A 210504-nucleotide genomic window follows, 5' to 3' on the forward strand; every position below is an offset into this window, starting at 1 on the left:
GATCCATTAGCGCTATACCTGGAGAGGATAGTCATCGCCACTCAATTTTTTTGGCATGTGTTATGTCACCCTCTATCTCCTGCTCCAAACCTTGACATTTCCCGGCGTCCCCTGCAGATCTTTCTATATAGTTGTGCCTCTGCTTTTCACCAGCAAATCATACCACTTTGACACAGAGATTGTACTACAGTCATTGCTGTTGCAAGCACAACTGTCTGTAAAACCATTTTGGATACTTACAATTGATGGAAAGCATCCTACCATGTGACTGCAGGCACCCAATTCCAAACTTATCCATTTCAGTCTCAATGCGACACATGGTTTGTAACACACACAGCCTAAACGCAGACACTGTACATGTGTCATGTATATAAATCAAGTATTGTGGAAGAGTTGAATTGGGGTTTTTACAGCTATGATTTGTATGGAAGTTTTAAAATGGTGTTGCTGTTGTACATTTCCCAGATGCTACACAAATTAATACCAACATCACCAACAACAACACAGCTTGGTCCTGCTGTCAAGTATGAGTTCCTCCGCTATGGTAGCATTCCATCTCATCTAATTCACGGCATACACATGAAAGAACTGGCAAAAAGATACATGTGACCTGTAGAGTGCCACATGACAATGAAGCATTCCTTTTTACATGATATATCTGTACAGGATTTGACACTGAGATACACATGAACTGTGCTGCATGAACCAGGAGTGAATTTCTCCCTTTTACTTGGTGTCTGATTTAGAGGTATAAGAGTCAACATTAAGTCACTCACAAATGGTACACCACCAGATAGAAGTAAACCATTGTATTTTATCCAGTGTGTACATGTAGAACCTTTGACACTTGTACTGTACCAGATGGGAATGAACTGTTTCTTTTTTTTATCAACTTAAGAGGTTATTATGATTGTTCTTTGGTTACAACATGTTAATAGGCATTACATTTACATTATGTATAGTGTGAAAATTATAATACTCATGGTAAATTGTGGTAGTGAGTAAGTTTTATTGAGTGACTTAAGTGGTGTATGACTCTGAGGACTTTCCACGGAACGCTAATAATGTGCGTACTATTGTGCTTGCCCGTTGTATTTGCACTTGTCAACTGCTGGATTTATGTTGTGCCATCAGGGAAATGTTCTTTTTATCTAGTACATGCAGTACATGCAGAGTTGAGATACATGTGAACAGTACATAACCAGACAGGAGGATATAGTCTAAACTGGGACCAAGTATGTAATTGTTATAGAAGCTGACACTGAAATACGCACAGACGGGAAAGAATTATTCATACTTACTTGGTGTGTACAGCACCAGAATGAAACTTGGCCTGTGCAGTGGAATTGGCTTTGAGGTTACAAATATTGAGAACACTGATAAAAGAACGTAACCCAATGTTCCATTGTGTTCAACAATATGTTCAAACACAAAGTCCAAAAGGTCAAGCCAACATTCCTCGCTACAGTCTGCTGTTGGTGCCACATATTTAATGTTGTGGTGCTTTTTTCTTTTCGCAACTGAACATTGGTGATCTAACTGCACCGCCACTGCACTGAATACAACATATAAGGCTGCAGATGCAATGGGGATGTGTGGATTGTCCAGTTTATTGCACGGAGCAAAGTTCCGAGAATTCTTAAGTGATGGATTTAGCCCATCCTAGCCCAGGCCAATTGTAGTGCCACTACTTCTGCTCTGGCTGAGATCAGACCCCAGATCAAACCTCGGCGCTCCCTATCTGTATGTATTAGTACCACATCAGGCAATGCATTTATCAACTGAGCCATGGGGAGTCATTTTAACCTGACCCGCCGCTTGTGAAATAGGTGGGTTTGTGTCAGCCATCCATTTACACCCGCCTGACTTTACTCTCCATTGACTTCACGGGAGAGTAAAATCTAGCAGAATGTGAAACGGGTGGAGGACCCGAGTTGGGCTAATTTCACTGTTCTCCATTTATTTCACTTGTATCAAGTCATCGTGCAAACAAATGAACTGTTGATGTGTTTTGACATTTTAATGGTTGGCTCATTGGATCAGGAGGCACAGTGGCAGATATTGTATTCACTATTTCGTGAAAGTGTAGCCAGTTTATACGTTAAGGAATCGTCGGTAGAGAAGGAACTACTCGTTGTCAGGTAACTATTTTGGCACATGACACTCCCTTCATATGTAGCTGATATATTGAAGCACAATGCAATAAAAGAAAGTTTGTCATATTGAATAATTCTTGAATGTTACAAAAGCTTGCTCCACACAAAGATTGGTTAGAATGTGGAATGCTGTGCCACAATTCCATTTACTTGAAAAAGAGGAATTTTAAAAGATTTGGGGTGCAAGCAGGAAAGTGGGATTAGACTAGGCGGCAAATGTGGAGAAAACTCCTGCACAGACCTGGTGGGCGAATGGCCTGCATCTGTGCTGCAACTTTCAATGATTCCATGGCTAACTAGTAACAGTCTGTCATGCTCTATTATTGCATCTTATGCTTTAACACTGCTGGTTAGATAAGAGGCATAATCATATATGAATTGGGCCATTGGGGACAACTGTGGGATTGGGGGATGGGGGAAGCAAGAGGGGTGGGCGAAATGTGTCCTAAATCATGTTAAATAAAAATGCTCCCTTCATTCCACTCTCCCTCCCCACAGTGCTTGTGCTTATGGGTTAAAGGCAGTCTGAGGAAAGATGTTTGTAGTAGAATTTTATCTTGATTGGAGTCAGTGGCTTCTGGGAAGCATTCTGCAATCAGGATGTGCTGGAATGGGTGAAACAGTGTAATGTGGTATAAGGGACAAGATGAAGGTTTAAAGTGTAAAGGATCTGGTAGGAAGGAAATTGGGACAAGGATTAAAAACAAGAAAAATCAAATGAAAAATGATTAGGAGAGAACAAAACTATAGAATGATTATTAAATTGCAACAATAACAGATTTTCAAACACATACTTGGTAAATAAAATAAAAGAAAGCACTTAAAAAAATAATAGCGAGGAACTCAAATTAAAGAATAAGGAATCAGTGGGGCCGTTTTTACATCTGTGTGGATTCAGAAAAGGGAGGATATGCTTAAGGAATTTTTGGAGTTTTTTTGAATACATTACTGCAATAACTGACAAGGGAAATCATTTCGGCCCGAATTTGGTCAACCTACCACCGGCTGCTTCCCCCTGTTTTTTCGGCGCTCTCCCCTCCGAGCGAGTTTGGTGAGGCCCTCACGCCGGCGGTTTGAAAAGATCGCTGGGGAGCATCTGCTGACGTGCAACGCAGAAAAAAGTCCTCCTGCCTGAGAGTCATCCGAACGATCCTGCGCTCCAGCAGAAGAAAAGACCGGCGTGTGGGAGCAGGTCTTGCCTGAACGGTAGGTATGAAGACCTGCAAGAAAAGGTTAGTGAGATGGTTTGCTTTATTTCTTTTGCAGCAATTTTGTTTGATAGGGTCCTCTTATGGTTTTGTCATGTTTTGCTTTTTATTTGTTGAAGATTTTTTTTTCCCGCTTCCCACCCCACCCCCGCTACCTGGGCCCAACTCTACCCTGGGCGATGCTTTGCCGAGGATTGCATTTGCCGCCCAGAATCCGGCCTACTGCCCGCTGCCGCCCAGAATCGGCGTGTAATGCCCATTTTTTCTGCCGGCTGTTTTTTTTCCCTCCATTTTTTTTCACCAAACTTCGGCCCAAAGTACCGTCAGGATCTTAGTGGTCTTTTCAGCGGTAAATGGGTGGAACTTAGGTTTGACCAAACTCGGGCCCATGTAATTTACTTAGATTTTCAAAAATACGGACAAGAACATACATCAACAACACTTGTATTTATATAGCACCTTTTAATGTAGTAAAATGTCCCAAGGTACTTCACAGGAGCATTATCAAACACAATTTGCCACATAAGGAGATATTAGGACAGGTGACTTGGTCACAGTGGTAGGTTTTAAGGAGTATCTTAAAGGAGGAGAAAGAGGCAGAGAGGTTTCGGGAGACAGCACGGAGGTGATGACTTGGTGAAAGTTAGGATACAGGCAGCAGAATTTTCGATTAGCTCAAGTTTGCGAAGGGTACAAGGTGGGAGGCCTGCCAGGAGAGCATTGTAATAGTCGCAACCAGTACATGTAGCTAAAATTAATGAATAGAGGAAAATATACCACAGAGGTGTTTTTGAGGGGAAAAGGGATATGGTAAGAAGTGAAGAGGGTGGGCTATCAGCTAACAAAAAGGAGCAAGCTTGTTAGTGCAAATAGCCTTTTCCTGTCTCTAGATTTACCTAACTTCTTATGTCATGTTAAAGGAAATTCTATGCAAATATCTGCCTCAAGTCGAATCAGCAGTTTTTAGCACAGTTACTAGCGGGAATTCAGAAACACCACTGATAGCATTCAGGATTAGGATTATAAAACTGCTCCAGTGAATACACATCTGTAAAATGGTGAATTCACACAGGCACGTTTACAGTACACATCTTTAGCTATCCTTAACATGGATTCTAAAGCTGCACTTTCTACTGAACTTTACAGCACGGCATCATTGTTTTTATACAGACTATTTTTTGCAAAAAATCCCAAATGATTTTTTTTGCCAGGTTTATGGAATTGGTCATGTACCAGGTTTGAGCTGGGTAGGTGGCAGTTCAGGAGGGAGGAGTTGGGAGAGGGAAGGAGTGGGTCAATCTGATAATATCGAATCAATGATTGGGAATTTTGTTTTTGTTCTTGTGTTAATAAAGTCAAGGAGGTTTTATCAGACTAAGTTCTATGTAAATTTGCACAACCTGCTTGCCATAAATGCGAATGCTGTGGGACATGATGGTAAATCCTTGCCAAGTTTTTGGTACATCACGTCTCACATCTTATTTTCACACATTAAACCGTTAAATGGTTCTATAGTAAGTGCTGTATACATGTGCTTTGTAATTCCTAGTGTTAGATTTTGGTCTCAACCGTGTGTGTGTAAATGTTAACGCAAAATGTTATTTTTTCATGCAAAACTATTGAATATTTTGTACTAGTTGTATTATATACTGCAATAAAGTAACTATTTAATATTTTACCTGAACTTTGGAGTTTGACTTTAAACCTGTACGTTACTCTTTTACCTCCAGTTATCTCCACTAACTCAGTCCTTCCCGCCCACGTGGGTCTTGTGGCCAAAATTCTGGGGCAGGCAAACTCCTGTTATCCACCTGAAGACATACAATAGCAGTGTGGTGAAGATTTAGGGGTCGAAATTTGGTTTTTTAACGCCACCCGTTGCCACCGGAGAGGGGCGGCTAGGTCCTTACCATTGACGCCGGCCGGGTTCCTGGGCTGACAGGAAATTTAGTTGGGCGGTGGGGGTGGCAGCAAGATGTACCACTGCATGCTCGGCCGCCACCCACGTGGTGATGTCATTGAGTGTGCAATGTCTCCTTGTGCCGTGGGTACGGTGTCCTTACCGGCAGGCATGCATACAGCCTGGGAAAGGTGGTGGGACATTGGGGATCCCGTGGCGGTCGGGTCCAGAGATCAAGGTAAGTGGTTGTTTGTTTTCTTTTGCTTTAAGGTATTAATGGGATCAGTGGGGAAGTGTGGGTGAGGGAAAGTGTCGGAATCTTTTTTTTCTTAATTTTTTTTTAACTCAGCCTACCGTGGGGAAATTCGGTAGGCCTCCTGAGATGTCACTCCATTGGCTCCCAATGATGAGTGTGCAATGGCACTTTTAGCGCTGCTCTCTCATCTTTGTGTGGCAAAACTGAATTTTGCAGTTTGAGGCGGTACTTACTGGATGATAGCTTGGATGATGTGGAATCTGTATGGGTAGAGCTGCGGAACACCAAAGGGCAGAAAACGCTAGTGGGAGTTGTGCACAGACCATCAAACAATAGTAGTGAGGTTGGGGATGGCATCAAACAGGAAATTAGGGATGCGTGCAATAAAGGTACAGCAGTTATCATGGGTGACTTTAATCTACATATAGATTAGGCTAACCAAACTGGTAGCAATACGGTGGAGGAGGATTTCCTGGAGTGTATAAGGGATGGTTTTCTAGACCAATATGTCGAGGAAACAAATAGAGAGCTGGCCATCCTAGACTGGGTGTTGTGTAATGAGAGAGGATTAATTAGCAATCTTGTGTGAGGCTCCTTGGGGAAGAGTGACCATAATATGGTAGAATTCTTCATTAAGATAGAGAGTGACACAGTTAATTCAGAGACTAGGGTCCTGGTATGAGACGTGAATTGGCTAGAATAGACCCGCGAATGATACTTAAAGGGTTGATGGTGGATAGGCAATGGCAGACATTTAAAGATCACATGGATGAATTTCAACAATTGTATAACCCTGTCTGGCATAAAAATAAAATTGGGAAGGTGGCTCAACCGTAGCAAACAAGGGAAATTAGGGATAGTGTTAAATCCAAGGAAGAGGTATATAAATTGGCCAGAAAAAGCAACAAACCTGAGGACTGGGAGAAATTTAGAATACAGCAGAGGAGGACAATCGGTTTAATTAGGAGGGGGGAAATTGAGTATGAGAGTAAGCTTGCAGGGAACATAAAAACTGACTGCAAAAGCTTCTATAGATATGTGAAGAGAAAAGATTAGTGAAGACAAATAGAGGTCCCTTGCAGTCAGAATCAGGTGAATTTATAATGGGGAACAAAGAAATGGCAGACAAATTGAACAAATACTTTGGTTCTGTCTTCACTAAGGAAGACACAAATAACCTTCTGGAAATACTAGGGGACCGAGGGTCTAACGAGAAAGAGGAACTGAAGGGAGTCCTTATTAGTCAGGAAATTGTGTTTGGGAAATTGATGAGATTGAAGGCCGATAAATCCTTAGGGCCTGATAGTCTGCATCCCAGAGTACTGAAGAAAGTGGCCCTAGAAATAGTGGACACATTGGAGGTCATTTTCCAACATTCTATAGACTCTGGATCAGTTCCTATGGATTGGAGGGTAGCTAATGTAACCCCACTTTTTAAAAAAGGAGGGAGATAGAAAACAGGGAATTATAGACTGGTTAGCCTGACATCGGTAGTGGGGAAAATGTTGGAATCAATTATTAAAGATGTAATAGCAGCGCATTTGGAAAGCAGTGACAAGATCGGTCCAAGTCAGCATGGATTTATGAAAACATGCTTGACAAATCTTCCAGAATTTTTTGAGGATGTAACTAGTAGAGTGGACAAGGGAGAACCAGTGGATATGGTGTATTTGGACTTTCAAAAGGCTTTTGACAAGGTCCCACACAAGAGATTAGTGTGCAAAATTAAAGCACATGGTATTGGGGTAATGTACTGACGTGGATAGAGAACTGGTTGGCAGATAGGAAGCAAAGAGTAGGAATAAACAGGTCCTTTTCAGAATGGCAGGCAGTGATTAGTGGGGAACTGCAAGGTTCAGTGCTGGGACCCCAGCTATTTACAATACACACTAATGATTTAGACGAAGGAATTGAATGTAATATCTGTAATGTCCCTGCACCTTACTACAAACTCACACGAGGCATAGATATATCAGACACGGTCACTCTGTGACCTTCACCTTTATTGCCAGGACCAAGGAGTCTGACCCTGGGTGGGACCTCCTCGTTTATACAGGTACAGTGTACATGAGTTACAGTTACATGACTATGTCATTGCAAGATGGTTAAGTACATTACATCACCTCCCCCTCTTAAGTCTTTTTGTTTCTGAGGTTAAGTCTGTCAGGTGGTCGACGCTTTCTCATGGAGCGCCGCAGTTGTGGCTCTGGTGACTGAGCCTTGGCACGCGTCTCTCTCACTTGAGGTGATTCCGGGCTGGCCGCAGGGACTGTCTTTGTTGTTCGTCCGCTGGCAGTGGTGTGGATGCCATCTCATGCTCTTCTTCAGATTCTTCCGTGTCAATGCTGAACCTTTTCTTTACTTGGTCCAAGTGTTTTGCGGCATATCTGCCCATTGTTTAGTCGGACCACCATGACTCTATTTCCTTCTTTGCCAATTACGGTGCCCTCAAGCCATTTGGGTCCCAAAGCATGGTTAAGAACAAATACCGGGTCATCTATTTGGGACTGTCGCTTGCCCTCAACAATGTCTGCCAGGGCTGGGTGAAAGAGGGACAGCCGCGTCTTGAGCGTGCGTTTCATGAGGAGTTCCGCTGGCGGGACTCCCGTGAGCGAGTGCAGGCGGGACCTGTAGGCCAGCAGGAGGCACGATAGGCGGTACTGAAGGGAGGGTCCTTAGATGCGTAGTATGCCCCGTTTTATGACTTGGACCGCCCGTTCCGCCTGGCCATTGGAAGCCGGCTCGAACGGCGCTGTCTGGACGTGCTTGATACCATTGCCCGACATAAACTCCTGCAATTCATGGCTGGTGAAACACGGGCCATTGTCGCTGACCAGGATGTCCAGCTAGCAATAGGTCGCGAAAACCGTACGCACAGACTCTCCACGGTGATGGATGTCGTGCACGAGTTCAATATGATGCACTCGATCCACTTCGAGTATGCATCGACAACGATCAGGAACATTTTCCCCATGAACGGGCCCGCATAGTCTATGTGAATACGTGACCAGGGTCTGGTGGGCCAGGGCCATGGGCTGAGTGGAGCCTCCCTGGGGGCATCGCCCAGCTGGGCACACGTCGTGCACCTGCGAACCCAGTGTTCCAGGTCTGAGTCAATCCCCGGCCACCATACATGTGACCGGGCAATGGCCTTCATTAACACGATGCCAGGGTGCTCGCTGTGGAGTTCCCTGATGAACGCTTTCTGGGGCAGGACTACCCGGCTGCCCCATAGCAGGCAGTTGGCTTGGATGGAGAGCTCATCCATCCATCTCTGAAACGGTCTGACTTCCTCGGGGCACGCCCTGTGTGCGGGTGCCCAATCCCCAGTCAGGGTCACATTGCTTTATCATGGATAGGAGGGGGTCCCTGTTGGTCCAGAGTTTAATCTGGTGGGCTGTGATGGGGGAGCCCGCAGTGTCGAAAGCCTCAACGGCCATGACCATCTCGCCGCTCTGCTCCAACGCCCCCTCGGTGGTGGCCAGTGGGAGCTTGCTGAGCGCGTCAGCACAATTTTCGGTGCCTGGCTGGTGCGGTATGGTGTAGTCATACGCAGCCAGCATGAGGGCCCAGCGCTGTATGCGAACTGACGCATTGGCGTTGACAGCCTTGCTGTCGGACAACAAGGATGTTAGCGGCTTGTGGTCCGTCTCTAGCTCGAACTGTCTACCAAAAAGGTACTGGTGCATCTTTTTTACACCGTAGACACATACGAGTGCTTCCTTCTCGACCATGCCGTATCCACGCTCTGCCTGGGAGAGTGACCTGGAGGCGTAAGCCACCGGTTGGAGTCGACCGTCATCGTTACCCTGCTGCAACACACATCCAACCCTGCAGGATGACACATCGCATGTTAAGACCAGTTTTTTTACAAGGGTCATACAAAGTCAACAGTTTGTTGGAACACAGCAGGTTCCTCGCCTTATTGAAAGCCCTTTCTTGACAGTCCCCCCAGACCCATTCACAACCTTTACGCAGGAGCATGTGTAACAGCTCCAACAATGTGCTTAAGTTCGGCAGAAAGTTCCCAAAATAGTTCAAAAGTCCCAGGAATGATCGCAACTCCAACGTGTTGCCGGGCCTGGGCGCCCGGCAGATCGCCTCCATTTTTGATTCAGTGGGCCGGATCCCGTCTGTGGTAACCCTCCTGCGCAAAAACTCGACCTCTGGGGTCAAAAACACACACTTGGCCTTTTTCAGCCGCAAGCCTACCCGATCCAATCGGTGTAGCACCTCCTCCAGGTTGTGGAGGTGTTCTTCGGTGTCTCGACCCGTTATGAGAATGTCGTCTTGGAATACGATCGTTCCAGGAATGGATTTGAGCAAGCTTTCCATCTTTCTCTGAAAGATGGCTGCTGCTGAACGAATGCCAACCGGACACCTGTTGTAGACAAATAATCCCTTGTGCGTCGTGATGGTGGTCAGAAGCTTGGATTCTTCATCCAGTTCCTGAGTCATGTAGGCCGAAGTGAGGTCCAATTTCATGAACAGTTTGCCACCTGCCAGCGTGGCAAAAAGGTCCTCCGCTCTCGGAAGCGAGTATTGGTCTTGCAGCGATACTCGGTTGATGGTGGCTTTGTAGTCACCACAAATCCTAACCGAGCCATCTGCTTTGAGGACTGGAACGATGGGACTTGCCCAGTCGCTGAATTTAATGGCCGATATTATGCCCTCTCTGAGCAGCCTGTCCAGTTCACATTCAATTTTTTCACGCATCACATACGGCAGCTCTCTGGCTTTGTGGTGCACTGGTCTGGCGTCCGGAGTGATACGTATCACTACTTTAGTGTCCTTGAACGTTCCGACACCAGGTTGAAACAGTGACCCGAATTTTTTCAGGACCTGTGAGCATGAATTTCACTCCACGGCTGAAATGGCGTGCACATCCCCCCCATTTCCAATTCATCTCAGCTAGCCATCCTCCCCAAAAGCGTGGAGCCATTTCCCGGAACGATCCAGAGTGGCAGCCGGTAACACATCCATTATGTGTTATCACCAAGTTTGCACTATCGAGCACTGGGATGATCTCTTTGGTGTACGTCCGTAGCTGCGTCTCAATGCTTTCCAGTTTGGGCCTGCTAGCTCTGTGTGGCCACAGTCTCTCAAATTGTTGGGCACTCATGAGTGACTGGCTAGCTCCCGTATCCAGCTCCATGTGCACCGGGATGCCATTCAGTAAGACTTTCATCATCATGGGTGGCATTTTAGTGTATGAACTGTGGACGTCAGCCACATGAATCCGCTGAACTTCAGCATCTATGGCTTTACCCCAGGCCTCATCCTGCATTGCAGACCCCTCGTCTGGTTCCTCTGTCTCGCAGATTAGCCTCGCTACTGCCTTTTTGCACATCCTGGCCTTACAAATCCTACAGGTATATTGCTGGAACCTGCAGCTTCTCGCAGTGTGTCTACCCCCGCACCTCCAGCATGAGCTGAGATTGAGATTGCTGTTAACAAAAGGACTATTACCAGGCATTCCTCTCTGCCCATTTGGCTGTTTCTAAGCACTCTGATGGTGGGTCTAAATGGTCCCATCGTGGGACGCATTGTTCCTTGAGATGGCATGAATTGCCGATCCCCTTTCCATTGTCCTCGTTGCAGGCCCACCCTAGAGCCTGTGTTGCCTGGGCGGTTTCGAAATGCCCTTGCCTGCCTGCGGGGTCCCGAGCCGCGTTCACCATGTTAACTCCCTGGTCCGTCGCCACGTTTGGACCAGGACTGCGCATGTAAATTAGCTTGGTGGTCTCTTCCCCTGCCATAAAGGTCTGAACTATCAACGCCCCCGCCTTCTAAAGTCAAGTCCTTAGTCTTTATGAGCTTCCTGAAAATGCCGGCATGATTAATGCCCTCGATGAAAAAGGCCCTGAACATCTCCCCCCTGCAGGCACCGAAGAACTTAGAGACTGGCCAAGCGCCACAGTTCCACCATGAAGTCCGAGACGTTTTGTCCCTCCCGACGCCAGTGAGAGTAGAACCCGTGCCGGGCCATGTGTACGCTACTCACCGGCTTGAGATGCTCACTGATCAGCTGGCTGAGCTCTTCAAAGTACTTGTCCACCGGCTTTTGGGGTGCGAGCAGGTCTTTCATCAGCACATACGTCTGTGGTCCGCAGCTGGTCAGTAGATGCGCCCTCCGCTTGTCAGCCACTGTCTCTTCCAGCCAGTCCCTTGTGACAAATATCTGCTGGAGTCTTTCCATGAAGTCGTCCCAGTCCTTACCCACACAGTAACGTTCCTCTGTGCCACCGGTGGCCATCCTCGTGGTTCGGTGATTCCCGTTTCTCGTCGCCAAATGTAATGTCCCTGCACCTTACTACAAACTCACACGAGGCATAGATATATCAGACACTGTCACTCTGTGATCTTCACCTTTATTGCCATGACCAAGGAGTCTGACCCTGGGTGGGACCTCCCCTTTTATACCTGGAAATCCAGGTGAGGAGTGTCTCCCGCAAGTTCACCCCTGTGGTCAGGATGTGCATTTCTAGGGTACAGGTACAGTGTACATGAGTTACAGTTACATGACTATGTAATTGCAAGATGGTTAAATACATGACAATATCTCCAAGTTTGCAGATGACACTAAGCTGAGTGGCAGTGTGAGCTGTGAGGAGGATGCTAAGAGGCTGCAGGGTGACTTGGACAGGTTAGCTGAGTGGGCAAATGCAGTATAATGTAGATAAATGTGAGGTTATCCACTTCAATGGCAAAAACAGGAAGGCAGAATATTATCTGAATGGTGACAGATTAGGAAAAGGGGAGGTGCAATGAGACCTGGGTGACATGGTACATCAGTCATTGAAAGTTGGCAAACAGGTGCAGCAGGCGGTGAAGAAGGCAAATGACATGTTGGCCTTCATAGCGAGAGGATTTGAGTATAGGTGCAGGGAGGTCTTACTGCAGTTGCACAAGGCATTGGTGAGGCCACACCTTGAGTATTGTGTACAGTTTTGGTCTCCTAATCTGAGGAAGGACATTCTTGCTATTGAGGGAGTGCAGCGAAGGTTCATCAGACAGATTCCCGGGATGGCAAGACTGACAGATGAAGAAAGATTGGATTGACTAGGCTTATAACCACTGAAATTTAAAAGAATGAGAGGGAATCTCATAGAAACATATAAAATTCTGACGGGATTGGACAGGTTAGATGCAGGAAGAATGTTCCCGATGTTGGGGAAGTCCAGAACCAGGGGTCACAGTCTAAGGATAAGGAGTAAGCCATTTAGGACCGAGATGAGGAGAAACCTCTTCACACAGAATTGTGAACTTGTGGAATTCTCTACCACAGAAAGTTATTAAGGCCAGTTCATTAGATATATTCAAAAGGGAGTTCGATGTGGCCCTTACGGCTAAAGGGATCAAGGGGTATGGAGAGAAAGCAGGAATGGGGTACTAAAGTTGCATGACAGCCATGATCATATTGAATGGTGGTGCAGGCTCAAAGGACTGAATGACCTACTCCTGCACCTATTTTCTATGTTTCTATGTTTACTGCCTGGCATTAAAATCAGCACTCAGTAGGTGACACTGCCTCAAAAGCGGCGGGACCGAATTTCGAACCTGTAGATTTTTCCTAGCCCCTTTTAGAAGAAATCCCTCGCCTCTCATTCCCTGCTGAATTCCAAAACAAATGCACTCCACGGAGACACATCTGTTCTTCAATTAAGGACTGGGTTCATATGTGAATTTTAAAATGACAGTAATGAGGACAACAGCAACAACAGCTTGCATTTATATAGCACCTTTAAGGCAGTAAGACTTCCCAAGATGCTAGACTTCATCCAAGCCCACAGAGCCTATTAGATGCCAGGGCCAATGTCTGACCCATGTTCTTGGTCAAATAACATAAATAGAATTTTAAAAATTGAGGAAATGGTTAGTGTGAAGGGTCAGCACACAGTCCTTTTACTTTTGAGATCTGAACTCAAAGTCCGTACCGTGTCCGCTGTGTCTCAGTTGGTAGCACTCTCACCTCTGAATCAGAAGGTTGTGAGCACAAAAATCTAGGCTGACACTCCAGTGCAGTACTGAGGGAGTGCTGCACTGCAGGAAATGCCATCTTTCAGATGAGACGTTAAACTGAGGCCCCAAATTGCTTTCTCAGATGCACATAAAAGATTTGTACATGTTCCTATAACCTCCAAACGAATTACAAAATATTGAAAGATTTAATCATTCAGTGGTCACTGGAAATCAATCCCTGAACTTCATTACATCAAACCACGCACCTACCCATTGAGCCAGCAGAGAAAATGAAACCATCGCTTCCCTTTTCAGCACTAATCCACAGTGATGTCATGGATACAATAAATCTGTTACTTCCTTTGACTCGTAAAATCCATTTGAGGATTTAGTCTCTCTCCTTATTAGACCCATCTCATGGACAGGGTTTCCACGACATCCTACAACTAGGTTGAGGGACACAGAAATAGCTTCAGATAAGTAGATTTACATATAAGAGAACAAAACCAAACCTGACTATAAATAGATTCTGAGGAAGGGTTCAAGACCCGATATGTTGACTTGATTTGGCTGCCTGATCTGCTGAGTGCATCCTAGTGTTTTCTGTTTTTCTTGTTTCTAACTGCAACAGCAGCCACCATACATGTAACAGGACTACATGTACCATTACTGACAGCCAGCCCTGGGTATAACATCACTGTTACATGACTGGCTATGTGAGGAGTATAATTGAGATTTGGGGGCAATCTTCTGAATGTGGGCAGTGGTGAGGAACCCCACAGGGGTAGTTTTCTGCCCACTGAGTTTGGAGTACCCACGATTTTCTGATGTGGACTGGTGACAGAGAAGATTTCACACCACCACTTCATACTCAAAACTCAACCTATGGTTTCCATTTTAAGTTGACTGGGAATATTACCAGCTATGATGAAAGGGCAGACGTGATTCCCGTCTTTCATTTTCAGATGTCAATCCAAGCATTTTCTATTTTTTTGTTTGCATTTGCAGGATTCACATTTTTCCATTTACCTCTATTATTCGGAGTTTACCGGACTCACCTTTATATAAATGTGGAGTGGTCTTCACTGGACTGTAAAATTAGAAGCTTTCGCAAACTGAATATTGTAAGGTATTAAAAGAAATCAGGGTGGTGTTTTAACTGGTGTAAATCCATTCTCATAGCACTCAATGGGGCGACTTGTGTTTTGCTGCAGTCTCATTGACACCTAAATACGGGAAGGAAATGGAACTAAAATGGGGTGGGGATTTGAGACGTCAAGACAGATTTTAACCTTGAGTGGTTTAGGGCGGGCTGGATGCACGCGCTGCCAGAAATCTTTGGCCCATGGTAGTTGGATCTCCGGGGCCTCGTGCATGGCGCCAGTCATCTGCCCGCCCAAAATGTCCAGACAACAGCAGCTTGCCAGCAGGCAGGAGAGGAAGTTCAGAGAGGAGATTGACCGCCAGCAGTTAGTTACCGACATGCAGGCAAGTAGTGGGGTGTTCAGCATGGTCTTGTGGGTCGGAAAGAGGGGCAGCCGGGGCAGGAAATTGTCCCGGATTTTCATTGTGGGGCCCAGGAGGAGCAGAAATGCCAGAAAGGAAATGAAGGGCACCTTCTGTCTCCAGAGCAGATGCTGACTGGGAGATCTATGGCGGTTTCTGCGTTCAGATCTTGTTAAAATGCCATTGGGGATCCGATTGATGTTAAAGGGTGCCAATTAGCATTTATGCATGGGCACCCACCCAAGTCCGAAGGCATTAAAATGGTCAGGAACGGAGTGGGAAATGGAGTTGCTCCATTTTACCTGCTTGCCCGCTCTATTCTGCTTGGGGACAAAGGCAATTTCCTGCACACTTTGCTCATGATTCCTCTGAGGACTGAGTGAGTGCGTGTGTGACAGAGTTAAGAAGAAAGAGACAAGGAAGGGAAGCCGCTCAAATGCCTTGCTGCATGTGGCCTCCAGCCACATCATCTCCAATGCTGCGTACACTCTGCCAATGATGCTGGTGGCTGCCTCTCTCATTGGTGTCGGGGTTTTCAGTGTAGCAGGATCTGCTCTTGTTCTTGAAGCTTGGTTGTGCCAGCTTCTCCTATAAGAAGAGCGGCAGTGGGTTAGTGTGTGCCCTGTTGAAGGGTTTTGACGATATCTGAGGCAGTTTAGCATTGCCAGCATGTTGAGAGAAAGAAGCAGCAGGTGTAGCCAAGAGGGTGCAGCAGTCAATATAGCGGTAGCAGCAGGTCTTGAGGATGCCGGGGTCATTTTAGCGAATTGGCACTCCGTTTTACATCTTGGCTGGTTTTATTTTCCATCGTAGGTTGGCAATTCGTTATCAACTGTTTTTCGCCCAGTGATTACAAGTTAAAATTACCCCCGAGAACAGAAGGAAGTGCAGTGAAGTGTCCTGTTGTGATTGGAAGAGAGGCATGGTAAGCAGGGGAGGGAAGCATTGCTGGTGCTGGAGCTAAAGCGAGGTGATGTAGGGTTGTATGCAGAGTAAGAGAAATGTGAAGGCGAGTCTTAACCTTGGCAGATCTGGTCAGGTTGTTAAATTTCTGCCTGCGCTCCACAGGTGCTTGGAACAATGCTGCTGCCACTGACCTGCTTAGCCACCTTTCTCCATTGCTGCTTGTTAATTTGATGGTGCTTCCGTCACCCATCGGAGGGGAAGAGGGCTTCTTTCTTCCTGTCACTTGCTCTATGAGCACTTCTGTCAGTAGTGGCTCATTGGGTCGCACTCTTACCTCTATAACAGAAGGTTGTGGGTTCAAGGCCCAAGCCAGAGACTTGAGCACATAATCTAGGCTGACACTCCAGTGCAGTACTGAGGGAGTGCTGCACTGTCAAAGGTACAGTCCTTCGGATGAGATGTTAAACCAAGGCATTATCTATCCTCTCAAATGAATGCAAAGACTCATGGTACTATTCAAAGAGCAGGGGCGTTCTCCCCGTTGTCCTGGCCAATATTTATCCCTCAACCAACATCACTTAATAAAACAGATAATCTGGTCATTGTCACGTTGCTGTTTGTGGGAGTTTGCTGTGAGCAAATTGGCTGGCATGTTTCCTGCATTACCACAATTAAAAAGTACTTCACTGGCCTTAAAGAGCTTTGGAATCCCCTTAGGTTGTGAAAGGCGTTGGAGAAATACACGTTTTTCTTTCTCCACAAAGAATTAGAAGCCTGGACAACATGCTGCCTGCTGCTTCACTCACTCTTCAGTGACCACTTCGAAAGGCCTCCCCTATGTAGGGCTGCAAAGCAGAGGCATCATCAGATTTCCTTCTCAATCAACCAACTGTCTATAACGAACATGGTTAGTGCTGGCTGCTCACTGGAAGCGAGGCCCAACAATAACAGTTGATCTGGTCAGGAGGAGCAGACAACCCACACACCACCCGCCCAACGGATGATGGAAATGGCAATTACCAACAATGGTTCCTGCAATATTTTGCACCGAGCAATGCGGAGCATTGCTTGAGTACAATATTGTGTTGTGCAATGTGAAGTGTGCTGATGCCACATAGTGGCAGAAATTGAGTACTGATTTTCATTATTCAGAACACACATCTTTGGGCTCGAGGTATATAAAATAGTGCTTAATAAACTGGATCCCTGTGCACTTTTGTATCCTTTCCCATCTCCGTTCAGTTCTCATCCCTCCCCTGACCCCATGCATCAATGCACAGTTCTGTGGCCAACTTTCTGTCACCATCACTCTATGGGTAAAGGCTGTGGTGGTGTTCTGAAATGTAATGGTCTAGAAATTGGATCGCACTGTGCCACTTTACAGGTGTTAAAAGGGCACCCAAGGTTCCAATATAGTCATTCCACGCCGGAAGTGTGCCGCTGCTGGAGGGGTGATGGCCCGCCGCTGGAGAGGTGATGGGCTGCCGCTGGAGAGGTGATGGCCCGCCGCTGGAGGGGTGATGGCCTGGTCGGAGGCTCATCTGCTCGCCGGGCGTCGCGTGCATCAAGGACCCCAGTTGACGTCACTGATGGGTGGTGTGATGGGAAGCCTGAGGTAGGCCTGATCTTGTGGGATTCGCAGGGTTGGGTTTAGAGTAAGGGTTTAAGTGTTTAAGACCCCCTATTAGGGCTAGGGGAGGTTTAGAAAGTGGGAGGTGGGAGGCTGAGGTTGGAAAGTTGCCCGATGGTAGAAGATGATAGTTGTTCAGCAGGGGAGCTCCCGAGGGAACTGCCACCCCGGCAGCCATCTTGTATTACCTGACAAAAGTGTGCCGTCCACCGTGTTGGTAAAAGCTACGACATGCAGGCCGTGATCCTTACCAACAGATCCATTACAGACCGAATCCATGTCTGGACCGGGGTCAAACAAGGCTGTGTTATCACCCCAACCCTCTTCTCAATCTTCCTTGCTGCCATGCTCAATCTCACAGTTAACAAACTCCCCACTGGAATGGAACTAAACCACAGAACCAGTGGGAAGCTGTTCAACCTTCGTCGTCTCCAGGCCAGGTCCAAGACCACCACAACCTCTGTCATCAAGCTTCAGTACGCGGACAACGCCTGCGTTTGCGCACATTCAGAGGCTGAACTCCAGGACATAGTCGACAAATTTACTGAGGCGTACAAAAGCATGGACCTTACGCTAAACATCCGTAAGACAAAGGTCCTCCACCAGCCTGTCCTCGCCGCACAGCACTGCCCCCCAGTCATCAAGATCCATGGAATGGCCCTGGACAACGTCGACCATTTCCCATACGTCGAGAGCCTCTTATCAACAAGAGCAGACATTGATGACGAAATTCAACACTGCCTCCAGTCCGCCAGTGCAGCCTTCAGTCGCCTGAGGAAAGGAGTGTTTGAAGACCAGGCCCTCAAAACTGCCACTAAGCTCATGGTCTACAGGGTGTAGTAATACCCATCCTCCTGTATGGATCAGTGACATGGACCATGTACAGTAGACACCAAGTTGCTGGAGAAATACCACCAATGATGCCTCCGCAAGATCCTACAAATCCCCTGGAGGAACAGACGCACCAACATTAGCGTCCTCGACCAGGCCAACATCCCCAGCATTGAAGCACTGACCACACTTGATCAGCTCCGCTGGGCAGGCCACATCATTCGCATGCCGGACAGGAGACTCCCAAAGCAAGCGCTCTACTCGGAACTCCTTCATGGCAAATGAGCCAAAGGGGGGGCAGAGGAAACATGACAGGGACACCCTGAAAGCCTCCCTGAAAAAGTGCAACATCCCCACTGACACTTGGGAGTCCCTGGCCAAAGACCACCCTAAGTGGAGGAAGTGCGTCTGGGAGGGCGGCGAGCACCTCGAGTCTCATCGCCGAGAGCATGCAGAAATCAAGTGCAGGCAGTGGAAAGAGTGTGCGGCAAACCTGTCCCACCCACCCTTTCCCTCAACAACTATTTGTCCCACCTGTGACAGGGACTGTGGTTCTCTTATTGGACTGTTCAATAATAAGGACTCATTTTTAAGAGTGGAAGCAAGTCTTCCTCGATTCCGAGGGACTGCCTATGATGAGTGAAAAGCCGTGGTGACCTATATAGATGCAAATATGGGGCTACAAATTTGGGGGCTTAATGCCACCTGTTACCAAGAAAAAATGGCGAAAGAGCAGCATCGGCCACTCTTTCCCCAGCTGGTGCCAGATCCCGCAGCATCCTCCATTTTCAACGTCCAGGTAGCGCTGCCAGTAAGTAGTAGTTCGACCCTAGCGCTAGTTCAGTGAGTGGGAGGGCGGAAACATCGAAAATAGGTGCAGGAGTAGGTCATTCGGCCCTTCGAGCCTGCACCATCATTCAATAAGATCATGGCTGATCAAGAGGTACATGCCAGGAGGAGGATAATGTATGAGGATATCAGTATCTTGTATCCTTTCGGCCCTGCCGCTGGCCAAAAGCTCAGCCATGCCCCTGCCAAGATTTGCCTGCACCGTCTCCTCCAAGGGGGTGAGGGGAAGCTAGGAATGGGTGTTGTGCCTCGTGATTGGTGCAGATTGTTGGTAGGTGAGTGATTGAGGAGGGAGTCGTGCATTGAATAGTTTGATGCTAGTTATGCAGTTTGTAGAAGACATCTTTTGAAGATGCATTTACTATCCTTGACCACTGGTCTGAGGTCATGAAGCTACTTTGGGCACTGGAGCCAGGTGATGAAGGTGACAATGCTGGCAGTGACAGCCTCAGTGATGTCGTCCCACATCATTCTTTTTGGAGTGCATCCTGGCCCCTGTGTGTAGAGGACCTCTCTTGCAGTGTTGACCACCTGCACAAAGCTGGAGTGCTGCTTGTGAGATCCTGGATGCCCCTTCCCTGGCTTGCTGAGCCATTTGTGTTAGTGCTGAAGCACTTTTCCCATTTTTTGAGGCTCGGAAGGAAATACAGTTTTAAGTGCTGAAGAATCGCATTTGGGACTTCCTTTTAATGGTAATTTTTTTTATTGAAATGCAGTTAAGGCTGAAAGCTGCATTTTTTTCACTGCATTGTAATTTTTATTAATACTGAATGCATGGCCCCTTTAATTCATAGCCCCTTTAATTGCCCACAATTCCTTGCAAACTCCACAGCCTTGATCCCAGAGGCTGTAAGAAGCTGCAACGCCTCCATTAACGGCACCAGGAGGCCGTTGCACGGTAAGTTAGCGCTGCGCTCCACGTTGCCAGCCCCCAGCATGAATTTTTGCCCAGTAGGGCTGTGGCGCTTCTCAGCAGATGTTAACTCAAGTTGCTGGTGACACCGGCAATTCTCTTGGCATAAACAAATTTTCCCCTCATGGTGCCTAATGCCCGTTTGGGGCCCCCTTTGCAAAATTCCTTTTCAATTGCCTGTGCCATGCATGCGACGCTCAGTATGCCGCCCGCTCCACATTAAGTTTGCGGGCCGCTGCCAACCCCGTTCCCCCTCTTCCTCCTACCCCTATCCTCTTTCCCCCCCCCCCCCCTCCTCCTCCCATCCCTCCCCCTCTCCCCTCCTTCCTCCTTCCCCTCATACCACTGATTTCTTCGTCTAGAATTTTCCTCATGACCTCCTGGTCACCTTGGTCTCTCCCGGGGCCGGTGAGCTGCATCTGGGTCCACGACCTGCACCCACAGCTCGCCGGTAGCAAACAAATGACGCAGGACAGACCAATTTGCTGTGCTCCTGCCACCGGTCTCATTAGGTGTGTGCAGCCTGCGTGATACTGTTGCCACGCCACCTCCACTCCCCCTCTCCTCTCCTCCCTCACCAGTTCGGGAGCAATCCACTTTCTACCCCAATGAAACAAATCAGTAGTAGTCAAGTTGTGCAGTTGAACAGCACTGTGTTTCAAATCATGTGTCCAAAGTTTGCTAGCCTCAGCATTGTACAAACGTGGTGTGGTTTACACTGTGTTGTAATACACATAACCCGGCTAAGGAATAGAAGGGGAAGCAAACCTTTACTGATTTGTTATTTCTGAGGAAGGAGCTTTCAGAATTAGTAAGATATAATTTACTCCTTTTTTTAAATCATTTTATTCATTTATTAAAAAAATGCTTAATAGCAGAGAGGGGAATCGAATTCAGACACTGGATGCAAAAATGGTTTCAATCCCAATCTGTCATTTAACTATTAACGGCCCAGATTTTGCTGTCAGCGGTGAAGGAATGGTGCTCGCCGCTGAACTCCGAAAAAGCTGCCCACAAAGTTTCAGTGAGCTCTAGAACACAGACTTCCAGTTTTCGGACAACAGTTATGATTTGGCGCCATCTACAGGGGATCTGTGGCATCCAGTTACCGAGCAAGCAGCAGGCAGGCTGATCAACCAATCAGATTGAAGAATTCTCACCAAGCACAAAGCAGGACGTAAAAAGCAGAAATTATAAATTACAATTAAATCATTGTTCAGATTGGGACTTACACATGGGATTACGGTAGAAATTTAAATAGGAAAGCACAAACTTAATAAGAAATGTTTTAATCTGCAACAAATATTTATTTACTTCTGAGTGAATGAAACTCCAAACTTTTAAAATTAATTTTTCAGGGCTAGAGAAGTTGTTCAGTAATTATGACATAGTACGCCGTTCAAAACTCAGTTACTCCTGATTGAAGGCTTAAATTTTTCATCCGTCTTTACAACAACAACAACTTGCATTTATATTGCGCCTTTAGTGAAACATTCCAAGGCGCTGCACAGGAGTATTATGAGATAAAAAATTTGACACCAAGAATAGTTGTTAACTAGTTTAAGCTCATGACAAATCAGTGATTCTGTGTTGATTCTTTCTGCGAAGACTGCAACAGTGCACCCTGTGGAGGAGCAGGGTATGACAGCAACTTTCGGATTTCCACGTTTAACTGCGCATGTACGGACGCCAGAAGTTGCTGTCAGTTTCACACAGTAATAACGCCGAGCGCTGATAAGCTCACTATTATTACTACCGCAAATTCCATGCCATTATTACTTTAACATTTAACATGAAAAGTATTTCCCCCCAAAACAGCACACAATCTAATATAGATACGACGTCTGAAATCCGGCACCCTCGGGACCGAGTCCATGCCGGTTTTCAGGTTTTGCCGGATTTTGGACCTCGCTGTTGGCACTCTTTGCCGCCTGCCGATCGTCCGCTCCTCGCCACCTGCCGCTCCTTGCTGCCCACCAATTCTCGTCGCCCATGGCCCCTCAGAGCTGCCTTTTTTTACCAGTTTCCTCGTCCCTCGCCGCCCAATGTCTCCATCTGGCTGCCTCAAAAATGTCTGGTTTCGGACAATTCCGATCTTCGAAATTCCGGATTCTGGACATTGTACCTGTACTGGGAGAAAAGGTTTCCAATACCTGTAATGTGATTCTGCTAGTGCTTTTTCTTTTACTTATTTTTAATCCCGAATAGCAAATTAGGGGTCTTATTAAGTTTAAATCTCCTATTTAACATTTCAGGAGTCTCTCAATAACAAGTTTCACAAACATAACATTAGACAGGCATTTCCTAATGTCAAGTTTTACTGACAGGAGAATGACACTGGCTACAGGCAAGAGCACATTAGTATTGGATCACATTCGGCTATGGCTGCAGAAATGCATGAGACTGAATAGATGTTGAGTATTGATCCCTTCCATGCAATCTGTGTGTGAAGCCTGCCTGGTCTAGGTGGACTAGATCTCACAGTACCATGTCATGTTTGGAGGCCTAGATTTTGGCCAATATTTTGTTACCACTTTTGCAGAAGATTACCAGCCTGCAAGACAAAGAGGTGGTTGATGTGTGTCCCAATGGGATGGGAACCAATGCAGGGAGACAGAGGGAAACAAAATGGAGACAGAAGCAAAAGACAGAAAGGAGATGAGTAAAAGTGGAGGGCAGAGAAACCCAAGGCAAAAAACAAAAAGGGCCAATGTACAGCAAAATTCTAAAGGGTCAAAGTGTAATAAAAAGTCAAGCCTGAAAGCTCGGTGCCTCAATGCGAGGAGTATTCGGAACCCAGGAGAGGGCTCTGAGCTAGTTAGAGTGGGTGAGAGCGCAGTTGAACAGGACCCCAAGAAAGAATGCAAAAGTCAGGAGGCAAAGGAGCAGAGTAGCACTGGGGTAAGTGTAAACCACAAGGTGATGGGAAATGACAATATGTATGAATATAAAGGGGCTGCAGGAAGGGGTCAAAACTAAAAATCATGCTTTTAAAACTAGTATTAAAACACTTTACCTAAACGCACGCAGCATTCGAAATAAAGTAAATGAGTTGATGGCACAAATCATTACAAATGGGTATGATTTGGTGGCCATTACAGAAACGTGGTTGCAGGGTGGCCAAAACTGGGAATTAAACATACAGGGGTATCTGACAATTCGGAAAGATAGACAAGAAGGGAAAGGAGGTGGGGTAGCTCTGTTAATAAAGGATGATATCAGGGCAGTTGTAAGAGATGATATTGACTCTAATGAACAAAATGTTGAATCATTGTGGGTGGAGATTAGAGATAGTAAGGGGAAAAAGTCACTGGTGGGCGTAGTTTATAGGCTCCCAAATAATAACCTCACGGTGCGGCAGACAATAATCAAGGGAATAATAGAGGCATGAGAAAAAGGAACGGCAGTAATCATGGGGATTTTAACCTACATATCGATTGGTCAAATCAAATCGCACGGGGTAGCCTGGAGAAGGAATTCATAGGATGCATACGGGATTGTTTATTAGAACAGTATGTTACAGAACTTACAAGCGAGCAAGCTATCTTAGATCTGATCCTGTGTAATGAGACAAGAATAATAAACGATCTAGTAAAAGATCCTCTCGGAATGAGTGATCACAGTATGGTTGAATTTGTAATACAGATTGAGGGTGAGGAAGTAGTGTCTCAAATGAGCGTACTATTCTTAAACAAAGGGGACTACAGTGGGATGAGGGCAGAGTTAGCTAAAGTAGACTGGGAACACAGACTAAACGGTGGCACAATTGAGGAACAGTGGAGGACTTTTAAGGAGCTCTTTCATAGTGCTCAACAAAAATATATTCCAGTGAAAAAGAAGGGCAGTAAGAGAAGGGATAACCAGCCGTGGATAACCAAGGAAATAAAGGAGAGTATCAAATTAAAAACCAATGCGTATAAGGTGGCCAAGGTTAGTGGGAAACTAGAAGATTGGGAACATTTTAAACGACAGCAAAGAATGACTAAGAAAGCAATAAAGAAAGGAAAGATAGATTACGAAAGTAAACTTGCGCAAAACATAAAAACAGATAGTAAAAGCTTTTACCGATTTATATAAAACGGAAGAGAGTGACTAAAGTAAATGTTGGTCCCTTAGAAGATGAGAAGGGGGATTTAATAATGGGAAATGTGGAAATGGCTGAGACCTTAAACAATTATTTTGCTTCGGTCTTCAGTGGAAGACACAAAAACCATGCCAAAAATTGCTGGTCATGGGAACGTGGGAAGGGAGGATCTTGAGACAATCACTATCACTAGGGAGGTAGTGCTGGACAGGCTAATGGGATTCAAGGTAGACAAGTCCCCTGGTCCTGATGAAATGCATCCCAGGGTATTAAAAGAGATGGCGGAAGTTATAGCAGATATATTCATTATAATCTACCAAAATTCTCTGGACTCTGGGGAGGTACCAGCAGATTGGAAAGCAACTAATGTAACGCCTCTGTTTAAAAAAGGGGGCAGACAAAAGGCAGATAACTATAGGCCGGTTAGTTTAACATCTGTAGTGGGGAAAATGCTTGAAGCTATCATTAAGGAAGAAATAGCGGGACATCTAGATCGGAATAGTGCAATCAAGCAGATGCAACATGGATTCATGAAGGGGAAATCATGCTTAACTAATTTACTGGAATTCTTTGAGGATATAACGAGCATGATGGATGTGGTGTATTTAGATTTCCAAAAGGCATTCAAGAAGGTGCCACACAAAAGGTTACTGCAGAAGATAAAGGTACGTGGAGTCAGAGGAAATGTATTAGCATCGATCGAAAATTGGCTGGCTAACAGAAAGCAGAGAGTCGGGATAAATGGGTCCTTTTCGGGTTGGAAATCGGTGGTTAGTGGTGTGCCACAGGGATCGGTGCTGGGAGCACAACTGTTTACAATATACATAGATGACCTGGAAGAGGGGACAGAATGTAGTGTAACAAAATTTGCAGATGACACAAAGATTAGTGGGAAAGCGGGTTGTGTAGAAGACACAGAGAGGCTGCATAGAGATTTAGATAGGTTAAGCGAATGGGCTAAGGTTTGGCAGATGGAATACAATGTCGGAAAATGTGAGGTCATCCACCTGGGGGGGGGGGGGGGGGGGGGAAACAGTAAAAGGGAATATTATTTGAATGGGGAGAAATTACAACATGCTGCGGTGCAGAGGGACCTGGGGGTTCTTGTGCATGAATCCCAAAAGGTTAGTTTGCAGGTGCAGCAGGTAATCCGAAAGGCGAATGGAATGTTGGCCTTCATTGTGGGAGGGATGGAGTAAAAAAGCAGGGAGGTCCTGCTGCAACTGTACAGGGTATTGGTGAGGCCGCACCTGGAATACTGCATGCAGTTTTGGTCACCTTACTTAAGGAAGGATATACTAGCCTTGGAGGGGGTACTGAGACGATTCACTAGGCTGATTCTGGAAATGAGGGGGTTACCTTATGATGCTAGATTGAGTAGACTGGGTCTTTACTCGTTGGAGTTCAGAAAGATGAGGGGTGATCTTATAGAAACATTTAAAATAATGAAAGGGATAGACAAGATAGAGGCAGAGAGGTTGTTTCCATTGGTCGGGGAGACTAGAACTAGGGGGCACAGCCTCAAAATGCGGGGGAGCCAATTTAAAACAGAGTTGAGAAGGAATTTCTTCTTCCAGAGGGTTGTGAATCTGTGGAATTCTCTGCCCAAGGAAGCAGTTGAGGCTAGCTCATTGAATGTATTCAAATCACAGATGGATAGATTTTTAAGCAATAAGGGAATTAAGGGTTATGGGGAGCGGGCGGGTAAGTGGAGCTGAGTCCACGGCCAGATCAGCCATGAGCTTTTTGAATGGCGGAGCAGGCTCGAGGGGCTAGATGGCCTACTCCTGTTCCTAATTCTTATGTTCTTATATTCTATGTTCTTCTTGCATGCCAGTTAACGATAGCTGCTTTGAATTCAAGTGTTGGTTGCAGACGAGACCCTCAACCAACCTTGAAAATACTTTTAATGATTTTCTGCAGTTTTCACACTCAGGTGAATCTTCATAAAATTCTTATTTTCGTTTTAACAATTCAACAATCATTGTGACTGTGTTTGTTTAGATCTGATTCCTGGACTGTGTTACATGTACTTTTAAATAATTTTACAAGTTAGTTATAATAGTTAAAATGCAATTATTCCAATCAGTTAAAGGAGTGTTCCATTCTGAATTGTTTAATTTATTAAGTTTTTCAGAAATTACTGTACTGGTTCTGCTTAATTCGTAAAGAAATATAAAAGAAAGTTAATTTGATAGGTACACACCTCAGAATTGTTATTCGTCCTAATTTATTCATGTCCCTACACAAACTGGAAGTGACACAATGGCGCAGATTTTGCCAGACCGATGATAGCGGATGCACAGTGTGTGCCGTCGTAAGCCCTCAGAATGGCCCCGCAAATTCCAGGTTTCCGCATGCACTGTCAAGGTTCGCCTTGACAGATCGCCTGCATGTACCCCAAAACACTTTCGCTGGTGCAGAGTTGGGCTATTCACCCAACTACTGCCCAGCAAAAGCCCACAAATCCATTACGCCTGGTAAAAGCAGGCATAGGGCCTGCCTTTACCAGTGTAAGAGTTAAAATAAATGTTAAATTAAAAAAATGTTAAATGATTAAAACATTTAAAATTAGTTTGTCAATTTTGGCCCGGATTAAAATGTTTCAAATTATTTCTAAAAAAAAATGACATTATTTTAAATGCTTAATTAAAGGGACTTTTATTTAATTTTGAACATGGAAATACTTATTTTTATTAGATTTGAGTTAATTATTTATTTGGGTAATTTTTTTGTAAGCTTAAGGGGATTGCGTTTGTAAATGGAATCCCCATAAACTTGAGGAATCCTCTTTCTAATTAGTTGAACTGGCACATGTGATCCCAGGGACGCTTCTGAACTGCCTGCGTCCATGGGATTCGTGGGCTTTTATGCAGGCCTATGCCTGCAGGCCCAAGATCCGAAGAGCTGAAGCCCGAGAGCCAACAAGTAGATCGGATTTCTTTCCGGGTCGGAGACGTACTCTGGAGGTACACCTCCAACTGCAAATTGTGGCCCAATAACTATAATTCAACACTGTCTGTCTGCAGTTAAGTGCAAATTGACACTAATTATACTAGTGCTCGTAATACTACATACTAGTGTTGTACCTGTATTTACAGGATACAGTGAAAAAACTGATGGAATACCAATATTCCCTGTATATTCATACCGGCAAGGTGTTAGTATAGAAATGTTATTAAATCTGACCTTTTATTCATTTTATATCTATTTTTATTCCTCTATTCTGTTCTTGCAAACACCCAACATATGATTTGCTGGCTAAGGGAATGACCAGGCAATTTTCCTTCAGTTCCCTTCCAACTGTGCTATTAACCAGCAACTAGATGGTGTACAAGAATGGCTCTTTAGGAAAATGTCAACTAATCTTCTTTCTCTCACTATGCGAACTGACATTAGAGCGAATAATAATAGTAACTTTTATTTATATAATGCCTTTAACATAGTAAAACATCCCAAGGCACTTCACAACAATTTTACAACATGTTAGATATTGATCATTGAGGGAAAGAGAGAAAAAGCAGGAGAAGGAAGTGTAAAAAGAGGTTAAAGGCTCAGGTCCAAAGTGACAGCCAAAATTTGCATGCAGATAGATACAGGTGGAAAAAAACTTTAAAAAAAATAAATTCAAATTACATTGTAAATAATACACTAAGGAGTATACACTCGTAAAATCAGTATAATACAGATTAATTATAATTAAACAAAGCTAAATAATATATACCATTATTATAAATTAAGTTAAAATTAGAAAAGCACCAATTGAATAACATAAAGAGAGAATAACACTTCATTCCTTCTTCTGTTGGTGTAGCTGAAAAGGAGAAGTTGCTGCATGGGAAATTATCAACGTGAGATCATATCCTTCGCATGACTTGCAGAGTGTGCTGCCACTTCTAAAAGCATTTACTTCTCTTAAACTCTGGTTTCATACCAGTACCATTAGATCAGTGTACATTAGGATCATAACTTTAAACTGCAGCTATCTCCAGGGGCAGACTGGCTCCCTTAAAAAGGCGCAGGGTTCTTCGAGTTACTCATGGAAGTAGTTATGGAACCATTCACAAAATCATTCAGCATCGACCTAGGCACTGGATTCGGACATGACAAAGGCACACCCAGCCCAGTTGACCCTGAAAGTCCTCCTCACTAACTTCTGGGGACTTGTGCCAAAATTGGGAAAGATGTCCCACAGATTAGTCAAGCAATAGCCCGACAGTCATATCTTTCGGCCAACATCCCAGACTCCTCCAGCATTATTCCTGGGTATGTCCAGACCCACCAGAAGTGGCGGCAGTGATATACAGTTGGGAAGGAGTGGCTCTGGGTGTCCTGAACATTGATTCCAAACCCCATGACGTCTCATAACTTCAGGTCAAACATGGACAAGGAAATCTCCTGCTGAATACCACCTACTACCCTCTTTCAGCTGATGAATCAGTTCTACTCCTTGTTGAACAGCACATAGAAGAAGCACTGATGGTAGGAAGGACACAAAATATACTAGGTGGGAGACTTCAAGGTCAATCACCAAGAGTGGCTCAGTAGCACCACTACTGACCGAGCTGTCAGACTGGCCAACACAAGGGAAAAACCTACTTGATCTTATCCTCACCAATCGACCTGTCGCAGATGCATCTGTCCATGACAGTATTGATAGATGTGATCACCGCAGAGTTCATCGTGCTAAATGGGATAGATTCAGAACAGATCGAGCAACTCAAAACTGGGCATCTATGAGGCGCATTGGGCCATCAGCAGCAGCAGAATTGTATCCCACCACTATATGTAACCTCATGGCCTGGCATATCCCTTACTATACCATTACCATCAAGCCAGGGGACCAACCCTGGTTCAATGAGGAGTGTAGAAGGACATGCCAGGAGCAGCACCAAGCGTACCTAAAAATGAGATGCCAACCTGGGAAAGCTGCAACACAGGACTACACATGTTAAACAGCAGTAGCAGCATGCTATAGACAGAGCTAAGTGATCCCACAATCAACAGATCACATCAAAGCTCTTCAATCCTGCCACATCCAGTCATGAATTGTGGTGGACCATTAAACAACTAACGGGAGGAGGAGGCTCCATGAATATCCCCATCCTCAATGATGGCAGAGCTCAGCACGTGAGTGCAAAAGACATGGCTGAAGCGTTTGCAACCATCTTCAGCTAGAATTGTCAAGTGGATGATCCATATCGTCCTCCTCCTGAGGTCCCCACCATCACAGAAGCCAATCTTCAGCCAATTCGATTCACTCCACATGATATCAAGAAACGGCTGAGCGCACTGGAAAAAGCAAAGGCCATGGGCCCCTACAACATCCCGGCTGTCATGCTGAAGACTTGTGCTCCTGAACTAGGCACACCTTTAGCCAAACTGTTCCAGTACAGCTACAACACAGGCATCTATCCGACAATGTGGAAAACTACCCAGGTATGTCCTATCCACAAAAAAAGGACAAATCCAATCCGGTCAATTGCCACCCCATCAGTCTACTCTCAATCATCAGCAAAGTGATGTAAGGTGTCGTCAACAGTGTTATCACTTACCAATAACCTGCTTGCCGATGCCCAGTTTGGATTCCGCCAGTACCACTCGGCTCCAGACCTCATTGCAGCCTTGTCCAACCATGGACAAAAGAACTGAATTCCAGAGGTGAGGCGAGAGTGACTGCCCTTGACATCAAGGCAGCATTTTACCGAGTGTGGCATCAAGGAGCCCTAGTAAAATTGAAGTCAATGGGAATCAGGGGGAAAACACTCCACTGGCTGGAGTCATACCTCGCACAAAGGAAGATGGTTCTGGTAGTTGGAGGTCAATCATCACAGACCCAGGACATCACTGCAGGAGTTCCTCAGGGCAGTGTCCTAGGCCCAACCATCTTAGCTGCTTCATCAATGACCTTCCCTCCCTCATAAGGTCAGAAGTGGGGATGTTCGCTGATGATTGCACAGTGTTCAGTTCAATTCACAACTTCTCAGATAATGAAGCCGTCCATGCCAACATGCAGCAAGACCTGGATGACATTCAGGCTTGGGCTGATGAGCAAGTAACATTCATGCCACACAAGTTCCAGAAAATGACTATCTCCAACAAGCGAGAGTCTAACCATTGCCCCTTGACATTCATGGCATTACCATCACTGAACTCCCCACCATCAACATCTTGGGGGTCACCATAGACCAGAAACCTAACTGGACCAGCCACATAAATACTGTGGCAACAAGAGCAGGTCAGAGGCTGGATATTCTGCGGCGAGTGTCTCACCTCCTGACTCCCTGACGGCTTTCCATCATCTACAAGGCACAAGTCAGGAGTGTGATGGAATACTCTCCATTTGCCTGGATGAGTGCAGATCCAAAAACACTCAAGAAGCTCGACACTATCCACGACAAACCAGCCCGCTTGATTGACACCCCATCCACCATCTTAAACATTCACTTCCTCCACCACTGGCATACCGTGGCTCCAGTGTGTACCATCTACAAGATACACTGCAGCAACTCGTCAAGTTGCTGACACTGATGACGAAATTCAACACCGCCTCCAGTGCGCCAGTGCAGCCTTCGGCCGCCTGAGGAAAAGAGTGTTTGAAGACCAGGCCCTCAAAACTGCCACCAAGCTCATGGTCTACAGGGCTGTAGTAATACACACCCTCCTGTATGGCTCAGAGACATGGAACTTGTACAGTAGACACCTCAAGTCGCTGGAGAAATACCACCAACGATGTCTCGCAAGATCCTACAAATCCCCTGGGAGAACAGACGCACCAACATTCGTGTCCTCGACCAGGCCAACATCCCCAGCATTTAAGCACTGACCACACTTGATCAGCTCCGCTGGGCAGGCCACATTGTTCGCATGCCAGATATGAGACTCCCAAAGCAAGCGTTCTACTCGGAACTCCTTCAAGGCAAACGAGCCAAAGGTGGGCAGAGGAAAGGTTACAAGGGCACCCTCAAAGCCTCCCTGATAAAGTGCAACATCCCCACTGACACCTGGGAGTCCTTGGCAATAGACCGCCCTAAATGGAGGAAGTGCATCCGGGTGGGCGCTGAGCACCTCGAATCTCATCGCCAAGAGCATGCAGAAATCAAGCGCAGGCAGCGGAAAGAGCATGCAGCAAACCTGTCCCACCCACCCTTTCCCTCAACGACTATCTGTCCCACCTGTGACAGGGACTGTGGTTCTCGTATTGGACTAGCCAGCCACCTAAGGAATCATTTTAAAAGTGAAAGCAAGTCTTCCTCAATTCCGAGGAACTGCCTATGATGAGGTTAATGGTTTTCCAATTCACATCTTTTCTAGTTTGGTGAGTTTCAAAGCCATGTTGACATGAACTTGGGGAAGTCATCCATTTTGTTTCTTTTAACACTGCAGCCTTTCCGTATAATCTACACTTTTAACATTTTTGTGTATATATATATACAGAATCAATGTTATCATTACTAAACACTTTTATTCTTACAAAATTCCCTATTCATTTCCAAGTGTTTAAGGATGCAAGCAGCCTTTGGTGTGAAGGAATGCAGGTACTTGTTTTCATGAGGTCTTTGATTCTCTTTACCCTTCCCTGTTGTGACATCCTGTAGTGTGCTTGGTCACAAGGTGGATCCAAGCGTCTTAATCCTCTCCTCATCTACATGATCTATGCCATGACCTGTAAACCTCAAAACTAATTTGGAATGACCTCATCTTCACTCAGGTATGTTTTAACAAAACCTGAACATCTGGTTAATTGCTCGCGTGCTGTTTATTCTGCATCTAACCTGCTGCACTCACTGTCTGTCAGGGATCTGACAATAGAATTCAGCCTTGTAGTGACATTACAATAGTGACTACAATTCAAAAGTATTTCATTGCATGTATGGCACTTTGGGATGAACTGCAGTCAAGAAAGGTGTTATATAAGTCTTTCTTTCTAATGTTCTATGGATGGTAGGGTTAGTGTTGGTATTCTGGTGCAAAATTCCAGACCACACTACCTTGTCAATGACAAATGGAATACAGCCATGTCTGAAACATAAGCACAGAATGCAAAGCAAAGCAACAATTTACACGTATGGTAAACTGAGACACCTTAGAAATGCTTTAATCTATTCAAATTTGTGTACATAAATAGTAATTTGAGATTTGGAATCAAAGATTGGCAGACAAAACTGTAATTGAACAATGGGCTGCCTTTAAAGAGGAGATGGTTCGGGTACAGTTGAGGTACATTCCCACAAGTGGGAAAGGTAGGACAACTAAAGACAGAGCTCCCTGGATGACAAAAGAGATGGAGAGTAAGATGAAGCAGAAAAAGAGGATGTATGACAGATGTCAGGTTGAGAATACAAATGAGACCAGGCTGAATATAGAAAGTTCAGAGGGAAAGTGAAAAATAAAATAGGGCAGAGAGTATGGAATAGATTGGCAACTAACATAAAAGAGAATTCAAAAGTATATAGGCATATAAATAATAAATGGGTAGTAAGAGGAGGGGTGGAGCCGCTTGGGGACTAAAATGGAGACCTATGCATGGAGGCAGAGAGCATGACTGAGGTACTAAATGAGTACTTTGCATCGATCTTCACCAAGGAAGAAGTTCCTGCCAAGGTCATAGTGAAAGAGAAGGTAATGGAGATACTGGATGAGATAAAAATTGATAAGGAGGAGGTACTAGAAAGGATGTCTGAACTTAAAGTTGATAAGTCACCAGGACCGAATGGGATGCATCCTACAATGCTGAGGGAGTTTAAGGAGGAAATCGCGGAGGTGCTCGCCATAATCTTCTAATCCTCCTTAGATACGGGTGGTGATGCCAAGAGGACTGGAGAGTTGCAAATGTTACACCTTTGATCAAAAAAGGGTGTAAGGATAAACCCAGAACTACAAGCCAGTCAGTTTAACCTCGGTAGTGGGGAAGCTTTTGGAAATGATAATCGGGGACAAAGTTAACAGTAACTTGGACAAGTGTGGATTAATTAAGGAAAGCCACCATGGCTTTGTTAAAGGCAAATCATATTTAACTATCTTGATCGAGTTTTTTGATGAGGTAACAGAGTGTTGACAAAGTGGTTGTAGTGGTGTACATGGACTTCCAAAAGGCATTTGATAAAGTGCCACATAATAGGCTTGCCAGCAAAGTTGAAGCCCATGGAATAAAAGGGATAGTGGCAGCATAGATACGAAATTGGCTAAGTGACATGAAATAGAGTAGTGATGACGGTTGTTTTTCGGACTGGAGTGAGGAATGCAGTGGTATTCCCCAGGGGTCGGTACTAGGACCACTGCTTTTCTTGATGTATATTAATGACTTGAACTTGGGAGTACAGGGCACAATTTCAAAATTTGTAGAGACACAAAACTTGGAAGTATAGAGAATAGTGAGGATAGTGATAGACTTCAAGAAGACAAGACAGGCTGGTGAAATGGGCGGATATGTGGCAGATGAAATTTAATGCAGAAAAGAGCGAATGGGCTGGAAATCCCGGCCTCTCCCGGTCCATATGGACCCGGGAAGGCATCTCAAAAGCCAGCTTTCAGCGCACAATGCGCATGCGCTGAAAAGCAGCTTTTCCGATCTGTCAAGCTGGAGCGATGCGGGTGCAAGGACAAGATTGTGGTATTTACCCATATCTTGCCCAGCAAATGTCCTCAAAATTCTTGCACCTGATAAAAGCAGGCGTATAGCCTACTTTTACAGGCGTAAGAGTTTAAAAACATACAAAAATATAATAAAATTAAATTTAAAAAACACATTTTTAAACGCCCTGCCCACTACATTACATTTATTTTTAACCATAATTTAAAAAACTTTTTAAAAACTCAGAAAAATGATTTTATTTATTTTTTATTATGCGCTTAGTGTGTTTGCTATTAATGAGAAAAAAAACAATGAGAACTCATAGATATGGAATTCTCATTGCTATTAATGAGAAAGCTGTAGAATACTGTACCTGATTGGCTGAGCAATCACACGTGACTGCACCTTCTGCGGGGAACCTCTAGGATGGAAGCGCACTTCGCAGCGCGGGAAGAGAAGGCCTCCCCAACGGAATCTCACACTCCTCCCAGACCACCAGGTAAATTCGTAGAAATGTTTCAGATCGGAGGCAATTGCCTGCGGGAAGCCTCCGACCGCAATTTCAGCCCCATTATAAACTAAAGAGTACAATACTAAAGGGGGTGCATGAACATAGACCTGGGGGCATACATGTTCAAATAGTTGAAGGTGGCAGGGCAGATTGAGAAAGCAGTTAAAAAAGCATACGGATACTGGGCTTCATAAATAGAAGCAGAGAGTACAAAAGCAAGGAAGTTATGATGAACCTTTGCAGAAAAGATTTACAAGAATGATTCCAGGGCTGAGGGACTTCATTTACGTAGATAGACTGGAGAAGCTGGGGTTGTTCTCCTTAGAGCAGAGAAGGTTGAGAGGAGATTTGATAGAGGTATTCAAAATCATGAGGGGTCTAGACAGAGTAGATGGAGAGAAACTGTTCCCATTGGCAGAAGGGTTCGCGAACCAGATGACACAGATTTAAGGTGATTGGCAAAAGAAAAGTGTTCTTCCTGTTTGGGAGGTTATGTTTATATTGCTTCCTATTAAATGTTATGTTGGTGACAGAAATATTTCAGCACTCAGAACTTTCAGAACTCTTGAAGGTACAATAGATATTATGGATGACATACTCATGTTAGGAGAAGCATCTAGAGTAATACATCCTGCAGCCAATATTAAACAGTGGTTCTGGAATCAGGACTGTAGCTGAACTAAGATTGAGCTAGAATGTTTGGGACACCGCAGCAGTGAAGATGGAATTAAATTCTATCCAGGTAAAGTTAAAGAACATTGTTACGTTTCATTGAGCTTTAGGGATCATCAACTATTTATGCAGGTTTCTACCAGACTTGTCATCTGTAATATCCCCACTGACTGATTTATGAAAGATGCAAGATGAATTTGGGATCTTGCTCAGGAAAATGCATTTACAAGTTACTTCATTCATTAAACCTTCTCATCCCAATGTCACTGCCCTAGCTGGTGCTTGTTATATTCAACCAATAGTGGTTAAATTACAGAACCAGTATTCCAGGGGCCTGGATTAATGATCCAGAGACATGAGTTCAAATCTCACCACGGCAGCTGTGGAATTTAAAATTCAGTCAATTAAATAAAAATCCTGGAATAAAAAGCTAGTATCAGTAATGGTGACCATGAAACTATCGGATTGTCGTTAAAAACCCATATGGTTCACTAATGTCCTTTCGGGAGGGAAATCTGCCATCCTTACCCGGTCTGGCCTATATGTGACTACAGACCCATAGCAATGTGGTTAACTCTTAACTGTTCTCTGAAATGGCCTATAAAGCCACTCAGTTGTACAAAACTGCTACAAAAAACACCAATAAGAATACAACTGGACGGGCCACCCGGCATCGACCTACGCACCGGCCTCGAACATGACAACAGAACACCCAGACCAAACAACCCTGCAAAGTCCTCTTCATTAACATCTGGGGACTTGTGCCAAAATTGGGAGAGCTGTCCCACAGACTAGTCAAACAACAGCCTGACAGTGTCATACTCACAGAATCATATCTTTCAGCCCATGTCTCAGACTCGTCCATCACCATCCTTGGGTATTGTAGTGTATGTAGGCACCTTTATAATTACTCCACGAAGCAGGGTATGATACTTAAACTGTGCAGACCTGTAGTCCTTTATTTGCAGCTCCTGAGTGAGGACAACAAGCTGTGAGTTCCTTTTTATACTGGGTTACCTGCAGTGTGCAGGTAACCCTTAGGTCTCCAGTCGCAGCACCCTCTGGTGTACAGGTAAGGTGTGTACAGTATAAGCGTACATTCAGTGTGGCATAACAGTGTTACAGACATCACATAGTAAACAGGCATGCATACACAACAATACACCCCCTAAGCATTTTTCATATCCTTATTGTTATGACCAAGGGAGGTGATCAGTTGTGGGCTATGGGAGGTTGTGGTGAGGGTTGTGTGATTGCCAGGTGTGTATACACTGTGATGTGGGTAGTTGTGGGGTGGTGGGCAGGGCCACAAGACTGCGTGGGCTCCTTGTCCACCAACTGGGATGAGGGTCAGGTCATCCCAGGTTTTGCCAGGGAAGCTGGAGGGTATTGGCTTCATGCTCCTGGTGGCCAGGGACTGTAGGGCTGATCTGGTGCAGGTTGCCATTGGTGGTGGTTGGGCTGCCCATTGACCACTGTCCCTGTAGTGGGTCTGCTCCCATTGTGTGTGTGTGTGCCCTGCAAGGGGCATCACATTCGTTCCAAAGGTCCAGGCTACATGGTCAGGTAGCCTGCTGGATCTGGGGGTCTCCCACAGGGGGATTCCATTGGCATCAGCATGGTCCCTATAGGACCCAATGTCCTTTGGCAATGTCCTGCCAGTATACATGACACCTTGGCTCTGACCACACATAGTCGAGCCTGCATCGTACATTCTTGTATTTGCATCACTTTTGGGTGTCCTGGTTTCAACAGACATGGTTAAATTAGGCATTTCACACACTCTATCATTATTGTTAAGCATAATAAACTTGTTCTTAACCTTACTGACACGTGCATTCATCTCATTAGTCACATTAGTTAAACCAGCATCACAATTCATGGTTGCATTGCATACATTTTCATACTTGCACCCTTTAATTGCATCTTTAGCTTTAAAGTCCATGTACTCAAATAGTTGAATTTTTTTGGTTACCGGTCTCCTTTAAAGGAGCCTTCAAATCCGATTGGCCGCTCAGTGTCACATGATGCTCCTCGTGGCATGGCTGCGGCCATTTTGATTACAAGTTTTTCTCCTCGTGGTCCTGGTTTTGAGGCATTTCCTGGTTTTTCTGCAGGTGGGCTGTGGTGGTCTTTTCTTCCACAGGGCCACTTTGCCTGATGTAGACCGGGTTCATCAATTCTTGCCCAGCAGCGTGGGACAATCGCCAGCTACAATCCACAGGGGGAGTTTGTTCAACACACCGCCCTGGGAGACCTGGACGTCTATGCTGCCAATGATTTGGATCTTATCTTTGGTATAGATGAGCAACTTCGCCTGGACAGGAGACAGCTTTGGTCGAGTCGCGGGATTCATTAAAATTTTTTCAAAGGTCATTTGGCTCATTACAGACTGGCTCGTCCCTGTGTCGAATTCCATGGAGACAGGGACCCCGTCAATGTCCATTTCCATCGTCCACGGAGAACTTTCGGTGGAGCAGGTAAAGATTCTATACTCTTCTTCCAGGGTTTGAGCAACTTACTCTTCATCTTTGTCGGAGCCCGGTTGATCAGCCAGCTCATCAGAGACGCGGTGAGTAAAGCGTTTTCTGCACATTCTCTAAAGGTGCCCTTTTTCTTTGCAGCCTTTGCATGTATAGTCTTTGTAGCGGCACTGGTGGGCCCTGTGGTTTCCTCCACAGCGCCAGCACGGGGCCACCCGGTTTGCCCGATGTGGCCGTCTCAGGGTTGCGGGACTCGAGACAGCATTTCTGCCTTTAGAAGTATCCATGTGATGCACTGCGCTCGCCGGTTTAGAGTCCTGGGTCAGTATTCGCCTGGAGTCGCCGGCCGAAACCATGTAGGCCTGGCTCACTTGGATTGCTTTCCGCTAGGTGATCGTGATGTCAGCCGAGAGCAATTTGTGTAGGAGGCCTTCGTGGCCGATTCCGATGACCAATATGTCCCTTAATGCTTCATTAAGGTGGTCGCCAAAATCACACGGAGCAGCTAGTCTTCTTAAGTGTGCAACATACTTAGCAATTTCTTGGCCCTCAGGTCGCCGGTGAGTGTAGAACCGGTGCCTGATTGTGAGGATGCTTTCTTTCGGTTTTAGTTGTTCCTGCATGATTGTTACAAGATGCTCATAGCTCTTGGTAGTTGTCTTCTCCGGGGCTAGTGAGTCCCTGATGAGACAATAGATGGTGGGCCCACAACTGCTAAGCAGGATGGCCCTGCGTTTATTCGGTAGTGTAGCCGGTGTGTCCCCGTCCAGGTCGTTGACTATAAAGAAATGTTCCAATCTTTCCACAAAAGCATCCCAATCTTCCCCCTCTGTAAATTGTTGGAAGTTGCTGAGGTTAGACATGTTGAGCGTGTAGTTCATGACCTCGTAATCCCATCGCCAGTTGTAGAATAGTAGGCAACTTTAGTAATGACTCCACGAGGCAGGATATGGTACTTAAACTGTGTAGACCTGTAGTCCTTTATTTGCAGCTCCTAAGTGAAGACAACAAGCTGTGAGTTCCTTTTTATACTGGGTTACCTGCAGTGTGCAGGTAACCCTTAGGTCTCCAGCCGCAGCACCCTCTGGTGTACAGGTATAAGGGTACATTCAGTGTGGCATAACAGTGTTACAGACATCACACAGTGAACAGGCATGCATACACAACAGGTATGTCCTGTCCCACCAGAAGGAGAGACCCACCCACTGTGTGGCGGCACAGTTTATGCAGTCAAGAAAGAGTAGCCCTGGGAGTTCTCAACATTGACTCCGGACTGCATGAAATCTCATGGGCTCATGTCAAGCATGGGCAAGGAAACCTCCTGCTGATTACCACCCTCTCTCAGCTGATGAATCAGTACTCCTCCATGTTGAACACCACTTGGAAGAAGTAAGGGCACAGAATGTAGTCAGGGTGGGGGCCTGCAATGTCCATCATCAAGAGTAGCTCGGTAGCACCACTACTGACCAAGCTGGCTGAATCCTGAAGGACATAGCTGACAGACTGAGTCTTCGCAGATGGCGAGAGAACCGAAATGAGGGCAAAACCTACATGACCTCATCCTCATCAATCTATTTGTCGCAGTTGCATCTATCCATGACAGTATTGGTAGGAGTGACCACCGCACAGTCCTTGTGGTGACGAAGTGCCGTCTTCACACTGAGGACACCCGCCATCGTGTTGTGTGGCACTACCACCAAGCGACATGGGATAGATTCAGAACAGATCTAGCAGCTCAAAACTGGGCATTCATGAGGCGCTGTGAGCCATCAGCAGCAGCAGAATTGTATTTCACCACAATCTGTAACTTCTTGTCCCGGCATATCCTTCACTCTACCATTATTATCAAGCTAGGGTACCAACCCTGGTTCAATGAGGAGTACGGAAGAGCAGGCCAGGAGCAGCAACAGGCCTACCTAAAAATGAGGTGCCAACCTGGGGAAGCTGCAACACACGACTACATGTCGGCTAAACAGCGGAAGCAGCAAGTTATAGACAGAGCTAATCAGTCCTGCCACATCTAGTAATGAATGGTGGTGGACAATTAAACAACTAACAGAGGAGGAGGTTCCAGGAATATTCCCATCCTCAAAGATGGCAGAGCCCAGCATGCGAGTGCAAAAGACAAGGCTGAAGCGTTTGCAACCATCTTCAGCCAGAAGTGCCGAGTGGGTGATCCATCTCGGCCTCCTCCTGAGGTCCCCATTATCACAGAAGCCAGTCTTCAGCCAATTTGATTCAATCCGCATGACATCAAGAAACAGCTGATCACAATGAATACAGGCAGCAAAGGCTATGCGCCCCCGACAACATCCTGACTGTCACGCTGGAGACTTGTGCTTCAGAACTAGCTGCGCCTCTAGCCAAGCTGTTCCAGTACAACTACAACTCTGGCATCTACCTGAAAATGTGGTATGTCCTGTCCAGAAAAGGTGGAACAAATCCAATCCAGCATATTCGCCCCATCAGTCTACTCTCAATCATCAGCAAAGTGATGGAAGGTGTCGTCGACAGTGCCATCAAGCAGCACCTAGTCACCAATAATCTGCTCACCGATGCACAGCTTGGGTACTGCCAGGACCACTCTGCTCCAGACTTCATTATAGCCTTAGTTCAAACATGGACAAAAGAGCTGAATCCAGAGGTGAGGTGAGAGTAACTGCCCTTGACATCAAGGCAGCATTTGACCGAGTGTGGTATCAGGGAGACCTGGTAAAATTGAAGTCAATGGGAATCAGGGAAAGAACTCTCAACTGGTTGAAGTCATACCTAGCACAAAGGAAGATGGTTATGGTTGTTGGAGGCCAATTGACTCAGCCCCAGGAGATCACTGCAGGAGTTCCTCAGGGCAGTGTCCTAGACCCAACCATCTTCAGCTGCTTCATCAATGACCCTCCCTCATAAGGGCAGAAGTGGGGATGTTTGCTGATAATTGCAGTGTTCAATTCCAGTCACAGCTCCACAGATAATGAAATAAGAGCGTGATGGAATATTCTCCACTTGCCTGGATGAGTGCAGCTCCAACACCAGTCAAGAAATTCGACACCATCCAGGACAAAGCAGCCTGCTTGACTGGCACTCCATCCACCATCTTAAACATTCACTTCCTCCATCACCGGCACACCATGGCTGCAATGTGTACCATGTACAAGATGCACTGCAGCAACTCGTCAAGGCTTCTTTGACAGCACCTCCCAAACCCGTGACCACTGCAGCCTAGAAAGATAAGGGCAGCAGGCGCATGAGAACACTATCACCTGCAAGTTCCTCTCCAAGTCACACATGATCCTGACTTGGAAATATATCGCCATTCCTTCATCGTCACTGGGTCAAAGTCCTGGAACTCCCTCCCGAACAGCACTGTGGGACCTGCACCACATGGACTGCAGCAGGTCAAGAAGGCGGCTCATCACCACCTTCGCAAGGGCAATTAGTAATGGGCAATAAATGCTGGCTTTGCCATTGATGGCCACATCCCAGGAATTATTTTTTAAATGCTGCTACAGAGAGGGATATTAGGGTCTTCTTCAACAGACTCGCAGAAGGATTTAGCAAACTCATGAATAAACAATAAACATTCTCATCTTAGTCACATGATTCATTCATTCTTTTACAGTAGAAATACATTCACCTCACAGTAAGATGTTAAATGGAATTTTTAAAAAGTGATTTGGGCTGCGAGTGATGCAAATGGAGTCGGTGGGATGACGGGGGTGGGAGGAAGGGGAGGAAACTCAAGTATGCACCATGTCTACTTGGGAGGCCAAGTTAACAAACATAGAAACATAGAAACATAGAAAATAGGTGCAGGAGCAGGCCATTCAGCCCTTCTAGCCTGCACCGCCATTCAATGAGTTCATGGCTGAACATGAAACTTCAGTACCCACTTCCTGCTTTCACGCCATACCCCTTGATCCCCCGAGTAGTAAGGACTTCATCTAACTCCCTTTTGAATATATTTAGTGAATTGGCCTCAACTACTTTCTGTGGTAGAGAATTCCACAGGTTCACCACTCTCTGGGTGAAGAAGTTTCTCCTTATCTCGGTCCTAAATGGCTTACCCCTTATCCTTAGACTGTGACTCCTGGTTCTGGACTTCCCCAACATTGGGAACATTCTTCCTGCATCCAACCTGTCCAAACCCGTCAGAATTTTAAACGTTTCTATGAGGTCCCCTCTCACTCTTCTGAACTCCAGTGAATACAAGCCCAGTTGATCCAGTCTTTCTTGATAGGTCAGTCCCGCCATCCCGGGAATCAGTCTGGTGAATCTTCGCTGCACTCCCTCAATAGCAAGAATGTCCTTCCTCAAGTTAGGAGACCAAAACTGTACACAATACTCCAGGTGTGGCCTCACCAAGGCCCTGTACAACTGTAGCAACACCTCCCTGCCCCTGTACTCAAATCCCCTCGCTATGAAGGCCAACATGCCATTTGCTTTCTTAACCGCCTGCTGTACCTGCATGCCAACCTTCAATGACTGATGTACCATGACACCCAGGTCTCGTTGCACCTTCCCTTTTCCTAATCTGTCACCATTCAGATAATAGTCTGTCTCTCTGTTTTTACCACCAAAGTGGATAACCTCACATTTATCCACTATTTCCAAGGCCACCTCCTTAAGTACTCTGGGATGCAGTCCATCAGGCCCTGGGGATTTATCGGCCTTCAATCCCATCAATTTCCCCAACACAATTTCCCGATTAATAAAGATTTCCCTCAGTTCCTCCTCCTTAATAGACCCTCTGACCACTTTTATATCCGGAAGGTTGTTTGTGTCCTCCTTAGTGAATACTGAACCAAAGTACTTGTTCAATTGGTCTGCCATTTCTTTGTTCCCCGTTATGACATCCCCTGATTCTGACTGCAGGGGACCTTCGTTTGTCTTTACTAACCTTTTTCTCTTTACATACCTATAGAAACTTTTGCAATCCGCCTTAATGTTCCCTGCAAGCTTCTTCTCGTACTCCATTTTCCCTGCCCTAATCAAACCCTTTGTCCTCCTCTGCTGAGTTCTAAATTTCTCCCAGTCCCCAGGTTCGCTGCTATTTCTGGCCAATTTGTATGCCATTTCCTTGGCTTTAATACTATCCCTGATTTCCCTAGATAGCCACGGTTGAGCCACCTTCCCTTTTTTATTTTTACGCCAGACAGGAATGTACAATTGTTGTAATTCATCCATGCGGTCTCTAAATGTCTGCCATTGCCCATCCACAGTCAACCCCTTAAGTATCATTAGCCAATCTATCTTAGCCAATTCATGCCTCATACCTTCAAAGTTACCCTTCTTTAAGTTCTGGACCATGGTCTCTGAATTAACTGTTTCATTCTCCATCCTAATGCAGAATTCCACCATATTATGATTTTTTTTTAAATTTAGTAATTGTTGTGCCACTCCCCTGTTAGCTTCATGAAAATGGCATCTCACTGTCTGCCTTACCACTGAAATACATTGAATGGGTGAAGTTGCTGTATTTGAGCGGCAGATAACTCTTAACCCTAAAATTTATCACAGAAAGTTAAGTCTTGTTCATTTCAGTCTAAGTACTCTTTTATCAATGGTATACGTTTTAATTACTGCCAAGAAAGCCACTCTGGCATCGAAAATGTAACCATTACAAGTGCGGAGTCTCATCCCTTCAAGTTTTAATTGTTGGAGATTTTAAAAATGTAAAATTTGAATTTTTTTGAAAGCTTTTCCTGTCTTTTTTATAGATCTATTAATCCAATCTATTTCCCTCTCTTTATGTGTCTCTCTGTACTTGATTTGACATTGAATTCACCTACTTTCATTTATACTTCCTTCTCAGTCCTTGCACTGTTAATTTCACAATCCTTCAATCTGATTGGCTAAGAAGATACCCTGTTCACTCAGTTCCCAAATGCCTGGTTCTCCTTGCTGCGACGTTATCAGCTCACGCTTTCAGCAACTTGCCACGGAAAAATTTAAAAACCTAAATGTGCAAATGCTGTTAAATGCTCCACGACAGCAAACTTTGGTCTAATATAGAAATGACTATTTACCTGTAGTTATGTGTAACTGTGTGAATGGGAGGCTGCAAAGGTTTTCAACCAGCTGCAGGTGATGAATTTGGCTACAGAAGAGAGTTAGAGCACCACCAGTGGTAGGAAGCCTGTAGCTATATTATGACAGGCAGGGAAAGGGAGTGAAATTATTTACATGCTTAAATAAGGTTTTCCCATTGATTTTCGGTGTTAATGTTGACATAAAAAGTATGACTCAAAAACATGACAACAGGAAATAAGGTTTTTAGATAGTGTGCACCAAGCATAAAAGTTTTAATATATAATTTAGAAATAAAATCTGAATGTACTTTTTTGAAAATCCAATTTAAAAAAAACCCAAGAAAAGAAATGGAATTACCAGCACTGTCAAAACAGATTTGAGATGGTGGTCGCCTGCCAAAGTCAGTAGTATTGCTGTAGATCACCACCGTTGTAATGTTTCCATCAATAAAACCTGTACTTCTTTGCTCACTTCACTGTCCCTTACTGCTGCAACACTGTCACAGAAAAGCTGCTGTACTGTTGGCTGGGGAGCAGCGCAGGGGAACATAGAGAGGCAACGATATGAAATAAAAACAAAGTTTGTGGAATATGCATCATGCCATTCCTTCAAGTGATTTCCATCTCCATCCCTCTAAATAGGGCCTCACTATTGCTGAATCAACTCCTGTCTCCTGTCATTGGCATCAGTTGCAGCGTTATAATTCTCCATTAGGAGGGAAGGCTTCCTATCATCTCTATCCTATTGGATAACTCGCACAAGGTTTAGTTTGTAAAATGTTTGCATAGTCATAAATTGCCGATTAAGCAGAGACAGCAGACCTGAGCGAGACCAAAGCTTGGAATGAGAGCAAGATAAAGAGCATGGCAGAGGAGGCCCGACAGCAGAGGCAGCGGATATGAGCGGGACCGGAGCTGGGAGTAACTTAGCACAGGCAGAATTTGAAGGAGTGACATCAGAGTAAAAAACCTGGGGCTAGATTTTACACTTTCGTGCAGATCGCCCAAAAATGAGCGTTATTTTCAGCGTGGGCGGTAAAAATGGGTTTTCAGATCGCCGGCTTGTCGCCCATTCCCAAAGCCCCTAGTCTCCATTTTTGAAATTGGGCTTTACCAACAGCGATCTGAAATGGGCGTTAGCGTTAAATCTCTCTGACCTACTGCCGTAAAGTGTCGCCGTCTTTAGCAACGGCATGGCAACACTTGTTTCCCGCGATTCAGGAGGTCAGGAGTCATCATTACATGCACAGAAGAGAGAGCGAGAGGGACTGAAAGAGTGTGTGAGTGTGGTGTGTGCTTGGTTGGCTGTTGTGGGAGGCACGAGGGAGATTCATTAGCAGCAAAAAGCCTATTAAGCACCAAAAACATAGTTGGCACCGAGTTTTTGTCCAACAAAGAATATATAACATGGAAGGGATCGAGAAGGACCTGGAGCTGGTAGCCAGGAACACTGGTGACAGAGGGCTCCCAGTGGTCCCGGAGCGCGGCACTGCACCCCAAGGTGCCGCACCCCCATTGCCAACGACACGAGAGCCAAGAGCAACATCTTGCTTCTGGCTCGGAGCACGTTCCCACCTCGGGCCGTCCTCTCTCGTATCCGCCTAAGCAACAGTTCGGCCGTCACCCCCACGCCCCCACAATGAAGCAGCGCCTGAGGAGCTCCTCGGCCAGGCGGCTTGGAGTCAGGAGGGGAAGAGAAAGATGTGGGAATGAGAAGCAGGGGGCGGGGGGGGGGGGGGGGTTGTTTTTTTTACAGAAATACCTATGATTTCAGACAAATGGTCTGTTTAAATGTTTTTTATTTAACAAAACCTTGTGCATTGGCTCAGATAGCTGCACCGTTACACACTGGTGATTCCTTAACATCAAAGGGTATAATTACACTTAACTTCAATCAACTAAAATTTTAACTCTCACCAAGGTGATGCCCACCATTGATGTATGACCTGCACACCAATGTGCAGTGTGACAAGTGTGTCAGCCTTGTAAATACCACCAACGTTCTTTCAGGCAAAGCACTCATTTATGAGCTCCTGATGTAAGAGTCTTGCAGCTATGATGCCACCCCGGGCCCGTTATTGCGGTCTGCAGGGGGGCGGGGGCATAGCTTCAGCGTCAGCCTGATTGTCTGGGCCGATGTCAGCTTCAGCCTCCTCGTCCTCTTTTTCCTCTCCTGAGCTGGACTGTCAGACCCTTCTGGCAATTCTTGTCCCCTCCTGATAGCCAAGTTGTGCAGCATTGAGCACACCTCCACGAATTGAGCAACCTGCTCAGAGTGGTATTGGAGCTCGCCTCCTGAGTGGTCCAGGCATCTAAAGCACTGCTTAAGCACTCTAATGGTTTTCTCCACGATATTGCGAGTGGCTCTGTGGCTCTCGTTGTATCGCCTCTCCTTCGGTGTGGGTATCATGCAGGGGGGTCATCAGCCAGGTGGCGAAGCCATATCTTTTGTCACCAAGCATCTAGCACTGAATTTGTGGCTGATTGGTAAACAAGTCTGATTCAGTGCTCTCACGCAGAATGTGAGCATCATGGATGCTGCCCGGAAATTTTACATTCACTGCCATAATAATTTGCTGGTGGTCGACGAGTTACACATTCACGGAGTGGAATCCCTTGCGGTTCCTGAAAACCTCTGCATCTTGAAAAGGTGCCTACATCGCGATGTGCGTACAGTCTATTGCTCCCTGCATCTTGGGAAAGTTAGCAATTCGGTAGAGTCCTAGAACCCTCTCACTCTGCGCTTCCCTGGTCATCGGGAAGCTGATTAACGTCCATCCTTCATGCGTACAGGGCTTCAGTCACCTGTCGAATGCAGCAATGTGTGGCATACTGAAACAAATTGCAAATGTCGCCAGCTGAAGCCTGAAAAGAACCCGATGCGTAGACAGTGCCTCGGTGACTTTGACCTCGATGGACAGTGCAGTACTGATGACGCTGGCAGGCTGCAGATTTTCCCTTATGAGCTGGCATACCTCAGTGATAACCTCTTTGTGGAAGCGCAGTCTCCGAAGGCAGGTGGAGTCGGGCAAGTCGAGGTAAGACCACTGCTCCCTGTACTTGCAGGGGGTGCAACGTCTGGTCCTCCTCATCAGTCTGGCATATCTTACATTGGGCACATAATGCTGCGGAGCATACCTTCGGCCATCTCGAGTCTGCAGCATGTAATTGGTCATCAAGAGAGGGTGAGAAAGGACAGGCACCTTTCCAATAGCTATCTGTTTTCCACTGATTGGTCACAAAGAATGAATGTCCCGATGAAGACACCTATTAAATTCCAATTGTCCACAATATGATAAAGATGTTTGTTCAGATGTTCACATCACCTCCATACACCTCCAGAGTACATCCGAACTCCCCCGAGGTTGAAGCAGAGCAGCCTTTTAAATTATACGATATGTGATTTAGAACATGGCGTCCATACCGCTGTGAGTAGTTCCGGTTAGTTCCACTTTTTCCCTGCGGCTTTTTGGGCGAGCGATAATGTGGGCGAGATGTGTGCGAGGTGGTGAAAGTGACACTGGCCGATCTCCTGGGCTTTAGTTTTGGCAAATGTGATCTTTACAACAAAATAAAGTGGTCAGTCGGTATTATTGAATCTCGGCGTTAATTACGTACGGAAAGTAATGCTGGGCGATAAGTTTCCGAAAAATGCCCGTCAGTTTCCATTTTGTGGCTAAATGGGCGATAACTGGGTTATACCTCATTTCAGCGGTAAAGTGGGCAGGCAGTGACTAGTGGTGTACCGCAAGGTTCAGTGCTGGGACCCGAGCTATTTACAATATACATTAATGATTTGGACGAAGGAATTGAATGTAATATCTCCAAGTTTGCAGATGTCACTAAGCTGGGTGGCAGTGTGAGCTGTGAGGAGGATGCTAAGAGGCTGCAGGGTGACTTGGACAGGTTAGGTGAGTGGGCAAACGCATGGCAGATGCAGTATAATATGGACAAATGTGAAGTTATCCACTTTGGTGGCAAAAACAGGGAGGCAGAATATTATCTGAATGGTGACAGATTAGGCAAAAGGGAGGTGCAACGAGACCTGGGTGTCATGGTACATCAGTCATTGAAAGCTGGCATGCAGGTACAACAGGCGGTGAAGAAGGCAAATGGTATGTTGGCCTTCATAGCGGGAGGATTTGAATATAGGAGCAGGGAGGTCTTGCTGCAGTTGAACAGGGCCTTGGTGAGGCCACACCTTGAATATTGTGCACAGTTTTGGTCTCATAATCTGAGGAAGGACATTCATGTTATTAAGGGAGTGCAGCGAAGGTTCACCAGACTGATTCCCGGGATGGCAGGATTGACATGAAGAAAGACTGGATTGACTAGGCTTATATTCACTGGAATTTAGAAGAATGAGAGGGGATCTCATAGAAACATGTAGAATTCTGACGGGATTGGACAAGTTAGATGCAGGAAGAATCTTCCCGATGTTGGGGAAGTCCAGAACCAGGGGTCACAGTCTAAGGATAAGGGGTAAGCCATTTAGGACCGAGATGAGGAGAAACTTATTCACTCAGAGAATTGTGAACCTGTGGAATTCTCTACCACAGAGAGTTGTTGAGCTCAGTTCGTTAGATATATTCAAAACGGAGTTAGATGTGGCCCTTACGGCTAAAGGGATCAAGGGGTATGGAGAGAAAGCAGGAATGGGGTACTGAAGTTGCATGATCAGCCATGATCATATAGAATGGTGGTGCCGGCTCGAAGGGCCGAATGGCCTACTCCACCTATTTTCTATGTTTCTATGTTAAGCATGCAAAAAAAAGTGTAAAATCTAGCCCCTAAAGTGATGTCGGCACAAGGGACGTAGCTGATTGGTATGTAGGTGGCGATTGTTTTTTTTAAGTTTCAAGTTTATTTCTGCTAAGTAAGTTCATAGACTATTAAATGGAGGCATGGAAGGGCAGCTCATTCCCACGGAATGCACATCATGTGCCATGTGGAAAATCCAGGATACTTCCCATATCCTGCACAACCACATGTGCAGGAAGTGTCATCGGCTGAAGGGGATCTCAAGCTCCGGGTTTTAGAGCTTGAGTTTGAGTTTCTGGAGGTGGTCATCCTGCAGCTCAAGAGTGCGTAGCCAGAGATGGAATGGGTAACCGACAGACAGAAGAGGAGGACCAGGCAGGTAGTGCTGGAGTCCCGAGTGTATCTCGCTATCCAATCAGTATTCTGTTCCGAGTACTGGTGAGGGTGATAGTTCCCTGGGGAGTACAGCCAGAGCCAAGTCCACGATAACACAGGTGGCTCAGCTGTATGGAGGGGCGGGGGAGGAAGAAGAGAGCAATAGTGGTAGCGGATTTGATAGTTAGGGGAGCAGACAGGCATTTCTGCGGCCACAGACATGACTCCAGGATGGTATGTTGCGTCCCTGGTGCCAGGGTTAAGGATTTCTCTGAGCGGCTGCAGAATATTGAGGGGGGGAGGGTCACCAACCAATGGACGTGGTGCATATCGATACCAATGACATGGGTAGAAAGAGGGATGAAGTCCTGCAGGCAGATTTTAAGGAGCTAGGAAAGAGTTTAAAGTACAGGACCTCAAAGGTAGTAATCTCCGGATTACTCCCGGTGTCACGCATGTGTGAGTATAGCAATAGGAGGATAGAGCAGATGAATGCATAGTTGGAGATGCAGGAGGGAGGGGTTCAGATTCCTGGGGGTTTGGGACCAGTTCTGGGGGAGATGGGACTTGTACAGGCCGGATGGGTTACACCTCAACAAGGCCAGAACCAATGGGGAGATTTGCTAGTGCTGTTGGGGAGGGTTTAAACTAATTTGGCAGGGAGATGGGCACCAGGATGTAAATTAGAAAGAGGAAATAAAGCGCTCAAAGGATTGGGAGAGGCAGAGAGCACGAAAGTAAGAAATAGTAAGGTATTAGGTGGGGTCCAACTAACAGAATACAGGACGGTCTAAGATGGGTTTGCAGTATATTTATGTGAATGCAAGAAGCGTAGTAAACAAGGTAAGTGAGCTGAAGGCACAAATAGCCACATGGGAATCTGATGTTGAGGCAATAACTGAGACTTGGCTCAAAAAAGGGCAGGATTGGGTATTAAATATTCCTGGTTATAAGGTGTTCAGGAAAGATAGGGAAGGAAAGATAGGAGGTGGTTTGGCAGTTAAGGAGAATGTTAGTGCTGGAGAGGGAGGATGCCCTGGAGGGGTCAAGGACAGAATCTATATGGCTAGAGTTAAGAAATAATAGAGATGCCATTACATTACTCGGTGTATTCTATAGACCACCAAATAGTGGGAAAGATATGGAGGAGCAAATATGCAGAAAAAATACAGAGAGGTGCAATAATGGGGGACTTCAACTATCCTGAGATAGACTGGGATCGTAATCGGGTTAATGGCAGAGATGGCAAAGAATTTATGAAGTGTGTTCAGACTAACATTCTTGATCAGTATGTTTCCGGCCTGATAAGGGAGCAGGCATTGCTAGATTTGGTTCTAGGGAATGAGGTAGGTCAAGTGGAGCAAGTGTCAGTCGGTGAACATTTAGGGAACAGTGATCATAGTAGATTCACTATGGAAAAGGACAGGTAGCAATCTAGAAGTAAAAATGTTTAACTGGGGGAAGGCCAATTTCAGTGGGATGAGAATGGATCTGGCCCAGGTAAACTGGAGTCAAAGATTGGCAGGCAAAGCTGTAATGGAACAAATGGCTGCTTTAAAGAGAGAATAGTTCAGGTATAGTTGAGGTACATTCCCCCTAGGGGGAACGGCAGGGCAAATAAAGTCAGGGCTCCCTGGATGATGAAGCAGATAGAGAATATGATGAAGCAGAAAAAGAGCGCGTATGGCAGATGTCAGGTTGCTAATACATCTGAGAATCAGGCTATATGTAGAAAGGTCAGAAGAGATTTGAAAAAGAAAATAAGAGGGGCAAAGAGAGGTTATGAGAATAGAACGGCAGCTGACATAAAAGGTAATCCGAAAGTCTTCTATAGGCACATAAATAATAAAAGGTAGTAAGAGGAGGGGTGGGACCGATTAGGGACCAAAAAGGAGACCTATGCATGGAGGCAGAGGGTATGGCTGAGGTACTAAATTAGTACTTTGCGTCAGTCTTCACCAAGGGATAGGATGCTGCCATAGACGGTGAAGGAAGAGGTAGTGGAGACAATTGATAGGATAAAAATTGATAAAGAAGTGGTATTAGAAAAGCTGGCTGTACTGAAAGTAGATAAATTACCAGGAGCAGATGGGATACACCTTCGGGTGCTGAGGGAATTGAGGGTGGAAATTGCGGAGGTACTGACCATAATATTCCAATCCTCCATCGATACAGGGGTGGTGCCAGAGGACTGGAGAATTGCAAATGTTACTCCATTGTTCAAAAAAGGGTGTAAGGATAAACCCAACAACTACTGGCCAGTCAGTTTAATCTCGGTACTGGGGAAGCTTTTAGATACAGTAATCAGGGACAAAATTAATAGTCACTTGGATAGGGATGGATTCATTAAGAAAAGCCAGCACAGATTTACTAAAGGCAAATCGTGTTTAACCAACTTGATCGAGTTTTTTGCTGAGGGCTGATGAGGCAATGCAGTTGACGTCGTGTACATGGACTTCCAAAAGGCGTTCGAGAAAGTGCCACATAATAGGCTTGCCAGCAAAATTGAAGCCCATTGAATAAAATGGATAGTGGCAGCCTGGACACAAAGTTGGCTAAGTGACAGGAAACAGAGGCACCGAAATTCAGCTCCAGAATAAGGCCCGTTACTGCCAGATTGCGGCGGCCATGCAGCGGAGTCGAGCGGCTGCCGATTTCTGGTCGAATGGTCGCGGCAAGCTAAATTGGGCGGGGGGGGGGGCGGGTTCTGACGGGCCCCACTTCCACCCCACCGTTGTCGAGCGGCCATCAGTGCCTGCACCGTCCGGATCCCCCACCTCCCTTGAAATTCAACCTGAAAAATCTTATGCCAGCTGAGCGGTGCTCCCGACAGCTTTGTCTATCGGTGCACCTTTCATTCCCTCTGTTAGCCCTGGCGGTGCAGCGGCCATTAAATGCAAGGGCCCAATTCCGCAGCCGCCATTTTATTTTTTTTGCTGGCCGACTTCCATGTCGGCTTCACTATTGTGCCCTCAGGTTTGGCTGGGCTGCCAACAGGCTGCCTAGCACCCCCTCTTGGGTGCCAGGCCACTGGCCCGACTGAAACCCTCCCTTGGTGGCCCTGTGTCTGATCCTAAATAATCGGCGATTCTCTCCCCTTACAGCCACACTTCCACCCCCATTATGACCGACCTCCTGGCTGCTTCAAAAAAAAAGACAAAGAGCTGAATTTCAGGAAAGAGGCAACCTCATCCGAGACGGTATTAAAAGCACTTTGAAAAAGGTAGGTGCACCAGGTTTCCGGTGGGGCTGAATTTCGTCCCAGAGAGTTCCCAGAGGAAGGTATACAATACAGTGGTGTTCCGCAGGGGTCGGTTCTTGGACCACTACTTTTCTTGATATATATTAATGACTTGGACATGGATGTACAGGGCACAATTTCAAAATTTGCAGATAACACAAAACTTGGAAGTATAGTGAACAGTGAGGAGGAGAGTGATAGACTTCAGGAAGACATAGACAGGCTGGTGAAATGGGCAGACATGTGGCAAATTACATTTAATGCAGAAAAGTGTGAAGTGATGCATTTTGGTAGAAAGAATGAGGAGAGGACAAATAAATTAAATGGTACAATGCTAAAGGGGATGCATAAACAGAGAGACCTGCGGGTATGTGTGCATAAATTGTTGCAGATAACAGGGCAGGTTGAGAAAGTAGTTAAAAGGACTTATGGGCTCCTGGGCTTCTTAAATAGAGGTATACAGTACAAAAGTGTGGAAATTCTGAAGAACTTGTATAAATCACTGGTTCGGCCTCATCTGGAGTATTGTGTCCAATTCTGGGCACTACACTTTAGGAAAGATCTAAAGGCTTAAGAAAAGGTGCAGAAAAGATTTACGAGAATGATCCCAGGAATGAGGGACTTCAGTTACATTGATAGACTAAAGAAGCTGGGGTTGTTCTTGATAGGTCCTTACTATACAGTATAAATGCACACGAGACCCATGCTTGAGAGAAGGTCAGTCAGTGACCTGTCCTTTATTCCTTAGCACTCAAGTGATGAAGGTGGGTGGAGCTTCCCCTTTTGTACCTGAAGGCCCAGGTTAGGAGTGTCTCCCACCTAGTGGTCATTGTTCTCACCGTGTACAACTTAGGACAGATTATACATGGGTTACAATGCTGGTTGAATATATGACATCACCTCCCCCCCAAAGTCTATTGGGATCACAGGTTGAGTCTCTCTGGTGGTTTACGCTCTCTTGTAGAGCGCCTGAGTTGGGGCTCTGGTTGTTGGGCACTGGCCTGAGTGTCTGCTGTTTGCGGTGCCTCAGGCCTATCCAGACTGCCCACAGTGATTGGGCTCTCCTCCCTTTGGTTCCGGTGTTCGGTCACCTGTGGTGGAGTGAACTCCACATCGTGTTCTTCCTCTGCTTCTATGGAGTTGCTGAATCTCCTTTTTGTTTGATCCACGTGTTTGCAGCAGATTTGTCCATTGGTAAGTTTAATTACCAGAATCCTATTTCCCTCTTTGGCAATCACAGTGCCTGAGAGCCATTTGGGCCCTGCAGCGTAGTTGAGGACAAAAACAGGATCATTTACATCAATACATCGCGCCCTCGCATTCCTGTCATGGTAGTCATATTGTGGTTGGCGCCTGCTCTCGACAATTTCTTTCATGGTAGGGTGTATAAGGGATAGTCGGGTTTTGAGCGTCCTTTTCATTAGCAGCTCTGCAGCTGGAACCCCTGTGAGCGAGTGTGGTCGGGATCTATAGGCCAACAGGAGACATGATAAGCGCCTTTGTAGGGAACCCCCTTGGATTCTGAGCATCTCCTGTTTGATTATCTGCACTGCTCGTTCTGCCTGGCCGTTTGAGGCCGGCTTGAACGGTGCCGTTCTGATATGGTTAATTCCATTACCTGCCATGAAGTCCTGGAATTCGGTGCTTGTGAAGCACGGGCCATTGTCGCTCACCAAGACGTCCGGTAGACCGTGGGCAACGAACATTGCCCGCAGACTTTCTACCGTGGCAGAGGATGTGCTTGAATTTAAAATGTCACACTCGATCCATTTGGAGTAGGCGTCTACTACAACCAAAAGCATTTTTCCCATGAAAGGACCTGCGTAGTCCACGTGGATGTGTGACCAAGGCTTGGCGGGCCATGGCCAGGGGCTAAGGGGGGCTTCCCTGGGCGCATTGCCCAGCTGGGCACACGTGTTGCACCTGCGAACACAAAGTTCCAGATCTGCGTCTATCCCTGGCCACCAAACGTGTGACCTGGCAATTGCCTTCATCATGACAATGCCCGGGTGCTCATTGTGGAGTTCTCTGATGAACACCTCTCTGTCCATCTGGGGCATGACTACGCGGTTTCCCCATAGTAGGCAATCGGCCTGAATCGAGAGTTCATTCCTGCACCTGTGAAATGGTTTAAATTCCTCAGGGCATGCCCTGTATGTGGCTGCCCAGTCCCCATTCATGACACTAGAGTCAATAGCGGGTCTCTATTTGTCCAGACTCTAATCTGACGGGCTGTCACGGGTGAGCCTTCGCTTCCGAAAGCTTCAACAGCCATGACCATCTCAGCAGCATGCTTGGTAGCCCCCTCAGTGGTGGCTAGTGGGAGCCTGCTGAGTGCATCGGCGCAGTTTTCAGTGCCCGGTCTGTGCCGAATTGTATAGTCATAGGCGGATAACGTGAGTGCCCACCTCTGTATACGGGCCTATGCGTTTGCATTTATGGCCTTGTTGTCGGCCAAAAGAGACGTTAGGGGTTTGTGATCTGTCTCCAGCTCATTTCCTGCCAAACAGGTACTGGTGCATCTTTACCGCATATACAAATGCGAGCGCCTCCTTTTCTACCATCCCGTAACCCCTTTCTGCCCGGGACAGACTCCTGGAGGCATAAGCTACCGGCTGTAACTGACCCTTGACATTAACATGCTGCAACACACACCCGACACCATAGGACGACGCATCGCACGTTAACACAAGTTGCTTACATGGGTCGTATAGTGTTAAGAGTGTTGGAACATAACAAATTGCGTGCTCTAGTAAAAGCCCTTTCCTGGCTGTCCCCCCAGACCCATTTGCGACCTTTGCGTAGGAGCACGTGCTCAATTTGGGAAGAAAGTTAGCAAAATAGTTCAGGAGCCCCAGGAACGAATGCAGCTCCGTCGTGTTACGGGGTCTGAGTGCTGTCTGGATCGCTTCCGTCTTGGACGCAGTAGGGCTGATCCAGTCCGCTGCTACCCTCATCGCCAGGAATTCTACCTCTGGAGCTAGGAAGACGCACTTCGCCTTTTTCAGTCGCAGCCCTACCCGGTCCAGTCTGCGTAGCACCTCCTCCAGGTTGTGGAGGTGTTCTTCAGTATCGTAACCCGTGATGAGGATGTCGTTCTGAAAACCACCGTCCCTGGAATCGACTTGAGGAGGCTTTCCATATTTCGTTGAAAGATTGCGGCGGCCGAGCGAATCCTGAACGGACATCTGTTGTACTCAAACAACCCCTTGTGTGTCGTGATGGTGGTCAGCTTCTTCGACTCACTCGCCAGCTCCTGGGTCATGTAAGCTGAGGTCAGATCCAATTTTGAGAAAAGTTTGCCACCGGATAGCGTCGCAAAGAGGTCCTCCGTTCTCGGTAGCGGGTACTGGTCTTGGAGTGACACCCGATTGATGGTGGCCTTGTAATCACCACATATTCTGACCGACCCATCTGTCTTGAGCACCGGCATGATCGAGCTCGCCCAGTCACTGAATTCGACTGGCAAGATGATGCCTTCCCTCAGCAGGCGGTCCAATTCGCCTTCTATCTTTTCCCGCATCATGTACGGCACCGCTCTGGCCTTGTGGTGTACTGGCCTGGCGCCCGGATTTATGTGAATCACTACCTTGACCCCCATGAAAGTGTCGATGCCGGGTTGAAATAATGAGTCAAATTTGTCCAGGATCTGTGAGCATGATACTCGCTCCACAGAGGAAATTGCATTGACATCGCCCCATTTCCAGTTCATGACAGCAAGCCAACTCCTCCCCCGTAGTACGTAACCGTACCCTGGGACAATCCAGAGTGGCAACCTGTTCTCCGAAACATTGTGGGTCACAACTATCGTGGCGCTGCCTAGCACCGGAATGATCTGCTTTGTGTAAGTCCGTAGCTGTGCGTCAATTGGTGATAATTTTGGTCTCCTGGCCTTGGACGCCCACAACTTTTCGAACTGTTTGATACCCATCAGGGACTGGCTGGCCCCCATGTCTAGCTCCATTGATACTGGGATGCCATTGAGGAACACTTTCATCATTATCGGTGGCGTCCTGGTGTCTGAACTGTATACGTGCTCCACATGAACTCGCTGAACTTCAGCTTCCAGCGATTTCCTCCAACGTCATTTCTGCAATTTCTGCAGGTATTTTGCTCATCTCTGCAAACTCCGGCTGAGTGTGTGCCTCCACGCCTCCAACATGAGCTGCTGTTGGAAACAAAAGGTCCCTAGCCAGTCGATCGTCCCTGACTGCCCCTGTGACTGTCCTTGAGTGCGGCATTAACAGGTGTTGATGGCCCCATTACTGGCCGCATTGTCCCTTGCAATGGCGTGAATCGCCGTTCAACTTGCCATTGTCTCTGTCGAACTCCCCCTCTGGGTTCGACTACATGTTGGGGCATGCCCGACTGCCCTTGTCTGCCTGGAGAACTGCGTGCTGCTTTAACAATGTTGAATCTCTGTTCCATCCATTCCTTAACACAGTACCTCTCCTCTGTTCTGCTAGTGGCCATGTTCGCGTGGTTTAAATCCCAGTTTCTCGTTGCCGTTGATAGGTCCTTACTATACAGTATAAATGCACACGAGGCCCATGCTTGAGAGAAGGTCAGTCTGTGACCTGTCCTTTATTCCTTAGCACTCAAGTGATGAAGGTGGGTGGAACTTCCCCTTTTGTACCTGAAGGCCCAGGTTAGGAGTGTCTCCCACCTAGTAGTCATTGTTCTCACAGTGTACAACTTAGGTCAGACTATACATGGGTTACAATGCTGGTTGAATACATGACAGTTCTCCTTGGAGTAGAGAAGATTGAGAGGAGATTTGATAGAGGTGTTCAAAATCATGAGGGGGCTAGACAGAGTAGATAGAGAGAAACTGTTCCCATTGGCAGAAGGGTCGAGAACCAGAGGACACAGATTTAAGGTGATTGGCAAAAGAACCTAAGTCCAAGTAAAAAAAAAAAAAACTTTTTTACGCAGCAAGTGGTTGGGTTCTGGAATGCACTGCCTGAAAGGGTAGTGGAGGCAGACTCAATCTTATCTTTCAAAAGGGATTTGGATAAGTATCTGAAGGAAAAAAACATTGCAGAGCTACGGGGAAAGGGCGGGGGAGTGGGCCTAGCTGAGAGTCGACATGGGCTCGACGGGCCGCAAGGCTTTCGTTCGTGCTGTAACCATTCTATGATAAAATCCGGCGTCTACAATTTGTGTAAAATGCAGGAAGGTGTTTCCTCACACAAACAGTCGCAACCAATGTCTTCATTTCCTTCCGTTTGTTTAAAATTTTGCAATGTGTGCCAGGAAATTTCTGAAAAAGTAGCTTTATAGATGCTCCTTAAAAGAATACCTAGAATCATAGAAGGACGCGACTGCTGCTAACAACCAAGTTATTGCGCATGCGCAGTTCCAATGGTCTCTTGGTTGTTCTTAGTCAGCAGTCATTTTGATAGAATGAAAATTGTGTTAATTTTGCCGGTCACTAGAATAATTCACAGCCCTGCTTCTCAAATGTGGCCACTATTCCCAAAGGTTTAGGAAAGGACAGTAACTGTTCATAAAATCCTAATGCATGTAAAATGCAACTGACCACGATTCGATGTAAATATTTGGACGGGATGACTTTGCAGGTTTAACGGCGAAGTTGAGCATACACCCTCTTAGTTGATAGGAAAGATCTTTAAATAAAAGAGAAATATATAAAACTTAAGCTAAAGTTGAGCCTGGAGCTTTCAGCTGAGGAATCTTGGCTATTTTCAATGTGGAACCATCTCTAATTCTAAAAGGCAGTCGGACAGAAAAGGCTGTGAACATTATCCTGCTAGTTGCATGTTTATCGATCAAATTGCTAATGGGAAAATGATGCGTGTTTTTAATTTTATTTGCATTTCTTTATATTATTTGCAACAAGGGATAAAAAACGTTACAGTTGGCATTTACGCAGACTTCCGTCTGTTGTGAATGTTATTTTTTAAAGTTGGGAACTGACAGTTATGAGCAAAATGCTGCTACGCAGCTTCTGGTTCGTTGGCAGGAGTCACTCCGATCATAGAATCATTACAGCAAAGGAGACAATTCGGCTCATCGAGTCTGGGCCACCTCTTTGTCAGAGCACTTCAGCTTGTCCCACTCACCTGCCCTTTCCCCGTAGCCCTGCAAAAAAAAATCTTTAGATATTTAGCCAATTCCCTTTGAATATGCCTCCACCACCCTCTCAGGTAGTGCATTCCAGATCCTAACCACGCTGCATAAAAACGTTTTTCCTCATGTCGCCTTTGGTTCTTTTGCCGATTACCTTGAATCTGTGTCCTCTGGTTCTCGACCCTGCCGCCTGGGAACTGGGTTGAGGAGACACTGGACTGAGGAAGTGCCTGGTATCTATGAGGTGGTGGGGGGGGGGGGGAAATGTTAAGATTTACCTGTACTTGGACTGCACTGGAATCTCTTCATCTGTAGGAGACAGGATAGTTGTGTGACAAGCCTGCAAGAAGAAGGCTCCTAAATCTTGGTACCTTGCCAACTCCAAGCCTTGTTCAAATAGATGCTTTATTTTGTTCATATGTTTGTTGAGTTGTGCCACAGCTGTGTGCCTTCTTCTCTGCTAGAAACAATGTAGATAATATTGTTAGGTATTAGTGGGTACGGTAATTGCTTCTAACTTTCTAAATTGGTTGTTTAGATGGCTGAAAACTGCTAAAGAACTTTACTTATTTGAATGCCATTGTTTAATTACTGTTGTGCAACTAGAGACTGTCATGTATGTAACCACAATGTAACACCACTGTATTAATGTACACACACAACCTAAATGCACACCTTGACCACAAGGGGTGAACTTGTGGGAGACGCTCCTTACCTGATCTCCCAGGTATATAAAGGGAGCTCCCACGCAAGGTCATCACTTGTGGAGTGCTGTGAATAAAGAGTTGAGGTCACAGAGTGACCTTGTCCCCAGAATCTGCCTCGTGTGGTTTCATGCTGCAGAGTAAGGACTTTACAGAGACCAACCCACTCCAGTCTTGAGTTTAATCATTAAAACATTGAATTATTGATTGTCATCAGCATGTCTAATGATAGTATTTTTACTGGTGGCATTTCAGTCTCATCTCTTGTGCACCCATTTCAATTGCTATAAATTATAAAATGATATGGGTCCTGCTCCTCCTGTGTTGTGATATTTAATAGCAACTTTCCCTTTTGAAACCAATCCGAGGCTCCCCCTGCTGATTTTAAATATCCTCTTTCCATATCTATTCAGCTGGAATGAAGTTGGGAGCCAAGAGGGAGAGTTGTAATTTCAATATCACAGCACTGCAGCAGTGGAGTGTATTCGTGTCAACTGCTGCTGCCATCTGTTGCTCCCTTCTGCTCTGCGTCTCCAGTCGTGGGATACTTAAATGGCAACTCTCCCCTAACACAGGGCTGAAGGAATAGAGTGGAGCACCATCTGATAGGAATGTGCACCAGGTTGCAAACAGTCTCCAGAACAAGAAAACAAAACTGTTATTCCTGTATCTGTTGATCAAATTTGTGTGTGGGAGTCTTCCTAATATTCTTGGTGCATCCCTGCAATGCAGACTGAGATCTGCTGATTCAGCACAGACTGTGGTTTGAGCCTGACACCTCCCTGCTCTGTATGGTCCAGTATTGCAAAAAGCTCATTTAACCAAATGGGTCATTTTTCCACTTGTTTACAATACAACTAGGCAGTTCAGGAGTGTCCAAACTGTTGGCCTTCATGGGCTAATTTGATTGTACTGTGGATCCTCAGGAGCCATACATAAAGTTTAAATAAATGCTTCCTTTAGCGTGTGCATAGCTCAAGCTGCAGGTACTAGTATAGCTTGGTATCCTGTTTTAGGGTTTATATATCAATGAGGTACCTGCACTAAGTACAGCGCCTTCTAAATCACTGGCCATGAAGTTCAAACAGGACCAACCAGCGAGCAAGAAACAAAAAGCACAAATGGAACTCAGTTGCCTACGCTTCACAAGCAGGGATTCCAAAGTTTGTGGCCTAGATGGCCAATGGCAAATAACTTGAATATCCCAGAAATAAAATCACATTGAAACACATCAGCTCATTGCTTGCGCATGACATCATTTGATGAAAATGATACAATGCCCTTCTGATTCCTTTCCCTCTCCAAACAACATTTTGCAAAACACTTCTCCATAAAGGCAGTGTCCCATTAAGTTATGGGCAGTCTGCTAAATTTAGATTAAATTGTCTGAAATGCTGTAATTAGATAGAATGAGTCATTAGAAAATACATCCAAGCTGTAGCTAGACAGAATGGGGTCTAAATTCAACATCACTGTGCCCATTTTTCAGGCATGAAGCAAGTGCAACAATTACAAATTTAGCAGTGTGACGGAAACCATCGAACTTCTCAAGCATAGGTTCTATGCCTCGACAGATCTGGAAGCTTCAATATAGCCCAGAATGAATGTCAAGATTTGTTACTGGGTGCTACATGCTGGACAAGTTTGCCTTGGAAAGAGAAGCTGAGAAACAGGAAGAATGGGATCAGGAAGCTGAGCCTGCAGAGGAACAGCAAGGTTGCCAGCTGCCTGAGCTCTCAGGCAGCAGCTCATTGGGAAAGATTCTCCTGAATGTTCATTCCTCTTCTCATTGCATCAACAGTCCATCCATTTACCTAACCCAGTCCTCAAAACTACCATCTCAATGCACTTGTACTGTCCAACTTCATGGGAGTTCACCTTTCATGACTAAGAATATTAAGACCAACAGTAATCTGAGAAAAAATGTCATCACACCAAGATACTTCATCACTCGTCATTTGACAATTGCGGATACTGGGCAAAGAGAACTAAAAAACACCCATGCGCAAAGCCCTAGAGGTCTTGTGTGCTTGCTTACCTATTATAGTGCTCCTATGAGGTGCATCCCCAGTGGCTACAGCAAGGTAGGTGGAAAGCTGCTGAACTTCCTTTGAGGATTCCTGAGGCTCAAGCCATAGGGGGCCCAGCTCACTGGCTGGCACTAATTGAGAGATGGTGAAGGAGCAGGCATGCTGTCATCCTGAGAGAGCAGGCCCCTTTCATGCGGCTACGCCTCAGCATTCCCACTGCTCTGCACAAGAACAGAGTGATGTGACACTCTCAAAAGACCTTATCAACTCTGTCCTTCATGATTTGTAAGCCAGTGAACATTAATAAAAGGTCCCAAAGCACTTCACAGGTGTGGATATCAAACCAAATTTGATACCAAGCCACATAAGAAGATATTAGGAAAGGTGAAAAATGCTTGGTCAAAGAGCTAGGTTTTAAGGAGTGTCTTAAAGGATGAGACAGGTAGAGAGCCAGAGAGGTTTAGGGAGGGAATTCCAGAACTTAGAGCCTTGGCTGCTGAAGACATGGCCACCAATGGTGCAGTGAAGAAAATTAGGAATGCGCAAGAGGCCTGAAATGGAGGAGTGCAGAGATCTCAAAGGATTGTAGGACTGGAGGAGGTTGCAGAAATAGGAAGGGGCAAGACCATGGACGGATTTGAAAACAAGGATGAGAATTTTAAAATCAAGGCGTTGCTCGACCGGGAGCCAATGTAGGTCAATGAGCACGGGGGTTATAGGTGAAAGGGTCTTGGTGATAATTAGGATACGTGGAGCAGAGTTTTGGATGAGCTCAAGTTTATGGACGGTACAAGGTGGAAGGCCGGCCAGGAGGGCATTGAAATAGTCGAGTCCAGAGATAACAAAGGCATGGATGATTCAGCAGCAGATGAGCTGAGGCAGGGGTGGAGACAAGTGATGTTACAGAGGTGGAAGTAGGCAGTTTTGGTGATAGAGAGGATATGGGGTCAGAAGCTCAGCTCCGAGTCAAATAGTATGCCAGTCTGGTTCAGCTTCTGACAGTGGCATGGGAAAAGGATGGAGTTTGTGGCGGTGCCGAAGACAATGACGTTGGTCTTCCCAATATTTAATTGGAAGAAATTTCTGCTCATCACTGGATGTCAGATAAGCAATGTGACATATCAGTGGCAGAATGGTGGTGAGGTAGAGCTGCGTGTTATCAGCGTACATGTGAAACCTGACATGTTTTTGGATGCTGTCGCTGGGAGGCTGACCTGAGCACGTGCTCCTTAATTGACTGCATGGTCGCGATGCCAAGCTCGTAGATCCCACACAAGTTAGAGCTGAACTCCTACATGCTCTCTGTCACTGTGCACAAGCATTTAGAAGTTTGTGCTGTATAGCTATCTGTTCTCTTCTGCAGGGAGTGTCCTCAAGGTCTTCGTCATTTCCTTCTGTAGCAGGGCTAGATTGCGAGGTCAACCTCAGGCAACATACTTCCTGAGCCATTCTATACGGCTGCCCTAGTTCCTATGCATTTGTGCACTTGCTCCTGCACACGGTGAATCACCCAGTCCAGACCACCCTAGCCTCTAAACAATGCAGGGTGCCAATCTCTGAGCTGGCGCTTGCCTGGGTAAGGTTGAGTGATGCTGCATCTTCTGGAGGGCTGTCCTCCTCTTCCACTAGTCCCGCTGTGCCCTCTAGAGTTTTAGGATCTGAAAGGGAAAAGAGGGACCAGGTTTAGCAGTTAGTGGCAAGCGTCAGCAGAAACAAACGAGTGGCTGCTGAAAGCAGTAGCCCTTTTTCATGCGTAGTGCATGAGGGTGAGATTTTGGTGAGAAGGGAATGAGGGTGGGATGGCTCAGCACGACAGTTCCTCCAGTTACAAATACAGTTGGGTTTCAGTGTTCCTGGGAGACCTCAACATTGATTCCAGACCCCATGAAGTATCATGGCTTCAAGTCAAGGAAACATCCTGCTGATTACCACCTTCCTCTCCCCTCACAACTGACGGGTCAAGATTAGTGAACTCGTTAGGTTTTTACAGCAACCTGGAAGTTTTCTGGTACAAATGACCAGATTTATTGGGAAAGTGGAATTTGAACTTACGATCTCTGGATTGTTAATACAGTACCAGAAGCACCAGGCTACTGTATCTTTACAATTGATCTGAAAGAATCTAGTTATATTTTAACTTAATATTAAAAGTGTACCTTTAATGTAGAAATGTACTATAAATGTAGAAATGTGCTATAAAGATATTTATGAATAAATTAGGAACAGGGTAGAATTAGCAAGAAACCAAATTAAAATTTCATAATACCAATTTGAACATCTTTGCAGATTTACAGTTTAGAAGAAAGTTGATTTTACTTGCATAGGTTTATGTAGTACTTCTTAACAGTTAATCTGTAGGTCTGGATACTGTATAAACGCAGTGAGTTACTTTACTTGTATACAATATGCTAATTGATTAATTAGAAACATAGAAATTTACAGCGCAGAAGGAGGCCATTTCAGGCCATCATATCCACGCCGGCCAACAAAGACTTGCACGGCCCTCAGTCAACAGCCCTGAAGGTTACATATAAACCTATGAACAATGACGGAAAGGCAAAGAGCAACCAGTAACCCCACACAACTGCGACACCCCTTATACGGACACATTCTACACTCCACCCCAACCGGAGCCATGTGATCTCCTGGGAGAGGCAAAAAAGATAAAAACCCAAGCCAATTTAGGGAGAAAAAAATCTGGGAAAATTTCTCTCCAACCCATCCAGGTGATCGACACTAGTCCAGGAGATCACTCTGGCCATATTCAATTCCCTGCAGTACTTACCATTATAACTGCGCCGGCCAACCAAAGGTCATCCAGTTTAATCCCAATTACCAGCTCTAGGTCCGTAACCCTGCAGGTTACGGCAGTTCAAGAGCCCATCCAATCATCTCTTAAAAGTGGTGAGGGTTTCTGCATAAACCATTCTTCCAGGCAGCGAGTTCCAGATCTCCACAACACTCTGCATAAAGAAGCCCCCCCCCCCCCCCCCTGCTCAAATCCCCTTTAAACCTTCCACCAACCACCTTAAACTATGCCCCCTCATAATAGACCCCTCCACCAATGGCAATAGACCCTTACTATCCACTATGTCCGGGCCCCTCAATATTTTGTACACCTCAATGAGGTCTCCTCTCAACCTCCTCTGTTCCACTGAGAACAACCCCAGCCTATCCAATCTGTCCTCATAACTAAGATTCTCCATTCAAGGCAGCATCCTAGTAAATCTCCTCTGCACCCTCTCTAGTGCAATCACGTTCTTCCTATAATACGGTGACCAGAACTGCATGCAGTACTCCAGCTGTGGCCTAACCAAAGTATTATACAATTTAAGCTTAACCTCCCTGCTCTTGTATTCTATACCTCGGCCAATAAAGGCAAGCATTCCACATGCCTTCTTAACCACCTTATCCACCTGGCCTGCTACTTTCAGGGATCTGTGGACAAGCACTCCAAGGTCCCTTTGTTCATTTACACTATTAAGTGGCCTACCGCTTAATGTGTATACCCTTTCCTTATTAGCCTTCACAAAGTGCATCACCTCACACTTCTCTGAATTAAATTCCGTTTGCCACTGCTCTGCCCACCGGACCAGTAGATTGATATCCTCCTGCAGCTCATGACTTTCCTCTTCATTATCAACCACACAGTCAATTTTAGTGTCATCTGCAAATTTCTTAATCATACTCCCTATATTCAAATCTAAATCGTTGATATATACCACAAAAAGCAAGGGACCCAGTACTGAGCCTTGTGGAACCCCACTGGAAACATCCTTCTAGTCACAAAAACATCCACCAACTATTACCCTTTGCTTCCTACCTCCAAGCCAATTTTGGATCCAACTTGCCACTTTGCCCTGGATCCCATGGACTTTATCCTTTGTGACCAGTCTACCATGTGGGATCTTATCAAAAGTGGGATCTTATCAAAAGTCCATACAGACTACATCGTACGCACTACCCTCATCGACCCTCTTGGTTACCTCCTCAAAAAATTCAATCAGGTTAGTCAAACACGATCTTCCCTTTACAAATCCATGCTGACTATCCCTAATTAATCCTCACCTTTCCAAATGTAGATTTATCCTGTCTTTCAGGATTTTTTCCAATAATTTTCCCACCACTGAGGTTAGGCTGACAGGCCTGTAATTACTCAGCCTATCCCTTTCTCCCTTCCTAAACAAGGGTACTACATTAGCAGTCCTCCAATCCTCCGGCACCATGCCCAAATCCAAAGAGGACTGGATAATTAAGGTCAAGGCCTCTGCTATTTCCTCATTTACTTCGCTCAACAGCCTGGGATGCACTTCATCTGGGCCTGGGGACTTATCTACTTTCAAAGCTGCTAAACGCCTTAATATTTCCTCTCTCGCTATATTTATTTCATCCAGAATATCACACTCCTCCTCGATAGCAGTATCTGCATTGCCCCTTTGAGAAAACAGATGCAAAGTATTCGTTAAGAACCTGACCAACATTTTCCACCTCCACACAAAGAATACCCTCATGGTCTCTAATAGGCCCTACCCTTTCTTTAGTTACCCTCTTACTCTTAATATATTTATTGAACATCTTAGGGTCTTCCTTAATTTTACTAGCCAAGAGTTAATTAATTCATATAAGGGAGGTACCCTGAGACTTTCAGGCTGAGAATGTGAGAGATGTATTATTTAGTACGCAGCTTGGGCAGCAGGTTTTTCCACATGTGTACCCCCTCCCTCTTCTGCCATGCAAAATTAATTGTTACTTGCACAAGAAGACTAAATGGAGCAAGTCAATATCGGCTGATTTTAACAAGTTTAACCACAAAAAAGGAGCAGGTATTCAAAGTAAAGACCAGCCCAGGTAGTTTGCCAGCTATCAGTACGCAGCAATCAATAAGAACTGAGTTATGTTGGCTAGTATCCAATCTATAAATGGCAGTCATTTAGCTTTTGTCCCTTTTTTATTCATTATGTCTTCTGGAAATATTTGAATGGAGTGCACTCTCTTTCATAAGGCTGGTGCAAACCACTGGTGCAGATTTATTATTTGTTTTCTACTTGAAAAGGATGGCTACTCCAAATATCTAAAGTAAACTCTCCTTGACTTATCAGGACATGAGTAATATTATTTTTGTGTTACAGATAGTAAAGCCATACGATAGCCAGAATTTTAAGAGTACAGGTACTGCTAGCAAAAATAAATCTTTACGCCACTCCCCACTCCAATCCATAGAATGATGCTTTAATAAAGACAATTTCTAAATCTAACTAATGCAATGGATTTTTAATATAATAGATCTGTTGCTAATAATTAGTATAATACATTACAACATTACTACATTACAACAGTGACTACACTCCAAAAGTACTTCATTGGCTGTAAAGCGCTTTGAGACGTCTGGTGGTCGTGAAAGGCACTATATAAATCAAAGTCTTTAATAGAGAATTACAGTGTATTTTACAAATGTCTGCAAATAAACATTTTTTTCCCCACTTGGTAGGTGCTGGCTCCATTTCTTTTGGGGCAAAGCACACATTAGCATCTCAAAGAAGTAACCTCCCAAGACAGTGAGTTCATTCATTCATAGGCAGTCTCGGAATCGAGGAAGACTTGCTTCCACTCTTTAAGTGAGTTATTTGGTGGCTGAACAGTCCAACATGAGAGCCACAGACTCTCACAGGTGGGACAGATATTCATCAGGGGAAGGGGGGGTGGCACTTATTTGTCACACGGTCCTTCCGCTGCCTGCGCCTGACCTCTTCACGCTCACAACGTTGAGATTCGAAGAGCTCAACGCCCTCCTAGATGCACTTTCTCCACCTACGGCGATTTTTGACCAGGGTCTCCCAGGCGTCAGTGGTGATGTCGTATTTCACCAGGGAGGCTTTGAGGGTGTCCTTGTAACGTTTCCGCTGCCCACCTTTGGCTCGTTTACCATGAAGGAGCTCCGCATAGAGCAGTTGCTTAGAGAGTCTCGTGTCTGGCATGCGAACTAAGTGGCCTACCCAGCGAAGCTGATCGAGTGTGGTTAGTGCTTCAATGCTGGGGATGTTAGCCTGGGCGAGGACACTGATGTTGGTGCGTCTGTTCTCCCAGGGGATTTGCAGGATTTTGCGGAACCATCGTTGGTGATATATTTCCAGCGATTTGATGTGTCTTCTGTAAGTCGTCCATGTCTCTGATCCATACAGGAGGGCGGGAATTACTACAGCCCTGTAGACCATGAGCTTGGTGATAGGTTTGAGGGCCTGGTCTTCGAACATTTTTTTCCTCAGGCAGCCAAAGGCTGCACTGGCACACTGGAGGCAATGTTGAATCTCCGCATCAATGTCTGCGTTTGTTGATTGGAAGCTCCCGAGGTATGGGAAGTGGTTCATGTTATCAAGGGCCGCGCCGTGAATCTTGATGACTGGGAGACAGTGTTGTGTGGCGAGGACAGGCTGGCGGAGGACCTTTGTCTTATGGATGTTAAGCGTAAGGCCCATGCTTTCATATGCCTCGGTGAATACATCGACTATATCCTGGAGTTCAGCCTCAGAATGTGCGCAGATACAGACGTCGTCCACGTACTGCAGTTCAACTACAGAGGTTTGGGTGGTCTTGGACCTGGTCTGGAGACGGCGTAGGTTAAACAGCTTCCCACTGGTTCTGTAGTTTAGTTCCACTCAAGCGGGGAGCTTGTTGACAGTGAGGTGGAGCATGGCAGCGAGTATGGGGGTGACCACAGCTGGTGCTGATCCTTTCATTGTCCAACATCCCGACATGCACTCTTCCCACCAGTGATCACTGGATTTGGAGAGTGATGAGGAGCTAATGTCTGGAAGATTTATTTTCTTGCCTCCCACCCCCCTGCCCAGTTGGAGTATTGTGTGCAGTCCTGGGCACCTCATTATAGGAAAGGTATAATCAACCTTTATGAGAATTATGTCAGGAATGACTTCCTGACAGGCTGCACATTTTATAATGCAATGATAACATAACTTATGAAATGTCAGTATTGGCTCAGTGGTAACAATCTTGCCTCCAAGTCAGAAAGCCCTTGGTTCAAGCCTCGCTCCAAGGGGTAGAAATTGCTTCCTGCCCACAAACGGGGCACTCCCACCCCGTTTCGATGGTTTTTACTGCAGCTGTGGTTCAGGTCGACTCTTGCGTGGCATTCGGCTGTTTTTTTTTTGTTTTGATCCTGAAATCGCTCTTAATGGGGCGGTGACAACCCACGAAGAGCAAAGACGCGGCGGTGACAGCAATTGAGAGTTGGAGTTTGGGTGCAGAGCGGAGTCACTGCCATGACATCATCACAGCGCCGCGTCACCACGATTCTCCCCTTCTCTTAAAGGGGAGAGCCTCCACGATTTTCAAACTTTGGTCTACTAGACCACCAGGGAGGGTTTCGGCCGGGCCAGCCCAAGAGGGGGTGCCAGGCTGCCTGTTAGTGGCCCGGCCGAACCCAGGGGCATAATTGTCGGCTGACAAAAAAATACATGGCAGCCACGGCAGTGCGTCCTCCCTTTTAAGGGAAGCTGCACTGTCGCTGCAGAAGGCCACAGCCCCACTGGACCACCTGGAAAAAAATAGTTTCGGCACACAAAGCGGGCCAAAGATTTTCCAAGGGGAATGTCGCCGCGGAGGGTTAGATCAGCGGTGTGTACGGTGATGACAGACTTAAGATAACCTCACATTTATCCACATTATACTTCATCTGCCATGCATTTGCCCACTCACCTAACCTATCCAAGTCACTCTGCAGCGTCATAGCATCCTCCTCGCAGCTCACACTGCCACCCAACTTAGTGTCATCCGCAAATTTGGAGATACTACATTTAATCCTCTCGTCTAAATCATTAATGTACAATGTAAACAGCTGGGGCCCTAGCACAGAACCTTGCGGTACCCCATTAGTCACTGCCTGCTATTCTGAAAAGTACCCATTTACTCCTACTCTTTGCTTCCTGTCTGTCAACCAGTTCTTAATCCACGTCAGCACACTACCCCCAATCCCATGTGCTGTAACTTTGCACATTAATCTTTTGTGTGGGACCTTGTTGAAAGCCTTCTGAAAGTCCAAATACACCACATCAACTGGTTCTCCCTTGTCCACTCTACTGGAAACATCCTCAAACAATTCCAGAAGATTTGTCAAGCATGATTTCCCGTTCACAAATCCATGCTGACTTGGACATATCATGTCACCTCTTTCCAAATGCGCTGCTATGACATCCTTAATAATTGATTCCATCATTTTACCCACTACTGATGTCAGGCTAACCGGCCTATAATTCCCTGTTTTCTCTCTCCCTCCTTTTTTAAAAAGTGGGGTTACATTGGCTACCCTCCACTCCATAGGAACTGATCCAGAGTCTATGGAATGTTGGAAAATGACTCTCAATGTATCCGCTATTTCCAAGGCTACCTCAAGTACTCTGGGATGCAGTCCATCAGGCCCTGGGGATTTATCGGCCTTCAATCCCATCAATTTCCCCAACACAATTTCCCGACTAATAAGGATTTCCCTCAGTTCCTCCTTCTTACTGGACCCTCTGACCCCTTTTATATCGGAATGTTGTTTGTGTCCTCCTTAGTGAATACCGAACCAAAGTACTTGTTCAATTGGTCTGCCATTTCTTTGTTCCCCGTTATGACTTCCCCTGATTCTGACTGCAAGGGGTCCTACGTTTGTCTTTACTAACCTTTTTCTCTTTACATATCCATAGAAGCTTTTGCAGTCCGTCTTAATGTTCCCTGCAAGCTTCCTCCTGTACTCTATTTTCCCTGCCCTAATCAAACCCTTTGTCCTCCTCTGCTGAGTTCTAAATTTCTCCCAGTCCCCGGGTTCACTGCTAATTTTGGCCAATTTTTATGCCACTTCCTTGGCTTTAATACTATCCCTGATTTCCCTTGATAGCCACGGTTGAGCCACCTTCCCTTTTTTATTTTTACGCCAGACAGGGATGTACAATTGCTGAAGTTCATCCATGCGGTCTCTAAATGTCTGCCATTGCCCATCCACTGTCAACCCCTTAAGTATCATTCGCCAATCTATCCTAGCCAATTCACACCTCATACCTTCAAAGTTACTTCTTTAAGTTCTGGACCATGGTCTCCTGAATTAACTGTTTCATTCCATGAAAAGTCAGCAGCCGCTCCACTCCGCAGTGTGGCCGCCGATTTGCGGTGGTAACAGGCCTTAAGGAGAGGGGCACTTTCGGCTCCCAAGACTTGAACATAGGCTGACACTGTTGGAGGTGCTGTATTTCAAATGAGATGTTAAAATGAGGACCTGTGTGCCCCTCGGCTGAACATTAAAAAATCTCCCCTATTAGAAGACGAGCAGGGGAGTTCTCCCGATGCCCCAGCCAACAGTTATCCCTCAATAAACATCACTAAAACAGATTATTTGGATATTCATCTAATTTCTGTTTGTGGGACCTTGCTGCGTACAAATTGGCTACTGTGTTTGCCGACATTACAACAGTGATTAAACTTCAAAAGTATTTAATTGGCTGTGAAATACTTTGGGATGTCCTGAGAATGTGAAAGGAATTATACAAATGCAAGTTTACTTTCTCTCTCAACTTTCTTGTATTTATTTATGAGAGCACTTCTGAGAACTCTCCTTTCCACATTTAAAAATCTAAATTAATCCAGTCTTTCCCCATAACTCAGACCCCTAGGCATTGGCGACCAGCCTTGTGGCTCTTCTCTGTACTGCCTTCAGCACATGACTGTCTCTCTCTTTTTGTGGTGACTAAAACTGGATGCAATACTGTAGGAGCAGTCCCACCAGAGCACTGTACAGATTGAACATTACCTCCTCTGATTTATTTTCTGCTGTTTTGATCTATGTGGTTTCAAATCCTATTGGCTTTGTTGCTTGCTGCTCTGCATTGGTTGGACTTGTTTAGCAAGGATTCTACTAAGACTGCCAGATCTCTTTTAGCTTTGTCCTTAGCTTTTTGAACATCATTCATGCAGTATGTTTGTCATCTATTTTTCCTTTATATGTGTAGCTCTTTGCACTTGTCTTCATTAAATTTCATCTGCATACTTGTATATTTTGTCCCAACTTATTCTGTCATTTCTGAACTGCACTTCCAGTTCCACTGCCTTTCCTCGTTTGGTATCGCCTTCAAATTTGACCACTTTGCATTAAGTTTCTGAATCCAGGTCTTTTATGTAAATTAGAAATGGTAGTGGTCTTAGCACGGAGCCCTGAAACACTCTCTTTAGTATCCTTTCTCCCCTCTCCCGCCCGTAACCCCCCCTCCCCCTAACCACCACTCCGACATAACTCCCCTAAAGAGTACTCATTTTTTTTTCTACCCGTCAGCCAGTTTCTTATCCATTCCCGGGTTTACTCTGAATCAGCTTTGAGTTTGATTAATAGATTTTTGTGTGGAACCTTATCAAAAGTCTTTTGGAAGTCACGGTACATCACGTCATAGGGCTTCTCACAGTCTACTTGGATTGTCGCTTCCTCATGGAAGTCGAGCAGATTTGACAGATAGGATCTTTCCCTTCTGAATCTATGATGACTGCTGTTAACTATATTGCTGTACAGATGGTAATCAATTCCATTATTTTACATGTAACTGAAATAAAACTAATGGGGTTGTAGTTGGCTGTGTCATCCTTTTTGAATATGGGTACCACATTAGGCTGTTTCCAATCTGCTGGTACCTCTCCAGTGTCCAGGATTTAGATGATGGCCTTTCAGCTCTAAGAACTGGATTGAAATCCAGCTCAAACTAATGGAATGTCTCTTCTATGTGTTGGCTATAGTGGTCCTACATGATATGAATTTGGGCAGTTTCAACCTGATTCCTATAGTGCATGGATCTACAGCATAAAACTGTCCTTAATTCGGCATTAATTGGCAATCTTACTCAGACACCAAAGGATGGCTGGTAATCTCAGCATCTGTGGAGAGAAAAGCAAAGTTAACATTTCAGGTCGATGACCTGTTCTGACGAAGGGTCAGCGACCTGAAACATTAACTCTGCATTTCTCCCCACAGATGCTGCCTGACCCGCTGAGATTTCCAGCATTTTCTGTTTTTATTTCAGATTCCAGCATCCATAGTATTTTGCTTTTGTAAAGAATGGCTGATGTTGGAAATGGCAAAAATGCCCCACTGTTGTAATACAGACGCTCTTCAGGTTGGGACTGAAGCATGCTGTTTGTTTAGAATAGAGGGAGCTTCAGTCTTCATCTGGCTGTGCTCTATAACTCATCTGGAAGTGCTTGATGTTAACACTGGGTGCCTGAAATGGGACGAGTTCCATTCCCCAGCGGCAACATCCCTTGCTTTAATAAGTATAAAAACAATCTGAAAATGACTAAGGAGCCAAAATCGCCCGTTTCATTTAAGAGCATGTAACCGCAGCAGTAACGGTGCGGAAATGAGTTTCCGTCCAGTCGGGCAGACATTGCCCTCGTGACTTTTTGGAGGCGGCGACGGTATCCACCCCGCTCCTGTGCAAACGGTGCTAATTAGAGCTGTTAAAGTCATTAGCGCGCGCACCACCTGATCCCTGCCCCAGAAGCGACATTGCCCTTAAACAGTCGATCGCCCACTTGTTGGTGCCCCTGATAGCTTCGTGTGGCGGGAAGTTGCAAGTGTCTGGGCTGGTTCAGCCAGGCCACCAACAGGCAGACCCTCTTGGTGGCAGAGTGGGTGCCAAGTAGGCCTCGTAGCATCCCTCCCCTTTAAGTGAAGGGGAGGAATGTTGCTAAGCGTCAGCGCGACACGGCACTGCTGAGTCACGCTGATGACACCGCCTGCCTTCCGCCTCTCTACCACCTCGATGACTTTTGACAAGAGGGCAATTTCCCGCCCCATCGTTTCTGGTAGTAATTCAACTGATAATTCGAATTATCCGCCCCCAATGGGGCAGAGGACAATTTCAGCCCCTTACTTTAGACATGTTATTGTTTGTAACCACTGTTTAAATATTTTATACGTCTCGCATTGTTTTGTTGATTATTTGCTGTGTTTCTTTTGCTTCTGGGACTTGTAAATCTTGTCAGTAAATGCACAATCTCACAAGTAAATGCACACCATGCATTCTGGCAAAGTGGAGTTTTCTGCTTTTCAGAGTGGGCCGAAGTACATGGTGAGAAGCCTGTCCGACCTCTGGTGTAAAATTATCATGATAAAAGGGTAATTGTTAGTCCAGTGGCACATTAATCCCATTCACTGCAGCCTTAAGGGTGTAAATTTAGGATCATGGGAGATGTTGGTCTGCCTGTGGAAGCTGTGTTTTGCTGTGAACACAGAGAGTTGGGAAAGCGTCCAAACTGTAATACAAGCTTTTCCTCAGAAGTCAACATGCCCACATTTGAGCTTAATTTGCAGAACAGATTGCTTCTGTGAAAACTCCCCTGTATGATGGTGATCTGAACGTATGGATCAAAACCACCTCTCTAGTGCTACAAAGAAAGATTTTCATGTGTATGGTTCAAACTAATTGTACATCTATAATTATACAAGTGTGCCAGTGCATTCTGTGTTCAACAATTGTCACTATTTTAGATGCGCTGTACTGTTTTGTTAAGCATATGTTGCTGCTAATGTGCTTTAGAATCACAGAACTTTGTCTCATAAAACTTCTGTTCCATTGCTTATTTTTAAAATAGAATGGAGCAAAATACAAATGTCTCAGAATTTTGTGTTTTGTTTTTATAGCAGGAGATTGAGGACGTTCTCGACACGTAATAAAAATTATGCAGCATCTACAAATCCCGATTTCCCGTTTTATTTATTGCGTTATTACACTCTGGATTTCTGCTTTAATAAGGAAACTCTATTATGTTTGAAGAGATTTAAAGAAAGCAATGTAAGATCATGAGATTTGCACTGCCTGCACATGTGTAACTGCCTGATGACGGACTTTCTATCCCCGTCCATAGTAAAATATGGACACTCACTGACTAGACTAACATGTTAAGAATGACTTCTAAACCTGGATTGCTGTCTTTAATGCAATTAACTATGCCCATATGATCATCCATGCATCTGCTCAGGATGAATATCTACTGTAACAGGAAAAGCTTTCACTTAATCGTTGTTATTGTGTACATGGCTGTCAATATCTTGATGCAATACCATAGCTCACTTATCTTTGTCCATTCTGAACAACATAGAAGGTTTACTGGCTGCAAGGTTGTGTATTAAACTATATATCGTTATAATCTGGCTGTGCATTTTCATTTAATGCCATTCTTTTGCTGTGATTTAATGATTCTAATATCAATCCCATATTTTAAGCAGGAGAGGAGTCTGTAAGAGATTAGTGCTGTATTATACTGAGGTTTTAACAATGATATTCAGATGTTTAAATACAATAAAGCAAATTGTAATACTGTTCTAAGAAACTGAATGATTTGGATGTTCCATAATGTTATATGGTAATATTGTTAATCGGTCATAGTAAAAAGATAACTGAGGAGTTGTGCGAGGGTGAGGGGCAGTCAGTTTCTGTGTCAAATGTATGCAATGCCATTTCCCAGGAGGAAGAAAAAAATAGAAGGATATGCTGATTGGGTTAGATGAAGAGGGGTGGGAGGAGGCTCATGTGAAGCGTAAACACCAGCATAGAGTAGTTGGGCCGAATGGCCTGTTTCTGTGCTGTACAGTCTATGTAATAGTTACTCTTAAGGGTCATTAGACATTACTGTGTGCTTGCTTTTGATGCATAGTAAGGAATACAGGATGTTCACATGTACCTATGGACACTATATATTCCACGCGCACCTGTTTTCTTCAGAAATGGAATGAGAAGAGGAAAAGAAACAGAGAAAGATGGGTGGAGGTATTGGAATTGAATGTTTTAAGAAGCTTGGAAAAAATTGTTTTATAGGAAGGAATAAGATGGGGCATTATAAATAGAAAGTATTTTGCAGTAAAAATAATGATTTTTTTTAAATGTTCTCTGTCTCTTTTATCTCTCTCCCTGAATCCCATCTTTCTTTCCCTCTCTTTATTTTACTTTCTCTACATGATTTGGCACTGAATTGAGGACACAGTGCCAGGAATCACTCTGTTGAATTAAATATTCTAACTTACACTTCCTGGTTCAGACCGTGTCTCCGTAAAAGTTTGTCAAACTGATTGATTAAGGAGACACACTGTTGCTTGCTCTGTTCACACGGGTCCCAGATCACCTGTAGAGGGCGCTGTGCCAAAATGCATTTCTAATTATCGCAAGTTGCAGTGCAAAAGCTAATAGAAAGTCTCCAGGCAAGAGCAAGTGCAATGAACGGCTGGCGCCATTCATTTGGCGTGGACCGCAAATCTGGGCCTTTATTTCTTTTTACTTTATAGTACAGAATAAGGAGGTGAGCATTTTCAACTGTACTGTTACTAATTTGTAATTCACAAGTAATGAAGAATGTAAAGGCATTTTATGTGCATAAGAAAATAAAGCATCAATGAAGCATTTTATCACAAAATATTTTTTAGGAAAGTGAGAAAGTCTTCAATTCCCTTAACAGTTCCAGATCTTGGATTCCTCTGTTCACTTTCCTCTCCTGTATTGGCCTGGACTTATGATCGCAACCATGCTAATTAGCAGGGCCACTAGGTAGGGTAGGAATAGTCCTATGACTCGAGCATAGAAATTTGTATGTGTTGCACCCATTTTTCAGGCATAAAATGGGCTCAAAGCTTACCAATTTAGAAGTGGGACGACCTGTGTAAAATCTGCGCATCCGTTGGCCCCATTTCTAAATTCATGGGACATTATTTTCAGGCGCCTGGGTGATTGCCTAAACCGGACGGTAGGCCCATTAAATGTGTAAATTAGGGGGCCAACAACCATTGAAGGACACCATCGAGAAATTAGTTGCTGATGAACGGGGCCTGCTCAGGATTCTCCAGCACTCCCCATGCCCCCCAAATAACAAAATCATCCTGTGCAGTCAGGAGTCACTATTCATCCCCCTGCAATAGCCCACTCTAAACCCCTTCCTGGGACTTGCCTGAGGGCCACTATCAGTGAGGCATGCAGCCCAACACTGATGTTTCCGCTGGACTCGACCAGTGGTGGTTCGACCAATGCTGGTAGCTCACGCCGAGTATGTTGATGAGGCTCGAGGACCAATTTCCATTGATACCCCAGAGCCAGACTAATTTCTAGGCCAAGGATCTAGAACAGGGATATCCAAACTGTGGACCAGATGCAGCCCCTGAGCCTCATCAATCTGGCCTTTGAAGCCCAAGTAACTCGATCCTAAGTGTGCTTCTACTTCTTATTACTGGTTTGTCCTGTTTTAATTCTGTAGGCTTGGAGGACTGTCCTTAGTGCTGTTACTTCGTTGTTGGATAAATCCTAAAATCAGACCACCAAGGTGTTAGTATCAGCAACTTGAAATGGAGGTACATTAATGGGAATGTGGATTTAAACTTTCTGCCCCCCATGTCTCCCTGGTACAAATCTATGCTGCCAAAGACGACAAAAATCTTGGATACTCCAGATTTTGAGAATCTCGTAGATTGTTTTATTGCATCTATTTTTGCTTAAATCTTCCCACTCTCCTCCCCTCTTACCCTCGACAAATCAAAGCATTATCTAAATTTAGCATCAACTCATTTACTTAATTTATTCTCTCCAACTGAAATGCTGTGTGACCCTGTAGAAATGTCAAGAAAAGATACCAACTACTTTGGTCTGCTGTGTATTGCTTGATTAACCCTTCACTAAACCCAACTGTTGTAGTCAACTTCCTCTTGTACATAAAAACATAAGAAATAGGAGCAGGAGTAGGCCATATGGCCCCTCGAGCCTGCTCTGCTATTCAATAAGATCATGGCTGATCTGATCATGGACTTGGCTCCACTTCTCTGCCCGCTCCCCATAACCCCTTATTCCCTTATCATTTAAGAAACTGTCTATTTCTGTCTTAAATTTATTTAATGTCTCAGCTTCCACAGCTCTCTGAGGCAGCGAATTCCAGATTCACAACCCTCTGAGAGAAGAAATTTCTCCTCATCTCAGTTCTAAATGGGCGGGCCCTTATTTTAAGATCATGCCCTCTAGTTCTAGTCTCCCCCACCAGTGGAAACATCCTCTCTGCATGCACCTTGTCAAGCCCCCTCATAATCTTATACGTTTCTATAAGATCACCTCTCATTCTTCTGAATTCCAATGAGTAGAGGCCCAACCTACCCAACCTTTCCTCATAAGTCAACCCCCTCATCTCCGGGATCAACCTAGTGAACCTTCTCTGAACTGATTCCACAGCAAGTATATCGTTTCGTAAATATGGAAAACAAAACTGCACGCAGTATTCCATGTGTGGCCTCACCAACACCCTGTACAGCTGTAACAAGACTTCCCTGCTTTTATACTCCATCCCTTTGCAATAAAGGCCAAGATACCATTGGCCTTCCTGATCACTTGCAGTACCTGCATACTATCCTTTTGTATTTCATGCACAAGCACCCCCAGGTCCCGCTGTACTGCAGCACTTTGCAATCTATCTCCATTTAAATAATAACTTGCTCTTTGGTTTTTCTGCCAAAATGCATGACCTCACACTTTCCAACATTATACTCCATCTGCCAAATTCTTGCCCACTCACTTAGCCTGTAGGCCAATGTTTCTTTACTCCTCTACTTTGCTGGTTTGTTGTGTCATTCTCTTAGTTTTGTACTTCCAACAAAGGGCAGAGTGAGTAATGGTGCAGGTGGTGGGGCGGTCTTCGGTTGACAGTACAGCAAGCAGAAAGGCAAATGCATCAATGGGCGAGGCCTTTCGGGGTAAATTCCGGGCATTGAGCAGTGGCGAAAGCGGAGGAGAGCGCTTCAGGCTCCAGATTATGGAACTGCATGTTAGTAATCTCCAAAGCTTTTGACACTGTGGTTTACAACCTTTTTTTTAAAAAAAATGAATGTGTGACAAATTGTTTTGTTTCACTTTCATTTTGCCCTCAAGCCGATAGTTCGGATATATTCGGTGCGGAGTCCAGCAGTCCTTTGGCCTGGCTCCAGGTGTTACATTTATAAATTGTGGTATTTATAATGTCATAGAATCTCAAATTTTTCTCCAAAAAAACTCACCTGCCTCCAGTTTTATTAAATATTGTAGTTTTGATTCTTGTTATTTTACTTGTGATGCAAGCTTTACCTTGCCTAGGTGTGCTTGATGGGTAGTGGGAGCTTTGCTTTGCAGCTAGCCCATATTGTATCTGTCTTGGGAGTTCTTGATGCTTACAATGGATGGAAAAGTGGAAAACTCTTCTATAATCCAGTACTAACATTCTTTTACCTTGATAAAACACTGTCGGCTGGATTTTCGGTTTTTGAGATTTCAGGGCGGTCTGGATACCACCAGAAAAAAGTTAGCACCTTGTCTGCAAAATTCGGCAAAAAATGAGGTTCCATGATCGGGGACGCAAAATCAGGCGTTACACAAGATAGCTTTTGTGCCCGAGCCGAAAATCACGGCATTAAAAAAGTTTAGCAGCCTGCAACATAACATTGTATATTGTATGGTTTTATTATGGTGGGGGGGGGGTTGTGACTTTGTTGCAGTTAAAATTTATGATTCATCATTTGCCATTGGTGTCTTGTGCATCATTCCAAAGTTCACCGTAGATGTGCCTTTATGGGGGCACATAGCGTGTCCAGTATTAGCTCTATCCCTCAGTTTCTTCCATTTAGGAGAGCCGGTCCATTATGAGCTGGCGACTTGCGACTCTTGGTCCGAAAGCTACTCCATGCTGCCTCCCTCATGAATGATGTGGCTATTCAATGGGGGCCTCGTCAAGCTCCTCTTCGTCGTCTTCCTCCTCCTCCTGAGGTAGGTATGTAATCCCCACTGACAATGCCTGGCTCCTCATGATGGCCAAGTTGTGCAACATGCAGCACACCACAATGAATTTGGATATCTGTTGAGGGAATTATTGAAGGCTGCTTCCAGAGCGGTCCAGGCATCGGTCTGCCTGTCAGAGATGGCATATCTCTGTCAGCACTTCCCATCGGAAGTGCAGCCTTCTCACACACTGCTCATCAGAGAACTGGAGGTATGAGCGTTGGTGCCTGTAAGCCCGTGGGGATAATCCCTCCTCCCTATACATCTTCGGTCTCTCCTCATCCGTGGGCCTTCACGGCCAAGAGCCCTTCTTCTAGCTGGACACCGCCTGACAATAGCATGGAGCATGATACGCTGGCAAATTAGTAATGCCCCCATGACATTTTCTCACTCGCCTCGTAAAGACACTGTAATGGCAGATAAAAGTACTGTTTGCAAGTCGGAGCTTCACGCAGCGTGATGTGCGCAACCGTTGCAGTCAATGTGACCTGCGATGTAGGATCCTCATCTTGCCATTATAAACATTGCCAATACTATCTGCTAGACCCTGGGAACGCCTGTTTTTTTTTTTCAGACATTTCCTGGGGCGGGCATTAAATGAGGTCTTACTGCAGTTGTACAGGGCCTTGGTGAGGCCACACCTTGAATATTGTGTGCAGTTTTCGTCTCCTAATCTGAGGAAGGACATTCTTGCTATTGAGGGAGTGCAGCGAAGGTTCACCAGACTGATTCCTGGGATGGCAGGACTGACATATGAAGAAAGACTGGATCGACTAGGCTTATATTCACTGGAATTTAGAAGAATGAGAGGGGATCTCATAGAAACATATAAAATTCTGACGGGATTGGACAGGTTAGATGCAGGAAGAATGTTCCCGATGTTGGGGTAGTCCAGAACCCGGGGTCATAGTCTAAGGATAAGGGGTAAGCCATCTAGGACCGAGATGAGGAGAAACTTCTTCACGCAGAGAATTGTGAACCTGTGGAATTCTCTACCATAGAAAGTTGTTGAGGCCAGTTCGTTAGATATATTCAAAAGGAAGTTAGATGTGGCCCTTACGGCTAAAGGGATCAAGGGGTATGGAGAGAGAGCAGGAATGGGGTACTGAAGTTGCATGATCAGCCATGATTATATTGAATGGTGGTGGAGGCTCGAAGGGCCGAATGGCCGACTCCTGCACCTATTTTCTATGTTTCTACATTAGGGCCGAATTTTGCATCCGGAGCGCTAGCGGAACATTGCATGACGATTGACATCATGATCTCAGTGAAACTAGAGGACGGAGCGGTAAGTTTTAGCACCGCCGCAAACCATGAGCCAAATTTGCCGGCCTGGCGGTAAAAGATGCAAACGAGCCAAAAATCCAGCCCTAAATTTGTGGGCCTGCAAGAAATACCTTCAGCAATGTCACATTTGCAAATCTAGCAGCGTTTACGAATCATCACCATCTGCCACCCATGGGGAATGAAAGTCATTGTATTTAAGCAAAAATGAAATGGCCGCTCGGTCTCTGAACCTACACGATGTGTTTGGGGTTTATTTTTCTGTCCCATGTGTGTAACCGAGACCGTCTCTCCCAACCAGTGGTTAGGATTTGGAATGCACTGTCTGATAGGGTGGTGGATATAGATTCAAAAGTAGCCTTCAAAAGGGAATTGGATAAATACTTGAAGGCAAAAAGAATTGCAGGGATATGGGGAAAGAGTGGGGAGCGGGACTAACTGGATTGCTCTTTGAAAGAGCTGGCACAGTCTCGGTGATTCTATGATTATATGAGTTGGTAAGTTTTAAAGTTTAATAAAGGGCGAGCCGCCATGGTTCACCGCAAGTCTCCTGCTGGCTTCATGCGGTCTACTGGAAGATTTTTATTCGTTGCGCGAACTTTTCCCGAACCAGTTGCGTGGGATAATCTTGGATCATTAATGTCGGAGAGTTGAAACCACTGCTGGGCTGAATTGAGCCGAAGTCCCGTTACCACGGCAGCACTGATTTATGTGCCGGAAAGTTTTGGCAAAGTTGCACGGAAGAGGGAGCAGGGCTGTTGGGAGACCCAGGCCCATCAGGTTGCCGGCTGTTGTTTTTTGGGGGAGAGGAGAGTTTGGGTTCGCGTGTCACTGGTTGGAGACGCCATTGTTCGGACTGGCTGAGAGCTGGAAATGCAAAGACATTTTCCTGACCCACTGGGAACGCCCTGACCACAAAAAGAACAAATTTGTTTGATATGAATGTTGTCAGACGCGTGTGAAGCAGACAATCCCAATCACTCAAGCAGCTGTATGTTTTGGGAGGTTTTTTATGTCTCGAGTTCTCTTTATTTCACTTCTTAAGCATTGAATTAGAATTCAGGCTTTTGTTAATTTCAAATTATATTTAAAATGCAGGTTCATAATGAACATTTGTAGATGAGCAGTAGTTTTTAGGACGGTACTTAAAATTAATGTAACAAGTTTAAAGTGAACAGCAGGTGCAGCTTTAAATAAATTGTCAAGCATCATACCAAGAATAGACAGACTGCAGTGAGAAGCAGGCACACCCATCTAGCTGTAAGTAAATACCTGGGGACCGATTTTCGAGAAGTCTGTGACCGGGTTTTCGCCACGATTTGAACTTTTGCAGCAAAAACCCGGTCGGGATCCTCGAGTACCTGTTTGCAGCAGCGCTTTCAAGTACCGCCGGGGAGAAGTGCGCCGACATGCAACAACGCGTACTTTCGGAACTCTGCCGACCCATATGCCGCATCCAGAAAAGCGACAGGTCAAAACTGTCGGTACAGCCCTGCCAGCAGCTGTTAGTATGAAAACCTGCAAAAAAGTAAGTTCAAGTTTTTATTTTTTAATTATTTTTCAGCGATTTGGTAGCTAAGGGAATGTTTTTGGAATGTTTTTTTACAATTTTGTTTCCCCCTCACAAGGCCTCTCTCGCAACGCTCCCAGCCCTGGACTAAATTTGGCAAAACACTCATTTTTGTGCTATAAATCCTCGTGCAACGCACCCCTTACTGCAGACATAAAACCTGAAAGATCGGACTAAAAACTATAGCGCAGCGAAAACGCTAAGTTTCAAAAATCGCTACCGTTTTCGCTGAAAAAACCGAAAGCCAAAGATCCGACCCCTTCTTAATAGCACTATTAAAGCACTCTTTACATGCAGCACTTTCATATGAGTATTATAATTTAGATGGGGGGAGGGGGGTTCTGTGATTAGTAATCAATTTAAAAAGGGTCCTTCAACTAAAAAGGTTTGAGAACCATTGATCTAATTTGATGGCGGAGCAGGCCCGAGGTACTGAATGGTCTACTCCTATGCCTATGTAACAGTGAAGACTGATTACAAACATAATAGCTAACTTAAAAAGCATCACAAGTTTAACTCAGTTGAGGGTTTGTAAATTCTGTACTATGAAAGCTAACCAAATATTTCCGAGCCCCTTCAACACATTACCATTACTTTTCTTTGTTTTCTTTCCCTAGTGCTGGTTGCTGCTGCTGGTTACATAGAGCCAAAGTTTCAGCTGTCCCGCAGAACGGCGCACCTCCGAGAGGCACGCCTATTTTCTGGAACATAAAACATAGAAACATAAGCCTAGAAAATAGGTGCAGGAGCAGGCCATTCGGCCCTTCAAGCCTGCACCGCCATTCAATAAGATCATGGCTGATCATTCCCTCAGTACCCCTTTCCTGCTTTCTCTCCATACCCCTTGATCACCTTAGCCATAAGAGCCATATCTAACTCCCTCTTGAATATATCCAATGAACTGGCATCAACAACTCTGCGGCAGGGAATTCCATAGGTTAACAACTCTCTGAGTGAAGAAGTTTCTCCTCATCTCATTTCCAAATGGCTTACCCCTTATCCTAAGACTATGTACCCTGGTTCTGGACTTCCCCAACATCGGAACATTCTTCCCGCATCTAACCTGTCCAGTCCCATCAGAGTCTTATACGTTTCTATGAGATCCCCTCTCATCCTTCTAAACTCCAGTGAATAAAGGCTCAGTTGATCCAGTCTCTCCTCATATGACAGTCCAGCCATCCCTGGAATCAGTTTGGTGATCCTTCGCTGCACTCCCTCAATAGCAATAACGTCCTTCCTCAGATTAGGAGACCAAAACTGAATACAATATTCCAGGTGAGGCCTCACTAAGGCCCTGGACAACTGCAGTAAGACCTCCCTGCTCCTATACTCAAATCCCCTAGCTATGAAGGCCAACATACCATTTGTCGTCTTCACCGCCTGCTGTACCTGCATGCCCACTTTCAGTGACTGATGAACCATGACACCCAGGTCTCGTTGCACCTCCCCTTTTCCTAATTTGCCGCCATCCAGATAATATTCTGTCTTCGTGTTTTTGCCCCCAAAATGGATAACTTCACATTTATCCACATTATACTGCATCTACCATGCATTTGCCCACTCACCTAACCCGTCCAAGTCACCCTGAAGCCTCATAGCGTCCTCCTCACACCGCCACCCAGTTTAGTGTCATCCGCAAATTTGGAGATATTACACTCAATTCCTTCATCTAAATCGTAAACCTTCATCTAAAGTGCGCCTATTACTAACCTCAGTATTCTCCGATATTTTTTGGGCCCTTTCCAGTTCGGCGTGGCGCTGCTGGGGGCGGGCCCAAGGCGTTGCGACTAAGAACTGCCGGCAGAGGGGCGGGGCTAGGGCCCAGCGTCAATTTTAGTGCCGGCAGCTAGAGTGTGCGCGCATGTGCAGTAGCTCCTCGCAGCCCGAATCTCTACGACGCTGCATTGAAGGGGCCCGTAGCCCTGGCCGAATGGGCTCCCGGACATTGAAGATGTGCTTAAATAGTTATTGGGACTCGGGCTTCCTAGAAACATCCACACCGATTATCGCTGGGATGATCAGTAACAGGGCAGAAAACTCGCACACAGCCCCATTTAATAAGACTATGTTCTGGCTGTGAGAAAACACTCCAGGTAAGTGGCTGATACGGACTCGTGACTGAAAAGCTCAGATATGGGACCTGCCCGATATTGACGACTCTGAGCTGGACTCGGGATTCACGTCTTTGAACATTCTCTGACAACCAGAGATTTCAGCAAAAAAAGGAGATGACACTTCAAGACCGCATCTGCAGGGAGTGTGCCTAAACTGGGGGAGAAAAGCCCTGCTTTAATTCCGGACTGGTTGGAATTCTAAAAGTGGAATCTTGCAATCTGGAAGCACCAAAGTAATAAACACCTAAATTAATAAGCGTCTAGGTACGAAATACACCAATTCCAGTGCGTGCTCCAGTCGGCAAGGTAGGACTTCTCATTTTTATTACTTGATTTAATGTTTATTTATTGTTATTTAAAAATTATGATGGTTTCTATGCATCTTTATGGTTAAAAGTGAAGTGTTAAGGAAATTGATGGGATTGAAGGCCGATAAATCCCCGGGGCCTGATAGTCTGCATTCCAGAGTGCTCAAGGAAGTGGCCCTAGAAATAGTGGATGCATTGGTGATCATTTTCCAACAGTCTATCGACTCTGGATCAGTTCCCATGGACTGGACGGTAGCTAATGTAACACCACTTTATAAAAAAAGAGGGAGAGAGAAAACGGGTAATTATAGACCGGTTAGCTTGACATCAGTAGTGGGGAAAATGTTGGAATCGATCATGAAGGACGAAATAGCAGCGCATTTGGAAAGCAGTGACAGGATCGGATCAAGTCAGCGTGGATTTATGAAAGGGAAATCATGCTTGACGAATCTTCTGGAATTTTTTGAGGATGTAACTAGCAGAGTGGACAAGGGTGAACCAGTGGATGTGGTGTATTTGGACTTTCAGAAGGCTTTTGACAAGGTCCCGCACAAGAGATTGTTGTGCAAAGTCAAAGCACATGGTATTGGGGTAATATACTGACGTGGATAGAGAACTGGTTGGCAGACAGGAAGCAGAGAGTCGGGATAAATAGGTCTTTTTCAGAATGGCAGGCAGTGACTAGTGGAGTGCCGCAGGGCTCAATGCTGAAACCTCAGCTCTTTACAATATACGTTAACGATTTGGATGAAGGAATAGAGTGTAATATCTCCAAGTTTGCAGATGACACTAAACTGAATGGCGGTGTGAGCTGTGAGGAGGACGTTAAGAGGCTGCAGGGTGACTTGGACAGGTTAGGTGAGTGGGCAAATGCATGGCAGATGCAGTATAATGTGGATAAATGTGAGGTTATCCATTTTGGGGGCAAAAACATGAAGGCAGAATATTATCTGAATGGTGGCAGACTAGAAAAAGGGGAGGTGCAACGAGATCTGGGTGTCATGGTTCATCAGTCACTGAAAGTGGGCACGCAGGTACAGCAGGTGGTGAAGAAGGCAAATGGTATGTTGGCCTTCATAGCTAGGGGATTTGAATATAGGAGCAGGGAGATCTGACTGCAGTTGTACAGGGCCTTAGTGAGGCCTCACCTGGAATATTGTGCTCAGTTTTGGTCTCCTAATCTGAGGAAGGACGTTCTTGCTATTGAGGGAGTGCAGCGAAGGTTCACCAAACTGATTCCCGGGATGGCTGGACTGACATATGAGGAGAGACTGGATCAACTGGGCCTTTATTCACTGGAGTTTAGAAGGATGAAAGGGGATCTCATAGAAACATATAAGATTCTGACGGGACTGGACAGGTTAGATGCGGGAAGAATGTTCCCGATGTTGGTGAAGTCCAGAACCAGGGGATATAGTCTTAGGATAAGGGGTAGGCCATTTAGGACTGAGATGAGGAGAAACTTCTTCACTCAGTTGTTAACCTGTGGAATTTCCTGCCGCAGAGAGTTGTTGATGCCAGTTCACTGGATATATTCAAGAGGTAGTTAGATATGGCTCTTACGGTTAAGGGGATCAAGGGGTATGGAAAGAAAGCAGGAAAGGGGTACTGAAGGAATGATCAGCCATGATCTTATTGAATGGCGGTGCAGGCTCGAAGGGCCGAATGGCCTACTCCTGCACATATATTTCTCTATTTCTATGTTTAATGCTTTGTAAAATCCCCTAACTTCCCTCGAACTTCCCTTCCCCCCACACCATCTCTCGCTGCATGCGCCTAATTTATAACGTGTAGGCAAGATTTTTCTGAGCGTACAAAAATCTACACTTACTCCATTCTAAGTTAGTTTGGAGTAAATTTTCGCTGCCTAAACTTGCAAAACGGGCGTAAGTGGCTGGTAACGCCCCCTTTTGAAAAAAAAACTGTTCGAAAATGAAACTATTCTAACTAACTAGAATTGGAGCAAACTAAATGCCGAGAATTGCAATTTCTAAGCTACTCCATACTAAACTAGTTACTCCAAAAAAATGGGAGCAACTCGAGGCAATACTTGAGCCCAAAGTAACAATTTGTTTTTGAGCAACAGTAGACCATCGGTCCATATATCCTACCAAGAGGGAGGAAGGCCTGAACATCGCGAAGGGAGGAAGGCCCGAAAGTCCAGCTCCCCGCTGGAGTGGAACTAAACTATGGAACCAATGGGAACCTGTTCAACCTTCATCGCCTCCAGTCTAGATCCAAGGTCGTCCCATCCTCTGTCATCGAACTACAGTATCCTACCCATTCAATTTGCATTTCTAAATCTGAATCCTGTTTACGAATAGGATCATCTCTGGTGGGGACAATGTTGGAATCAATCATTAAGGATGAAATAGCAGCGCATTTGGAAAGCAGTGATCGGATTGGTCCAAGTCAGCATGGATTTATGAAGGAGAAATCATGCTTGACAAATTTTTTGAGGATGTAACTTGTAGAGTGGACAGGGGAGAACCAGTGGATGTGGTGTATTTGGATTTTCAAAAGGCTTTTGACAAGGTCCCACACACGAGATCGGTGTACAAAATCAAAGCACATGGTATTGGGGGTAATGTACTGATGTGGATAGAGAACTGGTTGGCAGACAGGAAGCAGAGAGTCGGGATTAAGGGGTCCTTTTCAGAATGGCAGGCAGTGACTAGTGGAGTGCCGCAGGGCTCAGTGCTGGGACCCCAGCTCTTTACAATATATATTAATGATTTCGATGATGGAATTGAGTGTAATATCTCCAAGTTTGCAGAGAACACTAAACTGGGTGGCGGTGTGAGCTGTGAGGAGGACGCTAAGAGGCTGCAGGGTAATTTGGACAGGTTAGGTGAGTGGGCAAATACATGGCAGATGCAGTATAATTTGGATAAATGTGAGGTTATCCACTTTTGGGGACAAAAACACGAAGGCAGAATATTATCTGAATGGCGGCAGATAAGGAAAAGGGGAGGTGCAGCGAGACCTGGGTGTCATGGTTCATCAGTCATTGAAGGTTGGCATGCAGGTACAGCAGGCAGTGAAGAAGGCAAATGGTATGTTGGCCTTCATAGCAAGGGGATTTGAGTATAGGAGCAGGGAAGTCTTACTGCAATTGTACAGGGCATTGGTGAGGCCACACCTGGAGTATTGTGTACAGTTTTGGTCTCCTAACCTGAGGAAGGACATTCTTGCTATTGAGGGAGTGCAGCGAAGGTTCACCAGACTGATTCCCGGGATGGCGGGACTGACCTATCAAGAAAGACTGGATCAACTGGGCTTGTATTCACTGGAGTTCAGAAGAATGAGAGGGGACCTCATAGAAACATATAAAATTCTGACGGGGTTAGACAGGTTAGATGCAGGAAGAATGTTCCCAATGTTGGGGAAGTCCAGAACCAGGGGTCACAGTCTAAGGATAAGGGGTAAGCCATTTAGGACCGAGATGCGGAGGAACTTCTTCACCCAGAGAGTGGTGAACCTGTGGAATTCTCTACCACAGAAAGTTGTTGAGGCCAATTCACTAAATATATTCAAAAAGGAGTTAGATGAGGTCCTTACTGCTAGGGGGATCAAGGGGTATGGCGAGAAAGCAGGAATGGGGTACTGAAGTTGAATGTTCAGCCATGAACTCATTGAATGGCGGTGCAGGCTAGAAGGGCCGAATGGCCTACTCCTGCACCTATTTTCTATGTTTCTATGTTTCTATTGGTCAGGGTAGCCTTGAGGAAGAGTTCATAGAGTGCATAAGGTTCCTTGAGCAGTATGTAACAGAACCAAACAGGGGGCAGGCTATCTTGGAACTGGTCCTGTATAATGAGACAGGAATAATAAACAATCTCCTAGTAAAGGATCCCCTTGGAATGGTTGAATTTCAAATTCAGATGGAAGGTGAGAAAGTTGGATCTCAAACCAGCATACGAAGCTTAAATAAAGGAGACTATGAAGGTATGAGGGCAGAGTTGGCGAAAGTGGACTGGGAAAATTAGATTGAAGTGTTGGACGGTTGATGAACAGTGGTGTACATTTAAAGAGATATTTCACAATTCTCAAGAATATATTCCAGTGAGGAGGAAAGGGTGTAACTAAAGAAATAAAGGACAGTATCCAATTAAAAACAAGGGCATACAAAGCGGCCAAAACTAGTGGGAGGACAGATGATTGGGAAGCTTTTAAAAGCCAGCAAAGAATGACTAAAAATATGATTAAGGGAAGATAGACTATGAAAGTAAACTAGCAAGAAATATAAAAACAGATAGCAAGAGTTTCTATAGGTATACAAAAAGGAAAAGAGTGGCTAAAGTAAATGTTGGTCCCTTAGAGGACGTGACCAGGGAATTAGTAATGGGGAACATGGAGATGGCAGAAACTCTAAACAAATATTTTGTATCAGTCTTTACGGTAGAGGACACTAACAATATCCCAACAGTGGACAGTCAAGGGGCTATAGGGGGGGAGGAACCTAACACAATCACAATCACTAAGGAGGCGGTACTCAGTAAGATAATGGGACTAAAGGCAGATAAATCCCCTGGACCTGATGGCTTGCATCCTAGGGTCTTAAGAGAAGTAGAGGCAGGGTTAGTGGATGCATTGGTTGTAATTGATTCTGGGGAGGTCCCAGCAGATTGGAAAACTGCAAATGTAATGCCCCTATTTAAAAAAGGAGGCAGACAAAAAGCAGGAAACTATAGACCAGTTAGCCTAACATCTGTGGTTGGTAAAATGTTGGAGTCCATTTTTAAAGAAGCAGTAGCAGGACATTTGGAAAAGCATAATTCAGTCAGGCAGAGTCAGCATGGATTTATGAAGGGGAAGCGTTGTTTGATATATTTTCTGGAATTCTTTGAGGATGTAACGAACAGGGTGGATAAAGGGGAACCACTGGATGTGGTGTATTTGGACTTCCAGAAGGCAATTGACAAGGTGCCACATAAAAGGTTACTGCACAAGATAAAAGTTCACGGGATTGGGGGTAATATATTGGCATGGATAGAGGATTGGCTAAATAACAGAAGAGAGTCGGGATAAATGGTTCATTCTCAGGTTGGCAATCAGTAACGAGTTGGGTACCACAGGGATCAGTTCTGGAACCCCAACTATTTACAATCTATATTAACAACTTGGAAGAAAGGAGCGAGTGTAACGTAACCAAGTTTGCTGATGATACAAAGATGGGAGGAAAAGCAATGTGTGAGGAGGACACAAAAAATCTGCAAAAGGACAGAGACAGGCTAAGTGAGTGGGCAAAAATTTGTCAGATGGAGTATAATGTTGGAAAGTGTGAGGTCATGCACTTTGGCAGAAAAAAAATCAAAGAGCAAGTTATTATTTAAATGGAGAAAGATTGCAAAGTGCTGCAGTACAGCAGGACCTGTGGGTACTTGTGCATGAAGCACAAAAGGTTAGTATGCAGGTGCAGCAAGTGATCAGGAAGGCCAATGGAATTTTGGCCTTTATTGAAATGGGGATGGAGTATAAAAGCAGGGCAGTCTTGCTACAGTTACAGGGTATTGGTGAGGCCACACCTGGAATACTGCGTACAGTTTTGGTCTCCATATTTACGAAAAGATATACTTGCTTTGGAGGCAGTTCAGAGAAGGTTCACTAGGTTGATCCCGGTGATGACTTATGAGGAAAGGTTGAGGAGATTGGGCCTCTACTCATTGGAATTCAGAAGAATGAGAGGTGATCTTATCAAAACGTATAAGATTATGAGGATGCTTAACAAGGTGGATGCAGAGAGGATGTTTCCACTGATAGGGGAGACTAGAACTAGGGAGCATAATCTTAGATTAAAGGGCCGCCCATTTAAAACTGAGATGAGGAGACATTTCTTCTCTGAGAGTTGTAAATCTGTGGAATTCGCTGCTGCAGAGAGCTGTGGAAGCCGGGAAATTGAATAAATTTAAGACAGAGATAGACAGTTTCTTAACCGATAAGGGATTAAGGATATATTGGGAGTGGGCAGGGAAGTGGACCTGAATCCATGATCGGATCAGCCATGATCGTATTAAATGGCGGAGCAGGCTCGAGGGGCCGTGTGGCCTACTCCTGCTCCTATTTCTTAAGTTCTTATGTTAGTCAGTATTCTAGCTGTGAAAGCCGATTCCGCTTTCCAGCCCCAACAGGCAGCCACAATCCAAGGGAGCTCAACATGGACGCACAGCCCATGATCCTCCTTCTATTTATTTTAATGGGCAGAAACTTAAAGGCTGTGCACTTGCGATACATTCCCCCTCCTGAACACTGTTTTCTGTTGTGAACTTAGAATCAGCCCTCTGGTCATGCTACGGCCAGAATAGTCACTCTCAATTTATTGTCACCCATTAGTTAGACATTCCAACATTCTGTTTTGCCGACAGTTTTAGCAACCCGATGACCAAAATCCCAAGACTGTAACACATTATCCTTCCCTCTGCCAAATCTTACAAGTTTACACTTCTCCGTATTAAATTGTCTGCCACGTCTCTGCCCATAGCCTAGTTTCTCTCAATCTCTTTTAGATTCATGTATGTTAATAATCATTATTCTCCACTGCTCACAGTGGTGTCAGTTGCAAATTTAGACAGGTTTTGGCAAGATTCTATCCTCCAAGTAATTTAGATAAGCAATAGTACTCCCAATAACTGCACAAACCGTGAAACAGTCTGTCGGCATTTACCCTTCACATGACCAAATGGTCCTAGTCACATTTACCTGTCCTGTTCCCATATCCCTTCAATCCCTTTTCCTTCAATCCAACCCAATCATGAATGTTGACAATTTCTGCCTCAACCACCAACTCTGGAAGTGATTTCCATAGTCTCACAACTCTACGTAAATATATTTCTTCTGCCCTTTATTCTAAATTTCTTGGATTTAATCTTGTATCTATGGCCCCTCGTCTACTGGCAGCAGTCTGCTTCTATCGATCCTGTCCCATTCTTGCTCATTTTTAAACAGTATCATATTGCCCGATAAGCTTGTTCTGTGGTGTTCTAACGAAAAAAGATCCAATATTTTGAGGTCTTGCTTTGCTCATACTAGGCAGTATCTGAGTGAATCTGTGTTTTACCACTTTAGAGCTTCAATATCATTCCTATCATGTGGCCACAAAACTGCATGCAATACTCTAACTGAGGTCTTAATATTTTATCTCAATGTAGTTTATCTAACTTTTCCTTTTAAAAATCCAGTAAAGAATCGGTTTGGCAGCCAAAGACCGAGGGTGATAATAAATGGAAAATGCTCTGTCTGGTGGAGGGGTGTGGTGGGGGGGGCGGTGGAAGTACTGAGTGACATTCCACAGTGATCTTTTCTGTTCACAATATTTGTGATTGATACAGAACAGTGTCTCTTGTACTAAATTTGAAAAAAGCACAAAGCTGTGTGTGCAGGTAATGGCAAGAAAGGAGATTGATTTTTACCTCAGTGACTTGGACTAATTATTCAGATGAGGTAAGATACAGCAGGTGGATTTTAATAGTTGATAAATGTACAGTAAGAAAGAGGCAACAGTAAATGTGTTATAACATAACATAAGAACATAGAAATAAGAGCAGAAAGCCATTCGAACTTGCTCCGCCATTCAGTAAGATAATGGTTGATCTTCGACCTCAACTCCACCTTCTTGCAGTAACCCATATCTCTTGGTTCACTTAATATCTAAAAATCTAGCAATCTCTGAATATAGTCAATGACTGAGCATCCACAGCTCTCTGGCGTAGAGAATTTCAAAAATTCACAACCCTTTGAGTGAAGAACTTTTTCACCATCTCAGTCCTAAATGGCCAACCCTTATTCTGTGACCCTTACTTCTAGATTCCCCAACCAGGGGAAACAACCTCCCAGCATCTACCCTGTCAAGCCCTGTTAGAATGTTATATGTTTCAATCAGATCACCTCTCATTCTTCTAAAGCCTAGCTTCTCAATCTCTGGTTGTCGGACAATCCCCCCATCTCAGGAATCAGTCCAGTGAACTTTGTTGCACTCCGTTGTCGGCAAGTATATCCTTCCTTAGGTAAAGAGACCAAAGGTGTGGTCTCACCAAAGCTCTATATAATTGTGGAAGACTTATTTACTCATACTCCAATCCTTTTGTAATAAAAGCTAACATACCATTTAGAAACATAGAAATTTACAGCGCAGGAGGCAATTTCGACCCATCGTGTCCGCGCCAGCCACAAAGAGCCACGCGGCCCTCGGTCAGCACACCTGAAGGTTATATATAAACCTATCAACAATGGCGGACAGGTAAAGAGCATCGGCCCAACCAGTCCGCCCTGCACAACTGCGATACCCCATGTATAGCAACATTTTACAATCCACCCCACCCAGAGCCATGAGATCTCCTGCGAAAGGCAAAAAAACAGATTAAAAAACCCAGGCCAATTGAGGAAAAAAATCATCTCCGACACAGCCAGGCAATTAAAAATAGTACAGGAGATCACTCTGGCCGTATTGGATTCCATGATGTACTTACCATCATGTCTGCACCAGCCATCAAGAGGTTATCCAGTCTAATCCCACTTACCAGCTCTCGGTCCTTAACCCTGCAGATTACGGCACTTCAAGTGCACATCCAAGCACATTTTAAATGTGGTGAGGGTTTCTGCCTCCACCACCTTTCCAGGCAGCGAGTTCCAGACCCCCACAACCCTCTGCGTGAAGAAGCTTCCCCTCAAATCCCCTTCTAAACCTTTCACCAACCACCTTAAAACTATGCCCTCTCGTAATTGACCCCTCCACCAAGGGAAATAGGCCCTTGATTTCCATTATATGATGATGATGATGATCAAGGCCCCTCAAAATTTTATACACCTCAATAAGGTCTTCCCTCAGCCTCCTCTGTTCCAAGGAGAACAAACCCAGCCTATCCAATCTGTCCTCATAGCTAAGATTCTCCATTCCAGGCAACTTCCTCGTAAATCTCCTCTGCACCTTCTCCAGTGCAATCACGTCCTTCCTATAATACAGCAACCAGAACTGCAGGCACTATTCCAGCTGTGGCCTAACCAGTGTATTATACAATTTAAGCATAACCTCCCTGCTCTTGTATTCTATGCCTCGGCCAATAAAGGCAAGCATTTCGTATGCCTTCTTAACCATCTTATTCACCTGGCCTGCAACTTTCAGGGATCTGTGGACAAGCACTCCAAGGTCCCTTTGTTCATCTATACTTCTAAGTGGCCTACTGTTTAATGTGTATACCCTTTCTGTAAAGTCCTTATAGTATGAAACTACACGAGGCACATCCTGGGGACAAGGTCACACACAGACCTTCACTCTTTATTTACAGCACGAAGACAACCGAACCCTGCGTGGGACCTCCCTTTATATACCTGGGTGCCCAGGTATGGGGCAGTCTCCCACAAGTGCACCTCTTGTGGTCAAGGTGTGCATCAAGGTCAAGTGTGTACAGTAATACAGTGGTGTTACATACATGACATCACCTTCCCCTCCCCCCCCCCCCCCCCCCAAAGTCTTATTGGGATCATAGGTTTAATCTTTCAGGTGGTCTACGCTCCCTCGTGGAGCGCCGCAGTTGGGGCTCTGGTTGTTGGACACTAACGTGAGTGTCTATCACCTGTGGTGATTCCGGCCTGTCTGGGCTGACCGCAGGGACTGTGCATTCTGCTGATTGCTCGTTCACTGGCGGTGGTGTGAGTTCCAACTCGTGGTCTTCTTCAAGTTCCTCCGTATTGGTGCTGAAACTTTTCTTTACTTGGTCCAGATGCTTGCGGCATATCTGTCTATTATTGAGTTTTACCACAATGACCCTATTCCCCTCTTTGTCAATTACAGTACCCTCAAGCCATTTGGGCCCCATGGCGTTATTGAGGACGAATACGGGATCATTTATTTCTATACACCTCCCCCTTGAATTGCGGTCATGGTGCTCGTTTTGGGACTGGTGCTTGCCCTCATGTCGGTCAGGGCTGGGTGAATGAGGGACAAACGAGTTTTGAGTGTCCATTTCATTAGTAGCTCTGCGGGCGGGACCCCAGTGAGCGAGTGCGGTCGGGATCTATAGGCCAGCAGGAGGCGCGATAGGCGGCATTGTAGGGAGGGTCCTTGGATCCTGAGCATACCTTGCTTAATGATCTGGACCGCACGTTCCGCCTGGCCATTGGAGGCCGGCTTGAATGGTGCTGTCCTGACTTAGTTGATGCCATTACCCGACACGAACTCCCGGAATTCGTAGCTTGTGAAACATGGGCCATTATCACTAACCAGGATGTCCGGCAAGCCATGGGTTGCGAAGATCGCACGTAGGCTTTCCACGGTGGTGGATGTCGTGCATGAATTCAAAATGATGTACTCGATCTATTTCAAGTACGTGTCCACCGCGATGAGAAACATAACATAAGAACATAAGAATTAGGAACAGGAGTAGGCCATCTTGCCCCTCGAGCCTGCTCCGCCATTCAAAAAGATCATGGCTGATCTGGCCGTGGACTCAGCTCCACTTACCTGCCCACTCCCCATAACCCTTAATTCCCTTCTTGGTTAAAAATCTATCTATCGGTGATTTGAATACATTCAATGAGCTAGCCTCAACTGCTTCCTTGGGCAGAGAATTCCACAGATTCACAACCCTCTGGGAGAAGAAATTTCTTCTCAGCTCGGTTTTAAATTGGCTCCCCCGTATTTTGAGGCTGTGTCCTCTAGTTCTAGTCTCCCCGACCAGTGGAAACAACCTCTCTGCCTCTATCTTGTCTATCCCTTTCATTATTTTGAATGTTTCTATAAGATCACCCCTTATCCTTCTGAACTCCAACGAGTAAAGACCCAGTCTACTCAATCTATCATCATAAGGTAACCCCCTCTTCTCCGGAATCAGCCTAGTGAATCATCTTTGTACCCCCTCCAAGGCTAGTATATCCTTCCTTAAGTAAGGTAACCAAAACTGCACGCAGTACTCCTCACCAATACCCTGTACAGTTGCAGCAGGACCTCCCTGCTTTTGTACTCCATCCCTCTCGCAATGAAGGCCAACATTCCCATTTGCCTTCCTGATTACCTGCTGCACCTGCAAACTAACTTTTTGGGATTCAGCTCTGCACCGCAGCATGTTGTAATTTCTCCCCATTCAAATAATATTCCCTTTTACTGTTTTTTTCCCAAGGTGGATGACCTCACATTTTTCAACATTGTATTCCATCTGCCAAACCTTAGCCCATTCGCTTAACCTATCTAAATCCCTTTGCAGCCTCTCTGTGTCCTCTACACAACCCGCTTTCCCACTAATCTTTGTGTCATCTGTGGAAGGGTCTGACCTCCTCAGGGCATGCTCCGTGTGCTGGCGCCCAATCCCCAGTCAGAACATCTTTCCCATGAACGAGCCTGCGAAGTCTACATGAATGAGTGACCCTGGCCTGGTGGGCCAGGGCCACGGGCTGAGCTGGGCCTCCCTGGGGGCATTACCCAGCTGGGCACACGTCGTGCACCTGCGAACACAGTGTTCCAGGTCTGAAACAATTCCAGGCCACCAAACGTGTGACCGGGCAATGGCCTTCATCAGCACGATGCCTGGGTGCTCGCTGTGGAGTTCCCTGATGAATGCCTCCCTCCACTTCTGGGACATAACTACCCGGCTGCCCCATAGCAGGCAGTCGGCCTGGATGGAGAGCTCATCCATCCGTCTGTGGAAGGGTCTGACCTCCTCGGGGCATGCTCCGTGTGCGGGCGCCCAATCCTCAGTCAGAACACATTTCTTAATCAGGGATAGGAGGGGATCTCTGTTTGTCCAGATTTTGATCTGGCGGGCTATGATGGGGGAGCCTGCGCTGTCAAAGGCGTCGACAGCCATGACAATCTCAGCGCTTTGCTCCGCTGTCCCCTCAGTGGTGGCTAGCAGAAGCCTGCTGAGCGCGTCTGCGCAATTTTCGGTGCCGGGCCGGTGCCGAATTGTGTAGTCATAAGCAGCCAGCGTGAGGGCCCATCGCTGTATGCGAGCTGATGTATTGGCATTGACAGCCTTACTGTCTGACAACAGGGACGTTAATTGCTTGTGGTCTGTCTCTAATTGAAATTTCCTACCAAAGAGGTACTGATGCATTTTTTTCACACCATAGACACATGCAAGTGCTTCTTTCTCAACCATGCCATATTCCCATTCAGCTTGAGAGAGTGACCTGGAGGCATAAGCCACAGGTTGCAGTTGACCCTCAGCATTGCCCTGCTGCAACACGCACCCAACCCCATAGGACGATGCATCACATGTCAGAACCAATTTTTTTTTACAGGGGTCGTACAAAGTCAACAATTTATTAGAACAAAGTAAGTTCCACGCCCGATCGAAAGCCCGTTCCTGACAGTCCCCTCAAAACCAATCGCACCCCTTTCGCAAGAGCACCTGTAGCGGCTCCAGCAACGTGCTCAAGTTCGGCAGAAAGTTCCTGAAATAGTTCAACAGTCCCAGGAATGAACGCAACTCCGATGTGTTACAGGACCTGGGTGCTCGTCGAATCACCCAGAAACTCAACCTCAGGAGCTAAAAACATACATTTAGACTTCTTGAGTCGCAGGCCTACCCGGTCCAGTCGGCGCAGCACCTCCTCCAGGTTGTGGAGGTGTTCCTCGGTGTCTCGACCCGTGATGAGGATGTCGTCCTGGAATATGATTGTTCCAAGTATGGATTTGAGCAGGCTTTCCATGTTTCTTTGAAAAATCGCGGTCCCTGTCCGAATGCCAAACGGGCACCTGTTATAAACGAACAGTCCCTTGTGCGTGGTGATGGTGGTCAGTAGTTTCGATTCATCGGCCAGTTCCTGAGTCATATAGGCTGAAGTGAGGTCCAACTTGGTGAACAGCTTGCCGCCTGCCAGTGTGGCGAAAAGGTCCTCCGCTCTCGGGAGGGGGTATTGATCTTGCAGGGACAACCCAATTGATGGTGGCCTTGTAGTCGGCACAGATCCTGACAGAACCATCCGCTTTTAGGACGGGAACGATGGGGTTCGCCCAGTCACTGAATTCAACAGGCGAGATGATGCCCTCTCTCAACAGCCGGTCCAACTCACTCTCTATTTTATTCAAGTATCACATTCGGCACCGCTCTGGCTTTGTGGTGCACCGGCCTGGCATTCGGGGTGATGTGTATCGCTACTTTAATGCCTTTGAAAGTCCCGACACCAGGTTGAAATAGTGAATCAAATTGTTGTAGGACTTGTGAGCATGAACTTCGCTCCACAGACGACATTGTGTGGACATCCCCCCATTTCCAGTTCATCTCAGCTAACCAGCTCCTCCCCAACAGCGCGGGACCATTGCCCGGGACAATCCAGAGCGGCAGCTGATTCACTAGTCCATTGTGTGTGACAGCCAACATTGCACTGCCTAACACCGGAATAATCTCTTTAGTGTACGTCCGTAATTGTGCCTCAATGCGTTCTAGTTTGGGTCTACTGGCTTTGATGAGTCATAGTTTCTCAAATTGATAAACGCCCATGAATGACTGGCTGGCCCCCGTGTCCAGCTCCATGCGTACTGGGATGCCGTTTAATAAAACCCTCATCATCATTGGTGGCGTTCTGGTGTATGCACTGTGAATATTCGCCACATGGACCCGCTGAACCTCGGCGTCCATCGATTTGCCCCAAAAGTCATCCTGTCTCAAAGAACCTTCTTCTGGTTCATCCGCCTCATATATTAGTCTGGTTGCAGGCTTCCTGCACATTCGAGCTAAATGGCCACTGAGACTACGGTTTCTGCAGACAAACTGTTGCAACCTGCAAGATCTGGCTGAGTGTTTAGCCCCACACCTCCAGGAGTTGAAGTTTCCATTGTTGGGAATGAAAGGACTATGGCCAGGCATTCCGCTCTGAATGTCCCTTTGACTGCTCTTAAGTACCCTATTAGTGGGTGTTAATGGCCCCATCCCGGGCCGCATTGTCCACTGTGATGGCGTAAATGTCCGTTCAGCCTGCCATTGTCTCTGTGGAAAACCTACTCTGGGGTCTATGGCTGCCTGGGGGGTGACTGACTGCCCCTGCCTGCCTGAAGAGCGCCGAGTCGCATTAATAATATTAACTCCCTGATCCATCGCCGTATTGGGGGCAGAATTGCGCACGTATATCGTTTTCGTCTCTTCCTCCCCTGCCATGAAAGTTTGAGCCATCAATGCCGCCGCTTCCAAGGTCAAATCCTTGGTCTCAATTAATTTACGGAAAATTCCCGCATGACCGATGCCCTCGATAAAGAAGTCCCTTAGCATCTCCCCCCTACAGGTGTCTGTGAACTTACAGAGGCTGGTCAAACGCCGAAGGTCCGCTACAAAGTCCGGTATGCTCTGTCCTTCACGGCGTCTGTGAGTGTAGAATCTGTGTCTGGCCATGTGTACGCTGCTCGCCGGTTTGAGGTGCTCCCCGATTAACTTGTCCGCCGGCTTTTCGGGTGCTAGTAAGTCTTTCATGAGTGCACAAGTCTTTGGTCCGCAGCTGGTCAGGAGGTGAGCCCTGCGCTTGTCAGCCGCTGCATCCCCCAGCCATTCCTTCGTAACAAAACTGTGCTGAAGCCTCTCAACAAAATCGTTCCAATCTTTCCCAACACAGTACTGTTCTTCTGTGCTACCGGTGGCCATTCTCGTGGGTCGTGAATTCCCGTTTCTCGTCGCCACTGTAAAGTCCTTACTCTATAGTATGAAACTACACGAGGCACATCCTGGGGACAAAGTCACACAGACCTTCACTCTTTATTTACAGCACTAAGACAACCGAACCCTGCGTGGGACCTCCCTTTATATACCTGGGTGCCCAGGTATGGGGCAGTCTCCCACAAGTGCACCTCTTGTGGTCAAGATGTACATCAAGGTCAAGTGTGTACAGTAATACAGTAGTGTTACATACATGACACTTTCCCTATTAGCTTCTCTGAATTAAATTCCATTTGCCACTGTTCTGCCCACCGGACCAGTAAATTGATAGCCTCCTGCAGTCCATGACTTTCCTCTTCATTATTGGCCACACAGCCAATTTTAGTGTCATCTGCAAACTTTTTAATCATACTCCCTATCTTCAAATCGAGACCATTGATGTATACCACAAAAAGCAAGGGACCCAGTACTGAGCCCTGTGGAGTCCCACTGTAAACATCCTTCCAGTCACAAAAACATCCATCAACCATTACCCTTTGCTTCCTACCTCTAAGCCAATTTTGGATCCAACTTGCCACTTTGCCCTGGATCCCATGAGCTTTTACCTTCGTGACCAGTCTGCCACGTGGGACCTTATCAAAAGCTTTGCTAAAATCCATATACACTACATCGTACGCACTACCCTCATCGACCCACCTGGTTACCTCCTCAAAAATTTCAATCAGGTTAGTCAAACACGATCTTCCTTTAACAAATCTGTGCTGACTGTCCCTGATTAATCCTTGCCTTTCGAAATGTGGATTTATCCTGTTCTTCAGGATTTTTTCCAATAATTTTCCCACCACTGATGTTAGGCTGACGGGCCTGTAATTACTCGGCCAATCACTTTCTCCTTTCTTAAACAAGGGTACCACATTAGCAGTCCTCCAGCACCATGTCTGAATCCAAAGAGGACTGGAAAATGTTGGTCAAAGCCTCTGCTATTACCTCTCTTGTTTCGCTCAATAGCCTGGGATGCATTTCATCCGGGCCTGGGGACTTATCCACTTTTAAAGCTGCCAACCCCCGCCCCCCCACCCCCCCAACAATACCTCCTCTCTCACTATGTCTGTTTTGTCCAAAAGTTCACACTCCTCGATAGCAGTATCTACATTGCCCCTTTCCTTTGTCAAAACAAACGCAAAGTATTCATTAAGAAGCATACCCATATCTTCTGCCTCCACACACAGATTACCCTCATGGTCTCTAGTAGTCCCTACCCTTTCTTTAGTTATCCTCTTGCTCTTAATATATTTATGGAACATCTTTGGGTTTTCCTTGATTTTACTTGACAAGAATTTTTCATGCTCTCTCTTAGCATTCCTAATATCCATTTTAATTTCACCTCTGAACTTCCTATATTCCTCCAGAGATTCTACAGTCTTTAGCCGTAGGTATATGATCTAAGCTTCCCTTTTTTCTTTATCCTCCCATGTAAGTCCCTAGACATCTAGGGGACTCTAGAATTGTTATTCTCATCCTTTTTCTTTAAGGGCACATGTTTGACCTGAGCCCTCTGCATCTCCTCTTTGAATGTTTCCCACTGTTCTGACACTGATTTACCTTCAAGTAGCTGTTTCCAGTCCACTGTGCCCAAATCACCTCAACTTTGCAAAGTTAGCTTTTCACCAATTTGGGACTTTTATTCCTGGTCTATCTTTTTCTTTATCCATAAAGACCTTGAATCTGACTGAATTATGGTCACTGGCACCCAAGTTCTCTCTCGATACCCCTTCCACCTGCCAAGCTTCATTTCCCAAAACTAAATCCAGAACCGCCGCCTCCCATGTTGGGCTTATTACATACTGACTAAAAAGTTCTCTTGAATGCATTTTAGGAATTCCGCACCCTCTATATCCTCCACGCTATATTTGTCCCAATCAATATTAGGTTAGTTGAAAACCCCTACTATTACTGCCCTATGGTTTTTGGATTTCACAGAAATTTGCCTACATATTTGCTCTTCTATCTCCCTCCCACTATTTGGGGGTCTGTAATACATGCCCAGCAGCGTGATCGCCTTTTTTATTTTTCAGTTCGACCCATTTGGCCTCATTTGATGATCCCGCTAATTACCCCCACCCCCTTTGTCCTGTCTAAAAATCCTGTAATTAGGAATATTGAGTTGCCAAACCTGCCCCTCTTTCAGCCATGTCTCTGTCATGGCTATGTCATACTCCCGAGTGTCTACCTGTGCTCTCAGCTCATCTGCCTTATTCGCTATACTCTTTGCATTGAAGTATATACCATTTAGCGCAGGAAGACACCCTTGATTACTATTTACTCGTTTCCTCTGTCTTACAAATTCACTTTCTACATTCTTGCTTTGCAATTTCAGCTTTACTTCCTTCCCTATTGAATTTGTTCTCGGGTTCCCATCCCCCTGCCAAGCTAGTTTAAACTTTCTCCAACAGCACTAGCAAAACTCCCTGCGAGGATATTGGTCCCAACGCTGTTGAGGTGCAACCCGTCCAGTTTGTACAGGTCCCATCTCCCCCAGAAGCGGTCCCAATGCATCAGGAATTTAAAGCCCTCCCTCCTCCAGCTACGTGTTCATCCTCTCTATTCTTCTATTCTTGTACTTGTGGCATCGGTAATAACCCGAAGATTACTATCTTTAAGGTCCAACCCTTTAATTTTTCTCCTAGCTCCCTAAATTGGACCACGACCTCTAGCTGTTCAACCTCTCCCCCCAGAATGCCCTGCGTCGTCTCTGTGACGTCGTTGACCCTGGCACCAGGGAGGCACCATACCATCCTGGAGTCACGTCTATGGCCGCAGAAACGCCTCTCTATTCCCTTAACTATTGAATCCCCTACCACTATAGCTCTTTTATTCTTTGCCCCTCTCCCCTGTGCAGCTGAGCCACCCGTGGTGACTTGAACTTGGCTCTGGCTGCACTCTCCAGAGGCACCATCGCCCTCACCGGTGCTTAAAAGAGAATATCGGTTGGAAAGCGAGACGGACTGACAAGGTGGGGGACTCCTTAACTACCTGCCGAGCATTCTTCCTCCATTTTGACAATCATGCTTGACAAATCTTCTGGAATTTTTTGAGGATGTTTCCAGTCGAGTGGACAAGGGAGAACCAGTTGATGTGGTATATTTGGACTTTCAGAAGGCTTTCGACAAGGTCCCACACAAGAGATTAATGTGCAAAATTAAAGCACATGGGTTTGGGGGTAGTGTGCTGACATGGATTGAGAACTGGTTGGCAGACAGGAAGCAAAGAGTAGGAGTAAATGGGTACTTTTCAGAATGGCAGGCAGTGACTAGTGGGGTACCGCAAGGTTCTATGCTGGGGCCCCAGCTGTTTATATTGTACATTAATGATTTATACGAGAGGATTAAATGTAGTATCTCCAAATTTGCGGGTGGCACTGTGAGCTGCGAGGAGGATGCTATGAGGCTGCAGAGTGACTTGGATAGGTTAGGTGAGTGGGCAAATGCATGGCAGATGAAGTATAATGTGGATAAATGTGAGGTTATCCACTTTGGTGGTAAAAACAGAGAGACAGACTATTATCTGAATGGTGACAGATTAGGAAAAGGGGAGGTGCAACGAGACCTGGGTGTCATGGTACATCAGTCGTTGAAGGTTGGCATGCAGGTACAGCAGGCGGTTAAGAAAGCAAATGGCATGTTAGCCTTCATAGCGAGGGGATTTGAGTACAGGGCCTTGGTGAGGCCACACCTGGAGTAGTGTGCACAGTTTTGGTCTCCTAACTTGAGGAAGGACATTCTTGCTATTGAGGGAGTGCAGCGAAGGTTCACCAGACTGATTCCCGGGATGGCGGGACTGACATATCAAGAAAGACTGGGTCAACTGGGCTTGTATTCACTGGAGTTCAGAAGAATGAGAGGGCATCTCCTAGAAACGTTTAAAATTCTGACGGGTTTAGACAGGTTAGATGCAGGAAGAATGTTCCCAATGTTGGGGAAGTCCAGAATCAGGGGTCACAGTCTAAGGATAAGGGGTAAGCCATTTAGGACCGAGATGAGGAGAAACTTCTTCACCCAGAGAGTGGTGAACCTGTGGAATTCTCTACCACAGAAAGTTGTTGAGGCCAATTCACTAAATATATTCAAAAAGGAGTTAGATGTAGTCCTTACTACTAGGGGGATCAAGGGGTATGGCGAGAAAGCAGGATTGGGGTACTGAAGTTGCATGTTCAGCCATGAACTCATTGAATGGCGGTGCAGGCTCGAAGGGCCGAATGGCCTACTCCTGCACCTATTTTCTATGTTTCTATGTTTCTATCTGGTGGTCACCCACTGTCCCTCTGCTTGCACGCTTTTAAGCTGCAGGTGACCATCTCTTGAAACGTGCTATCCACGTAGTTCTGAGCCTCGCGGATGCACTGTAGTGACTCCAGCAGCTGCTCAAGCTCCGAAACACGGAGTTCGAGTAGTTGAAGCTGGAGACACCTCCTGCACACATGGTTGTCTAGGCTGCGTGAAGTATCCAGGACTTCCCACATGCTGCAGGACATGCACTCCACAGGACTGAGCTGCCCTGCCATCTCTCCAATTTAAACATCTGATTATAAAAGAGAGAGATATTTGCCAATCAAACAGCCAATCACTTACCTGCCCAGACAAGGGCTGTGAGCGGGCAGAGGTCAGAAACACAGTTTGGAGCCGAATCAGAAAACAGCGGGACGCCAGGGAGCAACACACCGAGGAGCCGGAGGCCCGGAGGTCGGCGAGGAGCCGGAGGCCCGGAGGTCGGCGAGGAGCCGGAGGCCCGGAGGTCGGCGAGGAGCGGGAGGCCCGGAGGTCGGCGAGGAGCGGGAGGCCCGGAGGTCGGCGAGGAGCGGGAGGCCCGGAGGTCGGCGAGGAGCGGGAGGCCCGGAGGTCGGCGAGGAGCAGGTTTCTGCAGGGAGGAACTTCCACCTGCCCTGGACCCAGCAGGAAACACCTTCATCTATCTTCCAACTGCCTTTTCTGTTTCTTTCTCTTTGTTGCTACCCTCTCCCTCCCTGACCTTTTAGGTTACAATAGATCTTTCATAGAATCATATAAATTTGCAGCACGGAAGGAGGCCATTTCGGCCCATCGTGTCCACGCCGGCCAACCAAGAGCTATCCGGCCTAATCCCACTTTCCAGCTCTTGGTCCGTAGCCCTCTTAGGTTATGCCACTTTAAGTACATATTCAAGTATCTTTTAAATGTGGTGAGGGTTTCTGCCTCTACCACTCTTTCAGGCAGTGAGTTCCAGACTCCAACCAGAAATTTCTCCTCATATCTCCTCTAAACCTCCCCCCAATTACTTAAATCTATGCCCCCTGGTTGTTGACCCTCTGCTAAGGGAAACAGGTCCTTCCTATCCACTCTATCCAGGTCCCTCGTAATTTATACACCTCAATCAGGTCTCCACTTCGCTTTCTCTGTTCCAACGAAAACAGATCAAGCATCTCCAATCTTTCCTCATAGTCAAAATTCTCCAGTCCAGGCAACATTCTTGTAAATCTCCTCTGCACCCTTTCCAGTGCAATCACATCTTTCCTGCACATAATATTCCAGCTGCAGCCTAACCAGTGTTTTATACAGTTCAAGCATAATCTCCTTGCTCTTGTATTCCATGTTGTATCTCTGAGCCAATCGCGTGCACTGTTGTAGCTCTGAGCCAATCGCATGCGTTGTTGTATCTTTCTGAGCCAATCGTGTGCACTGTTTTATCTCTGAGCCAATCGCGTGCGCTGTTGTATCTCTGAGCCAATCACTGAGCCCACGCTATTAGTTTCGCCAATCATCTAATCTCGTGTGGTCTGTATTTTCAATTAACCAATCGGAATGGGATTGAAGGCCGATAAATCCCCAGGGCCTGATGGACTGCATCCCAGAGTACTTAAGGAGATGGCCTTGGAAATAGCGGATGCATTGACAGTCATTTTCCAACATTCCATAGACTCTGGATCAGTTCCTATCGAGTGGAGGGTAGCCAATATAACCCCACTTTTTAAAAAAGGAGGGAGAGAGAAAACAGGGAATTATAGACCGGTCAGCCTGACATCAGTAGTGGGTAAAATGATGGAATCAATTATTAAGGATGTCATAGCAGCGCATTTGGAAAGAGGTGACATGATAGGTCCAAGTCAGCATGGATTTGTGAAAGGGAAATCATGCTTGGCAAATCTTCTGGAATTTTTTGAGGATGTTTCCAGTAGAGTGGACAAGGGAGAACCAGTTGATGTGGTATATTTGGACTTTCAGAAGGCTTTCGACAAGGTCCCACACAAGAGATTAATGTGCAAAGTTAAAGCAAATGGGATTGGGGGAAGTGTGCTGACATGGATTGAGAACTGGTTGTCAGACAGGAAGCAAAGAGTAGGAGTAAATGGGTACTTTTCAGAATGGCAGGCAGTGATTAGTGGGGTACCGCAAGGTTCTGTGCTGGGGCCCCAGCTGTTTACATTGTACATTAATGATTTAGACGAGGGGATTAAATGTAGTATCTCCAAATTTGCGGATGACATTAAGTTGGGTGGCACTGTGAGCTGCGAGGAGGATGCTATGAGGCTGCAGAGTGACTTGGATAGGTTAGGTGAGTGGGCAAATGCATGGCAGATGAAGTATAATGGGGATAAATGTGAGGTTATCCACTTTGGTGGTAAAAACAGAGAGACAGACTATTATCTGAATGGTGACAGATTAGGAAAAGGGGAGGTGCAACAAGACCTGTGTGTCATGGTACATCAGTCATTGAAGGTTGGCATGCAGGTACAGCAGGCGGTTAAGAAAGCAAATGGCACGTTGGCCTTCATAGCGAGGGGATTTGAATACAGGGGCAGGGAGGTGTTGCTACAGTTGTACAGGGCCTTGGTGAGGCCACACCTGGAGTATTGTGTACAGTTTTGGTCTCCTAACTTGAGGAAGGACATTCTTGCTATTGAGGGAGTGCAGCGAAGGTTCACCAGACTGATACCCGGGATGGCCGGACTGACATATCAAGAAAGACTGGATCAACTGGGCTTGTATTCACTGGAGTTCAGAAGAATGAGAGGGCATCTCATAGAAACGTTTAAAATTCTGACGGGTTTAGACAGGTTCGATGCAGGAAGAATGTTCCTAATGTTGGGGATGTCCAGAACCAGGGGTCACAGTCTAAGGATAAGGGGTAAGCCATTTAGGACCGAGATGAGGAGAAACTTCTTCACCCAGAGAGTGGTGAACCTGTGGAATTCTCTACCACAGAAAGTAGTTGAGGCCAATTCACTAAATATATTCAAAAAGGAGTTAGATGTAGTCCTTACTACTTGGGGGATCAAGGGGTATGGCGAGAAAGCAGGAATGGGGTACTGAGGTTGCATGTTCAGCCATGAACTCATTGAATGGCGGTGCAGGCTCGAAGGGCCGAATGGCCTACTCCTGCATCTATTTTCTATGTTTCTATGCCTTGATTAATAAATGCAAGTATTCCATATGCTTTCTTAATCACTTATCTACCTGGCCTGCTACCTTCATGGATCTGTGGATCTGTACTCCCTTTGTTCCTCTACGCTTTTCAGTGTATTCCCTTGCCTTGTTAGACCTCCCCAAATGCATTACCTCACACTTATCTGGGTTGAATTCCATTTGCCACCGTTCTGCCCACCTGACCAGTACATTGATATCTTCCTGCAGTCTGCAGCTTTCTTCATTATCAACCACACAGCCTACTTTAGTGTCATCTGCAAACTTCTTAATCATACCCCCAACATTTAAGTCCAAGTCATTGATATATACCACAAAAAGCAACGAACCCAGCACTGAGCCCTGTGGAACCCCACTGGATACAGCCTTCCAGCCACAAAAACTCCCATCAACCATTACCCTTTGCTTCCTGCCTCCGAGCCAATTTTGGATCCAACATACCACTTTGCCCTGGATCCCATGGCCTATTACTTTCGTGACCAGTCTGACCTTATCAAAAGCTTTGCTAAAATCCATAGGCACTACATCAAACGCACTGCCCTCATCGATCCTCCTGGTTTCCTCCTCGAAAAATTAAATCAAGTTAGTCAGACACGACCTTCCCTTAACAAATCCATGTTGACTGTCCTTGATTAATCCATGTCTTTCCAATGAAGATTTATCCTGTCCCTCAGGACTTTTTCCAATAATTTTCCCAGCACCGAGGTTCAGCTGACTGGCCTGTAATTAGTCGGTCTATCCCTTTCTCCCCTTTTAAATGAAGGCACAATATTGAATTGAAAGGTTCCATTATTTCCAGAGCTTGAAACGGTATTTCTTAGTGAAAAAGGACAACTGGAGAGATATGGCTAGGGTCATGAATGCTTCAACACTTTTCACTACTGGGTATGTAGGACTGGGTCAAATTCCACCATCAGGCAACAATCTTTTCCTGCACTCCAGGCCTGGGAACTTTCAAACAGTTTGAATGGTAGCAGCATATGCTTTGTGGCCATATCAAAGCTCACTGGCTGCAATGGATTTGGCATGCGTTTCTTTTATCATCACTGTGGTACCGTGATCAGTTGGTCTTTTTTATGACCAAGATGCCACATCTATCCTATCCTCATGCACTTTCTGATGAGCGTTGTGAATTTATTTTGTCTCTCCCTCCCCAGCTTAGGGACAAAGACCAATTATAATGCTCCCCTCCCCAGTTCCTGCCTGAGATCAGCTACCTCAGGAAAAACCAACCATGGAACCCTGCCACTACTAGAAATTGATTGCCTATTTTACATAATGCAGATGTATGATTTGACTGTGCGCCTACAGTAATACAAAGTGTTATACCTATTGGACCTGGAGTAATACAAAGGGTTATGCCTATTGGATCTGGAGTAATACAAAGTGTTATGCCTATTGGATCTGTAGTAATACAAAGTGTTATACCTATTGGACCTAGAGTAATACAAAGTCACAAAGGCAAGCAAGTCCCAGGTGGGCAGAGGAAACGCTTTGAGGACACCCTCAAAGCATCCTTGAAAAAGTGCAACATCCTGACCAACACCTGGGAATCCCTGGCCCAAGTCGAGGAGAAGCAACCGGGAGTCTCTTCGCCGAGAGCATGCGGAAACCAAGGGCAAACTGCGGAAGGAGCGCATGACAACCCAAGTACCCCACTCACCCGTCCCTTCAACATCCACCTGCGACAGATACTGTAGATCCCACATTGGTCACATGAGTCATCTGAGAACTTCTATTAGTGTGGAAGCAAGTCATCCTTGACTCCGAGGGTCTGCCTAAGAAGAAGAATACAAATGCATACCTATTGGACCTGGAGTAATACAAGTACTACAAGGTACAGAGCGAGCTGGTGCAGGAGGGCAACGGCAGCACAGAGTGACATCAGCAAGGTGATTGGAGCATGGGCAGGTGCCGCAGGAGCAGCGAGATCGGGGCGAAGGAGCTGTGAGAGACTGTGGAGGGATGTGATCGGGGCCCAGGGGAGGCACGGGTTCGGGGCCAGGGGCCCAGGAACAGCACGGGCCAGCCCACACTGATATGTGTGCGGACTGGGTCCGTGCAGCAGAGCAGGTCTCCAATTGTCTTGGGTAATCCTTGCCACTGGACCAGGACCTAGCTCTGTCAAGCCCGTGTGGTGGCTGTTGTGCAACGGCTTAAAAAAATCCACACACATTCATCTTCCAAGCTTGAGGACGTAGTTCGGGTTCTTCTTTCGAAACACCTGTGAACTCATCCTTTTTTTTTGGCGTGGAAGCAAGTCATCCTCGTTTCGAGGGACCACCTATGATGGGAGTAATATAAAGTGCAATGCATATTGGATGTGGAGTAATCCAAAGTGTTATATCTATTAAATACATTTGTGCTATTCACCTCAACCACTCCTTGTGGTAGCGGGTTCCACATTCTCACCACTCTGGGTAAAGAAAATTCTCCTGAATTCCCTACTGGATTTAATAATGACTATATTATATATATATATGGCCCAATAAATATGATGAGATTCTGTTAAGCTGACCAGTATGCTGCTGTTTTGTCTTTTTCTGATGAATGAAACATTGGGCCCAAGTTTCCACATGATTCGCGCCTGATTTTTAGGAGCAACTGGTGGAGAACGGACTATTTTAGAAATTGCAATTCTCCACATTTTTTTTTCTGCAGTTCTAGTCAGGTAGAACAGTTCTAGTTTAGAACAGAATTTTTTCTTCAAAAGGGGGCGTGTCCGGCCACTGACGCCTGATTTGAAAGTTTCCACAGTGAAAATGTACTCCAAACTAAAGTAGAATGGCGCCAGTGAAGATTTTTGTAGAACTGAAAAAACCTGTTCTACACATTAAAAAATCAGGCGCAGGTTACAAATTAGGCGCCCAGAACGAGGTGGGGGGGGAAGGGAACTCATTAAATTCGACAATAAATCCTTATTTATACTTCTACAAATATTATACAAATAAATCCAACCTGAATAAACATTTATAAGCCAAGAAAAGATTAAATAAACCATCTTCCTACCTGTGTGAAAGTGCTTCAGCCAGGGAGAATTCTGCAGCTGTTCGTGCCGCTGAGCGAGAGAGGGGGGGAGAGAGGGAGAGGGAGAGAGAGAGAGAGAGAGAGAGAAGGAGGGAGGGGAGAGGAGGGGAGGGGAGGGGAGGGGAGGGAAAAGAGAGGGGGAGTCGGGAACAGGAGCGGGTGTTGGGTCGGGGGGAACAGGAGCGGGGGTCGGGGGAGGGGGAGCGGGTGTCGGGGGGGAGCGGGTGTCAGGTCGGGGCGGGGGGGAGAGCGGGTGTCGGGTCGGGGCGGGGGGGGGGAGGGGGGAGAGCGGGTCTCGGGTCTCGGGGGGGGGGGGGGGGGGTGAGCGGGTCTCGGGGGGGGGCGGTGAGCGGGTGTCTGGTCTCGGCGGGGGGGGGGGGAGCGAGTGTCGGATCTGGTCGGGCGGGGAGCAGGAGCTGGCCGTGGGAGGAGCCCCATTCACGCAGCCACAGTGAGGCCATTGAGCCAGGGCTAGGGGGGCTGCGTGCTTCGGGCCCCTCCCAAACAGTTCGGTGCCTGGAGCTACTGCACTTGCGTGCCGACTGTAGCGCGCATGTGCAGAGGTCCCGGCACTGTTTTCAGCGCAGGGACCTGGCTCCGCTCCCCCCACAGCTCGTGCCGGCTGCGCCGAGTGCCACAGGACCTGTAAGTCGGCGGAGAATACCGAGGATTTTTTTAGGCGCGAAAAACAGGCGCCCAGCTCGGAGGGGCGCCCGTTTTTTTTCTTGTGGAAACTTGGGCCCATAATGAGGGGGCTTGATAGGGTACTTGTGCATGAAACACAAAAGGATAGTATGCAGGTACAGCAAGTGATCAGGAAGGCCAATGGTATCTTGACCTTTATTGTAAAGGGGATGGAGTATAAAAGCAGGAAAGTCTTATTACAAGGTATTGGTGATGCCATACCTGGAATACTGCAAGCAGTTTTGGTTTCCATATTTACGAAAGGATATACTTGCTTTGGAGGCAGGTCAGAGAAGGTTCACTAGGTTGATTCCAGGGATGAGGGGGGGTTGACTTATGAGGAAAGGTTGAGTAGGTTGGGCCTCGAGTCATTGGAATTCAGAAGAATGAGGGGTGATCTTATTGAGACGTATAAGATTATGAGGGGGCTTGACAGGGTGGATGTAGAGAGGATATTCCACTGATGGGGGAGACTCGAACTAGAGGGCATTATCTTAGAATAATGGTCCGCCCATTTAAAACAGAGATGAGGAGAAATTTCTTCTCTCAGAGGGTTGTGAATCTGTGGAATTCGCTGCTTCAGAGAGCTGTGGAAGCTGGGACATTAAGAAACTGTCTATTTCTGTCTTAAATTTATTCAATCAATAAAGGGTTATGGGGAGCGGGCAGGGAAGTGGAGCTGAGTCCATGATCAGATCAGCCATGATCTTATTGAATGGCAGAGCAGGCTCGAGGGGCGGTATGGCCTACTCCTGTTCCTATTTCTTATGTTCTTATGACTGAGCTCCTGTACCTGTGTTGCCGGGGCCATTAGAGGGAGCAACGTGCGGTGTCCTGGCCTGGAAATCGGCGCAGACCCGGCGTGCAGGACCATTAGCAGGCCGGGGCCATTAGAGGGAACAACGTGCGGCCGCATATCACTGCAGGGAGCAGTGCGTGCTGCTGCAGGAGGGCGACGGCTGTAAAGCGAGTGTCTGAATTTGACATCACCCAAATCCAGCGGGCAGATACAGCTGGAGCGACGAGGTCCAGGCAAAGGAACGGCGAGAGTTCATAGGGGGACGTGATCGGGAGGCATGAGTTCGGGGCCCAGGGACAGCACGGGCCAGCCCACACTGCGATAGGTATGCGCGATAGGTCAGTGCACCAAAGCAGGTCTCCAGTCGTCTTGGTTAATTCTTGCCACTGGAACAAGACCTAGCTCCGTCAAGCCCGTGTGGTGGCTGGTGTGCAACCGCCACCACGTTAAAAAAAATCCACGCACAGGTATCTTCCACTCTTTAACATCTAGTTCGGGACCTGGAATATTAGGTCCTTAATTGAAACACCTGTGAACTCATCCCTTTTTGGCGTGGAAACAAGTCATCCTTGACACAAGAGACCGCCTATGATGATGATGATGATGATGATAATATATTTATTGGGTCTGGAGAATTAAAAGTGTTATACATATTGGACTTTGACAGCTACTAAAGATTATTACCTGACAGGAATGTCTGAGAGAAGAAGACGCACGCGAGCGCACTCTGGTGACGTCCGCACCACATTCAAAAAGGAAGCGGTTGCTCCAACGTCCTCCTGTGGGAAACCTCCGACTACCGCCCGCCTCGTCAGCTGACAGCCAATCGAAACGGCGCGTTGACCGAGATTCAGCCAATAGGCGAACCCTCTCCCCTGTTGTGGGGAGGGCGGGGTGGGGAAAGAAGATTTTTGTCCCCACAATTGCGATTGGTAAATCAGGATTACGTCGATTTGGCGGAGGCCAGTAGCGAGCCAGGCGCTCGGCGCGGAGGCCAATGACGAGGCTGGAGGGGCGGAGCCGAGCGGGCAGCCAATGGGGCGGCAGCGAGAGTCGGACACCGCCAAGATCGGTTGAGGATGAAAACAGTCGCGAGCTGTTGGAAGCGGCTTCATTTTGGCTGTTGCGCCGCGGCGGCCGGGAGGCGAGCGAGGGGGGCTAGCAAGTTCATTCCAACTGCCAGAAATATAAACACACGGGCGAGCCGGACACCCTCAGCTCCCTCCTTACACCAGCGCCGAAAACTGACAAACAAAACTCCCCCTCAGAACAAGAACAATGTAATTCCAGTTCAGTCGGGTCGAGTTTTATTTTTTAATTCACTCCCCTAATGTGTGCGGTGGTGGAGGAGACGCGGTGCTTAGCTTCATTTCCCCTCACCCCCCTTACCCACCACTCCCTCTTTATTTGTTAACCGGTATTATATTTATTTTAAATTTTATTTTTCTTTCTTTACCCCATCTCCCTCCCCCTGGACAAAAAAACATTAAGAGAAAGCGCCGCCCGTGGAACCGACAGATTTATATGTATGAAAAGGTATCATCGCTTTACCTCGCTCTTGAAAAAATAATTGTGATCGGCTTAAGCTAACCTTTTCTAAGTTTCTAGATTTTATCTTTATTTATTTGCGGGTGGGGGAGGTGTCCTTAGTTAAAATGACTGGAGTCTTTTTTTTATTTATTTTAATTTTCTTTCAGACACGAATTAGAGGGGGTGCGGGGAGGTATTGTGTTTTTTAGTATTTAAAAAAAAGAATCCCCTTCGCCTTTTAATCATTCAATGTTGGTGTGAATCCCATCTAGCTGCGGACTTGGATTAGGTTGTTTACAGCAAGAGAGCTCCTGGCTTCAGGCCTAGGCTGCAGATGAGGGAGGTGAGAGGGCCAGGGTTTTGAGCTGCAGAGTCCGGCCGGAGGGTTCCCAACTTGACGAAGGGGGTTAGGATTGCAATTGTACCCCCGAAATATTTCAAAGCCTGAATTCCGATCCTTTTTTAAAAGAAAATTAAAGCACTTTGAGCCGCCTCCAAATAAAACACCAGAGTTAGGTGAACGGCATCAGCAGGAGAGGGGGAAGGGGGGTGAGACAAAAAGCCAATTGCAGGTTAATTCTTCTAAAACTTTTTTTTTAAATCCTCCGAACTTTTTTTGTTGTAAATTTACAGTTTACAAAAATAATAAACTACTCTTTGGTGCCACCATGCATCTGTCGATGTAGGTGGAAGCTCTCAAGAGGATGAGGTTTGCTTCGAGCATGCCTGCAAAGTAAAAAAAAAAGTGTAATTTTTAAAAACGTTTTATTCTCTGCTCGTTAACAGCACGATTGCTAGAAACATATGAAAAGCACTGGTCTTTAAGTAGTAAAATAAACCCGTGCCTTTATTAAACGTGACAGTATTTGCAATTTCATATTTAGGGGTATCTGCTGAGTAGGCCATGAGGCCTGGCGGGCCTTATTGCTGAGTGTTCTGCAGGAAGCCAGTTGTGTTAATGTTTTGTCTTGATATATTTTCAATCTTTTTAGTATTTAATATTGATCAACGTTACTACTTTTGCAAACTAAAGGTTTTGGTATTAGATATAGACTGATGTGAACTTCAGATCGTTTGATTAGGTTTTGCATCATTTACCCAGTTGCTTCTAGAGTACTAGGCCCCAACAATCTGTTTCAATAATTACCAAAATAAGTTTTGTTGGTATACAGTACCAAGTTTCATTAATTTTCCATCGCCCATAGTATTTGTGCTTTGGAATATTATACAAATATTACTTCGAGCAAACATATATATATAAAACTTAAAATAAGTTGAAGCTGCAGGATGTAATAAGCAATCTACTGTATAGCTGAAGAAAATTGGAATTTTTTTGTATGCAATTTAGCTTTACACATAATGAGCCAAATAAGAAAGTTTAATCTATGAAAAGTTGAAGTGAATGAAGGCATAAGTAACTGACTTTGTTATAATTTGGAACTTGTGCATAAAAGAACTTCATGTTAAAATCTATAATTCCATTCATATCTATTTAGGTGCTGTTAAGGTCGAATCCTGCATGTTCTAGCTTTGGCAATCGAAGTATCCAAATTCCAGCAATAAAAGAACCATCAACATGGCCAAAGATGTAAGTGTTATATTTTTGCCAGATATCCAGCTTTACTCATGAACTGTTGTGCAACAATATTCTTAAATCAGCAGGTACCTGGGTTTTAATCCAAAGATGTCCTTAGCCATATTTAGAGAGTAGAAGACAACTTCCATTTTTATAGTGCCCTCATAGCACAACTCTTCAGGAATTGCTAACTGGCTTTGTGTCCAATGAAGTGTACATAAGAACATAAATAGGAGCAGGAGTAAGCCATTTGGCCCCTCGAGCCTGCTCCGCCATTCAATAAGATCATGGCTGATCTGATCATGGACTCAGCTCCACTTCCCTGCCTGCTCCCCATAACACCGTACTCCCTTATCGTTCAAAAATCTGTCTATCTCCGCTTTAAATATATTCAATGACCCAGCCTCCACAACTCTCTGGGGCAGAGAATTCCATAGATTTACAATACTGAGAAGAAATTTCTCCTCATCTCAGTTTTAAATATTCTGAGACTATGTCCCCTAGTTCTAGTTTCCCCTACAAGTGGAAATATCTTCTCTGCATCCATCTTGTCCAGCCCCCCCCCCCCCCCCCTGTTATTTTATACGTTTCAATAAGATCACCTCTCATTCTTCTGAACTCAAATGTGCATAGACCCAACCTATCTTCATCTCATCCCTGGAATCAACCTAGTGAACCTTCTCTGAACAGCCTCCAATGCAAGTATATCCTTCCTTAAATAGCCTGTAGCAGGACTTCTCTGCTTTTATACTTTATCCCCCTTGCAATAAAGGCCAACATTCCATTTGCCTTCCTGATTACTTGCTGTACCTGCATACTAATTTTTTGTGTTTCATGCACAAGGACCCTCAGGTCTCTGTACTGCAGCATTTTTGCAATTTTTCTCCATTTAAATTATAATTTGCTTTTCTATTATTTCTGCCAAAGTGGATAGCCTCACATTTTCCCATGTTATACTCCATCTAGTTACATTTATGTAGGCAAATGTGGCAGCCCAGATCAACAAACATCAAATGAGATAAATGATCAGTTGATATTTTTTTGCAGTGGTAATTGAGGGCGGAATATTGGCCAAGATGAAAGGAGAACTCCCTACTGTTCTTTAAATAGTACCATGGGATCTTTACATCCACATGAACAGCTAGATGGGGCCTTGATTTAATGTCTCATCCAAAAGGCAGCACCTCTGGCAATGCCATGTACTGGCAGTACAATGCATTAAAGGTCTGTGTAGATTATGTACCCACATTGCATCCGCAGCCATCTGACTCAGGCTTGAGTGCTACATCCCCACTGTTGAAATCAAAACAAGTTCCAAGTTATAACTCCCAGTTCGGTGTGACCTAATCAGTACTTCCTGCTCTCTTACAATCACGGTATCTTTTGCAATGTGGACCATGGCCTTTCACCTTTTCACCATTTAAGAAAACTTAGTGTAGACTGTTTATTCTATGCTATTACACGGTAAATCTTATACTGCATCACTGTGTCAAAAACCATAATAGCTTGGTACCTTTTAGGCTAATAAATTTCAGCAGTTTAATTTATTACCCTCTTACAGAGAAGATCTGTGTGACGATAAATGCCGCCTTTATCTCCATAGGAGAAAATGCCCACCAGTTTACTATCTGGAGGTTGTTTGTCGACTTCAGTTAATTCATTTAGTAAATTTCATGCATCATCTAATTTTTTGTTCCCAAATTTTCCCCTACCCTTCCACTTCAGAAGGTAACAGCTCTTGTTAGGTCATGGTTCCACAGGCAGCATTGGCCCTATGGTAAATTACCAAAGTGGCCATTCACAAGTGAGCCTCGACGGTCAGTATGGGAGGGGGACGGAGGGGGAGAAAGATGGGAAAGTAACCAAACCCAATCTGCCCTCAAATCACCACACATGTACTTCCTTCCAGGAGGTCCTTGGATAGGAATCAGGAATGTCAACTCTTATCATTTTCTTTTCTTTATGCTTCATTTACTGATTGAGGTTACTCGCTTCAAGACAAACTAATCTAAAATATCATGTGGTTTCTAGTTGTTCCCTAAGGTATCGATTACACTACAGGTACCAGTCAGACTGCCAAGTGTGATCTAGGATCAGCAATCCCAAATGACACTTGTAATTCTTTTGTCACTTTCTACTTGAGGATAGCATATGCACAGAGCTGCACCCACTAGTTGCATGTCATCCACAAATCATAAAATTATGTCTTGGACACCGAAGTCCATCATCATCATCATCATCATCATCATCATTGGCAGTCCCTCGAAGCAAGGATGACTTGCTTCCACACCAAAAAGGAGTGAGTTCACAGGTGTTTCAATGAAGGATCTAATATTCCAGATCCCGAACTACATCTTGGAGGGTGGAAGATGCCTGTGTTTGGATTTTTTTAACGTATGGTGGCTGTTGCATATCAGCCACCACATGGGCTTGACAGAGCTAGGTTTTGGTCCAGTGGCAAGGATTAACCAAGACGACTGGAGACCAGCTCTGCTGCACAGACCAAGCACGCACACATATCGCAGTGTGGGCTGGGTCGTGCTGCCCCTGGGCCCTCGCCTTTTCTAGGCCCCAGACTCGCGCCTCTCCTGGGCCCCAGTCACTTCCTTCTACAAACTCTTGCCGCTCCTTTGCCCCTCCTGCTGTGCCTGCCCGCAGTGGTATGCTGCTCTCTCTGATGGCCCCGGCCTGTTGATGGTGTTGTGGGCCGGGACCGCGCCGATTTCCGGGCTGGCCCACCGCACGCTGCTCCCTCTAGTCGAAGTCCAGGTCATTAATATATATCAAAAGGAGCAGTAGTCCCAACACTGACCCCTGGGGTACAGCACTGCAAACTTTCCTCCATTTAATAGCCCACTGCTATTCTCTGGTTTCTGTCCCCTTCCCAATTGTGTATCCCCACAGCCACTGCCCCTTTAATCCTTCAATTTTGCTAACAAGTCTATTATGTGGTACTTTATCAAAAGCCTTTTGAAAATCCATACACACATCAACCGTACTACCCTCATCAACCCTCTCTGTTACTTTATCAAAGAACTCAATCAAGTTAGTCAAACACGATTTTATATTTTTCTCATCTCAATACCAAATTTGAGTGTCTATTTTTGGCCTGGCCAAGAAAGCTAGATTGATGAAGTGTGACTGCGCCTTGTCTTTGAGCTGACATTTTACTCCAACTACCTGCAGTGGAGGTGGGGGGCAAGGTTTCACTTGACAATTAATCTAAATGTACTAATGACACAAGATATCTGACACTGTTCAACTTTTACTGCTTAGTATTTCTCTTCCTACTCTTCCTTTCACCTCCCAAAATAGCTTTTTACAATAGACTTCAAGAATATATAGTGACTTAAAGCAAGGTGTCCAACCTGTGGCCCTGAGCAGTGGCAATCCAGCCCTTGAAGGCCAGGCAACTCCATCATATGTGCTGGTTTGTCTTCCTTGAATTTTGTGGGTCTGAAGATGTGGAAAGAACTGATTTTTAGCATTGTTGCCTCATTTAAATAAATTTGAAATCGGAACATCAACAGTTGGTATCTGCAACCTGAGGTAAATACAGATTAATGGGAGCATGGGTTTAAATTTTACGTGGTCCTGAAGTTTCATGATACATGTTTGTGCATCCCACAAAGACAGAATCTTGGACATTCTGACTTAAAAGTTTGATTTTTAAATTGCATTTTTTTCAAGGTAAAGAAGACTAACAGCTAACTCAATATCAGGTTCCACATGTACACTGATGGCACCCAGCTCTACCTCGCCACCATCTATTGCGACCTCTCCACTGTCTAAATTGTCAGACTGCTTGTCTGACATCCTGTACTGGATGAGCAGAAATTTCCCAACTAAATATTGGGAAGATCGAAACCATTGTCTTCAGTCCCTGCAGAAAACTCCGTTCCCCAGCCACTGACTCCATCACTCTCCCAGGTAACTGTCTGAGGCTGAACCAGACTGTTCACAACCTTGGTGTCATATTTGACCCCGAGATGAGCTGCCGACCACACATGTGCCCATCATTAAGACCGCCTATTTCCACCTCCATATTTCGCCCGACTCTGTCCCTGCCTCAGCTCATCTGCTGGAACCCTCATCCATGCCTTTGTTATCTCTATACGTGACTATTCCAACGCACTTCTGGTTGGCCTCTCATCTGTCACCCTCCATTTTTTTGAGGAGATAAGTAGGAGGGTTAACAAGAGCAGTGTGTTCGATGTCGTCTACATTGATTTTAGCAAGGCTTTTGACAAGGTCTCACAATGCAGACTGATCAAAAAAGTAAAACCCATGGGATCCAAGGGAGAGTGGCAAATTGGATCCAGAATTGGCTCAGTGGCAGGAAGCAAAGGGTAATGGTTGACGGGTGTTTTTGCGACTGGAAGATTGATTCCAGTGCCCTTTTTGTAGTATATATATATATATCAATAATTTAGACTTGAATGTAGGGGGCATGATGAAGACATTTGCAAATGATGCAAAAATTAGCCTGTGGTTGATGGTGAGGAGGAAAGCTTTAGACTGCAGAAAGATATTGATGAACTGGTCAGTAGGGCAGAAAAGTGACACATGGAATTCAATCTGGAGAAGTGTGAGGTAATGCATTTGGGGAGGGGCAACAAGGCAAGGGAATACACAAAAAATGGGAGGATACTGCAAGGTGTGGAAGAACAGAGGATCCTTGGAGTATATGTCCTCAGATCCTTGAAGGTAGCAGGACTGATCAATAAGGTAGTTAAAAAGTTATATGGAATTTTTTTTTTTAATTTTTCGGAGCCAATCTTTCCAATTCTTTGTCAGATCACAAACGCCAGAGGTCACCTTGCACACATCAAGGATCACCCTGCGCTAATGCTCTTAGCCAAAAGGCCTAGAGCCCAAGCACCGTTCCTGGAAGTACTGCAATACCAGGTTCGTGCCATGGAGGTGGATGGGTCAGCAACCCCACACACCTCCGTGGAGGTGGATGGGTCAATCCACCCCACCCACCTCCTATTTCCAAAAAGCATAGGAGAACCATCTTCCTGATCCAGGAAGTTATACGGAATGCTTTCCTTTATTAGCCGAGGCATAAAATATGAGAGCAGGGAAGTTATGCTAGAACTGTATACAACACTAGTTAGGCCACAGCTTGATTACTGCAGCAGTTCTGGTCATCACATTACAGGAAAGATGAGATTGCACTAGAGAGGGTGCAGAGGAGATTTACGAGGACGTTGCCAGGACTGGAAAAATTTAGCTATGAGGAAAGATTGGATAGGCTGAGGTTGTTTTCTTTGGATCAGAGGAGGCCGAGGGGAGATTTAATTGAGGTGTATAAAATTATGAGGGGCCTAGATAGAATGGATAGGAAGGGCCTGTTTCCCTTAGCAGAGGGGTCAATTACCATGGGGCATAGATTTAAAGCAGTTGGTAAAGAAAGAAAGATTTGGATTTATATAGTGCCTTTCATGGCCATCGGGTGTCTCAAAGCGCTTTACAGCCAATGATGTACTTTTTGAAGTCGCTGTTGTAATGTAGGAAACGCGGCAGCCAAATTTGCACACAAGCAAGCTCTCACAAACAGCAATGTGATAATGACCAGATAATCTGTTTTTTTGTTATGTTGATTGAGGGACAAATATTGGCCAGGTCACTGGGGATAACTCTGCTGCTCTTCTTCGAAATAGTGCCATGGGATCTTTTACATCCACTTGAGAGAACAGATGGGGCCTTGGTTTAACGTCTCATCCGAAAGGCAGCACCTCCGACAGTGCAGTACTCCCTCCACTGCGCTAGAAGGATTGGAGGGGAGATGAGGGGGGAACAAATCATCGAGGGTGGTGGGGCACTGGAACTCACTGCCTGAAAGGGTGATAGAGGCAGAAAGCCTCATCACATTTAAAAAGTTGTTGGATGTGCACTTAAAGAGCCATGACCTACAAGGCTATGGACCTAGTGCTGGCAGGTGGGATTAGGCTGGCTAGTTCTTTTTCAACTGACACTGACACGATGGGACGAATGGCCTCCTTCTGAGTCGTAATTTTCTGTGATTCTATAAACTTGAGCTGACCATATCTTAATTTGCACCAAGCTCCGTTCATCCATCACGCCTGTGTTCACTAACCTACATTGGTTCCCCGGACCAGCAATGTTTCAACTTAAAAATTCTTGCCCTTGTTTTCAAACCCCTCCATGGCCTCGCTCTTCCCTATCTACAAGCTCCTCCATCCCTACAATCCTCTGTGATCTCTGAACTCCTCCAATTCTGGCCTCTTGTGCATCCCCTATTTTAATCCCTCAACCACAGGTGGCCCTGGTTCTGGCATTCCCTCCCTACGCCTTTCTAACTCTTCCTTTTAAGATGCTCCTTAAAACTGAAGTCTTTGACCAAGCTTTTGGTCATCTGTCCTAATATTTGTTTATGTGGCCTGGTGTTGAGTTTTGTTTGGTAACGCACCTGTGAAGCACCTTGGGACATTTTACTACGTTAAAGGCACTATATAAATCCAAGTTGTTGTTGTAAACTGGTCCAAAATCCTTGCTTTGAAGAGTCAATTAACCATACAGGATAGCTATGCTGGCTGTGTAATATTAATGAGGAAGTGAGTGCATTTATCTGAATTGCCACATAACCATAAATATTGTAAAGTCATCTACCTGTATCTTACTGGTGTAAGATATATGGTGAGATGCTGGTGTAATTTTGTGGCATGACCTGGGTTGGCACTGGCTATTCCCTGCAGACTTGAGTTCCTGATCATGCCTATACTGCTAGGTAAAGGGTGATGACTACACTTATCAACACGGAGGAAAAAATGAGTTGGGGAGTTGCCTTGAGTTGGATTTCTACAAAACAGCATGTGTAGAGAATCATAAAAATTTGCGGCACAGAAAGGGGCCATTCGGCCCATCGTGCCCACGCTGGCCGATAGAGCCATCCAGCCGAATCCTACTTTCCAGCTCTTGGTCTGTAGCTTTGTAGGTTACGGCACTTCAAGTGCATATCCAAGTACTTTTAAATGCGTTGAGGCTTTCTGCCTCTACCACCCTTTCAGACAATGAGTTCCAGAGCCCCGCCACCCTCTAAGTGGGAAAAGAAAGTTTTCATCGACTTCCCTTTAATCCTTCTACCTAGGCCCAAGAGCAAATTGCTTGTTTGTCTGTTTGTTTCCTTGGTTAAAAATTGAGACCTAAAAGAAGGAAAAATAAAAAAATAGTGCTAAAATTAATTTTCAAACTTATCTACATTACACTGCTCATTAAAGCGTACTCGAGTAAAATTAGTATTTATAGTATTCGTTCTTTTTCATAGATTGGGATCATAGAAACTAATGGCGAGATCAAAGTTTTTACAGATCAGAATGTTAGTCCAGCAAAAAGTAAGTAATTTGATATTTAATAATGTATTTCATTTTTTAAAATGTGTTTGGGGGGTGGGGGGGCTGTGGAATGTATCCATTCATTTTCCTTCTATTGGGAAATTCGGTTCCTAATTCGGTTTAAAACTGGCAGGGTACAGTAGCTGGTTACTGTCTGGTTAATTGATAGAAGTAGGATGGGAGTATAGGGAACTTTATTCAGAAGAAATTCGTTGAATAATGGGTGGATAGACTGGGGTTTTCTCACAAGCTGCAAATCGATAATAGAAAGTGAAGTCTGGTTGCATTTTCTCCGTTTCCCTTCAATAAGCAGATAACACGCTCCTATACCTCTGCCAATTGTACTCCGAAACCAATCATTGGGAAGTGTGTGAGAATGGCCTGGCATGATTGTTCCCTGCGTTATTGTCCCCTGCTTGCTATCTGTATGACAATATGACTATGATTAGTAACTCCGCTTGAACAAAGCCATGCCCCATCAATTTGTGGTGCAGCTTATCGGTGCTGTACTGTACCATGCGGAACTGAATCTAGCACAGACCTGGCAGTCTGTTGGTGCAACACAATGATGCGCTGATGGTTGTGCGATTAAGTGGAAGGATGTGGATTTTCACTCGGTTACATTTATAGTTGTTCCTGATCTCTGCTGAGTCAAGAGGATATCAGCAGTTGTTTTTTGAGGTAATCAACCTATGTTGTGCGCTCTGGCTGTCTGCAAGGGTATTCCAAGCTGGAAGTTAAGAACAAGTTATTAGGGCTTCATCCGTGATGGTGGTTGACATGGCATTCACTCACTTCAATGATGGTGCCATTAGCTTCATAACCTACATCAAAATGAAATATTCAGAGTTGTTTACGACTTCGGTTACATAAATGGGCACGGACAGAACAAAGTGAAATGTGCAATCAATACTTTTATGTAAGTGAATCTTGTATGCATGTTAGCAATTTTTTTTACTTTGTCAAGTACCATTAAGCAACATTTTCCCTTCCTTTAAAGAAGAATTTTGTTCCTCTTCCAATCCATAATATGATGTTTCACAGGTGCCGGCTGACCTCTGGTACCTCACCTAATTGACTATTCTTGAAGTGAGTCTAGACAGTGAGTGTCAGCATGCTATTTGATTAAGGAGCCCAGTCCTGTTCTCCCCTGACATCCACATATGTGTACTTTTCAGAAAGGATCACTGGCCATTGCACAGGAATCCTAGCTAATTTTGTTCCCCACACCCCCTTCATTCCAGAAGTGCAGAGGCAAGGTGTGGTGCCCCTGATGGAGATCATCTTCGTCCCCCATCTGGTCTTTATGGCTACTCTACCATACCTAGAGATTCAGTTTTAATTGTTTATATTTTATGTGAAAAGCTTCCTGACATCAGTCCTAAATGGACCATGCTATTAGGGGATCGAAGTCTCTATCGTGCCTGCTGAGCAGTATCTCTTTTTTTTGACTGGAGTATGGGACTGACTATTAAGGTTGAAAGCAAGGTTCTCCTGCATAAGAAGTATAGTGCTATGGTTGCTTCCAGCTATTAGTTTCTGTCAAAAAAACATTTGATTCAAGACTAAAATTTCAAAAGTATTTTGAGAAGTTGTTTTGGATAGTGTTGCCATCCATTGGCTTCATTTATAACCAAAAAAATACAGCAGTACAAGCAAGTTTAAATACTACATATTTGTTGTAAAAAAAAAAAAATGATCAACCTTGTTTCCCTGTATCTTGTATCATCTAGCTGGCTTCCTTTTTATTTCTTGTAATTGACAAGTATACAGATGCTAGAATGTCTTGAACTACCAAATGTTTTAATTGCTAATGCGAATACCAGAAGATGGTGCTGGTGCCTGCAACCTCTCTTTTTCTCTTTACAGTTGCATTAGTGACAGTAGCATCTTCGCATCTCACCACCCCAGGGAAACAAATTTTGCCAAAAACACTGGGGCTATCAAATGTTAGTAACGCTCCTCAGATGGTAAGGATGCTGCTTTCGAACACCAAATGTTGATTGTTGCAGTATAACAGCATTTCTTTCCCATTTTTTCACTCTTTTCTGAAGGTTCTGTGAGTGTTGGTAGCTCTCTGATACCGTACCCAAGTATGTACTCTGGATCTGAGCCTGGTCAATGAAACTTGATTAGCAGTGCCAAGGATATTACAGCTCAGCCCGATTCCTCACACTAATGTGCACTTATGTAAGAAGAGAGGGGAGACACTCGGATTCCTGCTCACTATTCAGCGAGCTCTGCTGGAACATTATCGAGGTTAATAAGTTAGGACAAGTTTACAAATAAATAGGAATGAGAGAGGCCATTTTGACTTAACTGTTTTACAGTGCCCTATCACAGCATCTAACTCTTAAATGACTACATGTTCTTGGCCTTCACTTCTGTATTTGTAAACCATTCCAATTGTTGATCTTTCATGAAGAACTTCTTGATATCACTCCTAAATTTGCCTTTTGTTGGTTTGAACCTCTACCTTTGTACTACTGTTGAAGATCTCCTTGAAGTAGTACTGGGTTTGCTTCTCTATATACCTTAATATCTTGTACCTCTACAATGTCTCCCCTCATTATCCTCCTTTCAAAGCTGAAGGCCCCAGATTCTCCACTCTTTCCTCAACTTAACTCTCAAGGTCAGGATTTATCTTGTGCCTTTTCTCTGCACTACTGCAGTGACTGGCCATGTTATGTTCTGACTTGACTTAACTTCCCTCGATTTTTCAACTCCACGCTTGGCTAGTTCCATAACATTTCTGTCATATGTATGGTCTCCCCTCTTTCCACCCCCACCCCCCCCCCCCCCCCCCCCATACACACATAATTGAACAGGCTACCAGCACTCAATGCCATCTTTTACATCTTTTGATGGTTTCTGATGGTAATGGTATTGTATTCCAGCAGAGAATAACCCATTTTCAGAAGAGGAAGGAAGATAATTGAGGATGGGGGGGAGGGAAGGGGTAAGATTGATTTTTTTTTTCCAGTACTTGTAACACCAGCCATAAACAGAATACCTGTAATAGTTTTTTTTAATTCTCATGGTATTAACTGCCTAGCTCTTTCTGGAAAGTTATCCCTAAACTGCTCTTGTGTGCCTCTTGATGGCTAGCTTTCGATCAACATTGGCAGAGATCTGGGAGAAAGTCGCTTCATCTCCGAGATTGTGTGTGGTACAAGGAGACCTAATTAGGAATGGGGAGGAAAAATACTTGCCACATAAAAAGGCATGTGGGGTTGGAACGTGGGAGAGAGAGAAAAAAATCATAGTTACAGATTTTTGGCCTCTGTCCACGCGGTTGAGTGAGGAATGAGTGGCAGGAGACCTTTACAGCCGTTGACAGCATAGCACCTTGCAATATTTGGCCCTTTATGTCTTTCCCAGCTCTTTGCTAGAGTAACCAAAGCTAATCCTACTGCCTTTATTTCTATCCATGGCCATATCTTCCCCTACTTCAAATATGTATTCAATTTTTTCCTCAAATTGTCTTGATATCTGCCTCAAGCCTTTCCTGCTCTATTTAAAAAAAATTCTCCTAACTTGTCGTATGGGGAAATCCGAGTCGCAAACCTGATCCTGCCACTATGGCACAGCATGCTGTATTTCCAATGTACCATGCAATTGTATATCTGTATACTTGCATAATGATACTAGACCTGGAATCCATAACGCAATATTTGATAATGATACTGAGAAGCTATGACGTACATCTTAATACTGCAATTATCTTTCTCACAGGAAAGCACATTAATCTTGGAGCTTGATGCATCATGATGTTTATTGTTGTCTAGTTTTTCTATAAAGAATATCCAATTTACAATAAATTTGACCATTAAATTAATATAATCTTGTTGAGGCTCATTTCTACTTTGAGATGCAGTTTCTGAAATGTCATCTGGGAAGGTCCAAAATGTTGCTGTACAATTTTAAACTGTCCTGTGCATTTGAACAATTTACTGTGGTTTTCAATCCTTTTCTGTTTCTTCCACTTCCTGTTTAGATCATTACTACACCTCAACGGACACCGACAACACCTACTCTTTTAGTGGGAAGCCCCCATGGTCCTAATATACACATGTTAACTCAGGGTGAGGCATCAGACTCTTCTCCGTGGAGTACAGGGTAAGGAGAATGTTCAGATTATACTTTAAGGAATTAATGAATATATTTTTTGCATCAGTGTATAAAATTAAACTGTATTGTAAAACATATGCGGTATGTCTTTAGTATAATCTTGTTTCGTTGAGGTTCATTTCTACTTTAAGCTACAGTTTGTGAAATTCTGACTGGGACAAAGGCCCCAATGTACTCTAAATTTATAAAGGTTCTGTGGGCCAGGCAACTTTGAAGTGAAGTAAAGCAGACCTGCTCAAAGCTTAATCAAGTTTGGTTATCCACAAAAAAAATGGATTTCATATTTTGCTCGTCTAACTCCCACCACTCTTGAGTCCTTTAACTGGCGAAGGAAGATCATTTAAACAGTCTTAAACGGTTAAGTTGTATATTCTCTCATTGGTTCACATTTTGTCAATCCATTCCAGTTTGCAAATCCTAATTGTTGACTACGGAGAATGAGGCAGATCTTGCAGTGAGCATCTAAGTAGAGGCAATGCATTAATGTTCAGAAAGTGTCTGTATAACGAAACCAATGTGTAGCCTATGTAAAGTATAATCTCTCCCACCATCTTAGTTATGTGGCAAATTTCCTCAAACTGTCCAATATTTTTATAAGTTTGTACACAGCCATTATTCTAGCTCAGCCAAGTCACAGAAATTAAGTGACATCCTTCCTCTGGCAGTGTGGTGCACCAGTTTGATATACTAGCATTCTGTGCTGCAAAGTGGCACGATACTGATTCACCACCATGAGCCCTTCACAGTGAGTTCCTTACTTCAGGTTGCACCAGCTGAAGAGTAATCTATCCCACAGGAGATACAGAAAACTGGAGAAAACAGTCCTGTCAGGCTGCAGTTGCACATTGCATAATATTCTGGTTACAGTGAAATATTTGCAGAGACCTAGAAATAAGTAAGACCATCCAGCTGTTGGAGCGGGTGCGGCATCCAAAGGGAGCAGGGCATCGTTGAGAGGGAAGAAAGTAATTTGTTTCTGAGAGTGCTGCACTGTCGGAGGTGCTGTCTTTCAAATTAGATGTTAAATTGAGGGGACATCTGCCCACTCGAGTGGAATTGGAAGATCCCATGGCAATATTTGAAGATGAGCAGGGGAGTTCTCCTGATGTCCTGGCCAATAATTATGCCTGACTCAACATCTAAAACAGATGGATCTGGTTATTTAATTCATTTCTGCTTGCGGTACTTCGTTGTGTGCAAATTAGCTGCTACATTTCCTGCATTACAACAGTGACCACAATTCGCAAGTCCTTCATTGGCTGTAAAATGCTTTGCAACATCCTGAGGTCATGACAGGCACTATATAAATGCATGTCTTTCTTTCCCTTCCCCCATGCCGCCTATTGCTCAAGGTAGGATTTTTTTTTTAAGTTTACGTTATTATGTTTAGATGATAGATGTGCAGCTGTGTCTTTTTCCTGTGGTCATATCCATTTATTCAGAACTTAGCACACATTTGCCCAAGTACTAAATCTATCAGCGACTTTATATTTTTAACTATTGCGCACCATCTGTAGGGTCCTAATATTGAATCATAGAAATTTGTGGCATAGAAGGAGGCCATTCGGCCCATGTGCACCAGCCGAAAAAGAGCTATCCAGCTTATTCCATTTTCTGGCTCTTGGTCCGTAGCCTTGCAGGTTATAGCACTTCAAGTGTACTTCCAAGTACTTTTTAAATGTGATGAGGGTTTCTGCCTTTTCCACCCTTTCAGGAAGTGAGTTCCAGACCCCCACCATCCTCTGGGTGAAAAAATGTTCTCCTCCACTCTCTTCTAATCCTTCTACCAATTACTTTAAATCTATGCCCTGATTATTGACCTCTCTGTTAAGGGAAATAGATCCTTCCACTCCACTCTGTCTCGGCCCCTCCATAATTTTATACACCTCAATCAAGTCTCCCCTCTGACTCAAAAGAAAACAATCTTTCCTCATAGCTAAGATTCTCCAGTCCTTGCAACATCTTCGTAAATCTCCTCCGTACCCTCTCTAATGCAATCACATCTTTCCTGTAATGTGACTAGAACTGTACACAATATTCTAGCTGTGGTCTAACTAGTGTTTTATACACTTCCAGCATAATCTCCCAGCTCTTATACGAACATACAAAAAATGACGGACAGGTAAAGACCATCCGGTCTATCAAGCTTGGTCCCACACAATTGTGATACCTGTGTATCACAACATATACACTCCACCCCACCCCAAACCATGTGATCTCCTGGGAGAGGCCAAAAAAACTAGATTAAAAACCTATGCCAATTTAGGGGGGGCGGGGAATCTGGGAAATTCCTCTCCATCTAGGCGGTCGAAACTAGTCCAGGAGATCACTCTGGACATTAAATTCCCTGCAGCACCTATCTTCTGTAAGAGGTGATCTCTGCCGAAAAACAAGTCCAGCTTTTGCTTGAAGAAATTCAGTGAGTCTGCATCCATCACATGAAAGGGCAGCTTGTTCCAGAGGTCTACTATTCTCTGACAAGAAGCACCTCCTGATGTCCAACCTAGATCTACCCTTGTACAACTTAAATTTGTGCCCCCGATCCTGCCTAACCTATTTAATTGAAATAAACTGTCAGCTGGAACACTGTCTATTCCCTTCATTATCTTATAAACCTCAATCATATCCTGCTCTCTGCCCCCCCCCCCCCCCAAAAGTCTACGGTGCTCTAAGGTAAAGAGTCCAAACTCTTTTAAACTATCTTGATAACTAAGATGCTTTAGACTTGGAATTAGTCCCATGGCCCTCTTCTGCACCCTCCACAGTGCATCAATATCACCACCATGTGAGGAGACCAAAACTGGACTCAGTATGACTAAGGTCTTGTATAAGGACAAGACAAGTACATCTTGTTTTGTACTCAATTGTCCTATGGTTACACCCTAGCACCCTATTTGTTCTAGCTACCGCTGCACGGCATTGCTCGTGTACCTTTAAGGATGTATGCACTAGAATACCCACATCTCTTTCTATCTCCTCCATCTTTAATGCCTTTTCCTGTGTATGGATGTTGAGCATTTGCCCTGCCCACATGAATAACACTGCACTTATCTAAGTTATACATAATTTTCCAGTCTTGAGTCCAGTCTCCCAACACATTAAGATCTGCCTGAATCAGACAAGTCTCTTCTACAGTTCTAGCACTCTCTCAGATCTTGTTATCATTTGCAAATTGTGCCACACACCCCTGAATCCAGATCATTCATTAAAATAGTAAAAAGCAATGGTCCCAACACTGCGTAACTTCTCTGCTCTTAAAGGAAAGTAACCATCTTATTATGTCTCAGCTAATAAAGGAAAGCAACCACCTCATCTACCTGTCCTGCTACCTTCTGGAATCTGTGGACATGCACTCCTCTGTCCTCCACAGTTCTCCGTGTCCTACCATTTGTTGTGTATTCCCTTGTTAGCCCTCCCCAAATGCATGACCTCACACTTCTCCAGATTGAATTCCATTTACCACTGTTCTGCCCACCTGATCAGTTCATTGATATCTTCCTGCAGTCTACAGCTTTCTTCCTCACTATCAACCACACAGGCAATTTTTGTATCATCTCCAAACTTTTTAATCATGCCTCCTACATCCTGCCTAAATCATCGATATATATCACAAAAAGCAAGTGACCAAGTACTGAGCCCTGCGGAACTCCATTGAAAACAGCCTTCCAGTCACAAAAACACCAGTCAACCATAACCCTTTGCTTCCTGCCGCTGAGCCAATTTTGGATCCAACTTGCCACTTTTCCATGGGCTTTACTTTTCTGACCAGTCTGCCAAGTGGGACCTTGTCAAAGCCTTGCTAAAATCTATGTAGATTACATCAAATGCGCTACCCTCGTCAACCCTCCTTGTTAACTCCTCAAAAAAAAAATCGTTAGTTAGTCATGACCTCTCAACAAATGCATGCTGACTGTCCTTTATTAATCCGTGCCTTTCTAAATGGCGATTAATACTGTCGCTCAGAATTCTTTCCAATAATTTGCCTACCACCGAGGTTAGACTGACTGGCCTGTACTAACTTGGTCTATCCCATTCTCCCTTTTTAAACAACGGTACAACATTAGCAGTTCTCCAACACCACACCTACAGCCAGAGGATTGGAAAATGATGGTCAGAGTCTCCACTATTTCCTATCTTGCATCAACAGCCTGGCGATTTATCTACTTTCAAAGATGCTGAACCCCTTAATCCTCTCTCCGTTTATCTCATCTAATATTTTGCACTCCTTAACTACAATGTCTGCATAAATGGGTCTTTTTCAGGTTGGCAGGCTATAATTAGTGAGGTGCTGCAAGGATCAGTGCTGGGGCCTCAGCTATTTGCAATCTATATTAATGACCGAGATGAAGAGACTGAGTGTAATGTATTCAAGTTTGCTGACGATACAAAGCTGGGTGGAACAGTAAGCTGTGAGGAGAACACAAAGTGCTGCAAAGGGATATAGATAGACTAAGTGAGTGGGCAGTAAGGTGGCAGATGGGAGTATAATGTGGGGAAATGTGAGATTATTCACTTGGTAGGAAAAATAGAATGTTTTTTAAATGGTGAGAAACTTTTAAATGTTGGTGTTCAGAGAGATTTGGGTGTCCTTATGTAAGAAACACAGAAAGCTAGCATGCAGGTACAGCAAGCAATAAGGAAGGCAAATGGCATGTTGGCCTTTATGGTAAAGGGATCGGAGTATAAGAGTAAGGAAGTCTTGCTACATTTGTACAGGGCCTTAATGAGACCACACCTGGAGTACTGTGCACAGTTTTGGTCTCCTTATCTAAGGAAGGATATACTTGCCTCGGAGGTGGTACAACAAAGGTTCACTAGATTGATTCCTGGGATGAGAGGACTGTCTTATGATAGATTGTATAGAATGGGCCTATACTCTGGAGTTTAGAAGAATGAAACATACAAGATGCTGAGAGGTTGTTTCCCCTGGAGAGACTAAAACTAGGGGGCACAGTCTCAGGATAAGAGGTAGGTCATTTAAGACCGAGATGAGGAGGAATTTGTTCACTCAGGGTTGTGAATTTTTGGAATTTTCTGCCCCAGAGGGCTGTGGATGCTGGGTCTCTGAATATATTCAAGGCTGAGATAGATAGACTTTTGGAGTCTAGGGAATACAAAGGATATGGAGATAGGGTGGGAAAGTGGAGTTGAGGTCGATGATCATCCATGATCTTAATTGAATGGCGAAGCAGGCTCGAGGGGCTGCAGGGCTTAATCCTGCTCCTATTTCTTATGTTCCTCTCTCGTAAAGAATGATGCAAAGTATTCATTAATGACCATGCTCTCGTCTTCCACCTCCATGCACGAGTTACCTTTTTGGTCTCTTAATAGACCAAACTCTCTCTAGTTATCCACTCTCTCTTTAGTTATCCACTTGCTCTTTATATATTCATAAAACATCTTTGGGTTTTCCTTTATTTTACTTGCCAATATTTTTTCATTCCTCTCTTTGCTTTCCTAAATTCCTTTTTAATTTCACCGCAGCACTTTCTATATTCCTAGGTTTTCTGCAGTATTTAGCTCTTGGTATCTGATGTAAGCTTTCTTTTGGTTGCCTTATCCTACCCTGTATGCCTCTTGACATCCAGGGGGCTTTAGATTTGGACATCCCACCCTTTTACTTTGTGGGAACATATTTGCTCTGAACCCTCACTATCTCCTTCTTGAATGCCTCCCACTGCTCTTCTCTGATTTACCTTCAAGTGCTAAATCGCATTTCAGCTTGGTAAAATTGGCCTTTCCCCAATTGAGAACCTTTACTCCTAGCCTTTCTTTGTCCTTTTCCATAACTACACTAAATCTAACTGAATTATGATCACTACCACCAAAATGCTCTCCCATTGATACCCCTTCTATTTGCCCAGCTTCATTCCCTAAAACAAAGTCCAGAATCACCCCCTTTCTTGTTGGGCTTGCTACATAATGGCTAAAAAAGTTCTCCTGAATGCATTTTAAGAATTCTGCACCCTCTATACCTTTTTCACTGATTCTATCCCAGTTAATATTAGGGTAGTTGAAATCCCCTACTATTACAGCCCTATTGTTTTTGCACTTCTCGGCAATTTGCCTATATAGTTGCTTTTCTATCTCCTGACTATTTGGTGGGGGTCTATAGTACACTCTCAGCAGTGTGATTGACCCGTTTTTGTTCTGAAGAACATATGGCCTCATTTGATGATCCTGCTAATATATTATTCGTCTTCACAGCTGTAATTGTTTCTTTAACCAATATTGTGACAACCCCTCCTCCTTTTTAATCCATCATCTGAAAACCCTGTAACCAGGAATGTTGAGCTGCCACTCCTGCTCTTCTTTCAGCCATGTCTTAGTAATAGCTATGATATCATACTTCCACATGTCTTTAAAGGTTACTCTTGCCCTAAAAAAATCAATGCAGATTTCAACTGTCTGCCTGATTGAGTTCCAAATGCATGTGGAATTCCCCTGCATGCAGATATCAAAGGGCTTAACTGGCATTGGATGGTTCAAAATACCAATGACCCAAATGTAGTGAAGAATATGGCGTGGGGTTTCATGCCAGTAGCCTTAGGCCATTTCTTATGATGATCTGTCCTGTTCCTTCAATATTGCTAGTATCTAGCCATGAGACGAAAAGTAAGAAGCGTAGAAAGTCAAAGCAGGAAAGGTATGCGATTCCTTTGAAAACCTGATCTACAGTTTATTGAAAAGCCCAATAAAGTTACTATAAACTCACTAGAAGCATTCAAGAATGGGAACAAAGGGAAGACATGGGTGGATATCAAATGCAACTGACTTATTTAATCTCCAACATGAAAGAAAGACTGAATTGTATTTTCCCTCAAGGATGAGGTGAAAATTGTCCAACTTGTTGCAGCTTGCAAGTCATGCTTTGATGTGGAAGTTCCTCATACTGCATTAGAAAAACACACCTTGGCATTAAGATCAAAAAGTTAGAAATTCTGGCAAGTTGTTTGTGAAGAGCACACTGACCCAAATATTAGTACATTGTTACTGAAGTGTAGTGTAGTGATCCCATCTTTTAACCTAGCTGTCCCATAAGGTGAAAAACTGCAAACTCTCAGTTGCTCCTTTGCATGAAAAATGCTTCTAGTGCACCCCCTCCACCCACACTAAATCCACTTTGTCTGATGCTAATTGCATTACAGAACTTTGAACACTACTGAATAAACTGAAGCATCTAGAACTTCAGACTTGGGTTTAAGCATAGTTAATCAACAGGAAACGTAATGTATGACATCTTCCTGTTGTTGGCAGTGATTAGGTGAGAACAGCCATGTAAGAAGTTGTTTTCACCATAATCTAGTATTGTGGCCTCTTACTAAATTATGAACTGGGATTTGTAGTATGTTTTTAACCTAGTTGCAGGATTTCACCTCCATAAGATAGTGCTAGAGTTCATGTCACCATATTACAAGAAGAACATCATAAGAACATAAGAATTAGGAACAGGAGTAGGCCATCTAGCCCCTCGAGCCTGCTCCGCCATTCAAAAAGATCATGGCTGATCTGGCCGTGGACTCAGCTCCACTTACCCGCCCGCTCCCCATACCCCTTAATTTCCTTATTGGTTAAAAATTTATCTATCTGTGATTTGAATACATTCAATGAGCTAGCCTCAACTACTTTCCTGGGCAGAGAATTCCACAGATTCACAACCCTCTGGGAGAAGAAATTCCTTTTCAACTCTGTTTTAAATTGGCTCCCCCGTATTTTGAGGCTGTGCCCCCTAGTTCTAGTCTCCCCGACTAGTGGAAACAACCTCTCTGTCCCTATCTTGTCTATCCCTTTCATTATTTTAAATGTTTCTATAAGATTACCCCTCATCCTTCTGAACTCCAACGAGTAAAGACCCAGTCTACTCAATCTATCATCATAAGGTAATCCCCTCATCTCCGGAATCAGCCTAGTGAATCGTCTCTTTACCCCCTCCAAAGCTAGTATATCCTTCCTTAAGTAAGGTGACCAAAACTGCACGCAGTACTCCAGGTGCGGTCTCACCAATACCCTGTACAGTTGCAGCAGGACCTCCCTGCTTTTGTACTCCATCCCTCTTGCAATGAAGGCCAACATTCCATTCGCCTTCCTGATTACCTGCTGTACCTGCAAACTAACTTTTTGGGATTCATGCACAAGGACCCCCAGGTCCCTCTGCACCGCAGCATGTTGTAATTTCTCCCCATTCAAATAATATTCCCTTTTACTGTTTTTTTTTTTCCCAAGGTGGATGACCTCACATTTTCCTACATTGTATTCTATCTGCCAAACCTTAGCCCATTCGCTTAACCTATCTAAATCTCTTTGCAGCCTCTCTGTGTCCTCTACACAACCCACTTCCCCACTAATCTTTGTGTCAGTGTAACAAAATTTGCAGATGACACAAAGATTATTGGGGAAGTGGGTTGTGTAGAGGACACAGAGGCTGCAAAGAGATTTAGATAGGTTAAGTGAATGGGCTAAGGTTTGGCAGATGGAATGCAATGTAGGAAAATGTGAGGTCATCCACCTTGATACTGGAAGAATTAAAGTGAAGTATCCATCTGATACCTAGCCTCCGGTTCCTGAGCTACAACGTGAGACTGCAGAAGCCGAGTTCCTTTAACCTGAGCAGGATGAGCAGTCAGTACTACACTGGGGGAAAACTGTTTACCATGGCCAGAGCATGATTGAGTGGAGGTGAAATGAAGTTCAGAAGAGGGAAGATGAATGGACAGAACAAATATAACTATTTCATAGGGAGATTGGTGAATTTTTGGAATAGATTGCCCAGAGAGATGATCAAAATGGATGGCAACAATCATTTTAAGATGGAGTTGAATAGGCATTTGGAATGAAAGTCAATTGAGGGATATAGTTGATGAACCATGTATTTTGCTTTTGTACTCTGGGGCTGGCTCAATGGATCAAAATTGTATTTTCTTGTATGTTCCTGTTGAGTGCTATTTGACTCCCCCCCCCCCCCCCCCCCCCCCGCTTTCCTGGCACAAATGTGCTTGCTTGAACTGAGTTTCTGATCTTAATCTTTGAGACTTAGTAGCCTTTAACACATACCTTTGTTACAAGTTGAGCTGCTATTGAGGTTATTGCTGTTCTGCAACTCATGATCTAATTGAAGTGATAGTAAAAGACTTGTAACATTAAGCTCTTCTACTTGGCAATTCATCTTTCTTTGTAAAAAGAGCCTGGCACAGATGGAATTGATAATTTCTGGGCCTTATCCACTAGAATCTGCCATGGGTTTATTAGCCTTGCTATATCCTGGGTGGCTTCATGTGACGAAGGAGTAAAATACCAGACACGTGCACTGTGGGTATAATCTCTACCTGCAGAAGTAAGTGTTCATGCCATTTGTTTTTGGACTGGCAAAGTGGCTTTTTAAACTTATCAGATATGATAACGTGTAGAGAAAACTAACTGATTTTGGTCCTGTAAAATTGGTCTTTATGGTTGCTGTCGACACAAGGTGCAGACAGAGTGACCTTTCCCACTGCTGTGGAATGTCCCAAGAAGCGTCCGCTTCTTCCTCGAGCAGAGGCCCAACCAGTACCCTACCACCACCACCCTCCTCCTCCACCTGGCTGAACTTGTTCTCACATTGAACAGCTCCTTTAACTTCACTTACTTTCTCCAAATTAAAGGTTTTGCTGTGGGAACCTAGCTATGCCTGCCTTTTTGTGGGATATGTGGAACATTCTTTGTTCCACACCTACTCGGGTTCCCTCCCTCACTACTTTTTCCGGTACATGATGACTGTATCAGTGCAGTTTCCTGCTCTCGCCCTGAACTAGAAAATTTCATTCACTTTGTATCCAATTTCCACCCTTCCCTCACCTTCACATGGTTCATCTGACTCTTCCCTTCCCTTCCTCGACTTATGTCTCCATTTCTGGGGATAGGCTATCGACCAGTATCCGCTATAAGCCCACTGACACCCACAGCTACCCACACTTCCTCCCACCCTGCATCCTGTAAGGACTCCATTCCATGCCCCTAGTCTCTCTGCATCTGTCACATCTGCTCTGACGACTCCACCTTTCGCACTAGTGCCTCTGACATGTCTTCCTTTTTCTTCAACCGAGGATTTTCTTCCGCTGCGGGTTAACATGGCCCTCGACCGTGTCTGTTCTATTTCCTGCACCTCTGCTCTCACCCCTTCCCCTCCCTCTCAGAACCACGACAGTGTTCCACTTGTCCCCACCTTTCATCCCACCAGTCTCCACATTCAACGGATCATCCTCCAGCGTGATCCCACCACCAATCACATCTTCCCCCTCCCCTCTCGGCATTCCGAAGGGACTGCTCCCTTTGCAACACCCTGGTCCATTCCGCAGTCACCCCCAGCACCCTGTCCCATGGCACCTTCCCGTGTAAGCTCAGGAGATGCAACATCTGCCCTTTTACCTCCTCCGTTCCAGGGCCTCAAATACTCCTTCCAGGTGAAACAGCGATTTACTTGTACTTCTTTCAATTTAGTATACTGTATTAGCTGCTCACGCTGTGATCTCCTCTACATTGGGAAGACTAAACGCAGATTGGGTGACCACTTTGCGGAGCACCCTCGTTCAGTCCGTAAGCGTGACCCTGAGTTTCACTTTAATTTCCCGCTCCAGTCCCACTCCGACATCTCCGTCGTCGGCTTCCTATACTGTTCCAATGAAACTCAACGCAAGCTCAAGAAACAGCACCTCATCTTTAGTTCAGGCACTTTACAGCCTTGTGGACTCAACATCGAGTTCAACAATTTCAGAGTATAACCTCTGCCCATTTTTGGCTCCGTTCTCTTCCCCGACCCCCGGGCCCCGGAATCTTATGTTTTATTTCTCTTTGACTTCAATGGCAGCTAGTAATTATTCTGCCATTCACACCCTATCTAGACTAACCTTTGTCTAACTTCTGCCATTGGCATTTCAATTCGGCCCATCATCCCTTATGTATCTCTAATCTCTTCTGCCTTCCACCCTATCACAGACCTTTCCTTTTGTTCTTTCTTCCCCTCCCCCTTTCAGTGCTCCTTAAGAATGTGCTCTTTGAGCATTCGCCAGTTCTGACGAAGGGTCATCAACCCGAAACGTTAACTGTGTTTTTCTCCCCACAGATGTTGCCTGACCCATTGAGATTGCCAGCATTTTCAGTTTTTAACCAGTAGATGCTGATTAATTCTGAACTTTTGTATTCAAAAGACAGTTTGTTTACAGTGCTATCTGAGAAAATTACGCAGGCAGGATAATCTTTGTAAAACTTCCATTGGTATTCCAGATTTTCTGGGGCTTGATACAGATGAATACAGTGGTTATATTCACTCTTATGTTCATGGCATGGTAAATTCGGCTCATGGTTTGTGGCGGCGCAAAAACGTAACCACTCTGCCCTCTAGTTTCACTGAGATTATGACTTCAGTCGTCGTGCAACACTCTGCTAGCGCCCCGGATGCAAAATACGGCCATAACACCTCATTAAATGCCCACCCAAGGAACATCTGGAAAAAAACAGCCAGGGTGCAGCAGGCGGTATTGGCAGCGTATTTAAATGGAGGGATGCAGATCCTACGTCACAGTTCACATTGACTGCCAAGATTGTGCACAGCACGCAGCGTGAAGGTCCGATTTGCAAACAGCACTTTTATCTGCCATGGTAGTGAGATAATTTAATGGGGGCATTACTGGTTCACCAGCGTCCCATGTATGTTGCTATTGCCAGGCAATGTCCAGCTAGAAGAAGGGCTGCTGGCCATGTCGGCCCACGGATGAGGGAAGGCCGAAGACATCTAGGAAGGAGGGTTTACACCCCACGGTTTTACAGGCACCAGCGCTCATACCTCCAACTCTCTGATGAGCAGTAGAAACATAGAAAATAGATGCAGAAGCAGGCCATTTGGCCCTTCGAGCCTGCACCACCATTCAATGAGATCATGGCTGATCACTCCCTCAATACCCCTTTCCTGCTTTTTCTCCATACCCCTTGATCCCTTTAGCTGTAAGGGCCATATATCCAACAAATATATCTAACGAAAGGCATCCACAATTCTCTGCAGTAAAGAATTCCACAGGTTAACAACTCTGCGTGAAGAAGTTTCTCCTCATCTCAGTCCTAAATGGCTTACCCCTTATCCTTAGACTGTCCCCTGGTTCTGGACTTCCCCAACATCGGGAACATTCTTCCTGCATCTAACCTGTCCAGTCCCATCAGAATTTTATATGTTTCTATGAGATCCCCTCTCATCCTTCTGAACTCCAGTGAATACAGGCCCAGTCGATCCAGTCTCTCCTCGTATGTCAATCCTGCCATCCCGGGAATTAGTCTGGTGAACCTTCGCTGCACTCCCTCAATAGCAAGAATGTCCTTCCTCAGATTAGGAGACCAAAACTGAACACAATATTCCAGGTGAGGCCTTACCAAGGCCCTGTACAACTGCAGTAAGACCTCCCTGCTCCTATACTCAAATCCCCTAGCTATGAAGGCCAACATACCATTTGCCGCCTGCATGCCAACTTTCAATAACTGATGTACCATGACACCCAGGTCTCGTTGCACCTACCCTTTTCCTAATCTGCCACCATTCAGATAATATTCTGCCTTCGTGTTTTTGCCCCCAAAGTGGATAACCTCACATTTATCCACATTATACTGCATCTGCCATGCATTTGCCCACTCACCTAACCTGTCCAAGTCCTCCTCACAGCTCACGCTGCCACTCAGCTTAGTGTCATCTGCAAACTTGGAGATATTACACTCAATTCCTTCATCTAATTCATTGATGTATATTGCAAATAGCTGGGGTCCCAGCACTGAGCCCTGCGGCACCCCCACTAGTCACTGCCTGCCATTCTAAAGAGGACCCGTTTATCCCAACTCTCTGCTTCCTGTCTGCCAAACAGTTCTCTATCCACATCAGTACATTACCCCCAATACCATGTGCTTTGATTTTGCACACCAATCCCTTGTGTGGGACCTTGTCAAAAGCCTTTTGAAAGTCCAAATACACCACATCCACTGGTTCTCCCTTATCCACTCTACTAGTTACATCCTCAAAAAATTCTAGAAGATTTGTCAAGCATGATTTCCCTTTCATAAATCCATGCTGACTTGGACCGATCCTGTCACTGCTTTCCAAATGTGCTGCTATTTCATCTTTAATAATTGATTCCAACATTTTCCCCACTACTGATGTCAGGCTAACCGGTCTATAATTCCCTGTATTCTCGGTTCCTCCTTTTTTTAAAAGTGGTGTTAGCTATCCTCCAGTCCATAGGAACTGATTCAGAGTCGATAGACTGTTGGAAAATGCTCACCAATGCATACACTATTCTAGGGGCACTTCCTTAAGTACTCTGGGATGCAGACTATCAGGCCCTGGGGATTTATCGGCCTTCAATCCCATCAATTTCCTTAACACAATTTCCCGACTAATAAGAATTTCCTTCACTTCTCACTAGACCCACTGTCCCCTAGTATTTCCGGAAGGTTATTTGTGTCTTCCTTCGTGAAGACAGAACCAAAGTATTTGTTCAACTGGTTTGCCATTTCTTTGTTCCCCATTATAAATTCACCTGATTCTGAATGCAAGGGACCTACATTTATCTTCACTAATCTTTTTCTCTTCACATATCTATGGAAGCTTTTGCAGTCAGTTTTTATGTTCCTAGCAAGCTTCCTCTCGTACTCTATTTTCCCCCTCCTAATTAAACCCTTTGTCCTCCTCTGCTGAATTCTAAATTTCTCCCAGTCCTCAGGTTTGCTGCTTTTTCTGGCCAGTTTATATGCCTCTTCCTTGGATTTAACACTATCCTTAATTTCCCTTGATAGCCACGGTTGAGCCGCCGCCCCCGTTTTATTTTTACTCCAGACAGGGATGTACTATTGTTGAAGTTCATCCATGTGATCTTTAAATGTTTGCCATTGCCTATCCACAGTCAACCCTTTAAGTATCATTCGTTAGTCTATTCTAGCCAATTCACGTCTTATACCATCGAAGTTACCTTTCCTTCAGTTCACGACTCTAGTCTCTGAATTAACTGTGTCACTCTCCATCTTAATAAAGAATTCTACCATATTATGGTCACTCTTCCCCAAGGGGCCTCGCACAACAAAATTGCTAATTAGTCCTTTCTCATTACATATCACCCAGTCTCGGATGGTCAGTCCTCTAGTTGGTTCCTCGACATAATGGTCTAGAAAACCATCCCTAATACATTCCAGGAAACCCTCCACAGCATTGCTACCAGTTTGGTATGCCCAATCTATATGTAGATTAAAGTCGCCCATGATGACTGCTATACCTTTATTGCACGCCTGCCTAATTTCTTGTTTGATGCTGTCCCCAACCCCTCTACTACTGTTTGGTGGTCTGTACACAACTCCCATTAGCGTTTTCTGCCCTTTGGTATTCCGCAGCTCCACCCATACAGTTTTCACATCCTCCAAGCTAATGTCCTTCCTTACTATTGTGTTAATTTCCTCTTTAACCAGCAGTGCTACCCCACCTCCTTTTCCTCTCTGTCTATCCTTCCTTAATGTTGAGTTCCCAGCCTTGGTCACCCTGGAACCATGTCTCCGTGATGCCAATTATATCATATCCACTAATTTCTGCCTGCGCAGTTAATTCGTCCACCTTATTACGAATACTCCTCACATTGAGGCAAAGAGCCTTCAGGTTTGTCTTTTTAACGCACTTTGCCCCTTTAGAATTTTGCTGTAATGTGGCCCTTTTTGATTTTTGCCTTGGGTTTCTCTGCCTTCCACTTTCACTTTTCTTCTTTCTATCTTTTGCTTCTGCCCCCATTCTACTTCCCTCTGTCTCCCTGCATAGGTTCCCATCCCCCTGCCATATTAGTTTAACCTGTCCCCAACAGTACCAGCAAACACTCCCCCTAGGACATTGGTTCCAGTCCTGCCCAGGTGCAGACCATCCGATTTGTACTGGTCCCACCTCCCCTAGAACTGGTTCCAATGTCCCAGGAATTTGAATCCCTCCCTTCTGCACCACTCCTCAAACCACATATTCATGTGAGCTATCCTGCAATTCCTACTCTGACTTGCACATGGCACTGGTAGCAATCCTGAGATTGCTACCTTTGAGGTCTTACTTTTTAATTTAACTCCTAGCCCCCTAAATTCAGCTTGTAGGACCTCATCCTGTTTTTTTTAACCTATATCGTTGGTACCTATATGTGCCACAACAACTGGCTGTTCACCCTTCCCCTCCAAAATGCGTGAGGAGGCTGCACTTCTTCCAAGAGTAAGTGCTGACAGAAATATGCCATTTCCTACAGGCAGACCAATGCCTGGACCGCTCTGGAGACAGCCTGCAATACTTCCCTCAACAGGTATCCGAATTCATTGTGGTGTGCTGCATGTTGCACAACTTGGCCATCATGAGGGGCTAGGCATTGCCGGTGGGGATTGCATGGAGTAAGAGAAGGATGATGAAGAGGAGCCTTGCGAGGCCTCCATTTGATAGCCGCACCATCCACGGGGGAGGCAGCATGAAGATGCTACCAGACCAAGAGTTGCAAGTCGCCAGCTCATAATGGGTCGGTTCTTCGAAATGGAGGAAACTGGGGATGGACCTAATACTCGAAAAGCTGTGTGCCCCCATAAAGGCTCATCCCCCATGAAAGTTGGAATGATACACAAGACACCAATGGCAAAGGATGAATCCTAAATTTTACTGTAACAAAGTAACAAAAACTCCCCCCACCGAAATCAAACCATACAATATACAACGTAACGTTGCAGGGCACTGAACAACAGCAATGAAGTTCCTTAAATAAACAAAACTTTTTTAACGCAGTGATTTTCGGCTGGGGCGCAAAAACTTCCTTGTGCGCCCCCAATCATGGAACCGAATTTTTTGCCGAATTTTGTAGACAAAAGCACTGACTTTTTTTCAGGCGGTATCAGGGATGCCATTACCGCCTTGAAATCATTAAAGCTGAAAATACAGCCCTTTGTATCTCACCCACTCAAACTGAGTTTTTATTCACCTTGTATTTGCTCTTGCAGTTAACTTTGTCATGTATTTTGCCCAGCTTGGATACTATTACCAACTGAATGTAACTGCAGAGAAGCTTGGTACCCTTTTCGAAGAGCGGTGAATGAGAAGTTTCTTGACTGATATTTTGTGGATTTTATTCCACTGCTTTGACCATCTGTCAGCCCATTGCTAAATTATATAATTATCTGTCTTCACCTTTTCTTTGATCTTCCTTTTGGTGGTTAGGTCTAGAATTTAGATGTTCATATGGAAGGTCAGCAACACATTGGCCCTTGTATAGGTTGTTGATTTGTTGCAAAAATGTTTAAGTCGAGTGTGGCTGGGAGCTCAAGTTTGACATGTGACTCGTATGCATGTTAGTACAGTAATTTGAACCAGAGCTATAAATGAAAAGCAAATTGTTAATTCATCTAAATGGGAAACTTGCATATGAAGAAGTAATGGCGATATCACTGGCCTCTTGCGATTGTTGCTTTCTTCCCAATTCTGTAAGAATTGCATATGAATACTTGACTATGCAAATATAAATTTTACAGCAGTTTTCAGAGTTAATTTCCCCTGAATGTTGATTAATATTATTTTACAAATTGGAATGATCTAGTTATGATGCAGATTTATGCAGCGAAGACTAGTTTTTCGTGACTTTTTTTTTGTAACTAATTTTTACACTTCAAAGCGAGTAGTCTGGTCAGCCTCTCAGCGACTGCATCCAATTGTACACTGACGTCGGTTTCCACATGTACGCTTACAATAGCGAGCTCTACCGTGTCACCACCACCTCTCTTAACCCCCTCCAATGTCTCTGATCTGTCACGCTGCTTGTCTGACATCTTCAACAACAACAACTTGCATAGCGCCTTTAACATAGTAAAATGTCCCAAGGCACTTCACAGGAGTGATAAGACAAAAAAAAATTGACACCGAGCCACGTAAGAAGAAATTATGGCAGATGACCAAAAGCTTGGTGAAAGTGGCAAGTTTTAAGGACCGTCTTAAAAAAGGAAAAAGAGGTGGAGAGGTTTAGGGAGGGAGTTTGAGCTTAGGGCCCAGGCAGCTGAAGGCACGGCCACCAATAGTTGAGCAATTATAATCGGGGATGCTCAAGGGGGCAGAATTTGAGGAGCGCATATATCTTGGGGGATTGTGAGGCTGAAGGAGATTACAGCGACAGGGATGAGTGAGGCCATGGAAGGATTTGTAAACAAGGATGAGAATTTTGAAATCTAGTACTGGATGAGCAGAAATTGCCTCCCTATTTAAATGTTGGCAATACCAAATTCATTGTCTATTGTCTTTGGTCTCCACCACAATCTCCGTTCCCTAGCCACCGACACCATTCCTCTTGTCTGGCCACTGTCTGAGACTGAACACAACCACTTGGAACCTTGGTGTCCTGTTTGACCCCGAGCTGAGCTTCCGACCCCATATCCTTGAAGGGCTGAGTGGCCTACTCATACTCCTATTATGTTCTTATCACCAAGACCGCCGCCTTCCACCTCTTACACCATCTGTCTCTGTCCCTGCATCAACTCATCTGCTACTAATACCCTCATCAATGCTATTGTTACCTCTAAACTCTACTATTTCACTGCTTTCCTGGCCAGCCTCTTGCCTTGTACCCTCTGTAAACTTGAGCTCATCCAAAACTCGGCTGCCCATATACTAACTTGCACCATGTCTCATTCACCTATCATCCCTGTGCTCACTGACCGACATTGGCGCCTGGTCCGGTAATGCCTCGTTTTTAAAATTCTCGTCCTTGTTTTCAAATCCCTCCATGGCCTTGCCCCTCCCTATTTCTGTAATTTCCTCCAGCCCTACAACCTTCCAAGATTTCTGCGCTCCTTCAATGGTGGCCTCTTGCGCATCCATGATTATATCACTCCACCATTGGTAGCTGAACACACGGCTGCCTAGGTCCCAAGTTCTGGAACTCCCTCCCTAAACCCCTCTACCTCTTCCTACACTTTTAATGCGACCCTTAAAACATACCTCTTTGATCAAGCTTTTGGTCACATGTCATATCTCCTTATGTTATCTATATACCTTATTACTTCTAAGAGGGTTACAAGATCTGTTGCATGATTTTGAAAGCAGAAACATTTTTGAAGTTTGAATTTGTTTACTTTTCAGTAAAAGGAATAAAAAGGGTGAAAAAAATGGCAAAGGATTGCGGCATTTCTCAATGAAGGTCTGCGAGAAAGTGCAGCAGAAAGGAACAACTACCTACAATGAGGTGGCAGATGAACTAGTGGCAGAATTCAGTAACACCAACAACCAGGAATCGGGCTCTGATGAAGTAAGGCGCTACTGATATTTAGCAGGTTAAAGGTGGCTGCATTTTTGTTTAACATAAAATAGTAACTCGTCGTAGAGCTCTTCATATATCTAGATGGAAGAATTTGATTTTAATCATGGATATTTGTGTGCAGCAGACAGTCCTACAATGAACAAGACTGTGAAATAAGATCTTGCCTGCTCAATGAAAACTTTCTGTAACCGTAATATAAAGGATATTTGAATATTCTTCTTCAACACACACACCTTTTGTTGATGGTGAGAGAGGGAAGCAAATGAGAAAAGGCTGGATTTTATTTTTTTCCTTTCTCCTGACATCAGAACACAGGCTGACCTGAGTCCACCCGATGGGGTTGTCAAAAGCTTGGTTGACTACATAGTGGGGAGCGTGGAGTACATTGCATCGGCGTAGAAGGTCTGGGTAAAACTGAATTTAATCATTGTTTTGTTGCTGAATTGGGAGTGAAAATGTGAAGGAAACGCGAATGTGGTGCACATCCATAGCCATTTAATGAATTGGTGAAGAACTTGGCAAAGCATAGAATTCAGGTTGTTAATCGGCAAACAATTTACTTCACTGACTGACCTGACTGGGAGAAAAACAAAGCACAAAGACGGAGAGAATAGTAACAGGTGCTCACTCTTGGAGCAAAAGAAAGCCGTACAAGTGGCAAAGTCCTATAATTGAAGAGCTTAAGGAAATTAAGGGATCAATAATGGATCATTGGATTTGAATCTGTCATAAAGGGTGGGGAAGGAACTTTCCCAGCTGATTATGGTCAGAATATGAAATAGAGTCCAGGAAGATGAAAGATTAACTGGAGAGCTGGATACTTTGTGATTGAGAGTTGACAGAGGAGGTAAAATTGGCTGTTAGACAAATGAAAATAGAAACACCTTGAAAGTATGTGGAATTGCTGCAGAGATGCTTAAAGGTGGTGTAAGAGTTTCACTTATCCAGTCTAATGAAAGGCAAGCATATTTGGTTTGAAAGTTGGCAGCAGGAATGCTGATCTTGAAAAATCGGTCATCTTTGTGTGCTGGAACTCTGCCCGAGAAGTGTTTGCTGGAGTGCTCGTGAATAGGGATAGAAAGATGTGGAGACCGTCTGGTTTCAGAAGAGGATGCAGATATGAATGGACTTGAATGTTAGGGGTATGATTAAGATGTTTGCAGATGACACTAAAATAGGCTGTGTAGTTGATAATGAAGAAGAAAGCTGCGGACTGCAGGAAGATAACAATGTACTGGTCGGGTGGGCGGAACAGAGGCAAATAGAATTCAATCCGGATAAGTGTGAGAATGCATTTGGGGAGGTCTAACAAGACAATGGAATACACATTAAATGGTACGACACCGAAAAGTGTAGAGGATCAAAGGGACCTTGGGTGTGCAGGTCCACAGATCCCTGAAGGTAGCAGGCCAGGTAGATAAGGTGGTGAAGAAGGCATATGGAATACTTGCATTTATTAGTCGAGGCATGAAGTACAAGAGCAAGGAGGTTATGCTTGAACTGTATAAAACACTGGTTAGGCTGCAGCTGGAGTACTGTGTGCAGTTCTGGTCACCACATTACAGGAAAGATGTGAATGCACTGGAATGGGTGCAGAGGAGAGTTACAAGAATATTGCCTGGACTGGAGAATTTTGGCTATGAGGAAAGATGCTGGGTCTGTTTTCTTTGGAACAGAAGAGGCTGAGAGGAGACCTGATTGAGGTATATAAAATTATGAGGGGCCTGGATAGAGTGGAGTGACATGTTTCCCTTGGCAGAGGGGTCAACAACCAGGGGGCATAGATTTAAAGTAATTGCGGGGGGGGGGGGGGGGGGGAAGGGTGGAGATATGAGGGGAAATTTCTTTACCCAGAGGGTGGTGGGGGTCTGGAACTCACTGCCTGAAAGGGTGGTAGAGGTAGAAAGCCTCACCACATTTAAAAAATACTTGGATGTGCACTTGAAGTGCCGTAATCTACAGGGCTACGGACCAAGAGCTGGAAAGTGGAATTAGGCTGGATAGCTCTTGGTCGGCCGGTATGGACACAATAGACTGAAATGGCCTCCTTCCTTGCTGTAAATTTCTATGATATGCTGACCAGACCTGTGCATGAAGGGAGGTGATTAAGACATGATCATGTTGAACACAACTGTGATTGTTGGGTATTAACTCTGCAGAATTGTGACCCTTAAAGTGTATGGCCAACATATGAAGAATGTTTAATTACTTTGCTTGACCATTGTTTGCTGCTTTCTTGTTAACAAATTGAATTTGCTGAAAAAATAATTAGGAGCTCAACTTCTACTTCTCAGAGGCTAAGATTATACAAGGGGCTTTGCAGAAAAATGAAGAAAGGCTAAAAAATGTAGGCACTGATTGTGTGAAAATGGATGAGTTTGTGTGGGGAGTTGTGTGCAAATTGAAATGTAAACAGACAATGGAGATGCATTGCTGCACCTGGAAGGGCCAGGCCATCAAAGCCACTGGAGAAGGAGGTGTGAAGAGAGTGTATGAGGCTAGTGTCCATTATGCACTTATACATCCTGGCCAGAGCTGCGTACTGCTGTATGCAGAAGCATGAGCTGGATACTTGTGAATATCCTGTGCGAGAAAGATATTTGGTATCCCTGTGATAGTGATCAACATGGAAGTTGTGAAGAGTGGCCTGTGGATAGTAATGGTCTGTGCTATAGCAAGAATATTATGTGCCTTACAATTGATAACCTTGGTAGGTGATCAAATGGGTCCCCAGCTGGAAAATACAGGAAAGCCAAAAGCGAAATGGAGAGACAAGTGTACAAAATGGGATGAATGGAAGAGTGGGAGCTGGGGGGTTGGGAAGAGCGATGGTGATGAGCTTTTCTGACATCTGTATCAACCATGGTTATGATTGACCAAACATTCGAACCTACACTGAATGAGTGCGCAGTTTGCCCTTCTGACAGACTATCTCCATCAGTTACGCAACCATTTTATGTTTGCTAATGTAACTCTGGCAATGTCTTTTAAAAGAGGCAAGCGAACTGTGCCGCACAAATAGTTGGCTCTAAACCAGAACCTTCCTATCTGTTGCTGAATTGTCTCAGCTGGATGAGTTTTATCCATTCTCAATGGATTTTAAATAGATGATTGGGAAGCAAGGTGCTTCTCCTGTGGGTTGGGAATGGGAAGAAAATGAGAGAACTGTCTTGTTCCTTCTCAACCCGCTCTTTAATTTTTCTTCCTACTGAACAGGGTGAGATTGTTGGCAGCAATATGCAGTCCACAATGTCGTGGCTGGAAGAGACCCCTCAGCAAGGGAACACAAATTAAGTGTGTGCAGTTAAGAATGAATTACAAAGGTATATTGCATGGTAGAATATCTCTCCTCTTCTTGGTGGGCACACTGGCCCAGAGCATTCTGTGTTTGGGTGATTTAGTTTTTTTTTTAGTTTAATACTGCTGCATCTAGTTCCTTCCACTAGAGGACGTATGTGAACTATGTAATAAAAGTTCTCTTGTGGCAGACTGTAAAGTCTTCTTGGTCAAGTAGTCGGTTAATGCTTCTCATTGATAATGACATCTTTTGCTAGTATGATAGGTTCACTTTTAAAATTTCAATTTAATTTGATAACCACTGGAATAGAAATGATTTGTGTTTATAACTTTGATCAAATTACTTTGGTATTGGAACAGTAGTAGGCCATTCAATTCCTCAAACTTGTTTCTTTATCATTGTTGAGTTTTCACCACCTTGTATTTCAGATCAATATGTGACAGCTATTTGTATCCTTAAGCTTCATTTAGTGAGATTTTATTATAGCTTATTGGGGCTGCAGCACCCTATAAAACGAAGGCAGATGAATAATTTGCTTTTCTTCAATTTCTGCATTTTATGGAAAATTGACAATTCCTAACTCTTTCCAAGTAGAGTTCAGCAATTCAAATATAGTCCGTCTATGCTGCTTCCCACCGGTAATGACATCTTTTGCTAGTATGATAGGTTTGCTTTTTTAAAATTTCAATTTAATTTGATAACCAGTGGAATAGAAATGATTTGTGTTTATAACTTTGCTCAAATTACTTTGCTATTGGAACAGTAGTAGGCCATTCAATCCCTCAAGTTTGTTCTGTTCAATGAGATTATGGTTGATCTGTATCCTAACTCAATTCACATGCCTTGGCTCCATATCCCTTAATACCCTTGGCTAGCAAAAATCTTTTTGATCTCAGATTTAAAATTATAAAGCATCTACTTTTTGTGGGAAAGTGTGTCACACTTCTACCACCCTTATGAATCAAATCATCCCTTAATCTTCTATTATCCAGGGAATCCAAGCCTTAGTTTATGCCATTTCTCCTCATAATTTAACTGTTGGAAACTCGATACCATTTACGTAAATCTGCATTGCACTCCTTCCAAGGCCAATATATGGTGCACAGGTCTGCATAGTACTCAAGATGTAGTCTAACCAGGGCTTTGTATAGTGATAGCAAAACTTTCTCCCATTTATATTCTAGCCCTCTAGATATAAAAGCTACCATTCCATTAGACTTTGATTTTTTTTTGTGTATCTGACCACTTTGTTTTACTGATCTGTGTACGTGTACGTGGACCACTAAATCTCTTTGCGCCTCCACTGTTCCTAGCTTTTCGGCAATTTAAAAACAAACTTCTGTCCTTTTTGGGTCCAGAATGGATGACCTCATACTTAACTGTTGAAATCCATCTACCACAGCTTTGCCCACTCACTTAATCTATCAATGTCTCTTTTTAATTTTATGCTGCAGTCCATGTTACTTGCTATGCCACCAATCTTTGTGTCTTTGGCAAACTTGGATATATGGCTATCTATTGTGTTGTCTTAATAAATATAGTGAATAGTTGAGGCACCAGCACAGATCCTTGTGGGACACCACTAGTCACTTCCTTCCAATTCGAGTATATTCCCATTATCCCTACCGCCTAACCAATCTCCTAACTTGGTTATGAAGCAAATGGAAGAGTACCTTATCTCCTTGAGTCAAGTGTGCAAATTCTACCTGTTTAACCTTTTAGAATTGTTTGGAAAGTTTGTCCGGACTTTTAAACATTTATTTATGGCTTTACTTTTAATCTCTGAAAAATATATTCATACTGTTGCATCAATGTGATCATCAGTCATTAACATTGTCTACTGCCTACATATACTGTTTTGCCCTCTGAAAACAAAAAAATTGTTTTAAACATCAATGCCTCCAGTCATCCAGAGCAATGGTTCTTAAATGTTCCTGACAATTATTTGCATGTAATATTTCACTGCTCTCTATAATGAGGAGTTTCTGGGAGAGGCTACAAAGGATGGACATTTCTCACGTTTGGTGGGGTGAATGGGAAGATGACCCCTGTATGTTTATCTGTGAATACAATGTGTTCTGCTAAGCACACAGACCAGGATATTACCATCCTTGGATTCAGCATGCGATAGTGTCGCCATCACAGTTGGCTTCGGTGTTCCTAGACAAGGCAGGGAACAAAATAGTCAGCTTTAGGTGTTGACTCTTGATCAGTATTCAGTGGCTGTAAAGTTGTCTTGGTCAAGTAGTCTGTTAATGCCCACTGTCTGTGTTCACTCATGGCCATTTGGGCAGGGTATTAAACTGCTGTGCTGCAGTGTGAATCACTACTTCAGGACAGGAGTGATTTTCTTTGAAAAATCAAAAACATGAGAACCCAATTTTGTTTATCTGCAGTTATACTTTGCAACCTACTATTTACTTGTTTGTCTGTGTGCTGTTTTCTTTTCTTGGTATTTTTAACCTGCTTTTGGAGAAAAGGAACCTGTGCTGCAGCAAAATGGTAATTGAAATTTTGGGGAATTCCTCATAGGCCTTGGAAAGATTGAATTGTCTTGACAATTCCTTCCCCTTGAACTATTTGATTCTTGATGAGGGACCTTGTTAAAATAACGCAATCCAGTACTCCAGAGAGAAAGAATGGGTATCTGTTCCAGTCTGAAACAGTCGAATTTTGGACAGCTTAAAGTTGTACTTTTTTTAATTGACCCCTCCATGCACTGTTCTGCAGCTAAGGATTGGCAGGTAACTAGCTTGCAAGCTGCTCAACCAAGGCTTTCATATTCCTCCCATTTGTAGAAGTGCCTAGTCTGAGCTTGGCTCTTCTACAAGTGCCCTTTCCCAACAAGCACACATGTAACCATCACAGAATGGTGTAATTGCATCTGTGATATTGCTTTTACTGAAACGAATACAAATCCATAGGAATATTTTTAATTTGAAGTAAATTAGATTGTATTCAGTGATATTTTTATGCAAACTCTAATTGACAGCAAGGATATGATCAAAAGAATATAAGACGTCGTGTATATGATGCCTTGAATGTGCTCATGGCAATGAACATCATCTCTAAAGAGAAGAAAGAAATCAAGTGGATAGGACTTCCCACAAACTCAGCTCAAGAGTGCCAGAATCTAGAGGTGAGTACAGTGACTTTTTGTGCCTCTGAATCATAGTATATAGCCAAGACATGCAGACTGTTACATATTTTGGTGTACTAAGATTGATGCATTCTGGCTCTACAATTCTGTTGTAGTATGCAGTTAGCAATTAGGGATTCTTTCGCACAGTTCAGTTACGATTTCGGACTCCTGTTGCTTTTCTCCTATTGTAAGTATACTTTCACTTTTCCCCTCTTCTCGTTTTACCCCGCTCAGTCTCCCACCTGCCAGCCTGCTCTGTACATTTTGTCTGACTGAAGGCCAACTAGTCCTTGTCACTGTTTTTGCTGCCTTTGGAATACCCATTCAATTCCTATTTGGCTTGAGGGAAGATTGATTTTCTCTCTCTTTGCCCTCCCCCCACCTTTTAACTTCAACCATAGCTGCAATTTCTTTTTTTGTTTGTTTTTTCTGAAACTTTGTGGGGGACCACCTTGCAACATTTTTGTGCTGCCTCTTAGCAATGTGACAGAATATGTATCTTATCCAAGAGAAAATATCCTTCCATTTGTATTTACTCTGCTCATGTCCTTGCTATTCAGTTCATCAATTTGAAAGTCTCATTCATTTTTGAATTTTTTTTTTTGTATAGAGTTTAAATGCAGCTTTGAATTGTCTTCAACCCTCACATATCTGCGCTTCTCCAAATCTGGCCTCTTGCACGTCACTGATTTTAATCACTCCACCATTGATGGTCGTGCCTTCAGCTGTCGAGGCTCTAGAATTCCCTCCCTAAACACCTGCCTCTTCTCCTGTAAGATGCTCCTTAAAACCCACCTCTTTGAGGACCTATCCTAATATCTTGCATGGCTTTGTGTCAAATTTTGTTTTAATAATGCTTCTGTGAAGCTCCTTGGGATGTTTTACGATGTTAAAGGCGCTATATAAGTGCAAGTTGTTGACTTGTAGTTTCCAGCAAGTGATGGGAACTTTTGTTTTATTTTTATATTGAATAGATGGAGAAACGGAGGAAAATGGAAATGATTAAACAGAAACAGTCACAACTTAAGGAGTTACTACTGCAGGTAAAATAAAACTACAAAAATGTGCAACATTGTACAGTTTTCATTACTGCCTTGCAAATCCATGTGATGGGTAAATTTATTGGCACGACTCATCCAAAGGAATGCCTTTTTCCAAAATCTTGCCTCGCTTACAACTTTATTGTAGTTCTCAATAATATTTTTGAACAGTTGTAGTGCTATAAGAGTTTTACAGAAGATTCCACAGACTGTCAAAGGTCTTCTTGAAAGGTGTCAGCTTTGGCTCAGTGGTAGCACTCTCACTTCTGTGTCAGAAGGTCACTGGTAAATGTAGAAGATCCTGTGGCACTATTTGAAGAAGAGATGGGACATTCTCTCAGTGTCATGGTCAATATTTATCCTTGGCTGAAAGGCTTGCGTGAAGGGATGCTTTTGTGAGAATGAAGAGAAGAGGCAGAGGAAATTTAAATTACATTTCAGTTGCTAGGTTTTATTGAGTACATAACTGTGTTTAAATTGCAGCCATTTATGTTTTGCAGCAAATTGCCTTTAAGAATCTGGTTCAGCGAAATCGCCTTGTAGAACAGCAGTCTGGCAGGATTCCTCCTCCCAATACTGCCATTCAACTGCCCTTCATTTTAATCAACACCAGCAAAAAAACAATCATAGACTGCAGTATCTCTCCTGACAAGTAAGTATGATAAAGCTGGCTATGTTTTATATGATGAGAAAACTTGGCTTGTTCATCAATTACATTGCACAAAATTGTACGTCTTGTTGAACTAGGAATGCCTCTCCTCAAACCGTAAGATGCTGTGTATTGTAGTTTGTGATATGACCAGAAAAGGTAATCGTGAAGTCTGATGGTGTAGATTTTTTTTAAAGAAAGCATCAAACTGTGTTTTATGTAAACTGTTTTTTAAATTTGAATTTTACTGCTTTTTTTCTGATTTTTAAATTTCTACTTTGTAATCAAAGAATGAAAAATTTGCATGTTTTCCTTTATCACAAAAGCCATTAATTAATCTTTGGAGATTATATTTGACATCCTGAGAAGGTATCACATATTATCAGCACTTGAAATATAGTCTCGCAAGATTAAAAGGTCTATTTAACATGTATGTAAATTTATTTTAGAACAAACCTTCCCAGTAATTCCTAATGTAATGCACTATAATAGTTTTGCTGTCTTAAAAATATGGACAAGGAATCCAACAACAGACAAAGAACAGTTATGCCCCAATAATTGTACATATAAGGGCGTTTTCTTTTGGTTCTCGGGATGTGGGTGACGCTCGCAAGATGCCTTTATTGCTTATCCCCAGTTGCCCAGAAAAAGAGATAATGGGATGCTTTCTTATGTCACTGGTGGTGATGCTCCTGGTAGGAAATTCCAGAATTTTGATCCAGTGAGAGGAAGTACATGCAAATGAACTTCTTTTAAAATATGATTTAATTCTCATTTAGTGTTACACTGATACCATTTACTTATTCAGTAGTTTCAATGCGAAGTATGCCTTCAAAGTTTTTATTAGGAATTTTATAAAATGCAAATTATAGTAATAGAAGATATACTGCACTATAATGGCCTCCTTGAGTACTTGTGTGGAGGATGGGGAGTACCTTTGTATCTAACTTTTAGATTATATTTTTTTTCCACTTCCTGTCCCTCCTCTCCTGATGATGTAGATGCTGGGGTATCACACATAGGGAACCATTAGCTCTGCAGCATTTTGCCAAGTGGCTGTTAATGTTGGCTCTACCAACAGTCTATCAACTCGGGGTCAGTTCCTATGGATTGGGGGTAGCTAATGTAACACCACTTTTTAAAAAGGGAGGTAGAGAGAAAGCGGGTAATTATAGACCGGTTAGTCTGACATCAGTGGTGGGGAAAATGTTGAAATCAATTATTAAGGATGAAATAGCAGCGCATTTGGAAAGCAGTGACAGGATCGGACCAAGTCAGCATAGATTTATGAAGGGGAAATCATACTTGACAAATCTTCTGGAGTTTTTTGAGGATGTAACTAGCTGAGTGGACAAGGGAGAACCAGTGGATGTGGTGTATTTGGACTTTCAAAAGGCTTTTGACAAGGTCCCACACAAGAGATTGGTGTGCAAAATCAAAGCCCATGGTATTGGGGGGGTAATATACTGACGTGGATAGAGAACTGGTTGGCAGACAGGAAGCAGAGAGTCGGGATAAACGGGTCCTTTTTAGAATGGCAGGCAGTGACTAGCGGAGTGGTGCAGGGCTCAGTGCTGGGGCCCCAGCTCTTTACAATATACATCAATGATTTGGATGAAGGAATTGACTGTAATATCTCCAAGTTTGTAGATGACACTAAACTGGGTGGCAGTGTGAGCTGTGAGGGGGACCTAAGAGGCTGCAGGGTGACTTGGACAGGTTAGGTGAGTGGGCAAATACATGGCAGATGCAGTATAATGTGGATAAATGTGAGGTTATCCACTTTGGGGGCAAAAACGCGAAGACAGAATATTATCTGGTGGCAGATTAGAAAAAGGGGAGGTGCAACGAGACCTGGGTGTCATGGTTCATCAGTCATTGAAAGTTGGCATACAAATACAGCAGGCGGTAAAGAAGGCGAATGGTATGTTGGCCTTCATAGTTAGGGGATTTGAGTATAGGAGCAGGGAGGTCTTACTGCAGTTGTACAGGGCCTTGGTGAGGCCTCCCCTGGAATAGTGTGTTCAGTTTTGGTCTCCTAATCTGAGGAAGGACATTCTTGCTATTGAGAGAGTGCAGCGAAGGTTCACCAGACTGATTCCCGGGATGGTTGGACTGACATATGAGGAGAGACTGGATCAACTGGGCCTTTATACATTGGAGTTTGGAAGGATGAGAGGGGATCTCATAGAAACATACAAGATTCTGACGGGTCGGGACAGATTCGATGCGGGTAGATTGTTCCTGATGTTGGGGATGTCCAGGACCAGGGGACATAGTCTTAGGATAAGGGGTAGGCCATTTAGGACTGAAATGAGGAGAAACTTCTTCACTCACAAGTTGTTAACCTGTGGAATTCCCTGCTGCAGAGAGTTGTTAATGCCAGATCATTGGATATATTCAAGAGGGAGTTAGATATGGCCCTTATGGCTAAAGGGATCAAGGGGTATGGAGAGAAAGCAGGAAAGGGGTACTGAGGTGAATGATCAGCCATGATTTTATTGAATGATGCTGCAGGCTCGAAGGGCCGAATGGCCTACTCCTGCGCCTATTTTCTATGTTTCTATGTAGAGTGAGGGCATGTGGCTAAGCCAGGTTCTCTCCATGCATGCACACTCCTTGTTATTGGATAGAGATTGGGAGTGGGAACCCTGGCCCCTTTCCTAACCATGGGAAGCAAAGATGAGAGAATTCCGCAGACTGGGGATTTAACTCCATATCTTCTTTGCCTGTACATCTCAACTACGTGCTGGATAAACTTGCTGAGCCATCTGGAGAGCCTAGAAACAACAAGGGGGCATGCCATATTAGATTTAGTAATGAGTAATGAGCCTAATGGTACGTAAACATTTATCTAATAGTGATCATAACATGATCCAGTTCAACACCGTGTTTGGAAGGGAGAAACGCAAAACAGCCACTCAGATTCTAGATTTAGGTAAGGCCGACTTCAACGGCATGAGACCGAGACTGTCCACAGTAATCTGGGCAAATCTCTTTATTGGTAAAACAAGATAATCAGTGGGAAATGTTCAAAAAAGAATTTGATACAGAACCAGTTTATACCCCTGAAGAAGAGCTCTACTTGACAAAAAAAAAAACAGCCATGGACAACTAAAGAGGTTAGAGACAGAAAAAGCATACAAAAATGCAAAAAAAATAGCACAGGTCTTGGTGAATGGGAAAGATACAATAAACAGCAAAGGGTCACAATACAGATAGAGCTACAAGAAAGGATTATGAAAAGAAAATTGCAAGGGATGACAAAATCAACACACATGTTACAATTATATTAGGAATAAGGGTGGTCAGGAGCAATATTAAAGACAAAGCCATCTCTGACCATTTCCTTGTATCACACTCGACCACATCCCTCCTCCCCAATCCAAACTTACTCCCCTGGAAAAAAAACTCCAAACTCTCTTAAAACTGCACTTATCAATCAAAACTGTCAAACCTTTGGCCCTCTTTTAACAATGACATTTCTGCAGCTACTGATCTGCTCAACCGCACCATCATCACCACCTTTGATGCCCTAGTCTCTATTAAAAAGATTACTCTCCCACCCTGGCCATTCCCCTGGTACAGCCCTCCTCTTTCAAAAGGGCGCAGACTTGAACGGATGTAGTGGACAACTGGTTTAGCCATTCACTGCCAGATCTGGCTCGAACACACAAAACACTATCGGTTCTTACTCTTGTCTACAAAAACTGCTCACTATTCCAAGATCATTCTGGATTGCAAAATTAACCACTGGCTACTATTTTCTACTGCTAACCATTTCATTAAACCCCTCTTCTCCACACTCACCAATGTGTGAGGACTTCTTTGGATGATCTCAACCTTTGATACAATCAGCTGTTTCTGCAAGTTCCCTTCCTTCACCTAGCCTACAGGACCAAACTTTATCTGAGGCTCCCACCTGCCCTAGCCCTAAACTCGCATCTTTCTCTAGTTTCTCTTTGATCTTCGCTCTTGATCGCTCCACGCTCATCTTGTCCATGAGACCCACTTCCTGCTCCCTTGCGCCTATTCCCACTAAACTGCTGACCACCCAACTTCCTTTTTTGGCTCCCATGATAGCTGACATTGTTAACGGTTCTCTCTCCTCGGGTACTATTCCCCTCTTCAAATCTGCCGTCATCATCCCTCTCAAAAAAAACAACCCTTGACCCCACTTTACTTACTAGCCCCATCCCCAACCTCCCTTTCCTGTCCAACGTACTTGAACGTGTTGTTGCCTCCCAAATCCCTGACCATCTTTCCATGAATTCAGTGTTTGAATCCCTCCAATCTGGTTCTTGCCCCTGCCACAGTACCGAAAGGGCTCTCATCAAAGTCACTAATGACACCCTTTGTGAGTGTGACAAAGGTAAACTATCCCTCCTCGTCCCTCTGGACCTGTCTGCAGCCTTTGACACAGTTGACCACTCCATCTTCCTCCAATGCCCCTCGACCATCATCCAGCTAAATGGGAATGCACTCTTCTGATTCCATAGAAACAGAAATTTACAGCGCAGAAGGAGGCCATTCCGGCCCATCGTGTACGCGCTGGCCCACCAAGAGCCACACGGCCCTTGGTCAGCAGCCCTAAAGGTTACATATAAACCTATGAACAATGATGGAAAGACAAAGAGCACCCAGCCCAACCAATCCACCTCACCACAACTGCGACACCCCTTATAGTAAAACATTCTACACTCCACCCCAACTGGAGCCATGTGATCTCCTGGGAGAGGCAAAAACCCAGGCCGATTTAGGAAGAAAAAATCTGGGAAAATTCTTCTCCGACCCATCCAGGCGATCAAAACTAGTCCAGGAGATCACCCTGGCTGTATTCTATTCCCTGCAGCACTTACCATTATATCTGCTCTGTCCAACAAAAGATCATCCAGTCTAATCCCAAATACCAGCTCTAGGTCCGTAGCCCTGCAGGTTACGGCAGTTCAAGAGCCCATCCAGCCATCTCTTAAAAGTGGTGAGGGTTTCTGCATCCACCACTCTTCCAGGCAGCGAGTTCCAGATCCCCACAACCCTCTGCGTAAAGAAGCCCCCCCCCCCCCACCCCTCAAATCCCCTCAAACCTTAAAACTATGCCCCCTCGTAATAGACCCCTCTACCAATGGAAATAGATCTTTACTATCCACTTTGTCCAGGCCCCTCAATATTTTGTACACCTCAGAGGTCAACTCTCGACCTCCTCTGTTCAATGAGAACAAACCTAGCCTATCCAATTTGTCCTCATAACTAAGATTCTCCATTCCAGGCAGCATCTTAGTAAATCTCCTCTGCACCCTCGCTAGTGCAATCACGTCCTTCCTATAATACGGCAACCAGAACTGCACACAATACTCCAGCTGTGGCCTAACCAAAGTATTATGCAATTTAAGCATAACTTCCCTGTTCTTATATTCAACGCCTCGGCCAATAAAGGCAAGCATTCCACATGCCTTCTTAACCACCTTATCCACCTGGCCTGCTGCTTTCCGAGATCTGTGGACAAGCACTCCAAGATCCCTTTATTCATCTGCACTATTAAGTGGCCTACCGCTTAATGTGTATACCCTTTCCTTATTAGCCCTCCCAAAATGCATTACCTCACACGTCTCTGAATTAAATTCCATTTGCTAATGCTTTGCCCATCTGACCAGTAGATTGATATCCTCCTGCAGCCCATGACTTTCATCCTCATTATTAACCACATAGCCAATTTTAGTGTCGTCTGCAAACTTCTTAATCATACTCCCTATATTCAAATCTAAATCAGTTATATACCACAAAAAGCAAGGGTCCCAGTACTGAGCCCTGCGGAACCCCACTGGAAATATCCTTCCAGTCACACAATACCCTTTGCTTTTTACCTCCCAAGCCAATCTTGGATCCAACTTAACACTTTGCCCTGTATTCCATGGGATTTAACCTTCATGACCCAGTCTACGATGTGGGACCTTATCAAAAGCTTTGCTAAAGTCCATATATACTACTTCGAATGCACTACCCTCATCGACCCTTTTGGTTACCTCCTCAAAAAATTCAATCCGTTAGTCAGACATGATCTTCCCTTAACAAATCTGTTCTGATTAATCCTTGCCTTTCCAAATGCAGATTTATCCTGTCTTTCAAGATTTTTTCCAATAATTTTCTCACCACTGAGGTTAGGCTGACGGGCCTGTAATTACTCGGACTATCCCTTTCTCTCTTCTTAAACAAGGGTACTACATTAGCAGTCCTCCAATCCTCCGGCACCATGCCCAGATTCAAAGAGGATTGGAAAATGATGGTCAAGGCGTCTGCTTATTTCCTCTTTTACTTCGCTCAACAGCCTGAGGACTTATCTACTTTCAAAGCTGCTAAACCCCTTAATATTTCCCCTCTCACTATATTTATTTCATCCAGAATATCACACTCTTCCTCGATAGCAGTATCTGCATTGCCCCTTCCTTTGTGAAAACAAATGCAAAGTATCTTTAAGAACCTTCCCAACATCTTCCGCCTCCACACAAAGATTACCCTCATGGTCTCCAATAGGCCCTACCCTTTCTTTAATTACCCTCTTACTCTTAGTATATTTAAAGAACATCTTAATTTTACTGGCCAAGAATTTCTCGTGTTCTCTTAGCATTCCTAATTTCATTTTGCCTCTTAACTTTCTATATTCCTCTAAAGATTCTATAGTATTTAGCTGTTGATATATGTCCCTTTTTTTCTTAATCCTCCCCTGTAAGTCCCTAGACATCCAAGGGGCTCCAGAATTATTTTTCCCAGACTTTTTTTTAAGGGCACATGTTTGGCCTGAGCCTTCCGGATCCCCTCCTTAAATGCCTTCCACTGTTCTTATCTATTTAATCATAGCCAGAAAATCTCCTGCAATGGATTCTCATCCTACTCCTGCATCGTTACCTCTGATGTCCCCCAAAGATCTGTCCTTGGCCCCTTTTATTTCTCATCTATATGCTGCCCCTTGACAATATCATCCGAAAACACGGAGTCAGTTTCCATATGTATGCTGACGACACCCAGTTCTACCTCTCCACCACTTCTCTCGACCCCTGCTTGGTACCTAAATTGTCGGACTGCTTGTCCGACATCCAGAACTGGATGAGCAGAAATTTTCTCCAATTATCTTTGGTCCCCGCCACAAACTGCGTTCCCTAACCACTGACTCCATCCCGCTCCCTAGCATCAATCTGAGGGTGAACAAGACTGTTCCTAACCTAGGTGTCATATTTGACCCTGAAATGAGTTTCCAGCCACATATCCGCGGCACAACTAAAAACGCTTTCTCCACCTCCGTAACATTGCCTGTCTGCGGCCCTGCCTCAGCTCTTCTGCTGAAACCCTCATTCATGCTTTTGTTACCTCTAGACTTGACTACTCCAACTCACTCCTGGCTGGCCTCCCACATTCTACACTACGTAAACTTGAGGTTATCCAAAACTCAGCGGCCCGTGTCCTAATTCGCACCAAGTCACGATCACCCATCATCCCTGTGCTTTCTGACCTACATTGGCTCCCGATTAAACACCGCCTCGATTTCAAAATTCTTATCCTTGTTCACAAATTACTCCATGCCCTTGCGCCTTCCTATCTCTAATCTTTTTCAGCCTCACAACCCCACAAGATGTCTGCTCTCCTCAAATTCTGCCCCCTTGAACATCCCTCATTATAACTACTCAACCATCGGTGATTATCTCTTCAGCTGTTTGGGCCCTAAGCTTTGGAACTCTCCCTAAACCTCTCCACCTCTCTTTCCTCCTTTAAGACGCTCCTTAAGACCTACCTCTAACCACGTTTTTTGACTTAATTTCTTCTTTTGTGGCTCGGTGTCACATTTATCTGTTTTGTCTTGTAACACTGCTGTGCAGCACCTTGGGACGTTTTACTACATTAAAGGCACTGTATAAATAAAAGTTATTATTGATGTTGGTCCCTTGCAAACTGATCGGTGATATTGTCAATGATAAGGAAATGGCGGACATGTTGAATAATTACTTTGTGTCAGTATTTACAGTAGAGGCCGGAAATCCCAAGGAAACTAATATTGAATCAGGGACAGGGACTCAATATAATTAACACAAGCAAAATAACAGTAATGAAGAAAATAATGGCACGGAAAGAATGTCAAATGCCAGGGACCAGATGGTTTCCATCCCAGGGTTTTAAAGGAAGTAGGTGAGAACATTAAAGATTTGGGTGAAGGAATAGAGTGTAATATCTCCAAGTTTGCGAATGACACTAAACTGGGTGGCGGTATGAGCTGTGAGGTGGACACTAAGAGGCTGCAGGGTGACTTGGACAGATTAGGTGAGTGGGCAAATACATGGCAGATGCAGTATAATGTGGATAAATGTGAAGTTATCCATTTTTGGGGCAAAAACATGAAGGCAGAATATTATCTGAATGGTGGCAGACTAGAAAAAGGGGAGGTGCAACGAGACCTGGGTGTCATGGTTCATCAGTCACTGAAAGTGGGCATGTAGGTACAGCAGGCGGTAAAGAAGGCACATGGTATGTTGGCCTTCATAGCTAGGGGATTTGAATATAGGAGCAGGGAGGTCTTACTGCAGTTGTACAGGGCCTTAGTGAGGCCTCACCTGGAATATTGTGTTCAGTTTTGGTCTCCTAGTCTCAGGAAGGACATTCTTGCTATTGAGGGAGTGCAGCGAAGGTTCACCAGACTGATTCCAGGGATGGCTGGGCTGTCATAGGAGAGACTGGATCAACTGGGCCTTTATTCACTGGTGTTTAGAAGAATGAGAGGGGATCTCATAGAAACATATAAGATTCTGACGGGACTGGAAAGGTTAGATGCGGGAAGAATATTCTCGATGTTAGGGAAGTCCAGAACCAGGGGACATAGTCTTAGGATAAGGGGTAGGCCATTTAGGACTGAGATGAGGAGAAACTTCTTCACGCAGAGTTGTTGACCTGTGGAATTCCCTGCCGCAGAGAGTTGTTGATGCCAGTTCATTGGATATATTCAAGAGGTAGTTAGATATGGCCCTTACGTTTAAGGGGATCAAGGGGTACTGAAGGAATGATCAGCCATGATCTTATTGAATGGCGGTGCAGGCTTGAAGGGCCGAATGGCCTACTCCTGCACCTATTTTCTATGTTTCTATGCCCTAACTGTAATCTTTCAAAGTTCTCTTGATTCAGAAACCATTCCTTTAGATTGGAAAATTGCTATTTAAGAATGGTGAGAGGGGGAAATGGAGACCAGTTGGCCTAACATCTGTTGTCTGGAAATTAAGGGCCCAAGTTACCACACGCGGCTAGAACGGCGCAGTCCCGACCTGGACGCCCGTTTTTCGCGCCACAAAGTGCGCCTAAAAAAATCCTCGGTATTCTCCACCTACTTGCAGGTCCTCTGGCCCTCGGCACAGCCAGCACGAGCTGTGGGGGGGCGGAGCCAGGTCCCTGCGCTGAAAACAGTGCCGGGATCTCTGCACATGCGCGCTACAGTGGGCACGCAAGTGCAGTAGCTCCAGGTGCCGAACTGTGTGGGAAGGGCCCGAAGCACGCAGCCCCTGGCTGAATGGCCTCACTGGGGCTGTGTGAATAAGGCTCCTCCCACGGCCAGCTCCTGCTCCTCCTCCCCCCCCCCCCCCCGACCAGACCCGCTCTCCCCCTCCCCCCCCCCCCCCCCCCCCCCCGACTGACCCGACCCGCGCTCCTGTTCCCGCTCCCCGACTCGACCCGCGCTCCTGTTCCCGCTCCCCGCCCCCCCTCCCCGACTGGACCCTACCCTCGCTCCTGTTCCCGCTCCCCGCCTCCCTGACTGGACCCGACCCGACCCGCGCTCCTGTTCCCGCTCCCCGACTGGACCTGACCCGACCCACGCTCCTGCCCCCCCGACCCGACCCGCCCCCCCCCCCCCCAACTGGACCCGCTCCCGGACTGGATCCGACCTGACCTCTCTCTCCCTCTCTCTCTCTCTCTCCCTCCCTCCCTCTCTCTCTCTCTCTCTCTCTCTCTCTCTCTCTCTCTCTCTCTTTCTTTATCTATCTCTCTATCTCCTCTATCTCTCTCCCCCCCGAACCTAACCTACCCGACCCAACCCAACGCCACCTACCTGTAAATCTGGTGCTGGGGATGGGCCCTGCCCGAAGTCTCTGGCCGGCCCGTTCAGCCTTCGGTCCCGAAAGGCCTGCCTGAAAGCACTTTCACACAGGTAGGAAGATGGTTTATTTAATCTTTTCTTTACTTATAAATGTTTATTCAGGTTAGATTTATTTGCATAATATTTGTATAAATAAGGATTTATTATAGAATTTAATGACTTCCCTTCTCCCCCCCCACCTCGTTCTGGACGCCTAATTTGTAACCTGCGCCTGATTTTTTTTAATGTGTAGAACAAGTTTTTTCAGTTCTACAAAAATCTTCACTTGCTCCATTCTACTTTAGTTTGGAGTACGTTTTCACTGGAAACTTTCAAATCAGGCTTCAGTGGCCGGACACGCCCCCTTTTGAAGAAAAAATTCTGTTCCAAAGTAGAACTGTTCTACCTGACTAGAACTGCAGAAAAAAAAAGTGTGGAGAATTGCGATTTCTAAGATAGTCCGTTCTCCACCAGTTGCTCCTAAAAATCAGGCGCAAATCATGTGGAAACTTGGGCCCTAAGAGTCTATAAATTCAGGATATGCTGACTAAACACCTTGAAAATGTTCAGCTGATGAGAGAGAGCCAGCATGGATTAGTAAAAGTTAGGTCATGTCTGACAGACCTGATTGAATTTTTTTAAAGAGGTTACTAAAGTAGTGGACAGGGGAAATGTCTATGGATGTTATTTATATGGACTTCCAGAAGGCATTAGATGAAGTCCCTCATAAAAGGCTGTTAACTAAGGTTGAAGCCAATGGAATTGAAGTCAAATTATTGGCATGGTTAGAAAATTGGCTGAGCTCAAATTGGCAGGATGTGACTAGTGATGTCCCGCAGGAATCTGTGTTGGGGCCTCAAATAGTCACCGTTTTTATTAACGAATTAGATGATATCCTAGAAAGCCACAAAGCCAAGGTTGTCGATGAAGCTAAGATGGGCAGCATTGTCAGTGGTGTAGATGAAAGCATAAAATTACAAAGGGATTATAGACAGATTTAAGAGAATGGGCAAAACTGGCAAATGGACTTCAATGTAAGCAAATGTGAGGTGATCCACTTTGGACCTAAAAAGGATAGAACAGGGTTCTTTATAAATGGTCAACAGCTAAAAACAGTGGAGATCCAAAGAGACGGTGGGGGGTGGGAGATGGTAGATAGATCATTAAAATGTCATGAACAAGAACAGAAACTAATCAAAAAGGCTATGGAATGCTGGCCTTTATATCTAGAGGTCTCGAATACAAGGGGGTAGAAGTTATGTCGCAGCTATACAAAGCTGGTTAGAACACCTGGAGTACTGAGAGCAGTTCTGGACACCATACTTTAGGAAGGATATATTGGCTTTGGAGGGAATGCAGCGTAGGTTTACCAGAATGACGCCCAGACTCCTGCCGCTCAACCAATTTCCTAACCATGTCAATAGTTACAAGGAGCGATTACACAAATTAGGGTTGTGTTCCCTAAAATTTAGACGGTTAAGGAGTGATCTGATTGAAGCTTAAGATATTAAGGGGAACAGATAGGGTAGATCGAGAGAAACTATTTCTGCTGGTTGGGGATTCTAGGACTAGGGAGCATAGTCTAAAAATTAGATCCAGACCTTTCAGGAGTGAACTTGGGGAACACTTCTATACACAAAGGGTGGTAAGAGTTTGGAACTCTGTCGCCAATGGTAATTGATGCTACATCAATTTTAAATCTGAGATTGATAGATTTTTGTTAAAAAGGTATTGAGGGATATGGGACAAAGTCGGATGTATGGAGTTAGGTCGCAGATTGGCCATGATCTCATTGATTGGCGGAATAGGTTCGAGTGGCTGAATGGCCTACTCCTGCTCCTATGTTCCGAGAATTTAAAAAAAATTAAGGGAGACAAAAGAGAACATAAAGTTATAGGTTTCTGCAACTGGGTGCTGAATCATGTTGCTCTTAATTTTGACCATGGCTTCCAGAACTGCTTGATGCTCCATGTTTTCAGTGGAGTGGTGGCTAAATGAAGGAATTATCTATTTCAGCATTTAGCCTAGAAATTTCAACTAGGTGGACCTGATTTGGACACCGGAAAAGATGAAAGTTGTTTATTTTAATAAGTTTTAAAGAATTCTGGGAGGGGTATTTTCCCAAGAATCTGTTACACTGTTGATGACATTTGTCTTGAAATATTTCTTCAAATTTCCCAAAAGTAAAAAATTTCATATTTCAATCTTTATTTCACAGGTTTGAATATTTTTTTAACTTTGATAATGCATTTGAAATCCACGATGACATTGAAATTCTTAAGAGAATGCGAATGGCTTTTGGATTGGAGTCTGGTGGATGTTCTGCTGATGAATTGAAGATGGCTAAGAGCCTAGTACCCCATGTACTGGAACCATATGTAATAGGTAAAACGGGGGTGAGGGGAGATTTGTACATGGTGCCAATCTTATTTGATTTTGGATTCTCAATCTATTGTAAAATCGTGGTGTATATATTTTCAGCATCATTTTATCCAATTGTAACATGCACTAGTTTGTATACAACATTTTTGGTGTTTGTAGGTTAGTCAGAAAGGAAGACTTAGTATTTATAAAAGTATCTATTCATCTCTCTGAGCACCTTGCACACAATGAATTACTTTGAAGTGCGTTGACTCTTTTGTAGGCGAGCACAGAAACGACTTTTGCAGCTGTTGTCATTGAGGAGGTCAAACCGGACTGTGTCTAATGTAGAAATGGAATAGAGTTCTGATATCTTGTACAATGTGTGTGAGGGTGCCAATGCTCTAAATTCGAGGGCAACAATAAGCCAAACAAATCCTACATGTGCATTTGTCACTTTTTTTAATGTCTGCCAGCAAGCCTGTACCAATGTAGCTGGAGGTGAACCAATGGGCCTGTACAGCAAAGAGCTCAGCCTACTTGCAGAGAGGAAAGAATGGCACTGGAACCTTGCCTCGCAATCACCAAGTAGTTATCAAGTGCTGGCACCTACGTATTTATTTTCTCCTTTTCCCTCCTCCCTCCCTCTCTGTAGGCAGAGCGTACCCATTGGTTAACGCTGTGCATAGCAAGAATGTTAACGGAGGACTTTGCTGCATAGTTCAGCACTCATTTTTTGGGGAGGGTGGGGGGGCGCAAAATGGTACGTTATCCATTGAGCTTACCTGTTTTGATTTCAACCCACTGGCAATTCGTGCAATGGGTCAGAGATTCCAGTTCATGATACTCATCAAAACAATGCTAAGTATGTAGATCTTCCATCTTGTTGCAGGTTGGAGTATTGCATTTATTATCTGAGAAACTTTGAACAAATATTTTGTATCTGTCTTCACAGTAGAAGACACTAAAATCATCCCAATAATAGATAGTCAAGGAGCTATCGGGAGGGAGGAACTTAAAACAATATCACTAAAGAAAAAGTAAAATAATGGGATAAAGGTGGACAAGTCACCTGGACCTGATGGCCTGCATCCTAGGGTCTTAAAAGAAGTGGCTGCAGAGATAGTGGTTGCAATCTACCAAAATTCCCTGGAATCTGGAGAGGTCCCAGCAGATTGTAAAACTGCAAATGTAATGCCCCTATTTTTTTTTTAAAAAGGAGGTAGACAAAGCAGGAAACTACAGACCAGTTAGCCTAGCATCTGTCGTTGGGAAAATGCTGGAGTCCATTATTAAGGAAGCAGTCGCGCGACATTTGGAAAATCTTAATGCAATCAAAGAGAGTCAGCATGGTTTTATGAAAGGGAAATCATGTTTGACCTATTTGCTGGAGTTCTTTGAGGATGTAACAAGCAGGGTGGATAGGGGAGAACCAGTGGATGTGATGTATTTGGATTTCTAGAAGGCATTCAACAAGGTGCCACATAAAAGGTTCCTGCACAAGATAAGAGCTCATGGGGTTGGGGGTAATATATTAGCATGGATAGAGAATTGGCTTAACAAACAGAAAACAGGGTCTGGATAAATGGGTCATTTTCCGGTTGGCAAACTAACTAGTGGGGTGCCACAGGGATCAGTGCTGGGGCCTCAACTATTTACTATATATGTAGTGTGTGTGTGTGTGTGTATATATATATATATAATGACTTGGATGAAGGGACCAAGTGTAATGTAGCTAAGTTTGCTGATGATACAAAGATGGGTGGGAAAGCAAGTTGTGAGGAGGACACACAGAATCTGCAAAGGAAGATAGACAGGCTAAGTGAGGGCAAACATTTGGCAGGTGGAATATAATGTGGGAAAGTGTGAGGTTATCCACTTTGCCAGTAAAAATAGAAAAGCAAATTTTAATTAAAATGGAGAAAAGTTGTAAAATGCTGCAGTACAGAGGGACCTGGGGGTCCTTGTGCATGCAATACAGTTAGTGTGCAGGTACAGCCAGTAATCAGTAAGGCAGATAGAATGTTGGTCTTTATTGCAAGGGGGATAGACTATAAAAGCAGAGAAGTCCTGCTACAACTGTACAGGTTATTGGTGAGGTCACACCTAGAGTACTGTGTACAGGTTTGGTCTCCATATTTAAGGAAGGATATACTTGCATTGGAGGCTGTTCAGAGAAGGTTCACTAGGTTGATACCAGAGATGAGGGGCTTGACTTATGAAACAGGTTGAGTAGGTTGGGCCTATATACATTGGAGTTCAGAAGAATGAGTGATAATCTTATCGAAACATATAAGATAATGGAGGGGGCTCAACAAGGTGGATGCAGAGAGGATATTTCCACATATGGGAAACTAAAACTTGAGGACATACTCTTAGAATAAGGGGCCACCCATTTAAAACTGAGATGAGGAGAAATTTCTTCTGAGGGTTGTAAATCTATGGAATTCTCTGCCCCAGAGAGCTGTGCAGGCTGTGTCAGTGAATATATTTATGGCGGCGATACAGATTTTTGAGCAATAAGGGAATAAAGGGTTATGGGGAGCAGGCAGGGAAGTGGAGCTAAGTCCATGATCAGATCAGCCATGATCTTATTAAATGGCGGAGCAGGCTCGAGGGACCAGGTGGCCTACTCCTGCTCCTATTAAGTTAAGTACCTGGTGAAAAATTTGATAAAGGGCCATGGCCAATATCAAGGGATACAACAGTTCTAAACCTTGGGATGACTAAATGGATTTCAATTATTTTTTTTCCACTCCAATTGTTTTTTTCCACTCCTGTACATTCCTCTGGTGTTACACTCTTAAAGCATGTAAAAGCCTTGTAGCTGTTCACTTGAAAATTCTAACCGAATATTTTAGAATAGTGACTTCCATTTGAGAAATAAATATTACATCTTTTTCCATGTCCCCTGAAGCGAAGTATTGTCAATTGAGAGGACAAAGATGTAAACTATTTTCAGTTGTCTACGGTCGTCATAATAAGTCAGCTCTAACAATGAACCTTCTTGATGCCCTTTCTGTTGAGGTACAGAAATCACAGTCTAATACCCTGCCATTTTGACCACTGACGAGAGATGCAGCTTATGTCACTGTTTGACCTCCAGCTTCAAAGATACATGACTCTCCAATTAAAAAAAACTGGAACTCCATACAAAAGTCACTCATTTCAGTCACGTTCATTTTAAGTTTAAACTGCTTGCTCCACAACTAGTTCCCAATCTGTATACATTTTTACTTAAAATAATTGGAAATTAAAACAGCTGCCAATACTTCCGTTAGTGTTCCTAAGCACAGTATTCAGTACTAATGGAAGATGGATAACCACTGTGTAACTGCATATATTCGCTGGAATTTTTGTTTGTCCCATTGCATATAAAGAGATGTCTCAAGGTGGTGGATAGAGAGCAGGAGGACAAATAGAAGAGATGAGTTTAGGCAGTAATGAAAAGGTGGCTGGCTCCTTAGGATGTTTTTGAAAGGCGTTAAGGCAGAGATGCTGAGGAGTGAAGTTTGAGTGGTGATCGTGTAGCTGAAGCAGCGGTCAGTAATGGTTGAGCAGTGAAAACAGGAATGAGAAATGGCTTTGTATTAGAGGGTGTATACACATGAATGGCTGGCGGAGGTAGGCGCGGCCTAGGAAGGATTTGAAGATGTGGACAAGCATCTTAATCGATTCTTCAGACACAAGCCAGTGAAGCTTGACCAGTACTGGGGTAATGCGATGCAGGTATTTTCCATGGCTTGTAACTGATGGAGGGTGGAAGGTGGCTGTCCAACCAGGAGAACTTTGAAGCGATAAAATCGCAGATTACGGTTTTGGCAACGGGGAGAGAGATGGGTGGAGGTGGATGATGATTTGGAAGTAAAAAAAAGATGTCTTGTTAGATCAGATGTGAGGGAGGAATCAGTTATCGAGTGCTTTAGACTTGTAGGTATAGCCTGAGGCGCCAGCCAGGAAAGTTGTTCCAGTCGATGCTGAAGTTGCTTGGTGAGAGCGGAAGAGGTGTCCCTTTGTTGACATTTAGCTGGGTGAGGTTTAAGTGATTCCCAGTCTTAATGTTTGATGAGAATTTAGAGGAAGTGCCAAAAACTGTGATCAATGGAGGAGGCAATGAGTAGAGACGAATATTGTACTCATTAAAGGTGATTGCAGCCTTTTGGATGATGTCTTTGAGGGGTAGCATGTAAATGATGGAGGAAGGAGGCCAGGAATGAAACTCTGGATGTACCAGAGGTGTGCGTACAGAATGAGGAGAAGTGTCTTGATTGTGCTCTGCCTCCCTGCAGCAGAGCAACTAAAATCAGGAACTGAGTGGTAACGGTGTAATCCCATGTACTACCACTATGTGGCGCTGCATGTTGGTTCTCAATGTATTGTGCCATTGCCATATAGATCCAGAAACCCTGAAGTAAGTAAACTAACACATACTTATCCCACCCTGGTAATTAGGTGAGGTACTGACCGATGCTCTGTCCAAATCACTGAGGGGGGGAGAAATTAAGTTTGGGGCCAGTTAGAACAGCATGCAGAATCTTCAGAGCATGTCTGTCCATTTCCTGATTGGAGAATGATGCATGGTGAAGATGGGAAAGTGTAGCAGTGTTCGGAAATCCAGAATTTAACTTACTGAAAAATCAGAAAAAAATACTTCTGATAATTGTGCTGTAATATTTCCTGTCTAGTAATGTTAACTATCTCCAATTATGAGGCTACCTACACAAAGGGACGGTTTTTCGATACGTGAAACAGGCATTCGCAGCGCAAACCGTGAGTTTTGGCAACTTTAGTCCGGGAGCGCTGCGAGAGAGGCCTTGGGAGGAGGGGGAAAGTAAAAATCATTCCAAAAACATTTACAAGAGCCTTAACTATTAAATCGATGCAAAAAAAGTAAAAAAAAACTTTAACTTGCCTTTTTTGCAGGTTTTCATACTTACCGCTGCTGGCAGGGCTGCATCGACAGGTTTAACCTGTCGTTATCCTGGGTGCAGCGTACAGGTCAGGAGAGAGCCGAAAGTCGGTCGTAAACTCAATCCATGTCGCACCTCACGAAAATCCGGCCCATTGAACCTTAATCGAGCTTATGTTATAGCTGCTAGCCATCAATTCCCCATTCAGAACTGTCCATAGTGACAAGGATGTCTGAAAGGAATAGGATTGCGAAATGTGGCTTGCCTTGTGCTTTTGTGAAAGAAAGAGTTATACTTAATCATGAATAATATCTCTAGTAGGGGAACTAGTCAAAATGCATCACGGAGAGATCGAGCAAATCATCCATTTGATATAATCAGGCGCAACTAACAAAAGTATATGCACACCTTTCAGTGTGTTTTTTGTTCTGTCAGAATCTGAAATAAAAACAGGAAATGCTGGAAATCTTAGCAGGTCAGGCAGTATCTATGGAAAGTTAACGTTTCAGTTCTATGACCCTACAGGGCCAGTGAAAGGGGGAGGGGAGGAAAGAACAAAGGGCAAGGTCTGATAGGGTGGAAGGCAGAAGCGATTAAGAGACAAAAGGGGTGATGGGCAAAAATGAGATGGTAATTATTGTGTATGGAGAAAGAGTCAGACTGAACACTGAGCTCAAAGTAAAGTGTGACAGTCTTTTATTGCAGGTCTCCAGAGTGCCTTTCCAACCTGTGATGCCTCCTTAAATACCTGTACTCCCAAGGGATTATGGGATCCCTTGGGACTCCAGGGGATGAAGCCCTCTGGTGGCTGTACAGAGTAAATACAAGTTCACATATATAACAACACTCCCCCACCCCCTTGGTCTCGGTGTGAAAGCTGGTGTTATTGAATCATTTGTTGGGCCCTCGCTGGGCTGCCTGGTGAGTTGGGCCCTGCGGGGCTGCTGTGGATAATGGGTTCTGCTTTGTGGTCAACTGTGGTGCCGGTTGCCACTGGTGTGTATGTTGGAGGATCAAAAAAGGTAGGGTCCAAGGTGGGTTGCTCAGGATAGTCCATGAATCTGAATTTGATTTGGTCCAAGTGTTTCCGGTGAATGAGTCCATTTGAAAGTTTGACTCGAAACACCCTGCTTCCCTCTTTGGCCACGACAGTGCCGGGAAGCCACTTGGGACCTTGTCCATAATTTAAAACAAATACAGAATCATTGATTTCATTCAATTTCACGTGACACATTTGCGAAATCATGATATGCACTTTGTTGAAGCCGCCTGCTCTCTACCTGTTTATGTAGATCAGGGTGAACTAACGAGAGCCTTGTCTTAAGTGCTCTTTTCATGAGCAGTTCAGCAGGTGGGGTCTCGTACAGTAGCTAAGCAGGACTCTGGATAGACGAGTCTGCAGTGAGCCTTCAGTTAGCTTGATGGTTTGTACTGCTCTCTCTGCCTGACCATTGGACGCTGGTTTAAACGGGACAGATGTGACATGTTTGATCCCATTACGGTTCATGAATTTTTTGAACTCAGCACTGGTAAAACATGGCCCGTTGTTGCTCACCAGGACATCGGTAAGCCGTGTATGGCAAACATGGCCCGCAGGCTTTCTGTAGTGGCAGCGGACGTGCTAGCCGACATTATCTCGCATTCAATCCACTTGGAGTACGCGTCTACAACCACAAGGAACATTTTACCCAAGAACGGGCCTGCATAGTCGACGTGTACCCTAGACCACAGTTTGGAGGGCCAAGATCATAAACTTAGCAGCGCCTCCCTGGGTACATTGCTTAACTGCGAGCATGTATTACATCTGTGAACGCAGGACTCTAAGTCCGCATCGATACCGGGCCACCACACGTGGGATCTGGCTATTGCTTTCATCATTACGGTCTGTGCCAGTGTTTATAGCCCACATAAGCCTCCTTCCACCCTTCATCTAATCCCATCAGCATATCCTTCTATTCCTTTCTCCCTCCTGCTTATCTAGCTTTGATTCAAAAATTTATTTTTGCTGGAATTCACTTTGTTGTGATTTTATTTTATTTGAGAATTCCTGTTTATTTTTAAATGTTGGCCACTCCGCTTTAATTTTAAGCTGTTCAGTTTTTCAAATGTTATAATATTTTATTCCTAAAAGGTAGAACAATAATAACCTCAGTTTGTTAATGACTTTGGAACCAATCTCTTGTGCATTGATAATAGTTCCTTGAGCTGTCTTACCAACATTTAATATCATGTTCCTGTTGCTTCATACAAATAAGTTGTCTGTTAATGCATTTTTGCGAAGTTTAAATGTACTCTTTAACAGTGATGAGGCTTGTCCAAATTTAATACTTTTTGGTTCGATGTAAATTTTATTGAAACCTTACTACACGCATTCAGGCCAAATTTATGCCTACAGGTACGACGTCTCAAATCCAGTTGTCCGAAAATCAGAATTGTCCGAAAACTGGACATTTTTGAGAAAATCCCATTTGATATTCAGTAAAATAAAATCCGGAATTATTGTCTTAAAAACCAGCGGGCCGGACTAGTTACTGGCTTCGCCGCTATGTTTTAAATGTTGTGTGATTGGTCCGAGCCTTGCTGACTGACCCGCGACTTGACCTGACCCACACCACCATTAGTACTTTCTTTCTCGGTAGTGTACGTACACACTTCAGACGCTCTGGTGTTTTCTTGTCCGAAAACCGGCGCAGTCTCTGTCTGAGGTTGCCGGATTTGAGACGTTGTACCTATACTTGAAATCAATATTTCCTTATATGCTGCCATTTTAGAAATTTAATGCAGCTAATTTGGAATGCACTAACATCGTATTTATGGTAATTTTAAAAAGTTTAACAGTGCTGATTTTCATTGATACTCTACAGAAATGGCTAAAGGAGTGCAAAATAATTCCAGCCTAAGTTCAGTAGCAGCATCTGCTTCTTCGTCAAGCTTCCAGTCTAGCAAGTAAGTCTTTCTTCCCTCCCTCTTATGTTTTTACATCTAATTTAATATAACTGGATGGTTTACAATTTTATAAAATGGTTACAGCACAGAAGGAGGCCAAGAGCGCTTCAGCCAGTCCAACTCCCCATCCTTTCCTTGTAGCCCTGCAATTGTTTTTCCTTCAGGTACTTAATTTTACCTCTATATTCTGCTAACAATATTGAAGCAGCCCTTGTATCTTTGAAACAAAATCTTCTCCCCATGCAGTACTCTAAAATTAGAAGTTTTGTAGCTCTGATAGTCTTCATTTGATATCCTCCTCAGACCATGGGTAAGTCTACCAATCTTAATACAATCCCACGGGTTGGCTCGCCCTTAACCAGATTATTAATCTGTACCATGACTTCTCCTGTTTTCTCAAGTGGTACATCTTCAGTTTATTTTCTCCAATCACTTTTGAATGAAAATGCTTCTAATGACATGTTAAAAAGCACAATATTGAGCTAATATTGTAATTTGATCTACCAAGCATAATTCCAAATATTCTGTCTAGAGAAGATACCTACTGGAATCTAGCATTGACTTACTCCCCTGATTAACTGAAAGTTGTTGTATGATGACCATTTTGGTTTAAATTTAATTAGTTGAGTGGGCCAATTGTGAAATCTCGAACAAGAATTTATTGATTTGAAATAACATCCTTCTGTTATTAAAGAGCAGATTCTTGCCCTGTCCTCTTGCTGTTTTACCACATTTTCAATCAATTTTGTTTTGTCCCCTCACTCTTTACTCTTGCCTCTGATTTTCTTTCATTTCATTCCCTCCTCCCTCCCTTGTCGTCTTACCTTTTTCTCTGTTTTTAAAAACTTTTTTCATTCCTTGTCTTTTTCACTTTTTCTTGACACTGTTCTTCCCATATTCTCATTTCTCTTCCCCGTCTATGTCCCTTGATTTTTTTGCTCACCACTCTCTTTCCTCCCTCCCCAATATAGATGAGGCTTGTAATACTGCTTGTCGTAATTTTACTCATTTAAGTTTGTTTACTTGCTTCCCTTGTTTAAAAAAAATTAAATTTCAAGTTTACAAAATGATCTTGTATTGTGGAATAGCACATTTGACTTTAATAAATTGCTTTATTTTCAGAGCATTTGGTGCCAGTGATGCAATAGTAGCCTTACCAACTGATACCGAAGTGACCTTAGTGACCTTAGTGACCAGTCAAGCACAAGGAAGTTTCAACGGTACACACTATTCCGATCCCAGAATGGAAACGCCCATGTCCTATGTTGGTGACGATGACGACGACGATGATGATGATGATGAGGAGTATGAATGAATTAATGATCATTCTGCATTTGTTCCTATTTTCTGTTGCTTAAAATGGCATCTCTGAAAAGAACTGTCTCTGAGGCAGAGACTTTAAGAATTGGTATTTTGACTTGTGAGGGGCTTTAACTTAATTCTATTCTCTTCTAATTTAAGCATATGAAACATTGAATACAGAATTGTAGAGATACTTTTCTGAACTTAAGAACAACAGTTGACATTTTTAAAGGAGTTTTTGCTTCTCTGTTGAGGACCTACAATGAGATTTGTTACTGCACCAAGTGCAGCTATAAAAGCTACTGGTTGTTCAGTTATATTAGGGCACCATCGCAGTAACATCTCTGGCTTCACTAGTGTTGCCTGGTACTGATGTTTACATGCTGTAGTTTTGCTATTCTCAGCTGAGCTGCTGGTATAGCACATTACAGCAACTGTGACCCACTTCAGGGGGGAAGAAATGGAGATGGTTATCTCCCCTGCTACAAGTACACCTCCTGTTAGATCACCAGACGGCATTGAAAGTGGTCATAGATGGGTCAATCATTTGTTCCATCTCCTCAGCTCGGAGACATTGTTTTGAATGAACAGACTGAGGAGAAAGGGTTTAAAAAAAAAATGTTTGAAGTGTTACATGTAATTTAAAAGCTTTTTGCTGCTGCCAGAAAACTTTGTAAAAAGCAATCCTGTGATTGGTTTAATAGAATTTCTGGTACTAGGTCAAATACATAGTGCACTATAATAGTTCTATTTAGTATTCTCCTGGAGCAGCAGTAATGTATGAAGTACTTTTTAAGGAAAGCTTGATTTCACCTTTCAAACATAAGTATAGTGGTGTATTCACTGAACAGATGCAGATCTTTTTACCCATCTTATCTTTGTAACCACCTACAAATAAACACTGAACAAAGCCTGTTGTGGAATCAACAGTTTTTATTAAACCTATTCCTAATTGAATAAACTTCCCGGATGATCCATGGTATTTTTAAACTTTTTCTGCAGTGTGTATACAAATGTTTTGTTTTCTGTGACAAAGCTAAAAGCTTAATATTTTACACTGTGGTATTTTTGGGCTTGCTACCTGTACGGGTTTGGTAGTACAGCAGCAGTTAATTCCCCTTAAACACCAGCAATTGTGGTTTCAAGTCACCTGACTTTCTGATGGCAACCAATCCGGTTTGAGTAATTGCACCACTTTTCTCAGTGTTGCTAATTCCTCGAGCTACATGCTGTTTTTGAGGGTGGGGTGGAGAAGTGATGGCAGAAAATGTGAAATACTCTACAAGTGCATTTCTTATTAACAGATTACAAGCAGAATGGGAACAGCCTTTGTTCTATACTACTACCTTCTGGTGGAGCATTGCTGGTAAGGGACAAATGTCTGGTGTAGGTTTGGTTTAGGTTGGCTAAAGGTAACAGCTGACTTCCTAAACTGACAATGGGCCAATGGACTTCCAATTGCCTAATCTATGCTGTGTAGTTGAGCTATTTTTTAAATCAGTAAAGTGGTGGTTTGCTAGATTGTTTCCTGATACTGAAGAGTTCAATTGTGGAAAGCTGGCATTTCCTTTCTCCCTGGTGAAAGCAAGTTTCAATGTTGATTTATTTGAGTATTGGACACTGAGAAGTCTACAACCTGGAACAGTTTCTTGGTTGGTGGGGGGGGTGGGGGGAGTCTGGCATTGAGCTAGGGTATATTTTAAAAACAATTTAAAGCAAAGAAAATAGAATCAAGTTCTAAAGACTCCCTCAGAAGTATTGCTTTTGCCCTGTTGGCTACGAGCAAAAGCATATTCATGTATGGTTTTATTATTCAAAACATGTTTTTTCTTACCCACCAAGCTTTTGTCTCCTGAAAGTATACTGGGTACAGCAACTTTGTACTCTGTGCTTTCTTTTTTCATGGCGTTCAGTTGTCCTGTTATTTCACTTTTATTACGTTAACTGTTTGGAGTAATACAAAATGCACTTCACAATTTGCTGTTTATCTTAATTGTACAAGAAGGGTGAACTTCATCATCCTCCAAGCAGCTTTTTTTTTTAAATGACCAAGAAAATCAGATAGCTGAAGATTCAAAGTTGAAGTGAAACTTAAGCTGTGTGTGTGTGTGTGTGTGTGTGTACGTGCGCCTGTCTCTCCCAGATTTGAGTTTGAGCATTTGGATCGAGTAAAGCATAGGAACTGCGGCTCCCTAGTAACCTAATAAACTGAGTCTGTATCGTGATTCTTAAATTGATTTTAAGGGAGTTTCCGGAAGCAGCTTTTTGAGGAACTTTGTACATTTACAGAAACTTGTTCACAGAATTTTCTATAAACACTAGGTCTATTTGTCGACCATCTTGAGTATAAAGAGAAGGCAATAACTGGAATAGAAATTATTTAAGACTGACAAGTCTCTAAAAACACATCTGGAGCAAAGCAATCTGCAATATAAAAAAAATACAGTATTTAAAAATTTATGAAATCCTGAAGGTGTATATTTTGTTGCAATAGTATGCTTCAGTGATGCAACATTTTTCTTCCACATTACGAACAATGTAGTTACAGATATTCTTTCCCTATCCTAAAGACATTTTTTTTTCTGGTTGCAAAATGCGGGTTGGGGGAAGAGATTGTAAATGTTGAGACGAAACCTGATCTCTCAATGCTGCAGTTTAATACCTGTAATTCAAACATAATTTTGTCTACATTGTTACATATAAGGATGTTGTTTTTAGTTTCATGACGATCATTAAAATTTATAAGCTTGAAATAAAAAATGTAATCTTCTATTTGACTTTGGTTGAGAAATGCTATTTTTTAACTTGAGATTTCCACAATTGTGCATATCGTGCTACCAACTGTTTTTTCATTTGTCATGAATTTTGAAAAAGTTTTAATTTTATATGGTAATTGATCATCTTTTGAAACTGTTCATATTGTGTTGGCTCGAGTGTTAACATCAATGCCTGTCGCTGTGTTGGATATTCCCCTTCCCCATCTAAATTATTCTGTATTTTTGTTTATTTCATTTTATTGCCCAGAGGAAGGAAGAGAAGAAATGGAACGAGGAGAAACCAGACGAAAATCCATTTTAATTACAATTCCAGTCATTGTTTTTCTTTGTTTGGTTCAGATAAATCAGTTTTGTCCTAATAAGTTAGTATTGGGATTCTTCATCATTCCTTCATCTGATGCAGACAATTGGTTGTCATGCAAACTGGGGAAATTACAGGACAGTATTTTTAAATTCTTTTGCATAATACCTTTTGTGTTGATTTCCCCTGCCCCAGCGCTGCACTTTATATAAAGCCACACTCTTGCACTGATTTGCTTCAGCTCAATTCTGCCAGTGCTTAATGCAGAACAAGTTATTACATTTCCTGTTTGAATGAGTGGATTTATTAAAAGAAAAATATTTGCATTTATATAGTGCCATTCACTACCACTGGATGTCTTAAAGCACTTTACAGCCAATGCAGCACTTTTGGAAGAATAGCCATGATTGTAATATAGCTCCCATAACCAGCAATGTGATAATGATTAGATAATCTGTTTTTAGTGATATTGATTTGAGGGATGAATTGTGGCCAGGGCCGGGGATAACGCCTTGCTCTTCAAAATGGATGCGTCTATTTGTACTAACTGAAATACAGCTGTTTCTGCCTTTCCAGATCTATTTGTCCCCTTGGAGGATAAGCCACACCTTGAAGTTCCTCTGGAATGTATAACTGGAGCCGCCTAGTCCAAGTTCTGAGTGAATTTCCAATTTGTAATTTGATCTATTTTGAATTAAGAAGCCAGAGGATAGATCTCCTCAAAAGTCACCAAGTTCCAGCCAAAGTCCCTTGCCCCAGCACGTGTGCTGCCTCCTACTGCCGAAATCCCTTACCCCAGTGTAAGTACATTCCTCCCCCAGCTGAGGTCCATTACTGAAGCGACATTGTGTATGGATTGTTAACATGGTTATTGGGTATGAAGTGGATAGTGACGGCGGCGTGACTTCTGGATTTCATCCACCCCAATGATGTCCCTTGTAATACATGCACCGAGCTTGCACGCACCAGGGGGGTAGGAAGAATGTGATCTGTCATGTTCCCTGTCTCCTCTGATTTCTCTCCTCTCCCCCGTGTGTCTCTCCCAACGACTCGGCGGATGCTGCTGGATGGATCGGAGGACGTGGTGTTTGACGCATGTACAGAAAAGGCTTCGTAGGAATTACCGAGGGGGGGGGGGGAGTCGGTGATATTTGTCCTAATTTTGTACTCAAATTCTGGAGTGGGACTTGAACCTTCAGACTTTGAGTCAAGGGTGCTATCCATTGAGCCATGGCTTGTTTTAAATTTTGCAAGCTAGTTAATATATTTACCATGGATGTCATTACTTTAGTGTGTGGTGGCACTCCCCGTTTCCAATTTCAGTTGATGTCAAAAGCCAGATTAAATTCAACACGTACCTGAGCAATCTTGTAGTACCTTTTTTTAATGTCTTCCCAAATGAAGGCACCGTTGAAGGGGAGGGTGGGTGCAGATTTTTGTATCCAGCGTCTTTCACAACAATGGCATCTTTTTATTGGTACTGTTTCTAACGAAGCAATGGTTGGCATAACTGTAGGTCCAGTTGGAGCCGTAGATACTAGCCACACTGCCACCAAAAATCTGGGAGCCAAAAAAATGCTGCCATGTTTGTTTCCGGGCAGGATATGAATGCTGGTGATGATGAACATCTTCCATCCCTGTGATTGGCTGGGATATTGAGAAATATCAAAATCTAACTCAGAAACTTTGTGCCACAGCAATTATGAGGAAGTTGCAGCCCATCAATTAGTATAATTGTACACTGATAAGAGCATTGTTTTCACCCCCTCAGAGACACTTAAAGCAATACCAGTCATGCCTAATACTTTGACATCTATTTATAAAAAAGAAAAGCAAGCTTTAGCTTGCACTAGGTATCTAGTATTATTTCCCGCATAACTGCTCATTTAGCCAAATGTGAAATTTCAGAAGCATATAATCTTGTTTTTAAAGCTACATGATTGCACAATTGTTGCAAAGTAATTCCCTGTTCCTCCCTACCACGGTTAAGTCAGACCTAACAAAGCCAATAAAAATACTAGAAGTCAGTAACTGCCCGCTAATCTCTGAGGATCATGGAATTAATAAATATGGGATAATCTATCAAAATTAGAAACGCTTTAAGTTTATGGATGCTTTATTCTACATGTAGATTGGGCTAACCAAACTGGTAGCAATACAGTGGAGGAGGATTTCCTGGAGTGTACTAGGGATGGTTTTCTAGACTGATATGTCGAGGAACCAACTAGGCTAACCATCCTAGACTGGGTGATGTGTAATGAGAAAGGGCTAATTAGCAATCTTGTGCAAGGCCCCTTGGGGAAGAGTGACCATAATATGGTAGAATTCTTTATTAAGATGGAGAATGACAGTTAATTCGGAGACTAGGGTCCTAAAATTAAGGAAAGGTAACGTCGATGGTATGAGACGTGAATTGGCTAGAATAGACTGCTGCATTATACTTAAGGTTGATGGTGGATAGGCAATGGCAAACATTTAAAGATCACATGGATGAACTTCAACAATTGTACATCCTTATCTGGAGTAAAAATAAAACAGAAGGTGGCTCAACCGTGGCTAACGAGGGAAATTAAGGATAGTATTAAATCCAAGGAAGAGGCATATAAATTGGCCAGAAAAACTGGGAGAAATTTAGAATTCAGCAGAGGAGGACAAAGGGTTTAATCAGGAGGGGGAAAATAGAGTATGAGAGGAAGCTTGCTGGGAACATAAAATCTGACTGTAAAAGCTTCTATAGATATGTGAAGAGAAAAAGATCAGTGAGGACAAACTTGGGTCCCTTGCAGTCAGATTCAGGTGAATTTATAATGGGGAACAAAGAAATGGCAGACCAGTTGAACAAATACTTTGGTTCTGTCTTCACGAAGGAAGACACAAATAACCTTCTGGAAATACTAAGGGACTGAGGATCTAGTGAGAAGGAGGAACTGAAGGAAATCCTTATTAGGTGGGAAATTGTGTTAGGGAAATTGAGTGCCGATAAATCCCCGGGGCCTGGTAGCCTGCATCCCAGAGTACTTAAGGAAGTGGCCCTAGAAATAGTGGATGCATTGGTGCTCATTTACCAACAGCCCATCAGTTCCTATGGACTGGAGGGTAGCTAATGTAACACCACTTTTTAAAAAAGGAGGGACAGAGAATACGGGGAATTGTAGACCGGTTAGCCTGACATCAGTAGTGGGGAAAATGTTGGAATTAATTATTAAAGATGAAATAGCAGCGCATTTGGAAAGCAGTGACATGATCAGTCCAAGTCAGCATGGATTTATGAAGGGGAAATCATGCTTGACAAATCTGGAATTTTTTGAGGATGTAACTAGTAGAGTGGACAAGGGAGAACTAGTAGAATTGGTGTATTTGGACTTTCAAAAGGCTTTTGACAAGGTCCCACACAAGAGATTGGTGTGCAAAATATTGGAGGTAATGTACTGACGTGGACAGAGAACTGGTTGGCAGATAGGAAGTAGAGAATCGGGATAAACTGGTCCTTTTCAGAATGGCAGGCAGTGACTAGTGGGGTGCCGCAGGGCTCAGTGCTGGGACCCCAGCTATTTACAATATACATTAATGATTTAGATGAAGTAGTTGAGTGTAATATCTCCCAAGTTTGCAGATGACACTAAGCTTGGGTGGCAGTGTGAGCTGTGAGGAGGACGCTGAGAGGCTGCAGGGTGACTTTGACAGGTTAGGTGAGTGGGCAAATGCATGGCAGATGCTGTATAATGTGGATCAATGTGAGGTTGTCCTCTTTGGGTCTTAAATGGGTCCTTTTCGGGTTGGAAATCGGTGGTTAGTGGTGTGCCACAGGGATCGGTGCTGGGACCACAACTGTTTACAATATACATAGATGACCTGGAAGAGGGGACAGAGTGTAGTGTAACAAAATTTGCAGATGACACAAAGATTAGTGGGAAAGTGGGTTGTGTATAGGACACAGAGGCTGCAAAGAGATTTAGATAGGTTAAGCGAATGGGCTAAGGTTTGACAGATGGAATACAATGTCGGAAAGTGTGAGGTCATCCACCTTGGGGAAACAGTAAAAGGGAATATTTGAATGGGGAGAAATTACAGCATGCTGCGGTGCAGAGGGACCTGGGGATCCTTGTGCATGAATCCCAAAAAGTTAGTTTGCAGGTGCAGCAGGTAATCAGGAAGGCGAATGGAATGTTGGCCTTCATTGTGAGAAGGCTGGAGTACAAAAGCAGGGAGGTCCTGCTGCAACTGTATAGGGTATTGGTGAGGCAGCACCTGGAGTACTGCGTGCAGTTTTGGTCACCTTACTTAAGGAAGGATATACTAGCTTCGGAGGGGGTACAGAGACGATTCACTAGGCTGATTCCTGCGATGAGGGGGTTACCTTATGATGATAGATTGAGTAGACTGGGTCTTTACTCGTTGGAGTTCAGAAGGATGAAGGGTGATCTTCTAGAAACATTTAAAATAATGAAAGGGATAGACAAGATAGAGGCAGAGAGGTTGTTTCCACTGGTCGGGGAGACTAGAACTAGAGGGCACAGCCTCAAAATACGGGGTAGCCAATTTAAAACCGAGTTGAGAAGGAATTTCTTCTCCCAGAGGGTTGTGAATCTGTGAAATTCTCTGCCCAAGGAAGCAGTTGAGGCTAGCTTATTGAATGTATTCAAGTCACAGATAGATTTTTAACCAATAAGGTAATTAAGGGTTACGGGGAGCGGGCGGGTAAGTGGAACTGAGTCCACGGCCAAATCACCCATGATCTTGTTGAATGGCGGAGCAGGCTCGAGGGGCTAGATGGCCTACTCTTATTCCTAATTCTTATGTTCGTATGTTCTTTGGTGGCAAAAACAGGAAAGCAGAATATTATCTGAATGGTGACAGATTAGGAAAAGGGGAGGTACAACGAGACCTGGGTGTCTTGGTACATCAGTCATTGAAGGTTGGTATCCAGTTACAGCAGGCGGTGACTGTCATAGCGAGAGGATTTGAGTATAGGAGTGGGGAGGTCTTACTGCAGTTGTGCAGGGCCTTGGTGAGGCCACACCTTGAATATTGTGTACAGTTTTGGTCTCCTAATCTGAGGAAGGCCATTCTTGCTATTGAGGGAGTGCAGCAAAGGTTCACCAGACTGATTCCCGGGATGGCAGGACTGACATATGAAGAAAGACTGGATCAACTAGGCTTATATTCACTGGAATTTAGAAGAATGAGAGGGGATCTCATAGAAACATATAAAATTCTGATGGGATTGGACAGGTTAGATGCAGAAAGAATGTTTCCAGTGTTGAAGTCCAGAACCAGGGGTCACAATCTAAAGATAAGGGGTAAGCCATTTAGGACCGAGATGAGGAGAAACTTCATCACTCAGAGAATTGTGAACCTGTGGAATTCTCTACCACAGAAAGTTGTTGAGGCCAGTTCGTTAGATATATTCAAAAGGGAGTTAGATGTGACCCTTATGGCCAAAGGGATCAAGGGATATGGAGAGAAAGCAGGAATGGGATACTGAAGTTGCAAGATCAGCCGTGATCATATTGAATGGTGGTGCAGGCTCGAAGGCCAAATGGCCTACTCCTGCACCTATTTTCTATGTTTTTGTTTAAATTAATGAGAAATGTTTATTATTGATTTTAAGTAAAAGTATATTACTGGGGACATTTTTTTTTCTGATTTGGGTTCTACTTAGCTTATTGCACTAATTGTCCTCTTGATTTGCTGGTGCCTTTAACACTCAATAAAGCAGCAACCTACTGGTTTTCGGTTTATTTAGAAGGGAACGGGCACATCCACTGTTACAGTAGTATTTTGAAATGCACTTTGTGCAAGCAAATTGTCAGCTCCTTCTGTCTGAGGCCGCAGTTTGTACTGCTAACTTTTTCAATCCATATCGGTTACCTTGAAAATGTCTTTCCTGCAGTCCGTTGGGAGTTGTTCAGAGATATTTGTGCACCAAGGATGCAAGAGAATAGTCAATTACATTCCAGCTAACACTTCTTGATTTAACCATTTAAGTGTGTATGTTTTTTTTATAAAGATATCATTAACGGATCATATTTAGAACTATTTGCTGTCTAATAACACTATAAAGCAAATTGCAAATAACCAATTTATACTTGATATTTATTGAACAAAGGTTATGCTGGTCTTGATCTCCTTATCAGGCTGAGCAAGAAAGATGTACCATCTATCCGAAGTAGAATGGTTAACATTTATTTCTCCTGCAAGATAAAATAATCTACTCTTGATTTGAAATCATACAAGAAAATAATACTGTACTGTTTTATTAAAATCGCTTTAATTAGAAGAACTGGATAATTTGATGGAGATGGGAATACCTTTCAATTAAGTGTGTAAGCCTTTTATTTAATTTTTTTTTAAAGTGTTTTATTACAAGCAATTTATGTCCTGGGAAAGGATCTAAAAATATATATTGAGTTTTTCTTGGTGTTGAACTGCAGATGAACACAGGAAGAAAAATCCCCAAAGCAGCTGTCATAATAGCCAAATAAATCTGGGACCTCTCTGAAGGGGAAGGCAATGTGCTCCCCCTGGAGCTGCTGAATAACCATCTACTGCAACCTATTCCTGACCACTTATAATGTATACTCTCTGTCATCATTGTGTTCTTTTTACTAAGATTGTTATTAGCTGATCTAGTTAATAGACTGTATGAAAAGCAGACATTTTCCAATGAGGAGATATTAGTTTAATGCAATGAACAAGGATGCTGGAAGTGTTGGAAACAACTACTAGCATTTATATAGCAACTTCAAGTAAAATCATCCAAAGGCACTTGAAGAGGGAGCATAAAATAAGTCAAATTTTGTCAGAATAGCCATGACAATATAAGAGTTCCTTCCTGATTCGGTGGGACAGTGTTTATTTGAATGGTTTATTACAAAATTAGGCTTCTGTATCTAATATGTTAACTAGATGCTCAACTAGAATTACATAAAAAGAAGCACTTTTGCTGTACTAGTACGTATAAATAAGTGACACCAAGATACTACCAAGTGACTAGCTTGGCCTTTATTGCAAAGGGATGGAGTATAAAAGCAGGGAAGTCCTGCTGTTGCTATATAGAGTATTGGTGAGGCCACACCTGGAATACTGCGTGCAGTTTTGGTTTCCATATTTACGAAAGGATATACTTGCTTTGGAGGCAGTTCAGAGAAGGGTCACTAGGTTGATTCCGGGGATGAGGGGGTTGACTTATGAGGAAAGGTTGAGTAGGTTGGGCCTCTATTCATTGGAATTCAGAAGAATGAGGGATGATCTTATTGAGATGTATAAGATTATGAGGGGGCTTGACGGGGTGGATGTAGAGAGGATGTTTCCACTGATGAGGGAGACTAGAACTAGAGGGCACGATCTTAGAATAAGAGGCCGCCCATTTAAAACAGATGAGGAGAAATTTCTTCTCTCAGAGGGTTGTAAATCTGTGGAATTTGCTGCCTCAGAGAGCTGTGAATGCTGGGATATTGAATAAATTTAAGATAGAAATAGACAACTCCTTATCGTTTAAGAAACTATGGGGAGCGGGCGGGGAAGTGGAGCTGAGTCCATGATCAGATCAGCCATGATCTTGTTGAATGGCGGAGCAGGCTTGAGGGGCTGAGGGGCCGTATAGCCTACTCCTGTTCCTATTTCTTATATTCAATTCGCTGTCAGGTTGTGCCATATTGAGGTATGCTGGCCAACTAATTTTACTCCATTTCTCAGAGAATTGATTGTTTTGCATCTTTTGCAAATCAAAATGGGAGCAAGTGTCAACAGCACAAGTCATTCAAAGATGCACTCGTGGTCTTTCCAGGAACTCTGCAGTCAACGTTTGATCTGGATTTTGAAATTAGTTCATTTTTAACGATCAATCAGTTTTATCAGAAGCACAATACAGGGTTCGAACAGAAATTGGTGCAGCTATGATGGGATACCTTTCAATATATTTAACAAGCCTTGTAAATCTGAGTATTTACTGTTCTAAATGCGCATCAATCAATACCATGCCAGATTGTGTTTATTATGTAGACCGTGTCTATTTTAAAACAAACATTTGCAAGTCAGTTGATACTTGGATGAAGGGCTATGTATAGGCATAGAATATTTTCTTCCTGGCAGCCATTATAAATCACTCACGTGCTGTTTATTTTTTTCAGATCTGTTAAAGAACTTAGCATCACTAAAGTCACCTTTAATTAACAGGGCTCAATGTCGCCCAGTTATTCCCAGCACTGTGTCTGTGTTATCTCTCCGAACAGAACTGAACAGCATTCTACATTGTTTAAATAATCAGCATCAAACTTGGATATTGCTTGCATTGGGAACTCAAAACCAATAAATCCATAGCCTATAAATATATAGATAGTCTATAAATATGTTAAGGGACACAGTAAGTTGTGTGGATGGGAGCAGGAAGTTACCACGGCACAGTGGTACAGAAGGGCCGTTCAAGTGGGGGGAGTGAAAAGGAATGTTGTGGTGGATGGGGACAATATAGTCAGAAGATTAGATACTGTGCTCTGCAGCCGTGACTGGGAGTCCCGAAGGCTTTCATATGGTCACACTCTCCTAAAGGCCCCTTTACTACAAGGTTATTAATTAACTCTTTCTCAGGTTGATTGGGCAGAGTCAACATGGTTTTATGAAAGGGAAATCATATTTGACAAATTTATTAGTGTTTTTGAGGATGTAACTAACAGGATAGATAAAGGAGAACCAGTGGATGCCGTATATTTGGATTTCCAAAAGGCATACCTTCCCTCCATCATAAGGTCAAAAGTGGGGATATTCACTAATGTTTGGACAGTGTTCAGTTCCATTCACAACTCCTCAGATAATGAAGGAGTCCATGCCCACAAACTGCAAGACCTGGAAGACATTCAGGCTTGGGCTGATAAGTGGCAAGTAACATTCGCGCCACACAAGTGCCAGGCAATGACTATCTCCAACAAGAGAATGTCTAGCCACTGCCCCATGACATTCAATGGCATTGCCATCGCCGAATCCCCCACCATCAACATTCTGTGGGTCACCATTGATCAGAAATTTAACTGGACCAGCCACATTAATACTGTGGCAACAAGAGCAGGTAAGAGGCTGGGCATTCTGTGGCAAGTGTCTTACCTCCTGACTCCCCAAAGCCTTTCCACCATCTACAAGACACCAGTCAGGAGTGTGATGGAATACTCTCCACTTGCTTGGTTGAGTGCAGCTCCAACAACACTCAAGAAGCTCAACACCATCCAGGACAAAGCAGCTCACTTTATTGCCACCCCATCCACCACCTTAAGCATTCACTCCCTCCATCAACGTGGCTGCAGTGCATACCACCGACAAGATGCGCTGCAACAACTCACCAAGGCTTCTTCGACAGCATCTCCCAAACCCGCGACTTCTAACGCCTAGAAGGACAAGGACAGCAGGAGCATGGGAACACCATCACCTCCAAGTTCCCGTCCAAGTCACACATCATCCTGTCTTGGAAATACATCACCTTTCTCTCATCATTGCTGGAACTCCCTACCTAACAGCACTGTGGGCGTACCTTCACCAGATGGAGTGCAGTGGTTTAAAAAAGCAGCTCACTACCACCTTCTCAAGTTAATTAGGGATGGGCAATAAATGTTGACACCCACATCCCAGGAATGAATAATAAAAAATAAGATGACACATAAAAAGGTTGTTACACAAGGTAAGGGCTCCTGAGGTTGGAGGTAAGGTGACCAAGGCTGGGAACTGAATATTCAGGGGTATTTACCATTTCGGAAGGATAATGAAAGGGATAGACAAGATAGAGGCAGAGAGGTTGTTTCCACTGGTCGGGGAGACTAGAACTAGAGAGCACAGCCTCAAAATACAGGGGAGCCAATTTAAAACGGAGTTGAGAAGGAATTTCTTCTCTCAGAGGGTTTTGAATCTGTGGAATTCTCTGCCCAAGGAAGCAGTTGAGGCTAGCTCATTGAATGTATTCAAATTACAGATAGATAGATTTTTAACCAATAAGGGAACTAAGGGTTATGGGGAAAGGGCGGGTAAGTGGAGCTGAGTCCACGGCCAGATCAGCCATGATCTTGTTGAATGGCGAAGCAGGCTCGAGGGGCTAGATAGCCTACTCCTGTTCCTAATTCTTATGTTCTTATGTAGGCAGAAAGGAAAGGGAGGTGGGGTAGCTCTATTAATAAGGGATCAGATCAGTGCAGTAGTGAGAAATGATATTGGCTCAGAAGATCAAGATGTAGATTCAGTTAGGGTGGAGATAAGAAATAATAAGGGAAATAAGTCACTGGTGGGAGTAGTCTATATGCCTCCTAAGAATAGCTACATTGTAGCATAGTGTATAAATCAAGAAATAACGGAGGCTTGTTAGAAAGAAACGGCAATAATCATGGGTGATTTTAATCTTCATATTGATTGGACAAATCAAATTGGCAAAGGTAGCCTTGAGGAAGTTCATAGAGTGCATTTGGGATGGTTTCTTAGAACAATATGTTGTGGAACCAACCAGGGAGCAGGCTATTTTAGATCTGGTCATGAAACTGGATTAATTAATGATCTCATAGTAAAGGATCCTCTTGGGAAGAGTGAGCATAGCATGGTAGAATTTCAAAATCAGTTTGAGGGTGAGAAAGCTAGGTCTCAAACTAGTGTCCTGAACATAAATAAAGGCAATTACAAAGGTATGAAGGCAGAGTTGGCTAAAGTGGACTGGGAAAATAGATTCAAGGGTAAAATGATAGATGAGCAATGGCAAACATTTAAGGAGATATTTCATAACTCTCAGCAAAGACATATTCCACTGAGAAAGAAAGACTCTAAGAGAAGGATTAATCATCCATGGCTAACGAAGAAAGTAAAGGATGGTATCAAATTGAAAACTAAGGCATACAATGTTGTGAAGAACAGTGGAAGGCCAGAGGATTGGGAAATGTTTAGAAACCAGCAAAGGACAACTAAAAAAAATAATAAAGAGAAAGAAGATAGTTTATGATAGTAAGCTAGCAAGAACTATAAAAACAGACAATAAGAGCTTCTACAGGTATATAAAAAGGAAGAGAGTAGCTAAAGTAAACATTGGCCCCTTAGAGGATGAGACTGGGGAATTAATCATGGGAAACGGAAATGGCAGAGACTTTGAACAAATATTTTGTATTGGTCTTCACAGTAGAAGACACTAAAAGCATCCCAATAATTAATAATCAAGGAACTATTGGGAGGGGAAACTTAAAACAATCGCTATCACTAGAAAAAAAGTACTAGGCAAACTAATGGGACTAATGGTGGACACATCCCCTGGACCTGATGGCCTGCATCCTAGGGTAATAAAAGAAGTGGCTGATGAGATAGTGGATGCATTGATTATAATCTACCAAAATTCCCTGGATTCTGGAGAGGTCCCAGAGCAGATTGGAAAACTGCAAATGTAAAGCCCCTATTTAAGAAAGGAGGGAGACAGAAAGCAGGAAACTATAGACCAGTTAGCCTAACATCTGTCATTGGAAAAAAGCTGGAGTCCATTATTAAGGAAATAGTAGCAGGACATTTAGAAAAGCATAATTCAATCAAGCAGAGTCAACATGGTTTTATGAAAGGGAAATCATGTTTGACAAATTTGTTGGGGTTCCTTGAAGATGTAACGAGCAGGGTGGATAAAGGGGAACCAGTTTGATGTCATGTATTTGGATTTCCAGAAGGCATTCAAAAAGGTGCCATATAAAAGGTTACTGCTTATGGGGTTGGGGGTAATATATTAGCATGGATAGAGGATTGACTAACTAACAAAAAACAGAGAGTCGGGATAAATGGGTCATTTTCAAGGACCTGGGGTCCTTGTACATGAAACACAAAAAGTTAGCATGCAGGTACAGCAAGTAATTAGGAAGGCAAATGGAATGTTGGCCTTTATTGCAAGGGGGGGTGGAGTATAAATGTAGGGAAGTCCTGCTACAAATGTACAGGGTGTTGGTGAGACCACAGCTGGAGTACTGCATGCAGTTTTGGTCTCCTTATTTAAGGAGGGATATGCTTGCATTGAAGGCAGTTCAGAGAAGGTTCACAAGGTTGAATCCTGAGATGGAGGGGTTGTCTTATGAAGAAAGATTGAGCCTATACTCATTGGAGTTTAGAAAAACGAGAGATGACCTTATTGAAATGTGTAAGATTTTGAGGGGGCTTGACAGGGTAGATACATGGGGGAATCTAGAACTAGGGGGCATAATTTCAGAATAAGGGGTCGCCCATTTAAAATGGAGATAAGGAGGAATTTCTTCTCTCAGAGCGTCATGAATCTTTGGAATTCTCTACCCTAGAGAGCTGTGGAGGCTGGGTCATTGAATATATTTAAGGTGGAGATGGACAGATTTTTAAATGATAAGGGAGTCAAGGGTTATGGGGAGCGGGCAGGGAAGTGGAGTTGAGACCAAGATCAGATCAGCCATGATCTTATTGAATGGCGGAGTATGCTCGAGGGGCCAAATGGCCCACTCCTGCTCCTATTTCTTATGTTCTTATGTAATATATTAGCATGTATAGAGGATTGGTTAATGGACAGAAAACAGAGAATAGGGATAAACGGGTCATTTTCAGGTTGGCAGTCTGTAACTGGTGGGGAGCCGCAAGGATCTGTGCTTGGGCTTCAACTTTTTGCAATCTATAGTCATAGAAACATAGAAAATAGGTGCAGGAGTAGGCCATTCGGCCCTTTGAGCCTGCACCACCATTCAATATGATCATGGCTGATCAATGACTTGGAAAAAGGGACTAAGTGTAATATATCCAAGTTTGCTGACAATACAAAGCTAAGTGGGACAGTAAACTGTGAGGAGGACACAAACGGTGCCAAATTGCGTATCACCCCTGTCATGTATTCAACTATCATTGTAACCCATGTATAAGCTGACCTAAGTTGTACACCGTGAGAACATTGACCACAAGGGGGTGAACTTGTGGGAGATACTCCTAACCTGGACTTTCAGGTATAAAAGGGGAAGCTCCACCCACCTTCATCACTTGAGGTCTTGGTAATAAAGGTAACTGGTCACAGAGTGACCTTCTCTCAAGTATGGGCCTCGTGTGCATTTATACTGTATAGTAAGGACATATCATTGGCGACGAGAAACTGGGATTTAGACCACGCGAGCATGGCCACTAGCAGCACAGAAGAGAGGTACTGTGTTGGTGATAATTGCGACGACTTTATTGAGAGACTACAGCAAAGTTTTGTCACTAAGGAATGGTTGGGACAGGATTCGGCCAACAATCGCACGGCTCATCTCCTGATGGTTTGTGGATCCAGAACGTACTCCCTGATGAAGGTGGGTAGAGCTTCCCCTTTTATACCTGAAAGTCCAGGTTAGGAGTGTCTCCCACAAGTTCACCCCCTTGTGGTCAATGTTCTCAAGGTGTACAACTTAGGTCAGCTTATACATGGTTACATTGATAGTTGAATACATGACAACCCCGGCTGGGGGCGGTAACAGCTGTGAGGCAGAACTTCCTGTGGCAGGTGCAGAAGTCCCGCCCCCTGAGCTAAATTGGGCTTACCGCCCCTGAGAGGAAGTGGAGCACAAAATCACACACCCCACTTCCTCTCGGGGGTGGGTCTGGGGTGCTAATCATGGCGAATTTTCCAGTGCTACGCGGCGAGACCCCGCGATTTGAAGTTGAGAAGGCCACAACTGGTAAGTCGGGCATTTAAAAAATTTTCAGTGTCGCACCTTTAATTTTTCGCCCCGTGAGCAGCCTAAAGTCCGGTGCACGCCCACCAACCTGTCGCATGTAGAACTTTTTAAAGGTTCTTGGACAAGACAGTAATTAGGCAGCAGCCAGTATATTCAAGCAATAGATCAAGATTTATTAAGCTTACAGCGTAATGTACTTAACAGCAGCCAGTAGTTTAACTAGTAGCTCTCGCAGTCCTTATTCCCTGGAACTTCTCAGACACAGGAGATGTTATCTTTGGTCTTTTCTTTGTTCTTTCCGCAGTCCCTGTGTAAAGCTATTCCTTGAGAATCAATGCTGTAACCTATTTCTTATCAAAGGTTTGCTTGGCCAGTGGCAATATATGGTTTCTAACAAAATCACCCTTTTTAATTGGTTCTAATGGTCAAAAATCCTTGTCACTCACACCAAAGGTATCATCCTGGCCAAGCCTGCCCTTAGTATTTTTCCAGAAACCTTACTGTGTCCCGGTTATCATATTTGCACGTTGGAATTTGTCTTATTTCTCTTTCGACCAGTGGCCTCACTTTAATCTTTCAAATACTAGTTTTGTTAAATGAATTTTAATTTTTACTTTGCATTATAAGATTTCTTTTTTTTAACTATCACTCGCAGCATGTGCCTGTTTGTCTGCCTGAGTTCAGTCAAAAGGTGTCTATCATTCCCATGTCAGCAGTGAATCATGGGTAAGATTAACTGGTCAATGACTACCATTGAATCGATATATGTATATATATATGATTCCTATCTAGTTCGAATCTCTAATTCTCTAATACCAGTCCTTACAGCGGGCATCGTTTGTGGCAGCCTCACAGGACACTACCAAATTTTGACTCCGGGGCGAAAACGGGTCGCTGCGCATGTGATGATGATGTCGTCACTGGTGTAGCAGCCCGTGGCGCTATCGGCAGGAGTGGGACACTATCGGTTAGCCAAAGAGCCTGCAAAGGGATATAGACAGGTGAGTGGTCAATAAGGTGGCAGCTGGAGTATAATGTGGGGAAATGTGAGGTTATTCACTTTGGTCGGAAGAATAGAAAAATAATATTTTTAAAATTGAGACCCTATTAAATGTTGGTGTTCAGAGAGATTTAAGTTTCCTCGTACAAGAAACACAGAGAGTTAGCATGCAGGTACAGCAAGCAATTAGGAAAGCAAATGGCATGCTGGACCTTATTGTAACGGGGTTGGAGTACAAGAGTAACAAAATTGTGCTACAATTGTACACGGCTTTGGTGAGACCACACCTGGAGTACTGTGCACAGTTTTGATCTCTTTATCTAAGGAAGGATATACGTGCCTTAGAAGGTTGACTAGATTGATTCCTGGGATGAGCGGGTTGTCCTATGAGGAGAGATTGAGTAGATTGGGCCTATATTCTCTGGACTTTAGAAGAATGAGAGGTGATCTAATTGAAACCTACAGGTGCAATGTCCTGAATCCGGAATTCTGAAAACCGGAATTGTCCGAAAATCGTAAATTTTGTGCATAGCTGATGGAGTCATCTGGAATTTGGAATTATTGTCCAAAAATCGGACATTTTTGAGACAAAACCCAAAATCCGACAAGGATTCGGACAACGATTCCGGATTTCAGACAAAAAAAAAATCAAGTCTGAAATCTGGAACCCTCGACCGAATCCGTGCCGGATTTCAGGTTTTACCGGATTTCGGACCTCGCCACTCAAAACCCGGCACGGATTCAGTCAAGGATTCCGATTTCGGATGTTGTACCTGTATAAGATTCTGAGTAGGATTGACAGGATAGATGCTGAGAGGTTGTTTCCCCCGGCTGGAAAGTCTAGAATTAGGGGGCATTGTCTCTGGATATGAGGTCGGCCATTTAAGGCTGAGGTGAGGAGGAATTTCTTCACTCAGAGGGTTGTGAATCTTTGGAAATCTCTATGCCAATGGGCTGTGGATGCTAAATAGATAGACACATTAAGAGAGTTTGAAAAATTGTGGCAAATGGAGGTCACTTTGGGGAAGTGTGAGGCCATCCATCATAGCTCCAAGAAAGGCAAATTGATATATTTTTTTAATGGCGAGAGACTCGGAACTGTGGAGGAGCAAAGGGATTTGATTGTCCACGTATAGATTTCAGACTTGATTTTTTTGTCTGAAATCCAGAATTGTTGACCGAATCCATGCCGGATTTTGGGTTTTGCCTCAAAAATGTCCGGTTTTTGGACAATATTTCCGGATTCCAGACGACTCCATCATACTAAATGCGAATGCACAGGTACAAAAATTAATCTAAAAGGCTAATGGAATGTTGGCCTTTATCTCAAGGAGGTTGGGATGTAGTGATGCTACAGTTGTATAGAGCATTGGTTCGACCCCATTTGAAGTATTGTGTTCGGTCGTGAGCATCGCATTGCGAAGGATATATTGGCCTTAGATTAGTAAAGTGCAGATTCACCAGAATGATACTGGGGCTTAAAGGATTAAATTATGAGGGCAGGTTGCATAAACTTGGGTTACATTCCCTTGAGTTTAGGAGGTTGAGGGGTGATTTAATTGTGGTATTTTAAATGATAAAAGGCATCAATAGAGTAGGTACAGAGAAGTTACTTACTCGGTGGGGGAATCAAGAATGAGTGGACAAACTCTTAAAATTAGAGCTAGGCCATTCACGAGTGAAAACAAGAAGCACTTCTTCACCCAAAGGGTAGTGGAAATGTGGAATTTTCTCTGTCAAAAGTCTGTGCATGCTGGATCAATTGAAATTTTCAAAGTCTGAGAACGACAGATTTTTATTAGGTAAGGGTATCAAGGGATATGGATCAATGGTGGGTGAATGGAGTTGAGGTACTGATCAGCTATGGTCTAACTGAATGGCGGAACAGGCTTGTGTAACTGAATGGTCTACTCCTGTTCTTATATACCCAAGGGTGCTAAATGAAAATAGGGATGACATCTGTCAGCCCACTGATACTTGTCATGAAAGACAAGGGAGGTGCCGCTGGATTTGAAATGAGCCGACTTGATACCTATTTTCAAGAAAGGTGGCAGAACAAACCTCCCCCAAGTGGCCACAGATTTTACATTTATGTCAGCTTAACATCAATGTTAGAAAAGATAATGGAATCTTTACTTGAAGATATAATAGAAAAACATCTAAAAGTCAAAAGTAAAACAGAAAAGTCAGCACAGATTCCAAAAGGGAAGGGCATGCTTGACTAACCTTATTGAATTCTTTGAAGAAGTAACAGAAAGTGTAGATATGGGTAATGGAGTAGATGTAATATATTTGGATTTTAAAAAGGCCTTCACGAAGGTACTGCATAGTATACTTGTGACTAAGGTCAGAGCATGTGGAGTTGGGAGACAAGTAGCAGAATGGATAGCAAGCTGGCTACAAAACAAAGTAAGGGTGAAAGGTTGTCACTCAGACTGGCAAACAGTGGGACGTGATGTTCCACAGAGGTCGGTGTTGGGACCACTGTTATTCACTATTTATATAAATGATTTGGACTCAGGAATTGGAAGTACAATTTCAAAATTTGCCAATGCCACCAAATTGGGTGGTGTAGTTAATACAAAGGAAGATTGTGACAAAATACAAGACGACATTAATACACTTGCAAAATGTGTGTGTAATTGGCAAATGAATTTCAACAGTGAGGTTGTGCATTTTGATAGGAAGAATAAGGAGGCTACATATTCTTTGAAAAATAAGTTTAAATGGGGTAGAAGAACAAAGGGATCTAGGGGTACAGATCCACAAATCACTAAAAATGGCGACACAGGTTAATAAGGCCAGAAAAAAGCAAACAAAGCACTGGGGTTAATTTCTAGAGGGATAGAATTAAAAAGCAGAGATAGACCGTGGGTCGAGTCTCAAAAAAATGCTTTTCCATTGTCCCCTCTGTACTTCATATTCACACCAATATTAGTTTAGGGACCACTTATCACAAAAATCAATGTTCGCATCTTCAAAAAGTGAGCATTTTGCAGAAATAGGCAGAAATCTCAACAAAACCCAGAGTGAGGTGTAATTGCGAGTTACTTAAATGACCAATCACAACTGCTGTATTTTGTCAGTATCACAAAATCAGCCAATCATGATCTCTGTATTAGATCGATTAGAGTCAGTGACTACATGCACCAAAACAATGGCGTGCTGCATGCATGTAGTTGCGGGAGCCAAAGGCAACGCAATTTATTTTTGGGACACGAGCTGGATAAAATTTTTCACGATTGTTCATCAGTGGAAATTTACTGGAACTAGAGAAGCTAAAATATCAATGCAGAACTACAAGCAGGACCATTTGTTGCCCAGAGACAGCAGGAATATGGCTTCTCTCAGACTGCATGTGATCAAGTTAAACAACAGATGGCAAACCACAACTCCAAGCCAATAGGAGATTTGACAGGATTTACTCTCAACAAGGGAGCTGTACAAAGATGGACCTTGTCACAACATGAGAGGGCTGCTATAAGCAGAGAATGGCAAAAGAATGCCAATAGAATGACAACAAGATCTCACGTTGATTTGGACAAGACTAGAAGGGAGCATGATGAAGAGGATGTGAGAAATGTCACAGACACCATACAGAATATGGTTAATCCTTTTGACCCTTCCTTGGAGACAGATCAGTTGTATCACATTACATCAGGCCAAGTTGCATCAGTACCTGTAGTCAAAGACCTTACAGAGGCCGAGGAAAAGAGAGAGCAAGCATTCATGACTTTTTGTCAGAAGCGACCACAAAACCAAGATGTCAGCTTTCATGATCCTGTCAAGAAAATGAAACTGAAGACTTTCAAGGACTCAGGAAAATTTACCATAATGAACGTGAAGAGTAGAGAGATTGCTCTGAAAGCAGATCGGAACATATTTGCCAGACTAATAGTTGTTGGAACAGTGAGAAAAGTGAACATCAACGAGATACTGGTTCATATGTTAGGACCATTGCCCTTGCCTCGAGCTAATCATGATGGATCCCTCATCAAGAGGGGTCAGTCAACCCACCCCATCCCAAGTGGTTCAACATGGGTGTGGGATGCTATGGCATTGATTCAAGTCATGAAACCACAATCAACATTTGGACAGTTTGCTGACCAAGTACTGAAAGTTCTTGTGAGACAAGCAAAGATGGATAAGTCCAGAGTGATCCACGACCAACAGCATCAAAAGTGGTAAAAGGGGATGGAAGTCAGTTGGAGGAACGCAAATCAACAAAATCCCGACCAGAAAATTCCAAAGCAGCGGATAACATTTCTGTCCTGCAGTGACAACAAGGAAAATCTTCTCCAGTTCCTCTATGAAAGATGGTGTAAGTCTGCAAAGGAGATTATTGATGATGTAACACTCATTGTTGGACACATAAGCGAGTGTCATGCTTTACGTCAGAATGACTGCAACAGATCTGGAGGTGGCACCAATCCCAGCACTGTTCTCCAACTAGGAAGAAGCCGACACACGATTACTGCTTCACAGTGCATTTGCTGCCAGTTCCAGTGAGCATGTTATCATAAGCAGTCCTGACACTGATGTCTTTGTACTGTGCTTGGTGTTTTGCAAGGACACTGATGCCAAGCTCTACTTTCGCACAAGAAGAGGAAACAACACGTGTACAATAGATGTTCATTGCTTCTTTGATCACTTTGGGAAAGATGTATGTGCTGCTCTCATAGGGTTTCACTGTTTTTCATGATGCAATTCAGTGAGTGCTCTGTATGGAATGGGGAAAGGTGAAATCAGCGAAAGTCCAGATTGCAAGCAAAGAGCATTGTTCGACATTTGAGAAGGTAGGGACCTCATTTGCTGTTTCACAATTCCTTTGTGAACTCTATAGGCAGAGTGGATGCAGAGATGTGAATCAGACCAAATGTTAAATGTTCAAGACTGGAAGTTATGCAGAGAAGTGTTTGCCACCAAATAAAAATTGACTGTACACAAGAACATAAGAACATAAGAATTAGGAACAGGAGTAGGCCATCTAGCCCCTCGAGCCTGCTCCGCCATTCAATAAGATCATGGCTGATCTGGTCGTGGACTCAGCTCCACTTACCCGCCCTCTCCCGGTAACCCTTAATTCCCTTATTGGTTAAAAATCTATCTATCTTTGACTTGAAAACATTCAATGAGCTAGCCTCAACTGCTTCCTTGGGCAGAGAATTCCACAGATTCACAACCCTCTGGGAGAAGAAATTCCTTCTCAACTCGGTTTTAAATTGGCTCCCACGTATTTTGAGGCTGTGCCCCCTAGTTCTAGTCTCCCTGACCAATGGAAACAACCTCTCTGCCTCTATCTTGTCGATCCCTTTCATAATTTTAAATGTTTCTATAAGATCACCCCTCATCCTTCTGAACTCCAACGAGTAAAGACCCAGTCTACTCAATCTATCATCATAAGGTAACCCCCTCATTTCTGGAATCAGCGTAGTGAATCGTCTCTGTACCCCTTCTAAAGCTAGTATATCCTTCCTTAAGTAAGGTGACCAAAACTGCACGCAGTATTCCAGGTGCGGCCTTACCTTATACAGTTGCAGCAAGACCTCCCTGCTTTTGTACTCCATCCCTCTCGCAATGAAGGCCAACATTCCATTTGCCTTCCTGATTACCTGCTGCACCTGCAAACTAACCTTTTGGGATTGATGCACAAGGACCCCCAGGTCCCTCTGCACCACAGCATGTTGTAATTTCTCCCCATTCAAATAATATTCCCTTTTACTGTTTTTTTTCCCCAAGGTGGATGACCTCACACTTTCCGATATTGTATTCCATCTGCCAAACCTTAGCTCATTCGCTTAACCTATCCAAATCTCCTTGCAGCCTCTCTGAGTCCTCTACACAACCCGCTTTCCCACTAATCTTAGTGTCATCTGCAAATTTTGTTGCACTGCACTCTGTCCCCTCTTCTAGGTCATCTATGTATATTGTAAACAGTTGTGGTCCCAGCACCGATCCCTGTGGCACACCACTAACCACTGATTTTCAATCGGAAAAGGACCCATTTATCCCGACTCTCTGCTTTCTGTTCGCCAGCCAATTCTCTATCCATGCTAATACATTTCCTCTGACTCCGCATACCTTTATCTTCTGCAGCAACCTTTTGTGTGCACCTTATCGAATGCCTTTTGGAAATCTAAATACACCACATCCATCGGTACACCTCTATCCACCATGCTCGTTATATCCTCAAAGAATTCCAGTAAGTTAGTCAAACATGATTTCACTTTCATGAATCCATGCTGCGTCTGCTTGATTGCACTATTCCTATCTAGATGTCCCGCTATTTCTTCCTTAATGATAGTTTCAAGCATTTTCCCCACTACAGATGTTAAACTAACCGGCCTATAGTTACCTGCCTTTTGCCTGCCCCCTTTTTTAAACAGAGGCGTTACATTAGCTGCTTTCCAATCCGCTGGTACCTCCCCAGAGTCCAGAGAATTTTGGTAGATTATAACGAATGCATCTGCTATAACTTCCGCCATCTCTTTTAATACCCTGGGATGCATTTCATTAGGACCAGGGGACTTGTCTACCTTCAGTCCCATTAGCCTGTCCAGCACTACCCTCCTAGTGATAGTGATTGTCTCAAGGTCCTCCCTTCCCACATTCCTGTGGCCTGCAAATTTTGGCATGGTTTTTGTGTCCTCCACTGTGAAGACGGAAGCAAAATAATTGTTTAAGGTCTCAGCCATTTCCACATTTCCTATTATTAAATCTCCCTTTTCATCTTCTAAGTGACCAACATTTACTTTAGTCACTCTTTTCCGTTTTATATATCTGTAAAAGCTTTTACTATCTGTTTTTATGTGTTGCGCAAGTTTACCTTCGTAATCTATCTTCCCTTTCTTTATTGCTTTTTTAGTCATTCTTTGCTGTTGCTTAAAATTTTCCCAATCCTCTAGTTTCCCACTAACCTTGGCCACCTTATACGCATTGGTCTTTGATTTGATACTTTCCTTTATTTCCTTGGTTATCCATGGCTGGTTATCCCTTTTCTTGCCGCCCTTCTTTTTCACTGGAATATATTTTTGTTGCGCACTATGAAAGAGCTCCTTAAAAGTCCTCCACTGTTCCTCAATTGTGCCACCGTTTAGTCCTTGTTTCCAGTCTACTTTAGCCAACTATGCCCTCATCCCACTGTAGTCCCCTTTGTTTAAGCATAGTATGCTCGTTTCTGACACAACTTCCTCATCCTCAATCTGTATTACAAATTCAACCATATTGTGATCACTCATTCCGAGAGGATCTTTTACGAGGAGATCGTTTATTTTTCCTGTCTCATTACACAGGACCAGATCTAAGATGGCTTGCTCCCTTGTAGGTTTTGTTACATACTGTTCTAAGAAACAATCCCGTATGCATTCTATGAATTCCTCCTCTAGGCTACCCCTTGCGATTTGATTTGACCAATCGATATGTAGGTTAAAATCCCCCATGACTACTGCCGTTCCTTTTTCACATGCCTCCATTATTCCCTTGATTATTGCCCGCCCCACCGTGAAGTTATTATTTGGGGGCCTATAAACTACGCCAACCAGTGACTTTTTCCCCTTACTATCTCTAATCTCCACCCACAATGATTCAACATTTTGTTCATTGGAGCCAATATCATCCCTCACAACTGCCCTGATATCATCTTTTATTAACAGAGTTACCCCACCTCCTTTCCCTTCTTGCCTATCTTTCTGAATCGTCAGATACCCCTGTATGTTTAATTCCCAGTCTTGGCCACCTTGCAACCATGTTTCTGTAATGGCCACCAAATCATACCCATTTGTAATGATTTGTGCCGTCAACTCATTTACTTTATTTCGAATGCTGCGTGCATTTAGGTAGAGTGTTTTCATCATAGTTTTTAAACCATGATTTTTAGTTTTGACCCCTCCTTTTATATTCAGTGGCCCTTTTTGTTTCTTGCCTTTGGTTTCTCTGCCCTCCACTTTTACTCATCTCTTTTCTGTCTTTTGTTTTTGTCTCCTTTTTGTTTCCCTCTGTCTCCCTGTATTGGTTCCCATCCCCCTGCCATATTAGTTTAACTCCTCACCAACAGCACTAGCAAACACTCCCCCTAGGACATTGGTTCCGGTCCTGCCCAAGTGCAGACCGTCCAGTTTGTACTGGTCCCAGCTCCCCCAGAACCTGTTCCAATGCCCCACAAATTTGAATCCTTCCCTGCTGCACCACTGCTCAAGCCACGTATTCATCTGTGCTATCCTGCGATTCCTACTCTGACTAGCACGTGGCACTAGTAGCAATCCCGAGATTACTATTTTTGAGGTCCTACTTTTTAATTTAGCTCCTAGCTCCTTAAATTCGTCTCATAGGACCTCATCCCTTTTTTTACCTATGTCATTGGTACCAATGTGCACCACGACAACTGGCTGTTCTCCCTCCCTTTTTAGAATTTCCTGCACTGTACAAGTATACACAGCGTGCCAATTACCAGTCTGCAATTCACAAGCAATGTCTTCAGAACATGCCGGAAATCCCATCTCCAAAGGACCATGGGTGGAAACTTGAAGATGATGTACTTGTCACAGGCTGGATGACACTTCATCCAGCACCAGCAGGTGAAATGGAGCTTGCACATTGCTCAACAGCAACAAGAACAACAACTTTTATTTATATATCGCCTTTAACATAGTAAAACATCCCAAGGTGCTTCACAGCAGTGTTATAAGACAAAACAGATAAATTTGACACTGAAATTACGGCAGATGAACAAAGGTTTGGTCAAAGAGGTAGGTTTTAAGGAGCATCTTAAGGGAGGAAAGAGAGGTAGAGAGGCGGAGAGGTTTAGGGAGGGAGTTCCAGAGCTTGGGGCCTAAGCAGCTGAAGGCATGGTCACCGATGGTTGAGCGATTATAATCAGGACTCTGCCGTCAAGTGGGATCGGCGGCCGAAGGGAAGTCGAGGCGCAACGGGGTTGGGCCGGCTCGGCAGTAAATAGTAAATCACCTGGACACCGTCTCAGCTAGAGAATTGTGTGTAACAAGAGGGCTGTGTTCGGAGCTGGTTGGAGGCTCACTGGACGCCGTTGGGGATCGAGAGGAGCAGCTGAGTCGGCCACATCCAGTGGGGGAGCAAAAGTCTTGGCGGTAGGAAGGTCCGGTAGGCTGAACGATCGATCTGGATGGTAAATCCGGTGCTCATAGATGGCGGTAAGGAGCAGACATGGCTGGGGATGGGCAGTAACCCGATCCCGTTGGCATCTCTACTTTCCTTTGGCCACCAGTCCTACTCGACTGCGGAGGCGAGGAGAGCTGGCGGAATTGCGGCGGACACGTGGTGCACATAATGGTGGCGACCACTCTCTCTCCTCCTGCGAGTCACCGAGAAACAAAGATGGAACGGGGTGGAGCTAAAAAATGCAAACCGGGCCCCAGTGTTTGCCCTCAGTCAGGGACTAATACCTGGGAGAGTGAAGCATTGCCTCAAGTCTCCCACTCTCACTCTTCACAGCTCGGATTTCTCACCATCTCTCCTAAAGCCACTGCTCAGTGCCGAGCTTATGGCTCACATCCCACCGTAGGCATCTGGGCCCATACAGTCGAGTCTGATCTCCAGTCGTCTTGGACCCCCTTGCCACTGGGCCAAGACCATGCTCTGCTAAGCCCATGTGGTAACTGGTGTGCAACAGCCACCTCACTTTAAAAGAACTCACGTACAGGCATCTTACACACTTCAAAATGAAGTTTGGGACCTGGAACGTCAGGACCCTCATGGACAACCCCAACAGTGACAGACTGAAACGTCGCACCGCCATCGTTGTCCGGGAACTTAGATGCTTTGATATCGACATCGCTGCCCTAAGCGAGACGCGGCGGGCAGGGGAAGGCCAGCTCAAAGAGCAAGGTGGTGGCAAACCAGAAGAAGAATGCCTCCTCCATGGAGTTGGCTTTGCCATCAAGAATGAACTAGTGGGCTATCTCAGAGACTCCCCTTGTGGAATAAGTGAATGCCTCATGACTCTTCGGCTCAATCTAGCCCATAACTAGTGCGCTACGGTCATCAGCGTGTACGTCCCAACACTGGACGCAACAGATGAGACTAAAGAGGAATTCTATTTCAGCCTAGAACAATCCCTGTCCCGAATCCCAATGGACGACAAGCTGATCCTTCTTGGTGATTTCAACGCCAGAGTCGGAAAGGACATAAACCTCTGGGGAGGCATGATCGGCAGAGAATAGGTAGGGAAAACTAACTCCAGCAGTACCCTGCTCCTGACAAAATGCCTAGCACATGGCTTTGTCATTACCAGCACCTTGTTTCATCAGAAAGACAAGTGCAAGGCATCATGGCAGCACCCTCGCTCCAAGCACTGGCACCTGCTCAACTATGTCATCGATCGAGCGAGGGATCGCAAGGACGTGCGTATCACCATGATAGGAGCTGACGACTGCTGGACGGACCAGCGCCTAATTCACTCCATCATTAATATCAATATAGCCCCGAAACAGCGACGCAACAGAAACAATGCCGCAAGAAAGTCAACACAGAGGCACTCAGAGACCCTGAAATGAAAGCCCTATTCAGCCAGACTGCCAATCTGGCGACCCTCGATGACCCCAGGATGTAGAGTGCCCACAACGCCTGGTCTGCCCTCAAGGCCTCCATAACCAGTGCCTGCGAAGAGACACTCGGTCACTCAACCAGGAAACACCAAGACTGGTTTGACGTGAATGACCAGGAGATCCCGGAGTTAATTAGCCGCAAATGCAAGGAATTTCTGTATCTAAAACAACAACCCAACAAGAGAGCAAGGAAGCAGCTCCACAGATGGCTGAAAGCCAAGGTCCAGCAAAAAATGCATGACCTAAAAAACAGATTGTGGGTGGAGAAAGCACAGGAAATCCAGCAGTTGGCCAATGTGCAAGGGTTCTTCAGCGCAATCAAGACCACCTACGGCCCAAGCACACAAGGCCCTACCCACTGCTGGCCAAGAATGGTGAGGTACTCATCAAGGACAGAGAGGCAGTCATGGCCCGCTGGAAGGAGCATTTCGAAGATCTCCTTAACCGAGACTCTGTCTTGGACGCGAATGTCCTCGACTCCATCCCGCAGTATGCTACCCGCCACCATCTCAGCACAACCCCAATCCGCATGAGGTAGAAAAGGCCATCAGTCAGCTGAAGAATAACAAGGCAACAGGAGCAGGAGGAATTCCTGCCGAAGCAATACAGCATCACAGAGAAACATTATTGGCATGAATGCATGACCTAATTTCTCTTATCTGGAAGGAGGAGAGCATGCCAGGAGATCTCAGGGACGCCGTAAGCGTGACCATCTTCAAAAAAGAGGACGAGTCCGACTACAGTAACTACAGAGGAATCTCCTTGCTGTCGGCCACAGGGAAAGTCATCGCAAGAATCCTTCTCAATCGTCTTCTCCCTGTGGCTGAAGAGCTCTTCCCAGAATCGCAATGCGGATTCCGTCTACTAAGAGGTATAACGGACATGATCTTCACTGTGCGACAACTACAAGAGAAATGCAGGGAACAGCACCAACCCTCGTGCATGGCCGCCTTTGACCTCACAAAGGCCTTTGACATTGTCAACCATGAGGGATTATGGAGCATCCTCCTCTGTTTCGGCTGCCCTCAAATGTTTGTCACTGTTGTGTATTAATGCTTGGGGGTCACTAGACACCAGAGGGCGCCGCGGTCGGAGGTCATCGGGCTGTATGTATGTGGCATGTGTGCTTCGTCACCTGTATATAAGCTGGGTGCCTTTGTCATGCTGGCACTCTTGGGCTGGAATAAAGATGGATCAGGTTTCACCTGAGTGAATTTACAGTAACCAGACTCTTGAGTCATTACAATTTAAGAACCTTCGCATGCACAATGGGCACTGTTGGAATCCTGGAGAGATTTGTGGAGGGCGAGGATTGGACGGATTTTGTCGACCACCTGGATCAGTATTTTGTGGCCAACGGCATGGAGGCAGAGGCAGAGGGGATCATCATATCACGCTACCATTTCTACACACATGTTCGTGCTGAGGGCCAGGTCGTGTCGGGGTTTGTCGTTGACCTGCAACATCTTGCTGAGCCATGTAAGTTCGGGAACATGCTGGAAGACATGCCGCGTGATGCCTTCATGATAGGCATCAGCCATGATGCGATCCTCAGGAAGCTGTTGGCTGCAGAGACGCTGGATTTGAAAAAGACCATCGTGACTGCCCAGGCATGCATGATGATGGATGATAATTTGAGGCAGATATTATCGATGAGTCGAAGTTCCACGGCAAGTACTGTAAACAAGATGGCATCGTCTTTGGGCAGAATTGCTATGCGAAACTTGTCACTGCTCGAGCCCTCCAACTGGTTCGATCCAGATTTCACCCTGTTGGCGTTGTGGGGGCAATCATCGGCCTCATCAGTGTCGGTTTAGATAATACTCATGCAATGGATGTTCAAAAGTGGGGCATCTTCACAGGATATGTCCACAACGGAGCAAGTGTGCTGCAGCTCACCACGTGGTTGATGAGGATCAGTTCAGTGATGGCCCGGATACCCAACCCGAGGAGGAAGTGAATGGACTGTATTCGTTCCTGAGCAAGAGCCAGCCGATAGTCGTTAATGTGAAGCTGAATGGCGTGCCTGTATCAATGGTGCTGGACACGGGTGCGAGCCAGTCGATAATGAGCCAAAGGACATTTGACAAGCTGTGGGACACTAAGGCTGCGAAACCGAAACTGAGTCCAGTCAATGCCAGGTTGCGTACTTACACTGAGGAACTTATACCGGTGCTCGGCAGTGCAGCAATCAAGGTGTCATATGACGGTGTGGATCACGAGCTACCATTATGAATCATCCCAGGTAATGGTCCAATGTTGTTCGGGAGGAATTGGCTTTGGAAAATCAAGCTGAACTGGAATTATGTCATGATGTTATCCTCGGTGGATGATACTTCGTGTGCTCAAGTATTGAAAAAGTTTCCTTCTTTGTTTGAACCGGGCATTGATGATTTTACAGGAGCCAAGGTGCAGATTCACCTGGACTCCATGCAAGGCCTGTCTATCACAAAGCTCGATCTGTTCCGTACATGATGAGGGAGAAGGTTGAAATTGAGCCTGACAGACTCCAGCGTGAAGGGATCATATCACCAGTCGAGTTTAACGAGTGCGCCAGTCCCATTGTTTCTGTGTTGGAGAGTGATGACACTGTCAGGATTTGTGGAGACTACAAGATTACGATTAACTGATTTTCGAAACCGGATCAGTATCCATTACCGAGATGTAGGGTCTCTTATATTCTTAGCAGTTGATGAGACTCGAGTCCGGTGGTAGTATCCAGGCAAACTTTATTGGCTCAGTTACTTTCAGTTACATCTTGCAGTTACTAAGAATAAAGCGCACTCGACCGTGTGTTACAGCTTCAGTTATAGTCGCGAACGTGGGGTCTTCCCATTCCCTGATTGGCCCCCCTGCTGTTACTGGGGTCAGTTTGTCGACTCCCGACTGGCCGCTGGTTATGACCCAGCTGCCCATTGCAGATAGCAATCGCCTTGGTCATGATACGATTACCACATTATGCCCCTTCCTCCTGCTGTTCACTGTTTTGCGGCATGTTCCTGTTATCTGGTTGGAACAGCGCTTAACCCGGTGACTGTACTTTGGCCCCAACCACGCTGCAACCTTTTCCATTGTTAGTGAACACGTACACAGCACACAGCTACTCTATAATTATAAATTAATCAGGTCCCACAATAGTTAATCAGGTCCCACACGAGGGCTGATGACCTGTTCGCTATGCTAGCTGGTGGAAAGTCGTTCATGAAACTGGATTTGATGTCGGCCTATATGACCCAGGAGCTTGTCGATACTTCGAAGAAACTCACCTGCATCAACACCCATAAAGGACTGTTTGTCTAAAACAGATGTCCTTTTGGGATTCGTTCGGCTGCAGCCATATTTCAGAGGAATATGGAGAGTTTACTGAAGTCCGTTCCTAGAATTGTCGTGTTTCAAGATGACATTTTGGTCACAGGTTGCAACACTACTGAACAGCTGAACGATCTTGAAGAAGTCCTACAGAATCTGGACAAAATGGGACTCCGGCTGAAATGCTCAAAGTGTGTATTCATGGCACCTGAAGTCGAATTCCTCGGAAGGAAGATTGCTGCTGATGGCATCAGGCCCACTGATTAAAATCGAGGCCATCAAAAATGCACCCAGGCCTCAGAATGTGACAGAGTTGTGTTCGTTCCTTGGGCTACTCAACTACTTTGGTAATTTCTTACCCAGCTTCAGCACTTTACTAGAGCCACTGCATGTGTTACTAAAAAAGGCGACAACTGAGTCTGGGCTGCGTCTCAAGATCGAGCCTTTGAGAAAGCCAAGAATCTGCTATGTTCAAACAAGTTGCTTGTTCATTATGATCCGCGGAAGCATCTTGTATTGACCTGTGATGCTTCATCATATGGGGTTGGCTGCGTACTCCAACAAGCAAATGAATTGGGCAAGTTACAACCTGTTGCATATGCTTCGAGAAGTCTGACTAAAGTGGAAAGAGCTTACAGTATGGTAGAGAAAGAAGCGTTGGCCTGTGTGTAAGGGGTAAAAAAAATGCACCAGTACCTGTTTGGTCTTTGTTTTGAACTAGAAATGGATCACAAGCCACTCATTTCATTGTTTACGGAAAACAAAGGTATTAAGATGGAGAGTGACACAGTTAATTCAGAGACTAGGGTCCTGAACTGAAGGAAAGGTAACTTCGATGGTATGAGATGTGAATTGGCTAGAATAGACTGGAAAATGATACTTAAAGGGTTGATGGTGGATAGGCAATGGCAAACATTTAAAGATCACATGGATGAATTTCAACAATTGTACATCCCTGTCTGGAGTAAAAATAAAACGGGGAAGGTGGCTCAACCGTGGCTAACAAGGGAAATTAAGGATAGTGTTAAATCCAAGGAAGAGGCATATAAATTGGCCAGAAAAAGCAGAAAACCTGAAGACTGGGAGAAATTTAGAATTCAGGAGAGGAGGACAAAGGGTTTAATTAGGAGGGGGGAAATAGAGTATGAGAGGAAGCTTGCTGAGAACATAAAAACTGACTGCAAAAGCTTCTATAGATATGTAAAGAGAAAAAGATTACTGAAGGCAAACGTAGGTCCCTTGCAGTCAGATTCAGGTGAATTTATAATGGGGAACAAAAATGGCAGACCAGTTGAACAAATACTTTGGTTCTGTCTTCACGAAGGAAGACACAAATAAGCTTCTGGAAATACTAGGGACTGAGGGTCTAGTGAGAAGGAGGAACTGAAGGAAATCCTTATTAGGCGGGAAATTGTGTTAGGTAATTGCAGGCCGATAAATCCCCGGGGCCTATAGTCTGCATCCCAGAGTACTTAAAGAAGTGGTCCTAGAAATAGTGGATGCATTGGTGATCGTTTTCCAACAGTCTATCGACTCTGGATCAGTTCCTATGGACTGGAGGGTAGCTAATGCAACACCACTTCTTAAAAAAGGAGGGAGAGAGAAAAGGGGTAATTATAGACCGGTTAGCCTGACATCAGTAGTGGGGAAAATGTTGGAATCAGTTATTAAAGCTGAAATAGCAGTGCATTTGAAAAGCAGTGACAGGATCAGTCCAAGTCAGCCTGGATTTATGAAAAGGAAATCATGCTTGACAAATCTTCTAGAATTTTTTGAGGATGCAACTAGTAGAGTGGACAAGGGAGAACCAGTGGATGTGGTTTATTTGGACTTTCAAAAGGCTTTTGACAAGGTCCCATACAAGAGATTGGTGTGCATAGTTAATGCACATGTATTGGGGGTAATGTACTGACGTGGATAGAGAACTGGTTGGCAGACAGGAAGCAGAGAGTCGGGATAAACGGGTCCTTTTCAGAATGGCAGGCAGTGACTAGTGGGGTACCGCAGGGCTCAGTGCTGGGACCCCAGCTATTTACAATATACATCAATGATTTGGATGAAGGAATTGAGTGTAATATCTCCAAGTTTGCAGATGACACTAAGCTGGGTGGCGGTGTGAGCTGTGAGGAGGACGCTAAGAGGCTGCAGGGTGACTTGGACAGGTTAGGTGAGTGGGCAAATGCATGGCAGATGCAATATAATGTGGATAAATGTGAGGTTATCCACTTTGGTGGCAAAAACACAAAGGCAGAATATTATCTGAATGGCAGCAGATTAGGAAAAGGGGAGGTGCAACGAGACCTGGGTGTCATGGTTCATCAGTCACTGAAAGTGGGCACGCAGATACAGCAGGCGGTGAAGAAGGCAAATGGTATGTTGGCCTTCATAGCGAGGGGATTTGCGTATAGGAGCAGGGAGGTCTTACTGCAGTTGTACAGGGCCTTGGTGAGGCCTCACCTGGAATATTGTGTTCAGTTTTGGTCTCTTAATCTGAGGAAGGACGTTCTTGCTATTGAGGGAGTGCAGCGAAGGTTCACCAGACTGATTCCCGGGATGGCAGGACTGACATATGAGGAGAGACTGGATCAACTGGGCCTGTATTCACTGGAGTTTAGAAGGATGAGAGAGGATCTCATAGAAACATATAAAATTCTGACGGGACTGGAAAGGCTAGATGCTGGAAGAATGTTCCCGATGTTGGGGAAGTCCAGAACCAGGGGAAACAGTCTAAGGATAAGGAATAAGCCATATAGGACTGGGATGAGGAGAAACTTCTTCACTCAGAGAGTTGTTAACCTGTGGAATTCTCTACCGCAGAGAGTTGTTGATGCCAGTTCATTGGATATATTCAAAAGGGAGTTAGATGTGGCCCTTATGGCTAATGGGATCAAGGGGTACGGAGAGAAAGCAGGAAAGGGGTACTGAGGTGAATGATCAGCCATGATCTTATTGAATGGTGCTGCAGGCTTGAAGGGCCGAATGGCCTACTTCTGCACCTATTTTCTATGTTTCTATGTTTCTATATTAATACCAATGTATTGTCCCGCATTCAAAGGTCCCACATTGTCTGCCTATGGTTACGTCATCCGTCATAGACCTGGTACTGAGAATTGTGCCGATGCACAGAGACGTCTGCCCTTACCCACAACTGAGATGGAGGTGCTTCAACCTGCAGATCTACTGTTAGTAATAAATACTTTTGAGAGTGAAGGAACCCCTGACACTGCTCAACAAGTTAGGATCTGGACCAGCCTTGACCCTATTTTTGTCGGTTGTGAAAAGGTGTGTACTCAGTGGTGATTGGTCTGCCATACTTGTGGAGATATGAGGAGACCAAACCTTACAACTGTCGCAAGGATGAGCTGTCCATTCAGTCAGATGTTTACTGTGGGGTAATCGTGTAACCATGCCTAAGAAAGGTAGAGATAAATTAGTACGTGAACTTCATAGCACTCATCCTGGTTTTGTCATGATGAAGTCATTGCTAGGTCTCATGTATGGTGGCCTGAAATTGACTCTGATCTGGAATCATGTGTGCATCAGTACAATACTTGCATGCAGCTAAGTAAAGTACCAGCAGAATCTCCGCTGAGACTTTGGTCGTGGCCATCTAAACTATGGTCGAGGATCCACATTGATTTTGCGGGCCCGTTCCTAGGAAAGATGTTTTTTGCCGCAGTAGATGCATATTCTAAGTGGAAAGAGTGTGTTATTATGTCATCTACAGCTACCGTTGAGAGGTTTCGTATCATGTTTGCTACTCATGGTTTGCCTGATATTGTTGTGAGTGACAACGGATCTTGCTTCACAAGTCTGAGTTCCAGGAATTACAGGAGTTCATGAAACTCAATGGCATCAGACATGTGAGATCAGCACCATTCAAGCCTGCTTCTAATGGTCAAGCAGGGCATGCCGTTCAAACGATCAAGCAAAGTATGAAATGTGTAACTCAGGGCTCACTGCAGAGACGGACCTCAGTTACAGGTCAAGACCTCATACGCTTACTGGGGTTCCTCCTGCTGAACTACTGATGAAGAGAAATCTCAAGACCAGGCTTTCTCTTGTTCATCCTGATTTGAACGATCGTGTTGAAAACAGCCGTCAAAATCAGCAATGGTGTCATGATCGTGTTACCATGTCACATGACATCTTGGTCAACAATCCGGTTTATGTACTGAACTATGGTCAAGGTCCAAAGTGGATCACTGGCACTGTTACAGCCAAGAAGGATAACAGTGTTTATTGTCATGCTCAAGAATGGGCAAACATGCAGGAAACACCTTGACCAGGTTAAACTGCGGCACACGGGTGAACTGGAACCGCTTGAGGAAGATGCAGTCAGTGACCAACCAACCATTGTTCACTCATCAGAGGACTCTGCTGACATTACTGACTCTGAACCTTCAGTCTCTGATGTGTCATGACTACTCCCATCAGATCAGCTACTCAGCCCTCAGCCTCAATGAACTCAGAACACTCGCCCAGAGCCAAAGTTGAACTGAGACGATCAACTCGTGAAAGGAAAGCCCCAGACCATCTTAATTTGTAAAAAGACTGTTGTTAAGATTTTAAAAGGGGATGTTGTTATGTATTATTGCTTGGGGGTCACCAGACACCAGAGGGCGCCGCGGTCTGAGGTCATTGGGTTGTACGCATGTGGCATGTGTACTTGGTCACCTGTATATAAGCTGGGTGTCTTTGTCACGCTGGCACTCTTGGGCTGGAATAAAGATGGATGGACAGTAACCAGACTCTTGAGTCATTACAGTCACCATCGTCCGTCTGCTCCACGATAACATGCAAGCTGTGATCCTGACCAATGGATCCACCACAGACCCAATCCACATCCGGACCAGGGTTAAGCAAGGCTGCGTCATTGCACCAACGCACTTTTCGATCTTCCTTGCTGCAAAGCCACATCTCACCCTGCGCAAGCTCCCCGCTGGAGTGGAGCTAAATTATAGAACAAATGGGAATCTGTTCAGCCTCCACCGCCTCCAGGCCAGATCCATGGTCATCCCATCCTCTGTCATTGAACTACAGCACGCAGATGATGTTTGCGTCTGCACACACTCGGAAGCCGAACTCCAAGCCATCGTCAACATCTTCACTGAGGCGTACTAGAGCATGGACCTTACATTAAACATCCATAAGACAAAAGTCCTCTGCCAACATGACCCTGCCACACAGCACTGCCCCCCCCGATTATCAAAATCCACGCTAGGCCTTGGACAACGTGGACCATTTTCCATACCTCAGGAGCCTACTGTCAGCAAGGGCAGACATTGACGACGAAGTCCAACACTACCTTCAGTGCGCGAGCACAGCCTTCGGTTGCCTGAGCAAGAGAGTGTTTGAAGACTAGTACCTCAAATCCGGCACCAAGCTTATGGTCTACAGGGCAGTAGTGATACATTGCTTTTCCTCCCATCTTTGTATCGTCGGCAAACTTGGCTATGTTACACTCAGTCCCTTCACCAAGTCGTTAATATAGATTGTAAATAGTTGGGGTCCCAGCACTGATCCCTGTGGCACCCCACTGGTTACTGATTGCCAACCCAAGAATTAACCATTTATCCCTACTCTCTGTTTTCTGTTCATTAGCCAATCCTTTATCCATGCTAATATATTTCCCCCAACCCCATGAACTTTTATCTTGTGCAGTAACCTTTTATGTGGCACCTTGTCAAATGCCTTCTGGAAGTCCAAATGCACCACATCCACTGGTTCCCCTATATCCACCCTGTTCGTTACATTCTCAAAGAATTCTAGCAAATTTGTCAAACATGACTCCCCTTTCATAAATCCATGCTGACTCTACCTGATCGAATTTTGCTTTTCCAAATGTCCTGCTACTGCTTCTTTACTAATGAGCTCCCAACACCTTCCCAGCCACAGATGTTAGGCTAACTGGTCTATAGTTTCCTGCTTTTTGTCTGCCTCCTTTTTT

General features: G+C 44.4%; 1 protein-coding gene across 4 annotated transcripts; it reads left to right on the top strand.

Annotated features, from left to right (window-relative positions):
- Positions 1–20037: 20037 nt before the first annotated feature.
- tfdp1a (transcription factor Dp-1, a) lies at positions 20038–173899 on the top strand. 4 transcript variants are annotated; one of them, XM_070882810.1, is made up of 13 exons: positions 20038–20102; positions 51708–51826; positions 113315–113406; positions 120686–120752; positions 122622–122722; positions 124750–124871; positions 143011–143176; positions 149479–149625; positions 150603–150671; positions 151169–151320; positions 163638–163804; positions 171555–171636; positions 172759–173899. In XM_070882810.1, the coding sequence occupies exons 3-13, from the start codon at positions 113395–113397 to the stop codon at positions 172949–172951; spliced, it is 1278 nt and encodes a 425-aa protein (XP_070738911.1). In that variant the 5' UTR covers positions 20038–20102; positions 51708–51826; positions 113315–113394; the 3' UTR covers positions 172952–173899. The 4 variants fall into 4 exon arrangements, with proteins under 4 accessions (XP_070738911.1, XP_070738913.1, XP_070738910.1 ...); XM_070882809.1 differs by lacking the exons at positions 20038–20102; positions 51708–51826 and adding an exon at positions 111350–111824; XM_070882812.1 differs by lacking the exons at positions 20038–20102; positions 51708–51826; positions 120686–120752; positions 122622–122722 and adding an exon at positions 111349–111824.
- The last annotated feature ends 36605 nt before the right edge of the window (positions 173900–210504 follow it).

This window comes from Pristiophorus japonicus, chromosome 6 (assembly GCF_044704955.1).
Source record: "Pristiophorus japonicus isolate sPriJap1 chromosome 6, sPriJap1.hap1, whole genome shotgun sequence".
NCBI classification, from domain to species: domain Eukaryota; kingdom Metazoa; phylum Chordata; class Chondrichthyes; family Pristiophoridae; genus Pristiophorus; species Pristiophorus japonicus.

What these genes read in the sequence shown, in the direction of transcription:
- tfdp1a (XM_070882810.1), top strand. An exon ending in TTAAGGAGTTACTACTGCAG is followed by an intron (nt 150,672 to 151,168) that starts GTAAAATAAAAC and finishes TATGTTTTGCAG; the next exon opens with CAAATTGCCTTTAAGAATCT. An exon ending in TGCAGTATCTCTCCTGACAA is followed by an intron (nt 151,321 to 163,637) that starts GTAAGTATGATA and finishes TTTATTTCACAG; the next exon opens with GTTTGAATATTTTTTTAACT.